The sequence below is a fragment of the Harpia harpyja genome, chromosome 5, assembly GCF_026419915.1.
Source record: "Harpia harpyja isolate bHarHar1 chromosome 5, bHarHar1 primary haplotype, whole genome shotgun sequence".
Taxonomy (NCBI): Eukaryota; Metazoa; Chordata; class Aves; order Accipitriformes; family Accipitridae; genus Harpia; species Harpia harpyja.
The window spans coordinates 69,676,335-69,964,692 of NC_068944.1; the positions used below are offsets into that span (position 1 = coordinate 69,676,335).

At 40.2% G+C, this 288,358-nt stretch overlaps 1 protein-coding gene and 1 long non-coding RNA gene across 3 annotated transcripts; one reads left to right on the forward strand and one right to left on the reverse strand.

The window, feature by feature from the left end:
• Positions 1-21,992: 21,992 nt before the first annotated feature.
• On the reverse strand, positions 21,993-153,401 carry ADCY8 (adenylate cyclase 8). Of its 2 annotated transcripts, XM_052788133.1 has the most exons (18): positions 152,434-153,401; positions 122,197-122,346; positions 101,604-101,734; positions 98,806-98,917; positions 88,411-88,538; positions 75,283-75,441; positions 70,825-71,095; positions 64,597-64,794; positions 57,622-57,722; positions 50,201-50,402; positions 46,801-46,890; positions 45,252-45,424; positions 42,315-42,396; positions 37,151-37,309; positions 33,354-33,500; positions 26,524-26,616; positions 24,066-24,180; positions 21,993-22,573 (listed from the first exon to the last, which is right to left on the reverse strand). In XM_052788133.1, exons 1-18 carry the CDS (start codon positions 153,367-153,369, stop codon positions 22,086-22,088), a joined length of 3,735 nt encoding a protein of 1,244 aa, XP_052644093.1. In that variant the 5' UTR covers positions 153,370-153,401; the 3' UTR covers positions 21,993-22,085. The 2 variants fall into 2 exon arrangements, with proteins under 2 accessions (XP_052644093.1, XP_052644094.1); XM_052788134.1 differs by lacking the exon at positions 64,597-64,794.
• Positions 153,402-188,068: 34,667 nt separating this feature from the next.
• Positions 188,069-189,531, forward strand: LOC128142506 (uncharacterized). The gene is made up of 3 exons (XR_008235432.1): positions 188,069-188,223; positions 188,328-188,413; positions 189,017-189,531. It is a non-coding gene; the product is annotated as an uncharacterized LOC128142506 (long non-coding RNA).
• Positions 189,532-288,358: the final 98,827 nt, after the last annotated feature.

Sequence of the window (288,358 nt, forward strand, 5' to 3'; positions counted from 1 at the left end):
GTGAAAGAGCTTTAAACTAGATTTGAAGAAGGAAAGGGATAAAACCAGGCTCATTAGAGATAAGCCTGGGGGTGGCACGCCAATGTTTGAGGGACGGTGTGCTAGCGAGGTCCTTCGGTTTGCCGTCTCAGTGGAGGTAGGGTTAGGAAATCCATGCAGCCACAAAGACGCAAGAGTTATTGATGTGTTAGAAACCACAGAAGCACCTGAGAATGATCATGTAGGAATTAGGGCTTCTCCCCCCAAAAAGGTGGTGGGATCAATAGCCCAACTGAAGTGCATCTACACCAATGCACACAGCATGGGCAACAAACAGGAGGAGTTGGAAGCCATTGTGCAGCTGGAGAGCTATGATATAGTTGCCATCACAGAAACATGGTGGGATGGCTTGCACAACTGGAGTACTGCGATGGATGGCTATAAACTCTTCAGAAGGGATAGGTAAGGAAGGAGAGGTGGTGGGGTAGCCCTGTATGTTAGGGAGTGTTTTGACTGTCTAGAGCTTGATGATGGTGACAGCAGGGTTGAGTGTTTATGGGTAAGAATCAGGGGGAAGACCAACAAGGCAGATATCATGGGGGGAGTCTGTTACAGACCACCCAACCATGATGAAGAGGCAGATGAAATGTTCTATAAGCAGTTGGGAGAAGTCTCACAATCATTAGCCCTTGTTCTCGTGGAGGACATCAACTTACCAGATGTCTGCTGGAAATACAATACAGCAGACACAAAACAGTCTAGGAGGTTCCTGGACTGTGTGGAAGATGATAACTTCCTGACACAGCTGGTGAGTGGGCCAATGAGGGAAGGCAAACAGAATTTGTGAACAGAGAAGACTTGTGGGTGATGTGATGGTTGGTGGCCATCTTGGGCATAGTGATCATGAAATGATAGGGTTTGTGATTCTTGGAGAAGTAAGGAGCAAGGTTTAGCAGAACTGCCACCTTGGACTTCCACAGGGTAGACTTTGGCCTGTTTAGGAGCCTGGTTGACAGAGTCCCTTGGGAGGCAGTCCTGAAGGGGAAAGGAGTCCAGGAAGGCTGGACATTCTTCAAGAAGGAAGTCTTAAAGGCGCAGGACCAGGCAGTCCCCATGTGCTGGAAGACAAGCCGGCGGGAAAGAAGACCTGCCTGGCTGAACAGAGAGCTTTGGCTGGAACTCAGGAAAAAAGAGAGATTATGATCTTTAGAAGAAGGGGCAGGCAACTCAGGAGGACTACAAGGCTGTCGTGAGGTTATGCACAGAGAAAATTAGAAGGGCCAAAGCCCAACTAGAACTTAATCTGGCTACCGCTGTAAAAGACAGTAAAAACTGTTTCTGTAAATACATTAGGAACAAAAGGAGGGCTGAGGAGAATCTCCATCCTTTACTGTGTGCGGGGACCAGCACAGTGACAAAGGCTGAGGAGAAAGCTGAAGTACTTAATGCCTTCATTGCCTCAGTCTTTAATAGTAAGACTAGTTGTTCTCTGGGTACCCAGCCACCTGAGCTGGAAGAGAGGGATGGGGAGCAGAATGAAGCCCCTATAATCCCAGGGGAAATGGTTAGTGACCTGCTACACCACTTAGACACACACAAGTCCATGGGGCTGGATGGGATCCACCCAAGGGCACTGAGGGAGCTGGTGGAAGTGCTCACCAAGCCACTTTCAATCATTTATCAGCAGTCCTGGCTAAACGGGGAGGTCCCAGTTGACTGGAGGTTAGCAAATGTGATGCCCATCTACAAGAAGGGCCAGAAGGAGGATCCAGGGAACTACAGGCCTGTCACTCTGACCTCAGTGCCGGGGAAGGTAATGGAGCAGTTCTTCTTGAGTGCCATCACATGGCACATACAGGACAACCAGGTGATCGTGCCCAGTCAGCATGGGTTTATGAAAGGCAGGTCCTGTTTGATTAATCTGATCTCCTTCTATGAGAAGGTGACCCACTTAGTGGATGAGGGAAAGGCTGTGGATGTTGTCTACCTAGATTTTAGTAAAGCCTTTGACACAGTTTCCCACATCATTCTCCTATAGAAACTGACTGCTTATGGCCTGGACAAGTATATTCTTCCTTGAGTAATAAACTGGCTGGGTGGCCGAGCCCAAAGAGTGATGGTGAATGGAGTTAAATCCAGTTGGCAGCCGGTCACAAGTGGTGTTCCCCAGGAATTAGTATTGGGGCCAGTTCTGCTTAATATCTTTATCAATGGTCTGGATGAAGGGATCCAGTGCACCCTCAGTAATGAGCAATAGGACAAGAGGAAACGGTCTCAAGTTGCGCCAGGGGAGGTTTAGATCAGATATTAGGAAAAATTTCTTCATCAAAAGGGTTGTCAAGCATCGGAGCAGGCTGCCCAGGGAAGCAGTTGAATCACCATCCCTGGAGGTATTTAAAAGATGTGTAGATGTGGTGCTTAGGGACATGGTTTAGCGGTGGACTTTTCAGTATTAGGTTAATGGTTGGACTCGATGATCTTAAAGGTCTTTTCCAACCTAAACGATTCTATGATTCTATACCCACCCCAAGCTTGTGCCAGTTCTCTCCTTTTAATCTGAGAATTTTGAAACTGGGATTATCCTATGCTCTGTGTTATACTCCATAGATAGCATAAAGGATGTAGCTTACAAATGTATAAAGGTGAAAGGGCCTTGCTCTTTGTTGGTGCTTATATAGGACAATAATAAATGTATTTAATGAAAGAAAAATATATGCTTCCCTATTCCCAGGAGGAACACAAATGAAAAGTTTCTGAAACATGAAAGTAACTCAGAGAAAATCATTGTGACTCTTCCAGCTGTAACATAGTACAATGTGATTCTGCAATTCATTAGATTTTGACAGATTCTAACTGGGAGGGGGGGCAGGGAGGGCGGAAGAAGGAAAGAAAAAAATAAAGAAGCAAAGCATTGTAAAGGCCTGGAAGTGAGATACAATATTTTCCCCGTGAATAAGTGTATTGTTAGTGTTCCCAGACAAAATAATGTGGTGAATTCACAAAGTATGAATAAGCAGCGCTGTCAGTACAGTTTGGCAACCAGGACTCTTCCCTGTGTGCCTGTATTGCTGCAGAACTGAATGTGTTGCTCATTACTGAAAATCAACAGGTCAGATACTAATTGGCATCACTTCCTTCTCTCGTCATTTATGCTGTGGATTGTGGGTGTTAAATGTTACTGTGGGGCCAGTGAGTGGAAAACTGTGATTTGACATTGAGTTCACCCATTTTGCCAGATTCTGTATGAGGACATAAGAAAAATGATTGCAGAAAACTAGGACCTGAAGGTGTTGGTTTGTTTTTAATGCTCAGAGCATGAGATTGGTTAGGTTGTTCCTTAAATTAGACATGAGGAAAATGATGACTTATGGCCTAGAATTTCTGCAGTGTTAATTAATGTAAGTTGATGCAACAGAGCTATGCCAATTTGCACCAATCGGTGATTTACAGAAATTTGCATTGGCTTAGAACAGCATCCTGATTCCCTCTGCACACCTTCCCCACATGTCAGTGCAATAGCTATTTTTGCTCTTCATGTTTGGGCTGTTTGTTAATGAGGTATGTGACAGGCAGTACATGAGTTTATTGAAGTGACACTGATTTAAACAAAACAGTAATTACTGTAGCAAATTACTGATGATAATGTTTGCTTGGCTCCATCATAAGGTAGTGCTGTCTCTTACTGTGTCCTGTTACACGGTCAGAGGAGGTAAAGAGAGCTTGGAGTTCACATGGGTGGAGAGCATCAGTGAATTGCCAGACTATTTTGCACACTGAATAGCATTCATCACCCTTAGAAAGGCACTCACAGCTAGTTATGCTAAGCATTATATGAACAAATAGAGCATTTTCTGGCCTCAGAGAATGCAAACATTATGCAGTGTGGTCAAGTGGGCAGAGTACTGGTCTCCCATTCAAAGAATGGAGTTTTCTTGCCTGCTGCGTGACCTTGAATAAATTGATTTGCCTCTCTGTGCCTTAGTTTTCTCATCTGTAGAACTGTGGCTGTGTTGCTGATCTCCATTGGAAAATATTTTGGGATAAACTGCTGAAAAAGACATCTTAGTTATGCCTACTTCATTATCTCTAACAAACTCTAGCTAAAGTGTTTTAAATTTTAGTGCCAAGCTCATAGTAGATGAATCCATTCCATTGCAGTGATTCACCCTCTTAAACTGAGGTCCTGGCTTAAAACACTTACCACTTTTGACAAGATATTTTCTATAGTTTACTGCAAAACTAACAAGAAAGTAGCTGTTCTACATCTACAGCTCCACGCTTCATGAATGAATTGCTTGATGACTAACTTTCCCACTGCATCTGCCATGTGTCCTCTTCTAGGATATGTCATCTCCCCATCTAAACTTTAAGTAATTCAGTGAATTTACACAAAGAATGTTCTTTGTTTCTCTGAATGATCACAGAATCATGAACACAAAGGATTTGTAGTTGTCCTGGATTTTTGGAGTTCACATATATTAAAAACTGTGAGGCAGCACAGTCCAACAGGAAGACCTGTTGTGATACCCTCCTCTGAAAATAGCAGGGTACTGATGGGGATCTTTGAAAACATCCCCTCAGGTGAGCTCACTATGTTTCAAAATGCCAGCATTTGGTATAAAAGTTTAATGTTTGGGCTTACTTCAGCAGTGACTGTGAAGTACCCTAAAGAATGCACTGGTTTCATGAATAAACCAGCTTGGGGAGGGGGGGTAATCCCCCAGATCCATCTCCCTTAGGGCTGACATTTAGGGTACCCAAAGCACCCCCAAACAACTAACCTGGCTTTTACATGCCACCATCACCCAAAGAGACAACTGAAAGGGGTCTGTGGTGGATTTACAGAAGAGTGCTCCTTCCTCTGCTTGGGTTAATGACCACTCCAAAGCTTTTGTTTGGTTTTGTTGTCAGGCTAATGACAGGCCATGCCCAGGGAATAAGAGACTTGCTGCATCTTGCTGAAAACTCATGGGAAGAGGTTAGGGTACTATAAACTGCCTGAGTTTTGGAAATGTCAGCCATTTCTGAAAAATGTGAATATCTGTCTGCTTTTTATAGGATTCAACCTTTTTCTTCTTAAAGAGATAAATTTTAACTGGAGAGGAAAAAAGAGGCAGAAATAATTCTGAGATAACATATTTAAAGTGTCTCAGCTGATGCTGTTTTCAGTGCCTTAATGAGAGACCATGTCTCCTTGCAACGCTGTACCTACAGAGCCCTGCAGTCCCACAGGCTTTTACAGCACTGTTCTACCAGGATGACATAAAGACCTTCAGGCCTCACAGGTTTATGTCACGTAGTCTGTGGATATTTTCCTTGACAGCGAAGCAAGCTGGAGGCAGCCTTGGCTGCAGCTCATCCAGAGATGATTGCATTATCTGCTCTGGGCCACCCTGTATTGGATAATAACATTTGGTTACTCATAAATAAAGATCATGTGGCACCATTATTCAGAAAGTAAAGATGTTAATAAACTAGTACCATGAAAGGGAACCTACTATGGCTATAAAACATTCAGGTGAATTCTTATGATTTACCACCATAAAGTTATAGTGTGTGTTCATAATACCACTGGGAGAAAACATCCTTAAATTGCCTGTGACTTTTGTCATTCCTACCATCTTGAGCAGTCCTTATAGGATCTATCCTACGAGTCTTCTGGGGTTTTTTGAGGATTTTCTGTTCTTTCCCTATTTTGGATCAGAAGACTGCCTGCATGGAGAATCATATAGTGTACTTTTTATTATCATAATCATATCTGTGCATATAAAAAAGTATTTCCCTCATAATGAACAAGGACTTGCATAACCTTCAGCATTCATCAGCTCAAGCAGTTCCATAAACAGATAAACCCAAGAATGATCTTTCTACAACTCTTTTTTAAGGTTAAAGCTGCATTACCCTGAAGAATAGATCTCTTCTTGGAAAATCTTGGATAACAATCTACTTACAGAGCTGAAAGTGATCTGTACCATGAGGTGCATGCACAGTGCGAGTGCCACTGAGCTTGTTAGAACTGATGGGCTGCAAACTTGTCTTGTGACCTGAGTTTCCAGAAAAACATGTGGCTCTCAAATGCAATGAAGGTTTGTGAGCTCACTATTCGGCCTCACTGGGAACTTGTGAGCATTTAATGTCTTCATCATATATTGGCTTTTCATGTCAGCATTTTCATATTTAATGGAATGCAAAATTTGGCTGTTAATCTTGTCTGACTCTTTGTCTTCAAACTCTGGTATGGAACTAGTCTCTCAAGAACAGGATTGGCTTCATAACTAATCCAAGAATATTTTATTTGTCTGTCCTAGGAGTCATGGCAGTGGGAATGAGAATTCTGCTTGAGCTGCATTAAGTAAACACCTATGTATATTGTACTTTCTCTATATATGCATATATATGTATGCATATATATGTTTACATATGTATGTATACATTTACTTAATATCTGTGTATACAGTATATATAGGTATATACTGTATACTTGCATATAGGTATATTGCCCCCCCCCGCTCATTCAAGGTAAAATTGTTTCATGCTGGTTTCACCTGACCTGAATGGTGATGTTTTACTACATGGATATTTTACATTTGAGCTGTTTTACCATACAGAGACTGGCACTCAAAGAAAACCTCCTCTCGTGAAGAAACTGTGTGAAAAAAACCAAGCTTCTTTCACAGAGATCTGTCTCCAGTCTAGGTGAATTTAGGTCAGGATATATTTTTGGTGAATGAAGCCTTTTATTTTTGTTCTGAATGGGCGTTTTGTCTATTATCCCACAAGAGGGCAGCAAAGGAAAATGGTTGCCAAAACACAAGACAAAAACATTCAAGGACATTTAAGCATTTAAGTTTCCTACTGTGTTTAATAAGATACTGAAAATACCATTGTGTGGGAACTAGGAGAGCTTGTAGAAAGCCACCTGGTGAGAGAAAGAGGTTGTTTTTTTTTTTTCAAATGCTCTCCGAGCTTCCAAATCTATTGAGACCTTAATGAAGTTACTTGCTATTACCTTCAAATATGCTCCCTGGTCATGTGATAAGAGCACAGCAGCTAAGCAAGGTCTACTGGGCTTCGGCATCCTCATCTCTAGTGCTAATTGCTCTATCCTCGCAGAATTTAAGAGCTTTCCCCCAAATCCCTCCCTCCCTTTCTAAACCACTCCTTGCCTGGGGAAGCACTGACACAAATGGGGAGGGTTACACTTGAAGAACAACCTGGTGACAACAAAACTATCTCACTTTTGGCTCTTTTATCCCAAGATCCCACCTAAGTAATAAAGGAATCCTGATTTGGGGGGTTTTGTTGTTCAGCAGCCTTACCTAGAGCTATTCAAGCAGGAGCTAGGGTGTTACAGATGGTTCGAGTTGCTGGGGGAGTGTCTGTGTGCCACAGTGGCTGTGCTGAATGCAAATAGTGATTTAATCAAAGAAGTGGTTCTGTGCCGCATCCTGCATTTTCATTCATGCGTTCTGCAATCCTGCAGGCAACCAGGGCACTGGCATGTTAATCACCTTTAAAATATACAGGAGACTTTTCCCCATTTTGAATGTTTCAGCTTCTAAATAAATGACAAACAGAAGGCAGAGAAAAAAAACTAGCATAGGAAAGTGAAGGCATCTTTCCAAGGGCTGTATTAGAGCTTGGATGTGGATCCAAATCTCAGTCATTCTGTAGTCTCAGGATGGTGGTGTTTTCTGTTACCACTGCTGCCATAGTGTACCTGGCAGAAAGTGCGCTCTGGGTGACACCAGAACACAAGTAAGAGGGACCACACAGGGACAAGTTTCTTTATTCAAAGCAGGATCCCTCTCCATGCTGTTTGCTTCCAATGAATGCGGTAGAATGAGACGTGAAATGCAGCAAGCCACAAGTGTAACCAAAAGTGTTACAATTTAGCTGAGGTTGAGGATGTAGATAACTATCACTTTAAATGATGCCCAAGAACTATTGGGTCTGGGCCCAAGACCTGGGCATCTCTCCACCATATGCCTGATTGCCAGAAAAGAAACCTGAGCATCTGCCTCAGGGGAAGCACCAACATGCTCCAACCTGCTGCTCGGATGAAGAAGTGGACCGTGTCCCCACTGCCATCTGTGGCAGATGCGGCCATACGGAGCCGATGTCTTAACTGGGGCAATTTTGGCTGCCTGGAAGGTTGCCCTAAAAAAGGTTGTTACCTCTGTGTGCCTCTGTCCCCCCTTTTTTGCCACAAATGGGCCCATTTCTGATTTCCTAGGGAAGCCCTCCTCCTCAGACTCAAACTAGAAGTGATAACCACTGTGCCCTGTCTGCTGCTACTTATAGACTGCCATGGTCCAACATTCACTGCAGAGCATCACTCTTTATGCACTGCTGCGAGCAGCAGACTGGGTCCTGTCAGGCACCTGCTTGCAGCTGTGCAAAAGTTTTCTCAGTACATCTGCTTGGCACCAGGGCACCATATCTTTGTGTCATGCTTCTGCTATGGCTTACTGGGATGCTGTGCATGGTCCTGTCCCTTCAGGGTAGCAAGAATCAACCCTAAATCTTTTCCAGGGCAGAAAAAGCCCTGGCCAAGCCCCGGCTAAGACCAAAAGAGAAACACACATGGGATAAAACCATGGACTCAGTGTAATACTTTCAAGCAAGGGAAAACAAAATCTTTTCCATGTAAGACTGAACATCTAAAATAGTAAGTATGGCTCAGCTCTCCAGAGCTCTAGCAGATGGATGGACTGGGAGTGTTTTTAAAGCCAATGTGCATCTCTCCAAGCAAAATGCCACTCTCCATTATTCTGAGCTGGAAGAATAATGAAAGAATCAATCAAATCCTCTAACAGTGACAGAAAACAGACAAAAATCCATGTGAGTCTCTTTTGAGACTCTAAGAGGATTAAACTCCTCAGGCAGGAACTCTTCTATAAAGGTTTGTTTATGGGGAGAAAGAAAAGTTTGACAGATATGTGCGGTCGGTTCAACAAAGCAGCCTGTAAAAATCTTGTATGCTATCTGAAGTGACACAGCCAGGTTCTTTAGGTCTGGGTTAAGATCAAGGACCTGAAATGCAATTTTGACTCTGATACGAACAAGCCAAGATGCATCAAACAAATCCCTCTGGTGCTTAGGGCTTTTCTTTTCCTTCCCTATTCATCCCGTTTGTCTACTTTGGTAGCAAACTCTTCAAGGCTGTCACTATAGACACACTTCCAGAAGTAGCTAGTGAAGTGATTAATACAACCTGACACCCACACAGGGAGTCTTGTGTAGTCCCACCATGCTAGATCTGTGCGCAGTGATGGAGATGAGGGGTACCAAGAAAGTCTCCCTTCCTGTAGCAGTGCCTTCTGGCATGCCAGCACCCCACATGAGATTGTAGTAGTGCAAGAGCACTACTGAATACTTCCCCTCATCCACAGTGTGACTGCACCTGGACCTGCATCTGATAACATTTCCAGGGGCACTGAAGAGATAACTAACTCCTTTTACACCATATGAAGTGGAGCAAAGTGGGATTCCAGTCTTGGCTAGAGACTGTATTACAAATAAACAAGAGTCTGGTGTAGTATAAAAAAAAGTGTAGAATTAATTAGCCAGCTTGGACCTTGCATTTTGTTCATGGAAGATAATGTTTTGGAGAATATAATGCACAGGGTAGAGTTTTCAGGATTTTCTAGTACAATAACTCCAGTAAAAAGAGTTTTTAATATTAACCTTCCACTTTAATGTTAGAAAGTGTTGGGTTATGTATTCCACAAGGTGAAACTACAAAGCAAGTTTTATTTCTCCCAGGTGATTGAAATGACTTTCCAATGACTGACGCTATTCACAGACTTGGGCTGGGTCTCAGGCTATGTTCTCCTGATCAGACACAACAGAGGTCCCAGAGCTTCATGGGTCGCAATATGTCATGAATGTTGTTTTAAAGAAACAGGCTTTACTTTGCAATTGCCAGGGGCTATCAGCAGGCACGCAGTCAATGGCAACTGGTACCTTTGTGGGGAGTAACAATTTGTCTGTGCATCTGGAGCATGGCTGCGGCGACTACTGCAGCATCATGTGTTAGACATACAGAGATATACACATTGGGTAGCTGCAGTCCTATAAAGTTCAGGGCTTACTGAGGTCCAGGAGGGAGAATGGTGATGTCTTGGGTGTTATTGCTCATTGTTACTTTCATTTAAGTCTTCACGGCACATCTGGCTGCTTTATCGGACAAAGATACTAAAACAATCCTTGTCCCAGGCTGAAGGGAAACACAGGAAATGCTGCGGATTGCCAGGAAGAAATCAGGTTAGAAAAGTCCATCTGTTCTCCCTGTCCCCCTCCTTCTCATTTCAATTCCTATCTCATCCAAACCATAATGATTTCACATCAAACCCACACATTTCCCAATTGATATGCCAAACCTCTCTAGGTTAGTTTGGGCCCTACAGCTGACCTGAAAACTCAGAAATGTTATGTGACCTCCTGGGAACCTGATGTGATCTTTGAGCAAAGTCAGATGATTTCCATGCACTTTAATTTGCACTCTAAAATTTTTGCTCAGCTATAAATACAGTAACGTTATATTTTTGGACTCATCTGCCTTCTTTGTTCCAGGCAGAGGGTGTTGAGTGTGAGAAGAGCATCTGATGCTGGTTCGTTAGAGGCCCATGTGAGTTAAGAGCTCCTTTTAAAGAATGATGCACAGTAGAGAACTGAAAGCAGCTGACCTTTCTGCACATTAGCATTCTGTGCTGGTAAAAGAGTGAGTGCTATTTAAGGGTGTCACAGGAAAGCAAGAAAGAGGGAAAGTTTTTTGTAGCTACCTAAACAATGATTGCACAGTAAATGGATCTCTCAGAAAATACTGGAAGGGTTTCTAATGCTAGTGGTTTTCCTCTGCAAGCAGCATGACAGATTTTCAGATGAATTAGACTGCAATAGTCAGCAGATGTGACTGTTTTCCAGAGCCATTTTTAAGACAACCCTGCTACAATTCTCTGATTTTCTTTTTCAAGCTCCCTGCCTCCAAAAGAAGCTTGCATTGTCTCTCTTTTCTTCTCCCTCCCCACCAACTTCTTAGGTGTTTTTGTCTTTATTGACTCAAAACTGAGGCATCTTGGTTTCATGGCAGCTTGTTTCAGATATCCAGGTCTGAGCCTGTGTTTGCTCATCTGCATGTTCTGCATGAAATTTTGCATCCTTTCTATTTCTGTACCTGTGGCTCTTTATAGCTTCTGTCATTTTGAACATGGGACCACCTGTCTTACCAAAAGTAATGGAAGAATTTGCACTGAACTCTAACAACGGGTAATGCCAAGTGTAGGAAGATTCATCTGCTAAAATTGTTTCATAAGAATGTACATATTATTGTTTCATCACCAAACTTGATGCGATGCAGTCAAGTGCTATAGCAAAGGTCAGGAAAGGTAGCTGTTATGATCTGATTGCTCTGGAACAAAAGCTCTTTAACAGTCCCTAATGTGCTTTGGCAACCACAGTAATGAACATCACACTCTTGAGGGGTTGAATCCAGCAAGAGTACAAGATTCAACATAAAGAGTGCCATGACTAGTCCCTAGAGTGGCCTTTCAATAGTGGTAGGATCATGATCGTGAGGGAAAGTTGACAGCCAAGGTTAGGTTAGGAGGTAAATTCACAGGGGTGTCTGAGATGCCAGTGGCCATTTTATGCTGTTTGGCTTGGGAAGAAGGGTCTCAGTTGAGCTGGTTGGTCATTCATGGGCTCATTCATTCCTATGGCTCTCCAATCCATTTCTCTGTGACTGAGATTAGCATCAGCAGAGTAGAAGCCTAAACTGATTAAGGATTCTTCAGACACAGCTGGGAGGAGTTAGGTTTCCATGAATGCTTGAAGAAATGCAATGTATACACCACCGAGGAAAGTATTTGCTGTCCCTGTGGTTGGGATAGAAATTGCAGGACTTGGTAGACTGACAGGCTCCAGGTCATAGTTTAAAAGCAGCCAAGGTCAGAAATAAATGCTAATTTTTTGTTGGGTCATAAAACTCATTTATTTAGATTATCCAACCCTAGGTGCTTTCAGTGCAAGATAATAAAAGCCTTGGTCCATGGACATAATTTGCAGAGGGACTAGGCCCACAGGCAATGTCCACAGGTCTGTATACATTATCCCTGCATCTCCTTGTGGCTGCATTGTGAAGAGGGTACCTACACAAAAGCAGCTTCTGCGTGGCTTGCGATAAGCAGGCGGAATTTATCCTGAGCAAGGCTACTCCCTGCTATGGGAGTCAAAATTAGTAACGCGGTCAGCTGTGTGTGCTTCATATTTTTCATCTCTCAGGCCAATAGTTTCATCCTGCCTGCAGGTGCAAAAAGATATTGCTGTGTCATTTATACTTGTTTCAGGCTTTAAATGCTTTCTGCTTCTTTAAAACAGTAAAAAGTGAGCTTCTGCTGTAGAAATAGTGTCTTACATTTTCTAGGTAAATGAATCTATTAAGACAGATTTGTGATTCCCCTGCAAGCCGTCACACCTTGAATCTTTTCACCTATCAGAGGAGACAGGAGAGGTTGTAAATAAAGATGTCTCTGCAGAAAGAACTTTTTACATATTTCAGGAGCAACCATAGAAGGGCACTATGGAGACAACTTATTCTAGTCCACTGCAGCTTAAACCTCAAACTGGTTAGAAAGTAAGGTTATCATAATTTCAGAACATTTATTTGGACACAGATAATATACCACTAACAACCCCCTGAGCTGTGCTTGCTGGTGTTTCCCATGAGTCACAATGATTCCAGGACACATATAATAGGTGTCCAGCAAAGTGCTTTCTGGTCATCTTGAAGAAGCTGCTCCTCTGCCTCAAAAATACAATTCAAGCCTGTTAGATGTGTTAGGAAAAGACTAAACATCAGAACCTATGGAGTAAACTGCATAAAGACAACCAGCAGAAGGGAATCACGGTGCATGGCAATCATATGCTTATATAATTACAAATTTTAATATTTTAACAGTGCCTGAGGGGTTTAGGAGCACTAAACTGCTTTCCCTCCATTTAGATGCTGTTGAAAATGTCTTCCCAAAATAACCCATGTGAAATCCTTATTTCATGCCCCTAGGCAGGATGATATGTCTTTAAGAAGTTTGCCCTGCCCTGAAACTATCCCTGGTATGAAATAGCTGGGTGGACTCAAAGCGCTTTTAAAAAGCTTGAAGTGCGCTGGAAACTATACTCCTTTCTCCTGAGGCACCAGAAAAGAGAACAGTGTGATTGCTGTGTGCACTGCAGTGATACACTATTAATAATTCAAAGCAGCAGAGGCTTTTATTCTGCCTTGCCATTGTTACTTTCCAGTACAAATCTCTCGCCTCTGTCATTTGGTGGGAACTGCTAATCCAAGTGAGATATTAGGACTTGTTCTTGTATTGGTGACAGAATTAGGTAGTGGTGCAGTTTGGGGAGGGAAGGGGAAAAATTCTTGTCAGCCTTTGTGAGAAGTTTGAGAAATGCATCATGAATTACAGGTTGCAAATAGGTAATTGGGTTATTTGGAAGATACTTTCTGAGCATTTAACATGCCTCTCTTTCTTCCCTCCACACAACTTCAGAGGAAGCTTTTATTTCTATTCTTCTTTTACTGAATCCCGTGTTTTCTATTCAACAGAGGCTTTTCTGGCTGTGGAACAAAAGCCTCCAGAAGCCTTGTCAGGCTGGGTATCTTACGTACGTAATATCATATGCTTATATAAAAATCAAAGGGAGACATCATGATAAAAAACTACTCTTGTAGCAAATTCTTCATCCATTTAACTCAAGGCCACACTTTTAGTTATAAGGGAAAGTACAAACACCCTCAGTATAGCCAAGGTCATGCAACTCAACTACCACAAAGATTTCCTGAGATCTCACTAAATCCTCTGTGAACAGACTCACGTTAAGAAACAAATGCTCTTCCCCAGTGGGTCTTACAGCCCTTACTTAGAACAAATGCAATGGGGAGTTATTGCTCTGAGCACCGGGGTAAAGTGGCAGCGGGAGAAATGGCACAGTGAGAGGTGGTGGGGTGGGAATGGTGGAATGCAATTGGGGGAGTAATTCAATTTCTTTCCTGATGCTTGACTACAGAGTTTTTTGCTAAAATCAATGAAGCAGTTATAAAAGTGATAGGGAAGCTGATTAGCTTGGTAGAGTGTCTGCCAGGGAGCCAAGCCACTGGTTTGCAACACCTCCAGTGCCTTCCACAAAGGGAGACGTATAACAAATTATGTTTTTTCCGGGCTCTGAATCAATGCATGAGATGAAAAAGGTTTGCTTTCCTCATCTTCAAGTACTAGCAAGAGCTGTGAAATATTCTCAGGACTGAAGATTTTGCTGCCTTCTGCTTTGGTTGTTTACCTCAGTGGTGAAGAGATAATGCCAAATTCATGGATTTAAAAAAAAAAAAAAATATCTTAAAATATCCAGTCTGTCCGTCAGGACTTCACAGATTGCAGAAAGCCTCATTGTTCCCCTGTCAGTGGACTCAGGCACTTGTATTTGAATAAAACATAGTTTCCACAAAGGTCTCTATAATCTTGTTTTGAACTCTTCAGGAGATAATAGATTCACTGTTTTTCATGGTGGTTTGTTCCAGTGGTTAATCATGTTTGCTGTCAAAAGTATGTGCTTTATTTCCAATTTGACCTTGTTTAACTTCCCATCATCATTTTTGTTCTGCTTTTCTTCACTAGCTTAAAGTAGTCTCAAGAAACTACTATTTTTGGCCCATGAAAGTATTCATATATTGGAGTTAAATCAATTAACTCCAGCGGAGCCTTCATTTCCATAAGCCACACTGCTTGACTCAGTTATGCCACTAATCTCCACCAGAATTTTTATGAACACATTTTTGTCATCTCTGACAGTCTTAGGGATCACAAGATCATAGAATCATAGAAACATTTAGGTTGGAAAAGACCTTTAAGAACATAGAGTCCAACCATTAACCTAACACTGCCAAGTCCACCACTAAACCATGTCCCTAAGCACCATGTCTACACGTCTTTTAAATACGTTCAGGGATGGTGATTTAACTACTTCCCTGGGCAGCCTGTTCCAATGCCTGACAATCCTTTTGGTGAAGAAATTTTTCCTAATATCCAATCTAAACCTCACCTGGCACAACTTGAGGACATTTCCTCTCGTTCTATCTCCAGCCACCTGACAGAAGAGACCAGCACCCACCTCACTACAACCCCCTTTCAGGTAGTTGCAGAGAGCGATAAGGTCTCCCCTCAGCCTCCTTTTCTCCAGACTAAACAGCCCCAGCTTCCTCAGCTGCTCCTCATAAGACTTGTGCTCCAGGCCCCTCACCAACTGGGTTGCCCTTCTCTGGACACGCTCCAGCACCTCCATGTCTTTCCTGTAGTGAGGGGCCCAAAACTGAACACAGGACTCGAGGTGCGGCCTCACCAGTGCCGAGTACAGGGGAACAATCACCTCCCTGCTCCTGCTGGCCATAGAGTAACTAAGACTATTACAAAACTGTGAACCAGGACTGAAAGAGCCTGAAATCTAAAATGGACATACACAGAAGACAGGTGCCCAAATCTGAAGTTATGACCTTGAGCAAAGGTGATGGTGGCTGTTGTGTAGATGTAGTGGCTTCCACCTCAGAGGAGGAACTCTGGTTGGATACCAGTCTCTGCTCCAAAGACAGATAAGGGTTTTGTTTTGTTGGGGTTTTTGTTCGTTTATTTGGGGGTTTTGTTTGTTTGCTTGTTTTACTAGTAATTTCTTAACTATTGGAACACAGAACAAAACCAACTTCTTCCCAAGTATGTTGATGCTAAGGTGCAATACTTTCTGACATCCACAAGTTGTATTCCAGCATGGGGTTAAAAAAAAAAAAGGGATAATAGTTTGGAGCTGTAAGGATGCTTTTTGGACTCTTAATCAAAGAATACAAATTTGGGTATAGCTAAGTGTCTGAAGTGGAAGTTCACACTGCAGCTGTTGCACCAAATTTTTCTTTCTTGTACGTTTGTCAGGTGATGCTCCACAAGACAGAATACAAAGGCATGGGTTGCTATGGCTAGCCAAGACTTGCTAATGTCAATATGCTTTGCACAGGAATACAGATTAAATGTGGAGGTAGAAACAAATGTGATCATAAAACATGTGAAACTGTGTTCTAGGGGAAATCGGTGATACTGACATTCTCTGTGTTCACCATGAATTTAAAGCTGAAAATAAAATCTTGACTATTATCTGTAAAGTTCAAAATAGCCTGGAACTTGTTTCATGGAGAATTTTTCTGTTTTTTACATGATTCTCAGGCCCATGAAGTCCCTTCTGCTCTTTTCTTCTAGCTCTAAAAGAGATGGGAGCAGAAAGATGGGGTGAGTTGGTGGCTGAGGTCTCCTTGCAAACATGCTGTATATGAACCTTTCAGTTCATAGAGCTGAGGGTGGAATACCTCTGGGAGGGAAGTATGGTAGAGATCCTTAAGCTGCAATGGACACATGATCAATCTTGTCTGAGAGGGTAAGGGGAAAGCATGTTGTTGCTTAAGTTAATTTTTAAGTATTGGACACAGGTGTGGTTTTTATTTCCAAATAAATTCTGAATGGCTAAATAAAATGGAAACTATGAAAACACATATTTCTGTCTGTTCTGCAGGAAGCAATAAAAAAACCCAACACAAGCAAAAAGCAAACCCCAAAACAAAACCAACAACAGAAGAGGATTTGTTGGAGATAGTTCCATGAAAACTTGCCAGCTAACATCCATACAATGGTTTCTGAGAGGTAATAGGTCCTGCCAAGTTAATTGACAGGAAAAGGGGAATTTAATGGGGCAGCAGGTGACTGCATACTGCAGTGTTAGCTGTGGCATGGGGGAAGGTATTCCCTGTGCCCTCGTTACCCTGTGAGCAGGTCTGGGCCAGCCAAGCTGCTGAGTGGCCATTATAACAACTTGCAGGTAACTAGGCTGTTAACGAAGAAGAAGCTGTAAAGGTAGTGTCTTGACTCACCTCGTGGGATAGGTCCTGCTGGGATCTTCTTCCCACCCTCATTCAGATGGGAAAAGCGTTATGCTACAGCTCTCAGCCTGCCCAAACCTCTGGTCTTGCCTTTCTCAGGAACAGGGCCACGGGGAAAGAGCTGGTGCCACTGGGAGCCTTGGTCTTAACCATGCAAAGTGCTTTGACCCCAGAGGTGGGGATGTGGCTCCTGACTCCGGGACGGAGCTTTAGAGTATCGATCTGGGTACATCCAGAGGAAGCAATCGCTCATCTGAAGCAAAATTACTTTGCGATTTAGAGAAACTTAGAAAACTGCCAGCTTGTCACAATAGTATCTGTGAGGAAAGATGAGTAGGAAGAGGCCGTTGTATTTTTATTATTTTAAGTAACTGATGAGTTAATTAAAATGATACTTAATATGATGTTGCTGTGAAAATATCCCTTGGTGTATCCCATGTCACTGCTGCTGGGAATGGGTTTTGCAGTCAAGTCATTTCACACATATCTCATTTGTTTTAGAACCACAGATTTTCAGCAAACCAGCCGAGATGTCTTCTTCTTTTTCTCCATGTGGCAACAGTGGTACTTTTTTTTTTTTTTTAAATATTGCAAAGCTGAAGAAGGCACTGATTTCAAGACCCTCAAAAGGTACATGGACTATGAAACAGAGAGATGTTCAGTGTGTCAATATTAACACATTTATCAGCCAGAAAAAAAACAAAACAAAACAAACCTTTGGGCTGAGGGAGATCTGGGCCAAGAGAAGTAGCATGAATTGCATTCTACAGGAGATGCTGTCTAACCAGCCCTGCACATTGCTGTCATTTTCACATGAAAGAGCTGAATGAATTGGGCTCTGGATGGCTCTGTAACTCTGACAGCCGTCACCTAAAAAAGAGCTTAGTGGAAAATGGACAGAAAAAAAGAATTTTTTTTGGAAAAAATTGGGTCTTACCTACTAAAGTTACATAAACCAAGGAAATATTTTGTTGTACCAGGAGAGCTGATGAGAGCATTCCTTAAATGCTAACTGAACTGCAGTAAGTTTCAAGTGGCTGGAGATATGGATATTGATTTTTTTACCCCTTCCCTCCCATCCGCTGACTGCTCCGCTGTCATATTTTTTCCCCTCCTCCAGCAAAATCCAGAGTTGGGGAAACCACAAATGCTTAATCGTGGCACTGCCATTGTGCAACAGAAAGATTGATGAGGAGGTTAATAAGTTGACTGTGCAATTATAATGCTTACCATGTACCACCGACGATGGTTAATGTGGTTATTTCCTGCTCCTCTGATCATTTCACTGCGTGTTCGTCAAGTCAGCTCTGGAGCCAGGCTCTCTGCTCCCTGCATTGCAGCTTGACAGTATGCAGCGACAGGACATTTGGCTATTAGCCACCTTTGCTATGCTGTGTATTTGTATAAACTCCTTGACTCCCATTGCACTTAGGAAAGGCAGCTGAAGTTCTGCTAATGATAAAAGGATTAGAGGAGTTGTTTGGGTTTTTTTTTGTTTTTGATTTTTCTTGCTGTGCTTTTTGAAATGTGCAAACAACTCTGAAGTAATCAGGAATGAATTAAAGCTGAGGACAGTGAGTGATATTTTTCCCCTGTGTGCAAGGGCTATTTTTTTGAATTGCTTTTTTTCTCAGCACATGCTTCTAAGTGATATCACACCTATCACACTGTTCTCAGTAGAGGTAAACTCTCTCTGTCTCGAGTCTTAATGTGAGCTAAAAGTAGATACCTTGACAGGTATCAGTACCTAACTGTGACTTTCTGGATAGATATTACTAAGATTGGTGAATGGCCTAAATTAATCAACACTAAAACCTCTTCACTGTCATGCAAACAAGCACTCTTGCCACAGATATGGTCTTTGCTAGAATATAGGAGTAATGGTTGCAAATATGCACTTGGAGCATTACAGTAATGATTTTGGCACAGGACTGTTGTCCAGATAGTCAATATTCTATCTGCTTTAATGATTAAGAATGAGTACTTCAAAGCTGGCATAAACTGCCCTTGATGTAGTTGATTGTATGTTGCTTTTCAGAGAAGAAAGCTGTGAATTTCAGCCTGTTTGTTTAGAAAACATTTAAGTCAGCAGAGCTTAAGGCACTGAGCTTGTTGGAGGGACAGAGGTACAAATTTCTGACCAAGCAGCTGGCTGCTGTTTGTTTCTGTAGTGTGCATCTGTAGAAACAAGTAAGGTGACATCAAAGAGTGTAGTCAGGTTCTGCCAAGGCTTCCTCCTCTTAATGCGGAAAATGGAGGAAAGCTCTCAACACTGTCTAGCTGGTTTGGCCAAAGAGTTACAATATCAAGGGAATTTGCCTTTATTAACCCAGGCATGCATGTTTCAAAGGATATTAACTAGGTGGTTTTGCTTTATAGGTCCTTGTATGAGCAATTCTACCCTGTATGAACAAGAAACCCTGAAGATAGAGTTGTGAGGGAAAGATGAATACTCTAACGGTACCATAAAGTCAAGGAGTAAAACTGGAAGACTGAGAGCATAAATAATAGCTGCTGCTCCACTGAAAACAGATGCTACAATGAGAAATAACATTGCTGACCCTTTAAGGTCATCACACTTGGAAAAGGAACAAGCAGTGTAATTGCTAGGGTGACAAATAGCCATCTAGTGTAGACAAATAGTCCCAAGAAGGGATTTACCTGAGGCAGTCACAGGTGAAATTCCTCACTAAAGAATTATTCATGGAAATGAGCTGGTTTAGCAAATTCTTTATCTGGTCAACACAGACTCAGGCTTCATTAGCAAACAATTTTGCTTGGGAACGTGGTTATGCTAATGGAGATTTTGAAAGGCATAACACAGAAAGCCATCCCTGTCTATGATGAGAAGCAGGAGATCTGGGCCCATGCTAAGGAGCAGTGAAGTTGCCCTCACAGCTCAAGTTGCCAATCCTGTTATCTAGTTAACACCTTCCACTCACTACTAATTGTCATTACAGAGGTTGGCAGCAGTGGTGAGAATTAGAAAACTAGTTCAGCTGGGAAATTAGCAAGAATTAAATGTTTAGGGAACCAGGAGAAGTGAACCCATCCAGCACAGAAATAAGCTGTGAAGGAGAGGACAGCTGTTAATGAGCTTTTTAAACCAGCCAAAATTTCATTTTTTCATGCTTCAAATACCACCGTAAATGTGAAATTAAATTAGTTGCTTCAGATGCTAGCCCTTCCTTGTCTTCCTCTCCTACAGTATCAGCATTGGCCTGGGTGAGCTGAGGGGCTCAGCTTTCCCTGTGTGGCATAAAAAAATGATACTTGTGGGGATTCAAAGGAGTAATCAAGTTGGAATGAGAGCTCAGTTACTGGCAGCATCACCACTGGGTGTAATATTTCAGACTGCCGTTTGGTCTGTGCTCAGACCCATAGTTCAGTGACACAATTTTCTGTAGAATTTGGTCATTTTTATTATTTTCTATTTCTGAAAATGGCACTCAGCTGATTAAATTTTGCCCCACAAATGCATTCATCAGGTTATTTTACAAAGAAAAGCATTATTTTTATCTTACTACAATTAAACACTTTCATATTTTGGTGCCTTTTGTTAGTAAATGATAGTGTCTTATAAAGTGTAGGAATTAAGATTTCCTAGCCATATTAGCCATCTTTTAAAAACGTGCCTGATTCAGTGGTGATGCTCCCAAGAAACCCCAGATTTCATTAAGGACTGGGTAACAGGCTGCAAAAACCAAGGCCTGTATTTACAAAGAATCCATATGTTGCACTGTATTGGTTGTGTGAGGTCTCATCTGGGGATTGCTGTGTGATTACAGGTTCTGCTGCTTCCATCTGTGATTTACTTTAAAGATGATATGTACTGAGACAAACCCAGCTCCTTTGAGCATACAGACTTGATAAGAAGTTCATCTGTGCACTTTACGGCTCAGTGTGAATCATGGCACCGATCCATATAGGAACCTCTGCTATATACTGACTGTTTCCAAGGCAAAGTTGATTAGCCATCCCCCAAAAAGTTATTCTCCTTTTGACGCAGGGCTTGTGACATGTAGGTGTGCCATTGTAACATCCCAGCAGGACTGTGTCTGTGCTGGCAGACAAATAATTTGGGGTATCCTCAGTCTTGGCCTCTCTTCCTCTTAAGGCAACTGAGCAGGAGTTTAGCGGTGAACTTTACCTCCTACTGTACTTCAGCACATGCTCATTTTACAGCCTCAGACAACCCTTGTTTTGGTGAAAACTCAGGCTGGTGATGGGGTTAAGAGCTAAACTCTGGGACTTGACTCCAGAGAATTTGGTTAGTTCCTTGACTGGACAATAGACTCAGCTGTAGGCTCCAGACATGTCATTCAAGGTGTAATTCTGTCATCATTCATAGGTGTCTTGTGCCTGTCAAGGTACCATAGCACATTTGAGCCCTCCAAACACAACTGACAGATATGACCTAGTGCCTACAGGAGAGCCTTGACCTCCTGGCTTGGGTGCAAGAAGTCAGGTGGACACCCACATGCAATTTATCTGTCTACAGTGGAGTCACCCGCTTGTAAGGAGGCCACCTGTGGCTATTTTAAGAGCCCACAGCTAGCAGACTCAATGGAATCAGTGGTTTTAGGGCAAGACCCATGTCCTCTGTCTCCCAGATTCTCACACCCAGGCAGATAGCACACCTTAAAATCCTTTGGCTGTATTGACTAGCTTTTCCCTGGCTGTTATGGAGACCAGGCAACTAGCTTAGATGCTTATAACTGCACTTGTGAAGGCAACTACAGGTGAGAAGAACCTACTCAATCTCCTTATGCCTTTGCTTTCACCTGAAAAGTGTGGACAGTATTCCCTCCTTTCCCCATCATTAACTCCCTACACAATTTATGTTCTAAATCCCTCCAGTCAGAGGTTTATTCTTGTCCCTTTTTGCAGGTAGCTGGCACAGCAGAGTGGTGGCCTACAGCTACTATGTCTGGAGATTCAGAAGTTAATCACAGCTGAAGGGAGAGATGCTGACACCATTTGTTAAAATGTAGGAATTTGAATCTCATCGAAATAGCACACCAGAAAATAATCACACTCCTTTTAAAAAAAATTAAACCCTTTTTATTTGTATATTTATTTTTTTATATATAAAAGAAATAATAAAAAAAAAAGAACACAAACAAAATGCTGATTATGGCAATTCAGTTTTGTCAGCCCCCTCTGCCTGGGCTGCTGCCTCAGATCCACCGGGAGTGAGCAAAGTCCTCCGGTTATAATGTCCTTTTATGATTCCAGAGTTATTGTTCTCATTAAGGATTTGCTTCTGTTTTTGCCTGTTAAGAGACTGTACAAGTCCTAATACAACAGCTGCTAATGAATACTGTCCAGTCAGTTTTCTTGGTTGTAAGATTAAAGGATTTGGTTGAACTCTTCCTAGAAGAAAATATGTTTTGATTTTTCCTTCCTGTTCACTGATACCTTTGACATAAATCTCTCCTCGGTAGTCGAAGGCAAATCCCCGGTCCTTCAGGATCAGATACGTTTCTTCAGGCACTTGTATTCTGTCACTAACACCTGTGCTGTCCATTCGACTTGCTAAATTAACTGTTTTGCCCCAGATATCATATTGGGGTTTCTTAGCACCGATGACTCCTGCTACAACAGAGCCATGGCTAATCCCTATTAAAAAAAAAAAAAAAATTGAGAAGAGACAGCCAGTTAGACAAGAATGGCTGAAAAACATATTTGCACTTAAGAACCATATGAAGCCTGGTTCAGATACGCTTATCTCTAAGCTTAAGGAAGAGGTGTATATACAAAGGAAGTTAGAAAAAAAAAAAAGCTTGAAAAGCTAGAAAACATGAAAAATTATATCCACAGAGTTATTTTACAGGATGTCCATCTCAGTGGAACCACAGTACTTACATATCATCTGTATTCTGCACGCTATTGCCAAAGCTCCTGCAAACTGATTCTTATGCAGTAGGAAAGATCTCTCTGGAAGGATCTTTCTGGGTCTACACTTGTTGAAGGCTATACAGTCAAGAAATTACATTCTTATGTTCCATGAAGTGAAAATATTATTCTACAAATACATTGAAAGACTGTGTCTTGTAAGATTGATGCATAAATTCAAGACAAGCAATAACATAGAAGAGACTATTTTTTCCTACAGCAGTGATTTAAGAATACGTTTAGTGATGGTGAAAGGCACATCTTTGGCAAAAGGATCTTAGTTTTTTAGATTTTTTTTTAAAGAATATTCTTTAAAATTGGTGATCAAAATTATTTCCAAAGACTGTTGCATTCATGCTTTATGAAATCTTTGCAAGTGATCCACACTTACTAAGAGTGGATGCATGTTCCCTGAGAAATCTTGGGAAATGAGAGTTCTCTGTTCAAAACTCTTAGGAAGTGCAGACCACAGATAGTGATGCTGTGACCCTCCATGCTGTGACTGATGAATATACTTCAGCTTTTTTATGGCAGGGTCATCTGTAAAGGACATGTTTCTTCCAGCTGGTTTTTGGTTTTGGCCAGTGAGCCAGTCAACATGAGAAGCCATCAGGTTTACTGCTGCTACGTGCCATATATTCAGGCCATCTTTTCATGTCCCATCCTACTACCCATCCAGGATATCCCATCCAGGATAATAGGTTCCCCATCACAACAATTCAGAGCTGCTGCCACCGGTCAGGTCAGAACTGGATTTCAATTTTTGTGCAAAACCAAAGTACTACACACAGGGTTTAGGATAAGCTACTATTACACCTTTACTGAAAAAGAATCTGAGACAGGGAGGTTAATTAGAGACTGTGCAAGCCAGTATCAAGCTTGGGGTTAGATCTGGGCTGCCCAGTTCACTTTTTTGTGTTATATCTATGGGCTCTTGGCCAGACTTGTTAAAGACGGTAGCTTAATTATGCTACCCATTCACAATTCACTAAAACTTAGAACTCCTGCAGTCCCCAAATCAGGGCCCATATTCTGCAAATAGAGTATTTCTTATTTCTAACTTTGCCTGGGATGAAGTAAATTTGAAAACAGAGGATACAGTATTCGGTGTCTCTTAAATTGTATGTGTCCTTGCAATGCTCCTGGGGTGCACTTACAGAGTTGGATCCTTGCAGACAAAACCCCATTTTAATTCTCATGTTTGAACTGTGCTTACCAATACGGAGTTCGAAGTTGTTAAATGAATGCTTGTTGATCTCCTGTATGCTTTCATTCAGAGCTATGGAGAAGTCAGCTAGAGCACACAAATGCCCCCATTTGTCTTCACATTGCTGAGGAGTAAGTTGTAAATCAGTATGTTAGAAAAGTTTTGCATTTGCCCAGCTCCCACCCATCTCTACTAAGTGCCAAGTGTCTGAATTTGGAATTTGTAAGAACAGTTTCAACGTACTAGATCCAAGAGAGGTAGGGTATTATTAATGGTAATGCTTCCCATTTATATTACAATGCTTGTATACCTCGATACAGAGCAGCTTAGCATGAAGTACCAAAGAAAGTAATTTCCTGTCAATAATCTGATGGGCAATCATGGGAATTAATAAGGCATGTGAAATCTATCTAAGGCTGAGAAAGACAGTATAGAGAGGATTGAGATAGCTTGGGTTCAAAGGACAAAAACTAGTGAGAACCAGGGATGACCCATGTAAGCGTGAAGTAGAGCAAAAAAAGTGAAAGATGGAATTATCCTTTTCTGAAACTGTCACCCAGGAAAAGCACCGATTCCAGTGCTCTCAGGGATGAAATAGTGACAGGAATAATAGGGCAAGCCAGGCAGCCTGGGACCAGTTAAACTGGGAGAGAAAAGGCTATTCTGTAGCTCATTAGTCACCTCTGTTTAGAGCAGTCAAGTCACTCTCTGCTCCTTCCCCTCCATTTCCATTTCTACAGGGCAATCGATATACAGATGGGGACCAGGACTGGGTTTTAGTCTTCCCAGAACACCAACAGAGCAGATGATGGGGCAGGGACTCTCAAGAGAGGACAGGGAACTCCTTAATTGTTTCTCTGAGTAGGCAACTGAGTAAGGAACAGCCGTGGTTTTGGCCTGATAGTGGCACGATGTCATCTCCTCTATTCTGAAACCAGGTAATTCTTTCATCAAACAGATTTCCAGTTCATAGGAACGAAGCATCGCAAGCCACCCCTGGGTCATACAGTCCACCCCTTTGCAATTTTCTTCATCCTCAGTGTTTAATACTGAACATAAGCATCTCCCTGGCATCACTCTGTTCCACTCACACCGTGCTTGGTCCTTGTCCTCATCCTGATTCAGTTCACAGCATGCCAGCCTCCCTCAGCAGCCCTCACTTCTTAGATGCTGACAAGATGATAGACATGTATGTATGAAGATAAGTATATTTAAAACATACATAAAAATTCCATTAGGCTATTATAGTTCAAGAAAAAGGATGAGTTAATCAGTCTTGGAAATGCAGTCAAGATTTTCTCCCTTTGAATTTTTACCCACATCAAGAGTCAAAAGAAGTGGTTAGGAGCTGTGTAGCTATAACCAGCTACCTCCCTGATTTTCAGTCCTTCTTTCCTCATCTCTGCATAGAAGCATTTTGAATTGGAACAAACAAAAATCTCATGCATGTCTAGTTTTGTGGATTTCTAGCTGTCAGCATCACTTGTTACTCTGTAGGTGGGAGATGCTCAGCTAGTTACACTCCACATGTTTTATAATGTATTCTAAACAAACAATGGAAATTTTCTAGTTTATAAAGTTCACACTAATCTGGCTTCTTCTTTTCTGGCAGCTGCAATCAATGTGGGCAGATCTGATTCCCACTCTGTGGTTGATCTGGGGCAGCACACCCTTTTTTGTGGTGCTCTTCCTTGAAGAGAAGTACTGGTTGCCAAGCAAGACAGATTTCAGCAACAGCCGATTTCTCGCTGGATGTATCTTACAGCCTCGTCTTACTTCTTTGGAGACCCTGTTTCCAGGCATATTCTTGGGTGTAATTATGAATGGATTTCTCTCATCTGACTTATCTGAGGTTTATGGCTGTGACTGTGCATGTGTCCTCTGTGGTTGAATTTTCCCTCAGCTTGGTTTGCAGCTCTGCAAGTAAGGGCAGCGTGCAGCCTTCTGGCTTTGTGATGTTCTTCAGTTCAACTGATGGGTCTGCTTTCTTTTTGACGTATGGTTTATCATGCTCTCTGTAGATATACAGCTACATCATCACAAAAATGTATAAATGCAACCTTATACTTGCATAAGTATGCTGTCAGTTAATAGATCCTCTCTCTTCACAGATCATTGGAACCTGTCAGGCAGATTCCAGCCTGAGTTCCAGTGGTAACTTTAGAGTATATCCGAAGATATAGATAGACCTGCTCTAGATTCACATCAGTGTGACTGAAAAGAGATTTTTTTTTTCTCTCCTATAAACCTAAATTTGAGGAAAGAATTCATATGTTTCTTGTTCTGAGCACAGGATGGCATTTCAATTCATCAAGAAGTGCAACTGTTGTCTGCCAGAAGCCCCAAATGTCTATTTTCTTTTACAAACACAGCTCTATGAACATCATAAAGGTAGCAATAATATTCTCTAACATGAATCGTTGGACACACCAAAAACTTTGCTTCTTAAAGAAAGCTATTCTCTTACCTGTTTTTCAGGTGATAATCCTGACACAGCCATGTATGTGCTGCCAATCGTTTTAATTTTTTCAATATCTTGAAATCTCTCTTCACCTAGTAACTAATACAGATGTAAAAAACCACAGTTACTTCTGTAATTCTTAATGCAAAATGCTTCTACAGATATCAAAATGAATTATTACACTCATGATATCTTCCAGTTGGTCACAGTGCATACCTCATTCTGGGTTCTGGGGCACACTGAGCTGGGACTCTGCAACATCATCTACTTGCAAAGTGCATTCAAGCTAAATTCTGCTGTGCTCTGTAAAGCTGTTTGGTAAATCACATAAGGGATAATATAAGACATGCATATTCCAGCCTTACTTAAATGCAGATGAGTCCTGCATTTCCTGAGGTATAATCACGGAAAATTAGTGAAGACAAACTCTCTGTGTATGTCTGTGTGAATATAAGAAGACTTGATCACTTAAAAGTGTTCTTAAATCTGTTTTGGGGGAACTCAGTTTGCAAGTTAAGTGCTGCTACAGCAACAATTCAGGTGATAAGACCAATATTAAAGGGAATTCAGTCCCTTTAAAATAACCATTTTAACCATCTTATACAGTCAATGGATGGAGGTAGATGCCTCCAAAGAACTTCTATGAGAGATCAAGTCCTCCTGTATCCCATGCTTCCCTTTACTTACTGTCAGACCTAACACTGGTATGTCCATTGGGTTATTCAGTCTGCATTTTTGTTATGTATTTTCCCCTTCTATAAAAAATACAGGGAACCAACGGGAAGCGGTAAACACCTGTATGTTTTTGGGATAGCTATAGGTGATAAGTAGGCATAAAGAACTTGTCAGATTGAGACTCTGCAAGAGGAAGAATAAATTTAGTCTAGTGACTAAAGCACTGAGTGGAGTGGGAGTGACAGTTTGGTCCCTATTCCAAGTCCATATTCACAATTTAACTTGGGACTTTCCATGAAATAGAAGCCAGAGCCTTCCTTGAGAGACTTAAGCAGAGTTCAGGTTGTGAACTCTATCAATGGCAAGAGAGCTTTATGTGGGATATGGGCACGTATCACCTCATCACAGGCTTTAAAAATGTGTAATGCTGATGTTAATATCAAAATACCCTGGGAAACTTCACGATAAGCAGTATGGTATCTAATAAATTTATGTATCAATCTGGTTAGGCAGTCCTGGAAGAAAAAAAAAACAGTTCACAGAGAAAAGGAATTTCAAACTTTCAGTTCTAAAGGCTCAACTTAGTTAGAATTTAAATGAAAAAAAATTCTTGCTGTGGTCAGACAAAAATTTAATGAAGCATTTCCCCCTTTTTTTATACACTGTCATGCATTCTTTTTCCATCTTGTGGGTTTGAATTTCCTGTCAATTAAAAACTAAAGGGATTATTTCATTCAAAAGGAGAAACATACCAAAGGCATAACATGAAATATCCCCTGCCATTGCACTAACCACAGTGTACGTCAGCCGGAGCGCCGGGGTCTTGGAAGCTTTGCTGTTCGTGTACAGATATCGCACCATCTGTCTCTAATGGGAGGCTGCACAGCATTGCGCGCAGGGAATACAAAGCCATATGGTTAATGGCTCCCTTCCAAGCCAGGAAAGTCCAAAAACTTGACCTGCTTCTCATTTTTCTTGAAACTGCCAGAAAAGCCCATTATCTACATATCCCTCCTATAAGGGCAGCTCTTCCAACTGCTCTCTTAAAGATTATTTCTTGTAGCTCTGCTTTTGCGAGTAGTCTGAGAGCACCAGGTGTGTGGGCAAGGGGAGAAAATGGTCTTGGTTAAAAACAACCTATATTTTAATTTCCAGATGGTTGCTGGAAGAAACAACAAACAGCACTGTAATTTAAAATGTATGATAAATATCTAAACCCACTCTTTTTAAGGAAGAAAGGACCTATTGGCTGTGAGGGAATTTAGAAGAAATAATCTCAGATTATCTTTTTTCTTGTCATTCATTATTGTTTCCAAATCTCTATTTTTTTCCTGCTTTATCCTGTCTGTTAGGTAGCTTCTTTCCTTCTTCAAATAATGGTTTATTTACCAGTTACTTTCTTCACAGTATGACAGGATGATGGATTTTGATATTGGGGAAAGATATTCCAACTCAGTCCTAAATCAGCTGCTATTTGTTATGACATTTTAAATAGGCTTGCTAATTTACCAAGATAGTCCAGGGAACATTTTCAAACACTGGAATGTGGTTGGTATCTGAAAAGCAACTAATGGCTCGATGCTGCAATTCATGTTCAGCCAAGGTTATATGGAGGTCAGACCCTGGGATATACACATCCAATGAAACATACACAAAGTAGTACAAAAAAGAATGTTCCAGGACATGGCACACAGCTACAAGTAATCATCAAAGTCTGAAAGCAGGATCCTGTGTTCTGGCGAAACCTCTATTTGTGGCAACATAATATATTAAAATCTGTTGTCATAAACACTGTGTAAATCACTGCAGGATAAAGAAAATGAAGGGAAAAAACTGCCCATGAACTAGAAAGCTCTTATTAAAGCACAAATCCCAACTGTAACATCACTAAGATACATAAATGATAGATTAAAAAGGCTAGAAAGAATATTACATAAAAAAAAAAAATTCCTTCAAGACTCATAATCTTCAGCAGAAATGTTCCAATATTATTTTTTTGGTGCAATATCCCTAAGAATGGGAGTTTAGCCCTGTAAGTGTCTTAAGACTACAGTCATATAAAAAATGGGTAATTATAAAGGTAGATTTGCAATGTTCATGGGGGTTTTTTTTGATGTATGAACTGTTCCTGTCAGCACTCCTGTGCTTGGGTACAAAATAGGAAATTATATATAACTGTATTCTATAATGATGCTATATGTCAAATTAAAAAAAAATCTCCTTTTTTGATCCAGAAATCAACACCTCCCATTCTGTCTCAGTTGACAGGAAGCCTGGATAATTTGGAAACCAACAGATTTGTGAGCCCTCAGGGAAAAAACCCTGAGTAAAGCCTGTGCTTTGAGTCAATCACCTGCTCCCCAAGACTGACTTTTGGACCAGGTTGCCCCGGCTTCCTCAGAAAGACCCAGTCACAGCCTGACCCCTCTGTGGGCTCCTACCCCACGCAGTTGTTGGTGGCATGTTCTGTTCCACCGTTCACTATTTTTTGTTTGACTGGCTTTGTCTCCCTAACATAGATCCATTACCTGGAAAACAAAATAACAGATCTGGAGTGTAAGCCTTATGTTTTGTAGTAACAAGGAAACTCCTCTAAAAAGGAGAAAAAAATAACCCAGATCTCCTTCTCATGTACCTATCACATTTTCCAAACCAGGTCAATTTGTATTTTTACCACTGCTTTCATTCAGAAATATCTTCCTGGCCCTATGGACAGAGCATCCCTACTACTATTATCTATGTAAGGAAGGGAGGGGACTCACAGAGTAGAATGTGATCTGAGATTAGGAAGTCAATTCAATTGTCTAAACATAGATGTCTAGTGTCATCTAAAGCATGCTTCCCTGAAAAACCTCCAATGGCTTGCTCCAGAACAGCATGGGTGCTAAGACTTCTACATTTGGGTATCTCTACAGAGGTGTTCACGTGATGTTGAAGAGCAAAGTTTTCTGATGGCTAAGAGATCTGCTCTGCTCTCAAGCTGCACATCTGCATTTTGCTTCCAGAGCTGTATTGAGACAGCAGGCAATCTTGGCAAGACACATCATGAAAAACAAGGAATTGTGACACCATGTATTGTTAGTCAATAGTTACATGGAAACATTACTGGCCCTGAAACATCATACCTGAAATGACTTCTGGTTCCTTTTCCATGGGTAGGATTACTCACTTGTTCTGCCTGGCATATCACCCTTCAGATTGCTTAGACAAAATACACTAATGGCATGACCATGCTGGAAATAGGTTAGCAGTCAGCAGGGGATTACGTAATTTCATTTACTACCCATACCAAGAACTTACCTATTATTCAACTAAACATGTCTGGGACATAATACAGTCCCTAATTAGGTCCTTATTAATTACAGAGCAGGTGTTAGGGGCCTGAATGTAATATTGTGTTAGGGCTTTTGATGAAAACCTTGTCTTCAGTAATTGCCACAGTGGCAATGGAATTTTGTTGTGAAGATTATATGAACATGCATGACAAAATATTTTAAAATAATTCATGGCAATAGGCTTTGCATTAAGTTTGAGCCATAATCATTTTAATCAGATGTGGAAAGAAAAACAAAACTCTTAATCAAGAAGCATGCTGACAGCTGTGCAAGGTCTCAGAGATAAGAAGCAGGTATTTATACCTACAGGGAAAGCAGTGCAGGAGCTTAGCACGTTACAGAGCTCTTCTCATAGGAGAGTAGTTTTTTCTACTAAAATGTGCAAGGATGAATCCCCTGTGAATTCTTCTATTTCCCACTAATAATTTTAGTATCTGACTAATTATATGGATAAACTCTCAATTTTATTATCTCTCAGACTTTGGTAACCTTAACCTTGGTCTAGTTTTATGAGCTACCACTCTATGAACATTTCCCATGCAGATGCCCAGGATGAGGAAGGATGAAGGTGCAGTTAAGACCCTGATCTGGGTTCATATTTAGGTTCTAGCTTCTGGCATGGGAACAGGTATCTTTGTTTTCAAAACAATTCAGGAAAGTCAATTACCCCTTTGTGCCTTTGTTTTCCACTTATGAAATGAAGATAACATAACTGCCACCAGAGGAGCAAATTGAAAATAAATTCCTCAAAACTTGTGAGAGGTCTTAGGTACTTGCTGCTCAGGATGGAATGAAAAAAAAAAAAAAGAATAATTTTTTTTCCCTAATCTCTTTTTCTCTGTTGCATGCCTTCCACTTTCATCTTTTCCTCCAGTACCTTCCTCTGAAGCCCTTGGAGATACTTGCTCTTCAAAGAAAAAAACCAAACCAAAACAAAAACTCTAGGCTAGATCCCAAAGAGAGATAGTTGTTTAAAGTAGGACTGAGTTGGAACTAAATAAATTAAAAAAAAAAAAGGACACTGGTTCTTAAATCTTCATTCATCTGTATTCTAAACCCTGGAGAGGTCTCAATTCTGCCAATACTTTAGTTTTCTGGAAAAACATTTTCTGTATGATTAATCTATGTACAAAATCCTGGTCCAGATGCAAAGACTAAGTATGTCTTCTTGTTTTCCCTTAAAAACTCAGCCTTTTGCACCCTGATTATGCTTTTTGAGTTGAGATCCAAAATGGTAAAAGATGTTCTCTTTTTTCAGACCACAACCTCAGTGGAGTTTTTTCCTTCTCTGTTTTAGACAATTGCTCTATCGTTACATAGCTCATGTGGGATGTGAGATCCAGATCCAGCTCCTTTTGAGGGAACAAATTCTGTTTTCTTCAACTGCATCTTAATTTTAAGCTGACAAGACACTCATCACTTCTCCAGTTGATACTCTACCACAATACAGAAATGAATTAAAAAATTCCTTGGGATAAACAGAGATTAAACAGAACATGGGTTTCTTGGGTAGGATTTTTTACTGCTTCTCAAGGATTTCCTGCTATCCATGTGCCTTCTCCCCTGCTGTCCAGTTTAGTACTAATCTTGCCTTGCTCAGCAGAATTCTGGAATTCTGAAAAGGATGTCTTTTTCCCAATTTCTCTTTAAATAACTTCTCCAAAACCAGAGTGACAGACCAATGATACCACCACCACCTAACCCTTTCCCCTCCCCTTTTCTATCTGGACCATTCCAGTCTGGCACACAGATCCAACCTCGCTGTTAAGTAGAGATGGCTCAGTTTCTCCTTCTACCACTTGGGGAGCTCAGGAGGGCTACACACTCCTGCAAACTGCTTGCAGTGTATAGGTTAAAACTCCCCATGCTAGGTAATTTTGGCTTTACTTCTTCGCCCTTCCTAGTTTTAAAGTTTTTTCAAAGCTCTTTGTCGGTCTATCCTTTGTCCCCTTTCTTAATTCCTCTTGGGCTCATTGCAGGACATGATACCACCTGTCTAAGCTTCCTTACTAACTAGTTGGCAGAGTATACAACACCAAGTACGCAACTTGCTCCTGACTCCCTCTTCAATTCCCATGTTTTCCTTGCTTCCACCTGGCAATAGCTACATTGGCGACCTGATTTTTCTTCTCCTGTTTATCTTATCCCCTCCTCAGCTTCCTTTCTGAAATTAACTGGACAAGATACCTAAAGAAATTATTTTTCCTTTCCATGTCCTTTCCATTTTATTTTGCTTTTAGCTTTCCTTTCAACTCTGAATTCCTCAGTAACGCACACAGCTTTACTTCATTTACCTCTGTATAATATACCTGACCAGACAAGTCCCCTCAGTTAATATGTCACCACTTTTCATTCTCTACCCAACATTTGCTTCTGAGCTGTGTGCTTCACATTTAACATGCCACTGTTTTACCTTTAACATTCACTGAGTCCATTCAACCCATGTCTTCAAAACAACATCTTTGTCTGTTTGGATTTAGACCACTGCTTTCCAGAACTGTTGCCAATAACTTCATCCTCCTTTCTTCTACAGAACTAAGGCGTGTTCTACTTCAAGATACACTGGAATAGATTGTGCTTTTATTTATGCATGTTTATACTCAAGTAACTATTGATTTCAGTCTCTATCTCACTAGGTCATTCAGACCAAAGCTTGGCAAGACTAAGTGCAAAAAAGCAAAATAAATGATTGTAACTGGAGTAAAAAAATCAGACAATTATTGGAAGCGGAATAGTTACTGAATTTGATAATTTAGGATGACATATTTGGTATTTAGGAACTCATTGTTTAAGCACTATCAGATTTTCTCTTGTAGCTGGTATTACCTCATCAAAGTCTGCAATGATTTCATTCAGCAAGCGCAGACATTCTACTCCTTGGTTATTCATCTCGGTCTGGGAATAGAAGTCAGCAAATCCAGGAATAGAAGCAAACATCACACCAACAGCATCATAGGACTGAGAGTATAATTCCTGAAAGAACAATGAAGAAAAATGTGTTGAAGTGGTAATATAGGGAAGAGAACATAATTGGCTGCAATTAAAATAGGTTTCTTATTTTTTCCATGCATAACACGTTAATATCTGAGGTTAGCATTAGTGTATTAAGTGTTAGCCAAGTTCAACAGCAGGAGGCTGATGGCTCTCACATTTTAGTTATCTCAGATTATATGCGGGGTTTGCCCTTTCTTTGAAAGCCTACTCTTTCTGTTTCTGAAGTCAGGGGGCTACACCAGCAAAAATGCAATAGAATTTTTCATTTTGATTTATATGGGGAACCACTTGAAGAAATGAAGGTTTCATTTGCAAGTACGAATACCAGAGAATCAAACACTGTTAGGCAGGTAAAAGGAACCTAATGTTTATTATTTATTATTGTTTAAGTCTGTCTCATCAATGTTTGCAGTTGACAATATATTTCTAAATTTGTTGATTAATAGGGATCAGATAGAACCATTTAAAATGTCTAATATGGCCTCTTTGTAAAGAGTCCTCTCAGTTACCACGTTTTCTGGTGGATAATTGATACTTCACACTACCGCAGCTCTTTACCAGTTTGTTTATTCACATGTTTTCAAAGAACCCTTACTCTGTGGTAAACTGTAGTTCTCCTAAGATGACTATTGAGCTATTTGGTTGCCTGGCTCTGGGAGAGGTTCCTGTTATTAGGGTTTGAAAGGAGGGAGAAACAGAAGTGAGCATGATAATGGAGTTACTGGGGACAGAAAGCAGCTTATAAGGGATCGAACACAGGAGGCTATCAGGATAAAGTATGCTCTGGGATAAGCTTCCACTTACATTATTCATATAATTCACTCTGGTGCTGAACGACAGATTTATTTATGGATAGGTTCTTGTCATTCATTATATATGTGAAAATGCAGTCAGTTCTTTTCTGAACCCAAACACATTTTTAGGAACAAAATTAATTTCAACTTTAAAAATGCCATGGACAGAGGCCCCCCACAACTCCTGTTATGCTTTTCTAGTGGCTAATATACCACAACCATATGCATTCTCTTTTGTTTAATTTTTTTCTAGCTTCAACTTCTTTAGTTTTACCCAATGGCAGATATTTCATTTCCATTCTGGGACTTCCCTTATGACATTCTGACCTGGAGCAGCTGCTTCTCAATGTTCTTGTTAGTGTACTTTAGGAAATTTTAGTTCTTTGGTCTCATGATGAAAGGACTTACTGCTGGATGCCATACACCTGATGTGAACACCTCAGGCTCCTCTTCTTCCTTCATCCTGCTTCTCCCTAGAAAAGCATCCTGAACCCCTGCCCTGCACTTTGTTATGCTGCTAATGTTGCTACTTCTCTAGACTCTTTAACAATGTGTTCTACAGTAAAAGTGGGAAAATTCTGCTAGTTTCCAAAGACACTGCAAAGCTTTGATTGAGAAAAAACATGACTGATTCCCTCCCTGCCCTTACACTTTCTTTCAGTGATGAACATCTGCAGGGTCATGGAAGCAATACTCTAAGGACACTCTTATTCCCTTTCATAAGTATAGAAAAAAGTAATACACACATTAGTTCATGGATGCTTATGGAAGACTAGACAGTGTGTGCTAGGAGAAGCTTATATACGCACAGACATACTCTTTCCTCAGATCATGGAGATAGAAAACAACTGGCTGAGCCTTCAGCTGCTCCATTTTTCTATTTTTGGTAAGAAGCATCAAGACAGAAATAATACATCCATGAGAAAACGCTTACAGTACACATTTGGGAATTCATTTTTTGAGAGCAGAGAAATTAACTTAATGGCCAGACATGAACTGCAGGATTGATTGTACTGAAATCTGGTAGATGTTACAGCCAGCCGGCTCATGCATAAATCATCCCCAAGTATAGTCACTCTGGAAATTGCCTTACAAAAAGCAGGGGTGGTGGAATTTAATTCAGTGGCAAATTATTGAAGGATCAGCAGTGATCCATGGGGAGTCTGTTTGTTTCTGAAGATCATTATGCATGTGAATGTATGTGAATGAATGTGTAAGAGATGACATGTATTCCCTGAAAATCCATAATGCAGATATACCAGAACACACTCGTAGTTGGTATCAAGGTCTGCTCCATTTGCAATGAAGAATTTTAACCTAGTTGCTTTCACACACACATTTTCTCATCTGCAGAACAGTGTTTTTATGGCAGTTTAATACCCACAGAGTGTAAAATTCCTCAAGAGGCTGATTTCTAAAGTGCCTTTTCTTGTAGCTTCTCACTATGGCGTCTTTCCCTAGGTGATATTTGAAATCACATCTTCAGAACACAATGATTCCTCATTGTGCAGTCTAATTCATCTGGTTACATCTATTTCCAAAATGTACAATCAGAAAAGGGTAGCCTTGATTCCTGTTTGCTGCACAATGAATAGATAGGTCAGTGCTGGCAACCTGAATCTTGTAACATTTGTAAACTCCTCATTATAAAAGATCATTCCAACATTACATGAGAAAATTCCAATTTCATCATACAATAGCCTTTATTCACAGATAATATTATAATACACATTTGCCTTAGTTCAGATGAGGAGTAAGTGACTTACTGCTGCTTTCAGGAACAAATTCTGGACTTGACTTTAGCCCTTCAGCAACTTCTCTTTAAACTCTGTCTTAGGAATATCCAGAGACTCCATTATCAAGCTTTTCTTTGTGTACTACAAAAACTCTTTAGGAACATAGCCACAAACTATGTTTCTGAAATGGGTGTTTTGTTAACTGCCCCAAAGAAGCAATTCAGGGGCAATACGAAATGGCAAAAATGTTTCCTTGGGTCTGAAGATGCGAGAGGATCAGATGTGTTGCAGCCTGTTGCAAAGATTCCTTCCATAATAACAGGCAGGGCTGTAATAATACTTCTGCAACACTGGGCTATCTTAAGGTGGCACAGACATTCTGTTAAATTCACGTATCTCTTTTAGGAATACTAGATTTTCATAGACTCATAGGTTGCAAGGGACCTATGAAGGTCATCTAATATAGTTCCCACTCAAAGCAGGGCCAGTTAGGTCAAGTCTCTCATGACCTTGCTCAGTTGACGGTTGAATATCTCCAAGACTGGAGATTTCACAACCTCTCTGATCCCCGATGCAATGACCACTTTCCCAGGGATTTTTTTCCCTTGTATCTAACTGAGATTTTTCTTCCTGCAACTTGTGTCATTGTCTCTTGTCCTTCCACTTGCACATCGGAAAAGAGTTTGACTCTGTCTTCTCTATAAACACCCATTAGGTAGTTGAAGACAACGATGAGATGCTCTTTCAGTCTTTTCCTCTTAAGGTTGAATGAACCCAGCTCTCTCAGCCTCTCCTCATATGTCATGTGCCCCAATACCCTAATCATCTTGGTGGCCCTCCGCCAGACTTGTTCTTCTAGTAGGTCCATGTGTCTCCTACCGGTGAGCCTGAACCTGGAAACAGCACTCCAGATGTGGTCCTAGAAGTGCAGAACCCTTTACTTTAAAACATGAACATTTTTTAATGTGGATCAGATACAAAATGTTGGCAGTATTTGTGTAATGAATCCTATTGAGATCTAAGTTCTAACAATTTCCTAATGGATCTGCTTTTCTTTTGCTAATTAGACAAAAGTATCAGAAATAAACCCAATACATACTTCATTATCCCGATCCTTCTCCAGGAAGTGACGAGCAACATGACTGGGTAAAATATTCCGTAGCATATTTTCATTGTGCTCCCTTAACTCCTTCATTTCATTGATTTCTTCTTTTGCTTGAACACGCCACAGAAAATCCAGCCTTGCTGTGTATTCAAGCTGTAGTTCCAGAAAGAAAAAAAGGCAAAAATAAAACCTGACAAGATAAGAGTAGAGATTGTATTGTCATCCTGGCAGGCTGCTTGTGCCATGTAGCCGCCTTCAGTGCTGCTAAAAGAATTTGATTCAATTGCCAGAAAAAAGAGATTATTTCTTTGCCCTGTGTATGGTAAGTGTCTCAGAGGAATCTTGGGCAAAATAATATTTGTCATATTACTGCCATGGTCAGTGGCTAGAAAATGTCACAAAATTATTTTCCTTTTAAGCACCTCTTTATTAGTTAGATAATGGAGTCAGACAGGAGATAAGGTATTGGAAGATATTGGTATTGGTATGAAATAAATATGTTCCGCTTTTCATATGTGTTTTCAAATGAAATAGGTTTCATATTTGTGAGGCTTGAGATGCTCTAACCAGAGATAATAATCAAACACCCAGCAGAGAAGTGCATTATGCCAGGAAATAGATGAATTTTACAATTGGGAGACATCAAATGGTTTGCCAAAAGGTGCTGGGATTAAGGAAGTGGTTGGGGTATAATTCATATACTAAGCTGAAATAAAGGGCAAGCCTGCAGTGGGTGGGAGTGACTAAGATGGGGTTCAGGCATTGTTTAGTGACTCATCTTGCTCACATTTTTTGTCACCAGCAGTGACCACTGGCAAACTCTTCAGAAGAAAATGCAAAGCGCCTTGCAAGGGGGCTTATAGGTTGACTGTACTCCAGGGAGATTTCCTTCCTAAAAGCTAAAAGTGACCCTGGCTTGATATAAACTTCGAAAGGTTGTATGCAATTTAGCAGTGATTTACTTGCCCTCTGAATGCTCTTGACACCTTTATAAACAATATCTTTTCTAGTTCTAATATTTTGATGTTCCATGTTTTGACTATTAATTCCCTAAATTAACTGCACCAAAAAAACTGTCAGGAAAAAGTATTTTTAAATTTTTTTTGTCAACATTTTTCAGTTTCCTTCCCCCTTCCTTTTGTGCTAGAAGGCAGAGCCCATATCAGATCATAACTGACTTTTATCTCTACCAGCTGACTGAGAAGGCAACATTGACTGTAATTTTGCAAGTTGTTCTAAAGGTGTTTTACAGATTGGCTTGGAGCAGGAGCTGCTGGTGGATTCTGAGTTCTTTGATGCTTCAGATATTTAATGTTGCTACAATAAGAGCTTTGCAAAAAACTAATACAGTTTTTCACAGCTAAAATTTTTTATGCTGCTGTACAGGAAAATTTCACATCTCTAAACCTAGCTTAGAATGTTAGCAGCTAATCTTTACATTGTAGATAATGTCATTCTGGTTATTTACAATCACATTGTAACATGAAATATTTTTCTTCCATCATCATTGGACAACTGAGATGACACTGTCAGTTCAGAGATAAAAGGGTGTGCTACATATGAGGTCTGAAAATAGAAAATTTTAAGAAGATGCTTTGCTAAGTTCTGGTATTTGTTAAAACTAAGAAAATTATAGCATTGGGGTTTGGATTTATTTTTTGATTGTGTAAAGAAATGTTCCTGGGCACAGTGGTGCCAGTAAAAATGACTGTCTGCAACAGAAATCTTGAAATGTCCAGGTTTTTTTGCCCTGATATGCAGCTCTACAAAACACCCCTAATTTCAATAGTGAGTGAAGAAAATAGAGAAGATGTATTATACAGAAGGCCTAACACTACCTATGTCCTCTAAATGGTGTACAACCCAACTGCTCTGCAGACAATTGCCACATGCACCAGGTAAGGATCAGCATTTGAGGGACAGCATATTCTTCCTTAAAGAATAAGGAAAGAGTATTTACATCCCAAAGGGACACTTTCAACTACCGAAACCACTCTAAAACTCCAGATAAAACAAGCAAATATCCTTTCTTCACTACACTAAAATCTGAATATAGAAAAGGTAATGAAGAGACCTGAAGCATACTACCAGAATTAGGTATGTCTCCTCCTCTCTTTTTCTCTTTCAATTGGAACAATCTCGTCTTTGCATTTCCTCATTCCTCCCCTTTTTCCCAAGCATGAAGAAGGTTCAGAGGGTCATGACTGTTGCAGATAAATTGCTGTGTAGGGATGTCAGTCCTTCCTCCCTTCCCACAAGGTTCTGTAGAGCTAAACTGCAGCCCTGCCATCCAGAGGTTATTAGGTATACAGCTGTCTGTGCCTGCCCTGTCAGAGTTCAAATCTTCCTTTGTACCAAAGAGCCCCAGAAGCAGAGGAGCAAACCAGTCAGTCAACACTTGCCTACACCAGAACACTCATCTGGTGTAGGCACAATCTACTCTCAGATCTACAATCTAAAAGAAACCAGAGAGGATTTTGCCCTCTGTTTTATAATGCCTCTTTTTAGGTCTAATTGGGGTGAAGGGAGAGGAGGGATTGAGTCTGCTGTAGGTAGTTTTATTCTCTCTTTGCAATTGTTAAGACCTTCCCTTTTAAAGCCATGGCAGAAGGTTTCACTCAGGGTTAATAAGCTATTTATACAGTGTGTTTTCACTAGAGATACATTTCTAGTAGAGAAGACTGTATATGGTATTGTGTTTTGATAGGATTTCAAGTGACAGTTTATGTTCATACAAAATGTTCTACTTAACTCATTAAAAAGATAAAGCAGTAAATGAAGACATTTTACAACAGAGTAAGTCTAGCCTCAAAATTATCCACAACACTTCTTTCATGTGCTTTTTGTTTTCATATTTAGTTTGCAGAAACACTGCTGTAAAATACATATTACTCGTGTTAAAAAGATGTGCTTCTATATGAAATTGAATTTCTAATAGGCAATTAGTCTATTTAGCCCGATGTCATGTAATAGTAACACAACTACTTTTAATTACGGGTTTAGCACAAGAGACCCTTGAGATTTATTGGCTGAAGTACATGTAGGATTTTAAGAATGCTCTGAGTCTAATTAGGCAGTCTTACGCAACTTTTTCTTGAATCTCACTTAAAATTCTGTGTAGAAAAGTGGGGATTAACTTCAAATCACAATGGATAGAGAACAGTAGTTAGTTGTTCAGAAATTAAAGGCCCATGAATTTAACCTTACAAAAGTAATCTTTTTTGTAAATCCACCTAGAATGAGGCAAGTTTTAAGCTATCCTACTTCAGAATACTTTTGCAGTTTGTGAGAAGCAAAGCTGTGCTGGAGAATGGCTTTATTGGACTTACTGTTCTCCCCATCAATTCAGACTATTGAAGAGAGAGATATTTTTTTTTAATGCGCTCTGGATGAAATTTTTATATATTTTTTAGTTGGCATTTATACAGAGGCCTTTAGGTTAACTCTATAATAAGAAATTAAACAATACAAGGAAATGTTCCTGGGCACTGCCATTGGGTATTGTTAAATTGACAGAGTGGCCCTATGAATCATTTGGGAGAACATGCAGGAGTTAGCACGTCTCAGGGACCATTTCCAATGGTAGTTTGAGTGCAGACACCCTCTTTTATGGAACAAGGAATATTAATACAATGGAAAAGGGCTGTGCTGTGCTAACAGGCTTCTGCGCTGGAAAATACTCTTAAACATCCCAGATCAGGCTTTTGTAGCAGACAGACATTTACACTCAGAATTGTGATCCTGAAGAGCATTGACTGGATTCTGCCTAATACTTGCTCTACCTAAACTCGTTTAGTGTTTTCTTTCTTAGTACTTACTCTCACTTTAGACAATTCCCAACCCTTAGATTTGTATCTTTGCGTATGTTAAAAATCATTGGGAATATTATATGGTTTATCATGAATCTGGGATGTTCAGTTCTTATTTGTTGCATATTTTTCCTATATGGGCTTTATGTCTTGATAAAGATATGTCAAAGTACATTGTATTCCATCAAACTTAAATCTGGGCACAAAGTGCATTTCATCTCCTGCTTCCCCTACTCACTCATTCCTCATTTCCTCAAAAAGAAGATAAAAAGGAAGAAAATTACTAGAATTTTTAGGTGTTGCCTTCTTTTTGATCTCCTATGGAAAGAACAGAGTCTGTAGGTACCTGCACAACTTAGAAAGTTATTGTAGTATTGTAATAAAGTGTATAATATTGTGTTATTCATCACAGCAACATTCCTCTCTCATTGCCTCACTCAAATTAGGATTGAGAAATGCTGGTATTAATCAGCCTGATGCTTTTGAAGGGAAAATCTTTAAGCAAGTTGAACATGCAGGACAATGTCTAAAGGCATTTGTGGTTGCTGCTTCCTTTGATGCAGTGGTCCCATTTGCCTTTATGTGAACAGAAACTGCCTGAAATCAGCATGTTTGGCATGCAGCAGCCTAGAGGTTGCCAACCAGAAGTGCTGTGGAGAAAACACCCTGCTTTAGGTTGCTTTTACTCAATGCATTTGTTGTTTTAAATCTTAATTTGTCATACTTCACTCTCCCTGTGCACTGTGTATGGATTCTTGAAATACCCAGTTTCTCAGTTCCTCCTCGAGGATATCAGCCTAAAGCTCTGAGGCCCCTAAATCCTGGTTATGATCTAGGTCTATGTGAAAGGATTCTTGCAAGTGGTCCATGAACCAAAGAAGTTACCACTGGTGCTTAACCACAAATTTTTCTCATTTCCTCAAATCTTTTGTATTTCTCTATGAACATACAAAACTACTCTAAAGCATGGGAGTTTTATTATTTACTGTTTGTTATTCCCTTTCTTCATTTTGGCTTTATGCTTACTCAAGTGCACCAATGCAGTCAGATGCCACTGGAATTGTACATGTACCTAAGATAAATGAAGTCCCATTTGTTCCTTAAGTTTCTATTAGAAAATGCAATATAACTTGCATATTGCTGAATAGAATATTGCACATGTTCTTTAAGAATGCTAGGCAGTGTCAGGTGTGGGCTTTCTTTAGTCAGATTCTGCATATGGTTTATTAAATTGTTAAAGGTCATATGCTCAAGTGGATAAAAAGGCAGTTGGTATTTTGAAGTAATTATTGTCACATCCTGTAATTGCAAGTGATACAGGGAATGGTTAAAGCAAATGTTTGCATTACCTGTTGGCCGTGATAAAATACGGCTAAAAGGAACATTGCCATCAGCAGTAAAGATGCCTCCTTTGTACCCAGGAAGTCTGTGCTGGAAAAAAAATCCAAAGTAAAATACAGTTATTGATTTGTCAATGTTGCACTTGTTCAGAAGTTTCATTTCATAATGCACCCTGGTACTTTTTGTTGTTCTTTAAAAAAATCCCCTGTATCTGAAAATTTAACTTAGCAATAATTAGTTCAAGAGAACAGGAGTGTAATTGGAGTGCTCACTGTTTGGAGACAAATGTATTAAATAACTAAATTGTAGCCTACAGTAGGTCCACAGAAGGTGATGATCTTTCTCTTTCAAATGCGTGTCAGTCAGTCTCTTTTCCTGGGAGCCTGGTAAATAACCATGAACACCACAGCCCCTGTGCAGGACAGGAGGTGACATCTGGATGGGGAAAGGTTGAGGCTGGAGCTGGGAAAGAGAAACTTCCAGATTGTGAAAGTAAAAGCCCAGTGCATGGGCCTAGAGATAAAAGATGAACCCCAAGGCAGGTACTGAAAGTTAAATATCCCCAAATTGTGAGAAAGGTTTGGAGAAGATGACAGGTGAGTTAAGGAAGAAGATGTGGATCAAAGGGGAATTAAAAAAATAGCAAACTAACTAGGACTGGTTTTACTGAGCCACAAAGAGAAGCACAGAGAAGAAATGTCCGCCTCTGGCAGGGGAAGTAAAGGAAACTCTTGCAGACAGTAGGGAAGCAAAGAAGAGGAGCCAGGAAGGTACTGGCTGTATGAAATCTGCTGTATGAAATCACTGAGGTGCTGTGCGTGCAGCATGAAGAAAGTGTGACAAAATAAGGTGGAAAGGGGTCCAAAGCGATTAAATGGGGTTTCAAATATGAGGAGAAATTACAGTTATGTGGAAAGATGACAAAACTGAAGAAAATTAGTATCTCTGTAATACCAGGAGGTTTTGGAAAGACATGTTTCCCAGGGGAAAAGACATAAAAGAAGAGGTTGTGGAACTGGTAGGGCCAATCTTATAGTAAATCAAAAGGGAGAAAGAACTAAATTTGGAGGCGAATTGAACATGGATACTTGGCAATTATTGTGTTGAAGGGAGATGAGGAAAGATGAGAAAATAGCTAAGAGGTGCTTAAAGCTTGAAGTTGTGAAAAAAGTTAATAAAGGAGTAAACAAGGAGAAGAAGTTGGAAGACACTTTGGGACAATCTTCTGTCTACTTTGAGATCTAAGAATAAAGTCAAGACCCTGAATCTATTTTCCATAGTAATTTTGAAAAAAAGAGCAGGTGATATTTGTCAGAGAAGGACTCCTACGACGGAGAAATTAGAGAGAGAAAGAGCAGAGCTTGATGGAGACTAAAACGAAAGGAAACTTTCTTGTGAGAGAGCTAACTGAACTGACTTTGTGGGTCTCATGAAGAATTTACTGTGAGGAAATGTACCACTATGGAATGAATCATCTATATAGAGCAAAAGACAGGAAGGAAACATCTTTGACATCTGCAAATATTTTGGCATTCAAATGTTTCCCTTTTTGAAGTTGTCTGAAATACAAGCTCCCAAAGATTTCATTCCAGAAGGACCCCTTGTACACTGGCTAAAGGCAACAGCCTCAAAGGTCTTAGTTATGAACTCATCTGTTATTGGATATTGTGGTAATGCAGCTATAGCCGCAAATATATGAGCCAGATGAGTTTTGTAGGGACTTGCAAAACCTTTTATTCAACTAATTGGTATAACTAAGAAAACAGATACATTTCTGGGCACACAGCTTTGAACCTCATGCTTCCTAATGTCAGAGCTGAAGTTCAGATCCTTGTCCTGAGTGCTCAGCATCTCAGCTGAGCTCCCTATGTCCTGGACTGTTGGGAACAGGAAATAAATAGAAACTAGTCTAAATTCTGTACGATTTTCACACAAGGGAGAATCTTTCTTTGTTGTGCTTGATTAGTGACAAAAATTAAAGACAATTATTATGTTTTCTACCTATAGTTACTTAGCCAAAGTACTGCTTACTGCCATTTGTCATATTTTCTGGAGTCTGCTGTGAATATGCTATATGTCATATTAGTCTGTAGGATGATAACTAGCATTAGGAAAAGGAATTGCATCCCAAATCTTTAGTACCTTGCTACTGTAGGAAGCTAGCAAGGAAAGATATGTTTGCAGAGCCTTACTATGTGTAAAGATGTGGCTGTTGTGAGAACTAATTGCACTGCAAATCCATGCTTTTCTGTCATTCTGAGGATCTTCATCTGGCACGCGCTTACAAGCACAAGCAACTGCAATACTAAATTGGTCAAGTATTAAAGATTGAAGAAGTGTTTTTCTCAATGAGCTAAATCACTGATGCTCTAGATTCAGTTATTGCAACACTTAGGGCACTGAGTCTGCAAATTACTGTGGCTATTCTGTCCTCTTCGACTCCTTTTGCTGGGAGGGAAGCCTGGGAGGCAGAGTCTGTCCTTCAGATGCACTCCTACAAAATGGGATCATCCCTGTATTCCTTATATCTTTCACATCTACATGTTATAGTTTGGGTTTTACTCAGTTAAAAACATGCCCCTAAAAAACCAATTGTTCACTCCTGTTTTCTTAAATTGAGGTTAGAGTTTCAATCAGTATCTCTGGAGTTTTCAAGAATAGAAGTAACCAATGTATATGCACTGTAATGCATATTTTTAGCAATATGGATGTATTATGGGAGACATAAAAGACAAACCCTGCTCATAATGTCCTCATGAAATGAACATTTTAATAAAAAGGCCTGAGAAAGAATCACATTATAAATCTTTTTGGATTAGTCATTGCCTCTTGCAACCATCACTCCATACTTAACTATGGTGCTATCCAATACGCATACACTCTGGCAAGACTTGACCCATTACCTTATTAAAAAGCAGTTCCTAAAGGGGGCTGTGAACACTTACTCTCCATTGTGGTTAAAGTTGTCATATTGCAGAAAAAGGGAAGCATAAATGGTCTCAGTCAGCAGAGAATAGATCGCAATCATGATGAGAAGTACTGCCAACTTCAGGACAGAGTTGAGACGGAGAAAGACTGCACAAGTCACCATTGCCAGCACACCAGTGAAGACAAAGTACTGAATAGAAAACAGCACTGGTTACCTTCAGTGATCAGTGACTACATGTTAATTCCATAAGTATCTACATAAATGATCAAGTGATCAGAAGTATAAAAAAACCTGCTCTGGATTTCAGTGCTCGGCTGTCTTCTTAGGGTACAGGGCACTTTTTGAAAATAAGGGTTTTGCTAGAATAGAATGTGAAATTACAAATTCTCTATTTTGCATGACACTTCCATGTTAGTGGAAATTCTCCACTGTGCCTTTATGGTATTTTCATTGTATTAGAAGGGAAAGGGCATCCTGTCTAGTTAAAAGAAGAAAGGGAGAGATGCTGCATGTAGTATTTTGCTAATGAAAAGTCAACTGAGAGAAAATAATATACATTCCTTTGGATTCTGAACTTCTGCAAGACCCACATTAATCAGGATGGGAGAATCATATTCCTGCTTTAATCGTTTTCCCATGCTATTTGAAGAAACGATAAAGCCACAGGTTTGGGTGGTTTGGTGGTTTTTTTTTTTTTGTATTTTTATTTTTAATATTGCAGGTCTTGTTTAGTTACGTTACTCTCTTAAAAGGTGGTGCCTGGAAGTTTTATTCATATCTCATTTTCTAACCTCTTCATTGTCTCATTTTTCTCAATGATTAGTCATCTGTCAAATGCAATCCATGCAGCTGATACCGGATATAGAGAGACAATCATGGCCGTGAGCTGTTCAGATTTAAAATAGCAACATCAACACCCACAGTCCAAATGTAGTTTCAATTAACTCCTATCATACAGCTTTAGGAGAAATAGCATTCATTTTCCTGAGTAGAGTTTTTCTTTAGTACAGTTCCTCTGTAGGAAAGTCTGCATCCCTACAATTTGCAGCATACTCCTGGCAGTATCTTGACACCGCCATATGACTTTCTAAGCAACATACTTTTTTTATCTACACATGACCAAACCATTGACTTTTTTGCCTCCTTGCTCATCATAGAGAGGATTCTTTTTTCTCCAAATGCAAATTTAAAATAACTACAGCAGAATGACTGCTGGTTTTGCTATGTAAACTCCATTAGCTTCATCTGAATAAAGAAGTAGTGTGTTTTTTTGCACTAGGTTCGTTGAATCATTGCTGGATGTGTTTCCAACAAGGAAAGGTTCTGTATGCAGTTTAAAGGTTGAAACTTGGTTGTAATGCCCCATTAGACCATAAGATTAATTCCTTCTGTAACCCGCCTCTGATTTTTCTATTAGCATATACATAGATGCAAAGGTTCAGCTTCACAATGCTGTTGGGGCACCTGATTCCACCACCAGTACACAGGTCATTGATTCCAGGCAGTGGCTGCCATGTAACCTTTGTGGATCCATGCCTCAGATTCAAAAGTACCCTCAGAAATACCTCAGGATAGGAACAGATGTCTGTAAAAGATGCAGATGAATTGAACGTCTGGTTCTTCAGGGCTACTGGTTTGTCAAAATCACACCATAGCTGTGAAAAAAGAAAACAAAATCAGGGCTATATTGTGCACTGGTGACTAAGTGCTTGTGTGTCTGGCTGGCTGGGTTCAGCGATGGAACTGGCTGACCTGCTGCTCTCCATGCCAGCTCCCTAACTGGCACAAAGGACTAAATGGACAGGAGGAAGACATACTGTGGAGATGAAATGGAAAAGGGGAAGCTATGCATGCTACAGACATTCAACATCTGAGTAGCCTTCCTACACTCTTGTTGCCGAAGGGGAAAGATGAGCTCCTCTGGGAGTTTCAGAGGACTGATATTGGACTCTTAAGAATTACCCTCTCAAAATGTTTATATTTTGCTATAAACTGTAGAGAATATTATTAAATTGGGAGCATAAAATCAGATTGCGTGTGTGCACTTGTTTGCAAGCACTTTTCTTCTGCTACGTTGCTATGAACAGTGTTTTCCTTCTAGATGTGGGACAAAATCCCATGGCATCATGCAAAATTGGCTTGTGCCAAAACATAATGTGGTCCCAGAACTGCAACTCTGATGCCTAGAATGGAAGGGAATGAAAATTCATTCATGATATAATGGCTTTGAGAATGTAATACTGCCTTTTGCTGTTACGACCTGCATTCATTTTAATGGTATTTCAAACCAAGTGTATTAAATATAAACAAAACAGCAGTGTTGAGTTGCAATACATCATGGTCTTAGAACACAGGAAAAAATCGTTAGTGGTTTCATATTTTGACAGTTAAAGCAGATGGAGTCTCCTGTTACATATATTAATCCAATCTGAATGTTTATACTAGGTCATTTCATCAACCTGGTATGTAAAAGCTAGTTACCCTGTCTGTCTTTCCAACAGAGTTAGAGAGTTTGTTTAATGAGGTCCGATTTCTTATAATTAAATTCTAATGAATTTCGAACTTGGAACTTTCTTGTTTGTTCTTTCAGCAATTCAGTCATCTCTGCAATGCAGCAACATTATCTAGGCTGTCTGTGCAGTCCTCCATGACAAGAGATAGTTAATGGTACCTTCTGAAAGTTTATGAGGTGTACAGCACCTCTGTGCAGGGCAGAGTGCCATGAGAACCACTCTGAGTGTCTTTTTAAAAGACCTTCCGGATCAGAAACTTTATTCTAATTTTATAACAGTAAGAATGCACTTGATGTAAAAAGAACCACAAGACTCATTTGCGGCACTTGTGGAACCAAAGCCTTATGGCTCTTGTTAAAAAGTATCTGAGCCTTAGTCCCCTCCAACTGGGTGCATTTGAACTCAGTGGATGCGTATCGCATTACCTGTTCTTAAATGCATTCGGGTCCCTCCTGAGCAAACTACTATTATGGCAGAATTTTGACATTTGAAATAATGAGGTTGCATGAATGTTGTCATTTCCTGTAGAGGTCAGGACTCAGTTATTTAAGTCATTGCCATTCTAAATATATGACAATAAATATAACTGTTTACTGCTTTATAGAAACCTACTGGGATGACAGTAAAAAGAATTATATTTCTTTTGACTGTTTTTGGATTAGCCATCCCACAAGATTGCAGTGGACACAATCTTAAAAATTAATCCACAACAAGTCTGGGGAAGATCTCCTTATCATCATATCCATAGCAAATTGGGTATGGATAGCCCGTCAGAGATCTTGTTTCAAGAGCAAGATTAATTCTACCAAAATCTTTCCTGACAGATATTTGTTAAACATCATTTAGAAAAATCTAAATTCTACAATACTCCTTAGTGATCTATACTGTAATGTAACACTGTCCTTATCTTCAGGAAATTTTCAGCCCTATTGAACTTCCTGTCATTTACTGTATTTATATTTTTTCTGTAAGGATAGAAATCAGTGGCTGCATTCTTCTTTCTCTGACTAACTCTTCTATCAGCGACTGCATGGTATCATTAAAAAACCCAGACAGATGCTGAGTCCTCACACATTGGCAACTTGAATTCAATCATGGAAGAATGACAACAATAGAGCATAATAAATTCTCATATCTGTTAGTGAAAGATGAGGCAAACCCTTGAAGTATCAGACTTCAACATACTTACTCCAGTGACACAATCATCATTATTATTAATTATTACAGGATAATTATTTTTGCTGTTGTGTTGTTGTAGTTGCTATTGTTATTACTGTCACTAAACACTTTCCTGTTCTCATCTAGAAGGAAATAAATATTTGCAAAGAATGAAGTTCAGGTGAAAAAGCACTGCTACATTCATAGCCAAAAGGTGCCCTACGAGAGGAAAGTGTGATGCAAATGTTACTTTTAATCTATGAGTGAGATATTTACCTTCTTCTTGGCTCAGGATTCAACACCTGCCAGGTTGTCTGACATGATAATCTGCCTAATTCATGCAAAGCTGTCTCAAATTTCTGAAGACATCAGGATAATCAGGGCTGTATGGTATTTGCATACAAGACCCCACTCTTTTACCCTGTGACATTGTGTAGAGTCAGGCCCACAGTATTGCATGACCAATTTTTTTATCTAACCACAGCTGCTAAGCAAAGCTTGGTACATGCCTTTCATCACAGATATGCTGATAAACTTTACTTTAGATTTGTCACACTTTAAAGTCTTAGTGGAGATGTGTAAATTAGGAGCCAAATCAGACTAAACTTGCTGTGTGGGCAGTGGAGAGAGAAAAATCTCTTTACTGGGACCAGTATGATCAAAAGAAATCTTTGGGCATGCCTGTTTTTCTGCACTGACTATAAAGCAAGCTGAGAAAGCCTATGCCCATGGTTTGATAAGGTGAATCTAGGCCGAAAGGGTTTGTCAAACTACTAAATAAGCAAGGCAAAATATGTTTAGAATTTATGCTTTTTATCTTCTTTTCACATGCTGTGGTTACTGGCTCAGCTTGACCTGCTCTGTCCTTTCTTTGAAGGTATTTTCTGGGTTCGTTGACACTTATCATTTTTTTAGTAATCTAGTTAATGGGAGAACTGTGAGATGAGGAATTTAATATCTATAAGGTTTATGTGGATTGACAGTCTTTAAGAAAGTATATCAGCATGTCAGAAAATTACAAATGGTCCTCAAAGGGTGGATACATTGAACAGAAAGTAGCAAAAGGGTTTTAAAAATAGATGATACTCATGAGGGAGAAATAATCAGATATTTCAGAAATACATAGTTTAAGCAACAGATTGAATTTCCTGAAGCTGTGGTACTTTTTGCCTTTTTTTAATATTTAAATCATATCTGGCTTATAAACACATTAGTTAGCAAGTCCTGTAGCAAGCTTAATAATTCATAAATCATCTTTTCCTGTATAATATTTCCTGGTTCCCTATAAGCTTACAATATTGATGATAGCTCCAAGAAAATTAATCAGAATGGATGCAAATATAATGACATTCCTGGCCAGGTAGGTCTCATTAATCCAGCAGCAAGTTTTCCGGAGCATTAAGGGTAAACATTTGTAATCCTCTGCTGTAGTGATTAGCACAAGAGCGGAGTGCAGCATAATCAGAATAGAAAACTGAATAACCATTGGTATCACCCTGGGAAGAAAAGAAAAAGAGAACGCAGCATTAAACCTCAATACAATACCACTGCCAATAAAAATAAATGTGTAAATAGTTAAGACCAGGAGAAATCAGTTGTCATAAATCTGAGACAATTAGTCCAGGAAAAAAACCAGAGAAAACAAAGATTTGTTCATGTTCCATAGGTCTGCCATTGCTTCGCATGGTTTCTTGCTGAGAAACTGCTGTTGAAGAAGTAAGCCAGGGAATTCACTGCCAGTGCCTCTATCTGTCTAGATAGAGTCTGAGTGGCAGGCATGTCCTTTCTTTTGGGACTCAGTTGTCCCTTAAGTTTATTTCAGAGCAAATCTATTCAGCCTGTAGGATCCTGATGCCACTTCTGCATAAGATGGTTCCCACTCTAGTAGACTAGTTTGGGGGCAGTTTAGTACAGTGTTATTTTGTATACAACACATCACAGGTGTCTCAAACTCATACTATATTGAGGGTCATAGACTCTAAGGTGAGTACAATAATGCAGCCTGATTTCTGGTGTAAGTCAGGATATAGTAATTACAGAAATGCAAGATTCCCCTCATTTTAGTTAGTAGTGGGTCAACTGCAGCTAAGAATCTCACTGGTTTCTAAAAAAGCAAAAGCATTACTGTTTTCATGGAAGCCCTTTAAAATATAAAGCAGATGAAAAGGTGTTCTATGATACAAACATGTTTAAATAAAACATGTTGTTTGGCATAGCCTATAAACTTTGTTCTTGCAGATGTGATCCTTAACCAAGTACTGTTAAGTGCATACACAGAATAGACAGCTCAATTCCTTTGAATAAACTGTTAAAAGCCATAATTTCTTCTAGTCCAACTTTCATTATAGTTTTCTAAATTTATTCCTTTTTCTTGCTTAAATCTGGGAACTGAAGTCAATCAAGTAACCGAGAAGGTTCATAAATGCAGTAAATTGTTTACTTTGCTGAGAAGAAAGCACCCAGCACTTACAAGTCAAGTTTTTGTCCCCATTTGTGTCTATTATTGTCCTTCTGTGTCTCTTTTCACAAAGATCAAACCCATGCAAAATAAAAGTAACTCCACTGCTCCTGGAAACCTCTCCCCTCTTCACTCTGCTTTCCCATTGCCTTTTTCCTATAAGGAGAATGATTAAACTTGAGGCTTTGAATTAAGTAATTAAATTTTCTAATAACCTAGTTGTACATGTGCCAGTACACTACAGTGATTTAATCATAATGTCTCACAGAAAAAAAATCTTTGAAACTGGACTATCAGGGTGCTCCAGGCAGACTTCTGCACTTGCAGGTGCCTGAATAGAGGCAAGCTCTACCCTGCTCATTAAGCCTTCTGTGAACATATGTTTTGTCTTATTGAAAACGTGGTTTCAGATTTTGCTACACATCACCTATCTTTCTTATCTTTGCGTAGGGCACAATGCTATTTGTACATTTGGGCCCTACAGCAAGACAAATGTAAGGGTGTAAGTTGGAAATAGAAATGAAAACAACATAGCTTTTCTTTTCTCATTTTTCAGTAGGTCAGCCAGATCCACTCCCTGAATCTCAATGGACTATATCTCAATCTAACTGAAATTCTCCTCAATTTCAGGCTATTCAAATTTGGCTTTAGAAGAGCAAATTCTAAACTCATACAGATCTGAATTCAAATACTTGGTTTGAGCCTATTAACTAAAGCTTTCGCTCTAAAAAATTTCACCATAAGCTAATAGGTATTTAATCAAAGGGAAGAGGAAACCACACTGAGATAATGGCAGGAGAGGATACATGGACATAGCAGGAGAAGCTTGAGAATCAGTCTGTGAAGGAACTGCCATTCCTTAGCTCTGGCCATATTTGTAGCTGATGGACAGAGTCCAAAATATTTGCACTAAGGAGACACCAAAGATGCACTGGGTAGTTTATACGAAAACTGTAAGTACATCTTCCTCACAGTACTCATGTTTGTAGAAAATACCTTGAGAAAACAGGATAAATGAAAATGTTTATGTTCAAAAGGAAATATGTTTTTTTGAAAAAATTAGGCATAAGTCAGGGTATATGTGGGAAAATGTTGGTCATATTGAGGGAAAAGCCATAAATAACATATGAGGTACCGGTGTCAAACTGAAAGAGATTTAATTGCAAAACTGTACTCCTGTATGCTTTAGCAGGCTTAATTTTAAATATTATCTTTCACAAGAATGTTCTGATTTTTAATGCCTTAATTCATCTGTGATGATAGAGATTCATACACATTAAATCTGATGGTGTTTTAAAGACAATATTTGCATAAATATTATTCCTTTCTGATCATCCAAACAGACTTGCTGGGACAATGACTCCTTTAAAGTATTAAGACAGAATAACATACAATTTACTTCAAACTTTCTTGTCTATCACCTACTAAAATTAATAAAGCTAACACAGAGGTATGATCAAGGTATAAGATTTTGAAAACAGCATGCAAGCCTCAGAATAATTTACTGTAATTCAGCTATGTCTTATATGTACAGCTCCTACTCTCAGAACCTCAAAATTAATGAGACTTGCAGTGTAGGAGTCCAGAAAAGAAAATGAGTTAAACAGATAACAAACAGAAAATGAGGCTGTAGTTAGCAGAGTTTTTCTTTTGGAACATGTCTGAACTTCTATGAGTAAGATATATATGCATAAGATGGTATTTTTTTGTAGTACCAAATTATATTACAAAACATTTTGAAAGAAAATGTGAAAAATATCAAAATGGAAGTTCCGTTCCCTAATGAACTGAAATAAGATGAATTACGCATTAACTTCCCTTGAAATCTGCCATGTGGTAATAGTAGCTTTGACACTGTTCTGATGATGTACCATTGGTATGAAATGTTATATTACACTTGGGTCAGCATTTCACTCCAACAAGCTTTGTCAGAGTTTTGTGTGTGACTTGAATACAGGACACAGTGGAGCTTCCCAAAAAAGTCCCATCCTCTCCAGCGACCTCACCCAGAAATAAAGTTTTCTTTTGAAAGAAGAAACAATGTGGCCAGTAAAAACAAACTGTATTATGAAGGGAAGACTGAACAATGAGGAAACAAAGACTGGAGCAGGAGCCACAGATTTCATCCTGTGCGCCTAAAAGTTTTGTGGGAAGTCTCAGAACTTGCTGAATGAAAGTCCCAAGGCTACCAAGTAGAGACACAATAAACAATGCCTTGAGAGCAGCTTCTCTCTGTGAAAATACACAGAAAGCCAAGGAGAGACAGTCAATAAAGGCAGGGAAAAGTTGGACATTATGTTCATGGAGAACTAGTCAAGGGAGTCAAGAAGGCTCTTCAAGAAAGCTGTGTAGTTTAGGATACAATTCATCTCACTGCACAGCAGTCTCTTAGATTTATTCAGGTCCACTGATTGACCCGTTCTCTAGTGGCTATACTTAGAACCTAGGGTATAGATACTGACAATTAGCTATGTGAGATGAATTCCTTGTTTCCCACACTACAGCAGTATTCTGCAATAGCCTTCTTGCTTTCCAAAGCCAAATGACTGAGATCCTCTTTGGAACTGATAGTTTCTATCTATATCTCAGATATATATAGACAGTCTATATATGCAGATGTAGCCTACTAATTCTGCAGACCTAGCGTGATCCAGCTCTAAATGAAACTAAATTAAGGCTGTCAAAAAGATTAGGGTCAAGCCTCATGAGGTCAGACCTGAGGACGCTAAACATGAGTTCTTATTTTGGATTGCCAAACTCTACATGTAAGACCCAGCACTATTGAATTAAGGTACTATAAAGGGAGCATCTAGGGACCTAAGTCTGGGATATGAATCCAAAATGCAACATAACCTGCTTAGGTGCCTGAGAAACCATGGCCTTGTATTTGTTCATAATAAATATATAGGCTGTGAAAATTCTTCCACTGTAGCTGTTCAGTTGAACATTGATGTGTTTGTCTCTTGTCTAAGACTGCTTGAGATAAAAACAAAACTGAAGTCTGCACACCTATGACCTCCTAGAGGATCAATCCAGTATCTGTGCTAAGATTTTGTTGGCAGCATGCTGATAGGAACAAGTACAGCAGAAGACGTAGCCAAGGTTAGAGGGATAGAAACAAAGAGCCATAATACTCTTCTGTCCATGAACTTCTCCCAGAACTAGGACACCTGGGTTGGATCCCCTCTTGATCCAAGAAGAGATTCAAGACCATATACTTTTCTTTCTAGGGGCTGCCTTACTGTCAAGGTCAAATGAAGTTTTAAATGGAGCTTTTGCCTTCCCTCTTCCTTGTGTACAGTCACAAATCAAGAGTTGAACCAGAAGGAAAACTTACGTAAAACAGATGATGTAGATGTTTAAATGAACAACATTTTGAAACCTGGTTTTCTCCCCTCACAGGAATAACCCATTGAAAAACTAACAGAAATAAGAGTAGTTCAGCAGTCTACTCTAGTATGATCTATTGCCCATGTGAGCATATAGAAAGTTCATTGCAGGAAATTAATCAAACTCCCAGGCCTCTCAGATGGAGAAGATGAATCACTGCAAGGTTGGCAATGTAACTTAATGGCTTCATAGAGGATAATTACAGCAGAAATATGGCATTAATTTATGTCAGAGAAATTTCCCCAACTCAATATTTCAAAGAATGAAAACTATTGCAAAGATTTTTAAATTCAGTGATGTGCCTGCCCTGTCAGGGAAAAGTATGAATGGATCAAATATTTATCCTACAGGAGACAGATATAAACTGAGATAAAATTCTGAAACTCCGATACACAGTAGATGCAATAATGAAAGATGATTCCCTTCTTTAACACACAAAGACAACCTATGTGAGAAAATCCCTGAAGATCCTTAGTAAGATATGTTTTATGAAGATTTGAATAATGTTTTCTTTCACCGAATTTCCAGAAATCCCCAAAAGACTCAGCTCAGAAAAATATTCAAACATATACTTAAGCAAACACAAAATTCCATCGTTGTTCAACAGAACTCTGAAGCATTCATTGAAAGACACTTAAGTGTGGTGTTAGGAAATGGGTAAGTCACCATGAGGAGTGTGAACTATAGTTTGTTAATTGTTCCATGGAAATGATGTCCATGCTTTTCCACTGTAGTAGTTTACTTCTCTGATATCTACAAGAGGTATAACAGATGAGCATGAAGTTATCTCCAAGACTCTCTGAATCCAAATCCTGCCTAACTTTGTGATAGCATGTTCATGTGCTCATACCTTGAATTGTTTTTAGAACTGGAATTTAGGAAATCTGAACTTCCAGATTATTTCCTCATTCAATACATTTAAGCATATTGAAACCTTCTCACTCAAAACCCCTCATCCTGTTATTTTAGGGTTGCTCAGCTGTTGACCTCCGCTCATTTAACAGGCATGTTTTTTAAGACTGAAACACATTTTTTGAAGCAGAGTATCAGAACTTGAAAAATGAAGACCAAAATGTCCCTTCTCAAATCTTGACTGTGATCTGCAGTTCCTCAAAGAACATAAGAACTGCCATAAAGCATCCATGTGGCTCCAAATCTTCTCTCACAAAGGGGATAGTGGTAAATATCCTTTCCCTAAATATCTTCCCAGGTTCCACCAATCAACCTTTAAGGGCACTCTTGAGGCCAAGGTTCCATATTTTCGTTTAAAAACCTCTACTGATCTTATCTTGTAGGAATTTATCTAATCTTTATTTGAACATATTTATATTTACAGCCTCTTTAACACTCAGTGACAAAAAAGTCCCCACAGCATTTCTGAAGCGCGGGGGAAAGCACAAGACTACTGTACAAGTCGGGAAACCAAGAAGTGAAACAGCTGCAGGCAATGTGCTTATATGACTCCTTCTCCCCTAATTGCAATGGCACTAGACACCCTCACGAGAATTAATAGAGATGAATCTGTGCAGATAGGAAAAAAGTCATGGGTTTTTTTGCTGGTATAGCAGTGATTGATATAGCAGCAGAAATCTTTTTGGAAAACAGGTTCCATTAATAAGAACCATAAATCTTCTTCCACATACTAAGAAAAAAGTAAAAAGAACACTACCAGAAGTGAAGAATTTTGGATGTGTATTGGGAGAAGAACTTTAAAAAAGCAAACAAACTTATTCGTACTAGAGCAATATAGCACATAAGGAACAGCAGAAGGTCAGGTACTACTCTGGGTACTTTCCCAGCTGAGAGCTACAAAATACATGGGACGCCACTGCTGCAGAGTACCATTGCCTGCCTGCTTCTAACCACCATTTTGGTATTCTCAGACATAAACGTGGTGAGCCAGGTCTTCCAGAGATGATCCAAGAAATATTGCTGCATGACTGTAACACAATAAATGTCTTATTTCTTATACAAATATGGTATTTTCAAGGTTATTCTACAGTCATCCATAAGTTAAGGTTCATCTCAGTGTTAGAAACCACCTGAGAACTATGTTCATCTGGGCATTTCCATTTTAACACTTGCTCTGCCAAAGACCAAATGGGACCTGGGACATGTTTTAGTGGCAGTCATGTGTTGCTGGCTCTGCTATGATGCTAGAAAACTGACCTTAGTCCTTGTACACACTCTTGTGTTCTCACTATTAAATAGTAGACAAAAATGCCAATTGATGGGTTTGACTGTGTGAAACATTTGGACACAGAAGTCTCAGCTATGTCACATTTTCATCACCTTGATAGGAAGTTGTTGCTTGGTCAGCCTCAGATAAAAGCAGAAGTGAGAAAAGATCTACCAGACCACCTCCTTCCTTCTTCATGGCACAAGATTGCTTTCCCCAGCTGGGTAATACATATCATCAGCAACAAAACACAACAGTACAATTTTCTTATGTAGCACGTAATAAACAAAACCAAAACAATCACTGATTCCCAAGCTGATTACCAGTCACTTAGCAAAGAGGCAGTTTTGTAAGTCTGGATCATGTTTTACTTCAACACTGCAAGCAGCAGGCCATATTGTGTCAAACTTTTGTAACCCAAAGTTCCCACTTATGTCAGTGGGAGTTCTGCTTAAAAACGTAATGACATAATGTCAGTAGATGCTACTGTCTCACATGAAAACATGTAGCTGCAGATAATGTGATACAAAAGTAGTTAATATCGGGGAAAAAAGTGAAAAAATATTTCTGAACACTTTTGGGGAACAAGCAGATTTTATTGGTTCATTCCACATCACTCCTAGAAATGTTATCCCGCTGTTTCCCCAAGAGCGCCTTCAGATATATAGAGATATAGTTCTGTATTTACCTGGAAGAGGGAAGTAAGCTTTGGATAGCGGTGATAAATACAAGAACAATAAAGGCGCACACCAAGTTTGATTTGAATACTTCATCCCGCATTTGGGAATACTAGAATAAAAAAAAAAAAAGAGTAAATTAGCTGTTAACCCATGTAGTAGTTTCATAAAGACTGATGCATATAGGAGACTTTGGGGAAATTAGCAGGAAGAGCTAATATATCAATAAACCTGAATTTGTTTTTAGAAATGAAACACAACAAATAAATCATTAATAAACTGGTAAAACACTTTATCCAAGAGAGCAAAACTCTGTAATTTGCAATACAATGTTGTTTTACTTGGTTGCCTCTCTTTCAAAATTATTTACTTTAAAAATTTCCAGGTAGATACTAGGGGCTTGTGTTGCTGAGCAGAATACTAAATACTTAATAGCTTAACCAGAGGAACCATGGGTTTCCTCACCTGAAGGCAAACACTGAAGTCATCTGCAACTCTGCATGCATGATATCACAGAGGTGTCTCCATGCTTGCCAAATTGAGGCCATTCTGTTTTCTTTTTTACTTTTATTTTTTAAGAAAAGTACATCATTTGGGACATTCCATGATTATTTGGGATATGGGTCATGATCTCTGTATCCTAACTTACCCAGAGGCTATGCAGAAACTTGGCAATATGGGCATTCTCCAAGGAGAAAATGAAGGTAGTATTATGTAAAAGACCATTGCAGGTGCATTATTATGATGATTTATTGCAGAAATATTTTTCTACAGCATATCAAACCACTGAAAATGCTAGCAGGTTCCCCTTTTATGGGCGTTACCAAGAAAAAGGAGTAATGGATACATCGGTGAATCATGGTGGATCAGTTAAAGTGGAAACCTTACCCAAGTCCTCAGCTGGTATCTATCACTGCTAAGTCAGTTAAGCTCCAATTGTTTACAGCAGATGAAGATTGGTCCATAGACATATTTTTTTGTAAACCTCTTTATCCTATATGGATGCCACTAAATTTTATTCACCTAATAAAAAATCCCACAGATGCCTGCCCCCGTCATTTTTCCTCCTCTGAGCAATAATTCCATTTTATTTAATCTTCTGCGGTTTTGGAGGTGCTAAGAGTTACACATGCAGAACAAAAGGAAATCAGAGTCAAGGAGATATCAGATATCAGAAACTTTCTCCAGCAATTTGGAAATAAAGCAAACTGCAATTATAAATGCCTAGAGAGCATTATAATTGAGAAAAATTAAAACCAATTAAGAAATGTATCAGGAACATACATTGAGAGAGTTCAGCTATGAACTACATTTTATAGCTAATCTGCTCTTGAAGGAAGATCCTATCTAGACTTAGCCTATATTCACTACATGGACCTTAGGTAGGGACTTCATCTTAGTTATAAACAGCTGGTCAAAACAGCCTCAAGCTCCTGAAATGGGAAAAAGGCTTCTCTCTTCCCTGCTCCCATTTGTTATGAGTAAGAGAGGGGGATTATTTGTTGGCACCCCTCATTTTGACTCCTCCTCTGCTGTGATTATACCCTGTGCCTGCTGTTGGCAGAAGTGGTATCACTTTGACATGATTTTCGATAGTGCTCACAGGCAACTCCATTTTGCTGATGGAAGCACACAGGCACTGACCCTGATTTCATGTGCAGGAAAACAGAACTGCATCAGTCTACTTAAATAACGGACGAGGGCTTTTTTTGGTTGCGGTAGAAAAAGAACCAAAGGGAAAAAGAAAGGTACGTTCCTTAAAATATAACCTGAAATTCCAACTGTTTCTTAGGGAAATTATAGCAAACTAATTGAATGAAACACAAACATGGAATTGCCTGCTGTGTTGAGCATTATGTCAAAAGGATGAATGCTGCGGTCTAATCGGTAACAATGTTGTGATGAGAAATTGTTAGCATCTCTGAGGCAGTACAAACACTAATGATAAACGTAGCACTTCTGTAGCAGTCTACCCCTTAATGACTTGGAGAATTAATTGAAGGATAGACTAAGCCTCAAGGCACTTCCACAAGTATGGGGAGGCATGTAGCCAACTAGAGCTACATAGAGTGGTGGGAAGAATCGCGATGTGACCTACTCTGCAATGAAAACCTTAGCTGCAACATCCCACAGACCTACCTGCACTGGCATGACTTGCTCATGGCGTAGCGAAGGCTCGCCCTGCTTCCCATGGGACTTGAGCCACTTGCCCGCGCTGTTGCGGGAGCCAGCTAGCTGAAACTGAGCTTGCGTAAGAAAGGGCAGGTTTTCTCCGCCAAGTAATGCTGCTTATTCCCCACCTCTCCTCTCTTTTCCCAGGGCTCTTTGAAAGGGGAGTACCGGTAATACAACAGGCTTTATATGTTCACCTAGAGAAAGTGTTTGTGTACTGGGGAGGAGGGGGTTTGGTTTTATCCCCACTGCTGCTCTTTGACTCTGGTAGGACCTTATGGTTAAAAAGAGAGACCGTGTTTGTTTTTTTTTTTCTTCAAAGCAATGGTGTTTGTGCCATTGGAAAAGCTGCTGCAGTACAGGGGAGAGGCAGAATATGTATCAGGAAGCCCAAGGCAGAAGAGATGGATGAACTCCTGAGAAGACCAAAGAGTAGACACAGATCCAGTTGTTGACCAACGACAGAAAAGAAGATGCTGAACAGGCCCAGAGTTTGCCAAGTGTTTCTTACAGTCCTTCTTGCCAATGGAAGTTTCTGAGTTGAAGGAAAGAGGCGAGGCCCATGTCTGCAAGGATACAGCATGCAGGAAGGGCAAAGTTTGTTTCCTACTAATTTAATTTCTATTAATCTCACTCATCAGAAATTCTGAAGCAGAAACTCAGGTATTTATGTCCAATATTTGGCCTAAGAAAACCTGTACTATGAAATTCAAAGCCCTTTTGATATCTTAAGTGTGCTCACCTCACAGAAAATATGTAGACACTTCACCTCTAAGCCCAGTCTGATTTATGATCCCAATACAAATATGCAGGAAGACATAGAATATCTTTATATGAATCTTTGCATTGGAAACTTTCCTTAACAAAAACCCTACCAGCATGTAAAATTCCCTGCCCTGTTACTATGCTTTGTCCTGTACAAAAGTACATGGCACTGATATTTCCAAGTCACTGCTAATAATGTGGAGCATCATGATGATATCTTTTAATTATTGGAAATCATCTAAAGTAGTATCAGATTTTCCTTATGAGCTATTATGTATTTGGAAACCCTTAGTGTATTTTTGTGCTACAATTAGAAGTACTCTCCTGTGATGAGTCTTTTGCTCTATCTGCCTACATCCTATTTGTGAAAATAACCTCTAGCAAAATTGAGAGTGAATTAGTCTCTAAATGAGATATCAAATGCTAATGAGTGAAATACAGGTTAGTAATGACTAATCCATTTGGGTAAAGAATCTATAAAATATACCAGCTGTGGATCCTGCACAAATCCTCTGAAAAATGAAGTATCACAAAATTCATGTGGAAATATATATACTGCCTCATGGAGATAACCCATTTGCTAATGCAACCTTCAGCTCCTTGCTGTGGAATCTACAATTATTCTATCACCAAGAAGAACACAGAGCAATAAGATAAGAGAGGAGTGGGAAGATGTACCAATGGCTTAAACTGCTGTGACATACCAGTCGTTTAAATGATTGTAAACCAGGAGATGTGCTAGCTCCCATGGTAGTTTTGGGCATGCTGATTCCAGAAATCATTTTTTTTTTTTACATTTTGAAACCTTAAAGGAAGCAAAATGGCGCTTTCATTGCTAGCATAAATCTGCTGTCTGCAATTGTTTTATAATGAAAAAAACAACGAAACAACCCAGACTGTTTAAACAGAAGTCCAGCATGACATTTCAGATCTATTCAAGTCACCCCAAAAGATTTATGATCCCACAGCATGGTAGTCCTGTTACTAATGCAGGAGGAAGAAATATAGTTTATTGTTCATATGGTTACTCACTTCTCTGGGGTCTGAGGTACAGAGCATTATTAACACAATTCTTATTGAACAAGGTTAACGTAACACTTCTTGATGGGATGTCAGCTATGGTTACTGGTTGTTCTGCCTATTGAATAACTGTAAAGTCTGGGGCGAGAAGTACTTACAGTTAAAAGAAATATTAGGCAGATGCCAGCGCTGCCTGAAAGTGTGATGGCTAAATGTGAGGGCACAAGCTTTTACATAGGAAAGTTACTTTACTTCAGAGCTACCTCTGACTCAAAGCTGCCACGGGTCTGGACAGCTAAGTGGCAGCAAATGAAAACGGCAGTGTGAGATGGGAGGTCCATAGACACAGACTGTCTACTTGCTCAGCAATGCTGCAGGGAGCAGCTCAAGATGCTGATGTAGAAGGTCATGTAAGCAGTTGCAAAATGTTAACGACTAGAAGAAAGCATAATTCCAGACTGATAGGTTAGAGGAGGGGAGAGCAAAGGGAAAAGGCTTCTGAAATAACTTTATAAGGCTCCAATTTAAATCTGAGTTTGTTTTGTTTTGTTTCCTAAATGGGCAGGAAGAAGGGAGAAAATAATAGTAATATAAGATAACATGGAGGAAATAGCTACTTTGTGTAGCAAAATGGTTCACACATTATTTTTTTCATGACTGCCTGTAGACTATTGTTTAACACTAAGTCTACTGGGACAAACATGTAGTTAGTGCACAGGCAGACAAGGAAGGAAGGGACATTTCCCACATTGTCCCATGTGACAATGCCCCTGCCTATAATGATGAGGACACTGATTCATCTTTCCTTAATCTGAATTATCCCTTTGCATCCTGGTGCATTGCCCACCCTTCTCTGAGCACACCTATGGGTGCCCCAGCACCCTGACCACAAGCAAGGAAGTTACTGACCAGCAACTAACCACCTGTTGGAGGTGGATGAACCAGAGCAAGTAAAACAGTGCTGATATTTTTTAAAACTTTACTCCTGTGTAATACTAAACCCCAGCCTGATTTAGAGGACAGAAAGAAGATTCAGTCCAGAAGTTCAGGGACAGGTTGGATGGGGTTTTGAGCCACCTGACCTAGTGGAAGGTGTCCCTGCCTATGGCAGGGGGGGTTGGAACTAGATGATCTTTAAGGTCCCTTCCAACCCAAACCATTCTATGGTTCTATGAATCTATGATCCAGTTTACAGGAAGGATTTTGTGTTTGGGTTGCCTGCACTTACTGGTTGGGACTAGCACATAAGGAAATATTGAATGAAAGTTCCATTTTCTAAGCATTGCAGCACAGGTTGGCATTGGAAATGTCATACTGAGAAGAAAATGTATCAAAATTTCTCAAAATGTTGAATTTTAAATAGACTTTTTGTCATCCAGATGCAATTCAAAACGTTATTAATATTTAAAAACTGACCTATGTGATGTGATGGATTAGAGCATGGGGTTTTTTCTTCCCCTCCTGCTTAAATTGCATTTAAATGAACATCTACCCTTTCTGTATAGATTTTCCTTGTGGCTGCTAATTGTGAAGTCTAAAATGACAAGAAAGTTTATATTCTGAATATAGGATCTGATTCTGGGCAGTGTCCCTTTACTCCAGCCCATGTTCAGGTATCGTTTTTATTAAATAGTAATGTAAGACTAGGTGAACCATTGACTAGCTTGCTCATTCAGCAAGTTGTGATCAGGCTGTTTCCTCTTTTGCACAAAAAATTTCTAATATACCATCCCTCACCTTCTAGGTTAAATGCTATTTTGCCTACACTTTTTTACCTTATCTTTTGACCTTGTGCCTTGAAAAGATTAAAGATTACTCATTACTTTGAGGCCTTCAGATGGTAATTCACAGGATACCAGAAATCTAGGATTTAACTTCCTGGGTCCCTGTCAGCTTTGCACGATGTCTGCACTGAAAGAAATATCTTCATATCTTCTCTTGTAACAGTAGTGGTTAATTTGGCTTTGGGGATTCTACCTTGTGTCTCAGTATCATAAATACCCTCATGGGAAAACTGAATCTTTTCTTTTTTTTTAAATGAACCTTTCCTTTTCCTTCTGCAGGATTGCTTGTGAAATAAGGGCTTAAATATACTTGAAGTAGAATTTTTCTTTTCCAGTGGTTTTCATTAAGCTCTCACCACTGATACCACCTGAGGACTGGTCTCCCATAAGTCAAGTAAAAAACCTCTGTTTTCCAGTGCAGGTTAAAGTGATGATGGAGAAGTGGGCCTCCATGCTTGCAATTCCCCATTATTTTTCTTTCTTTCCAGTCTAAGAGCACATCCTATCGCAGACCTGCTGTTGCTGCATTGTAATAGCATACAAGTCAATGAAATAATTTGAGATCTGTGCAACCCCACCCCATGTCATCAGTTTGCAAGGAAAACTCTCCCATTGCCTTATCTTTTTTAACTTAGAACTTACATCTGGATGTTGACTGAAATAGAAATTAGTGAGATCATACTGCTGTTGAGAAGCAGCAAAGACATGAACAATATTTACCTCTTAGAGGCAGCTGTTAAGAAAGGATGTTTAAAACAAAGAGTTGACAAATTAGTTTTGATTTGAAACAAACATAGCAGCCTAGAAGACATCAGATGCATCCTGTGACTAAATGAAAGAAACATATCTATATAAATATAGATATATGTTTTGAATAGAAGTGTCAGTTTATTAATATGCTCAATCACCATTTGTGCCAAAGCAACCTGTCATCTGATGGAAAACTGCTTGTACTAGACAGCAAACGAAACTGAGCAAATGGCTGTTGTTCTCAGAAGCAGTTTGCTCAGTGTAGGCATTTTCCAACAATGAAATGTAATCATTGCAGCATTATAACACCTCCATCATGACACTGTCTATTAAGACCTCTAGCTCAGTTGCAACTTTTGAAAACTGAAACAAAATGAAAAAGAAAAACAAAACCAGAAAAAAACCAATGCAAGCTAGAACCTACAGCTTCTCTACTTCAGTGGACATTTATTACAATTTGAGTTGCAAATAATGCAGCTACCAAGACCCAGCTACCTTATGCTCCAGGCTGGAGTCTTTAAACATCAGTGAAAAAGGCTTGATATGCTCTCTTCTCAATTTATCGCCACTCCGTAAGTCGATGGTGTGCTCTATTCGCTTGTTAATTTCCTCAGGCCCAGACTGGACATGCAAAGCTTGTGCAAGATGGTTTGGAAGCAGATTTATTGAATTTCTTGTTAGGGCAGCCAGAGTCTAGGGGAAAGCACATGCAAACAGAATAAACCTGCTGGTCCCCTTGGGTTAAAAATGCAATGTTTTAGATCATGTTGCATTGCAAACCATTACAGCATTCCATGCAATTCATTCAATGAAATCTATAGAAGTGTAAAATAAGAAGTCTGTTCCACTAAACACATACAGTACATTAGGGGGAGTACTTTAATGCCTTCTTTTATACAGACTAGGAGGTTTGCTGCTGCACTGAACACTAGGACTGTACTCCCCTTTCCAGATTCTGCTAATTAATTATTAGAGCATGCATGAGGGGAGCACACACCAAAATCTCAGCAGGGTTTCTGACTCAGTGGTGTGTTTTAGCAACTACGAACAGAAGCTACAGAAAACAGAAGTCACAAAACAGGAGTAATGATGTTTTTCTTGATCTTAAAGATACTGGATGTGTGTAGTTAAGGAACAGATCAGTTAGGCAGGAGTGAAGAAGGTGACATTTCTGATTACCTCAGCATGGGTTTTCAAATAATACGTTCTTCTTCACTACTGGTATATTTCAGCCAGTTTAGATTACAGTTAGGCTATATGAATTAATTTAACTGTAATTCATATTGTTATTTTATATTCTCTCAAATGCATTATTCCTTTGGTATTTCATTGACTAATCAAAAGAAAAAAAAAGAAAACACTTTTGCACAGCTTCGCAAAGGAAAGCTAGCGGAGATAGTATGAAGGGTGCTTCACCTTCAGGAAAGAGGTGGAGTTTGCTTTCATAAAGAGAATAACTCAGTCCAGTTTCATGGTATCATTTCATGACACAAACCACAGTGAAGCAGCACTTTTCCATTTGAATGGGAAAATAAACTCTACTACCTGTGATATTCCCAAGGGTTAAGAAATGTTAATGAATGGAAAGGATATAAACCTTCATACATCACAGCATAAGACATTTCAGAATTATTATGGACAAGAAATACACTTCTGCTCAAAAAAGTTATCCCGTAAGTCCTTTCTGGAAAAATCTTCTGCTATATGCCCTACTGGGCATTGTTGGGAAAAGGAGCTTGGGATGCATTTATCACTAGATTTCTCTGGAAAGCCAATTCTTTTGGATCATGGGATTATGTACAGCAAATGATATAGGGAGATTTCCCTTGTTCATATTCAATGGATAGTCAACAATTGCATTCTAATGAATCTTGGCCAGCACATTAAAACACAGGAAGGGTCTCAGGTACCCACTGTCAAAACTCAATTGACAACTTTCTTTGCAGTCCTAAAATAAAGTCCAAGGACTCCGTAGCCACAGATAGTATCTTGTTTTCTCTTCTTCCATCATTTGATGAGTAAATTAAGAGCCCAATAAATAGGCAGAAAAGGGTATCAGGACTGAAATATTCTCTCTATTGAAGTGAAAAGCAATCTTCCTGTTTGCTTTAGTAGAGAAAGGACTTCAGTAGAGAAGGTTTGGCAAACCACTCTACTCAAATCTCCCCATTTTCCCTTCAGAAAATCAGTATCATCAACATTTAGAGGAAAAAAAAAAAATCAAGGAAACTTTTCTCATACTAAAGTTTCAGATATGCCTGAATCCATATCTCAGCCTTGGAGCTATGGTGTAAACTCTAAGCTTAGAGACAAATTCCAGGTAAACAATCCATTGAGTCAACTGGATAAATACAGTGTTAATACACACTAAGGTACTACTTTAGTTTAGGTATTCCTATCACTTTTAAACTGAGCTATGCAGAAAATTTATTGTCAGTTTGTGGTGGCTGAATTCTTACAAGACAGTCTGAAGTCACTGTTAAAGGACAAGATCATGTTAGATGTTGTTATGTGCATTAATTCCTTAGAATTAGTTCATATTGCTGTATCTCCACTAGAAGTGAGGGTGGACAAGGTCCCTAATGTTTTAGTCAGGCATTTTGTTTTAATTACATGAGGAGAATGATCTCAATTCATTCTAGTAAGTGACTAAATTTTGCTTCAAATTATATTTTAAAATTTCATTAACATGAAGAACTGTCTTCTTGCTGAATGTATGAAGTGGTTTACAATTCATGGTAGATGAACATGACATAATATCACCACTATGGCAATGGTGCCAGTAGTATCGGTGCAAAAATGGACTTGGAAGTTGCATTTATTTTCAGAGGATAACAAGGAAATTCATATTTAAGTTTAGTGGTCATCTCTCCCTCACACCAATACATATACCTAAGACAACTGCTTTCCTGTAATTAGTAATAACAATAATGAAAAATATCACACAAATTATTGTCCCAAGAATATGTTCTAATCACATTTTGTCTCTGTATCCCCCTCTTTGCTCTGCATCTTTTAAGACTGTGTTATGCTGACATAAAGAAATATTGGTTCTCCCTGTTACCTTGCCTACACTTTTGTGAACAGCTGTATGGAAGATACAATTGTGAATTGTAAGATACAATGGGCTTTTGAACTTTGATGCCGACAGTAGCCATTCATCATACAGGAACACATACAAGATTCTGTGAGCAAAAAGCCCAGCCAAACTTGCATCTGAGACTAAAAGATAGGATGAATTAAACCAAACAAATAATAAAACTCCAACTTTAAAGATATTTTACAGAGATTTAAAAAAGGTGGCTGGGATTAGATTTTACTTCCTTCCTGTAAAGTTTTCATGCAACAAATCCAAACATCCTGACCTCAACAAGAAGGGAAATTTTTAATCATTGCCATTTAGAAAACTCTAGGAAGGTTTTAAATTATTTTTTTCATACTGCAAACACCAGGTCTTGGAGGGAAATAGGGAAATACAAAGTCATATGTTTAAAGAGACAGGATACAGGCAGGATTTGGTTCAAGAGGAAGACACCTAAATGCAGGTGTCTAGGTGCTTGGTGTCTAAGCTTCTATTACTGGCAATATACACTCTGGAAACTTTCAGCTGGCCATTCATATGCAGCTATGGTCAGCTGAGATGCCCTAGGGTATCCTGGACAACAGTCTGGAGCTAGGAGATATGGCACAAGACCTATGGGAAGCCCATGCACTGCTGGTCAGTGGTGGGGACCAGCTGGAGTGTGCTAGGGTATCAAAAGCTGCAAAAGACAGCCACAGTTAAGTTGAATTAAGCTCTTACTCAGCGTATTTCAGCATAGGTGTTTAGCACTATTTGAGACATCAGAGTCTCTTACCTGGCTTCTAACTGATAGTCTAGATCATCACAGGTCTTTTATAAGCCCCTCATCATATGGATGTCTCAGGCACCCTAGAGCACCACAAGTAACACTAGACCCTTACGTTTAGGAGCTGAGCTGTGTGGGAGATCGACATCTGGGACAGTCAGTAGATACATAAATGCAGGTGCCTTGGTTTTGAACTGAATTCCACCCTGTTGTTTATACTTGTCTGTCATCTTGGCAGTCTTTAAGGGGAATTTTTGTGATAACTGTTACTAGTCATTGCAGCTACCACTTAAATATGCTTATACAAGACACAGACATTTTAATATGCTTTTTTCTTAATTCATGTCATTAGAGGCCCACCAGGTGCCTCCAGCACCATGCACAGTGACCATATTATGCTTTCAGCTACTTCTTTTGTAAGGCCCAATGAAGAAATCCAGCTTCACCTGCTATTAATTTATTTTAGAGGAGGAGGCCCCCACTCTCTTAACATAAAATAACTTCTGTCCAACTTCCTTTGCTTTAGGAAAGAAGCCCAGACACTTGTTTCAATAGCAGAAAACTCCATCCATATTGTGCATGGTCTGAATTTCAGAGCAGGCATTTGCATCCTTGGCTTATCTTACCATTAGAGCCAAGGCACATGGTGCTAAATGTGCTGTGGACACATGTAGCTTTTATTAATGTCTGTGACTGTGTGCATAAAGAGTGGTTATTCTGTTCCTTACTCATATCAACATGACTTCAATTCGCTGACTTAGGCTGCTCGTAGAAAATTAGTCTGAGGTGAAGAATATGGATTGTGATGAATTTGAGTTTGGCAAGAGAGCTCACCAGAGACTTTGCCATTTCGTATTCTTCCTAACATAACTACAGGTAAAAGTAAGACACCTGTGATCAGAGTTGCTCAAATTTTGTTGTAACTTACATTGGGTAAAGAAATAATTTAAATGTTATTGGCAAATATTCAAACATTTGGAGTGATTCATTTTTGGGTTGCTGCAACTTGGGTTCTCAAGGTCTGCTGCCGCCAGTGACTTTTAACCTGCATAATTACTGCTATTAAATGCTTATTCTGTTCAAGACTGACACAACTCTGGAAAAAGTTACTATATCTTAGTGTAATTTAAATCTATCATTTGAATTTTCAGCTGAAATACATTATTTATGAGCAGTAATGACTATTGTCTCAACTTTAAAATTGAAAATTACATAATAATTGAATCACATATGGAATAGCAGATTTTTAAAATCTTGTCTCCACCAAGAAGCTTATTGTAAAACTGTGTAATACAAAATTATAGTTATTTCCAGCACAAAACCAAGTTCTTAAAAAAACTTTGAGAAACTATTCTAAAAATGGATTGTTTATTGCCATAAGACAAAAATCTGCTTTAAAACAACTGTTTAGTTATATCTATTCCAATGATTTTCATGGGCTTTTTACTAGTTTATTGGGTGGAAGTTGTTCAATAATTGAATAAAAACATTAGTCCTTTATTTCATTCCTTGTCTTTGGTAGTATCAAGGTCAAGTTTAACTGAGAAATGATCAACGAAAAGATAGCCTACTCTGCATAGGTTTTTTGGGCTACAGGAATTGGAATGTTTTAAAGGGAAAGAAGAAGAAACAGAAAGAGATCAGAATATATTCACAGCAGCATGCACCCATACCTCTATTCCTAATGAAATGAGAATATAGAGACAGGTCAACAAAATACAGAGAATACTAAAAGGCAGTGTACATGCAGATACACAGATGTACAGAACATATATAAAACAGGTGGTTTATATAACAGCAAACTATGCCATGCTCCAGCTCAGTTTGAAGAGACGAAGACACCACCATGGGCTGATTGATTGGAAGGCTTATCACTTCTGAGCAGATTTGTAAGAAGCAGAAGACGGTTGACAAAGCAAGACCTCCACACAACGCCTGAAGTTCAACAGACAGTGCAGACAAGTAGGACTAAGGATGTACAGCAGAAGAAAGGATATGTCATGTCATTACAGATCCCTCAGAAAAATGGAAGAAAAGCTCCAGCTGACCTTGTTTCATAAAGCCTCATCAATCTTTCAAATGCAGTGAAAAGAGTGGTGTCTGAGGGCATTTTAACCTTTCCATCTTTAATACCTCTAAGCAAGCAGATTTCACAAAGCGATTTTTATGACTGTACAAGAATTGCTGGTTCCCAGGGTGCTAGCAATTAGCCATGCAGTGCTTTTCAAAAAGATCTGATCAGAAGCAGTGTTTATTATCTCATATTTCTATTGAGCTATGCATGACCTTAGAGCCTAACTCACCTGCTAGTGAACCTTAATTATGTCTTAGAATCTAAGTTTTTAATATTTTTTATTAAAAAAAGAAAAAAAGAAGAAAAAAAAAGTGAAGAATGGACAAACTTTTTTCACGAGGTGCTTTTGTAAAGTAGATTTTTTTTCTTTCCCTTATATACCAATAACCTACACTATGCTTTTTCCTCTGGCAAAACGTCCATTCACTCATCCCTTTACTTTGATGGCAGTGCAGTGAAGATATGTGTTGAGATCACACCCTGGCTAGAATGTCCCAGCTAGTTTAGTAACATTAGCTTTACTTTTAATTTACTTCTTTATGGACTGGTTTAATTAAAACTAAGCTGCGTAGTATTTAATTTCAGTTGGAAAAAATCCTCAAAACCTCTGGTCCCCTGGCATTTCCCCAGTTTGGATACCTGTTTTATTTCTGCCCTGAAACAATTTGTTTAGTCCTCTGCTGTTACAGTATGTGTTAGAATAAAGGTTAAAGATGAATTTGTCTCCTCTGAGGCTTCCATTATTGAAATGCATTCAAGCATGCATTCATACTTGATGACATTAAAGGAAGTTTGACTTACATTCTGTTTTCCCACTATGTTATCAAATGGAAGTTCAGGGCTCCAGGATCCTTCGGTAAATGTTGCTCCACTGTTTCTCCTGTCAGAGGAGCTGACAGCCTCTTTCACAATATCTTCAGGCAAAGTCAACAGACTCTCCTCAGGTTGTTTAATTAAATAAGTCTCAATGTTATGTTTCCTCAAGAATTCATTACGCTCTTTGCCATGCCCTTCTTCAACTTTATAATCCCCGTTCAGGCAGTCCAGAGTGGCTTTGGAGATGTGAATTCTCCTGCATAAGTGAAATAAGTAGTAGCAAATACTGATTGTGCTCTAGTATACATAGGTAAGAAGGAGTTTATGAACTCTGTATCATTTTTAACATGATGGATAAATAGAAGGGTTTCTATTGTATATGATGATTTCTATAAGGAAAATTAAATAGTGTATTCAACAAACATGAGCTTCATTTGGGGACAAATACTCTCAAGACATGTTCTCATCAGTAGGATCTCATGAATGCACAAAGTCCTGTCGCAGGAAAAACATTTTGATATTCACACCTGATACCTTTGCTCACAGTAATAGTTTAATGGGAGACCTTCCTGAGTATAATACTATTCAGAGTGAATGAAAATTGCTGCTTCAGGTAAATATGGTGAGAGGAAAATATATGGTATGCATTAGAGTAGCTTATGTGGTGATCTTTAATTTCCTTCAGTTAGCTGAGGTAGCTTAGACAGTTGAAATCAGTGGTCTGATTGCATCTGAAGTGAATTAGGGAAATAGGGAAACTATATAAAGGCAAGCGAGGTGATAATTTCTGGTAAGACTAAGTGATGACTTCAAAAAGCTTTTGCAAAAGTAAAGCTGAATTTAAGAGATGACATACAAAAAGCTCAGATTTTGCAAAAGCATAATAGGGTTTTGGATGTCTTCCAACCAAACCTGGAGGTGTTTGGTATTTGGACTTTCTTAACCATAATTATGACTGCTTGAGAAGAACAGAAAGAAGTTTAAGTAAAAAAAAAAAAAAAAAAAGTAGGTCTTTCTTATCTTTATTTTTAAGAAATCTTCAAGTTCCTACATGTAGGGTAACTTGCAGACACCTCTAAAACACATCCACATGGTTAGCCATGCTATACTTTATAATGCAGTATCATAAATGCAATAAGAGATGTTCATTAGACATTGAGCAAACTCAAGCAAATAAATGTAGTGACTCCATTAAAATTGGTTTATTTTTCAACCTTTCGATGCATGGCACTTTCTAAAAGTCAGACTTGCAGATGGATTCCTAAAATTCAGAGTCAGCTAAAACTCTTGATAATTTCTTGATGACACATCTTGAGGCATTTTTCTCAGGTGACACAAATTGGCTTGTCTCCACTGAAGGAAATGGTCCTAGCATGTCCCTTGGGAACTTTCTTCTGGAACGTAAAGGATGCCACTACAGAGTTAAATTGCATAAAATACTGATGGAGTAAAAGGCTACAAGTACATGTATGATGCGCATGTATTGCCAGAAAATAAAGTGCTGTTTGTCTTTAAGCAGTGCAAAATGCCCAGGAGTATCAGAATTTGGCACAGACTGGGTCTAGGTGGAGTATTAAATATCAGTATCTAACTAAAAGATCAAAAATTTGTCTCTCAGCCATTTTTTAACCTGTCTTAGCTTCCCTCTGAAGTCAACAAGGTTTTGTACAACTTTCATGGTCTGAAGTCATGCTGTTATGATGTCTGCAGAGATCAGTACTCTTTTGCGGTCAAATGTCAGTAAAACTGACAATAAAAACCAGTAAAAATGTTTTTCAAATATAAGCAAATTTTGGCCTGGATGTTAAAACCATAGCATATGACCTCTCAGAAAGACAATGCGTTACCTAGCTCTTAGAAACCCAAATAGACTAAATTGATTTAAGTAAAGTACTAATTTAAAAAAAAAAAAGAAAAAATGAAGAAAGAAAAAGCAAGTGATACATTAGTTGCCAGGGTGACTATCTTTGTGCTGAGTTTCAACTAATATGATTTGGGAAGATTGTATTATAAAGCCCTGAAATATGGATTTTACAATGGAAATGATAACAGCTTTAACTAGGGCGTGGAGCTGGCTATTGATGTAATACTCTTAAATGGACCAAATATTAATAAATAGTTGGTAGATTAAAAATATTTTCTGGTTTCACCTTTTGTACATCTTGCTTAAAAAACCTTAAAATATACAGTGGAATGATGTCTTTCTAATTTTATACAAACACAGTAAATTGGGAACCTGAATACTGAGGTAAAAATGTATAGCCTGTCCTGCTCTTGAAAACATATCAGGCCCAAAGTTCTGGATGATACTTGTCATTGATACATCCTGGAAAATTAATTATTAGGTAGGTTTTATGCCAATTCAACATCATAGGTTAATACCTAGATACACCACGTGAAGACTATTAGAAGATGGGGTCCTGGCAGAAGAATGTCTGTGAAATAACACTGTAGGATCTGGCATTGTTTCCTCCTCAGGTGTTGTGGAGACATTTTTTTCCTCTCAGAAAACCAGAAATGATTGCTTTTCCTCAGTGCTCCCGACTGCCTCCTTCCACGACCGCTGGGCTGCCTGCTTGTGCTCCTTCACTCGAGGCCGGTCTGTCCCCGCATCACCCACGCTTATGAGTTCTCGGGGTGATATGCAACCTCCAGGGAGAAGAGCTGAGCCCCTTCTCCCCTGCCCCAGACCGGGTGGAGGGATCCTTCCCATCCCAGGCAGGCGAGCTGCCTCCCTCCGCTGTGCACTCAGGAAAGGGCTGTGGTTCATCTTTGCTCTTCTTTCACACTGTGGGAGCAGGACCATTCATAACCCCAGGGCAGCTTTTCTAATGAAACAGAGGAAAGCAGTGCGGCTCTGGGAATGGGAATGATCTCAGTATTGTGGCAAGCAGGGGGATTTGAATGCTGGCAGCAGGGAGAAGTAAGGAGAGGCTGAAGCGAACTTAACTGCTCCATTAAATCTGTTCTGTGTGCTAGGAAAGCCTGATGTAAATCACTGTTTTGCGGGACTTAGTGAATTGCTGTCACATACAGGCTTTGTTCTGCTGGCAAACTGATATACAGGAGTGGAAATCACTCCAATAGACTGCAACCTAGCCAGGCATTTTATCAACAGCAAGGTGGTGCATTCTCTGGGTTATTCATTAATAGCCGTACTACTTGCACACATTAACAGTAATAAACTATACTTTTTGCAGGTGCGGATGGTGAAACTTAGATGATTGATTAGCTCACGTTAACAAAGCAGCATGTGACCTTAGTCATCTGGGGCTGTCATGTGAGATAAGCAGCAGGGAAAGAAACTTTTTTCTGCAATTTTATACACTGTTGACATATGCAGAGAATAGAAGTTGTTTTCAGAGCGAGCATGCAATGTTTCATTTTCTGCTGATTTTAAGAATATATATTAGTATAAAGGTCTACTATGGGGAACGATGAAAGGGGCCTGCATTTGCAAATACAATATAAAGCAAATATCTTTCTAACTTCCTGGGAATATGACAGCTCTGACAGATCCTGATGTGTGTGTAGGGAGTACAGTACATGACTCAGATTTGATGACTTAAAACCTCTCTCACTCAGGATGACAGTATCACTCAGACTTTTTCCACATAAAGATGTCTGCTGTTATTGCTTCTGTGTTCCATGGCCAAAAATTGAATTGTTGTAGAGCATCTTTTGCCCTATCTTTCATCAGTGGAAGGTGAAACTGAAAGTGAACAAAGTATTCCTGCAACCACTACTGTTGCTTCAAATTTAGGATTTGTAACTTCCAAACTACAGTGAGATACAGGTCATGTCAGGCAGAAATAACATTTTGTCTTCCAGGTGAATCAGCCACATCAGACAAATTAAAACTAGGCAGCTCAATGGAAAACCATATATTTTCACATATAGACAGGGTGACATAAATGTCTCAAAACATCTACTAAAGCATGAAATTATTTAAAAGACTTCCCAGAGAGCCTGCTGTCCATAATGCCTTGTTATTAGTGTAACAACCTATGAACACATAATTCTTCCCACACTTTGTGCACTATTAAATAAAATAAATTACAGCCTTGTGCCTTACAGCAGCATTTGAATGCAAAGGATGAGAGAATGAAGCCTGGAAAATCTCAGGAATGGTCAACACCTAACTGGGAAATTTGGGCTACCTCTGAGTATTATATGGCCTGAATACAACCACTGATCTTTCCCAGGAAATCATAGCTGGCAAAGAAAAAGAAATATTTTTTGTCTTTTCCAATGCCTCTGCAAGCTGACCATTTCTACCTATTTTGACTATACCCTCACAAATCCTTGCCAAACACAAAATAGGGGAAAAAAAAAAAAGGTCATAGTTGGTGAAATACTGTAAGAAAGTTAATCTGTTAGCAAAGTTAACAGTGTACTGTGTTGGCAATGTTTTCTGACTGTGGGAAATACATGTTGTCTTACCCAGGAATTCCACCTGACTCGAGTTTGTTTGCAATATCCACATCCCATGACCAGACATCAAACTGCCACTTTCGCAGGCCCAGCACTCCACACAGGACTGATCCAGAATGTATCCCTATTCTCATGTCAATGTCATGCTTTGTTCTTGACCTAACATATCTGTTAAACAAAACAAAAAAAAAAAAAGAAAAAAGAAAAGATCAGACTCATGAAAGTATATGCCACAGTTTTTCATACCTTTTAGGAAAGGATTTGATGTAAAATACAATGTCATTTGTTACAAAGAACCACTTAGTCTGTAAAATGAAGAGATAACTTCCTAGGTAGCAAAGTACAGGTAGTGATAAAGTGACTCTAAAAGCCAGGTTATCATTAAGCGCTTAATTGCATGCATGGTTCAGTGGAACATGTCATTCTTCCTAACAGACAGAAAGAGAAAGATAGGGAGACAAAAGATGTCTGAGTGAAGTGTCTGGACTCACTGAGTCCTTTAGCTTGAAATTATAAAAGAGTATTCAATAACATTACAAAAACTATTCTCATCAAACCTGCATATACTTTTATATTCTATTGTACTTTTCTGAATAATTTTCAATATTTCAAAAATGTTACTTTATTGACTGAAATTTTCCAGTTACTCTTTGTCCAAAGGTGAATTATTTTCAGTAGATTTGGCCAGAACACCATTTGCTCTGTTATGATAACGGCGTGATCCTAAAATCTGTCTCCTTCATTCTGTGTGATGGCAAAGACCATTTCACCTCTCAAAATTAAACGCAGGCATATCTGTTAACAGTCTCAGAAAAGGGACTTTGTCCCAGCACTGTTTTCAATTAATATGTCTATTGATTATAAAGGGAATTTTACTGTGTTTAAATAGTATCATCTTCCTCTTCTGATATGAGACAACATATATTATTCACAGCCACAGGCACCTTAGTAGTGTCTTAGACCTAGGACTGCATCTTCCAAATAAGTATCGAGATACTCCAGCACATCACCATGGGAAGCTCACAACTAAAATAATTGAGCTGTATCCATTAGGATAGCAAAGAGAGCACTTTTCTAGTTGTGCCTGTGTGACAACCATTATTTGCACCAGAAATACTATTAGAGCTAGTGCTCATTAATATTTGAATAGCATGCTCGGGATAGGAAAAGCGCGTTGCTAGTGTTGGTATACAAACAAGGCTGCTGTTTCTCTGTAAAGAGTCCCAGTTCTGTGGTCACTGAAGTCAATAGCAGCACAGCAAGATCACACAACAGAGCAGGCAAAGAATAAACAGCTCTATTTCACAACTCTGAAGCTAACTGCTGTTGCCTCAGATGCCTCAGTCACGACCTTGACAGACCCTCTCTAGAGGAGAAAAGGGTAAATTGTTTACTGCATTCAATACTTGGCATTTCATTGTTGCAATGGGGCATCAATTCAGTTTATGGGGAAAAAAATAAAGGCAGAAGAGCTTTTAAATGGAGAGAAACTAGTCATATAAAAATGTGAGGAATTGAAAATAAGCAATTCATCTTTATTTCCCTTTCCTGCATATTCCGAAACTTTGGAGAAAAGCATGCATATGGTAAGTCCCAGTGCAGTTGTTTGCCTACAATAAGACTTGTTCATCATATCAGGAAGCTAACATAATTCAGATATCTAAAAGGAAGAGATTTTTAAAAGTTAGTCATAAAATAATAAAAAAGAATCTTTGAGATGGGATTTATCTGCATTGTGATACTCCGAGTTCATAGTTTTCACTTTTACAAATTTTTTTATTGGTTTGCAAGCAAGCGGGCTTGAAGTATCAAAATTAAACAATCACCTGTCTCTGGAAGATGGGACATGGAAACAACTCCTCCACACTGAAGGAGTGCCTTAGATGTTGTGAGAACAGCTAAGAGAAGTAAGAGCACTGCAATTTGTAATGTGTTTTGAAGAATTTTTATAGGTATGCTACAAAAATATCTAAACTAACACTCATAGCTGTCAGAGGAATTATCACACAACTCCCCAGATGATCATTTCCTCAGGCTGCCTTTTTCTTTTGTTCAGACTAAGATAATTATTTCTCATTTTATGTCTGATTTCCTTATCTTGAAATAAAAAGCTAATTGGATCCAGAGGAATAATTGAGCAAAAAGCTTTTCATTGGAAAAATGCACACAATAAGAGGACCCTAAGTTTAATAAAATGGTCTAAAAGTATATATTAATGTAATATCTCTCTCTACATACCTATACACATTCTTAGACCAATTTAGATTTTAAGTACTATAGTATTTAATTGCTAATAAATACTAGTATTGAACATTGGACAAATACTAGCTCTGGGCAATCATCAATGGCATGGAATTTAACAAGTCCAAAATGCCAGATGGAGTAACACCAGGTACAAGTCTAAATTGAGAGAGGAATGGCTGGACACCAGCTCTGCAGAAAGGGATCTGGGGGTGCTGGTTGACAGCAGGTTCACTATGAGTCAGCGGTGTGTTGTGGCAGCCAAGAGGGCAAACCCCATCCTGGGGTGCATCAAACACAGCGTAACCAGCCGGTCAAAGGAGGTGATTCTCCCGCTGTATTCAGTGTTGGTGTGGCCTCACCTGGAGTAGTGTGTGCAGTTCTGGGCCCCACAATTTAAGAAGGATGCAAAGGTCCTTGAATGCGTCCAGAGGAGGGCAACAAAGCTGGTGAAAGGGCTGGAAGGCATGTCCTGTGAGGAGTGGCTAAGGATTTGGGGCTTGTTTAGTTTGGAGAAAGGAGGCTGAGGGATGACCTCATTGCTCTCTACAGCTTCCTGAGGAGGGGAAGGGGAGAGGGAGGTGCTGACCTCTTCTCCCTGGTATCCAGTGATAGGACGCGTGAGAATGGTTCAAAGCTGTATCAGGGGAGGTTTAGACTGGACATTAGGAAGCATTTCTTTACTGAGAGGGTGGACAACACAGGAAGAGGCTTCCTAGAGAGGTGATTGATGCCCTGAGCCTGTCAGTGTTTAAGAGGCATTTGGACAATGCCCTTAATAACATACTTTAACTTGGTCAGCCCTGAGTTTGTCAGGCAGTTGGACCAGATTATAGAATCATAGAATGGTTTGGGTTGGAAGGGATCTTTCAGATCATCTAGTTCCAACCCCCCTGCCAGTGGCAGGGACACCTTCCACTAGACCAGGTTGCTCAAAGCCCCATCCAACCTGGCCTTGAACACTTCCAGGGAGGGGGCACCCACAACTTCTCTGGGCAACCTGTTCTAGCGCCTCACCACCCTCACAGTAAAGAACCTCTTCCTTACATCTAGTCTAAATCTATCCTCTTTCAGTTTAAAGCCATTACCCCTCGCCCTATCACTGCATACACTTGTAAAAAGTTTCTCTCCAGCTTTCTTGTAGGCCCCCTTTAAGTACTGGAAGGCTGCTGTAAGGTCTCCTTGGAGCCTTCTCTTCTCCAGGCTGAATAACCCCAACTCTCTCAGCCTGTCTTCATAGGAGAGGTGCTCCAGCCCTCTGATCATCTTCGTGGCCCTCCTCTGGACTTGCTCCAACAGGTGCATGTCCTTCTTATGCTGGGGACCCCAGAGCTAAATGCAGTACTCCAGGTGGGACTCACCAGAGCAGAGTAGAGGGGGAGAATTACCTCCCTCAACCTGCTGGCCACCCTTCTTTTGATGCAGCCCAGGATATGGTTGGCTTTCTGGGCTGCAAGCACATATTGTTGGGTCATGTTGAGATTCTTGTTAACCAACACCCCCAAGTCTTTCTCCTTAGGGCTGCTCTCAATCCACTCATCGCCCACCCTGTAACTGTGCTTGGGATTGCCCCGACCCATGTGCAGGACCTTGCACTTGGCCTTGTTGAACTTCATCAGGTTCACACATGTCCACCTCTCAAGACTGTCAAGATCCCTCTGGATGGCATCCCTTCCCTCCAGTGTATCATCAACCGCACCACACAGCTTAATGTCATCAGCAAACTTGCTGAGGGTGCACTCATGCATCCCACTGCCCGTGTCACTGACAAATGTTAAACAGTGCCGATCCCAATACCAACCCTGAAGAACACCACTTTTCACTGGTTTCCATTTGGACATCAAGCTGTTGACCGCAAATCTTTGAGTGCGACCATCCAGACAATTCCTCATCCACCGAGTGGTCCATCCATCAAATCCAGGTCTCTCCAATTTAGAGACAAGGATGTTGTCAAATGCTTTGCACAAGTCCAGATAGATGACATCAGTTGCTCTTTCCTTATCCACTGACTCTGTAACCCTGTTGTAGAAGGCCACCAAATTTGTCAGGCATAAGTCACCCTTATTGAAGCCATGTTGGCTGTCATCAATCACCTCCTTATTTTCCATGTGCCTTAGCATAGTTTCCAGGAGGATCTGCTCTGTGATCTTGCCAGGAACAGAGGTGAGACTGACTGGCCTGTAGATGATTGTTGTAGACCCCTTGCAATTGAAATATGCTATTCTATTCTATTCTATTAATTTTAAATACTATAAATTATAGTCTTGTATTTGTACCCTATATGGGAACTAACAGACACAGATCTCATTGGAGAGACCAGGTACAAATGATGGTGCAACTGAGTAATGCATCCCTCTGTTTCCAGAGTGTTTGCTAAGGATTGCTAGATTTTAACTTTTCTTTTGTTATAAAAATGTGGTGATGGCTTTGACATCCTCAATCAGCCACATAGGACTTCTGCATTTCTTCAAAACTTCACATAGCTGTGCTCTCCACACCACCTCCTGCATGACACTGCAGACTCTAATCAACGTCCTATTCCCCTTGCCTTATCTGTTGTCTTTCACAGCCTCCCGGCAACTTCTTCCTGCATGCTGCTCAGGTGATATTTGATCTCAGCTCTTCATCTGCAGTCAGTGCGGATTTGGCTACCTGCCTGCATCCTTTGACTGAGGGTTGTTCTGTTTTTCTGTCTGCTGCAGTGCTGGTGCACCTGCAGGGCCCTATCTTCACATCCTCCTCTTGCTTGCCCTTCACAGCAATGTGCTCTTATGTTGATAGGTAGGAAACTAATTGCATGAGGGGACCTGATTGCATCGAGCCACAGGCAGTCGGAGATATATTTAAACAGGCCCTGTCCAGAACATGAATCGAAGCACAACAGCGATGTAGTCTTGCTCCCGTTGCTTTATTTTTTGCAATGTAAGACTGAGAGTAGAGCTGTTGAGAACCTGTTTGTAAAGACATTAGTTTTCACTAAACTTTTGTTGTAAAGTTTTAACTTGAATAAAGAATAAATAGTTGTAGTTTAAAAGTGAGGTGATTGATTAGTATGTAAAAAGCCGTGGAATTATTCTTTCTTTTTAAAATTTGGAGTGATGTGGGGTGAAACAGATTTCTGAATTATGTAGAGAAGGGGACTTACTTAATCATGGTCAAATCCAACTCCCTAACAGCCAGACCACCACATACTTCATGAGGTCTTGTTTATCGACTGCTACAGGAAAAAAAGCCATTAAAAACTTTGAAACAACGAACTCTGGATTATCTTCATCAATAGGGGTAGTTCTCATTTACCTAGAAAAAACTTCTCATAAATAGTAGCATGTACTAGATATTGAAAAAATGAAGAGTGTTCATTTTGCATAGGCTCAGGTGTTCCACATCTTTAACTTCTTCTCTCTCTTAAATTTATTCAACTATCAATGAAACTTCTAATTAAAAAAAAATATATCTGCTTCAACTGCTTTACAGGCTTTCTGCAAATACTTTGACAAAGCGCATGTGTGAAGCTGCATTATTGATGATCTATAAATCAGGCCCGTTTACCTAACAAGCTGTCTGATATCTTATCCAGGATGAGGCAACTGTCACTGATGCTGTTCATGCAATTCATCTCATTTCAGTCAAGTCAGTGATAGCAATTTCATTGATTTTAATTGGATCTTGGCATTTCATTGTGGCCAGCATACTTTGATAGGTATTTGATTTTTGTACTGTTATTCAGAGGCTTTTCTATTTGCATGTAGAAGGTGAGCCAAAAGTCAGAAGTCTGCTTTTCAACCTTTTCTGTAGCTGCCAAAAATGTGAATGCCCTGGAATTCACGCCTTGCAGGTTCAGACAGTGACACACTGGCTACATCTGTGCTGACCAGTTCAACTGTGCAAGGTTCTGTCTGTGCTTTGAGATACTTGAAACAGCCCCAGAATGTTTTTTTCCTGGTCAACTAGCTCTCACAACCTGTTCCCAGGTTGGGCGGTTTGCATGTGACGAAGACTATTTCCAGTAGGCAATTTGAATGCAACTGCCTGGTTTGGAAGCAAAAAGAGTTGAGAAGAATGGAGCTGGCCAGTCTGTGCCAGTTCTTCTTGGTGACAGCTAACGTTCCCTTGAGCTGTTTAATTTACCCATCAAGACATAGCCACTATCATCGTCATGCAGATGTAATAGGAAAATCTATGTATTCTGGTTGAAGTAAATAAGGGTCTTAGCTGACCCTGCTTTGAGCAGAATGTTGGACTAGTGATCTCCTCATGTCCTCTCCAAACTGAGCTGTCCTATGATCCTAAGGTTCAATTACATAGAGAACTTTTTGGTTAAACTTAACAGATTTGTGGAATTTCCTAAATGAACTCAAATGCTTTTTGTTGCTGACATGAGAGGGTAGTAGGTGAACTGAGGTAAGTGCTCTTTTTGGTGTGACTCTGGGAACCATGTCATGTTTGTGAAGGAGATGTCCATTATTCTTAAAAACTTAGGTAACAGGATGCACTAAACTACCGAACATTTCGAAGAATACAGTTCAGGTACTATGACTCACAGGATGTAACACTTTGTAGATGGACTTTACACAGCATTGAATTTACAATTTAAGGTAGATATTATTCCAAGAAGCCAGTTTAATATAGCTCCAGGGTGAGTTTACCTTGGAATTCGAGCTGGATTCCAATGTCAGCAGAAACTATTATCTGGAGAAGTTTCGTATCATCAGATTTATCATTAATATAATTGACTTGCTCTGAGTTCAGATGGATACTATAGCAACACAGACAGAGTTAAACCACTGCTGTATTCCTGGTTTTTATGTCTATCTGTTCTGAGAGGCAGGAAACTAATATAGCACAAGGGACTACAAACAATATTATCACAAGTCTGCTTTTTCATTTGAAAACTATGTTATAAAAAGCTATATAAACATTTCTATGCCATCTTGCCAATATAGCTTTGATTGTATTTGGTGGCACGTTCAAAGAAAAGAGGTCTCAGAGGTACAGGAACCTATTAATCTCTACCTAATTCAATTCATATAGTCACCCAACAGCAAAAACAGGAAAAGATACAGTGTCCTGACACTCTGTTCATTCGCAGTCAGTGGCTGAAATGGACACGTGGAGGTGGTGATGTGATCAAGTTCCAGTGTGAAACTTATTCACTCTGTGGCCTGTCTGAAAAGCACTGGCTGAACTTGTGACTATCTTGCAATGCCCCTTTCCACCACCACACAGAAATGAAGGTAAGCAATAGTTTTTGGTTTTGTGAAGCATTACTCTGTCTTCCGTGAATCAGGCCTCATTCCCTTGTAGGCTGCTCCTTGTACATTATCGAAGAAATAATCTGTGGAAGGAGTCCAGAACTGGATCAATTATATTATTACATAATCATATAATTAAATAATGATTTATTAATCATGGAATATGAAAGCAATTCCTGGCTGCTTCATTGCCTGAGTAAATTCTTTAACAAGCATTGATCATTTCATGATTTTTTTTAATACCCAACAGATGAAGTTAAAATCAGTTTTTCGTGCTAAAGGCAGGAAACCTGCCAGGTCAGTCAGTGAGATCATCTGAAATCATTGTGGTATTTTGGGGATTTTTGTGTGTGTGTGTGAATTTTTTGTTTAGTTTTCTTTTTTCTTCCTCTCTCATAAATTGATGTTAATATTAGTAGTTAATTACAGACTTTTAATGAGGACAAGCTGTTATCTAATTTCCGTAGTTTAGCTTACATTGTATGCTGGGACTATTTTTTCTGTCATAATAATTACTCTTTCAGCTGGTATTTTAGTGGGAAATAATCCAAGAGATGAAAACACTAAGAACTCCTTGATTTACCAAACAAATATGCCAGCAAAAAGGTTTGTTTGAATTTCCACAGTTATGTGGATTGTTGTGGGATTTCCATCGTTATACCATGTGAATGAGTCCCTGAGGAGCTGGGCCTCACACAATCTCCCTCCCCCCTCTCTTCCCACTCACAGAGATTTTTGGAATAAGGACATTTGAGAAGGTGGTGGTGAAAGCAGCAGCCTTCAACCCCTGGAGACAGCTCCTGTCAAAGAGACTGTTACATTGTCCACCTTGATACTCTGTGCCACACAGGCTGGTACATTTTACCCACTCGGGCTTATTTGTATTCCAGTAACTTGTGCCTGATGGAAGTATTTACTCTAGGAAGAAACCCAGTTTTGATCTGAAAACACTGAGGAACAGAAAAGCCATCACTTCTCTTAGTAATACCATCACCCATTTTTAAATAGTGTTTTCTGCCCATAAAAATTTTTACGTGCTACTACCAGATAACTTCTCAATCCTTTTTTTTTTTCTCAGCTAAACAGATCAAGCCTCATAATTCTCTTATTTTAAAAGCACTTCTGCTTCACAAATTATTTTTGTGACTTTTCCCTGCAGTCTTATAAAAATGTTTAACAAGCTTTTTAAAATGAGGCCACCACACCAAGATTCATTATTCTTATCTTGGTCTTGACATTGACAGACTATGCTCTATAATTTGCACTTTGGAAGTACTCTCTCCTCTTTAAGATTATTTCCTTCACCTCTCTTCACAGTTCTTCCTCTACTTCAACTTTCTTTCACGCTTCCTCTCCTTTCTCCTTTACCACACTTTCCCTCTGAACTTTCCTCACTATGCTCTATGTAGCTATCCCTCTCCTCACAGCCCTACCCAAAGAATGGAAAACCCAATGAACAAGCATGCTAATCTCTTTCTGGAGCATAATGTGATATTTAGAAATTATGTCAGTTCAGAATTACTTTTATGTACTGTATCTTTCTCTTATCTATTTTACATCCATCTTAATATATTTGAGGGAACTATTGTCTCACCAGATCTAACTTCATTTTATTGTTAGATCTTAAGCTCATGTTCCATATTTGACTGTCAGCAAATAGATATCCTCATCTTGAATTTTATCACATATCCCATCCATCTGGCACTCCAGCATGGCTTTGGAATTTCACTAACACGCAATGAAAATGCTGATGACTGCTTTCTTCCTACAAATCTTTCCCTCCCCATATAGACATAAAGATAAAGATAAGATGGCTGCTCTTTCTTATAGGCAAGAGCAACTGCAGAGTTAGTTTCTCTGAGTGTTATCTCTGACACCCATTTAGCTTGGGTGATAACTGTTAAAATGAAACATTATCATCTGATAACTAAATATTCCATAGTATCTCATTTCTCTCAACTGTCAGTACAGAAAGTCATTAATACAATAAAATTGTATTACAGGAAGAGTTATGCTGCATGTGAAAAGATATGAGAGCCAGCTGAATAAATGTAGAGCTTATTCTTTTTATTTTAATTTGCATTTCCAACTGCAGCTAAAGAGAGTTTATGGGAGGTTGGGTTTTGCAAGACAGCTGGAGTTAGGACCCTTGCTTATGCACAAATGTGATGGGGCAAAGCTTCCTTGTTTTAGAGTAAATATCAGATTTCATGGAATCTTCCCATGGCTGAAAGTTGTAGTTCAATTGTACTCAATGGTTAAGGGAGCAAAGTACAAGAAGACAGTGTGGAATAACAATAATAATTTTTCTTTTCTAAGATTTATAACAAGACACAGTGATGCAAAAGATCATTACAGAGAAAATAATGATCTTGGAGTGTTTTGTTGAGTTCTGAACAGTTCTGTACATCTGCAAAGAGACAAGTGGAGCAGCAAGACTCAATTCTAGATCCTTGGTATATGAGCATAATATCAAGTTGTAGAATCTCAATTAACATTACATTAATACTTTAGCTGTATGGATACGAGCTGCATGAAAACACTGAGAAGTCCCTTGTGAGTTAATCTGTCCATGTAGATTTATTTTACATGTTGTGTAATGAATAGATTTGACATGCTTGTTCAATTCCCAGTGACCATGCAGTCATCTAAAAGACTAGAAGGAAAATTCAGTAATGGTACCCTGAAATGGTAGATTTTTGGGCACCACCTCACAAGAAGTGTTGGTACTGATCCTTGCAATGTTACCAACTACCTGTTATCAATGGAGAGAACAGGAATCTTGGAGGACCTGCAGGGGAAAATCTGGTTTGCCTAATTTAAAACTTCCTTCTACATTAATTGCATAAACAACTTAAGCCGGTACAAGAATCAGGAGCTATAAAAGTACCTGGATTGCTCTCCACAATTTAGGTGCCTAAATCCCAATTATAGGTGGGATGCTGTAACATAAATCCTGGGTTTTGTTTTAATGTCTAATTCTTAAGCTAGACTAAGTGCTTGAGCTAAAATATAGCTAAGATTTAAAAGCTAAGACATAACTCTGCAAGAGGGAGAAGAAACAACTGTTCATGTAGGCTTTATGAGTAGTGAAATTTTTGGAAGTTTTCTGTAAACACCCTGTCCTGATTTTAGCTGGGATAGAGTTAATTGTCTTCCTAGCAGCTGGTATAGTGTTATGTTTTGGATTTAGTATGAGAATGATGTTGATAACACACTGAGGGTTTCAGTTGTTCCTAAGTAGTGTTTAGACTAAGTCAAGGATTTTTCAGCTTCTCATGCCCAGCCAACAGAAAGGCTGGAGGGGCACAAGAAGTTGGGAGGGGACACAGCCAGGACAGCTGACCCAAACAGGCCAAAGGGATATTCCATACCATGTGATGTCATGCCCAGTATATAAACTGGGGGGAGCTGGCTGGGGGGGGATTGCTGCTGGGGAACTAACTGGGCATTGGTCGGCAAGTAGTGAACAATTGCATTGTGCACCACTTGGGTTTTATATTCTAATTCTTTTATTATTATTATTTTCATTTATTATTATTATCATTATCATTATTATTACTTCCTTCCTTTCTGTCCTATTAAACTGTCTTTATCTCAACCCATGAGTTTTACTTTTTTTCCTATTCTCTCCCCCATCCCACTGGATGGGGGGAAGTGAGCGAGTGGCTGCGTGGTGCCTAGTTGCTGGCTGGGGTTAAACCATGACATGTCCTCTGGTTTGAAGAAGGCTTTGAGTTCATCTATACAGCTTCAATGTAACCGTGAAGTCCGAATGATGGTTTCGCATATCTTGGATCATCTCACTATTATTTTGGACATGAAAATATTTAATATGTGAAATCCTCGGATGAAGATTCAAAAACTTATAATCCTCAAAATGTCATTTCTAGCAGGTTTTAGATCTGATCAAATTCTGCAGTGACCAATATAGTAGAAACTCAGTTTTCTAAAGAAGATTTATTTTTTTCATTTTAACTGTGAGAGATATCTACTAATTTAAGTTCTAATTAATAGACTGTAGATAACTCCAAATTCTCTCAGAAATGTGGACTGAAGTATTTGTAATATTCCATGGAAGGACTGGTCCTCCCTGTGAATTATACGAGCACATGTTAAGATAAGTAACATAAGGCTCCTACACTCTGAACAGAAAAGCCTGGGGACAAAATCATGCTCATTGAATGGCCAGAAATTCAGATACTGGGATTATCAAATAAATTGGAGGCAATCTCAACTGAATTAGCCTGGGATGATTCAAGTCCTAATAGACTTTTTTTTCCCAGCTCCCACTGAATATAACTGTCATTTAAGATACTAAAAATACAGTACCATTTCTACTGGATTACTGTCTTTGAGACCTGGTTCATAAAATAGCACCAGGGTGTTAGAGACTTCCACATGTGTAAGGAGATTCAGAGAAATTTACTATCTCAGAAGAAACATTACTTACAATGGGTTTGCTGCAGATGGTATTACCAAGCAAATGCAAATGATTTGATGTGTGTTTCCAAGAATTTTTAACAATGCTGGTAGATTTTTTCATCTCTGTGTTCTCTAATTTATGTTTCACTTCCACTGTGGGGATTCCAGAAGCAAAATATTGATTACTTTGTGCAACATTTAGTCTGTGACAATTGAATCCAACCTTCTTAGAGATCATTGTTACATAATCATTATTCAGCTACATTTTCTATGAATTATTTTTTGTCAAATTCTCTCTCTGTTAAGATCTCAGTAACGTAGCTGCAGTATGCATTAACTGTCTGCTGTATGTAATGAGACATGCTCAGATTAAAGGGGCAAAACAGTCTGGAAAACAAGCAGACAAAGAGATTGGACAGCAAAACATCCATGGAAAGAGGAGAGTGCTCGGGTTAGGCAACACTGTTCTAGGGAAGACAGCAACGGAAGAAGGATTTCGAGAAGGGGAACTCAGCAACATTGATATAGAGGATAAAAAAGATGGAGAAAACCTCTCTTAGAGCATCAGATGTCAGCCACTGTCATGGTAAACCATTGGACTAGCTCTATAATGGACTGCCAAAACATTATTATTAATCCTAATTGCATCAAAATACAATAACTATCAGCAACACAACTATATATTTACATGATGGGACACATCCCTTAAGTAAAACACTTCCAGCACTTGTGGATTTAAGCACCAACCTAATTTAAGAAGTTAATTTGCTCATCTGGCAAATCTTAGGGCTTACGAGTTTGTCTCTGAGCTACTTTTCAAGCTATAGTATTGCCAGAGCTGTCTATTTAGTGTTTATATTGTTGTTTTATTTTATTGAAGGGTTTATAGGAAGCAATTCAGTCTCATCCTCCTCAACCTCCTCTTAAAAGTGACAACAGTACCAAGTGAGAACTGTTAAGGACTGTGAAACCTATCACTTGCAATGCACACAGAGCTATTGTGTTACATGTTCTGAAGCAGCACAGGTTAATAAAATGCATTTAGTGTCCATTCCCACACATTATATGGATTGAAAAAGTCCTGCCCTTTTCACAGTGATAATCCTGAGGTCTCTGAACCACCATAGGAATTACTTGTCTAGTAATAGCATTCTCAGATAAGAAGTTCAGGACACTGTCAGAAATGATGAAACAAGAAGAAGGAAAAAAAAAGCATCACCTGATAGTTTTGATCATGCTGAGCCCCATTTCAACACAGCAGTGTGCATGGTCCTGGCGAGGTTCTGGGAGCCCTGACACACAGTAGTAACAGTCCCCCAAGATCTTTATTCTGAGACAATGATGTTCCTATATGTAAATGTATCAAAGAGAAAGAAAAGATTTGGAGTTATTTTTTCATAATTTTAAGGTGAATGTTAAAGTGGTTGAAAAATGTACTAAAAAAAAAAAAACAAACAAACTTGTTGCTGGATGTTTCCTGCTTGTGATTAGTACAATCTTGGTTTATTTCATTTTTGAAATAAAAGACCTTTACATTTTCAGTAAAAAAGGATATCGTGATTTTTGTGTCATGTTAGTCAGAGATGTCCTTGCTGATGGTGAGAAGGGTTTCATCAGAGTTAAGCTGGAAGCTAGGCCAAGGATTCAGAAACGCCAGCTGAGATAATGAATAACCCATTTTAGACTATATTTCTCCAGGGCATCCTTTCTGCCCCCTTTTTACACCAGAAATAAATGAAAAACCTCTTTCTCCAACTGATAATCCTTTCCCACCTAACGTTTCCACTGTCACACTCAAGCATTCCCAACAGCTATGGGATCCGATCAAGTATCTGCATGCCAAGGATATCAAAGAAGGTGTCTTGCATTAGAGTTGTACTGTGGAGAAATGACGTTTATTTGGCATCCAGCTAGAGACATCCTTTACCCTAGGAGCAAATACTGTATTTAATTTCTTAAATACATGGTAACAGTATCCTTATATATTGAAACAGCATATTACTGTGTGATTGGATCATTATTTTAGCAGATCCTTTTCTAGCGAGCAGAAATACCTGGGTTGCTGAAACTTTTGCAGTTCCCAGACAAGCAAAACAAGTAAGCCCAAGGTTAGCTGTAAACTTGCCCAATGTATTCTGCTGGCTTCGCACTCACGGGAGACAATCAGTGCACAGGAACAGAGACCATAATAATTTGAGGACAGAGTTGCAAGTGTCTAGAGGCAGGTAGTAAGTTGAGTCAGGGAAGTGTTTGAAATAATAAGTGCAGTATTAGCACTCAATCAGTAAAGGCTCCAATGACAGAACATTAAAATGAAGACCAGTCATTACTGGGGAATAGGATAATGATTTGTAAAACTGGTTCATTAGATGATAGCAAAATTTGCCCTGTGGTATTTATTTCAGCTTTTCTCTTCTCTTTCTCTCTGGCAACCTGTGGTGGAGGCTGCACTAATCAAAGGAGCAGGGATACACTAAAGCCACTGGGGAAGAGACAACTTTAAGTAGAATATAAGTACAAATGTGAACGCTGACTGTGCCTCAGGAATTGAGTACTGGCCAAATGAATGGGACTCCAGGTTATTATTCAAGATTTTGCCTAGGAAGAATGAAGCTTTGTAGTCAACCACAGACAAGTCTTTACAAATCCTAGAGCGGCACAGGGAACATGCACACTTGTACCCAAAGCTTTTGCAGAAGTCAGCTGAAGCTTTAAGCATGCCAGCGAGGGTAAAATCTGCTCTGGGCATAGGGCCAAAGTAAGCTGATTCACCCTGAAATCTCCTTAAACCATCAGTAGGAGCTGACTGTGTTTGAAGCTTTGGCTAAGTCTCTGGCTAATACCATTGCTGGCTCTCAGAGTTCAATGCCTAGCTGCCCAAGTTTCACAAGGAAATTCTCGACTCAAGTCAGACTTCTAAAATGTCAAAAATCATATGTAACAATCCTCTTTCCTTGTCCCCTTCTCTTCAATCCCTCTGCAGACCCACAGAAGCAAACATTAGGTATTTTTCATATGGTTGCAGCTGAAATTGTACATCCTAAAATCAACCAAAACATTAATTTTTTACATGTTTCCTCTTCAATGGAAAGAATTAGAGATTCAATTTTACAGAACTCTACACCTAATTTTTTTTCTATAGAGTGAAATTATAAAACATTAATCAACAAGTAGCGAGGACTCAATGGCATGAATCAGTGCATGTCAAACTGTTAGTCAGCTTCCCTAAGCTTCTCTCTGTGTTCCCTGGTTAGACAAAATGCACAGATAAAGATATTGTAAAACACAGATTCTAAAGTTCTTTGGCTTTTCCAATAGTGCCATTCAATTGATTCATATTCTAACTGACATTTGCTTTTACATCTACAAAGTAAAAGGAGCATTTATAACATCATATCAGTTTGACTGAGGTGGAGTAAAGGAAAAGGCAGCACTTTTAACTCCATTCAGACCCACTACAAATACATTACAACTGATAAACTCATAGTATAATAGAGGAAAAAAAAAAGGAAAACCAGTCAATTTCCAGGAAAAGACAGACATATGTCAAGTAATATCATATTTTAGTATTATAACCACATTTTTACATGTAATATTTGTCATAGATTCTTGCACCTGTAGTACCTGCCTATCTGATGATGTGGGAATCCCCTATTAAGTGAGCATCTAATTCAGCACAGATAAAGTAGTCTGCAGCAGAAAAAAACTCAGCTGTTTGGTTCTTAATGATTCATTATAACTGGCCGAAGTGCTTATTCCATTAAAGACAGATGAGACCTCTGTCACCTGGCTGCATGTGTCCTTATTTGCCAAAAAATCAGAACAAGGCAGACCGCTCCAAAAAGATGTGATTTTTATAAGAATAAGAAAGAAGAATCTTAATGCATAACAAGACCTGCTAATGAGGGTTTGGTGTATGCAAATATGAGTGCATGTGTGTGACACAGAAAATCCATTCAGCTGCACACAAATGTATGCTTTTACTTGTCATGATACATCACCTCTACACTCATTTGCCAAAGCTCAGGAAGTCATCTACAGAGTGAGATATCCAAACAGAAACTACATATATGTGTCCATATGTCAGCCAGCAGTTAAGGCTGCTGTTACAGTCAAAAGAGAGCCAGGCAATGCAGCCAGTGAAGCCTAGGGACCGATTCAGTTCACAGTTAAAGCAGTTGGCTGGGCTTCAGCTCAGTTGTCTATGCATAAGCTTATGGTGCATTGGTAAGACCCCTGGGTATGTGAGGCACCCACACAGGACTAACAGACATGACATAAGACATATGTCCCTCTGGAGCGACACAAGGACCGGGCAGGGTGTCTCTATTGGCACAAGAAGCCACAAGGAGCACTTAAATGACTCTTTGTCTTCCTTATTTTTCCTGTTAGTCAAATCATTATGACTGTTAAGCAGGAACTGTGTTGCAGTCTGACTATATTGTCCTTACCCTTTTTATTCTTCCCTTATTATTCCCATCACACCTGTTTCAAAAGTAAACTGTGGATTTTTTATCACCGGAAATGTTTCACCCAGAAGAAGATAATTCAACAACTGCCAGGAAGGACAGAGGGCTAATGGTATCTGCCTTTGGCAGAGGAGGACTGTGTGGTCTCCTGAGATTCCTTCTGATAACTCTGCAGTTTAATCACATCTACAGTTTAGACTCAATGCTTTGTCAGGCTGGTTGTATAATGTCATAGCATTATGTAAGTACATTAAGGTTAGATTCATGGCTAATGTGGGTAGCCATGCTGTAGTTGTAAATAGGAGACTGAGTTTTGTAAGGGTGTACCTACTTTTCAGTGTTATAAAATGATAATAATAGCATTCAAGATTTTGCTCATACTCTGGAGCTCAAGCCCACTTCCTAAAATCATCTCACTGCAATGGTATCTAAGAGTTGCAAGTTGATATTATATGAAAATGAATGAAAGATATAAACATCTATGAAGAAACTGTAAAATTAGTAAATTATTTAAACAGAAAATGGCCATACAGGAACTCTGATGCAGCAAATATTACACTACAGTGTTAAATCCTTACACTGTTGTGAGGCTATTATGATCTTTTTTTTATTCTATTCCTCTTCCCCTTCCCATAAGCAATTCCAAAAGTTGTCCTTGGGCATGTAAATGACAGCTGATATTATAAAGACATTCACATCGGTATCCATCAGCCTCACATCCTTCCCCATACTCACTCATTAATGACATTTACTGAAGGTATCAGTTAATTTCTCAGCATGTCACAGATACGGGCTTTTTTTCCCCTTATTTGCAGCTTCTCATTTGCTACAAGTGAAAGATTAAGGGGTCTGATTCTGCCAAGATCAATGGAAATTAGTAGCAATTTTGCCTGGGGATATTGAGCAGATTCAGACACTCAACTATTAATAATAATTCTAGATTAATTCAGTGGCAATTGATAAGAAATCTTTTTCCAAATCACCTTAATCCAGAGCAAAAGAAAATATGCAGATTTTTTATAAATAATTACCTCATACATGTGAATGATTTATGTTTAAGTTTATTAAATACACCCTTAGTGACTGGAAAGGAAGCAAAGCAAATTGGCATAAAGTGGAGCTGGAGAAATGAGTTGCTCAAATATCAAGTTACTGAAAGACAGAGTCAGAAACTCCATCAATATTTCTTGTTTCCTTGGGCTAAATTTCTGATGAGGGGAAAAAAGTGATTGTGTTTTATAAGTTACACCACTTTTTCAATTCTGCCTGTGGTGAATTAATCACTTCACCTACTTTTGAAGGGAATCCCGTAGGCTAGTGAACAGCCAACAGAAAAGTCCACATTCGCAATTTTTATAATTTCAAGCTAAAAATTTAGAACATTGTGGATGAGAAATTACTGAGGCTGAACTGCAGAACAAAGAAATCACACACGTAAATCTCCTTTGAAAAGGAGGCCAGAGTGGGAGGAGGCAGGGACTTGGCCTTTGTGTACAATAGCTCAGTTCTCGAAACATTTGCCAAAGGTATAGGAAACCTAGATAAAAGGCCTTTCTCAGCACGAATGGGGTCTAGGCCAAAGCTCTTAATCAGCAGGCTGTTTTGGGGTGGGCTGGGGAGAGAAGTCCATCCAAATTCCTCCTATTGCAGCTCTGTCACTTTGGAAAACAGAGCTGGGACCTTGGCAGAGCCAGATGGAGGGAAGTTCTTGAGTCCGGTGATGAAGGCAAAAAGGAGGACCAGATTTGGGTCACGCTTGCAAGGCCTGTTTCTATTTTTTATACACATAAAGGAAAAAATGAGGCAATCTTTCATCGTCTGCCTGGACCAGGGAATACTTAAACATAGCCTTATATTAAATTCCTTTTACATAATTTACCAGAGCATGTAAGGAATGCTTTCTTTTTTTAGAACAGCCTATAGCAGAGTGGTTAGGACTTCTCCAGGCTGATGGAAAATATGGGTTTGGGGTCTCTCATGCTGCAGAAGGAACTGAGGCACATTCCTGCTTGAGTTTTCTAATATATATCAACACTTCTGCCTCTTGCCACACTGTAGAAGAAAAACAGCTGTGGCTGTTGTGTCTGATGAGCAACCATCCTTGCCAGCTAGTGTTAATTAGTAGATTATGCCATAAGTGTTTTTAGGCACAGAAATCCCTGTTCAAAAGATTCAAGGTATGTTTCTTTCCTGCTAAGGCAGGAGCAATTCTGGATGGAAATTCTGCCCCTTAGGAATTTCTAGGACTGCAGATATATAAAGGGTGAGGTGGACATTTCTCAAGAATATACTTGTGAAGCTTAAATTTCATTCAAATCCCAATTTAGTCAACAAAGTGGGTGGGGTTTTTTTAGGTTTGGATTTAGCTAACTCTTAGTTCCTAAATCATCAAGAAATTTTGAAACTGAAATTTTATTTAATCTGTCATTTTAATCTGATTTTTTTCATAAAATGCCTGTAGACTATCACTTCTAAAAGTGTTTTGCGGACTGGGGTTTTATTTGACTGTTCAGGACTTTTGATGATTTACTAGGCTCTTTAGCGTCTGAAATACTATAACTTTAGTAAGAACTTCGTTTAATAATGTTGTTTATTCACTAGTATTAGACAATTAATTATTGACATTAGTGAGGAGGGAAAACACCCTAGAATTAAGCACTGCAAAAAAAGCATTCACTCCTTTCCATTACTATAAATTCATACAATGTCCTTATAATTAACTAAATATCACATATGTACACTCATAATCCAGTTAACTCTGCTTCTTAATACAGTACCCCAAACATATACGCATGAAGAAATTCACACCTTTATTTATTGGCATATATGTTTAAACAGACAGGGGTTTTAGGGAGTCTCTAGAGTCCTGCAGGTTATATGCTTGAAGATCATTTCACAAAAGAACAAAGCACTGCCAGCTCAGAGGTTAAACGTGGCCAGGAAAAGTAAAGCACTGCAACAGGAGTGTCTTTATTGAGGAGACAAAAGAGCCTTTAATGTCCTCCACTAGTCCCTCTGATACCAGGTGGTGCAGGTATTGTACCAGGGCTATATGATGATGCATTCTTGTGGAGCCTGCTCATTAGGCTGGTTTCCACCCCTGGAAACACTAGTCACAAGTAAGACTGGTAATACACTGTTGCAGGAATTTTTGACAGGTTGTCTGCAGTCTCCCAAGAGAGAATTTAACCAAGGTTAAAGGAAAAGACCACCTCTCAGGAAAAAAAATAAATCATCAGTTCTTTAATAAGCAAAAGCAACCTGTGATTCACATTACATAAATAACTCTCCTGCTAACACCAGGCTAGTGACATAAAGAGAAAAAAGGCTCATATTAAAGCGTGAATTTTCCATTCAGGATCTACAGTTCCTCTGAGTAAGAAGCACTGTTATTCTGGTTTATCGTATGAAAGCTGATAAGACTGTAAAGAGATGAAGTGTCTTACAGGCCAGTCATTTTTTTCTTATATGAAACCCAAGGATTTTAATCTTTTAGGGGGAGATTTCTGTTTCAGCATCAATGCTTCATGCTAAGGATGGGTCCAAACTCAAATCTAAGAGTTTCTGTGTGTTCGTCTTTGTGTTATGTGTCTAAACCAAAATATCATGGCTTGATTTTATCTTTAGGTCTCAGTGATGTTGGACTACATCTCAGAGCTCTCATTGCTTCTGCATTGCACAAGAAAAAGGAAGGCTGAATAAGAGAAACAAGAAACTAAGCTAAATAATTACATTCTTCAGTAAGCTGTGAAATAGTGTCGTCTTTAATATTATATGATTTATATAAGATGATAGAGCAGATCAAACAATCCTTTATATGACATTATAAAATACTACTTTTATTTAGAAGAAAATAAGGATTTATACGGATTTTCCTTAAAATCTAAAGAAACTGCCTCAAGCTTTCTGCAATTGACCTCTTTGCTTTGATGACAATTCTTAGCAAAACCCGAGTTTGAGTAACAATGTCTATTTTAAAGAGTTATGATAACTCTAGTTAAGTTAAGAACCAGTTAAGCGATAGATTTGAAATCTAGATGTGAATGTGTAATCCTCCTTAGTGGAAGATACTTCTAGGGGGGTCTTGAAAGGACCACTTTCCAAAAGGCATGTCAAGGATTTACATGCAAGTATGAAACCATTGCTAATAACATTTGCAAAAGGAATAAGACTGGTAGAATGATCAATACCATGCAGGCATGATAGTCATAACAAGACAGCAAGACCATAAAAAAACAAAATAATATGTTTCAGCACCATAGTGTCATCATTGTATGTTCAGAAATACATGATCTTTGGACAGTGATCAGTGAAAGATAGACTAGGAGGAATGGTGATGATCTGCCTCCACCACACAAGTGGAGGTTGAGTACTAGTATCTATGCCTTAAAAGAGATTCTGAAAAATTGGAGGCAGTCCAGAAAACTAGTCCCCAAAATTATTTGAAGGAATAAATCTTACAGAGAAAAAGCCTCACAATGAGCTTGGTCTGTTTCTTTCATCAAAAGGAAACCTGAAAAATGGCTTGATCAAAGCACACAAATGTATTCCCAGAGAAAATCAGTGGCTACAAGATGGTTCTTTTGTCTAAGAAAAATAGGTCATAGCAAGAATTGACGGATGTAATTCCAAGTCAGAAAAAATCAGATGAGAAACAAGCCATACTGAATTAACAGTGAGAGTGTTAAGGCACTGGAATAGACTCCCAAGACACACAAGTATTACTCCATCTCCTGGGACCTTCAGATAAACACCAGTCATTTTTCCAAAAGATACACTTTTGCCAGGTGTGAAAGCTTCATACAATATCAGTTGGGCAGATTGATAGGTCCATGTAAATCAAAAGTCCTTAAAATTTGGGTCATGGACCAGTCAGTATCCTCTTCCAAAATTTTCCAAAGGCAAAGGTTAAGTTCAATACAAGATTTAAGCCCTTATATTTTAGGCAGCTGGCCCCTCCATAAGAATCCAGAACCCTGAGTGAGGAGTCTTGGTTTCCTACAAAGTGCAGAGGGAGGGCTCATCTTCTTGGGTTGGACAGAAACGCCAAAAGCTACATAGAGTTCTGTTCCTCTCTAGAGCTGTTGGGCATCTCTATTGTCAGGACATCAGGCAGGTATCATGACATCCAAGTCTTAGAATCCGCAAACAAGGAACACAATCAAAATTACTTTCTTTTTAATAAATTTTAATTAGTTATGGTTAGATCACTCTAATCCTTGTAGTCAAATCTGTTCAATTTCTGCAGTGATTCTTCCCTGTGTCTTTTGCCTTTCAGAGGACTGATCTAGACAACTGGATTAGTCTAGTCAATGATGTGTAGAAGAGAAAAGCAAATTCACAGAATAGGAAAGAAAATGCATGAAGGAGCCTAAAGTCGTGAATTTAGTGGCTGGGACATTCATTTGAGAGGTGACTGTCCTGATGATGAAGTTTTGCAGACAGAGAAGTTCTTTCATCCCAAACTCTGCAAATTTCAGGGTAAGAAATTCTTGGCTATGTTAGACAAACTGGTATATTTATTACTGTTTCTTTAAAATAAAGTCACCTACATTTTTGGTATTCCCACTCCTATGTGGGCACATTCAGTGTTCTCCATAAAGATTTATGAGTTTAGGACTATGACAGAAAGATTTCTAGAAGGTTTAAGTAGGAGATATATGACAAACCACAGAGAAGGGGGAAACCTCTGGGCATTTAAAGAAGCAAAAGTTTCAGTTCCTATAAAATATTAACACCAAGCAGGGTTAAATGGCAAGTGATGGAGGATTGTCTGGATTACACTTTTAGATGTAAATGCCTTCCTTGTTCTTAACTCTTTTATTGGATCTAGTCCTTCTATACAAATCTCTGTTGCTTAAATACAGTTTATGGAATGATTAGAAAATATCATTAATGATAATGAAAGAAGAAAGCAGACATTGCTCCTATAAGCTTTCTAAAAGACAGAACTGAGGTAACTTCTTTCATCCTGCTTGGTTTTTAATGTAGATCAGAGTTGATGTGTTTTTTTTGTTTGCAAAACAAATACTGTAGATTGCATTTACCAGTTTGCCAGTGTCCAGGCAGTGGTTTATGGCATCACACTGTACATGAGAAAACACATTGCTATTTGAGATAAAAGTAGCTGACTCAAAAGAACTTTGAATAATTACAGAAGTCTTGCCTTTCTTGGCTTTAATTTGCAAGCTAGGAGACAACACCAAGGGCCTTACTGATGCAACACGTGCACAGATAGCCCATACACCTGAACCAGAAATATGTAAAAATCAGTGCGGGATGTAGATGCGTACAGTAGAGCAAGTCACTCTAGGCTCCCTTTATAGTAAATAGAGAGCATGGTCAATGATATTCAGAATGTAATTCCTGTTTTTCCATAGTAGGTGCCTACATTTAGTTGGATAAGTTATAAGCTAAACTCCATTAAATGTACTTTATTACCTATGCTAGCAGCCTTATTATCCAGCTCAGATGTTAACACCTAAAGATAGTCACATGAAACAAAACTTTGACCAAAGAAACATAAAAAAGAAGAAAAGAAAATGCAACCCTAGCAAAATTGAGCGTGTTCTGCTTGTATTTGTGTGCTTTGTTTTTTTCTAATCAGTACTAATGAAGTAGCAGCTAATTTGCTTAATGTAAAAAATTCCTCTATTGTGTTTAATTTCGTTGTTGAGTTAGATAGACTCTAACCCAAAGATTGTAAAACCTGCTAGTAACTAACCATTGCAATGACTGTGATGCCTGATTATATGACCTTTTAAAGAATAGGTCTTTTAACTTTGCTCAGTTCTTAGAAGAAAAGTCAAAATAAAGCTATGGTCTTAAAAAAAAATTCATTTCCAGCAAGGACCAGAACTATAAAACTTCCTTAGAAACTGTGGTATGTGATCTGCTTTCACACTGTTTTGGTCTAGCACTACAGAAGCATGAAGTTCTGATGACTATCTGAGCTTTCATTGGCTATTAGAACTTGTCACTTGTGATAAAACTTGTCAGTGTCTTCCAACCCCATGGCTGTATAAAAATCCCAGTGGGGAAAATCTGGATGAATATTGTTCAAAGTAATCAGAGGGTGTTTCCCAAAGCTCCCAAATACAGAGTTGACTTCATATCCTTTTGCAAATAAACTGTGTTTAACTCACATGTGCTAGTCGATCAAATCTGGCAAAGAGTTCATTCAGCATTCGGACCAACTCCTGGGCTGACAAAGTTGTAGACAGGTTGGTGAATCCTTTAACATCTGCAAAAAGAATGCTAAAAAAAGAAGAGGTATTAATATTCCAGTCTATTTCCTTTGATAACCGAATGTCCTAAGTTACCTTCTAGTAATTTACTAGTGAAGGATCATTTTAAAGTAATGCTATCTTTGCTCTAGACTTTTGGAGATTCTGGAGTACTGAATATAAATATTGAAGGGACTAAAGAAATACTAGCAAGTATGAGAAAGGATTTTGCTAAAAATGTGTGTAATGCAATTTTGGATTTTCAAATCATTCAGGAAGATATAGTTAAGCCTTAATAAGCACAGTTGTCCCCATTTATCAGAGAGAAGACTGAGGCATAGTGCACCCATAATATAGAGAGCTGTATAAACAGATAGGCTTGGCATCCAGCTGTGTGTTAGTATCTGACAGTGTTCTTTGAGGGTGGGTTTATATAGAGCTGGTTTTTAGAGTGTTTGACTTCATTGATTTCAATTTTGCGTGAGATTTTCAGGCTTTACTTATCTATGTTCCATACAAGACTCAAATCCTAAGACAGCAGACAGATTCATGACAGTCTTCATATATACCAGGCTCAGGCCAGCTTTACTGCATATAATTTTAGGGACTTGGCAGAAGTACCTGAGTTAAAGTATGAATCTTTATTTGGATAATTCCTTGTTCTTTCTGCTGACTTCACAGGGAGCCTGGTGTGATCGTACTTTAAATTTAGGTGCATCAAATTGGGTGCCTGAAGTTATGGTAGGATCTTAGTCAACAAACTAGTTGCAAACAGAGCTCTAACCTATATTTCAGCAATCTAAATTTTCTAGCCATGCAACTTCAGTTGTTCATTATGCCTACAATGAGCACATGTGAATATAGAGAAACATACACGCACAAAGTCTGTGGTGTGCAAGCTATCACCCAGACCAAAGCATGTAACAGCTCAGTACTTAGCAGCTGAAGAAAGGAAAGTATTGTCTATTTTAAAAAGTAGTAATGTTCAAAAAGACACATATCATGCTGGCATAGACTGGAATTAACCCAAATGAACCTTGTTAGCACTTCAAAGTCAACAAATAACTGGTGTTACAATCTGAGTAGCTGACAGTCTTTCATTTGTGTTAAACAAGATCACAATTTGACAGTGTCTGAGAATCACTAATGTAACCAATTATAAATATAGTAATAATCAGGTGGACAATAAAATATGACTAATGATAATTCAATTCATCTTCAAATGTATGGACTGGTAAGGGTCTGGGTGAGGATTAAGTAAGGGGTTCACAAACTGGATAAGATTTTTACCAGTGAGAAAAAACAAAATTAAAAGGTAAAGTACCAAACTACGCAAAGAGGAATGAATATTAGTAATAGCTTAAATTGATAAAAATACGATTTTCAAACAACTAATTTCTAGTTTTCATTACCAAAAGAACAAAACAACTGTAACTGCATACTAATTTTAGGGGTTCATATAGCATTGGTTTAGGTAGTGTTCAGTGCTCAACATTTAAGAAAAACTAAGGTGAAACCCAGTTTTGAAAAGTCCCTGGCAGCATACATGGGAACCAACCAGTATCTGTACTCTAAAACACAGACAATCTTCATTTTAAATCTCTTTCAAGCATGAATTATGTTTCAACTTTTCACCCTGACTACAACTCCTTTCCATTCAAATAGAAGGGCCATCTTCTCCTTGTTTTGATTCTTCTACAGCAACACTTACTCTGAGAATGAAAAAGGGTAATGGAAGATATTTTAATTTAGTGCAATTCACCCTTTTGTAAAGGTCCTTGATACTTTCCACCAGATTTAACAAAATAATATGTCTGAGCTACTGAAAGGCCACAGAAGCAGCAAATAATTAATTTGCTCTTTTGCAGAAGTTCAAATTATGTTTATTGAACTTGTCCAGACAAAGTTATATTTGGGTTTCATCAAAAGGCAAAGTACATGCTTTCCTAGCAAACCATCTTACACCATATCCAAGGATGCTTATTTTTCACTTCCTTCAGTGATGGAGACTCAATCATTTGCCCTTGTGCATTTGGACAAACTTGTGGAAAATGTTACTGGCTTAGCTAAACATTCTGATGGTTGGGAACCAAAATAAATTCAGAGGTTCTGTAACATCATGGAGTGGAAGCTGATCATTCTGGTGTAAATGTACAGTTAGGACTTATTACCTTGAATAGCAGCTCATAGGATAACTATCACCTTCCCACTAATTTCAGGAGAGACAACATTTTGAGAGGGGAATTAAAAAGGAAACTGGAATTAGGAAAATGATAATAAGAATGATTGAATGAAATGGCTACTAAACAGATGAGCTGCATGACATGTCTACATCTCTGAGAGCATCTTACAAGTCTTCATCTCATTTCTCAGCATGTGGAGTCAACCAGAAGGTTGTGGCAGAATATGTGTCCACATGCAGGCAGGGCTCCCCTTTCTGTGCAACCCTGACCACTTAATTAAAGTGAAAAAATACACAAATGGTCCAGGCCCAGTGTTCAGTTCAAATGGGTCTTGCCATGGCAAAGGCATCCAAGGCATCTTGATGAGTAGGCACCAAAAAGAAGGCACCAAAGTGCTTATCTGCTCAGGGATTAAACAAGGGTACACTAATTTTCTAATTTATAAATAAATAAAGCACCAGAGGGGAAACTCTCCAGCAAGAGACCCTGAGCAGTATCTGAGACCTTAAACATCAAAAAGCCTCCTCCACCTACCTGACGTTCTCATAACGATGAATGTAGATCTTATGAAACTGGTGTTGCAAATGTTCATCTTCTACATTGGTCATATCATTTATCATTTCCAGGACTACAAACCGTGGTAAGACAGAAAGCACCAGCCGTTCCTAAAACAAAGAGGAAACCAAAGTGTCAGTACCTGTCTGAATTAGTACTTTACAGGAAACTGTTTGAGCGCTGCCCTATTTAAAGATCTAGATAACTGGCAATTTAAGATGTGACCCTCCCCTCTAAAAATTCTAGCTCAGACCATTTGTGATAATTCACATTACCAACCTGACTCCAGAATATGGACACTTCTGTCTCCTTCCTTTCCTAGACATTCTTCCCTCTAATGTTTAAACCTTCTTGTTGATTATTTAAAGATCCATCCTACTTATTACCTCCATTACAAGCTTCTCACTAAACATCACTTACAAACATATCAAGCACTGCATTTCAGGCAGTGGTAGTTTGATTAACAGATATAGGCCAGAGGAATTTGAAAGTCCTCAGCAGCAAGTAGGACCAGCTTTTTTATTGTTGCTTATTTGTCAGAACTTACAGACTGTGTGTTTAGCATTCATAAACTGTACAATTAATAATAAAGCTGGAGAATAAACAAAGCAAAAAATGTGCAGAGGAACCTGATTCCTCTTCACTTAGTGAAAAGGACAGCATTTAGACAAAGCTTAGTCATATTGTCAGAGTTTAAAGACAGGGATAATATAAACTAATGCACCCCTAAGAAATGTTTTATGGGAAAGATTTAGCCATAGACTAGTTTGTGTATTAATAGGGTTACAATAGTTAACAGGAACTAAGTTTTAAAGTGACTTGGGAATCTCACAGTCTTCTCAACAGTCTGGCATTGAAGTGCTTACATCATTTTGACAAATGGGACTGGGTTTCAAAGTTCCTTGAAAACTCTATATGTAATCTCAGAAATAAGCATTTATATGTGTTAGTGAAGCAGGTTTCCAGGATGACTCATTTGGCTTGTGGCCCACTTCACCTCTTTTTTGAAGATCCCCCCAGGACAGACTGTGGGCTGAACTGTTCTGCTGACCCAGAGCTGACCATTCTTCTTCCCAAAGACCTTGTACAATCTCCCTGCCCCATAATGGATTCACATCTGTTCACGTCATACAGTAAGGGCTGTACAGCAGCAGCCACAAAAACGGTTAACAGAATATATAGCCTTCTCCCATACCCAAACACATGTGAGAGTAGGGAGAATGGGTTGTTCTGCAGATGACAGCCTGCTCCTGCTCCATCTTTTAGGCCTTAAGGGAGCAGACAGGCTTTCACTGATTCACTGTATGGACATTCATGGCAGAGTGCCTGTCGAGAAAGAAGAAACTAATTTATTGGGATGTTTGCATAGGGTGATGCTCGCATACAGTCTCAAATCTCCTAAAACGTACAGTTGGTTGCTGGTGGTGGCGGGAGTCTCCATTGCAAGGGTCCTCATGGCAGTGTCTTCATCTAGGTCAGCAGAGACTCCTCACATGACTGTTCTGCTCAGTTCTTATAACCTGGCTGGCCTGTGATCCCATGTGACAACCCCAGTCCTACATAATTCATCACTATTGGTATATTTTAACCACATATTAAACATGTCTTAAATATCTAAACTACCTACAAAAGACTAGTTCGATAGACCATTTCTGCAAGGACAGTTTCTACTGGTTATTTACAAATGTCTTATCTATACACAATTAAATAATTTCAGCAGCAGGAATCACCTAGAAAAGGTCCTGGATGAGACACTCCACCAGAATATTAATTAACACACCGAAACATATAAATGGGACTAGACAAAGCAGGAGTTGCATTTGGGAATTTCTAGAACTGCCCCAAATTCCCAGTTCCTGTAAGAGTCCATCAATGTTTAATTGTGAAGGTTCAGTCAATATCCTGCTGTCAGGGTGGTTCCAAGTTAGTCCATTGTGTCCAACCAGTCTGTTATCTCATTTATACAGATGACTAGCCAAGAAGCTGCTGGATCACACAGAGAACTGGCAACGTAAGTCTACTCTGTGAGCACACATCCCCCCCCCCTCTGGTGCTACACCACAATTATGAAAATCATTTCTTTAGTTATACTTGTAATTTGAGTCCCTTAGCTCTTTTCACACACATAGATGTGTTATGCAGTTCTTCTGAGAAGGGCTGACTCTTCTGCTGACGTGCAGTAAGTCCAGTCATGTACTCTGCTTCTGGAGGAAGGTGCATGACCTCCCTGAGCTGGCATTTGTAAATTGTGCATCCAGGACTCAGGGCTAGCATGTCTCTTGACTGACTGATTTAGCTAGGAACAATGCAAATGAATTTAAATAAAGCCATTCAAACTGGCCCTCTCTACGAGGAAGGCTGGAGAACATAGCATTTCCAATGAGTTTTGTCTCTGTCTCAGAAGCACTCAGGAAGAGTAAATATTTGAAACTAGTTGAAGTGACATATAAATATATACATGCACATGTTTATTAAGAATTTATATTATTAATGTATATTAGTAGAGTATCAGTGTATGTTAGTTTATTATTAGTGTGTATATACAGTACATCAGTGCATATTAGTGTACATATATGTATAGTATTAGTGTATAAGTGTATATATATATATATATACCCAAAATGCTGTTTTCCAGACCCTGTCATAATATAACGACTAACCACATTTAAGTAGGGCCAGGCAAGCCCTCAAAAGATTATTGACTTCTTTCACAAAAGCTCTAGATCATGCCCTGAGAGATTTTGCAATGTCCCTGTTTCAGTGGTTCATCAGTTTGACAGCTTTGGCAGATTTTGCAAGTATCCCACCCAAATCTGTTTCTCTGCAAGTTAAGCTTTCTTTTTATCCTTTCAAAGTGGGTATGGATAATCATTGATTGCCGCCACCTCAGTGACAATCCTTCTCTACTGAAATACTGTTATTGTGTCCTCTTGCCCTCAGTCTTTCTTTTCCACATTAAACAGATTTGTCCAGTATTGGAATATATCACTCCAAATCACTCTGAGGCAAAGCTAGCAGGTTTTCACTGAACTGGCTCCAAATTATTAACCATCTTTTGCTTTACAGGATTGCAAAGAGTGAAATCTTACTGAACTAAAGAAGAGAATGTCAGTTCTGTAAGCTACTTATCGCCAGATTTCAGATGACATTTGGGGGAATAGGATGGGTCTAGGGAAAACCAGATGTGAACTTCCAAATCAGGCACATACAGAGACTGTAAAGAGGTGGAAGACACCAATGAAGAAAGTCCTCCCAGGCAATGCCCACAGAGGAAATACAGTGTAGTATGAATTTATTCCTGTATTTTCAAAGCAGTTTAGTGATACTACTGTGGAGAAAGCACTTACATAGTACCAAGCCATACAGGGGATGGAAGTGGTTTCCAGACCAACTCTTCCCTTTCATACTTAGGAAAGGCAGATATTTCCATAAACCCTTTCTCCACCCAACTGCATCCCACCCATCACACCTTAAGAACGGCCTTTTGCAAGTTTGGGAATTAGGATCAGTGTTGAACCCAGACATGAAGTGGGAGCAAAAAGATAACAGGAAATCAATTTCAGAAAAGAAAATGTCCAAAGGTTTCAAAATCCCTTTACTGAAAATATGCATATGGAATAAAATAAGTAATTTAAAATAATGTCATATAAAAATTTGATGAGAAAAAGCATGAGTCCTGGAAATAGCCTTATAAGTTTTAAGATGTTCAGAAATTCTAATAGATTGCAGCTCTTTAGGGCTAAGTCTTAGTCAAGCTTTTAAACTGTAAGGAAATAATTACTTCATCACCAGTGTTGTCAAGAAGTTCTTAACCGAGAAGGAGCTGCAAAGTAGGACATAAGATCAATTCCAGAGGAGTCCTGGTGCAGGACAGAGCCCATCTTATAAAATCTAATTACTAGTGTGAAGCTAAGTTATCACAAACTTCGTAAATAGATGTGTTTTGTTTATGACCATTTCTAGGCAGGCTCAATCCAAATCTTAACATTAATTTCTGATTATTTTTTTTTAATCAGCTAAGCCAGCCTGGTCTTGCTTTGTGTCCTGTTCTAGCCAGTCAGGTGAAAAATTCATTCTTACCATCACTTCTTGGCAATGGCCATTTCCTTTGATTCCTATTGCCTTAACTTTGGCTGAAGACCCTAACTTACAGAGCATTTGCATTTTCTATGCATATTTCTTACTTATTCCTTACATTAGGAGCAGTCTTTTCTTCTATTCATACCTCACCTCTCAGACCTCAGAAGAGTTTTGGTCTCCTAAAGGACTATATTGGTCACACTCAGGATAAATATGAGGATAAAAGGCATTTTAGGTTGGTTTAGAAGAATATGGTTAATTCTTGCACCAGCTGTAAGGAGGGAACCATGCCTACTGAGTACCATAGAGTGAATACAAATGAAAATGCACTCCACAGAAAATACAATGCTTCTTGGCATTGAAATCCTAAATCTTACAGAAGGGAAGTGTTTTGATTCTGAGGTTTCAGGTTCTCCTATCGCCATAACAGTATCTTGGCATTTTAGTTTGGCACTGTTTAGCTTGCTTTCTGGCTGCAGTTGCTTACCCCCATGGTTGTTTTAGCATGCTCCAGTGAGATGATATTTAAAGAGGAAGACTGGGCTACTTTTCACAAGTGCCAAAGTACGTAGCACCCAGGGGTCCTGGCTTCAGTTCCTCCCTGTACTATCAGTTTTCTTGTGGAAGATTAAACGTGTTATATACACTTTCTGTTTTCTGCCAGAGAAACTGCTGTTGAGGTGGTTGTGAGGCAACTTGATATTAGGAGGATATAACATAAACTAATATTATCCAGGCTGTGGGATATGTCCCTTCCTGAGGGGAAAAAGTTGTTCAGAGAGAACAAGACAGAGCAAAGAGGGACAATAGGTGGAATGAGAGAGAAAGGCAAAACAATCATGGAAATTCTGGTTTTGATGCCAGGGGGATTAGATGCTGTGGGTGAAATGTAGCCGTACGTGAAACATCTGAAAAAATGAAGGAACCCCTCCCCAGCATTCACAGGAGGCAACATCTTTTCTAACTTACAACTTTCACAGTGAAGATCATGAAGAATTCCCACTCTGAGCAGTCTTAGTCAGCAGTCAGTAAACATTCCTCAGCTACAATGAAAACACATTGTGCATAAACACCTTCATTTGTCTAGATGGCAGCCCCAGCTGAGGTGAACTGTACGTTTACTTAAGAAGGCAAAACATATGCTGCTCATAGCTTCTGCTGAAGTGGAGGTGTGTAACGCTCCACTCTGAGATGGCATCTTTCTCCTGGGCTCCTGCCTGCATAACATACTAACACGGAAGTTGAGAGAAACGAGACTCTACTAATCTTCAATCCACCTGTTCTACAAACCTTTACTAAATCAAGGGCTGCCTTCAGGAGGGAGAGAAAAAAATTGATGCAAGGCAATGATAGCTGATATAAAGCAGGCAGTGAGCTATCATGCAGTGAACTCATCCTTTATTCTGTTAAAAAGCCCCACTCAGACCTTCCGTTTCCCCATAGAGGGTGGTACTAATTTTAGCACATTTGCATTGTCTTGACTTCCTTCCACCCTTCCCACCTGGCAATTCTGCTGTCTTCCACTCTTCTTCTGATGTGTTAACACTGGATGTGGTGCTTGTGATAGCAAGAAGAAAACCAGTCCCTCAGGAGGTCCTTTACACTCCTGCAGGTTTTCACAGGAATGTCTAGCCTTAAGGTAGCTCCACTCTCAAACAAATGTCCCATGGCATCTTAAGATGGCATGTTTGGGAAGAGCTGCTGATTGATATTCCAGGAACCAGAAATATTTTTGATATTTTGTGTCATTCATCCTCCTATAACAGAAGGCACTTAGGCTATATATTGTTTTATTCCTTCACTATTAAGATACATTGCTCAATATGACCATGTAATAAATCTACCCTTCGAATAAATCAGATCAGTCTTTTAGGGAGCCGTATGATTAAAGTCTTCGGTGAGTTCCTGTGAAGATACTTTCACAATAGCACAAAATCTTTTCACTGTAAAAAGAAATATGTTATTTCCTAACTTATCCTTGTAGGAAGACAAATAGGAAAACAAATTCAAAAATAAAAGAAGATAAAAGAAAGCAAATAGAAATCCTGGTTATTATTGAACTGCTTATGAAATCTGTGATAAGAGAACATAAAAAAAGGCCATTTTTTCATAGACATATGGCTAAAATGGAGAATGTACTTTTTTCAAAACAGGAAAAGCTTACATTCCTTGTTTGCATTCACTTAAGAAGGTATCAAGCTCTAGAATGTTTATTCAGAATAAAATGTAGTTCACTTGGAACATGTTCACTAAGCCAAGAAAAATATGTCCAGCACATTTGATATCTTAACCTTCATGCTACTCATTAAGGTAAGTTAAAAGTTCTTGGCTGCACATAAGATCTGGCAATGACCCATAAAACAGAGGTTAATTAGTATGTCTCTGTGACAGTCCTCTATTAATACTGTAGCATGTGAAGAGCTCTTGTCAGGATCACAATTGAAAGTGCATATACAGCTCACGTCACTGTTCTGTATTATGTATGTCGTGTTATGGAGAAACACTACAAGAAAAATAACACATAAGTGTGTATGTGTGCCAGTGTGTGTATGTATATATACATATTTTTCAAGGCACTCCAGCCACCAGTCAATTCTCTGCTACTGAAACATTCAAAGGACAGGAAATTCTTCTGTGTACGGGCATCAGCTGTCCTCTGCTATTCCAAGCTGCTTTTACACCCCACCAGACTGACGGGGTGGTGGGGATGCTGAACCAGGGTCCTTCCACAAATTGGGCACTGAGAGATGGACTCTAGTGTGGATCATGTCCAGCCTTTCTTTTCCTACAGCTGATGCTAAAGTTCTATGGACCAAGATGTGTCCCTCTTCACAGGCCTTTCACATCACTTTGCTTCAATCCAGCAGTTTTAAAAAAGATTTTCAGTTATCCAAGAATGAGTATCAAGTCACTGTTCCCTTCATATAAAGATCTTTGCCACATAACTCCCCTTTAAACTAGTTAAAGATTATTATTCCCTTTTCACATATTTAGATACTGTGACACAGGAGAACAGCAAAAATGTGTGGAGGTCATGTGCAAAAGAGCAGTAGCAAATCACACAGAAGAAAATTGCAAATTTTTTTATAGTCTTCTGTACCTTACTATTTGCATGATTAAAGAGCCCTCACGTTTCTAGTCAGTCTCTCCTGGAAGGCATTTTCAGGGACGGAGGGAAAGACATGAGAAAAAAATATGTTCTCTTTTTCAGAGAAAGGCCTAATAAAGAAGTGTCATGAACTCTAGGGCGAAGGAAACTACATTATCGAGCTTTGCTGAAAGCTTGCTAGTTGAGCAATTGGCTAAGTGGAGACAATTCAAAGGTGAGCATCAGTAGTGGTAAGTGGTTTGAAAAGGAACAGAGATATAGTTGTTGGAGAGAAAAGACATAGGAGAAATAAGATGGCAACAAAGGGATGTTATAAAATAGCTGGTGATCTATTCTTCTATTTACCATTCATGACATGAATCAGCCCTAGTCTTTAAGATGGAGCAGTCAGACTTTAGAGTAAATAAATGAAGAAAGAACCTTTAACCCAAAGAATAACCAAGTAAAAGATAAAAGACCAGTAGAAATCCCTAAATGTAACAGACTGATGGTAGAATTCAGGTCTGGATTCAGACACATGAATTTTGGTGACTACAATGTAGGTACGCTTAAGCTTCCATTTTATCCAGCGAATCTGGAGAGACACTCAACAGATCAGATGTAAATGACTACTTTGGTGTCATTACAGGTCTCTCTGGGCTCCATTGTCTGTATTGACTAGATCTGAGCTGACTGTAGCGGAAGCTTAGGGATGTAAAGAGCACGTAGTCAACTAGTTTAGGAGGAGTCTAAATATGGAGCTGACTCCTGCCTAATCTACTCCTTCAGGAAAATTTAGGAACAGTGAAATAAATCCTGCAAGGATAAAGGAAATTAATTTCATGAGTCAAACATGTCTTTTTAAAGTCCCAAGACTATAACATTAATACTTTGTTTAATGCCCGCTTCTTGATTTATGCACCTGCAATAGTCATTCTTTGTTGAACAACTTCTCTGTGGTCTGCGTGCACTGATCCCTTGTGTCCATTGTACTGAAATCAGGGGGTATCAACAGTGCTTACAACCGCACAAATGTAGCTAGGCACATTCATGAAAAAGTGGGACATGTCCCTGATGAATAAATAACAACCTTTGGAACAATTTTTGAGAAGGGTCAATGAACCAGTGCACAAGGTCTCAGTTTTGTGAATAAAAACTGGAGACCTTTCCACTGGTGCTGATCAAAGAAAACAAAATACCAACAAGCACAAAACATCAAGAAGCACAAAACATCAGCAAGCAATGTGGGGTCTGCAGGAGGTTGCCAAGAGGAAGGTCAAACTCCCCAAGGTTTCCCTGCAGATCATGCGAGGGTATCACCCCTGCAGGGTCTGCTGTCTGCATAAGCTCACTGCACTGATTCCCCTTAGATGGTACATGGCAAATGACGAAATGCTGCCTATACTTCCCTGGGATTTTCCTTTGTTTCTCAACATCTTCATCAGGGTTGGCTTTGCCAAGGGATGAAAAGCCCGTCTTGAATGACTGTTCAACTCAGGTTTTGTTCTTCCTCCTCTACATGTACTTTCAGGTGGATGAACCTACGTATATCTTGTGGGACGAAGTCTTTGGATTGGGGAACAAGTTGCTTATGGCTGTTCTCAAGACACATCTGTAAAACTAGAGTGGACATACCCCAGAAATGTTTAACTCAACAGTGACTCTAGAGAAAATTCTCCACACTTTTCATTTTGATTTTTAAGAATTATTTTGCCAGAACCATCAAGCTTGGCTTTAACAACATTTACAATTAATATCATAGAGGCTTTATTGTCTTAAGCACTGAACTTAATAGCCTGAGAAAAGGGCTGTTGAGAGCAGTGGTTTTAGCCTTTCAGGAGCACATGAGCTTTTGTTATGTTTAAGGGAAGTAGATAAGAATGGTATTGTTTTCTACTGAAAAACTGACAATGTTCAGAATAGATGTAATCATTGTAGATGCCACTCTAGAAAATGGGAATTAACACCCCTCGTTATGATGAACAGCTCTAAAGAGAAATTTCTTCATTCTTTACTTAGTGAACAATGAACAGTCTATTTGCAGCTGTTCTTTCTTGTGCATTATTGAGACAATGGCAAGTAATTTAAAAATATGGAAGGACATGCAATATCTAATATGTTCAGACTTGTGGGGTTATGAGGTTGCCTGCTAGCTTTTACTACTTACTGCTGCAATATGCAATATGAGCTATATCAACTTTCTTTTATTTAAATTCAGGCAGTTACCATTCCCACTCATCCCAGCCATGACTACATGTTCCATTTAGGCATCTGCTGTTCTCAAAGAGAAACAAGGCCAGATCAACAGGAGGTTTTGGAGTCTCCTTTTGTTTAGCTATAAGCTATGAAACATAGCTAGAGTCTCATCCAAACTGATAACCCAGTGTTTAGGAGAGTTATGACTTTTTATAACTGTGTCTAATTAGTTGTTAACTGAGAAGTGTTATAAAGTTTGTGGTAATGCAAGAAGGAAAAAAGCTTTTTCCACACACTTCTTGTAGGAAGGACATTTTATCCAATTGTTTCCTCAATATTATTGTCCAGAACAGCATGAGATGATATATGTAGCACATGCTGAAAGTACTGCAAGATACTGCTGGTCCTCTGCTTTGGTTGGATGACGAATGGTTTGAAGATTCAAGTACCTGAAGCCACATTACAAAATCTTGGCAGGGCTTGATGATTAACAATCCATTGCCAGGTGGCAAGGGAGGTGCCTTTCTTATCAGCCACTTGCCTATGTAGGAATATTGCAATCTTAATACCTGCTTGCCCTATGCTCCCTGAGCTGTAGAAGGCTGATTCCAGGGCTGCCAGTTTGTATTTTCGTGCCTTCCCAGTAACATTTTGGCTTCATAAACACCTAGCTGATCCTGTAGCATGCTGGGAAGTGGTGGAACAACCCTCCCTGTTGGTTTTTTTGGCATGGTACCTGTTACTGCTTCTGTGTGTATCTTTTAAGTGAAAAATTGTATTCCTCCATAAAATACTAACAAAAATATTTATAAAATTATTTCTAAAAGCAACATGATTAATCATGAAACTAAGTGTAGCCGATGCTTACACCATATGGCATGGACGCAATGAATCAGCTCACCATAGGGCTACATGAGCACCACCACTAACTTGTACGGGAGTGGGTGGGAGCACGTGTCTGGGGTAAAGAGACGCAGTGAGGAAGTCTGTCTGTAATGAGTACGAGCAATGGTTAATAATTCCAGATCCTCTGGATCCTAACCCATGATTTCTTACCACCTGAATGAAGAGCACATTAGACTTACATTCCATTGCGAAACCCAGCCATGTAACAAAGACGTGGTGGAAAGCAGGATTTGTTACAAAAAAATTTGTATTACCACCCTGTCTTGCTGACAAGAACATTTATGCTTAGAGGTGATACTGTCCAGCCCCACAGTAATCCATTAGACATATCTAATACATCGAAAGGAAAATTTTATAGTTTTGTAATTTTGTTTCTTCCAAATCTCATGGTGATTTTTTTTTATGTATTCTTTATTAAATGATTGTAGAGAAGAAAAATATCCCAAAGAAAAAAAATTGTATGCAAAGAAGACATATATCTCAACAAAAAGCATTGTATTATCTTCTAGTGTACTAGCTTCCATAAGTTTCAGTTAGTTTGGACAGGAAGGATGGAGTCATACCTTAAGAACAGGAGAAAGACAGACACACCTACTGGAGACTGATTCCATAATGGCATAATCTTAAGCTATTCCTTATTTTACTGGAATAGAAAATGAGAGCAAAACAGCTCCTACAATTCAATTTTGCTCTAAAATATCAGAACGGTTCCATCTGACTTTAATGTCTGTGGTGCTATGCCCCGGTACACTTTCACTTCTCTAGGGCTGTTTTGACTCCTCTGCTGTTGAATCTTCATGTAATTGTTCCACACTGTTACTACTTTCTATTCATTTAGATGTTTCTTTTTCCTTTTTTTTTTTTACTTTTTTGCTGTTTCAGAAATTACTAGGCAATTTCAGCAAAATATACATTTCTCAACAGTACTAGTTATTGCAGCTAATGACATGGAAAATTTCAGAAAGCAAGCTCACATGCCATTTATTTTTCAGCTTTATATGACTAATTCACTGCAGAACAACAAGATGGAAAAGAGCTAGGAGGTCATCTATTTTGGTCAAAATAAGGAATAAACCTTGTCAGAGACTTACAAGACTCCAATACTAAGCAGCACAAGCTGGATAAAACTTCTGGGAAGTTTCTATAGGTGGGAGTAATGGTCACTTTCTGAAAATAAAATGCCTTTTAATAGGCTTGTAGGTGGGTACTTAAAACCTGATGGTTTGAAAGAACCTCAGCCTATTCATAAATGTTAATCTAAAAATTTTATCTTACCTTAAATTATCTCAGCAATGGCATCAGTGACTTGACTCTGGCTAGCTTAGAAATGATGCTGCTCATGGCCACATAATTTAAAACCATTATCTGGACCACAGAACCTCTCTATTAATTGCGAAGATTGTAAGGACATTTTCAGAGTCCTCCTACAGTCATTTCAGGGTACTAAGGAAAGTTAGTATGAACTTTCCTTAGTACCCTGAAAGTTCTGATCTTTAATGAGAAAGAAAAATGACCTTAAAATGAGTAAGTATATTCAGAGCTCATGAAAGGTACTACCCTGATTAATTTGGAGCCTGGAGTTCTTTATTTAAGCAGAGGTGACTGTACTGCAGACCAGCTGGCAGAAGTGTCTCATCGCTGTAGGGGGCTGAAACTATTTCATTCCCCTTACTCATTTCACCTTTGTCCACTTTCCTGAGACAATCAGCAAGGGTCACTAGTCAGTGGCAGCTGTGATAATGGCTTTTTTTTTTTATTAGATACCTCTCTCTTTAGCAAGGAGCTGAGAACGCAGGAGGCACAGGCCACAAAAACCCAATCAACGATCTATCAGTCCCATTCATTATCGACCAGCACAGCATTTGAACAGCCTTATTTAGAGATGAAAAAAAAAAAAAACACACAGATTTTCAGATAGTAGTTTTATCACTACTGAATCCAAAAGCCATCTACTAGTGAGGGGAAGCAGAGGTTTCCTTCTCACCAATTTCTTCTAGGGAAAGCTCCCATGCCTGAAGTCCTGACACTCTTTGTGATTATTTTTCTTCTGTATAAATTGCAGTTCAGGGTCTGATTCCCACCTCTCTAGCATTGCCTGTAAATCTCATTATTCTGTTTGAGTCCATGTGACGACTCCAGATTTGCAAGGAATGGGAGAGAAGGCAGAGGATGATTTTTATCTTGATTTTACCTTAGATTCCTACTTGAAAGCAAAATGTGGGGTTTATGCTCTGATGATAAGAAACAAACATCAGCAGCAAATGTGAAGGAACAACATCTAAAATCTGACATGTAAAATGTTGTGTTTTCTACTGCAAGTGGGTTAAGCAGATAGGGTGTTCTGAGACAAGAAGATGTAGAAAATGTAAATGCTGGTCCTGTGATGTGTTCCCTGGTACCTACAGAAGCATAAGTACATGTAAATATTGCTTCCTCCCACCCCAATAAGGAGGAGAAGTCTGTCAATGGACTTCGGAAACAGGTCACCTACTGAATCACAATATGGACATGGATTGTGAAGAACAATATAAATTTTGCATATTCCTTTTCTTGTTGGATTAACCAGTACGTTATATTTTGAGTTTGATCCTCTAAGTAGCAAAGGAGCAATGCCGACAACAAATTCCTACTGGGATTGTGGTTCTTTAGAGAAAAGCACCAAGATGAAAGTCTGGATAACTGTGAAACCTTTCTGAGCATCTTACATTTAACAGATTGTTTCCTATAAAGAAAAATACCTGACTAAAATGTAATATCTAAGCAGAAGTTTACACAGAATTTTTAATTGTGGTTATTGTTTGCCCTTTAAAATTAAAGCCTCAATTATTGTGATTATGATTTTTATTTATGAAGCATTTTAAACTACTTTTACAATGAAAAAGGAAGGTCATGTGATCTCTAAAATTCAGATTACTCTTTTTTTAAACCAAATCTGAACTTTATCCTCATACCAATTTAGAGGGATTTTCATATTCTTAGCACCAATATAAAAAAAGATGACTTTATAGTGTTTAACCCTCTTAAAGTGTCTTTTCCAATCCCAGTCCAATCTGCTCTTACGTTAGAGGTTGCAAAGTACTGATGGTTGATTAAAATCTAGATCTGTAAGAGCTTGATAAAACCTACACAACATGTAAGCTTCTTTTAAAAAACAAAACAAAACAAAAAACCAAAACCAACAGAGTTCATCAATCTGCAGAGAGCCTCTTAAAGCTGTGGGAAATAGAGATTGTTGCAGAGGAAAGTGTGAAAAAAATCCTTTGAAAGTAGAGGTAGAAGGGAAACAAATTGTCGAACAGAACAGTTTTCTAATGGAAAAAGAGATTAAGACAGGATTACAGTTTTTCCACAGATAACAGGCAGGAGAGACTAAATATGCCAACAGCAGACTGTTCTGAAGACTAAGGGATGTCTTCTCCTTCTACAGCCTTCATACCCACACTGGAAAAATAGAATGTGTGTTCATACCCAGAAAACAAAACAAACCTCTTCTCACCTGCACAAATGGTTCTTTAGGGTGGTTGAGATCAAATCCTTTATGGAAATTGAAAGAAATAATATCCAAACTGTTTTAACTTTCAAAATGAGCTTTAATTGAATTTGTGGAATCCCCTGTGAGAAACAGATTAGCTGGAAAGTAGGTGTCCAGTAAACCAGTGGCAGGACTTGCAGGGAGGAAATGTCTGCTAGGGTGTTCTCATAGAGGACTCTTCTCATTGGACCATTTAATGAAGAAGAACAGGTTTTTCTTCTTGTTCCCCACTAATCTGACCAAACCCATAATTATGTTTGCAGATGCCTGTCTTCATCCCACCTGGATGCAAAGCATCCCCAGAAGCCCAGTGGATCAGGCATGATGCCAGCCTGGACCTTCTCACCTGAGCACTCCTTGCAAGACTAAAGCCAGACAGTGATTGTTCCCCACCAACTCTCTTAGTTGCTCCTTCTTCTAGCCTTCACCTCCATTTCCTCAGCCAGCTAGACGCCCAAGAAAATATTCATAAGGCTTAGGAAAGACATTGAGAAAGAGTTTTATTTCCATATAAAAGGACTTTCTCTTGGTGGAATTTGAGATGGTGCCTGCAGAGAAAGGGGTCTGCTTGCTAAAGACTCTGTTGGAGTGGCATGTAAACAATACAGCTAAAGAGACTAATGCATTGTGGCTTTAGTACCTTCTAGCACTAGGTAACTCCACTGAAACTGCACAAATGTAGGGCTAAAGTAGAATAATTTCTTCTATTTGGCTTCTCAGGGTTTAAAAACTGGAGGATTTCTTTCTGATTTGAGTTTAGTCCCTCCCAACAGCTTAGCACAGCAGTGGCAGTGCAGCTTTGCTGGTGAGCTCTGCACACCAGGGAGGGAGTTTTCTTTTCATGAATGATGCAGAACCTGCTACAGTGAGAAGAAGAACAAACACCTCACCAGAGAATGAATATAAGCATCGCACAGATCTGGACTGATTTCAGCTGTCATCTCAAACAACTGCAGAGAAGATCCTTCTTTTATAAGATACCATCAGGAGCTCTAAATCTACCAGAAATAATGCAAATAAAAAGTTTGAGAGAGGCTTTATGTTATTTTTTTTAACACTAGTCTAATCCACAGGTTATTAATGTTAGTAGGATACAGTCGAACAACTTTGCTTAGCTTGAAAGCAGCTTCACACCCATATTTCCCTATTGCTTTATCTCTGCTTCATTAGTCTCATTGGTCTATAGAGGTCTTGGATGGACAGTCGAAGTGTGGCCATGACACAGAAGTTTCTTCATTACGAGTAAAATGACTTTTCTCTGAATAGCAGTCCTGCAACACTGTGATCTTATTACAAGATAAGAGATAAGTGCTGGACTGATTTTTAAAGCCATTTAGCTACTTAACTTCTGTGATATTCCCTTCCTGGTCATTTTAAGCCTCCATTTCCAGCTTCAGTCATAAGAAATTTCATAAGTCAAATATTAACCTCCTTGCACAATAATTGTTTTCAGATATGTGTAACTTGGTATATGTATGTGTGGTAGAGGAAGAGGCAGAGCGACAGTCATCTAAGAGACTATAATTAAATGGTAGTATTTGAGGGTTTAAAATGTTAGACAATTTTCAAGTAAAGATGAATTGCTGGAGAAAGAGCAGGTAAGGACACCAGAGATATATTATAAATTCAATTCTTCATAAAGTCATCATTTCAATATGTGTCTGGATTTATTACGTCATTCATTTAAAACTTAGGGATTTTGTATGATGAGAAACAGAAACGAAAATGAAATTTAAGGCAGGTTCCTGCTCTTCATTAAGGCAATTTCACAGCATTTTCACAATGAGGGAAATCACATAGTCATTGTTTTTGAAAGTTTTGCAGTAGCTAATTAAGAAAGTGAGTTATATTTTCTATTTTCATTGCCCAGATATGATAAAAGCAGAATTACCTGCTGTGTCCTTACAATAAAATCAAGGTAAAAAGGAAGACAGTGTTTCTGAAGTGGTTATTAACAAAGTATAGCACTGGGTGTCAACCTTTATGAAACACATAGAAATCAAATAAGTATATTGACTCAAAATTTCAGACAGGTAGCAGAAAATGATGATATTGCTGGAATGAAATGGACTTAAGGAAACTGAGAATCTCATGTGTGTTGTTTATTCATAATTATAAGGTGTTGAAAACAAAACTGGAGGACATTTTGTGGCTGCCATTTTTGGTTAGTTGATATAGCTACATATCTTAAGCACACACAGTTAACTACATTTCATTAGAAAATATTTAAATTAATGATTTGATCAATAACTGGTAAACTGAGACTGTTTTTACAACACATTATTTTGTCTGTGCTACCTTCTCTAGCTTGCTTCTCTGATATTTCTATCTTTCTATGATACAGTTTTTCTGGTACTCATCAGTTGTGGAGTCTCACTTAACTAAGCCAAGCTGTGAAATGTTTTAGATCTTCACCAAAATTCTAATTTTGTAATGAAAATTGGGAAGGAAGTAGACACAGATGTTCCCTCAGTTTCACAGAGTGCTCGGATTTCCAAATGCTGTCACACAGATAATGCCGTACTGTTAAGTGCATAAACATCATTAGCAATGACTGCTGGAGTAATTTGCCTTTGTATCCACAGTACTGTTCACTTTATTAATAGAGTAATTAGAGTTAGAAAATTCATTGTAATTGAAAATGCTAATATGTACTTGTTAACAACCCCAGGTGCTTAAAAGTAAAAAAATAATAATAAAAAAAAAATCAAGTCCTTGATGAATTAGTCACTTTTGAAAATACAACTAAAACTCCTAACTTTCTGAGATACTTCTGAAAATTTTACTCAAAAGTCCTGTTGAGAGTAAATAGTGATGGGACAGGAAGGATGGAAAAAGATGTAGGAGCTTAACTGGAAACACAGAAACTGGAAATTAAGTCACTTAAAACTTTGAAAAATTTTGGCCAGGCTCCTTAAAGTTTTTTCCATCATACAGGTCTGCACTTCACCCTCTTCCTTCTTGTGCAGTAAATGAATGAATTGTAACTAGCGTAAAAGCTGAACTTGCACCTGAGGATATTTTCTGTAGGCAACGAACCAAAGGAGCTAATTCAGATTTACAGAGACTATACATGGCACACAGACATTTCTACAGAGCAAAATGGCTTTGACTGTCAAAATGGAAAACCTCAAACCAATACTGAAATAGGGCAAGGAGTCCTTAAACCCTGAAAACCCCAGAAAAGGAAGAGACTGCTGGAAAATAACGACACCTGGAAAACAAACTATCACATCTAACTGTGCAAATTTCACCTCAGAGTAGCACAAACAACAAAAAAGAGTTTTTTGCCCCTAGTGGGATTTTGGTAGTTTAACCTTCTATTTTCAACACACTTTACAAAAAAGTATGACAGCAAATGGATGAAACTTCATTCACTGAAAAAAATTCAGCTCGTCTATATGAAATTTATCAGGAAATACAGAACCTTCTGTTGCTTTTCACGAAAATACAGAAGCTGATACTTTAGAAACTTTATATTTACATTCCATAAAACCTGCAAATACTCATTAGGGGATTCTTAAAAATCTCTGAAACCTAAACAGATCCTTACTTATCAGTATTATTGTTTCCTTGTACAACTCCACATATCTGATGGTACCTCTCACTTGTCTCTGAAACATAGATTATAAAATGTTTGGCTCACAGTTGGGTGACTTTCCATGACTGGCTCTTCTAGGCATTACAGAATACTGAATAATGATACCAATAGCATTTATAGTTATTAGAATGACGGATGATTAGAGATGACAAATCTAAGGGATACTGAGAAATTGGAAGAGTCATTTTGAGAGTGCAGAAACTTGATTTCTTAGTTTTAACAATGCACAGTAATGAACTGAAGTATATCTGAAGCATTTATATAACCATTATAATTATAAAAAATTTGAGTTTTATTCTGCAGTTACTTATGGAAGAGCATACCATTCCTTGTTGCATTTTTTAACTCATGTTGGTTTTTCTTACTTTAATTTTACTGGTTTTCTGATTTAAACAAAGTAAGGACAAAACCAGACCCTGTAGGACCTACTCGTCAAGCTGTCATACTTCATATGACGTGTCATATGTATGACATGTCAATACAATTACCCATTGTAATTATCTATTATTTTCAGTTTAAGAAGTAGAAGCCATGTGGGGTGGAAGCAAACCTTGAGAGATTTTAATTATGTCACCCATTACTATGAAAAGTAGCAGTACCACCACTGAAAGCCACAAAAAGCTTGACCCTGCTGTAAGAAACCTTAAGTTTGAACCGTTTGTGAGAAGTGGAGGAGAAATAAATCAGAGTGGAATACAATTTGGAATTCTTGGAACTATTATCTGGAAGAATTACACAAATAATTATTCCTCTATTTTCTCTGCACATTTTTAGCTCCTCAGACATATTTTTAGAAAATTTCAGAAGCCACATCACAACTATTGGCCTGCTCATGCTTTTTCCCTTTTTTCCCCCCTTCATATATCAGAGCTATTTTCTAGAAAGTCATAGAATGAATTTATTAAACTTCATTAGGATTAAATCCTTACTTTTTAAAATATGATATGCATCAGCAGGTAATATGATTTTTACATTCATGTGAACTACAGATCCCCTGTATGAAGAAATATATGTCTCCAAGATAGGAAAATGCTAGCAGTCTTTGAATTACTGCCTGTGGATACTGATCAAGTGAACATGAACAAGCTGCTCAAGAAAAGCAGTCACCTAAAATGTGACATTGCCAGTCTTCTTAAAGAAGTTATGTTTAGAAATCGCTTAAATAAGCCACTCCTTCAGAAGCAAAGGGAAAGAACAGAAGACTGAGGTAAACAGGCTCTCCATTCCTCAAGACATTCCAGAATTGGAATATTTTGTCATTGTTGTTGTCGCAATACAAATGAAAAGCTGAACAGTATATTACATGTATTTTATATATATATGTATTTATAGGTGTGCGTAATAACACTGTTTCAAAGTTCCAACAAAATTAATGGGAAATATTTAAAAATATTTTGTTCCTAAATTTTTGGTTAGCTTATCATTACGTTGGGTTTTAGATGAGATCTTTCATTTGGTGTCCTGATGTCTGTATTTTTCTGTTGTGGGCTTTTTCGTTGGCCCAAATACATTTTCCCTTATGCATTTCCAGTCATATGATGCCTATGACACACTACTTTTTGTTTGGTTATAGGTGAGTCTCAACTGCAGTGAGGTAACTCTCCAGGAAGTTCTGCCTTCAGGGGACAGCACAGTCCTGAAGCCTTGCAAGGCACTGGGCCAAGACAAAATGCGCAGTTCAACATTGACTGATTAAAAACAAATACTTCAGATCCAACCCCTACTTTCCCCCTCACCAAAAAAAAAAAAAAATTTGATTTTTTTAACCCCACCCAAATGGAAACAATCTGTCTTCATTTTCCTAATAGGAAATAAAATTTCAGCAAAATTGAATTTCTCAAAAAGAATGTTGTCTTTGTAGAAATTTCATTTTCCATGAGAAAATAAAATAATTCTGATGGAAAATCCTCAGAATCATCTGGAACAGGGGAATTTTTTGCTAATATTTTGTGAAGATTTTTACAATGAACTCTACAAAACAATGATCAAAGTAAAGCTTACAAAATATTAGTTTATAAAATATTAGACAAGAAGAAAAATGCAAAAAACCCCCAAACTCACAAAAAAACAAAAGCCATAAAAATGTGGTCCTACACTCAAAATGAGAACAGAGCATCCTAGGTAGCATCCCTCAAAGCCTCTTTAGTCAACAATGGCTGGAGAGATGTTCTGGCATAGGTAACTTGCATTACTCAGCACAGTCATGCATTCATACTGAGTCATTAGTCAGTAAAGTCTAGAATATGACTTCTTCCTAGATCTCTGTAAAAGAGCATGGCTTTCAAGAAGTAAATGAAATAAAATTGAGAAGTAATATATGTATCTATACAACAGGACAAAATGAATGGCTAAGATCATTTCAGAATGAAATAGCAGTGTAACATATATATATATATATACAGGCAGGTTGTATTTTGATCTTAATGCAGGTTTTTAAGCATCAGGTGAACCTTGTGATCTTTCAGTGTGAAAGCAAAATATGTATAGCATGCTAAATCTCATTTCTGCTCTATTGGTACAAAATAATAAGCAGCAAACTTCTTTGTATTCAATGGCTCTTATTCTGGATTGGAAAAGATGATTTATCTAAGAACAACCATACCTGTTTGGATCAAAAGTTCATGTAACCCAGTATGGTATTGCACACAGTGGCCAAAAGGAAATTTTTAGGGAATAGTTTAAGAACAGAGAAAGCATATGGTAATACTTCTCTGCAGTGATCTCCCAGCTCGAAAAATTCATCTGTGAGGCAGAGGTGATGTTTTAGTATTTTCTCTGCCTAGATAGAGTTCACTGCCATGAACTTGTTTAGTTTTCACTTGACTGATACAAATTTTAGTATGCACAACACTCCAAAACATGAAGTTCCCCAGCTTAACCCCTCTTGTGTAAAGAACCATTTTTAAACACCTGCCAGTTGCTGTTTCATTTGATGGCCTCTTCTTGTATGGGAAAGAACAATGAACAGCCATTCTCTGTTCATCCTGTTTCCCAGCGAAAATCTTTAAGAAGTATCAGGTCAATACACACCAGCAAAATAACAGCATGAAACTCACTTAACCTGCACAAATCAGGTGGCATCACATTGGAGTCAGCAAGGCTACAAAAGCCCGTTCTTGTCCAATTATCAATTCCAGTTAATACAAAAATAGGACTGTTTCTCCAATACCTGTCGTTGATTTTCTGTCTCTAGTCTCAGTCTGGCTTCTACACATCTTCTGGTCTCCAGGAAGGCTTGACGTTGTGCTCTGTCTGATAAGTAGCTAATGAAGATTCCTGCAGTGTTCATACACATAAATAACACTGCCTGAGCCGCTATCTGCAATGAACAACAAATAGGATTTGATTAGACAGAAGAAGCAAAAAAATCTGTTTAAAAAGAGAAAGAGAGAGAGAATGACTGCTCTGCAGTCATGTAGGCTGTAAAAACAATGGTTAGGAAAGTTTGCATAAAAGAATCTCTTGGATCTTAATTAGAGGCATCAAACGTGTAAAATGGTCTCTGCCTTGAGGAGGAAATATGCAGTATTTGGGGGCATTAAACTCTAGATGAACCACAAACAATGTTTCTAAGAACTGACTCACAGGGTTTTAGTCAGGAATGATTACAAACATAATTAACAATTTGTTTTTGCACTGCCTCTTCTGTAAAAGCAACTTTGTGATTTGTTTCATGGCTTAGTTTGAGAAGAAAGCCATATTAAGGAAAACAAAGAGTGTCAGTTAGCTAAGAATTAATATCAGCATTAATAGTTATTCTGTTATTATTGACCAAATTAAATAAATTCATTTTCAGCTGATGCCAAAGCACAAGCTTGCACAATCTGAATCCTGAACCATTCAACAGGGGAAGCTGAAAGGATAACCAAATTCTTTCATAGCCTGTGCCTGTGTACATAGACCTTTTCTCCACCGAGGCCTACGTAAGAGCTGCACTCTTTTTCCTCGCAGAAGGTGCGTCACAGCTTCTTGCTTTGCAATATGAATTTAAAAGAGCCAAATGGGAGGGGATCCTTGAACAGCGTAAATTTCAGTGGCTTATTTGTCTTTCATTGATACCTCTTTGTGCTCTGTATGTTTGTAAGGCAGGGCACATCAACACCATTGAAGTGAGGATTGTTTGGGAAACTGCGTAAGAAACTTATAATATTTGCATGCACTAGAGACGGAACACTGACCTGCAGTTTCAGCAGCTTTACCCAATACCTCATCCCTGTTATACGTTGCGAATTCATGTGAACTGCTCTCATTTTCCACTTCATCCTGCCTTTTTTTAACTTGTAAGAGGGTCAAGAGTGAAAAGTAAGTCCAGAAATCGTTAATATTCCTCAAATGCATCACAGAGGTCCAAACTGCTCTGACTGCTACCTTAGCTAGAGAAGCCCTTGAGGCAGAGTGAACCAGCTGAAAGTCTGCAAACCGCAGCTCCCCATCTTCCTGCCAAGCTCCAGTCACAGCCACTGTGCTGGTGAGGTCCCACTGAGGGCACCCTGACTTGTGGGATCACACCTCTCTCCCAGGGGCAGACCAGCCCTGGAGCAGGAGGGGCCTACATTACCCTGTGGCCACATCACCCACCCAGCAAAGCCGCCCAGGCTCCAACAGCTACGGACCGTAATGCTATGGGTGATACCTACAGGATCGTAACAACATCAGAACAGCCACGCCAGGACAGATCAAGTGTTCATCATTCAGGATCCCGTCTCTAATAGCAGACAACAGAGAGTGCCCAGGTAGGAGCACAAGGATAAAACAGTAGGTGCAAGTACAAGAATAAAGGAAGGATTCAGTGACGTTTTGTCAAAACAGTCTTGAACACTCCAGCAACCTGTGGTTGCGCAACATTGTGGGACAGAGCTTGCATTTTTGTGGTATTATCTGATCAAAGTGTTGCTTGTCCTAACAGAAAAGAGAAAACATTTAGCAAAATTCCCTAATCTCATTGTGATGCTGAGCCTTGGATTTGCAGGTCTCACTCCTCACATTCACGTGGGTTTGAAGGTGAAATCTGATATCTAACCAAATGCATCTGGCAGAAACTTCAGCTTTATATATTCCCGTATTTCTGAATCTGGAGTATTGTTCTATGATAGTACAGGGAATTCATTTACAATTTATATTCCATGATTAAATAAGAATGCATATCCTGGCTCCAGCTGAAGTTTTGTTTAACCTTTGCCAGTAATAAACGTCTAGGCAAAGCTTATGAGAAATAGGACACGATTAGCATGATCCTTGCATCTTCCTGACTTCCAGGATCCTGTGGTTTACAGCACCTCTGAGCTGGAGGTGGCATACTGTACCCATCTGCTTAACTTTTTCTGATATCTTTCTGAACTTAATTGTACCTTTGGCCCCTATGGCATTCAATGACAAAGATTTCTACAATTTAATTAGGCACTTTGTGATAAAAATGTTTCCTTTTGTTTGCTTTAATTCACAGGCTTATAATTTCTTTGAGTGCCTCATTATGCTTATAATATGAGAAACAGTGACTAATCATTCCCAATTCACCTTCTTCTCACCATTCCTGACTTTACTGACTTATAGCATTACCCCTTAGTTTTATTTTTTAAAAGGGAGGAATCTGAGACTATTTAGTCTCACTGCATTTGTCACTATTCCACCTCTGTGTTTACTGCTTTTTCCCTGTTATCTACCTTACCCTGTTTTACTGGAGACAGGTTGCCGCAGACCAACCAGCTTCCCTCAGACACCTTCTGCCTTTGCTCCAAGATAAACCAGAGAATGCAGTAATTCAGCCCATGAGATAACTCCTTTCTCATGCAGGCTACTAAGAGGCATATGATGAGCTGACATGAGATAAGACCGGTTCAGCAAGACAGCTGAAATCAGCTGTGGGTCGCTGGAGGAGTCAACATTTCATATCTTTTTGACTGACCTGAAGATAATCAACACTTACACACTAGGAAAGCTAGAGTATAGGGTGAAAAAAAGAAAAGCCTTTCACAACATTCGAAATGTGCATTTCAACAGTGAAAGCAGTGGCAGGGTGCTCTCCTTTGCTTGCAAATTCAATTGTAAGTTCCTGATGAGCCCAGTTTAGTCACCAGTCTCTGCTAATACTCAGGACTAGTGCCACTCACTTCAGCAGATCTCCTTAGAGCAAATGTAGTAGAATTTGGCCTTCAATTAGGTTTCATGAGCACATAATTTGATTTGGACAAAGGGAATTATAGAAAACATATTACAGGTAAAACAACAGCTTACTCAGAGGCAGAATCTGCTTTTCTTACACATAGTAGCCTGATTGAAACCAATCTAAAGAGTAAAGCACTATGCCTTGCAAGGATATTAATCTGTGGCTCTTGTTAAAAGAATAAAAAAGACATATAAGACCTGAGTCTCTCATTGCCAGTCCTTTTTCCTGCAGCTTACTGTGGCCAATTCCAGAAGTCTTGCAGGATTTTCTACTGCCTATCAGGGCCACAAGCCAGGGCAGACTCCGATTTTATAAGAAGTACACAGTTTCATATCTTTTTGACTGACCTGAAGATAATCAATACTTACACAGTAGGAAAGCTGAGGTACAACATGAAAAAAAGGAAATCTTTTCACAACATGTATAAGCTCTTTAGTGTATTTGTACCTTGCACAGCACTTGAATAAGCAACTGTAGCAGAGACAGCAAGTGATCTTAAAAAGCCATGAGTGATATGTTTTGATGTTAAATAGGGCTCTGGGGAGGTCTGCTTCTCGAATATTTAAAAAACACGAACAAGAAGGTACCCATCATCGTGCTGCTTGGGACTATCTGTGTAACAGGATCAGCACTGTCCCTGCTGAACCTGCAGTTGCACATAATCGCATAATAGGATGAACAGAGCTAAAGAAAGTTACTTGACAAGATCATGTAGGCAGTTAGAAGCAGACTTTAAAATTTTTACTCCAAAACTCTGCTTCCCATATTCTCATAGGAGGTGATTAAGAGCTTAGTTCACAGAGAAATCACTTGTCAAATGAATTTACATTTATAAAGTGTCCATACAGGTGCCTTGGAGCCCTTTGCAAAATTGATATGAAAACTACCCAAAACCAAAGGCAATGAAAGGAGAGGACGCAGATCAGACAAGAAAGCTAAGTTTAAATTTGACAGTACACGTTGATTCAAATAATTTCATTTTTATCTGTCACTCATTGTATGAAAAGTGCTTTGCCAAGACCACTGAAACCAAGATAACATTTTGAGTGGATTTGGGAACCACCAGATCTCAGACAAAGAAACAAATAAAAGGCACTAGACAGTGATCAGGAAGAAGTACCAATCCAAGTAGGTACAGTATAGTAATGTAAGAGAACAGGAAAAGGGAAATTCATTGAAAAAGATGGTAAAGTAGCTCACAAGGCTGTTGCAAAGTGGTGGGTGAATCAGCCACAGACAGCTTTTCGAGACAGAATTGAATGTAGTTCAGGAAACAGGAAATTCAGAAGGGTACAGGTGAGTTACTGAGAGCAGAGCTGGGCTAAGCATAACAACAATTTGTAGGCATTTCTGTTATTAAGAGCACCTAATTGAGTTTGCCTTGATTTGGAGTTTACACAGAATCCTGTAAGTTTATGAACAACTGGGAGTGACTTAAGGAAGGGTTTGCAAGTGCCGGAAGTTTCAAAACTTAAAAAATCGTAACTGAAGTATGTTTTAATTTTGCCATGAGTTTCGTCTTTGAAAAGGTGCAATTGTCCATCAGGGAATATAAAGCTGTAAGGTCAGCTGTTGAGTCTCCTAATTCAGTACTTTCTAAGACCTGCCATTAATAGACTTTTATAGAGTGTATAGTGATTGACTGACTTCAGCACTTCCAAAGAGCCCCTAACCTGAGGAAAAGCGAACACTTAGGAACATTCAACAAACCCAACAGACTGGTAATATGTTGATTGCTAGCTAGCCCTAAAAGATAGTAATTGACACAATCTTCATTATGAATAGTTGAACCAACGGTAGCATACATTCACATGGAAAGCACAGTGGAGGTGGAGGAGAGAAAGCTGAAAAAGTTTAGAAAGAATTCTGAAAACCAGGAGGGCACTGAACTTGTGTGTTACTGCCTCAAGTGCAGAAAGAAACCCTAGTGTGCTCTGCAGAAATAAACCTATTATTAACCTCTTCAGCAGGTAATTTTTTTCTGCTGCATAAAAGCAGAGTAGTGCTGGGGCTGATCTTACCAAAACACATCTGAAAAGTAAAGAAATGGTTTCTAATGTCATCTCTGGTTGGACATTCTCAAGGCAGGTCAGTCCTAAAGGGCAGGAATTTCATTAATTCCTGAAATGATACTGTGGGAAACTATTTAATTCTTTTCCTATTTTGCTTTCTAATTTTGGATTGGCTTCAGCGACGGATTAGAGTAGTTCTTGTCTGTTTTGGGAAAACTGGAAAAGTAAAGCAATTGTGCTTCTTTAAGAGTGTTTTCAGCATGTGCTACATAAAGAACTGGTTGCTATGGTAATTATTATTGGTTAATTAGGTTTGGAGAAGCATTTTGATTCATCATTAGTTGTTTAACTAAAAATAGCAGCTTGCCACAAGGTTGGTTTTTGTAACTAAAATGTCTCAGAAACCCCATTACCCTCTCTCCCTTCTCCATCACCCCCTTGCTTAAGTTACTTTGAGGGAAAATAACTTATGCTCTCATAAGAACTGATCACAAGGAGTGAACTGAGGGTTGCATGAGAAATGTGGGATTTGAGACCAAAATGCTCTACTTTGTATAGAAAAGGAACATCTGGCAGCACAAACTCTACCACTCTCACTGCTGGGCTGCAGCAAGCCTCTATCTCCAGCTGAGACCATGATTTTATGAATCAAAGCTCCTGGCAGCAAAACTAGAAAGTACCTGTATCTCTCTACTGCATCTTGCCCACCTTGATCCCTCAGCACAGCTACCCCTTTGTCGTGCCAGATCAATTATGTGTGGGACCATACTGTGAACTGTATCAGGGAACTTGGCCAACTTAAAAAACCAAACATTTGGTGTTGGCAGTGATTTTCCAATCTAGAGCAGTCGTCTGATTGAGTTCACAGCACAGCCTCCACAGGGAGAGGAAGCACGTGAACATTCATAGTTGGCATTGCTGCCAACTCATTAAACTGAAATCATTGCTGCCTTATTGTTAAATCACCTTGTAAGGAGTTTTTTTATTCCCCAGGTTCACTCCTTCTGAATTCTCCTGGGTCTAACTGCTAAATGCCAATGGCCATGATAGAGGTTTTTTTGTTTGAGTGTGGGTGGCTCTTCATCAACATTTATTGGAAACCTACCTGTCCCACAAAGGTGCCCAAACTGCTGCCATGACTTTCCAGAAAGCTCATCTGTCCCTGATCTTCTATATTGTCCAATGCATAAGTACAACAGCTGTTTAACTCCTCACAGCTGGTGTGAGTGTTAACTCTTTTATCTGATCTACATATACATAGTTTACTGAAAGACAGGAATATACAATATACAATACACCTGAGAAGACAGGGATGGAGAAAGGTATATTGTTTATTCATGGTAAATTTATTCAAGCACAGACTATGATGGTTAAGAGCAGTGCTTTAGCCCACCCACCCCTGATTTGCTAAATGTGAAAGGAGCCATTTACATCAGTGTCACTTCCTGATTTTGTGTTTAGAACTGAGTCTTGTGGTTCAGCTATGCACAGCTCCCATGGGAACATCGGCTGATTCTTCAAAAACTCAGGTCTTATTTATGCCCCTAGGAGAGCTGAGATCTTTTAAGAAGCCTGGTCTTGCTGCTTCCGGAGGAGGCATTAGAGGATTTCACTATGTACTTAGAGACACAGTCTGGCCTTTAATGTGCAGGAAATTTGTAGCCTGCAAGGCAGGTTGGCCCTATCAAAACACAGGGTGTACCCCAAAGAATTATCAACTTACCCTCAATGAGACTAACTGGTCTCAGACATGGTTTTCTCCATCCTATTGCAGAATATCCTAACATGCCTATTGCTCCTGCACTGCTAATTATTTAGAAAACAAAGACCAGTTTCCCTCTGAACCGTGACATGTTTGCATAAAATCAATTGTTCTAGTTCAAGACAGAATTCAGAAATATGTATCTTTAATATTCAGAGCAAGAGTTTAATTTGCTGTTAGAAAAATAGCTATTTCCTTCTTGCTCTTCCTCTCATTGAATCCATTAGAAATGTAGAAAATTGAATGTCTGATTAAGTTGTTCATAGGTAGCTCAAACCATACAATTTGGTAAGTCAGCTATCAACTATAGCAAGAATTTTGCAACATGGTGTAGTACAAAAGATCTTTCAGGAAAACCATATCACGTCATATCAGACACATAAGGGCTGACATAACTTAAATGACGCACAGAGGCGGTCAAGCAAATACATAACCCTGCTAGTGCCATCGAGCAGCCCCAAATGGCAAATAATTTGCAGCACATCTCCTCTAACTCCCCTTAAGTTTGTTTAAAATTTAAGATTCAGTCATAATTTTAATTAGAAAAAAAATTATTCTGGGACTTTGGATAACCTTTTTTTGGTGCTTTTCTTTTTATAGATGTTAAAGTGACTAGACATGTCTGGGACAACGTCAGTAGTAGGGTCATAGCCTGTGCATACAGGCAAACGGACAGAGATGGATAAATGATATTCAATTTTTAGTAACTGCTTTCCACAGCTACAGGGTGCTCTGCTGAACTCTCTGACCCCCACCTAGGGACTGATCCTGAACTACACAATGACATCTGGTGATCATGTCTCCTGTGCACTGAGCAGCACAGCACTCTTTTGTCATCATTTTGCACACAGGATGCTATTACGGATACCTGAAATGTTCCTATTTAGAAAGCACAATCTTATCCTTTGACATTAATAACCCTCTCTATTCAGTGTTTTCTGCGTGCTGGTTAGGTACCTTCTCCCTCTACTCTGAGACAGCTGCATTGCAGTGTAATTACAAAGAGAAATCTGAAGCCAAACCTTCCAGATGTCATCATTTTATTGTCCAAAAACATCACCTCATTTGGTGTGTTTAAGTAAACGTAAAAGGCTCGGACAGGAATCTGTTTTCTTCTCCAAATATACGTAACCTTGAAACCATAGTACATGTCCTACAAAATTACTTTACATTACCTGTACTGTCTATCTAGGAGTAGATCCTGTAACAACCCACAAAAACCAGCAAAAACCAAGGCACGGCACAAATACCTGCTCAACAGAGAACACACTGGAAGCACCCGTGGCAGTCAGGGTAGGTTAGGAAATTGTTGAAGTGATGGTATTCTCCTGCTCACTGCTCAGAAGGGAGTGTAAAACAGCTGTGGATTTTCCCTTTCTGTACTTCCATATTTCAGATTCTTGAAGCTCAGTCTGGCACTAAAAATTCCGCTACACTTTTTCTATGTGGAAGTTGATCTTCCTTACAAGCTGCACATGTACTGTTCAAAACAAATACCAAAGTAATTACGTTCAATAGAAGCCACATTCCACTTAAAGCCACTAGAGAAATAAATTACTCCTAATAAAAGTTACAGCATCTAAACAAAGATTTATAAGAAATTAATCTGAAATGGGGAAGCACACTCACAACATCCTAGATATGAAGAATTAAAAATAATTCCTGGGTTTTTTTTGAAGCAACCCTTACCAAATGATAATTTTTCCCCTTGCATTACATACATGAATATCTGAATTGGAAATAACAGTCTCCTAATTCAGATGTACCAGCATTTGGGGACCAGCATTAGACATCATATACAACTTCTCAGTGACAAAAAATTCTGGCTGACATCCAGTCTGGAAATGTCTGAGAGCATCACTGAATTTTTGGGTGAGCCTGGACACTCAAAAACCAGGACCTCTAAAGTGAAAGTCACTTTTGGAAATTTTCCTCAAATTATCTCAGTAGTTCTGCCTAAGTCAATTCAAGATAGCCAAGGCAGAAGAACTCCCAGTACTTCCCATAATAGATTATACAACTGATTAGGAGTAGAAAAATGGTAGGAAAAAAAAAAAGATTCATCAAAGCTGCTTTGCAACATTGGGAAGAGTTTAACTACATTTTAAGGAAAAGAGAATTAAGTTGTCTGCATTTCTGCTAAGTGAGTTGGGGGTGGTGTTCTGCACAGCTGTTTTTATTGCTCTAGATAATGGCTCTTATCCAAAGTAGGATGTCAAAACTGAGTGAGCAATAATTATGTTTGTAGGGCTGACAGCAGTTCATCTTTTCTGACACACTTCATTGCTGTTTTCATCTGATCAAATGTGTGCGTGTCCCAGCAATTACCTGCAGTACGTACTCCATGTCTCTTCCCAATGGAACTGGCAGTCTTCATGAGTTGTGTACAGCTGACCCTGCTTTGGTGCATTCTGCAGAGTTGTAACAACAGACTGCACAAGAGAAGATTTTAATTTTTCTTCCTAGCTATGTTAGGCCAGGTCATGTGTGTTTTCCTCTGAACTGTCTAGCTGTAGCCATAGGTGGAAGAAAGAAGCAAGATTTTGCAAATCATTTTTCCCCTTTGGTATTGCAATGGAAAAAGAAAGTAATAGCAAAATGTAATGATCTTAAATTACTCTTGGACTCTTTATCAAAAAAAAGACAACCTTATGAAAGCCACTCCAGTCTGGGTGAGAGTGAGACTAATACCTATTAAAAAGTAAATTGGTTTACCTGAAATAGTACTGAAAATACTGGTAATGAAAAATAGACAAGGGATATCATAGTGTTGAGGGTCCTTTTCCAAACAATCCTTGTCCTTCAAAGCCTGCTTCTATTCTGATGGGAAGGTCTACTGATCAGCTGTTTCTGTTAATCAGATTATACCTGCTGGCAAACAAACCACCTCCCATAGCTGTTCTTTTTTTTAAACTATTCACCCCCAAAAAAGCCAAAACAGTGCTGGAAACAAAGGCTCTTTACACTTTATTATCAGCATTTTTAAATAAAGACCAATACAAGGTGAAATTTTTCCCACAGCTGCACCTGTAAGTGGTTGTCATTTTGCACAGGTGTCGTTAGAGATGGAGTTTGCCCATTGAATCCACAGCTGATTGATGTGTGAGACGGCAAGAATAGACTTATAGTTCCCAGATCAAGCTGTAGGTTTGCTAGCCAAGAAATAACAAGGAAAATATCTCCTCTCTCCAAATTTCCCATTACAGCTGCTCTGTTTCCATTTTAAATTATTTTTGGAAAAGTGACCTGAAAACCCCATTGAAAGCAATTTGATATTCCCCGTGTTTATTTTTTCCCTCAGTATCTCCATTTGTTGTTGACTGTGATGATCCCCTGAAAACCAAGAAAAGACAGAACTCAGCAATGCCATTTTTAGAGTCCTTTCCTAGCAAAATATTAAAAAAAAAAAAATCTACAGAAAACCAAAACACCTTCTTTCTCACCTATCCCTGATGATAATGTTGGGCTGTAAACATGGCAGATCATAGAACCTGAGGCCTGCCTTTACTTTGGAGGAATCTTGAGTAGCATAAAGGCAGTGGATTGTAGTCTGATTTCAGTGTACACAGAATTTCAGGCATCCTTAACCACACTGAGAACCAGTGCTGATATGACCTTGGGAGACCACAAGAAATGGAGAGCCTGTAAGGATATGGATGAATCTGCAAGGAAAACTCTAGGATGGTTGGGCATGGGGTAATAGGCCCCGGGAGCCTTTGTCCTCCAGAGCTGAGCTGAACACAACTTAGGCACAGCAGAAGACATGAATCACTCCAGGTTAAATGAGAATTTTATTGATAACTATCTAGTGTTACTCAATATTCTCTTTAAGTCTGCTTTATCTCAAATTTTTTAACTCTCAATTAGGAACTATCCTGGAGAGAAAATAGGGAAGGGACGTGGGAGCAAATGGAAATGTACCAGACAAAAGCCACAAGAGGTTACAGCATTCCAGACCAGCTGGATTAAAACTTTATCTCAGAGAGTTAGGCGAGGACAAACATTTTCCTTTGTGAAACCTGTGGGTGTTGTTTTGCTATTAGTCACGGTGAACGCTTCAGTTTGGTGAGCTAGAAGAAGTCAGACTGACATCAAAAGTACAGAGAGTGCTGTGGGAAAAAGTTGATTCAGTCCTTTGGCTGGCAGAATACGCCACAGACAAATAATGAAGGATTAGGTTTCTTCCACGACTTTGCTAGCAGAGGAGACATATAGCGCAGGATTCATTCTACATTGACACTGGTGTGACCTAGGACTAATTCCTTTGAAGGCAGTGGCTTATTCTGGTATAAAACAAGGATGGGATTAACATCAAACCCTGATATTTACTGTGGGCCAAATTCTCCTTGCCTGACAATACAAGCCATGCCTTTGTTTTCACTGCTTGTATAAGCATGAGAGATAGAAACTGGACTGTTCGTGGAATATTAAATAAATGATACAAGACAAAACAACTGCTGTCTCTGATGATGAATAATGAATCCTGCTGACACCAGTGAGAGCTGCTGGAGACTATTAAATCTTGATGGACATAAACTAACAAGAGAAGCCCACCAGATGGTTTACATCAGGATAGCTGTGTATAAGTTCATCCAGGGTTTGATCCAATGCACAGCCATAAATGCTGTCCACATTTTTGCAGTTCAGGTTGTTTAAAAGCACCCACTCAGGAGCAAGGTCAGTCTTAACCTGCTCACACAGAAGTTCATTGGCTTCGAAGGGAAATTTGCTTGGACAAAGCAGTGTTTGGTCTTAGTGAGTATTTAGCTCGTGTATGTACTATTTAGATCAATGTAGCAGCACTCATGATACATGAATATTGCTCTCTTAGGAGCACTCAGCAGATGAGTGCTTGAAAAGAAATTGTGTGTGGCCTTGGACATGCTGGGGTATGAATACAAAGGCTGACAATGCTGCGTTTCATGGCACAAAAAACATCCCAGAATTTAAGTCAAGAATTAGTTGACAAAGTGGATTTCTTACTGGAATTTCAGGAACTGGAGGGAACATTACTTCTGAGCCTTAAAAAAGAAAACCAAAGAAAATCGGTTTTATAAACTGATCTTCCCAATTGATTGATGTTTTTTGGAAGCCAGACAGCACTAATAGTTAAATCTATGAAAGGGCTCAAGGCGGAAGGACACAGTTAATGACAGGGTGAGACATTTTCTAACATTTAATGCTTGATCCAAAGCCTGTTCTGTTTGATGGAGATATGCTTGCTGGCTCTGATGGCTTTTTAAGCAGCTTCCTCCAAGAATCTTGGTTTTTTAGCTATCAGAACACATGTGAAATGAGGCATTTCAGATATCCTAGGGAATGGCTTATGTCTCCTTCTTGATAACAATTTGAAATTTTTTTTACCTAGAAGGATGAAATCAGTTCTTAAAGTGTAATTTCTGTCACCCAGCCAGTCAGTACAGTGGCCAGATGCACCCTCTCCAAGGTACGTACAAATGTTTCAAACTGCAAAAAAAATTAGAATTTCTGTTCTTAAAGGAAAATAAGGCCCCATCCAGGCCCAACTGTTCAAGTTCTTTTCTTTTTGTTTAGATAGTGCAGTGCTGAAAGCAATTAAAACCATGTCTATAGACAGCACTACAAACATGCTAGTTGTCGATATTAAGCTGACATCTGATGGCCGACACTGTACAGTGACCACATATGTAACCTATATTAAATTCTGGGTAAAAATAAGAACAAGCTCAAATGACTTTTTCATGTTGCCCTCCTCATGAATATCCACATCCAATTGTTAAAGTCAGCTCGATTAATCATTATGTGAGAGTAAAACTAACATATCCGTGCCATAAACGCACAATGTAGTTGTATCATAAATAACTTTTGTCATGCATTCTGGTCTTCTTTTTTGCATTCTGACATGTTTCTATGTATTATTTCCACAAAGAGTTTATAAAAAGGAGAAAACCTCTAAGTCATGCCAACTATTTTTTTTAAGGAGAAAAATATTTTAAAAAGTAGAACCAGTTGGACTAAATACCTCACAAGATGATATTAAAAAAAAAAAAAAAATTGAGAACAATGTCTGGAGACAGGCAAGACAAATCTGGAGAACTAGAAAAGGGCTATTTTAAAAATTTCTTTAATGAAAACCAGAAAGTATGTGTGTGTGTGTTTTAAAATTTTCAGTTCTTGGCAGATTATATATAAAAACCCAACCCTCAATTTTTTTTTCTTTCTCTAGTCAGTAGCAAAGACGTGCCACTACTGCATTTCTGGGCAGCTCAGTCTTGTAGGTGTGCAAATGCCTTTCTTAGACTGGTACAATTCTGGTGGCACCCAGAAAGGAAAATGTGCCTACCTAGAGATATTTAAGATTCAGAAGACACCTATAGCATGTGGGCAGCATATGGTAGCTCTCAAATTCCCATTTCCACTGAGTTCAACTGGGAACTGAAATGAAAGAATCATTGCCACTCAGAATTTGAAAATCTCTCCTCTGGGAGATGAAGGCTCCTGCTGACCTCAGTATTCAATAAAAAATCTTTGCTGGACCACAAGGGTGGACATTGCTGATCTGCAGGACTTGCAGTTGTGAGAAGTGATAGCTCAGGAACCAGTCCAGTCCAGGCCTTGCAGGAACACAGCAGTACCACTGGATTTGGTTGGGATCATCCAGACATTCCTGGAAAAACGCATCCTAATCCATTAACTGTTGAAGTGCATATCTTCAAAATTATTATAATGATAAAAAAACCCAGGATGACCTACCTCTACCTACCACCTTACTTTCACTAAGAAGAACAAGAGCACCTGTGTTTCACACATGTGTTTTATAGTATCATAGAATGGTTTGGGTTGGAAGGGATCTTTCAGATCATCTAGTTCCAACCCCCCTGCCAGTGGCAGGGACACCTTCCACTAGACCAGGTTGCTCAAAGCCCCATCCAACCTGGCCTTGAACACTTCCAGGGGTGGGGCATCCGCAGCTTCTCTGGGCAACCTGTTCTCCAGTGTCTCATCACCCTCACAGTGAAGAATTTCTTCCTTACATCTAATCTAAATCTACCCTCTTTCAGTTTAAAAGCATTACCCTTGTCCTATCACTAGACTCCCTGATAGAGTCCCTCTCCATCTTTCCTGGAGGCCCACTTTAACTACTGGAAGGTTACTACAAAGTCTCCAGGAAGCCATCTCTTCTCTAGGTTAAACAACATCAGCTCTCTCAGCCTGTCCTCATACCATCCTCTACTTTGAACAGAAAACCCTGCATGAATTTGCAAAGAATTCATCTTTCAAAGACATTCCTGTATCTGGAAGGCATAGAAATGGTTGTCTAAAAATCTTTCATAAAAGGTTTCTGTATAGTTGCTCTGAACTGCTGATACTGATTTTTGCAATCTGGAAATAAAGACATTTTGCTGAAAGCCTGACTTGCCCTTCACAACATGAAAAACGTGATTAAAATATTCTGGCAAGGTCAGAGTTTATTGCCCTTGAAGAGAACATTAGCCACCATGTTCCCTGAATTACAATTGTGTGCTGCTAAGGCCTTTTTCTTTATTGGAGAAGGAAGGAAACATTTTGTGTCTGTTCAAAAGTAAAAGCTCAATTGCCTGCATTCCGGCAGGGTGGGATGCTCGGCCCTAAGAAAGGTGCTATGCTATTCCAGTAACAGAAAGCAGCCTCAGGTCTAATGGACCCATTGTGGGTGTTACACATGGAGAAACTTTGCAAGAGACAAACTACCCCATGAGGTTTCCCAGTGTGTAGGGTGGATATAGATGCAAAGGAAGAGCCGGGGCTCTTCCACCTCTTAACAATCTTCCAGCTACTCAGCAAGCATGAACTAATCTCTATATTTACTTACAGCACTGTATGCCTATATTGTTTCCATTACTTTCATGTGTACAATATATCTAAGAATAGTTCTAAAGTCAGCTGTAGTCCCAAAGATTTCAGAGACAATATCCATAACTTAATGTACACAGGTACTTACATACTTTGCTTAGAGCAGAAACAACTAGGAAAATTCTTATTCTTTGTAATTAAGTGGCATATGCACTACAAATGTATATAATGAACAGAATCTACAATAATGATGATCCTCTGAATATATTTATATGTTTACTTTACATATATAAAAATAAAACAGATCAGACCACCACATTTATGACATGAGGAGGAAGATAGAAGGTCAATTAAAATGAGCTGATGATGACCTGAAAAATATTTTTCACTGTGTAAAAATGGCCCATCCTTATTCAGCAGATTCACTCTTCTGCGTTTCTTTGCCTTCAGCAAAACTTTATTGACAATACAGCCTTTTCACCAGTTGTTAGCCTCTTGGAAGAGATGATTCTGTCATTTTCTTGCACCATCAGCAATATTATTGGCTAACGGTTGATCCAACATGTTCTTAGCAAACCACAGATATGAATCCTTGCATTTGTGGCATTTCAGGCTACATAAATGAAGCTAGTTCAGACTAATCCATCAGCCTCAGTGTAGCAATTATTAGAAATACAAAATGGTTTTCTTCTTTGGAAACTGGGGATTGAGAAGACTTTACATCATAGCCGGAATATAGGAGCCAGTATCATTTAATTATAGAAAGTAGGGCATGAGAGGACCTTGGCAGGTCATTTAACCCATGCTCCAGGTCCTATCTAAATCACTCCTAAAAAAATGCCTCTCTAAACTGCTTAATCATACTTCAGAGTAAAGCCTCCCAGGCAAAATGAGGTTGTTTAAGTTATTGTTATTAGGTTATTGTTACAAGGTTTCTCCTACTAGCTAATGTAAATATTTCTTGTAATAACTTAAGCCCATCATCTCTTGATAGCTATAGGTGAAACAAAGAACAATTAATTTCTTCCTCTTGGTAGCAACCCCTTCCATATTTGAAGGCTGTCACCAACTCCCTTCTTCCTTTTCTCTAGAGCAATCCTCTTCCTACAGAAGTAGTGAAAATGAGCAGTATCCATTGCAACTGAAAACAGTATGTTTAAAGATCATCAATGCTTTGCTGGGAGAAAGTTAGTTTCTGGCTTTTAAAAAGAAAGGTAGTGTCAGTTGCTCAAAATATTGTCCTGGCATTGGTGGACTGCCTAAGGGTAAACCTGTCTCTAGCTTTCTTTGGCAGCTAAGACTGCTGAGAAAGCCATAGTGAGACCACAGTTCACACACAGGTTTATCCAATATCTCCTAACACTTCTGTAGCAATCTGACCATCTGAAACTGGATGGTTGGTACTGATGGAGGAGCTCTTTTTGCTGGTGGAAAGGATGGACATATATTACTGATATTCTTCAAACTCTCCCACCTGTAATACCACATACCACAGAGATCTGGTGGGTGGAGACAGCATTGTTCCCCCAAAGAAGCACAGAATGTGTGTGTGGCTGATGTTTGCTATAAGCTTGTGCTCTGGGACTGCCTGATGTCACCAGATGGGGATGGGGAAAGCAAGGATGCTGCTTTGAGCTTTGGACCATGTGATGGTGATAAGCCCATAGAACAACTCTCACAAAGAAGTGATGTGCCGGGTCAGGTGATGACATGTGGTGGACATGGTAGTGTTAGGTTTACAGTTGGACTCAATGATCTTAAGGGTCTTTTCCAACCTGAATGATTTTATGTTTCTGTGATACAGGCCTGCAGTTAAGTCCCACAGCAGGACTCAAGGCTGGAATGGACTGAAGTAAGTGCAGAAGGCATGGCATGTATATTAATCCAGGGCTCACACTGCAATTGCAGGAGCTGTGCCCTGTGCTGGCTGTGTGTTTGCTTCAGGCTGGATTCGAAGATGTTAGTTCTGCCCTCCAGATCCTCAGCAGATCTTCAGATCTGTCTACTTGAAACAATACATGTACTGCTATCACAGAATCACAGAATAAATGAGTTTGGAAGGGACTTCTATAGTCAAACCTCCTTCCTCGAAGCAGGATCACCTAAAGCAAGTTGCTTGGGGTCTTGTCCGGTCAGATTTTGAATATTTCAAAGGATGAAGGCTCCACAACATCTCTGGGCAACCTGTTACAGTGTTCAATCACTCTGACAGTAAAAAAAGTATTTTCGTGTTTAAGTGGAACCTATTGTGTTTCAGTTTGTGTCCATTGACTCTCATTCTGTCACTGGGCACCACTGAGAAGAGTTTGGTTCTGTCTTCTTTACTACCTCCAGTAATGTATTTATATTTATCAATCAGATTACTCCCCCCCTCCCCGCCCCAACCTTCTCATCTGCAGGCTGAACAGTCCCAGCTCTCACAACCTTTCCTCATTTGTCAGATGGCCCTTCATAGCCCTTCTCTGGACTCACTCCAGTATGTCCATGTCTCTCCTGTACTGGATGGCCCAGCAGTGGGCACAGCACTCCAGATGTGTTTCACTAGGGCTGAGCAGAGGGGAAGGATCACCTTCCTCAACCTGCTGGGAATGTTCTGCTTAATGTATCCCAGGAGGCTGTTGGCCTTCACACTGCCAGTTCATGGTCAATTTGGTGTCCACCAGGACCACCAGGGCCTTCTCTGCAGAGCTGCTTTTCAGCTGGTCTGCTGCCAGTCTGTACTGGTGCATGAGGTTATTCCCCTCCAAGGTGCAGAACTTTGCATTTCCCTTCTGTTGAACTCCTTGATGTTCCTGTCAGGGCATTTCTCCAGCCCACCAAGGTCCCTTTGAATGGCAGTGCAATCATCCAGTGTATCAGCCACTTCTCCCAGTTTTGTATTGTCTACACCATATAAGACTGCTTCTATTGAGTTTGGTGGGAGTTAGTGGGACTTAAGGAGTCCCACGAGATACCCTTATAACCACTTAAATGATTTAAGGAATCCCTTAGCCTGTAGAGTGTTGAAAAATCTCACTTGCTACCTCCCTGTACTTTTAAGTCTCTAGATCACATTGAAAAATGGGCTCTATGCCAGATGACTATCTTGGGAATAATTGCTATGACCACCTATCTGTCCATGTTTTGTAAACCACAGGGTTCATGCAAAGTCTGTGAGAATTTTTCTGTGTGTGTTTATGATTTGGATTTTTAATCCTTTCCTTATTTGTAGGACGCTCTAGCATTTCCCTTTTTTGTCTGAGATTCCTTGTATTGTCATTATATGGCAAAGGCCACTAAGCTCTGACTAAGCACTTTGCAAGTTCTCTGCAAATCTGCAACTGCTGAATCCATATTGCTGTTAGCCAGAAGACGACAATTTGATTTCCAGATTATAGTTTGAGGTTTTGATGATAGTAATTAGAAAAAATGTCTCTTAATTAATGGTGTGTGCATTTTCCATTTTTAAATTGCACCTATAAACTCTCTTTAGATATACACAAACTTTAGGAACATAGTAAATATTATTTTGACTTGCAAATGTAATTACTGAACCTGAAAGCAAGTTACAAAAAAAAGAATAAAGCATGAAATTCCACAGCATTGCCTTTGCTGAGTATTTGTATTTATCTAGTACAAATATATGTAAATCTATGAAGTGTTTTGAACCTTTAAAGATTTAAATATGGGATATTATTCAATTTTATTAGATATATTTGTTGCTTTTTGATTTTAAATAATGTCAAGTTTAATTACAGAAATCTTGTGTTACAGAAGAAAACCAGAAGTGATCTCAAGGAGGAATACTCTTCCTTCTTGTACACCATCAAAACAGTTCTTTAATACATGACACTTGGATAGACCATTTGTAAATTCAATGAGGAAGTTAGCATGTTCTGCTGTCATGGAAAGTAATCTGGCCAGTAAAAGCTTTGTTAGCTGCTTGAAGAGGAAAGAACAGCTACCTTAACAATCTTTGTACTAAGTTTCAAGGCCTCAGGCTATCAAACAACTTAAACTTATACCCATCTTTATGCATACGAGTGCTTTTCTTGACTTTAAAATAATTGGCATAATGTTAAGTGAATTTTTTTTACACTCCTTCTCCAAAGTCACATTACCTCTGAGAATCATCTCTTTAAAGTTTTTAAATTTTATTGTCTTGATTGTTGATTGGATTTGGAGTAAAAGAATGCTTACATTAGATATTCTACTATGGAGGAATAGCAAAGAAGAGTGGCTGCCATCAGATAGTGTACATAACTATGCCTTAAGAATACGTAGACACAAGTACATTTTTACAGGAAACAAAGTGATAAGTCATTGGAAAATAATTTCTAAGCACGAAGAGCTATTAATATTATAAGAAGATTATTGGAGGCCCTATCATCCTGTACCATCGCATAGAAAATGGGAACACTTCATGTGTTCTTCTACCATTCTTGTAGCCTCTCAGGTGGCTAATGAAACACAGCAGACAAAAACAATTGCATTAGCAGAAATGAAATATATGTAATAAATTCTTCTTCTCTTCCCATTATTGTCAATAAGCTGCTATTACTCTAGGGATTAGGGAGAACATGGAAACTATCACAGCATCAGTCAGAGTGGCACTTAGCTACATTCTGGAAATGTCAAAAAAATTTTTACAGTAATGTCCTTGGGCAAGATTCATATAACTTAAGTTCTGCCTAAGTCTCAAAGAACAATTTTCACTAGCTAGTCTCAAGGACCTTCAGATCTTGGAGGAATCTACTATAAATCTCTCCATCCATTTGGGGATATAGTGCTTCCTTAGTGCTTCAAGTATAGGCTACTATATAGAATCATAGAATTATTTAGGTTGGAAAAGACCTTTAAGATCATCGAGTCCAATGGTAAACCTAACACTGCCAAGTCCACCGCTAAACCATGTCCCTAAGCTCCACATCTACACATCTTTTAAATACCTACAGGTACCACTTCCCTGGGCAGCCTGTTCCAGTGCTTGATAACCCTTTCAGTAAATAAATTTCTCCTAATATCCAATCTAAACCTCCCCTGGCACAACTTGAGGCCATTTCCTCTCGTCCTACCACTTGTTACTTGGGAGAAGAGACTAACCCCCACCTCACTACGACCTCCTTTCAGGTAGTTGTAGAGAGCCATAAGGTCTCCCCTCAGCCTCCTTTTCTCCAGACTAAACAACCCCAGTTCCCTCAGCTACTCCTCATAAGACTTGTGCTCCAGGCCCCTCACCAACTTGGTTGCCCTTCTCTGGACACGCTCCAGCACCTCCATGTCTTTCCTGTAGTGAGGGGCCCAAAAACTGAACACAGTACTCGAGGTGCGGCCTCACCAGTGCTGAGTACAGAGAGATGATCACTTCTCTAGTCCTGCTGGCCACACTGTTTCTGATACAGGCCAGGATGCTGTTGGCCTTCTTGGCCACCTGGACACACTTCTGGCTCATATTCAGCCGGCTGTTGACCAACACTCCTAGGTCCTTTTCTGCTGGGCAGCTTTCCAGCCACATTTCCCCAAGCCTGTAGCACTGCATTCGGTTGTTGCGACCCAAGTGCAGGACCTGGCACTCAGCCTTGTTGAACCTCATACAATTGGCCTCAGCCCATCCAGCCAGCCTGTCCAGATCCCTCTGTAGGCCTTCCTACCCTCGAGCAGATCAACCTTCCCTCCCAACTTGGTGTCACCTGCAAACTGACTGAGGGTGCACTCAATCCCCTCATCCAGATCTTTGATAACGATATTAAACAGAACTGTCCCCAATGTACTTAACAGCTTGATCAGGCAAACCAAATATACACCTCCCACTCAGCTTCATTGTAATTCAGAGGAGGACAGGCAGGGGGGAGGCTGCATCCCTGCAGTGCACTAAACAGCATTGAAGAACGTCTTCGGAATGCAATCATCTATGCTGCTAAACCACCAGAATGGTTTCAGGCACTGTTCTGGCCTTGGTCAGCCACCCCTCCATCCATAGTTCCCACGCATAGTTTAGCAGTCATCATAGACCTGTTTTTCCCACCACACAGGTTGGATGCAGGCACCCTGTTTTGGATGAGTCAATACAGCTACAGCCTTTGGGGAGAGGGATGGTCTGAATACTGATATGTGTTCTAGCTTTGCTTAACTCTTTGGGCAGCACAGAGCTCAACCTGAGACCTACTATCTTCAGACAATTTCACTCAGTGCCCAGGAAGGAGGAAATTTCTCCTTGCTCAAGAGCTTACAGCATTTGCAGAAGGATCAGGACTTGATTTCTGGTTTTCCCTCAATTCTAGGTGAGGCAGTTTGAATCTATGGATCCCAATTCTAGGAAAGAGACCTATTAAGGCAACAAATTAATCAAGGCCGGAATCTTCTCCATTCCTCTCATTGAAACTGGTCCACTGCATGGATGTGAAAGCAAGAAGCATGGGGTCACAAGGAGGCCAGCTGAGGAGGTGTCTGGCTCTGTAGCCCAGTGCTGCAAGCACAGCCTTGTATAAACTATATGGCAGGTACTTTAAAGTCCCCTCAGCACAGATGAGCTAATGTAAAGGGATCTTGGAGTCACTGATGATAGGGCTGAAGTAGAATAGAATAGAATAGAATAGAATAGAATAGAATAGAATAGAATAGAATATTTCAGTTGGAAGGGACCTACAGTCTTCATCTAGTCCAACTGCTTGACCACTTCAGGGCTGACCAAAAGCTAAAGCATGTTATTAAGGGCATTGTCCAAATGCCTCGTAAATATTGACAGGCTTGGGGCATCGACCACCTCTCTAGGAAACCCGTTCCAGTGTTTGACCACCCTCTCGGTAAAGAAATGCTTCCTAATGTCCAGTCTAAACCTTCCCTGGCGCAGCTTTGAGCCATTCCCATGTGTCCTGGTATCACTGGATACCAGGACGAAGAGGTCAGCACCTCCCTCTCCCCAGGAAGCTGTAGAGAGCAATGAGGTCATCCCTCAGCCTCCTTTTCCCCAAACTCAACAAACCCAGGGTCCTTAGCCACTCCTCATAGGACATGTCTTTCAGCCCTTAAGAGAATTCTGTGGAACCAGACCTTTTAAAAAAGAGGGAAGTTGTATGCAAACATTCCCACTACATTCAATGTATTCATTATTTAACAAAAAATGCGTGGCTGACAGAAGTCAACACAGTATTCCTCTTTTGATGCATCATGGAAAATGATGGGCATGTTTTGCACAAAAACCTCAAAGCAATTGAATGTATTAGTCACATATTACAGCAACTGAGAAAGGCAAATTTTCAAATCAAATGAAGCACAGAAACATAAAGTGATGTGTGTGGGTCAGCACAGGCCAATGATAAATTTAGTGTTGAAATGGGAATGATCCTTATTCCCAGTCCCTAGCTAAAATCTGTGGTGAATCACACTCCTTCTTCTGAAAGAATATGCAGGTCTGGCATATTAAATCAGATCCACAGTGAGCACATGTGGGGTGATTTCTATGTCAATTATAACCCTATCTATTATGCTTATGAACATTATTAATACTAATAAGCATTAGAGATACTTTCATATGTGACAGAATCATAGGATAAAAGAATGTGTATATCTAGGTCTTGTACGGTTACTTGAGTAACTGCCATAAGATCCAAGCAATTTCTTTACCTAAGATCCTTACTCCAGAGTTATGAAACACCTGGTACACAGTATAATATCATTTAGTTCTTTTGTGCTGCTTGATTTTCCTGGTTATTATTATTTCTTCTTTGCATTATGATGTTACCTCTGGATTGATGGATAAGGCTCCTACTGTGGTAGAACTAAAGCAAGCAGCACAGAACAGATAGCTCTGTCCCTGACTAGCTCTCAGGTAAACAAAGCAGCAGAGTTTGAACAAAGGAGAAATAATAAAGTGCCTGGAGATCAGATCCCTCCAAAGAAACAAACTGATTTTTCTAATTAGGATTCTGCCATTGTTGAATGCTTCCACTGATGTCAGTAAAGAGGGTTTTCTGCACTGTATTTTTAAGGGACTGTGCTGTTAAAACAGATGAAAGTAAAGATACGGAAAAATCCCAAGCTGTAAAATAATTACTAAATCAAAATTGAAAAAGAAAATTGAGGTAAAAGAATTAAATCATTAAACTCATTCAAATAGTATTTCATCTATACCGGGGGCTACCGTTCTCTAGATTAAGACTAAGAGCATCATATAAAATTATAACACCGACATCAGACTGTTTGGGAGAAGCACAATTAATTATTTGTTGGGGTTGTGAAAAAAAAATTGGCTTGGGTTAGTTTTACTTTTTTTTTTTACACTGATATGCTTCAGCTGTTTCTCAGACTGCAGCAATGGTTAATTAATGAACTCAGCAGCCTTCCTCTCTCCTCTAAGGCTAACTGCATGAAACCTTGCAGCAGAAGAAGCTGGCAAATGAAATAGCAGCACTTCTTAAAATAGTTGCTAATAAACAAAACTCACGTGATTAAATATTACTCTGTCTGCCAATGGCTGCTTGGCTTTGCAGTTTGCCCTGTGTACATTTCCTGACATTTTTTGTTCTAGATTAGGAAGCACCACACTGGTATCTCTGTCTGCAGACCTGGGTGTTTGGACAGATAAGAGTGACAGAGCTCACTCCAAGAGATTCCTGGAGGAGCTGGATGCCCACATTTGTGTTCTCTTTCAGAAGAAATGTGGATTCTGATCAACGCTTTCCCTAAAGAGGGTACTGAGAAGTGATCTTCCTGGTTCACCTAAAAATCCTAATGTCTTTGCGATTCTTTATATTACACTCTGTGGGCTTTAAATCAGGTCCCTAAATCAAGCTGTTGGAAATCTCTGAGTCAGTCAGGCCCTAATAAGATCCCTTAGTAAGATCCTTAGTTCCAAGAAATGCTAAGTACTCAGTACTTTTTTGTGCTTGATCCCTTTTGACCAGCCAGGTCTCTTTTATGCCTGGTTTGACTGAGTGAGGCTGGTACCAAAATGCTTGAGATTCACTGCATCACTAATTCAGCAATTTGCATTCATCTCCTTCCTTGGGCCAGATTGCAATTCTACAGTCCCTTCTGCGCTGGGGATGGGTACAAGCTGCACTGCACCAAGAACAGAGTGAGTAAAACAGAGTTTGTCTCTGAAGGAAGGGCTAGATGAAAAAAGCAAAGGCTCAGAAGCCACGAAGCAAGGTCCTTGCGCTTCTCATTTGCAGATATATGACTACAAGAGTTTAAGCCAGAAGCCTATGTTGAATGCCACCATGCTCTTATGGATCCCTACACAACATGCAAAAAGAATCCAATGTCTCAGATTGAATGAATATAAAATAGCCAGCGTGATGAATGGGAGGAAAGTTAGCTAGGAGGGAACTACTAAAGGCATGGAGTATGTCTTAAATCCCATTTTTCCCCAGGATTTAGAGATTCACTGTGAAGATTTTCCCCTATATTTGGGCTTCTCAGCCCCAAGCCCCCTTCCCCTCCACCCCCAAGGGCACTGCCTATATATTTTTGTTCAAAAGCTGAACTGTCTCTTAAAATAGTTATATATCTTCTGTATAGCAGCTCAGTGACTGGAGGCTCACCCCTCATTCAGTATCTCCTGCCTCCCTGGGAAATGCCCTCCCCATAGGCTGTATTTGCTTTTGAGGAGTTGGAGGGGCAGCAGATAAGGAGGGAGAGAAATTCTCTGGGGAAGCTGTACCGCTCTGAAAAAGAGACTCAAGATTCATTGGGTCAGAGAGAAGGGAACCAGACTGTACAGTCTGCTGGTTGGGACATGTGCTTGAGGGAATGATTTGATAACATTATATAAAACACTAAAATGTTCAGCAAGGACACCACCAGAGTTGAATTCCTTAATCAGTTGGTTACAGAGTCAGGATTATTCTTTCTTTCTTTTTTTGGCCCGCTGGATCTTAACCTTTTATCTTCCCAGAAGAACAGCTGTGCTAGGAATGGGGGAAGATTTGCTTTGAGACTCTCTGGTGAGGTAAGAGAGGTGGATTTCAATCCCCTCTGGGGAAAAAGGATTTAAACCCTGGTCTGCTACATCCCAGGAACATCTTCATCACTGCATTTGTTACACAGAGGAAGAGCACAATCCCCTTTTCATCAGGCTTTGACATCAGGTAGGCACTGTGTGTGTAGTACAACTGCAAAATGTGTTCCCACTAGAACAGTGCTTGGATTCTGGCTAGGCTGCGTGGTAACTTTGAGTCATTGAGGCACTTCACGGGATGCTCAGGAACAGAAGTGCAGTTAAGTGCAAGAAGACTGCACTTAAAGAAATGTGATGTTAACAAGGTGCCTGCAGGGATGGGGTGCTAGGCAGGAGCTGATTAAGGGTTTTCAGGTTTGGAGTTTCCATCAGCCTAAGCATCACTTTAAAAGCTTAATTCCATTCTGTTTACTAGATTTCACCTTTTACATTAAACACTTTAGTGTTTCTTGTGCTTAGCCAGATATTCTGGAAATAAGGAAAATGGAGGAAGGAGTCCTTCCACTCGCCACCTTCTCTGCCCTCTGGAAAGAAAAGAAACCATTAAACAGTTCTAGTTTTGCCCTCTTCTCTTTTTTATCCAAATCACATCATTTACAGGGTTGAGAAGTGCAGTAAAAGGATGGAATGGAGATGTTTATCCCCTTCAGTCTTCTGTACAGGCTAATAAGGATCATTCCGGCATGATCTGCTGTTAACTGTCAGCTGTAAGTGCGCTGCTCTGGTATGTGATTATTTTGCATTAGATGCAGCTATTTTAGAGCGTATGCCTCTTTCTAGGCCATAAGAAACAGCAAGCAAGCAATAAACAAAACCTTAAAAACAACCCAGAAGCGTCCTGACAGCAGAAAAAATGTCACATCAAATCTAGCAAAGTAACTTTCACTGAGAACAAGTGCACTAACTGTTGTAGGCTGAAACTCACTGATAAAAGCAGGTTTAATTCATGTTTCTGCCTAAGTTCCTCCATTTTGGAGGAACTCTCTGAAGGCAATTAATCATCAAATTGTAAATATAACTAATGCATTTGCCCTACTTAGCACAACAATGATGCAGCTGCTTCAGAGAAAAGTATATCCAATTCTCATCTAATTACGTTGTGACCCACTGATACTGGTCAGGTGATATTACAGGATATAAAAGGAAACCAGATCATAATCCAGTCTAAAATCACACGATCGGGTTATAAGTCACCCACAAAGGACTAGGGCAGAAAAACAAATAGTAAATAACACTATGAAAGCAACCATAACGATAAAGGTGGAGTGTTTTGATTCTGATTCTCAGATGGCAGCCAACTTTGAAATATCCCTATACCTTACAGATTTAACAGATGCTTCACGAGCATTTGGCAGAAATTTTGAAGAGATGAGTGTGTTTTGTACATACTCATATACTGATATCTATGATCAGATTTTGGAAAACTTGTAACTGAAATATGCATGTAAAAGCTGCCAGTTGCCATTGTATAATTATACAGATTTATCTCTATAGGACTCCTTGTGACTTCATGTATTCTGCCTTTTCCTCTATTAATAACCCTGAGCGAGAGTTTGGGAAAAAAAAAGAAAGCAAGCAAAAATCGCTATAATAATTCAAAGAACTGCCTAGACTTGGAAAGACAGATGCTAACAGAGGGAAAAGAATGAGCTCCCCCAGTCTTGCTATTACCCACTTCAAAGTTATTTCTAAAAGTATTTTTAAAGGTTTTTTTAATATGTGTAATTTAGGACTTGATCCTTCAAGGTATCCCTTATGCAGGTGACTTACTCACAAAAGTAGGCTTACTGACTCTGGTGGAATTTACTCACGTGAGTGAAGAGTGGAGAGGATTAAAATCCAGAGTATGTTTGTAGCTTACATAATTCCAAGCCTGTCAAAATTCATATCTATATTATCATCTGCCTATGTTACATAACAAAAAGATGCTCGGAGTTTTTTGTTCTTCCCCATATGCCTGAAACACATATATGGTCCTAGAAATTTTGGACTGTATACTACATTAACACCAAGGAAAAAGTAAGAAAGAATGCAATACAAGTTAAACTTTCATTCTGGGGAATGTCAGAGGCCAAAACCACCCCCAGCACGGTATCTGACCAGGCACACAAATCAATGCACTTGTTTACCAGTAAGATCTTGCATTTGTTTCCTGACAGAATCTTGAGTCAAGTCAGTACCAGTGTTGCCTTTACCTAAATCATGGTATCAGGCCCTTATTTCATGCCTTTCCCCTAGCTGAGCAGCAGCACATTGCTCAGCATTTCAGCCTGGGGTCAGCTGGGTTTAAGGGTGGTCATATTTCCCCAAAAGCACTGAGCACTTGGCAGAATTGAAACTAGTGAGTCTACGTTTGTTTTGTTGTGTTTGGATTTTTTAAAAAAATTTAATTTCAAGGCAGGCTTTATCCTTCACCTTTACCTAGCATGCTGGTTCAAATTAATTTTGAGATGCAAGGGAAGAAAATTCAGATGACCTCTTAAGTGTTACTGCAAGAAAAAATGGTGAACAGTGGAGATTATTTGTATTCATGATAATGCATACTTTGTTAACCTCAACAAATAGCTGAATCAGGCAGTAGTACTGCATGCTTGTGTTCAGCATTACTAACGATTTGAACTGCTTGTGAACATATTTATCAATGAAAGCTAAGATTAATTAAGAGATTAAGGGAGAACAGATCACAGCACTTGATTTTCCTCTTGTATAAACTGTTGCAACTTTATGAGTTTAGATAGCCTTATAACTGATTTACACCTGTGTGACTGAGAAGAGGATCAGAACCATTGTGCCCGTGGCTGCTCTCAGGTACAGTAATAAACTGACTCCGGGGTAGACAATTCTTTCTGTTCAGAATTGAATTCAGTGTTTCCTCTGCATTAAAACCTGGTCCCCAAAATCAGTGGAAAACCCATTATCTGTACCGTGATCAGAGTTTCACCCTCTGCTTTTTATTTCATTCTATACTCTAATTCCTGATTTTGGTCCAGTGTAAACAGCTGTCTGCATCCTGAGGCACAGCAAGATGGTCACAGGTATTGCCACATAATCAAATAGTTCATTTAGTCTTGTAAGGCTTCTCTGAAGGGAAGATGCAGTATTTTACCTGGGAAAATAAGCCCTGTGATAAAAGAGAGTGCTTTGCCTGCAAGATCAAGAAACCTGTGCTGTCCGAAAGATTTCCTATATAACCCTGATGACACAGCCATTTAAATTCTCTGTGTTCACCTGCCAAGTAATAGCTACATACCCTTCATCAGCCGTAAAAGCCCTCGTTCTCTAACACTTGAAAGCGCTCTGCAGTTCTCTGGGGGAAAAAAAAAAAAAAACCCAAACAAAAACAAACAAACAGAAGAAGACGTGGTGCAACAACCCTAGGAAGTAAGAAAGCGGGGCCGCGCCTCTCCCCGGGCGCCAGGTCCGGCTCCCCCGAAGCCCCCGGGCCGCGCCGTGAGGAGGCAGCGCCTGAGGCGGGGAGGCGCGGAAAGCGCGCAGCGCCGTGCGCGGGGGCGCAGCCGGGGCGGAGGCGGCGGGAGGCGGCGGGAGGCGGCGGGCAGGCTCCCGCCGGGGGCCGCTGGAGGGAGCCCCCGGGCCGCGCAGCGCCGCGGCGGCTTCAGCACCGCGGCGGCGGACAGCGCCCGGGCGGCCGCGCATCTCTCCGCGGGTGGGGGGGGGAGCGGGTCCCCGGCCCCCTCCCGGCTGCCCCTTGCACCGGGGTGGGGGGCAAAGCCCGGGGCGGGGAAGGATCCGGCCTCTCCCGTAGGGGCTTGGAGGCAAAGGGCCGAAGCGGCGCATAATTAGGCGACGTTAAGCGGGCTCTGGGAAGGCGGGAGCCGGTGTGAATCAACACCGACGTGTGGCAAGCTGTGCGGATCCTGTTAAGGAGATTTATATATGTAGTTCATGAAGGCAATCATCTGGCTGGTAATCTCTCATTGTGCACCGCTCAAAGGCAGTTCATTCACACAACTGGCAAGGTACTGTGCTGCAAAATGAAGATATTAGTATCTCTCCTGAGAATTGTCTTTGTTAGGAATGTCTGTGGGAAATGTGTGTGTGTGCGCACGCGGACTGGCTAAACAGCTGTGGTACCTGTGCGTAATGAGATAGCAGCGCATTACTCATAGCTCCAGGATAGGACATGGAAGTAAATTAAGAAATCGGCACAACTCACACAGCTTTTGACCCAGCACTAATAGCACCAGCAGCGCATGGGAGTGGGACGTGGCACGCGGCTGCAGTTCATTCATCAGCACGTTACCAAGAGCTGAGGGACAACTCTGCGCAGTCTAATTGTCTCGCACCCATAGGGCTCAGCCAGGCACACACACTGGGGCAGCTTTTCCTAAAACAGGGTGAGCCTGGCTGCTGGCAAGTGAGGTCAGGCAGCCCACAGCTAACAAGTGCATGGAGGAAGGGGATGGACAGGGGTGGGCAGGTGTTTCAGGAGGGCCAGGGTCTGAAGGAGGTAGACATGTCCCAAGAACCATCATCATCAAAACTTCCAGGTGCAAGATGAGCCACTTCCCAGCTGCACATCCCAGCATTCACATAAACAACATGCCATCAACAACACATTCCTCTGCACCTTCCCTCCTTTGGGGATTATCTGCCAGTACCTCCACCCCCTTCTCCCTGACTCCCTGGAGCTAGCCAAATGGAGATGATAATCTGCTGTGAAATATTGGTAGCACAGAGCTGTGACAGTCTGGGAAGGGAGGGGGAAAGGGAGCAGCAAGAATCTCCAGGATGAAGTTGCCCTAGAAAGGCAGTGTTTTTTCTTGCCTTGCAGGGATGTCAGGAGTTTGATGCATTCTCACTTTTTTTGTGGAAGAAGCCAGGTGAGTGTAAAGTGAGATTAGTCCTGGTTTTAACTCCTCAGACCTATACCTTGCCCGGTGCCTCTCAGTCGTTTGCACTGCACCACCGCTCCCCCATGTAACCAGTACTCTGTCCCAGACATCACTTGTAAGGATGCAGCACAACAATGTTTGCCCAAGACCACCAGCAGAAAAGGCTTTTTAGTGCCCTCCAAAGGCAGCCTAGGATCTCACACCAAACCTCCAAGGGGAGTTTTCCCTGATTTCACTGGGGCATCGCTTTGCTCTCCTTGCAAAAGAGCGTCATGCTTTGCTCCTGTTTTCCCATAGCCCAGATCAAGCTGCACTGCACATATGAAAGTACCAGTCCTCCCAGCAAATCCAGAGTTAAAAGGCATAGAATCACAGAATCATAGGATCATTTAGGTTGGAAAAGACCTTGAAGATCATCAAGTCCAACTGTAAAACATGAGCAAGTAAAATGAGAGATGAGCAGTGGGAGAGTTTGGCTGAAGACGGAGTCATCTCATGCCATGGATCACTGCTGGAAGTAAGGGAGGGGAATAGTAAATGACCCATCCTCCCCACTTGCCCCAGGAGCTCCCTTCCTCAAAGCTATTTCAAGGGATAACAGTGAAGGAAACATATAAGGAGAGGGGGGCAGAGTGGTCAGGAAGTGTCCCCATCCCCAGCTTGAGGTGAAACCTTGGGATAGGCAGTGGGGGACTGAGGAGGGGGAGAGGAGAAGGTTGCATTTTGCCTACAGTCTCCCCTCCACGTAGTGAACCTCTGAGCACCTGACTAAAAGGGAGAGGACCTCTTGGGACACCCCACACCTCCTCTCACCCAGAGTGATGGAGAAAGAGGAAGGTTCCCACCCTTTTGTCACCACAGTACCTGGTTGAGGGAAGTCACGGCCAACCTGGGGATAACCAGCTGCATGACGAGCTGCAGGACAGAGGTGACCAGCCCAGCCAGGATGGCCCAGGTGAGTGGCAGCGGGAGCATGCTGTAGGTTGCAAAAAGCGTGAAGAGCACATAGCCAATGCCGTCCCCAAGGAGGCCACAGCCCAGGCCGGCCGCCAGGATCTGTGTGGCCATGGCCACCCAAGTGACCACACCGCTGTACTGCAGGTAGGTGTACGAGGTCGTGTCCTTCCTGACCACCACTAAGGCACAGATCACCACCTCGATGCCGGTGAAGAAGCCCAAGAGGATGCCCTTAATGGGGTCCATGGGAGCAGAGGCCAGGGTCAAGTGGAGGAACAGCAGGGTCAGCTTGGTCAGCACGTCCAGGATGTTCATGACCACCTCGGATTTGCGCCGCTGGCCCAAGAAGTAGCGCTGGTAAAGGCGCTCCAAGTCCCGAGACTTGAAGGAGTTGCGCAGAGTGGGGAAGATCACCCCGCGATAGGTATAGCCCCAGTTGAGGAAGAAGTCGGAGTTGCTGGGGGCACAGTCCAGGGGCAGAAAGCCCAGGTCCCCGCTGCTGCTCGTGCGCTCCGGGAAGACTTTGGTGCCTCCGTTGTTGTGGCGCTCACCGCCCAAACTCCGGCCGGCCGACTGTCGCCGGAGGTGGTGGTGGTGGTGGTGGTGTGAAGGGTGGGGGTGGTGGTTGGGGCAGCAGGTCTCCTCGGAGCTGAAGCCCTTGCCCCCACCGCTGCTGCTGCCGCCGCTGCTGCTGCTGTGCTCCTGGATGAAGCGCTGCTCGGTGATGTGGCGCACGGCCGTCTGCCACAGCAGGCGCTGGGGTCTGCCGCTGCCGGGGGGGGTCCTGTTGATGGTGTAAAGTTCATCGCTGTCGCTCAGGCACCGCACCTCCGAGAGCTCCATGGCGGTGACTGGCGGGGGGCAGAGGACCGGCGGGGGGGCGGGGGGGGGGGGAACGGGAGGACGGAGGGGACGGGGACGGGGATGGACCGTCTTTGGGGAGGGGAGCAGGGGGAGGGATGGAGTCGCGGGAGCGGAGGGAGGGGATGGAGAAGGGCGGGTGGCGGCGGCGGGGGGGGGATCACATTTATAGGCAGGTCCCTAGGTCCGGCGGTTTGGCTGGCGGCGGGGCTGTTTTGCCGCCGGGGGCTCGGCGGGGCGGCTGCGCCGGCTCAGCGCAGGCAGCCCTCGCCCCGCGCCCGCGCCCGCTCCCGCGGAGCCCCGCGGAGCCGCATCCCGCGGAGCCCGGCTGCGGCGCAGCCCCGGCGCCCCGGCGGGCTGGGTGCGCGCCCTCCTCGGGGCGGTGAGCAGGGAGGGAGCCGAGCCGCGGGTCCAGAGAGGAGGAGGAGGGAGGAGCGGAGCATCTACGGGCGCAGCCCCGCTGCCCGGCGGGCGATCCTTGGCCCCATCCGGAGGCTGGAGGCGCGGAGGGCTGGGGGGAGCCGCCTTGCAGAGAGCCGTTCACAGCGGGCAGCTCTTCTCTCCGGGGATCCCGGGGCTCGGCTCCGCGGTCTGGTCCCCGGGAGCTGCTGTAATCCCCGCGGCTGCGGTCAGCGGGAGCCCTGCGAGCTCGGGCGGGAGGGGAGAGGCGGCCGGGTCGCGGGCATCCTCGGTCACGGCGCCGGAGTCGCCGGCCGGGGGCTGCCCGCCCGCATCCCCCCGGCGGCGGGGCATGCCCCGCCGGGCGCTCCGCCCTGGCTCACGGGGCGCCTCTGCCCGAGGGGGGCTCGGGGCTGCCATCCATCGCAGACGCTCGGCTTGCTTGGTAACGAGAAAAAAGGAGGGAAAGAAAGAAAGGCGGAAAGAAAAAAAAAAAAACAAAAAACCAAACACCAAACCCAAGGCTAAAAAAAGCGAAAGCGCGGGGAACGAAAATCCCGCCCTAAACTCAGAGCTCTGGGAAGACCGCTGGGAGCATCCCAACTTCTCCGCGGGTCAGGGCAGGGAGGGCTCCGGCTCTGGGGCTTCCCCTGGCAGCGGGGAGGAGGAGAAGGAGGAAGGGCCGAGGGGCAGGCGCGCAGGGAGCGCGGCGGCTGCGGGGAGCCGGCGGCGGGTGCTGCCCCGGGAGCCGCGGGGACCGGCACGGCGGAGCCGCCGCCGCCGCCGGAGTGGTGCTGCGGGAGGGCGGCCCGGGAGGAGGCAGAGCCCGGCACGGTCAGCTGATGCCCACGACGTCGGCGGGGCTGCCCGCACCCCCCCCTGCCCGGTTAAAGCAGCCGCAGCAGCGGCGCCGGGAGGGGGACGGAGGGCGGCGGCTCGGAGGGGACCCGGGGCAGGTTCCCTGGTCCCTGGAGGCTCCTCCGGGTGTCTCTTCGGTTTCTCCAAGCTGCATTTCTATAGATGCCCCGGCTGTCCCGCAGTGCCTAGCAGATTCCTCCATCCCTTCCGCTAAGTGAGAGCTGATGCTGAAGTGGGGCATCCCTCTGCCCGAGCACAAGGGAGGGCCGGCCCGGGCCTTGCTTGGGAGTTAAGGCTCTTGCCCAGGGTGGGAGAGCCTTGGGAACCACTCCACCTCTGCCTGGGTGAGCTCAGACCCTCCGGGAAAGGTGCTATCACTGCCAGGACCGTGGCTCTGACCACCCTGTGCTAAGTGAGTGCGTTTGTATGTTTGATGTCTCCTATCCTGTCGGCATTTACATTAAGGCCACTGGATAAATAACAGAAGCTGTCCCGTGCACAGAGACTGGAGTTAGAGCTGCTCCTCACTCCCTCGTGTTGGCAGATGAAATTGTCCCTGCTCCTCTGCTTGTGGGCTGTCTGTGGCAGCAAACCTGGATGCTTTGTGCACGATGGCACAGCCTGGAGAAGAGGGGTAGGAGGTATCCGTCTTTACCTCTCCCATCCCTCCTCTGCCCAGAATAAACTTTGTTAAAGTGGCTGAATCCCGTCCTGGGGGAAAGGCAGTTTTGGAGATGAAACCCTGCCGCTAGAAGCAGCTGAAACAGAAATAGTCTACACATAAGACTACTGCAAATAAAGGGAGAGGTGTTTTCTTTGTTTTTCAAAAGACAAGAGTGATGCCTGCTGAATTCTGTGAGATAAATGTGCAGCTGCCTTCTGTCAACAGTGAGGACGTGTGTGGACAGAGGCCCTGCCTGGAAGGGAGCTGTGCTACCCCACTCGGAGCTCTGGCTTCTGTTGGGATTCCAGATGCTTGAACATGGCATGTGATGCTTGACTTTGAGTGGGCCTGAACCTCCATGAACAACCCTCTGACTGTCATTATTTAATTCACCTTTTATTATTATTGTAAGGAAGGCATGGAGATTTAGGAAGGATTTCACTGATTGTTTCTGTATTTGCACTACAATGGATTTGGGGACTCCAGCCAAGTCTGTGTCCCATGTGTAAGGCAGGTTTTGTACAGATATAAGCAGAGGAAATTCTTGTTCTTGAGAGCCCAGATAAGGAATGAGTGGTGCTTTTGTGAACAGGGATGGGTCTTTCCTGTGGTTCAGCGTGACCCTGCTAACCTGGAAAGGGTTAATACTAGTTTCACAATAATAATAGAGATACACATCCTTACTCCTAGATAAATCCCATGGAAATCACAGCACTTCTTGAAGACGAAAATGTTACTGTAAGTGGGGAAGTCTTATATAAAGACTTACATATTTCTTTTATAAAAGAAATTATACTTATTAGCGATATTACCCCAGAGCACAGAAAGAAAGCATCTTGCTCATTCAGACTGCTCAACACAAATCATGCTAAATCAAAGGAAAAGGAGACAAATATGTAATGCAGCTTAAGGAGACACACATTCAAAAGAGATAAGATGAAGCCAAGACAGGGAGCTCTCAGTTAGCTAATGTTGCTGTAATCACTGAATCACAGTGCTGGAAGGGTCCTCGGGCCCCACGGCAGAGTGAGCTCTACCCTCACCATTGTCCCTGGGATGGAGGCTCTGTACCTCCCCAGGCAGTCTATTTCTATGCTTCTCCATCCTTATCATTTTCATATCTAACCTGAATTTTCCTTGTAGCATTCTCTAAGCGCATCACTTCTTGTCCATCCACCATGGGCAGGGAGAACAGATTATCCTGGCAGTAGTCTATACATATTTAATGAATGTGTCTTCCATCCGTTCCCTCTTCCCCTTCTGATTTCTTAAGCTAAACAACCTGACTTCTGTCATTTTTTTTCCCCACAGGTCACATTTTCTAGGTCCCTGATCGTTCTTTTTGGTTTGTTCTGGATTCTGTTCACTTGTTTCATGATTTTATTTTCTTTTTCCCCTCTGTGAGATGCCCACAGATCAACTCGGTTCTACAGTGGAAAGATGTCTTATGTCTATGAACTATGTCTTATGATCTGCACTCCTATTTATACATCCTGTGAGATGTCTGCCTTCCTCCCATCACAGGTTTATCCACAACTGATGACCTACTGAAACTTCTTTGCTGTCCTCAAGGCCTAGGCAGGTGTTACTGGCTCCATATGTGCATAACATCCTACATGAAGTATTTTGCACTTCCCTTCACTAAAATATATTGTAGTTTTTCCATCCTCTATGCCCAATTTGCTTAGAACATGTTGAATACTAAACCTGCCCTCCTCCATGCCAGCAGTTCTCCCCAGCTCTGTGCCATCTGTGTGTTTGGTGAGCCTACTCTCCCTTCAGTGGTGATGGCAAAGTAGTGCAGTGCATTTAGGTAACAGTCAGTGTGCCAATTTCTTGCATATATTTCTGAATCTCAACCTCAGAAGTACTGGACACCTTTGTGCAGGGCTACCAGGAGGGGACAAGATCTTTCTGAGCATAGGGACCCACTGCAGCAATGCTCTGGGCTCTGCAGAGTAAGGAGGAAGGCTGGCCATCCTGGGGAGCCAGAGAGGGATGAGACTGCCAAAGCCCTGGTTGCCACTGAAGGGTGGACGAGCCGGGGGTCTGACAAGGTAATTTCACACATACCTCCTGAGTCCTGTAAGTCCTGATAGGGCTCAGTTGGCCCCAAATTAGTAGGGTGCATTATTCAATCTTTGTTACTATTGAATTTTTTTTTTTTTTAAAATACAGCTAAATGACTTGGCAGTGCCACAAAATCACTAAAAGCCATTTAAAAATAACACTGTCACTAGAAGGCTTTTGAAGGATGAAATCAGGCAGAATTCATTCCTATTCTGTCACCTGAAAGCTTATGTCACACTCCTCTCCTCCTTCCCCCTCTCTACCCACAGCAGTAACATTTATGTACAGTTTAATGTTATGATATTTAATCATGCAAATAATGATCTCATTCACTTTGGTGGGACTATTTATGTCCTCAGGATTGCAAGCCTGGCACTGTGCTCTGCAAAGCACTCCGGGGTTCTCCAATAAAGGTAGCCTCAATATCTAACATATTATGAAGGAACACTTGTGTTACTTTACATTTTCTTTATTTAAATACAGATTTCACAGAATAATTAAAAAAATGAAAAGTGAACAATCAACATACAGCCTATTTATCTTTTCATGCCCACGTGAAATGTGAAACTTCAGTAATGATGGAAATGACAGAATATAAGCAAATTAACTTTGATTTCCTCCTTACCTGTTGGGTTTTTTTCCTGTAGCGCTCTCTTTTTTTTTTTTTTTTCTTTTCTCCTTGGCAACAATTTAGACATTCTAATAATAATGGGGGGAAAAAAAAAAAAGAGCTTCTGGTATTGATGGAGTCTCTTTTTTTTAAAACCTATCATTTTTCTCAAATGAATGCATATCTCAATATGATGTCTGTATGAAAGAAAGCAAAGGGCATATGGGAATGGATTAAAAATTGTAACACTTGCTAGTAAAAGCACTCAGACTGATTAATGAAAGCCACAGTAAAAGAAAAGCAAGGCTTCATGGACTGAAAGATCAGAGAGAAAGAGGATGAGGACACATAGTTTAACAGATGATGGAAACAATCAACATTTGCTGGGGATTGCAGATGATTTCTCTTAGTGCAGTGAAAATATCAATGAAATATTTTAAAGTTTGCAGGCAATGAAGCTAAATTATTGCATACCTCAATGATACCATATGGCAGAGAAAAAAAAAGAAAAAGAAAAAGGAAAGAAAAAAAGGAATGAAAAAAAGAAAGAAAAAAATTTAGGTCAGTTATAGTATAAAGTGGTAGCAAGAAATGTTAATTTTAATGTTTATATTTTAAAAGAAGATGGGTACTTTGTTTTTTGCTTTTAGTTTTTCTTTTTTTTTTTTTCTGTGCATGCTATTGCTTCTCCATGTTGTGAAGCAACAGTTCCCTCCTATGCCAATGAATTTCTTCTTCTCTTCTCTCTCCCTCCCTTCACAGATACACATACCCACAAGCAAGGGTCAGAAGAAGGTCTATGCATGTGGATTTTATGAAGGGAGATAAGGGGCTGGAGATGAATAATTCACCTTTTAACCAATGAGTGGAGCTGTGTTCCCCCCACCCACTTCTAGGTCTACTCCTTCCTCATCCACCCAGCTATTACTCCAGTTTTCAAAATGGATTAGCAGCTGTGACCATTGCAAGTCTTTCTTATGACTTTTTGGGCACTGGTGCTGACCAGGAATATATTAGCCAGGCTGTTTTGTATTGAAAAATATTGGTCTGTCTATTCAAGCAATTGTTGCAGTTCCCCTGAAAAGTAACTTTCAGAAAGGCATTAACATGATGGAAATTTTCAACTCTTAGGAAAAAAAAAAAATTTGAAACAGTAAATTTAAGTTTCTAATTTTCAAATGATTCTTTCAATTTTTCATTGTGGATGATAGGCATTTTTCAAAATCAGAGATGAAACATGATGGAGTCCTTAAAGCAAACAAGACTGATTAGAAAAGAAGACCATTCTTCTTTGCTAGGAAAGGAGGGCCTTTATTTCAATTTAAAATTAAGTGCAGTTTCAATAATTTGAAAAAACTTCCCACAGCAAAACTGCCGTCCTTCTCATTGCTCTCTGTGCCACCCAGAAGTTTCCCTCCACCCTTTCACCCTTTTCCAACCAGGTTTCAGAGAGTAGCTGTTTCTTTGCTCGTCGCTCCCCTCTACGCACGCCATCACTCTCCTGTAATGCTGTTCAGAGCCGTGAATCCCTGGAGCACCTGCATTGCTGAATGAATACTACTTTTTATAAAGCAGTAGACAGTTCTTGATGCTTTATGGGATTCCTTTGAAGAAGAGATTTTTTTTTTTTCTTTTAATACAAAAGACCTTTGACTTGCATGTTAATTGCAGCAGAAGTTAAAAGGAAATGAACTATTAAATTCACCTCTCAATGCACTACAAGTGAAATCTTTATAATCTACAGCACACAAACCATTCACAAGCATTTTATTCTTGGTTTGCAATCTGAAGCAGCAAGTGGTAGGAGTGATAGCCTGATGCGTGAAACTACAATTTAATACTAGAAAGGACACCTGAATTTGAGACATTTAAAAGAAACTAAAAACATAAAAAGCACACCTAATGCTATTCTGTGTAACTTTTTCAGTTGCAATAGTAATTCTTAGCTCTATGTAAAGGTTTTCACCAGCAGATCTCAGAGTGTTTTTCTTGTTACAGGATGGAGATGTTTCCTGTGGATGTATACAATAAATCTAATTAGGCTGCAATAGGGAGCTGTTATATTGTATGAGATTTTAAATCCATCCAGATCAGTATCCTGCAGCTATGGCAGTATAAGACACATCCTAAGAGGAAATCCCCCTGTCAACCAGATCAAAGGGGGGAAAGTCTGGTAGGGTTGTGCGCTTATGTGTGTGTATTAAACCTTGGAACAGCAACAAAACCTAGAAATATTCATGTTTCCAAGAGAAAGGAAATTCCGTGTTGTTTCTTCTCCTTCTTCTTCTGTCCAGGGGAAAATAATTCTATTCAATTTTAAAATAAAATATGAAGCCAGCTTTTCAGCTCCTGGGAACTCCTTTCTTTGCATCCCTGTTTCTTTCATGAACCAGGGAACCTGGAAGCCCTGGGACTGTGGCTTGGGCTGCCAGGGATGTTGGGGTTGCAAGGATGGTAAAAGCTACAGAAATACTGGGAGTCTGGGCCGAAAAAGACTTGCACTATATCATCTTAGATGCAGAGCCCCTGAGATGAGTTCTCAAGCAGCTCTTTACAGAATGCAGGCAGGTTTTTGACAGAACCTGGCTTATGTTTCTGAAACATTGCTTCATCAGATACTTTGCATATGCGAATGTGTAGGACTCTGTGTTTTGTTGGCCTGCAGATAAGCATAAGGTTTAATTCAGCTGAGTTCCTAGGCAGTACTTTTCCCCGGCAACAAAACTCTTGCCCCCCACTCCCTTATCTTCTTTATGAAGCTTTCTTGCATTAGAAAATGGAGAGTATGAAAATAAACCTTTAAGTGACTTCCCATATCACAGAGAGAGCACTGATGCCTGGTGTGCTGATATTAACAGTGATTTATTTCAAACTGAGCTCCCATCATAAATGAAGCATGTTAATCTGCTCATTGCCAGTCAAGCTGGGGATGGTAGGTGTTCTTAGACAAAATGTTTAGAAGGAATCGTTGACTCATGGCAATCTTTAGTCATTCTCTGAAATGATACTATTAATGTGTATGGGATCAGCGGAGAACTTGTTTCTCTATTCTATTATCTTGTTTTTACATTCAGTAACATCTTCCTTGGCATAGGGGGAGGATAACAGATTAATGTTTGAACAATCTATTTGATATTGCATTTCTCTAAATCACCAAAACCTGTCATTTTCTAGTGTTGCAGGATTTGCTGTAGCAGATTAAATCTGGTCTCCTTTTGATAGCAATGGCAGGTTGTTGGTGCTCCAGACAAAGATTTAAAACTGGTCTGTAGGTGGTCTACCCTACACATGAGATAAATTTGATTTTCTCTTACATGACTAGAAAAGGCAATGTCAGCCTTAAAGGCTGCATCTACTCTGTTTTCAACATTGTGAGGTTACTAAGAGCCAAGGAGAGTATCATCTCACTGCCAGGTAACACAGGGATCCAGAGAACATCCAAAAGCCTTTTCCAGGAAACAGGCATGGAGAATGCCTATGACACCTATAGGACTCTAAAGCCAGGTTAAACAAATTCATATGAGAATCAAACCACAGGTACTGTTATTGTGATTAATATTATTTATAATGGCAACTTCAATAATTTTCACAAAGGATGGTTGTGACTGCTCTCAGCTGTATGGGGAAGCAAACAAAATTATTTGTTCTGGAAACATAATGGGAGACAAAATATCTTAAAGAAGTCCAGTGCTTTGTAAGGAGGAAGCTCCACATTACGCTACACTCTGCTATAAGTTTTTTGGCATCTCTCTAATCAAGACATTTCCAGTGGATGTTTTCAGCATGCAGCAGCTCAGACATTTTGTTTTAGCAGTAAAAGAACTCTATGGTACTACTGCCTGTTGATCCCAAGTGTTACTCCAATACGGTTCACATCATAATATGTGAGAGATGCCTCTGAAATGAAAGCCCAGTGTGTTTTTGATTGCTCTAAGGTTTTGCATATATTTTTTCCTTTGAATTACAGTCTCAGCTTGTGACTACAACCCCATTGCATAACCCTTTCTATAAATATATAACAACAAAGCATTTCTGGTTCCAATGGATTTGCAGCCCAAGATGGGACACAGCACTTAGACATAGTGAAGAACCGTATGGAATTACAGATAACAAGAGAAGTATGTGTGCGAGCAGTTGTGACCACTGCGGTAAGCAATGGCCCTTACATAGCAGCTGATGTCTTTTGACATTTCTGCAGGAACTATGGCAGGGAAGTATTTAAATATTTAGGAGGGCAAGATGATAGCTTTCCTCGTTTTTACAGAAGCTGACTGTTTCAGCAAAAGGCTGGCAAAGTGGTGAAGCTTTAGTGCCACAAATTCAGGATAGAAAATCGAAGTCTTTCTCCAGATTTGAACTGAGAGTTGGCCAAAACCACTCCAGCAATAAATGTACTCCTGATCATTCAGCTTGTATATCTTTGCCAGCTAAAATCAGGAACTCTTAACAAACATCCTGGTGGATGATTTTGTCTGTGATAATAGATCACTGACTTTTTTTAACTTCAGTAGCATTGCATTATTTACACTTTAAAATATCTACCAGGGGTAAAAACCTGGATGATTGAATAAGTGCTGTTCTTACTAAGTACCAGGGCAAGAAGGAGCACCAGTTGTTGAAGGGCACAACGAGTTTTTAAAATAATTTTGGCTAATTCAAGATATGGTCTAGAAAAACAAAGAACAGAAGATGCAATTCATTAGGGGTAAGTGGAAGGTACAGTATATAGGCAGAAATAATTGGTTACACTAGCACGTGATGGGGAACAGCTGCTTAAATAGCAGTTCTGCAAGAAATGATCTGGGGGTTTTTGAAATTGAGCCAACAATGTCATGCTGTTGCAGGAAAAACAAACATTGTGGTGCATAAGCAGAAAGGTAGTCTTTTAAGGATTGTGAAATAGTCCACTCCTCTGTTCAATACTGGTAAGGTCGTAGCTGGACCCTGTCCAGTTGTAAGAGTACAGCACAGGTCAGAGACTCTCTAGGGGATGGCTTCAGGGGATGCTCCCCTGGTGGGGCCATGCAGCTCCAGCCCCGGTCATCAGGGACCTCTGTGGGGACAGAGATGGGCTGAGGCTGAGATGCTGGCCTGCAGAGCTGGGGACTGGCATCTTATGGCATCACTGGGGCAGGGACTGATGGCCCTGGGACGGGCTGCGGTAGGGTCCTAGGCCATGGGCAGGGGTGGGGGAGGCCCTGGGTGAGGTGGAGCAGGGCCAGTAAAGAGCTGCTGCTCCCCTCAGGGGGCAGACACCAGTTTTGGAAAGTACACATCAAAAAATACTGGACCTTCCAGAAGCAGTTCCAGATGTAGGAAATGTAACTAGCAGGAAAGTTTGAAAGGAACACTTGTTTGGCTGTGTTCAGGTGTTGCCTCAAATGTTGTCTCCTAATTGTCCTGGTTTCAGCTGGGATAGAGTTAACTGTCTTCCTAGTAGCTGGTACAGTGCTATGTTTTGAGTTCAGTATGCGAAGAATGTTGATAACACTGATGTTTTCAGTTGTTGCTCAGTAGTGTTTAGACTAAAGTCAAGGATTTTTCAGCTTCTCATGCCCAGCCAGCGAGAAAGCTGGAGGGGCACAAGAAGTTGGCACAGGACACAGCCAGGGCAGCTGACCCAAAGTGGCCAACGGGGTATTCCATACCATGGGACGTCCCATCTAGTATAGGAACGGGGGAGTGGGGGCGGGGAATCGCCGCTCGGGGACTAACTGGGCGTCAATCGGCGGGTGGTGAGCAATTGCACTGCGCATCATTTGTACATTCCAATCCTTTTATTATTGCTGTTGTCATTTTATTAGTGTTATCATTATCATTATTAGTTTCTTCTTTTCTGTTCTATTAAACCGTTCTTATCTCAACCCATGAGTTTTACTTTTTTTACCAATTTTCTCCCCCATCCCATTGGGTGAGGCGGGAGTGAGTGAGTGGTTGCGTGGTGATTAGTTGCTGGCTGGGGTTAAACCACGACACTAATGAAATTAAAGAACAGTATTATAAGAATAGTAAAGAAGTAAAGCAACACAAAGCAAGTATTAAAGTTTTATAACTGTAGAGGATATTGCTATTTAGATACTTCTATCTGACTGATATATATTTCACTAAAGAAAGAAGGCATTCAAACTGCATTAGTAATTTTCTGAAGAGTACGGTGGATGTTACTTAGATGTGATGACACTTGTCATCACCATATGTAAACTTTATGCATAATGTATTCTTGACTCATATTCACCTTTGCATTTCAAAACTTCATTTACTCTGTGTTAATTTAAATTGCACATACAGCAGTAAGGGAAGGGGACAAGTTAAGAATTTCCTTTTAAAGCAACATCAGCTTCTAGCAGCTAAATTTTAACAATTTCTGCAGCACAGGGAGGAATTCTTTTTTAATCCTTGATGGGCTATTAACTGTTGAAATGTAGCTATTCATCTTTCATTATTTCAATAGCTCAAAGTCATAGATGTTTGTACATTTACTCTCATAATGCTTTGTATTTTTGCAGACCTCAGTATTATGTATGAGCTGAACATATAAGGCCACGTTCTCATTCCATTGAGACTCTCTTGACTCAGCAGAGAGAGAGGCTGGCAGAAGTCCAACTACTTCTCTCCAGTTCTGTGTTTGGCACAGGGCCAGGCCCAACATAGTCACCCATCCCTGGAAGGAGACTATCACCAGAAGGCAGGATTCACCCTTCAGGGTGCAGTGTCTGTCTATATGTATTTTATTTCTTAGTGTATCTTAGAGCAGTGGTGTAGCAGAATGAATGACCATTCAGCTGGACCTCCCTTTACCACCTCTCATTTGCTGTAATGGTTCCTCTGGAATGGCAGAATGAAAGCTGCTGAATAGCAGCACTGAATCCTTTAGCTGTTCTGAACATTTGTTCCCAAGCCAGCTCCGCTGACACCTGTTCTGGTCTTCCCAGTACAGAAATGCTTGCAAGCATCTTGCTTTGTTGCGCTCTCCAGGGAAGCACTATTTTCACCCAAAGAGTCAATCTATTCCACCTTGCCAGCTTGTCTCCCAATTTATTTTTATATAGCCATGGGGTATCAGTGCTATGCTGAACTCCAGGTGCCTGACACTATAAAATTCTGACATTGATATCATTGAATGATTGATGCCATTACTGACATTCTATGTTCTGAAACTCATTTACTTGGGTGGTGTGGAATGGGACTTCCATGCAGGCAGAGCCTGTAACCAAACAAAAGGACACTTCAAAGATAGGTCATTGCAAAGCTTTTGCTGCCTCTTTGCAAAGTAGGAAGCAGAGTCAATGTTTCCACATATTCTAAAGTGTGACATCATAAAATGCTTATGACTTGTGCATCTGTGTTTCAGCCTGGCTCCTCTCTATACACCAGCTGAGGACACTCAGGGAATGACCCACTGGGGTAAATCTTAATCTAGGGTAGAACTTCTATTTTGCCGCCTCCTTTTTAATATAGAATGACATTTCCCACAAAGGAGGTATAGTGAGGAGGTGCATTTCCAATAAACTTCTCTTAGCTCACCTGAGGATCATGTGGTAGATGTTACTTTCCTTTGTCATGGCTTTTCAGAGGCTGATGGTGTGATGAGACCAAAGCACACAGGGAAATTCTCACTCCAATGGTCTTCTGAGTCATACAATGATTATAGTGTGAGTCCACAAAAGGAGAGAAAGAGAACAGCAGTGATAGGATCTGGGAAGACAGAGGTGCTGCCAGCTTGGGAAGGTCTTTGTCCCTTGGGAGGGGCCACTGTTAAGAGATTCATGAGGGAAGGACATCAGTGGTATGCACTTGTGCCACATTACATGAAGTAAAGAAAAAAGCCCAAAGGAAAAACTCCAGACTCTACTGTTCTTTTTCTAGGAGAGGAATTTGAGGAACGTATGGTTCAAAACACTGAAAGGAGAAGTAAATCATAAGTGTGGAAGTATAAGAGAAGTGTATGACAAGTATGGCCCAAGGCAGGAGCCTGAGATAGCGCCAAAGAGCAGTGCTGGTGTTTTACTCAGTGCTAGTCATAGAATAGTCAGGCATGTTTGACCAAAGATTTTTTTCCCCCAAAACCCTACCAAGAAAAGGTTTGTTGGCATTTCTTGTCAAAAAAAGAGAAAGGCTTTCAAAGAAATTCTTAGCAGAGATCTAGTGGTTCAGATACTCATCTGAAATAAGGGAAATTAATCTTCCAACTCCTACTCTGTCTGATGCAGAGCAGGATTTGAAGCTGCATCTTCAGATGTCTTGTGGGTCCCTCATCACACAGGTGCTGGGACAATCTTTGTCTGACCCACTGAGTGTGGGACCATTTATACAAAGGAGAAATGCTTGAACAATCTTTGTCTGACCCACTGAGTGTGGAACCATTTATACAAAGGAGAACTGCTTGAACAGGAGCATGAAACCGACCCACGCAGAGTGACTCCACTCTTTCCCAACTACCTGTGACTGTGTTTCACACTGAAGTAGTTAGTACCAGGAGTTGTAGGGGGATACTGCAACGTCATTCGCTCTGCCCCTTGGCATGCAGGCTTCATTCACCTAAGCACTTGATTCACGTCATACATTTAGTCAGGATTACCAAGATGATTTTGGTAATATCTTACCTGAAACCGCTTCACTCTCTGAGTCCTTTGGATGTAGGAAAACCTGCTGGGCACCCTCACAAGTTTTCCATTTATATTAGAGTAGCTGCCTCAGAAAAACAGAATGACCTTTATGTATTTTTCCCCCTAAAAGTACAGTGCAGCCAGAGGAATGCTGGATGGGCTGGAGATAGTACAATTTGTATAGTTCGTGCCATTAAACTTGGTAAAAACAACAGGGATGATATATACCTGCAATGTCTTCCCTAAAATATATGCTTTGTCATCAGAGGTGTTTGCTGTCCCCACAACAATTTGGAAGGTGGAGCTGTATTTTACTAGGTCTTTGATTTCACTGCAATAAAGAGGGTGAAATGCAAACGAATATTTCTAATGCAGAATAATAATCACTTTAGCTGGATGAGCAGTAAATGTGCAGAATGATCTAGGCTGAAAACAGGTGGTTTCGGCAGAGCTGTGGGATCCTAAAAACACCAGGCAGAGTTTCAAGTCAGCAGATTAGAAAAAGAAAAGATCATTATCTATGTCACAGTTAAATTCTCCCATTTATCTGAGCAGGGTTGGTGGCTGGGATCTACTGCCAAGGCAGAGGACACGCTCAGGAGACCATTTGGCTAAGTGAGATCTGAACTTATATAGGTCCTCCATAGCTTAATGAGTTGGAGGTGAACGCTACACTTATGAGGATTAATTGAGTGTCCAGGGAGAATGGGGTGAGTTTCTTGCATTTCTGCCTCACACTTTTAAGGAAAAAAAGGGTGATGTTTCTCTATTCAGAGAAATGAGACTGCCAATAGGGTAAGAGGCCCCTCTGTGTTAAGAGGAGCAATTAGAGGAGGAAGGTTGCCTGTCCTTATAAAGGCCTGGGAGCACAGAAGAAGAGTGGGAAGTGTCTGGGTGAAGAAGTGCTACACAAAGAAGGCAGGAGCAAGGGGATATCTTGGCTGAATGCTCCATGACCTATAGCTAGGAGAAATTTGTTCTAAAGAATGCTTTCTTGCTCTTCTCTCTCCTGGGTTCTGTCAGAGCCGCTTGGAGCTGTGTCTATGAATGGGCTGTTTGGTCTGGAACATCCTTTACTTGACTCCACCTCTTTCTGGGTGTCTTGCTGATAGCAGCTGATGTGTGGTGACATGCTGGCATGCCATCCAACATGGTGGAAACATTGTCAGGGCCTCCCTCAGCACAGCTTCCAACTCCCTTTGCAAAGCTGGAGCAATGTCTCCAACCTACCCCAATCAGGCCATCTGGTGGGCAGAGACAGAGAAATCCAGACAAAACAAGGAGCAGTTCGGCAATCACAAAGTTTACTGCTGTAAAGGATTAAGCATCCCATGATGATTGAATTTTAAGTGGCAGAAACACTAGCTCAGCCCAAACTACCCAAACATTTCTCTGCAGCTGCTTATTGAAAGTTTCTCTTCTTCTTTAGTCAGCAATGATGTGCAGTCTGAGCTTATGGGGATAACTCCTGAAGTCCTGTTATCATCTTCCACGATTAAACTGGGAAACACAAGTCCTACAAGTATATCTAAGGATGAAACTCAGACTGGCAGAGAGATGGGCTGAATACGTCTCCAGGCTTTTACCAACTTTGGCAGCAGCTATTGCAGTGCCTTTAACAGGTCTGTTTTGACTGAGATCTAGAGACTTTTCTGACTCAGCTGCAATCAAAAAATCATCCATGCTCTTTATTTCCTCTCTTTGAATAAAAGAGTTTCTGTTTCCAGTTGCCAAATACAAAATCAATGCCACACGCATCCTCCTGAAGACAATGAAACTTAGTGTGTATTGTTCTACAGCTTCATTCCTGACTGCCTGTCATATTTTCAAGTCAGAGATAAGACTAAAGGGAAAGTTTTGTTATTCAGTAACCTCCTCCATCTCTCTGCTTATACAAGGTTGATGTCTTGTTCCATTTTTCCCAGTTTTCAATGACTAAAATGAAGTGCTGCCTAGCATGGGTGTGTTTCTCTCCTGCTAACAGACATTAACTTCAGTCTATTTCTTAGAGGTCAATCTACAGGTATTTTTGCTGTGTCATTCTATACCTTCTATTTCTCTTCCTCCACTGTAAAATAACTCTTGTTCCTCCATCGCCAGAACAAAACAACAGATATTTTTATCTATTTATGTTTACTTATCTTTGATCAAGTAATGCATGACCTCTTCAGTTTTGTTGTTTGTTTGTTTTATATAGTACAACCCCAGTCTGTTTCTTAAATTCTCTTCAGTAGGCATATTCCCTGGCTTTGACCCCCACCCATTCTTCAAGATCTTAAAATGGTATTAAAGAGAAAATCCTTTGAGCATTAGAATATACAAGATGATAGGTTTAATTATTTCCCTGACACGGCTACCAAAAAGACCCTCTAATTTAGGGACACTCTCTGCCTTTTCAACAGTCTCCTCAGTATGCAGCATAGCAGGTGGAAGGAGTTTCAAGATTGGGAAAAGAACAGCTTGTGTGTACACAACATTATATTTATAATTCTCTTGCCTCCAAAACAGAGGTTTCTTGGGATAACTATAAGTTTGGGGTTTATGTGGAGGGGTTTTGGTAGCAGGGGAGGGGCTACAGGGGTGGCTCCTGTGAGAAGCTGCTAGTAGCTTCCCTGGTTCCAAGTCAGACCCGCCTCTGGCCCAGGCCGAGCCCATCAGTGATGGTGGTAGCACCTCTGGGAGAAAGGATTTAAGAGGGGGAAGCTGTAGTGGGGGAAGGAGATTGGAATGTGAGAGGAAGACCTCTGCAGATACCGAGGTCAGTGAAGAAGGAGGGGGAGGAGGTGCACCGGAGGAGGTGATGCCCCTGCAGCCCATGGTGAGACGGCAGGCTGTCTCCCCTCAAGCCCATGGAGGTGAGCAGGGGAGCAGATGCCCACCTGCAGCCCCTGGAGGACCCCATGCTGAAGCAGGGGGATGCCCCTGAAGATGGCCACGATTCCATGGGAAAGCCCACGCTGGAGCAGTCTGTGACTGAAGGACTGCAGCCTGTGGAAGGGACCCACGCTGGAGCAGTTTGTGAAGAACTACAGCCCATGAGAAGGACCCATGTTGGAGAAGTTCATGGAGGACTGTCTCCCATGGGAGGGACCCCACACTGGAGCAGGGGAAGAGTGAGGAATCCTCCCCCTGATGAGGGAGGAGCAGCAGAGACAACGTGTGAAGAACCGACCCCAACTCCAATTCCCCATCCCCCTGTGCCACTGGTGGGAGAAGAGGGAGGGAATTCGGAAGTGGAGATGAGCCGAGAAGTAGGGAGGGGTGGGGGGAAGGTGTTTTAAGATCTGGGGTTTACTTCTCATTATCCTTGTCTTGATTTGATTTGTAGTAAATTAAATTGATTTTGTTTCTTCCCCAAGTTGAGCCCGTTTTTTACCTGTGACCATAACTGGTGAGTGATCCCTCCCTGTCCTTGTCTGAACCTATGAGCGTTTCTTTATATTTTCTCCTCATCATCCCACCGGGGCCAGGGGGGAGGAGTAGGCAAGTGGCTTCGTGGTGCTTTGTTACCGGCTGGGCTTAAACCACGACACTATATCTCTAGTATAATTGCCAAAGATAAGGATGAAAGCTGAATACATCTGATTAGAATCTATAATGTTTTGAACTGTAGGTTGCCTGTCAGACACATTGGCAGCATCTAGAAAGAGGAAAAGTCAATAGTTCAAGGAAGTAGTTTATCAAAGATTTACTATATCTTTATCCCATTTTTGTGGCTCTATTCCTTTGTTTTTCTGATTAGAGTAAGTCACAGTAGGTCCAGAAGTAGCAGAGCAGGACAGGTCACCTTTTCAGGTCAACTCCATGAACTTCTGTAGCTGAGGCAATGTGCATTTCCAAAATGTAAAGTTTTACTAGCCCATGAGGGTGTCCAGGTTCAGAAGCCATTTTTTTCTTGCATGTAATTTAAAACTTCTACCTCACTGAGGATGACAAGAATGCTATCACTGTGCTAACCACCAGTGCTATACTTCAGTACTCTCTCAGGCTCCTGCCGTGGGTGGTTTTTGTGCCAAATTTTTCATCCACATGCTCTGTTATTGTCTAATTTAGTAGTTAACAAATGCTAGAACAAAGCATGTTGTTTATTTTCCTTCCCAGTGGGCAGTGGTTTCTTGGTATTGGAAATCCCAGCTCCTGTATGTCAGGAAAACTGATGATGACTCCCCACAGTTCTGTTGTATGTTAATAACAGCTTAACCTTCCATGTATCCTCCTGCCAGGTAATCTTCTAAAGCCTTTCCTTCTTCCCATATTGGAATACTTAAGCTAACCTTCATGTGCTATTTTGTTATGAAAAAGTTTTTTTCCTCTCATGTCATGTGAACAGAATAGCACATGTTGGCACTGAGTAGTTGTAAAGATATGCTGGCCCACAGGTGCTAGATCATTTTCTTCCTTCAGATATGTTGTTCCTGGCCTTCTGTAGTCTCAGACAGACTGAGTATTTTCTGCCTGATGTTTTGAAAGTTTTCAGTGCAACGTTTCAGAATGCAGGATTTTGGAGAACACTTGTTAAGCTTCTCACACACTATTTACATCCTCTTTATGTTACTTTATGGGAGGAGGACATCTTCATTGGTGTCTGTGATCCCACCATGTACTCCAATTTATAAATATTTAGCCAGATTCTGCATCTGCCATAGGTCCATGAGATAAATAGCACCTACAACACCAATCAAACGTGGTCCGCAGTCAGGGAGCAATGAGGACTGGCTGTTCCCTAAAGGAGAGAGAGACAGGACCTAAGAGTGATCCTTGTGCGGGTAGTGCCATCACTAATAAGGCAGAGTCCCGCAGGGCCTTGACACGGTGGACAGAGTTGGGTGCTGGTAACAGGGTCCATTGGCAGTCCCAGACATGGCAAATGATGAACCAGAGCCGGGGTCCATGCAAGGGTTTCAGTCATGAGCAGAACGTGGTGGAGCAAGGGACAGGACTACAGACTGGGCTGCAACAAGATTGGGCTCCTGAGTCCTTCCAGTAGAAAGCACTAAAGACAGAACTAGGGACAAGTTCAGCATACATCTGAGGGGTCAGGTTCACCCAGGAGGGAAGCTACCTACAGTGTAGGTTGAAGGTCCATCCAGGAGTCAGGCCCAGAGACAAGCTAGAGACTGGTACTCCTATGACAGAGGACAAGCAGGGACTGAAGGTCCAGGGCTGAGCTGAAATGGGGATCCTGGGCCCATGGGCAGAGGACACAGGAGAGACTGAGACTGGTCAGTAGCATTTATGCCTATTAGTGCTCTCAGGGCTCTGACTCTCATCTACTCAGTGGCAACTGATCGAAGGTTAAGGCACCACAATCTTCTTATCCATGTGCGTGTGTAATAGTTGTCCAAGCTCCATTAGAGCTGATAGGCACCAAGGGCTTAATAAATCTGCCTAAACATAGGCCACAAGTTATTTGCCACACACAAGCATATCTGAAACATCTACAGGGAGCTGGCTGGAGACCATGTGCACATCTCAAGCTCTGGAGGCCAGGTGGGATTCCCTAGGGCAACTCACCTGGCCCCAGGCATCCCTGTCAGACAGTCATGTTGTCCCTGGCTGTTGCAGACATACTAAGCTGAATAGTTCATAGCATTCAATTCAGATGCCTATAGCCAGTATCTAAGCTCATTTTAGACACCATGGATGAGTTGTCTGACAAACTCAACATGCAGATGAGAACTTTCCAGGCTGATATGATAGTCTTATCTTTTTTTTGTCTGTCATGCTCAGCTCTGGAATTCCCTATCTCATAAAGATTTTGGCAGATGATTCTTGTTCTTCCTTTTCCCTCTCCTTTCACCACTTGGTCAAACCATCCACTGAACTCAAACTAGGACATGGATTTTATAGGAACATGGACAGTGGGTCAGGAGGAAGACCATGTTTGTCTTGGAAACTCTTTGATCTAATCCTCTTCCTTCCTCCTCAGTTATATATGCTCCAGCCCCATGCTTGCCTCCATGCTATAGCCCTAATCCACATCTTCAGAACCAGCTTGTGTTACATTGGCAGCACATCCTTCCTTGACTATGGAAACTGAGATGCTGACAGATAAACTTGTCCAGAAAGGAGAGCAGTGCACTTAAACTATAATCATCATGAGTCACTACAGCAGCTTTTTAGAACAGAGGGAAGTATTTTGACTTGTGCTCCATTTTCAGTGAAAAGCCAGAATGTTCTGCAGAAATCAGACACTATCAAAATAATAATTTCCTTGGTAGTCCAAATTTTCTTTTCCTAGGTAGTTTTGACGTAAAATTTTCAGCTAGCACTTGGAATAATCTTGTTTAAGACATGATTCTTTCAAAATTTTAACATCAGGAAAAGGTAAAAATGGGATTAAAAACCCCAGTCTAACCAGTGGGACCACAATTATGCCAAAGATAAACACTTTTAAAAAAAATCCATGCAAAAGTTTCATTTGGTTTTTCCCTGATGAAAGTTTTTTGTAGAGAATGACTGGGTTTTGTCCCTCTTTGTTAAAGCTTATTTGAGACACAGGGAAAAAGAACAAAGCCTTGTTAAGAACTATCAAGTATGCCATAAGAAGATGCTCTATTGAGGAGACAACTGTATTAATGAAGCCTGGAATTTTAGAATCTCTTCCTGATAAACCTTGATAGATGAACATGTATGAGAAAAAAAAAAAAGTTGTCTGCAATAATGAATAGGAAGCATGTAATATAACTTTTTGGCTTTTGTGGAGCAAGGCTGGAAAATATCAAAAAGCGGTTATAAACAGTTTGCAGCACTGGAGAAGGGATAAAAATTGATCACAGGTTTGGGGACTTGCGTTTGATGAAGCTATACTCCCAGCTCATCATGTCTGATGCCACGTGCTCAACGTACTCTTCTCTCAGAGGAGCTTAAGGGGAGTACTAATATATTTGAACCAGATTTTAATTCATCACAGTTGAACTGCTACCTAAGGCTGCAAAAGTCAGTGAGCAGATGAGTTAGGCTTGTTCCGAGGAATTTTCCTCCTGCCTCCATAGGGGGAATGGACCAGCCTCTTTACAATCCTTCAGATGACTTCTAGCTGTTTTGAAGACAAAAAATCTTCCATATGGCATTCTAATTGCACAATAAAAGTGATTTAATTGGAAATAATTACTTTGTTTTCAAAGCACTACAATTATTTCAGCCCAGAGCCAGCTTTCGGAATAGTATCTTGTAAAAGAGTTCATAGACGATGGAGGTGTCTGTTTCATTTTTAACTGCTCTGTACATCCTTCAATTTACCTACTTGGTATTGTTTATATTGCTACAAGGAACTAAAGACAAAGGGCTGTGGTAAGAGCAGTCAGAAACGAAACAAGGGCAGAGATAAAATATCTTCAAAGAAAATATCAGAAGGCCTTAAAAAAACAGAGGAGGCTTAGGGGAAGTGCATATTTATCTGGCTGCAGCCAAGTACACAGGTATGGGTTTTTTTCTAATGTTGGGGTCTAAGAACAAAAAATAAGTGAACTTTTACAAACCATTTCTGTAGACAGTTTGGGGGGAAGCAGGAGCTGGCATAGGGGAGTAAGTGAGGCAGCAAAAAAGCTATTTGAGGAAGACGTTGCAGGACTGACACCAAGAGAGGCAGAGGAGGACCAGGAAGCTCTGGGCAATGAGCCTGGCTGTTTGAGTTAAACAGGAGCATCCTAAATTTGTGAGGAGATTGTGAAATCTAGTTAGACTCGATGAAGCTTTGCTCTTGGGCTAACTCTCTCCTCTGGCAGCTGTTTGAGTAAATAAGCAATTCTTCATTTTGACAAAGCTCTTTTACATCGCTTTCCTCAGCAGCTGGTCAAAAGCTTCCCGGAGGAGTTTCTTGGAGGTGTAAGTGTGGCTGAGAGAGCGATATCAAGTTCCCAAGCAGCTGTACCTTGACAGAAGTGAAAGAAAGAGTGCTGATTGCCTGACAGCAGTGTTTAAAAGGGTCTAAAGGGGTGTGATGCAGAGTTTGGTTTGTATCATGATGGCGATTTTTATTTTGGGATAGCTTTAGTGCAAGAGTTATTCCAAAAATAGCTCTTCTAAACAGCTTATGCCTTTTAGACCCAGTCATAAGATAGTCTAAAGTAAGCAGTTCTGCTGCTGAAATATGTACTCACACAGCCTTTGGGATTACTTTAATGATCCAGGTGTGACTCCACATTAGCAGCTGTACCGATGCAACTTTCACCTGCAGATCAGTTTGTGGTGATGTCTCTGCATTTCTGCTATCACTCAGTACATCCAAGCTATGCTTTTATATCACTTCAGAGGCATGATCTCATGCACTCAATTATCCTGGTGTAATGTGAATTGTTAAGGTCATTCTGTTGTTAATTAATTGGTCGTGCCACATTAAAATAGTCTCCCTGAAGTCTTCTGCATTACAGATTAATGTGAGCTTCTCCACAGACCTAGCAGTTTGAAGTGTCTCAGCAGCACTCTAAATGACACTGACGGGCTGCGTTGATAGTTATTCTCTGTATTGCAGGAGGGAAAGATTTCAATAACATTTCAGCTGTGTTTGGATGTCTGTTGGAAATACTTTCTCTGAAATACCAAATGAAATCCATGTGCCATAAAGAGAATAAGTAGAAAAGTGAAGATCATTTGGCTATGTCTGAAGAGCTCATGTGAGCCCACAACATTAGCAGACAGATGATGAGAAGCAATAAAATTAGAGCTTTTTAAAAACATGGCTGAGAGTCTGGGAAGCCACCTGTAGGGAACTTCTAAATGCTTGGCCCTGCTAAGCAACTGACCATATTGTTTTTAATAATCTCCCAATGTAAACTTGGAGAAGTTTATTCACAAACATCATAGTAATTTCCATGGGCAACTAATCATTGCTATTACATTCATGCCCAGCTGCAGCTGGCTGCAGCTAAAAATGGAATGCTGGATTTTTTTTTCCCCTGTAGTTTGTTTTGGTAATTAAGTTTCTGATAATTGGAGCATTATTGTGAGAGTGAGAAGCATAAAAGCTTTGCAAAGCTCACCTTGCGATCAAGCTTTTCATCCGAAAAACTTGGCTCAGGGCCTACTGATGGGGAGGATTATTCCCTGAGTCCTCCACTGCTCTCATTCTTCTTTTGACAGTCCTTTCAGGATCCCAGAGTGCTGTTATGAATGACTGCTTCCCTTGGCAAGCAGCACTTCCAGCCGCCTCTCTGCACCCCATTTACCTTATTTTCCCAATCAGCCTTTCCTCATGAATCCTACTTGTTTTTCTGATCACTGAGAACTCTTTGTTCTTCAGTTAGGATATACGTTAACACGAGAACATAAAGAAAAAAAATAATTACCATGTAGTTAACCACTGGAAGAAGGGCCCACAGACATGGTGGAAGCTCCATCCTTGGGGATGTTCAGACCCTGACCGAACCCTAAATCAGGCTCTGAGCTGCCTCACCCAAGTTTGAAGCTAGCCTTGCTTTGAGCAGGGGGGTGGGACTAGACATTTCCAGGAGTCCTTTCTAACCTAAGGTTTTCTATGATTGTGTCCTTATCCTAGGGTGTTTTTTCCATTTAGTACTGAAATGCAGAAAAGGTCATGCAACCATTTAATCTGAACCCTTGCAGAGTTTTGGCTATGGAAGCTAGGAAGTCCTGAACTGAGTCCAAGAAGAAATTCAGGCCTCAAACACCTCTTTGTACATTTAGAGGTTGTCTTTTGAGGCCTACATCCCTGTACATACATACAAAGTTTTTATAAAGTGGGTGGAAAATATTGCCAAACCAGATGAGGGCACATCTTAAACCCCTATCACCAAGAAATGTATGCAGCTCTTGGGCATGAACTGAGCTGGTGCTGCCTCAGCACAGCATAAATTCAACTGCATGTTGCTGGGAAAGGGAAAGAGCTTTTCCTTTCCTCAGGAGCCACCAATAAAGGGAAAGAGCTTTTCCTTTCCTCAGGAGTCACCAATGACCACTGCTGTGTCAGGTTTTGCATACATGCCCTTGAGGCAAAAGTGGGTCATGCAGTTTAATCAGATGAAACTGTTTGATAAAAGGTAAAAAGAGGGACTTTTCTGTCTAGAAGTGGGGGTGCCCAGACACAGAAGCTGTTATATTCCCTAGTGTCTTTGGAAATCTCTAAGCATGTTTTACAAGACAGTAAAAACGTGGTGGAACTAAGGTTATGAAGTCCGTAAGTCCATGGACAAAAGCCTGTAGGTTCCTGACCTCTGTGGACACCTTTCCAATCAGTAAGTGCCTCAACGCAACTGGGACTCTCAGAGGAGGATGTTTCTTGGTTTTTGTTCCCTAGTGAACTGACAGTAGTGCTCATCATGGTCTTCTTTGCCTCCCTTTATGTAGATTAGAGGATTTGGCACAGAACCTGGGCGGTTCAGCTTGCATTTTCTGGTATTGCAGTTACAGCACACAACTGGGGAGGGAGAAAATCTTGGTTCTGCTCCTAATTCCCCAAAACTACTTCTATGTTTTATTACTTACGTTTCTGTAGTAACAATCGTTAGGTAAAATACAGGAAAGTCTACTAGAGTAGTAAGAATATTATGCAAGTCAGAATGCAATTAAAACACGTGATTGTACTTTGCTTAGTCCGTAGGCTGCTTGAAAGGCATAAATTAAAAGCTATGTGAAGCTTAGAGATGAGACATTAAGATTCTGCTTCAGTTCTTCTCAAGATTTTTATTAAAAAATGACTTGAAATAAATGAAGATCAGACAAATTAATTTACATGTGAAATGAGGTCTGCTTGGAATTCTCTGATATTTGAGCTGCTGACAAGGTAGTTCATTACAAAAACAACAAAAAAGCATGGTTTACAAAAAAAAAAAGTATCTTTTTGTTATTTCAACTGATACTCTTGGAAAAATAAGTTCTAAGGCAAATAAAACCTGCAGAACTGTAGACAGTTATGGCTACAAGAACATTACTCATAATAAAACAATAATAATGAATTTTTAATTGTAATAGCCTGAAAAGGTCAACTGACAGTTTTGGGGAAAAATAAATGAAAAATCTACAAAACTGGCTGAATTTCTCAATATCAAAAAGTCATTACATTTTTTTTTCTTTTGAAATGTCAGAGAAACTTGTGCAGTTTCAGAAATTAGAGGAGACTTTCTGTTTTTTTTTAACAGATGATGCTAGTGAACATTACTGAATAATCTTGAGAGTAAGCACAAACAAATCCAGCAATCTGGATATGAGATTGAGATACTAAATTTGATGTGGGGAAAGAGATAAGAACTAGATATCTGAGTAATAGTGCAGGAAGTTGCTAACTTTCATCCTTATTTTACATGGGATAATTGGACAAAGTAAAACCATTATTTTCAAAAACAATCTGCAATTTTGGGTGCATATGTTTCACGTGATTCTGAATTAAGATAAAATTTTCAGAGTTAAAAGATCTACCTGATGTGAGTGCTTGAATAGTCTTGGAATTTGATCTTGCGTGTCTAAACTCTGGATCACAGACACTGTGGCATCAGAAGTAATAAAAAAACCCCAATAGTTTTTAATGTTTGACCCATGACTTTTCTTAGTGTTCTTAAACATCCAGAATGCTCATGGCCATACTCCCACTGAGCTCATTGGCAATACTTGTTTTGACTTACATTCATATATTGACTTGTACGTGGCACAGAGACACGGTAGAATTTAATTTGTATTTTTATAGTATTTGGGAAAATAAGATTGCTTTCTCTAAATGTGTTTGTTGTGTATAAACTGAACATACACATACAAAAAAAAAGAAAAAAAAAAAGATGCACTTGATTTCATTCATCATTAGTTTATGTTTTCCATTCTGTGATGGTGTCAGAGGTCCTTGGGACACCTGGTGTTCCTTTGATGATGATGGATTGGTGATACTATTCCCTGAAGAATAGCCCAGGGAATTCTTCATTATTTTCCTTTCTATCTTGGACATTTTATTAAGCATCAAGCTCTGTTTTCCAGTGCAGGCTTCCATTTGATTAAAAGCAAATGATTCTCTAAGTCAGGTTTGTCCGATTGAGAGCCATTTCCTATGGTCATGCAAGCAGGTCTGTCAAACTGTGACCCTTCCTCATCCCTGACATGTTTACGTTGGCAAGGTCACAAAAAGAGATGTAAATTGTTTGGTTTGAGTAAAAACAATCAGAACATTTAAATCACAAGCAGATCATAACCCAGTGACACGGCAATGGAAATATCTCAAAGTGCTGCCCACATTTTTGAAATGAGATGTGGTTATAGTATTGATTTATGGCAGTGATATTTTAACAAAAGAGAGGCTTCAAAATATCTGCATCTGGCTTTGGTTAGGGGATGTCTGGAGGCAGCTGGGACTAATCCAAGCCTCAGATACATCTACCGTAGTAAACTACCTGTGTCAAAAAACATCCTTTGGTACTCTGGCTGACTGGCATAGAACAGCCCATGTCCACACTGTTAAATTTTCCTGCTCTCTAAAGAGTGACTGTGTAAAGACTAGTTACTGAGAGTAGTTTCTGCCCTCTGCTAGGTCCTAGGGAAGTGCTAGATGTCCCAGACCAAAATTATGCTGGTCTGAAGAATACAGCAATACATACAGTCTGGGTCTGGTACCCATTGATGTTCCCTCATTCTGTTCAATTTATTAGGGAAGTAGCTATAGCCTTTTGTCACCTGGGCTGGACAGACCAGGGAGGGCTCGTGGTGATTCAGAATTCCCTCAGGCTAAATTAAGGTGAAATGACACCAAATGATCAATTGAACATTGAACATTTTATTCATGGCAGAAGCAGCCTGAACTTGGAGGGTGTTAACATGGGGTGGTGGGGTTTCTCAACAGAGGAATTGGCATGGAACTACCTCAGTAAACCATGTAACCCATGGTAACCATATACATCAGTTCAAGGAATAAGGAGATCCCTCCTGTTGGGTCACGATGTTTAGAGCAGACCCCCTTGCTTTCTAGCCTCCTTCTCAAAGAAGAGCCTAGGAGCGGCTGGATCCACTCCTAGTCCCAGACTTGGTCAACAGTTTTATGTCTAAAGGGATGAGGTGTAGGGATTATGGAAAAGGAAAGAGAAAGAGGGAGCAAGACAGGGAGAGAAAAGGGAAAAGAAAAGATAAATACTTCACTGGTGCAGCGTTGGTGCAATCAGTCTAAAGGTCCAGCTCCGGTGGGCACGTGCCCCTGTGGCTTCAGTTTGTGTCCTTTTATCATCCTTGCCGCTGCTTCAGGTGGGCACTTGAACTCATTAAGCTAATTAGGTGTCACGCACGGTTTGTGCTTTCAGGACCTTTGGAAAATGGGTCGGTGGGCTTGGGGGTCATTTGGGGAGTAACTTCTCCTTCCCTGCAGACATGACCATTGTTTGATCTTTGGCCACGCATGGTGAGCTGCCCTGCTCAGGGTATCAGAACCACATATCAGAACAGGGAGCTGCGCACCCACCCTCCGGCAGGGCCTCCCTGTCCTGTTGCAGATCTGTGCTGGTCTGTGCTGATAGGCTTTTTTCACCTGTGGTTCCTTGCTATGGTGGGTTCGTTGTTATGCAGAGTTCATCGTTAAGCAGAACTTGCCCCACCACAATGTTTGAGACATTAACTCTTTCAGTGTCTCACACCTTTGAGTATTTCTCACTGTGTCCAACAAGCACCGTGTCCACTTCCCTTGGTCCAGATTCATTACAGCTAGTAGGCACTTAACTGAGTGATTTAATGTAAGGCAGGAGTTGAGATGGCCCCATTTTCCCCCAAGGAGAGAGATGGAGTCCGTCATATACAAGATAGATAGTCAACACTGCTTTCTTGGTGATAGCTGTCTCTTTCTAGAATATATGGGAGATTTAGAATGACAGGTCCCTGATGTGGGTACCTCTGGCCAGTGCCTGCAGTTAGCTGGGATGAATCTGGGGCTCTGTGTTTCCTTTCTTTCCCATGGAGGTTGGGAAATATGAAGAAACTCAGTGAAGTCTGATGCTCAGGAAATCATGGTCCAGTATATTTTAAGTGCTCAAAAATAGTTCAAGCAGGTGTGCTCGGTAGAAGTATTCACCATTCAACATTTCTACTATCAGACTCAATTTTAAAGTATACATTTTTAATCTAAAAATAAGACACAAATCCAGACTGGAAGCAAGATCAATCTAGCCTCAGACAGGCAAAAAAAATTGAGTGTTCATACAAACTGCTGACTTATTAACTGGAGTTTACTATCAACGTTGCATGAAATACATAGGAAAAGCTGAAATCCAAGCAAGATGTACATTTACATGACTCTTGCTACAGTTGCACTATCTCTAGTAAGTCTCCAGATTTGTATTAAAGACTACCTCCAGCTGACCCACTTTAAGGTGGATGACCCACTTTAAGGTGGATAACCCAGTGGTTTAGTGCAATTAGAAATGCCTAGCCATTCTTTGCATGTCATCAGCAATAGAAAATGGTATACCTTCACTTCACTAGCCCATAAAGCTCAGGAATATCTTAATGCCACAGTTCACATTTGGGCAAATAAGTTTTGTCCTGTACTCTGAATGAAAAAAAAAAGGAGCATGACTGTAACAGCACAAAGCTGAATCAAAGCTAACAATAGCCTCCTGACTTTTGGTTTACTTTTCCTTGTTTTAGCAATCATTTTGGTTGTTCTAGTTCAAGTGGCCCGTGTGTTTTAGGACCAAAAAGTGATGGAGAGAAGACACATCTGTCTGATAGTCTGACAGGAAAATACTGATGATAATAATAATACCAATACAATCACTGCTCGTTCTGGAGTCCACTGCTTTCATCTTCTAGGTGGGTGAAGAGACACAAGGCAAGGCTAAGTGCCTTTTCCAACGAAAAAAGTGTCTGGACTGTCAGAACCCCCTGTTAGCTGCAGGGAGGGAAGAAGATTAAATCTCTTCAGTCCTCTGCTTCCAAAATGACGCTGATTTACGGAAGAGGGCAGGCAGGAGCAGAACTAAGTGATGCCTGATACTTTGCCTTGGAGGAGAGAAGTGGGGAATAGGAGTGGGGCAAGCACTGGAGTAGCCTGGTCCTATTTTAGTGCTCTGTAGACATGCTGCATGATGGCTCATCCTTTTCTTGTCCACCTGCCTGGCATCCAGGAGTCAGGAGACAGACAGTGGGAAAACACAAGACTGCTTTAAGCAGGAAGGTATTTTGAAACTGAAGGAAAAATCGTAGTATTGAGATTTTAATTCATCTTCTGATCTTAGAAATATACAGCACCCTTCTATATTCAGAAGGTCCCTTTTATTACAAAAAGAAAAGGGAAAAAATAGTTCTAGGAATTAGGGCTTCAGGAAATACAAGATATTTTGAGACTGGAAGTTAATCACTGCAGTTGTTAAGTTTGCATCCACATTGCAGGTTTGTTACCTATACTGTACGAGGAAAAACACACACAGTTCAGCCACATCCACTAAGGCAGATAGATACAAAGCCCATGAACTTGTACCTCTTTCTGATTGGTGGAGGCAAAGACCCTGGTTCTTCTGCAATGAAATCTGGGGATGAAGTCTCTAGCACCTATTAATCCTCCTACTGAATCTGAAGTCTTGGATTTTAGACCTCAGTTTTCTTCAGTGAGCAATCAAACAGAATATCCCTCCATAAAACCCTGCTGACGTGGCTTTGGGTCTTTTGAACCCTCCAAACTGAGATTCTCCATTCACAGTATCCTTTTGCAATTTTCTTTAGGGGTTTTGGCAAATCTCTTCCTCTAATAATAAGTCAAGATGAAAACTCCAAGCGTCAAGTCTGGTTATTGTGAAATTATTGGTACAAACACAAGGTTTAATCTATTACTATTACCACTGGCTAGAAGAGAAATTGTTGTGAGAGGGAATCCAGCACTACCCGTACTTTCCAAACATATTGTGTGTAGAGATAATTTCCATTTCATTTCAATATCAAATCCAGTACTGTCCCTGTTTTATCTCTTTAGAGAGTTTGGAAAAAATAATTTCTTCTCACAGCCTTTCTTTCTCTCTCTTCCACCTGGGACCTTCTCTGTGCCAGAACTTTTCTCATGCTTGAAACAAACTCTCCATTCCTCTGGCTGACACATTGCTTTAAACCTCCCTGACACTTGCTTTGCATCTAGCTTTCCCATGCTATTTGCTTTCGGTAGATGATTTGCTGCCAGAAGGACTAGGGTTCTGGGCCATCCACTAAAATAACAAAACAAAAGAAAACAAAACAAAAACAAAATCACAATTTACAAATAGCTGAACTTTTATTCCAGCTTCATTCAATGTCCCCATCTGTTAATTTAAGAGGAAAGCGCTCTGAGAGAACAAGGATCCCTGTAGGGACAGCTGTTTCCACAGCCCTGACAACCTCAGGAGGTTACTAAAGGAAACATCCCCAAAAGATATTTAGTGAGCTGTCTGCTGCAAACAGCTGATGAAACTTCTCATTCCTAGGGTCCTCACTTCTTCTGGGCCTGATCCTTTACTGTGGACTGCAGTGAAATAAGGGTTAGATTGTTTTGTACTTACCCAGATGCCTACAGAGGCCACTTGGCCCGCTCAAAGCACACCCCACACAAAGGACTGAGGCAGCTGGGAGCTTCACCCCAAGTATGTTCCCTTTCCTGGAGTCCAAAAGGGTACACATTATCCTAAAAAACCAAAACAAAACAGAGAGGGAAAGACTGAAAATGATAACAATATGCAAGCAATTCCATCTTTGATTTGCTCATCAAGCCAACATAATAATAATCATTAAAAAGATTGTCTGGATAGTTTTTTTGTTTGGTTCCCCCTCCCTCCCCGATAAAGGTAGGTTCATTGTGTCTTGAGATGTCACTGCTAAATGCAAAATATCAAATCCTGTCTATGAAAAATCAGCCATCACAGAAGCATCAACACCTTAATTTTTGTTTTCATTGGTTTCCCCAATTAATGTTAGTTGGCAGAATTTAGGTTAAATTTGCAAATATTTTCCTTCAACTCAGTCCTGGTGGTTTGGGTTTTATTGCCAAATAACATACCCAGCTATGCCCTTTTGCCTGTCTCTGAGAAGGAGGAACATGACTTTCACTTCCATCATACAGCCAAGAGGCTGATAGAAGGGTTGACCTGCCACAGCCCAGGAAAACCAAAAAGTTGTACCTCATGGCCTCAGGGATGTACCAAATGAAACTTGTTTAGATAGATGAACCTGGGTGACCTTTAAAATAGCAGTGGAGGCTGGCCAGCCACTGTGGTTTTAACTCAGCTCCTCAGCTGTGCTGGACGTAGGTTACACCGGCTTCCCTCTTGCTGTTGCTATGGGGCTAAGAATCTCCTGGTTTTAAAACTACCTTGGGTGCTGCATGAGCAACTTTTCTCTTTCAGTACATTACTGACATCCCTGGAAAGAGCCTCTGGGCATAGACGACACCTTCCTATGTGCCAGCAAAAGGCCACACTCATCTATCTTGCACTGCTCTATTTGAAGACTAATTCTGGTTTCGGAACATTTTGTTGTTCTTTGATTTCATTCTTGATTGCAAAGCGTACTTACACGAAGCCACATCTTAGTGTCTGGAGTGTTTATCCACTCTCCTGAAGTCCTAATTGCTTGTTAGTCACCTCCTAATTTTTTGCTGTGGAATAGTGATTAGGAAGGCTCAGAGAGAGGTTTATGACTTCAGGTGGGATGTACGCTGGAAAGCCTGAGTAATATTAGGCGTTCAGGTAATTCGCCCTCTTGATAAACAGGAGTTAGGTCAGGGCCAGCCTAGAGGAAGGTGTGATGGGGTGAAGGACCTTCCACTGATTATGTGACTGCATGAGCTGACTGGCAGCTCCAGGAACAATACAGACCCTTCAGTGACATCCTGTCTGTGTGGACAACTGCAACATCTCTTTCAAACTTCTTTAATAAAACACTGCCTGTACCACTATGTTTGCCTGTGGCCCTTGTCCAAGGCATAAAAAGGAAGGAATATCCCCTGTTCCCCATGGAGTTTAGGGACTTCTGTGTTGAGTTACCAAGACAGGAGGGAAAGAAAACTGCCACTGCCACCACTACAGGGAGAGATGCCATTTCAACCACTGAGACAGCTTGAACTCTTTGTTCTCTGCAAACAGAGGAGCTCCAGGCTGGAGTGAAGGACTGTGTACATATGGCAGGCATTGATGCTTGCAGAGAGCTCTGCCTTGGTGAGCTGTTCACCCTTCCCACTGCATCCCCATGGCTGGGCTGGGGGCAGCAGGCAGGTGCCACAAGGAGTAGGAGTTTGGTCCTGTCTCCACACAGCTGTGAGCAACGCCTGAAGTGGTCTGTATCACCGTGCAGGCTGTCCGTGCCCAGGCGCCGGCAGCGGGGCTGCAGGGCGGCCTGTGTGAGGAGAGGCCGGGGCTGCCCTGTGCCGGACACAGCCGGTCCCAGCCGGTCCCAGCCGGCTCCAACGGCCCCACCGCAGGACACAGCTGAGCCCCTCAGCCAAGCTGGGGGAAAACAGGTTCCAGAAAGGGCCGAAGGCGGCACAGGCAGAGGAGGAGGAGGAGGAGGAAGCCGAGGAGGGAGCAGCAGCAGCAGGAGGAGGAGGAGGAGGAGGAGGGCGGGAGGCGGTGCAGGCCCGCAGCAGGGATCCCCTGCAGCCCCGGAGAGACCCCGCTGGAGCAGAGACCCACCCTGCAGCCCGGGGAGGGCCCCACGCCGCAGCAGGGGGATATTTCCTGCAGGAGCTGTGGCCGTGGAGAGCCCGGGCGGGAGCAGGTTGTCCCTGAAGGACTGCAGCCCGGGGAAGGGCCTGCGCTGGAGCAGGGAGACGTGTGAGGAGGGAGGAGCGGCCCAGAGGGGCTGGGGGGGACGGACCGCAACCCCCGGCCCCAGCCCCTGTGCCGCCCCTCGGGGGGACACGAGTCGGGAGGGAAGGGGTGAAGGTGGGCCTGGGGAAAGGGAGAGTGGTAGGAAGGTGTCATTTTAATGTTTGTCTTTGTTTATCATTACCTGAATCTATTTTAAATGGCAATGAATTGAATTAATTTTCCCCAAGTTGAGTCTGGTTTGTCCATGATGGTAGCTGGTAGGAAATCTCCATCTTTATCTTAACCCATGAGCTTTTTCATCCTATTTTCTCCCCTGTCGTCCTTAGGAGGGGGAGTAGCTGGGTGGCATCTGGCTGCTGGCCAAGGTCAACCCATCACAGTTGCGGTCTCTGTCTTGTAACATGAAGTTAACCGTGATTTGACATAAGAGACTTGTTCAGTACAAGCTCTTGTTCAGCTCTTAGCCAGCTATCCTAAATTCATAGTATAGCCATTATGGTGTATAGGGATGACCATGGCAAAAAAAAAAAAATTATATATTTTATTAGATTAACTAGTAAAACTGGAAAAACAAACAAAAAAGAACCCAGATAAGTTTGTGGGTATACCAACCTTTCTTCAGGTCAAGGATCTGTGTGTCTATAAGGTTGTTCTCTTTTTCTAACAGAATCTAATGCTCGAGTAAAAGAAAATCGAGATCTAAAAAGCCTGACTCACTGTCTGAGATCAACATCTTGCCTCCTCCTTACTTGTTGGAGACAATTAACTATCTCTGGTGAATGACCCAGGCAATCTTAAGAGTGAAGTATTATAGCAGGGATTAATTGTTTTTTTAATTATTTTTTTTCTATCACTTCAGAGGAAAGTTAGACAAACTTAAAAAGGATATTTAGCTTATAGTTGGCTGAAGTTAGGTGTGATGTATCCTACCCTTAGCTCCTGCCATAATCAATAAGGACAACAAGGTAGACATTTTGGCTGGGATAGAGGGCAATACTTACACCATCTGGCTATTTTAGATACAACACAGGGGACCAGTATGAGATATTACATATAGCCAGTACACAGGTGCCTACAAGGGGCACTTTCAAAGCCTTAAGTTTGCTGCCAGCTACATACGGAGATCCACAGAAATATGCCCCATGGGTATCAGCACTCCTGGAAGAAGTGACCCACTCCAGTACACAGGGCCTTGACACTGCATCTGGTTTTAAAAGGGGACCTTCCTGCAGGACTCTGGAGTCTCTAAGTGCCTTGAAGATGTCTGGATGATTTGCAAAAAATATCCATCCAGGTAAGCTGTTAAATCTCACAGAGGGTAAAGGGGAAACTCATTTGAATGCTATAATAGCTCTCCCTTGACACCTCTTTATCTTTAGAGGTCTAGATACCACTGTAAATCTCGTCTGATAGGCTTACAGCCATACAGGGAGCTAGGTGTGATAGTGCTTCACCAGCAGCTAAAAATAGAGTGCATCTTTATTTTCTCAGCCTTCTCTGAATTGCTATTTATCTCATCCATTTGAATTTGAAGAGAAAACTGCCATTTGCCTTGCCCTTATACTGGTTTAGCATAAAAACAGTCCCTGAAAGTTGATGCCTCCATAGCAAAAGGCAGCCTGAGCCTTGGTGGCCAGGCAGTCCCAACAGACTGAAAGCGTGTCTGTTTCCTGCATCCAGTGGCACAGAGGAAAGTAACAGGGATCCCAGGCTGAATGAGCAGATGCCCATTTACAGCTGAGAAAATCCAGGATAAATGGGCATACATGCTGTTGCCAACAGTCATTGCTTTGTTCCTAGTATGTGAATGTGCCAAGCCTATCAACAGCACCATCTAGAAGTTAATTCACGGCTACAGACAACAGATGTTGAGGCATCCTCCACTCCCCTGAAACCTGTTTATTTCTCACCAAAGGTAAAGCCTGTGCTGTGCAAAGAGTGAGACTCCTAAGATAGAAGCTCTCAGCAGGCATGGTTTAAGCGAAAGCTCCTGGTTCAGAGAGCGCTCAGCTCTTGCAAACGCAGTATGGTTTCCCTAGGCCTTCCTATGGTGTTGGGTTTTTTTTGGCATGGGCATCATTTTAGCACTTGCCTGCTCAGAATCTGAAGGTGTTTTGGTAGACTCTGATGAATATAGCTTCATGACAACCCACCAAGCTAAGCAGCAGTCCATTTTGCAAAGGCAGAAGCAGGGGTGTGGAGCAGAAGCACAAGGAAAGACATGGTCACCTCCAGGAAGAGCACATGCAGTCTGTGCAACCACCGTGTGACGCAAAGGAGGGAGACATACATCCTAGCAGTGACCAGTTTTAGCTTGGTCTCCATTTCTGAATCACTAAGGTGGGGAGAATAACCTCTTCATCTGGGCAAGATTGTTCCAGGTCCTTTGTAGCAGACGGAAGTTGAAACCTGCACTTTTTCCCTTGCACACACAGATTTGTACTTTCTCATAGGTTCCTGCCTCCAGATTCCTCCTCCATGAATGCTGTGGTTTAAGCCCAGCTGGTAACAAAGCACCACAAAGCCTCTTGCTCACTCCTCCCCCCCTCCTTCTCGGAGGAGCCACCCCTGCAGCCCCCTCCCTGCTACCGAAACCCCACCACACAAACCCAAAACAGTGAGGAAACCACCACGCTGCAGACTGCAGCTCAGTGCAGCACAAGGGAAACACCGAGAGGAGCTTGTCCTCTGCCTGCACTGCCAAAAGCACATCCCAGCTGCACTGGCTGAACGCATGTGGCTGTGTGTGCTGCCACCTCACCCTTGACAGCTTGTGGACATTTTCTATTTTTGGCCACATGCTCCAGCTGTTCCCCTTCCAGCTCCATTGCACCTTTAACCCAGTACTGAGCTAAAGGATAGGAAAGGATTAGCAAGGTCTGCTGACCATGAGGGTTGTACTTTGATACCTGCAGTTACTTTTAAAAGGTAAGTGCTAAGTGAACTGCTTGTGCATCTCTTTCTAACAGTAATTTTCTTAGTCCTTGTTTCTCCTCAGTTTAAATAGCTTGGATTTGATCTTTTCCCTTCAGTGTTTCTCCTCTGTGTGCCAGCACGGAGTTCACAGCTTCTGTTTGTGCCACCACGGTCTGTCACTGTAGGAAAGCGGGACCTGTAGGTAGGCCTTTGCTCAGATATAAATGTATCTGACCATTGTTTTATGAAAGTCACCTATATTTGTTCTTTAAAAAATATCAATAAATACCAATACCTAATTAATTTTTAATTCCTGAGTTGGTACCTTCCTAGCACCCAATTACTGATCCTGGGTGAATTTCTTCAGATCCAGAGCCATGAGTTTCATTTATTTGTACATTTATTCACTTATTTATGAATCAGAGAACAGAGCAGATGAGCACTATGTCCTGCCCCCAGCTGGCAGAAAGCAGCTGAGTGCAGCTGAGATCAGTTCAGTTAATTGATAAACAAAATGGCTGAAGGCCAAGCTGGGTGAACTTCTGTGAGTACTCACTAGGATAATGTTGCTTTGTCCCATTCAGTTTTCTATTTCAGTTTTATATTAAAGCAGCCAAAGTATTTGGGATTGGTGGAGAAGAAGTGGGAGGTTAAAAGATATTGACTGTTAGTTACAGTGTTTTTCAGAATCACTGTGCTTCTGCACTTCAGCTGGGCTTTTCCCTGACCTGACTTTGGAACTAATTAGGAACTAGTCAGAAACAGATATTATGACTGGTTTTACTGTAAATACTTGTATCCTCAGGCCTAGAGAGCTCTGCTGCTGTCTGGAGGTGCAGGGAACCAGGTAAGTGTAGAAGCATTATCTGAAAATCAGCTAAATCTGTAGTCCCTGATGCTTGACTTATGATGCAGGGAAGGGCTAGTTGTTCATTTTCCTTTGGTCGAAAAGAAAAGAACAACTTTTAATGTCAAGGCTGATTAGGTAGCTGTGAGTAATTGAAGGAAGTGCTATTGTGTTTAAGATCCTGGGAAAGTAAATATGAAAAAAAAAAAGGTGGGGGGGGTGGAAATCATCCTCAGCTGTAAGGAAGACAGGTTATTCATGTTGGAGTTTGGTAAATGGTCCTAGATAAATGCCAGGGAGGTACCAGCTGCTCTTCTCATTACATCCTGGTGGGGAGGCTGGGGAGTGATGAAGTGGCTAGGGGGACCATGTACAAGAGAGGATCTTTCCTGACTATAACACAGGAGAAGCCTGCACAGATGGGTTCACAGACATACTCTTTAATCCTACGTGTGGCAACAGATCTGGATCTCCCCACAATGATATGCTAAGGATCCTTGCCTGCTCTTTATTAATGCTTGTTGTTGGGGTCCCAGCTGCATTTCCCAATTACTAAAAACTGTTTTGTCCTAAGAGGATTCTCTCTGTTCATAAATTCAGAAATTTCCTTCATTTGTAGCTCATAGCCTAGAAAATCCATTAATTATATGCATCTATACATTTGAATGCTCTTTCTAGGAGTCATGGCCACTGAATACTTTGTCAAACTCTTCTGGAAGAATTACCACCCTTGAACTCTACTTTGTGGGGAGAAAGAGAAGATAGCAAAATGAAATTGTAACTCCTATGCCCCATGTGAGCAACAACTGTTTGATACATTAGTAATTCAGGGATGCAGGGATATTAGAAACTGCAAAACTTTCCCATGAAACTTTTTTGAGGGTAGCTGTTGGTATGATATACTTTGTCCTTACAAAACCTAGTCTGTAGGTAAGGTAATGCAAAATGGAGTCATTGCCTACCTCTCTTGTAAATTTCTTTTTTCCTTATAGGGAATCAAGCGTATGTTTGTATGTGTGTGTGGGCAAAGCACTGATTGCAATCAATATTTTTTACAATACCTGCTCTTCATTAAGCTGTTATTACTCGTAGCAGATAGCTATTCATACAACATGTTCAGTTATTCATTCAGTCAGCTCACTCACACACAGTTACCCAGTCGGAGCTATAGCTAGGAAAACAACACCAGCTGCTTACTCAGAAGTAGAGTTAGCTTCTCGGTAAGTGTTCAAGTCCCTCAGAAGGTCCTTTGCTTCAGCAAGTATACATATACTGCTGTAGTCTTCACGTGCATATGGCTGCCACCCCTTCTTGGATGTGGTCTGAATTACACGACCTGTGGTTGATAGTAGTGTATGCTCATGTCCTTGTACAGATTCAGCAGATTTTTGGTGCTGTGAGTTCATCAGCTCTTGCAAATTCAACAAAAGATTCCTAGGTCCAGAGCCTGTCGTTCCATCACAAACTTTCATACGAAAGTCTTCTGAGTTGTATTGGCTTTGTGTGGCAAGGTTTTGGTAGCAGAGGGGGTTACAGGGGTGGCTTCTGTAAGGAGCTGCTGGAAGCTTCCCCTGTGTCTGAGAGAGCCAATACCAGCTGGCTCTAAGACGGACCCACCGCCGGCCAAGGCCGAGCCAATCAGCGACAGTGGTAATGCCTCTGCAATAACATTTTTAAGAAGGAAAAAAAGTTGGAACAGACGGAAACGGCAGCTGGAGAGAGGAGTGAGAACATGTAAGAGAAACAACCCTGCAGACCCCCAGGTCAGTGAAGAAGGAGGGGGAGGAGGTGCTCCAGGCGCCGGAGCAGAGATTCCCCTGCAGCCCGTGGGGAAGACCATGGTGAGGCAGGCTGTCCCCCTGCAGCCCATGGAGGTCCATGGTGGAGCAGATATCCACCTGCAGCCCATGGAGGACCCCACGCCGGAGCAGGTGGGTTCCCGAAGGAGGCTGTGACCCCATGGGAAGCCCGTGCTGGAGCAGGCTCCTGGCAGGACCTGAGGATCTGTGGAGAGGAGCCCACAGAACAGGTTTTCTGGCAGGACTTGTGACCCCTGTGAGGGACCCACGCTGGAGCAGTGTGCTCCCGAAGGACTGCATGCCATGGAAAGGACCCATGCTGGAGCAGTCTGTAAAGAACTGCAGCCTGTGGGAAGGACCCATGTTGGAGAAGTTCATGGAGGACCGTCTCCCGTGGGAGGGATCCCACGCTGGAGCAGGGGAAGAGTGTGATGAGTCCTGCCCCTGAGGAGGATGAAGCGGCAGAAAAGAACGTGTGATGAACTGACCATAAACCCCATTCCCCATCCCCCTGTGCCACTGGGGGGGGGTTGGTAGAGAATCCGGGAGTGAAGATGTGCCCGGGAAGAAGGGAGGGGTGGAGGGAAGGTGTTCTGAGATTTGGGTTTATTTCTCATTACCCTACTCTGGTTGATTTGTAATAAATTGAGTTAATTTTCCCCAAGCTGAGTCTGTTTTGCCCATGATGGTAATTGGTGAGTGATCTCTCCTGTCCTTATCTCAACCCACAAGCCCTTTGTTATATTTTCTCTCCCCTGTCCAGCTGAGGAGGGGGAGTGATAGAATGGCTTTGGTGGACACCTGGCATTCAGCCAGGGTCAACCCACCACATGAGTACATTGTTTTCCTCTTTCTGGCCTGTTGTTTTCTGGTAACTATTTCTCCATCCGCACCTAGAGACAGCTACAAGATTCATTCACTGAAACAGAAAGAGCCTTTATAACCTCTCTTCCGTTGGCCATGAAATATTTCTCTCTTTAGGCCATTGCACTGAATGTGAATGTACACGTGCAATTTCATGTTGTACTTCACCTGATCTAAAGTCAAGTTGCTGCCAGAAGAGCAGATCTCCCAACTCCTCCCCTGCATAAGATCTAATGTTTGTCTCCAGGGTGACCTTGATCCCTTTGTTGACCTGAAGGAAAATTAAAACTTTTTTTTTTTTAAATTAACTATTTTTATTGTAAATCAATGAGATGGCACAATCAACAGATTGAAGGCAACAAGGCCTATGGGAGTTTACACCTGGGATGCATGGGGAAAGGGGTGCCACAGTGTTGGTGACAGAGTTGGATCACATTAACTCTAATGTTAAATTTCTCCCCAAAACCTAGATGACAAATCCTTGAGCTTTTTCACAGCACTGTGTTGATCATCAAATGAATGTGATCATCAAAACCTTCTGCAAAGTGCCATTTTTATTCATTCCCTCTGCTATGCATTCATGGATTCCTAAAGCTATATGAATGTGACTGAGCACCTCAAGAGAGTGGATTGTGTCACAAATGTTCAATGTATATAGCAAAGCTAAAAGCAAATTGCTTCACTATTAACAAGGTAATAGCAGTATGGCCTCACTAATTTCTGGAGATCAACTTGATTTTTACATTTGAAGGAGAGAGGTGAAACAAACCCATGAAGAAGCAAATATAAAACACCAAAGATAAGGATAAAAATAAAAATTCCATAACTCTATTGTCTGACAGCCCCGTAAGGTCAGAAAGGACACAAATGCACAAATGCTTGCTGAGCTTTTAATGGTCATTTTACAAATAACCACCCAGATGAGACTGTTAAATTCCAAACTGAATATGCATAATTCTGATGGAAAATCAGAAAGTGGGGAAAAAAAAGAGAAACTATAGTGATTACCCTTTATTTTTATGCCAGCAGGGGTTTAAGCAGAATCCTACCAGAGAGATAACTTTTCAGCAAAAAGATAAGATTTTACTGCTTCAGGCATTTATTCTAACCCTGAGTACTCTCTTGCTCACACTCTGGTTTAAATCTATCCTCAACAGGGACCAGTGCAGTAAAGAGGTTCACAGCTCTGGAGTATTCAAGTACCTCTCTGCAGTCTTAAACTGGTTTTGGAGTGCTGAGGAGCTCACATGACCTCAGAGCAATGTGGTAGCCCTCAAGAAGATTTGTTTCTTAATCCTGATGCAAGAGGGTCAGTCCGCACATCTGAAGGCCAGCTTGGTACTGTCTGATATCACGTGGTCATTCATATAAGCAGAGGGAAAGGGCAGGACTCAATTACTATAATCCAAAAGAAAGATGTTATGGAAAGAGAAGGGGCCCAAACAAGACTTCTTGCTGGCTCTGTTGAAGCTCTTCTGCAGATCACAGGTCATCTCAGATCCCCAGATCCGAGACACCCCTCTACTGTGCTGTAGACAGGTATTTATAGTTCAAAGGGACTGGAATAACAAGAAGCACAATCTTGACTCATCTGCTTTCTATCAGCCCAATGGAAACATTTAATACGTCCTTTGTCTGAGATTTTTAGATTATTTTCTTTGTTTCTCTGCTAAAAGCATAGGTTGAAGTGATTTTGGTAGCAGCTGTGAGTACTCAGCATTTGAGTAAATTAGACACTGGGGTCTGCTGTTTGGCACCTTCCCAATAAAAGAGGAGCTCAGGGAACAATGAATTCTGATATCATGTCCAGCATCACATGAAATCTATAGCAGAGGGAATGGGGAGATCCAGTTCTTCATTTCAACCTGCTGTCCTATTAAAACTGCCTTTCTGTTGCAACAAGCAAATGAGGATCTCTCAATAAGCCCAACAAATTCCTCTCCTGTGTGAGTTTGGCTCAATCCCAGGACAAAGAAGCAAAATAATACATGAACAGGTATTTAAATATGGTATTGTAATGCTTATATACAAATCAGCATTCCCAGGGCCATACTGACTGTGATGTTTCCTCATTTCTGACTGCTTTACTTTGTACCCTCAAGCACTCATCAGTCTACATTGGAGTTATTTCTGTACAGACAAGGAAGGGAGTAAGTTATCCTAGTTTAATTGCTTCTACCTTAAGGACTGATAAGTATAAACTATATCAAGGGAAAATTTATGTCTACCAGAAAAAGTCTATAGGTAGGTCAGGGCATAGACTTCTTGGGCTTAGTGCTCCAATGCTCCACATCATGTATAGATATTAATGCCCAAGCAAAATGAACATGAGCTGTGCAGAAGGTTGCATTGAGATACATAAGAAATTATTATGTTTTCACTCTTAATTTAGAAACATGAATTGCTAAAGGCCTTTGGGCTTGGTTTCCAGTTTTATTTCTTCTGTCTGCTTGTACCATAATCACGAGTTTCTGTTAATACACAACGTTATGTACTTTTGAGAGGATGCTACTATATAAAAATGGATCTATAAAAAATGTACATAGGGATGCAACTCAATATAGGAAAGAGTAAAAATAGCACAGCTTCACCTTTCTGCAGGGCTAAATTTCAGGAAGTTTAAGAGAGGTGATTTAACCGCACTACTTTCCAAACAAAATACTTATAAATACTGCAACAGTTCTGTGAAAGTGACTCTTCATCCTGGCTTGAAGATAGGCACAATTAAGTGATGTCTTCCTGATCTCATGGACACGATGCCAAAGAAGACACTGAGTAGCTAACGTGTCATATGTCAATAGTATTGGTTAGGCTGTCTCAGGTCTAGCCTCTCAGCGCTATGGCACAGTGCAAATTCTCAGGTCAGCGTTAGGAGACTGCTCCTGCCCAAGTTCCCGAATATCTTGAAGGAGGGAGAGCTCAAACATTCACAGCTCTGCTACACTCATGGCTACCAATAAGAATGAGAAATTAACAGGTCATGGCAGATATATTTACCATGTTGAACTACATACCTCCTTCATGAGAACTATCTCCTTACATGGGATTTAGGTTTCTTCTCACATGGTCTTCATTCATTCCCACTTCCTTTTTTTTCATCATTGAGAAAGAGAAATGATGAAAGCAAAGCTTTCTCAGGCAGTTATTTATGGCAACAGAAAGAGAAATGCCCTTTGCAGTTTATTTAGAATCATAGAACAGAATAATTTAGGTTGGAAAAGACTTTGTGTCCCTCCCCATATGTCAGGTGCTCCAGCCTCCTGACCATCTTGATGGCCTTCTGTTCAACTTGCTGCTCTTCATCAGTGTCTGGGGAACCCAAACTCGGCTCCATTTGGTTTAGTGTCATCTACCAGCTTGCAGGGAATGCATTCTATCTATTTCCCCAGCTCGGTTCTTTACGAAGAGGCAAAGCAGTACTGGCAGCAATATCAAACCCTGAGGAACACTACTTGTGACCAGAGGTTTGCAGAAACCTTACGAGTTTTACTGAGGTGATCATCCCCCAGTTAGTTCCCCTTGTTGACACTCTATCTGGCATCACTGATTATCCAAGTTCCCTCTTCCGGGGAACAAATTGCACTTCCCAAAGTGAAGTTTCCAAAGTTCCAATCACCCCCTGGAGACTCTGGCGAGCTGATCATCTGAATCCTTCACATTTTCATTATTACATATTCTTTGATGAAAACTGTAATAAAATCTGTGAAATCTAATAGCAGTGTACAGAAAGGATGAAATTTCCAATTTGGCAGAAAGTGGCCTCATTTTAATCCTGAGAGCAAATATTAAAAATAAAATTAAATACAAAAGAAAAAATAGGAAAATGTGATTATCTATGTACACAACAGACCTAGAATCCATATAATATCTCTAACTACTTTTTGTTATGCTTCTCCAGTGAAGGGCACATGAAGTTGGCAGTGTTCTTTGCAAATCTTTTGGCCAAAGCGCATCTATTTTTTTCTAACAAAATGGTACTTGCAGAGTAAGGATTTAAGCAATGATAAACACAGCAATAAAAAAATTGTAAATCAGTGTATGTAGTGGCTTATTGCAGACACAAACTCTGTCTTTGGCGAGACAGTGAATTCAGTAGATCATTGACCTGTGGCAGAGTCCTCAGAAAATAATACCGTCAAGAGACAGTTTATTTTACTTTATTCAAAACTTGTTATTTTATATCAAATGAGATCTTGGACTGAAGCCATACACATTTATTCCCTGAACCTTCTCACATCTATACGTGCTCCTTACACCTTTACTGCAGAGAGGAACTCACCACTTCAATGTTTTAAACGAATTTTTCCAGCAGAGGCAATACTATACAACATTCAGACTTGTGTTCCAGCGATTTAACAAGGACGTGAACAACAACGGCCAGTGGCAGTGTGGGACCTAAGCAGATGAGATTGTCGAACCAAACAAATGAGATCTGTAGTGGTTTTGTTTTTTTTCTAAATGACTATTTATTTTCTACTGCAGGTAAGAAAATTGCAAGACACAAAATGTACTTTGGAAAACAATTACTGCTGCAGGCAAGAAAATATCAGTTCAATGTGCATGTACTGCAGATTTCTTTCCCAATCTAAGTTTTGATCTGTTTCCAGTGTTAGTTTCATGTTCCTTCAGATCACACATTAGAAAAGAGAGAGAAAAAGAAAAAAAAAATTAAACAATGGTGCAACCACAGAGATAACACCACTAAAATAAACCTCCATGCATATATTATTTTAAGTTCTAGTTTAAGATTTCATAATACCTGAAACCAAATAGGTTGAAAAATTTTGTAAACATCTGAATCGAATATCCAAGGAAAACTTCAGCGAATACTTAAAAAAAATGAGGTGACATCTATGGGGGAAAAATAAGGAGGACACGATCCTTGCTTTTAAATTTCCAGCTCTGGAAATAGTCCTACCATCTAACTGTAAGCATCTGTACCTGGTTGCCTAAGTCAGAACATCTTTCCTCGGATCTGAATAGCTCTATGGAGATGAACTGAGTCTTTGGTGCTAGTCAATAGATATGCTTAGACTTTAGTTCTGCATCACCTGTTGGAATAGGTGACTTTTCTCTCTTTGTGTATAGAAACTAAAAGCAGTGGGATTTGCTTCCTAGTGTGGACCACTGAATTTGATGTCTAATGGGAGGCGGTGTGAATACACTTATTTGTATGGATGGGGCTTATCTGACCTGCTGCAAATATCTACGCATGGCCTGATCATCTCTACTGCTTGCAGAGTCAGTGAGAGAAACATAGTACCACATACCTCGCCCGAAAAGGAGGAGTCTGAAAGTGAACACAGAAATTTTGCTCCAAAAGTGCTCTGTCTCTCCACTGACTAAATCAGGAATTTAAGTTGTTTTAAAATCAGAGATATATTTTTTATGGTGTGCACAGCAGAAGTTAAATGAGGTGAAGTCCATCCTACGTATCTGGCATTACACTCCCCACCTAATCTTACCAAACCTTTGCTAACTGGTTTACAGACAGGCTCTGATATAATCGGAAACATAGTTCCCCAGTTATTTATCAACTGTGATCTTTTAAATATTGAAGAAAATCTTTGCTAAACAACATGGGTTAAACTTTTCTACTTCCTCTGTGAGAACAAGATTTAGAAATTGCAAATCCGTTAGCTCAGTGATCAATATATACTAGCCTTGTTTTAGGTAATTATATATAATCTGAAAACATTCCAGGGTAATTTCTAAAATAACTGTGTAAGAGCTTCATTGATCTGCTGCTACAGAAAGCTAAATAATGATGGAAGTAATCTATGGACTCTGTTAAAGTAAAATTTTCAAATTTGGATACCTAAATGGAGGCCTAACATCCATATTCAGATACCTAAATGATTTATTCAAGTGCTTAGCAAATTCAGCTTTTTAAGTTTGAATGAAACATGATCCAGCTGCCTAAACACAGACATGTAGTGCTATTTGAGACATGCTATTAAGACATCAGCGTGACCCCAGCTCATATGCCACAAGGTCTATGAGAAACCCTGCTCTCCCAGCTGGGTGCTGGAAACCAATCTCCCCAGTCCCAGGATGGGGAACAGACCCTGGCCCATGGAGGCAACACAGAACAGGGGAGGATTTTCAGATAGGACCTGGAAATCACATCTATCTCTCCAGATGCCACGGTGTAAGCAACCAAGTCAGAAAATTTTAACCTCAGCTACTGGAGTAATGCACTTAATGCCTTAATGTAAGGCACTTTGGAGCTCTGTGTGGTTTCTTATACTAATGGAGATTGCTGGTAACATTTAATATCTTTAGTAAAACATCCAGTCTCTGTGGGATTGCAATTATGCATAAAGAGGCTAAAGAATGAACAAACACAGCACACACTGCAGGCAAGTGAGATCAACTGAAGTTTGTTAGAGGTAATGGAAAAAAAAGGCTTCAGGTAGAGCAGTGCACTGCACTTTGCTACCAGGAATATCTCACTTACCTGTGTTCTCTCTCACCACACAGGGAGGGTCTTGAGACACTTTGCCAAAAGGGAAAATTTCATATGGAAAAAGTGCTACTGCCGTCACTATAGTATAAAGCAATAATTATTTTGCAGCACACAATCATATCATGAGGTAGTTTAGACTTGGGAATTACAAAGAAAACACTATCTTTGCAGTCACTTGTGTGGTTGCTAGTTGCTAGCTAGTGACCAGAATTATAAATAACCATAGATGATAAAGAGCTGGACCGTTGGTTAACCATCTATCAGTAATCACTTTTTATATCACTGGAGCTCTGTATCACTTTTCATATCACTTGATTTAAGCCAGATGGGGATTTGCACAATACATTAAAGTTAGTAATCCAATTTACAGGCAAAATAGAAGTAAAATCTCCCTCATTTCTGAGGTTACTCAGATACTTCATCCTTTCCCCTCAATCTACTTCTCCCACTGCGTGACTTCTTACACCTTCAGGTTTCTTTTTCTTTCTTCATCCTTCTCCCCTAGTTCTTGTCTTCAGCAAGTACATCATGTTACTACATAGCATCATCCCTCAGTCCCAGTGGATAGTCCCTTTTCTTTCACTATTCCTGTGAACAAACAGTTTTTTCAGTGTCACTACCCACATTTCTCTCCTTTAGCTTCAGTTTGACTCTTCTGCTAGCAGCCTCTTCAGCAGTGCTACGCTAGAAAACAGTTATTCATGAAAGAGACTAGTAGTAGATGAATATTTCCTTTGTAGGAGTGAGAGGACTTCATACATTCTTGTTTGTATTTAGGAAGAGATTTACAAAACTGCTATTAGTGTCCCATATTGATAAACTGTTAGTATTGTCTGCAGTGAAGTGTTGTCCCATGCCAACCTGCATTTTCTCAATGTCTGGGTAGCTTGGGTAGGCCAGGGACCATTCCCAGTCAGCAATTTGGAGGGAAAACCTTCTTCAGGGTCAATAAGTTTAGCTGTATGGATGCAAACTAAAATGTGTCTGATGCATCAGCACCAAAGAATAGCCCTGGTCCTTTTAATTTAATAGTACAGAAGTAATTCTACATTCTAAAGAACAGTCAGATCAGTGCCCCCCCTACAAAAGTCCTTCATTACACAGTGAAACTGGAGAAAGTCTAATACAAGCTGGACATTGTACTCTGAGGTGATAAACTCCAAGGAAGTCTTCTGTGTTCTCTGGCTGAGTTTCTTCCATATGGCTTAGCTGGAGGTATCATGGTTTTGCTGCTAAAGGATGGATTTCAGTGACCTTTGAAAGTCTCTGCATGGAAGTCCATTGGCGTCCTTGTGCTAGCTCCTCAGAAGTATAGTCCAGTTGCAGTCCTTGCTTATAATTCAACTGGTTTTTGTTTTATTTTGTTTTGTTTGCTTACTTGTTTCCCATTCAATTTTGACAGAAGGTAGGGGATAATGTTCAGCAAACCATCCCAAACACTTGTGCTTCTCCCCAGCATTTCAGCTCTGTGCTGCCCCAGCTGGAAATACAAGCAGAGCCCTGTTAGCTTCAAAAAAACTCAAAACTTGACTGCAAACTGTGTCAAAGCAGAAAAAGAAAGAAGACCAAACTTGATAATATCAGACTCCTAGTCACTAATGATTAACCTGCCCAAATAAGCCAGATAACAAACTCATGCCTGGCCATCGGGGACCATGAAGTTTCCTTTTGCACCTTTTTGCGCTTGTTCAAGCAGATCTCACTCCTCCATTCTGTGATCATTTCTGCAGGCTTTGGAAGACTTTGAAAAGTCTTGGTTTCCTACAGCTAAAAGACAGCCACTTACTTACATTGTTTAGTCTAAGATTAAGCCTATATTTATATTGCTCTTTAGATGAAACATCTCTGAATACCATTCAAACTGTATAAGATATAAGCCAAGATTTTCAAGAATCAAGGTCACATTTAGGATACTCAGCCCTGTCCAGTTCTAAGAATATTGGGTAATGAAGGTTTTTTGCCGGTCTCAGAACTGGCGTTTGCAGTAATCTGCTATTATTTTACCTGATCACCTAGCTTAGGCAAATCTTTAAAAAAAATCTCAAAATTAGTTCTTCTTGAACCTGTTGAACCTGAACAGTTATGTGATACTATTATCTCCCCAATACCACTCCTTTTCAGGAAATGAACATTTAGTTTTCAGTTTTTCCATTTGCACTATTCCTTTTGTTTCTGTTTGTCACCCATTTCTTGATCGCTCACAACTCTCAGCAATGATGCTTCATCTGATGAACATCACTTAGAAGGATGAATATACCTGACATGGTTAACAATGCTGTAACCTTTCCATTAGCAACATTTAGTAAAGTGCCTAGACCCTGCAGGTCTCAATGTCTGCCAGTCAGAGCAGTGGCTTTGCTAGTTCCCAGAGGTATTTGGCTTCTTGAAGAGAAATGCTGAATAAGCCCAGAGATTGCAACGTGTTCTGGACACACTTGACTTAATGCCCCTATAGTAGTCCTAGTGCAGATGTGACATTCATGTGTGCAGAGCATGTGTGGTCTAGCCTGTCCTCAGTGTGTCAGACCCACTAGTCATGAACTCTACAGCAGATTTCACCAACAGAAATGAGGGAACCCTAAATACTTACTCTGACATGAGTCAGTCACAACCATGGCACTAAGCAGCACCCAGTCGCATTCTTCCCCATGGATCCTGGTGTTTAGCCTGTTCCTGCTCTCAAAATATTTATCAAAGACCTTTCAAAATGCTGTGTTAAGTCTTAATATATGTGTTGCCATAGTGATATTTCCTTTATCCACTACACTAATGACATACAGAAAAGTCCAAGGGAGTAGGGTGATGTAATTTTCTTCTGCAAGGGTCAAGTTGGCTGGTCCCTCTCTTGAGATACCCTCCAGACATTTGTTATTCTGGCTGCAGTTGTTTACATATGACATTTACTGCCTTCTTCTGCTTTGGAAGAGTGGGTATTTTGAAGACAGACTGCATATTTTTGTAGATTTTTTTCTTCCGTACTTACACTCCCTTAGAACTCCCAGGTGTGTCATTTGGGTCTGATGAATTTTATCACTCTATAAGTTATTATTTCTTTTCCTGACATTTCAATATCCAAAAATATTTGCTTTTCCATGCCAGGAAAGAACAAGTTCAAGGTAAGTATTTACCCAGCAGTCTCCTTCATGAAACTTATACAAAAAAGCTGCTAAGCCTCTCATCAATGTGCTTATATTCTTTCATAGATCCCTTTAGCCCCTGATGATTCAGTGGAATTATTGATCTCTTGCAGACTTCCTGATTTTAATTTGTTTTCACACCATTAGCTATTTATTCTTTGAAATCCATCTTGGCCTTCCTAATTTTCTTGTTACTTAATAGCTGTTTACTTAATTTATCTCCCTGTTTATTGGCTTCATTAGGGTCAGATAATAAAGGATTTTTGTTTGACTCATTTTACTATTTGGGAGTTGCCATTTAATCATGTCAGATAACTTCTGGCCTCCCTTCTGTTCCTCCTTTCCTCTTTTATTTGTGCCTTCTAATTCCATTCCAGGCTTGATTTGTAGAATGTTTTTTTTCATAACTGACTTTGCCAGTTGTTTTGTTTTTAACTGTGGAATATTTTGTCTAATTTTCCAGGGTTTTTTTAATCTTCCTTGTAAAGTTTTGTGCCATATTGCTCCTTCTGGCACTCCTCTCATGTCCTTGAGTGGAAAGGAACTAGACTGTGTTGGCAGTTAATTTGGAGGCTCAGGACTCTGAGTCATGCTGTCTAAGACAGTGTCCCCCATAACTGACTCCCCTCAGATGCATGGCCTGCCTTTCCGAGGGAAGGACACCATCCAACCCCAAATTTGGAGGAGTTGAGAGAGTGCCTGTGTTCCAGCCACTGCAGTTCATTGTCTGAAGTCTCAGTAAAAATTCACCTTCTTCGGTGATTTAAACCACAACTTTTGGCTACTGGTCTATGAACTGGAATGATTTAGTAAGCATTATCCTTCTATAGAGATGAGGCAGGTAGGTAAGAGACGATATCTTAAATAGATTACTGGAGGTTATCTCTCAAAGTCCTCTCATACTGGCACTTCTTGAACTATTTTCTATATACTACCTCAGATGAAGAGAAAAACCTAGGAGTGAGGATGCCACTTGCAGGTCTGCATATTCCACATCCCATTCTGTCAGTCCACATTTCAAATAGACTCTCTACCTACTGCCGCAACAGTTTGTAACTGTAATGCGGACATCATACACACCAAGACTGTGCTGACACAGTTTGGGCATTTCACTGAGCAAGTCTATCTCTCCATTTCGAGCCACAGTTAGGTTTGGTGGAAACTAGAAGATGCCGTTTCCCACGACAAATTCAAAAAATAAGCTCTGACCTCATGGGTCACTTAAGCAAAACACTGCTCACCAAGGACTTTATAGATAGTCTAAATATGATGACATTGATATTCCCATCACTGAATTCTTAAAACTATGCTTCTCCTTTCTTGGGCTTGAAAAAGTTAATGGTCTTTTTCCCTTCTCTTTTGAAAAGGGAAAATATGTGGTGATAGATTCTCCTAACAGTCATTCAGAATTACATGTTTGCTTACAGTAATTTGTGCAAATTGGAAATTCACTTTTCTCCTGGGAAATGAAATTATTCCCAGTGTTGACACATTTCCCTGGACAGCTGAAATAAATGGACAGTTCACGTTTCTTGGAACCGTGCTGCAGGCTGCCTGCAAACTTATCTGTTAAGTACTTACAGGTAGTCAATCAGTTGTGAACCAGCGTCACACAAGGTGAAGGCTTTGGAGTGTAGTAACTGTGTATCTGCCTGTGCCCTTAGAAGGCTAATGTGAATTGCTGCAGAGAAGGCTAACCTTAAGCTAATGGAGCAATCCCCTTCCACTCAGGCATAGAAGGAGCACATATCTAGCCTCACCTCCATCACTGTGTATTTGCCTCAGGCAGTAATTTTGCCTGGTGTGTGCAGAACATCAGTTCATTTCACCATTACAAATTTCCTGACTCATCCACTCCTCCCTTTCAGTTTAATTTTATTTTTCACTCTCACATCATTTATCTCCAAAGGTATGTTTCATTACCATAAGTGGAAAATATTCTTAGTTGATTATGTCATATGTAAAACCGAAGACAAAAGTTAGTCATGCATGGAACTTTATTATTATAAACCCAACATGTGTCTAGAAAGTTGTTAATTTTCAGTCCTCAGTTTCTTATTATTTTTAAACAGACTACATGGAAAATTTCCAAATGCAGGTGGTAAATGTAATTTTTCAGGTACTGCAGACAGTAAGGTTTTTTTAATAAAGACAACAGTTTTATTTCACGCAGTTTTGTCTGCATACAGACAATGTATCATGAACTTAGTAACTTCTTAACACACTTTAAAATCCCATTTTTTTCTGAACAGGAACAATGAAAAGAAGGAGCTGTGAAATGTGTGAATTCAATATATTTTCAGTGACATGACTGTTATAATTTTTTATATTGCATATCATTAGCCTTTTAGTCTTGAATTACAATCCTTCTGATGGTCAAAAAACCCCAACCAGAAACAATTTTGTTGCATGCTAATTCTCACAATGAAATATGAATGTGATTTTAATTGTATGCTTTCCATGAGGAAGCATCAATAGTTCTGACTGAATATATTCAGCATATTAGAAAAGCTATTATAAATTATGCATAGTATAAGTATAATTAAAACATTACCCAAAGGCTTTTTATCATTACTTTCAGGTTCATCTCTTTCCTCACATTCTCTGCCCTTCCCATATAATTTCGTATCTACCCACATAACAGCCTATTGATATACTTAGACTTTTGCTAGGATTTCAGTAGCCATTCAGCACTGCCTCCATTCTCAAGACTCTTAACCAAGCACTGCAGATGAGGTTGGCATTGACACGTAGATAGACATGATTCCTAGGAAAGACTAGACAGAACAAGGAAGATCCTAAATCCTGTCTGTGATCGGCTAAAATAAGGGTATCTTGTTGTTTTGTTTTGTGTTTTTCAATAAGGTAGCAAAGGTAGCATGCTTTGAAAGATATGTGATGCCTCAGTCATTCTGAACAGTGGTTCCAAGGCCACAAGGACATCGAGTCTCCATCTGTGGAGATCTGAGCACACCACTGTGTGCTTTGTGCGGCTCCTGTGTGCTGTGGCCCACAAAAAACAGTGACAATGCTGGAAGCAATGAGAAGTAGTTAGGTTTGGTTCCCCCTGCTTTGCTCACCCAGAAGCTTAAGGCTCAATGCAGGAGCCTCTAGGTGAAAGTCCATGGCCCCTACTATGCAGATGTTCAGTGTAGCTCACTGAATGCTCTTTTAAATGAGCAAAGAAGAGACTGGTATCATTTCTATTCCTCGATACATAGACAGATAAAAGGCATTTGTGCATATGAGTAAGACATATATCCATCCTTTAAGAATTTATTACTCCCACACCTTGTGAACTGCTGCTTGCTATATTAAAAATTATATTTATCCTTATCTTACTCAGAGGAACAGATAAGAAATGGAAATGAGGGAGACCTTCCTGTGTATCTGATCCAATAAGACTTACCCTTTTTACCTGCTGCAGTGCACAGATCCTGCCCTCCTGGTTACCAACATCTATAATTGAGAATAGGAAAACACAGCCCGCTCTTTAGAAATCAGTGCATATTGCACCAAGGACACCATCACAGGCAGGTTCACCATGGTGTGCTAAGTAGGATCGTCGAAGAGGATAGGCAATATCTGGAAGATATGGTTCTGCACACACCTCTGTCCATAGCCAACCAGGCTTAAAAAGGGAAATCTGTTGCATCTTTAAAAGACAACTGTAGCTTATCTTTGTGCCCATAAGCGGAACATAATTAGGATCTGTCGTTATGAGACAAATGTCTTTTCCAGGGCTGCTTTTAGAGAGGGTCAAGACCCTACTGCTTTTTGCCCAGAGCCTCAGATTAGTGCTATGAAATTAATTAAAAAAGAAAAAAAAAATCAAAAGTGTTTTGAAAGTGTGCATTAGTCTTTCCCACATTTCATTTTCACTCAGTTTAATTTCTGTGTGATTTTAAAAAGCACATAAGGAAAGTCTTTATACGCTGAGTTGAATTGAAAAAAAGATAAATGATTAATCAGGGAAAGGTATTCCACTTTTGCTGGTACTCCATTTGTGCCAGGATTTTTGATAAGTGATAGAATCAGTGTCATGCATAGACTGCAGTGAGAATTAAGTTTTATTTCAAAATGAAAAAAACCCTAAACAAAAAATAAACATTGCATTTACAAATAGGCTAGTTTTTCATGGTCTATTTATCTAACCTTTGGGAAATTCACGTTCTTGTTTAAAAATGCATTTTAGAAGAGAAATAGTGCAGTATTATTCCAACATAAATAAAATACAAAAATAACAAAACATTAAAAACCTGTACATCTAAGAAGTCCAGGACAGTTGCAGTTTTTCTTTCCAACCCTTCAGTAATAAGCTCAATAACAATACCTAATTTCCATAAAGATAATATTTCACTTACTATTTGACAGGACTGTTTTAATACTGCTTACAAATTAGCAAAGATGTTTACTTCTCCCAGTGTATTCCTATAACTGCAAATGCCCCTGCAGAATGCCTTTTCCATCGTAATTTTTCAGTATTTAAGAAAAGAAATGGAGGAGAGTGATCTAAAGCCAAATGAAGTAAATATGCATCAGCCAGTCATTCACTTAGACAAACTAGCATGCGTTCTCCATGTGCCCCCTACATGAGCAGTCACTTATGTGTGTGTCCTGGTTTCAGCTGGGGTAGAGTTAATTTTCTTCCTAGTAGCTGGTATAATGCTGTGTTTTGGATTTAGGATGAGAATAATGTTGATAACACACTGGTGTTTTAGTTATTGCTGAGCAGTACTTACACTAAGTCAAGGACTTTTCGGCTTTTCATGCCGCCCTGCCAGCGAGCAGGCTGGGGGTGCACAAGAAGCTGGGAGGGGACACAGCCGGGACAGCTGACCCCAACTGGCCAAAGGGATATTCCAGACCATGGGATGTCATGCTGAGCAATAAACCTGGAGGGAATTGGCCAGGGGCAGGCAGCCTGCTGCTCAGGGGCTGGCTGGGCATTTGTCAGCAGGTGGTGAGCAATTGCATTGTGCATGACTTGTTTTCTACATTCTTTTATCATTATTATTATTTTCCCTTCCTTTTCTGTCCTATTAAACTGTCTTTATCTGAACCCACAAGTTCTACCTTTTTTCCTATTCTCTTCCCCATCCCACTGCAGGGGAGTGAGCAAGCGGCTGTGTGGCGTTTAGCTGCCTGCCGGGTTAAACCACAACAGCATGCCGTGAGCTGATGCTCTCTTGTAGCTGTCAGAGCTAGTCCATGTGTGCTGAAATTTAAACACGTGCATCTGTGGATGGCCAGAAATGCTCCAGATCTGAAAGTGATCACTAATGTCACATAATTTCACACACTTGGATTAACACCTGTGCTTTGATATAATTTGTCACAAAGATTGTAAAACAGTGAACATAACTTCCGGAGAATTTCTGCATACCTCTTACCCTGCCATCCTGCAAATAGCCACATACATGAGGGACTTGAGCCTGTACCTACTGCTGCTGCAATGAAAGAAAATTTATACATAAACTTCAGGTGTTTTGCAGATCTAGGCATGGGAAGCTGGTTTTGACTGCCAGTAGTTTTTAGTTAACTACCTTCTTACCTGCCTGCCTTCCTTCTCTCTTGTCTGCCTTCCTTCTCTCTTGTCTGCCTTCTTTCTTTCTTTCTTTCTTTCTTTCTTTTTTTCTTTTTCTTTCCTCCCTTCCTTGCTTCTTTCTGTCCCTCTCTCCCTCCCTTCCTTCCTTCCATCCATCATCCATCCATCACTGTGTATTCTTGAAGAACACCCAGTAAATATCAAGTACCACAAAATTTATGAGGAGGTTGCTGATATATCAGTAATGAGAACATCTTGTAGTCTAAGAAAAAAACAGAGAGAACCTTGAAGCATGAAATTGTAGCAGGGCTGCAGAGTAACTTAGCTGCTCATAAATCATGTCTCCGAGCACATTACACCATAGCAATGGAAGGTGAACTGGGACTACAACCACTCTAGCTCTCCCCTTCCTGTTCCCACTACTGGGAACATTGTAAATACTAAAACTCTTTATATTGAACTCAGAGATTTCTTTGCCAAGTTATTCTGTGACAAAAAGTCAGCTAGCCTGAACTTTGGTTAAAGAGGGGTGTAGTTTTGGTTGGAAGTCTCAAGAAAAATATTCAACTGAGTTTTGCTTTAATTGTTCTAAAGTCCTTCCAACCCCAAACTGAAAGCGAGATACTAAGAGTAACAAACAGGGCTTTAAGAACACATACTGAATTCAATATGCCATTTCCCATTCTTCCATTTTGCTTTGGAAGTGTCACAGATCTATGTAATTTATTAGAAAACAGTAATTAGGATGGGGAAACCAAGGCACAGCAAGTTACCCAACTAGCCCAAAGCCACATGGGACTGGGTGAAAGAATAAAGAAAACAAACAAACAAAAAAGAAGTCCAGATCTCATCTCCCCTTCCCCTGCTGTAGTGACTAGAAAATGATCCCATGCCCTAAATTTCCTCTCACGCATCTGCACTCTACAGCGAAGGACATATAAACTTTAATTCTCCTCCAGTTATTTTCCAAAGCTTTTTTTAATTATATTTTTTTAAACGCTTATCAGCCACTGGGTATGTGTGAAATTATTTTGTACCATCTGAGAAGTCTTATTTGCATTGGAAGATTTGATAGCAGGAGGGAACATTCCTTCAGAACAAAAGAGGTGCTCAACACGCTGGTGTGTCCTTTGCTGCGATTGGTGCGACAGTACTGTGTAGAGGTGTATTTGTAATGCAGCCTTTCCTATTAGCAACTGACCTTTCTTCCTGATCAGACCCTGTGCTTTTTAGCTTTTATATGAAGTGTGGAGAAGAAAAGAAGAATCCTCAAATGTCTTTTCAAGCAGAGAATAGGAAACTAGCAAAGGGCTCTACGATGATGAGGAAAATCTAAAAATATGTAACAGCAAAGAAAGCTGGCATACTATAAAGTAGACTTCAGGAGAAAATCCAGTGTGGGAAGAATAGAAAAATGGTAAAGAGACACACACACACAAAAGAAGTTTTAACAAGAAAAATTAAAAGTTTGGAAAACAAAATAAAGAGGAGAAAGAGCCTTAGTTATAAAAAATGACATGCAGAAGGTCAGGAATAGAAAGTAGCTGAATTAAATTAAGTTTTTACAATAAAAGACACTTTTTATTGGCCAGAAAACTGCTCATAATTTATTGCAAGATTACTCAGTGCAGGCACTATTCTTTATCATGCATCTCACTTACGTCTTTGAAAGTCTGCCCCAGCAGGAATGGGATGCTGAGATTAAAGATTTGAGCAAAATATTCCACTGTGTTTTCAGTCAAGAAATCTGCCTTATAGCCTGGACCATGCCCACACTCAATTTAATCAAGATTCATTGGAGTTCAGCATTCTGTCCTTTGGGAAAAAAAAAACAGTTCAAGAAGCTTGGCGTAACAGTAGAGGTATGATATAGCAATACTTTATAGTACAGCCTCTCTGCAGTGATTTGTGTGAATAAAGTCTAATCTAGCAGACTGTCTCAAAACCTGCCAGTTTCCCTGCTTGTGAAACATAAGATTTACCACAATGTCAGAAATAACATTTGTCAACTTATTTATCCACTCATGGACTAGGGCCAGCATCAAATACTTCAGAATAAGATTAAATAGCTCTCACAGGAGACAGCTATATGATAATCTGCCTGAGTACTGCTCTTATCCTAAATCTTAATAGTTACTGTTTGTCTTGAACTTTGTATCATGAGTATTCATCTGCCTTTCTTCATCTTAGCTGCTTTCTTTACCTTAGCTATTCTGTGTCTTATTATTTATAAGTATATACGCTCTCTCCTTACCTCTGGCTACATTCTTGGTCTTGAACACTTCCAGTGGAAACGTGTTGCACGTTGAAATGGTGTATTGTAGGAGGGGGAAGAGAAATAATTGTATTGGCTTTTGCCTCTCCACCTTTAAAAGGAGACATTTAAGAGTCTTCTGTTGACCTCCAAAATATCACCTTTTCTCACAATGTAAAAGAAGCTGCTGTGGTTTGCTGTTATGTGGGGTGTCCTGTGGCCATGGCTGGCACCTGATAAAGGTGAGTGGGAGCATGACTCTATGTTGTATCTATCCTAAGCAGCTATTTTTCTTAAAGACTACTGAAATTTAAGGTACCAGCTAAACTGTGTAGCTTAGCAACTCTGTTCATGTAAAAACCTGCATCTGAGGCTCCAAGCCAAATCTAGTTTTCTATACAAACAGAAGTGAGAGCCTGTTTTACAGGAGGTTTACTGTTTGACTGGTCAAGATGGAAGCAGAGCTGGGAGAGGTAATGCAACAGATCAACATTATGATCTGAAAGAAGTTTGGCAAAACACCTTGTTTGCGTCACGGATGACCTTTTATTTTATCATTTGGCTGTCATTTTTAACATTTTAGGGCACGATTTTGTTGGAGCAGGAGTAAGTGGACAAAAAACAAAAATGTGAATATGGGTGTTAAAGGCTGAGCAAAGGAAAAGGGTATGGGTTAAGCAATTTAACATTACTGTTAAGTGGGAAGAAAGTCAGATGGCAGATAGAAAGCAATGTCCACAGCTGAGGTGAGGGTGGCACTGGTGAGACACTGCAGTCCTTCACTCTCCTGTTGCTCCTGGCTTATCCCATTGACCTCTACATTCGCCGGTTTACTCAGCTGGGGCAGTAAGAGATCATACTCTTCCTCGCAAATTCTTGTTTTTCTCATCCTGGAAGCAAGTGGGGGTACATACAAGGAGAGAGGAGAGGAAATAACCCTGGCTGGGTCACAATTCCTCTTTCCCCTCTGTAGTCCGATTACTCTTCTGTGCTAGCTCTGTTGCGTATGTGATGCCGCAGGAGGTACTTTTATCAGTGTAGACTTTACACCTTTTCCCCAAGGATTATAATGACCTGCTAATTTTAACATTAATCTCTCTCCAACAATGTGAACAAAATAGTTGCATGATGGAGGGTTTTTTTTTTAATCTCCTCACTATGGCTTGCTGCCACAAACTCCTCTGACGTTTTCTGCAATGACAGCTGATCTCTGATTCTCTCTCCCAAAAGACTGCAGGCTCATAGAAGAAAACACTGGGGTTTTTTTCCCCAAGGAAAAGACAAAGGTTGATCCATGTGTTTAAAGGTACAGAGTTACCACTTACAAGTAATTTTTTAAATGAAGGAAATAGGCTTATTTCTCTTCTAAAACACATTAATGCAATTCCTTAATTTCAATGGTTTCATGCAAGTGTAACAGAGCTGAAAATAAGACCCAGTATATTTAACTTGGTGTAACAGCACACATGGGAATTATTTAAGCATAGACTGATGATATGACTAATGTTCCATCCTGACAGCCTGCTCTGGTGCCTCCCTCGACTTTGCTTCCAGTCTTAGAGCTTGTGAAGCACAACAGTATGCTAAGCAATGAAGAGTTCCCAAAAATAAATTCAATCTCTGGGGCAGATCCCTTCACCTTTCTGTACCTCTGTTTTCTTTCTGGCCCTTTGCCTGTTACAACATCAGCAGTTAATTTGTTTGTTTGTTTGTTTGTTTAAACTGTAAAAATTAAAATATTGAAAATATTAAAATATTGAAAAAATTGCAGAGCCCTGAAATCACAGTATCATAGAATCATTTATGTTGGAAAAGACCTTTAAGATCAAGTCCAACCATTAACCTAGCCCTGCCAAGTCCACCAGTTTGGAAACACTTTCAGGGTATTTCAAAGGTAGTATAGCTTTGATATATGTTTGTCTCCTTTCTGTACATTAACAGGCTATTTTATGTCTTGACTGATGGGTCATATGGTTTTTATCAGAAAAAGAGACAGCGTATTCTGGGTGTTCTCAGCTTCAGTGAATCATGGGAGATGTGGTTTGGCAGAGAAAGGTGGAATGATTCAACTGGATTATAGTTATCATGAGATTCTCTGGCAAAATTTTGAAATACAGAACTTTCAATTATTGCAACTTTGGCAATTTTTGTGCTTCAATGTTAAAGTTGCATTGGAAAATAGGTAACACCTCCACCCAAAAAAGGCTTTTTGAAAATCCAATTTTCCATCAGCCCTTCCGACCAAACAGTTTAAATGCAACACTTTCAGCCAGCACTCCTTGCTATGCCTTTTCACAGTGACTAGATCTCCAGTCTCAGCCACTGCTCTATAAATAACCACACAGCCCTAATAAGAAAGATAGGCCCACAGAAATGCATTGCAAAATCTGGAGGCAGCGGGGCTTACCACCGATTCTGTGTGTGGATAGAGGGATCCAGCTGCCTTGTCTGTGCGTAAGCCCTAATCTTGAGACAGTGAATTTGCAAATTTGATTGTATTTATGTCTCTAAATGTGTATGTTTTACAGAAGAGGCTGGGACTTTAAAATTCATTTCCACATAGCCAGGTTGGTTGATTATTTTTTCAGAAGTCAGGAGGAGCCAGGCAGTTATGTAAAAACTTTTGAATGCTTGTTTTGTATACCTAATAATTTTAGATATCAAAAGAGCCTGTCCATCCAGGTGAACCAGATTGTTTAAAGTCAGGGAACAAATCACAGACACAGATCTGATCAGGAGCCCCTCTGATAACGTCCACCTCCCAGAGCTAGTCAAGTCAGGGCACAAATCATGTGCTCATTCAGTGTCCACCAATTTTTTCTCCCACCACCCTATTGTGTCTGTTTCATCTCCATTTCTCAGCACTTTTTGCCCTTCCTACAAATCATGCTAATTTACCAAAATAATAAATGAAATCTTTAAACAATGCACAGGAAGCCTTGCCTGCTTGCACAGAGACTGTCTCTGCTATTCACAGGACTAGGAGAGTTCACTACATGTGGCTCGAAGTTCGTCAGTCATATTAATCCACAATAATAAAAAAATAAAAGTAAAATATATTCTTTTACCAGTCATTTAAATGCCATAATCTATTGCTTTAATAAAGAAAAGAAGAAATCAAAAGGCTTTACATTTGGAGCAGTGTCAAAATAAGAGCTTTCTTCCTCTTTGAAATTAAGAGTGTTTTTTTTTTTTTGAATGAACAGCCACTGTGTTTCTGTGTCATGTTGTCATTTGCATGAATGACTCTGAACTTAGGAAACTGAAATGTCTGTAAAGTTAAGGAACAGCTGCTATGACGAGACTAATGATTTCATTAATAGTACAAGCTCTGCAAGGTCATGCCTGCAGCTCTGAAACCATGGAAAGATTTCCAAGAAAGATGGACATTACAAGTATAGGGCTGAAGCCACAGGCAGTCAGTGTACATATTGAAGCAAGTGGATACCCTGGTTGGATGAGGACTATATCTAATTCCAGTGCCCATTACCTGCCCTGACAGGAGGTTCAGTGTGTGGATGAGGGGACATGCACCTCTCCCAGGAAAGTGTCTGTCTAGGTAGTATTGGTCAAAAGGTGAGGTGCCAGTAGAAGGAATTCAGGTATATGCAATGTTGCTCCCTAATTTGTATTTCCAGTAAAAATTCTTACTGCTTCTTCCCTGGTTTCCTCTGTTCAGCTTTCTGTTTGATAAACTTAGTAGAGTGGGTTGTTAAAAAGATCTCACTGTTGGTTTTTTTCATTGAACAAGTTTTTTCTCTGCACCATTATCTTGTCAATTCTCAGCTTTGTCAGGGTGTACTCCTGGGCAGAGCTGTTTTGCCAGGCCAGTCATTCAAAACTGAATACGAGTTTTTCTTAAAAATACTGATATTTGGGGTATACTAGTACATTGGGGGAGTCACGCTATTGTGTGCAGTCAAATCATGGTTCTAATTTTTTTCTTTGCAATTTTAGAGGCACACAACAAATATTGCATAGTCTACAATAAAAGCCAAAGGTGCACCTAGTATAAGGCCAAAAGGTATGAGTAGGGTAATCCTTTTTATTTCAGTCATAGTGTTTCATCTAGCTATCTCTGCACTGAGCCAAGTAACCTGTATCTGGAAAAATTTTTCTTTCAAAAAGGCATCCAAACTTAATTTGAAGATATCAGAACATGATATCATGGTTGGATCTGTACTACAAATGAGGAAGGTCTGATGGTGAAGAAAGATAAAGGTAACATTCACGGACATTTGCTCTGGCTTACCTCTTATGCGATGTGTTAGATGACCAACATGAAAATATAGATGAGAATAAAAAGAAGATTGCTCTTATTATTTGGAATCTGGTAACCTTTAACTCCTTCTGTTGTGCCAGCTAGAGGCTCTGAGATGATAACTGTCTGCAGAATTTCACAGATATTAGTCTTAGCCTATACTTTCTCTGGATGGTGAGCACACAGAAGGTCAAAACAGGCTTTGTTTGCATGTGGTTACCCACCATGTAGTTGGCAGGATGCATATTCTCTGCCCATCCATCCAAGCTGAGGTCCTTCTCAACAGGAAGAAAGTCTTTATTCCATTGCACTGCAAGTATCATAGGTCACTGGAGAGTGATCTGCAGCTGACACCAGCTGATCTGGCTAAGTTCATGGCAGCAGCGTCTTCCACAGCTGCTTCTCAGCTCATGCCATGCCAAGGAGCCTGTATGCGTGTGATGCTTTGAGATCAGTGGAGTCGCAGTGCCACCCTGAATACTTGGCAGTTCTTCCTGCCACAGGCCTGTTGTCTTGGCTTGTGCTGCTGTGGCTTTTTCAGAAGCAACCTCATGCCTCATTAGACCCTCTCAAGGTATTGCCTTAGAAGATGTGGCTTGGAGGTAGAGGTGGAGTCCTTAATGCCAGAGTCAAACCTGACTCCAGCTTCCTTACTGCCCTCGCATTTGCATACTGTTTTCTGCACAATAATTGCAAGATGAAAGGGGAGCAGAGAGCAACAGGATGGCCCATGGAAAACCCAGTGAAAATGTCTGCACCTTCTCACCAGCTGCAGTTCATTTACTTAGCCACAGGAACTGTGTGGCTACTAGTGAAGGAATCTCTAGCCATTCTTTTCTGGGAAATCTTCACAGATATTGTCTTTAACTTGAAACTGTACATATGCAGGATTCAAGAAATAAAGCTTATATTTTCTTGATATAATTCAGTGTTTTCCTCTGTAGTCCCTTTGGCCTGGACCTGCAGGTCCTAGGATCCCAGCTCCTTGAAATTCCATCTGCAGATATTGTGACACTTCTAGTGGTACCTTTATCATTTCATAGACAATCTACCTCTTGCTGACTTCACAACACTGTCAACCATTTTCTGTCCAGGATTTTATTATATCAAGAGAAACTTAGTAAGCTTGTACTGTCACAGTTACAGCAAATCCATGAATCCATGAGAAATGACGAATTCTTGGACATAAAGCATCTGAAGGAGAATCAGCATAAAAGCTTAGCATTTTGGGACCTGCCTGGCAATGCAGCATTACTATCTGATACCTTATTCAGTTTTATTAACCCTGACATACCAGGCAAGGATGGCAAAGCACATAGGATCTGTCTGAGTGACCAGAAATGTGCAAGAGCTGACAAGATGTTGAAAAAAAAAAGTACAAAAAAGCACAGATGTCATTCATCCTAATCATGTCACTGTGGTCCTCACTGGTGATAAATTTTGTAATCTTTTTGGTAGTCTTCTTTTCCATGGAGATCTAGGTGATATTCCTTTCTTGTAAGAAACAAACTGGCCTCAGAAAAAGTATTGGGATGTCCAGCTTCAATATTCTTTTTTCTGTTTAGGAGGCACTCACTGTAGCAAGTCCCTGCAGCACCACAGTGCCCCTTAACAACCTTTTCTTTCTTGCAGACTCTTTGCAGCAACAGTCATAGGTATGATCTGTTTCTAGTCCTTTTGGTGTTTAGAACATAGCACAGATGGTTATACATATGCTGTTAAATGTGTCCATTCTGGGCAATAATCTCTGGCTGCCAGGTCAAGTACCTCAGAGAGGTTGCAGCTCACAGTTTGGGGCTGGCCCCTCTACAGTGAACTTGCCATATCTTCATTCCATAATTCTTGGAACAACTCCATAGGTGTCCATGGTCCTAAGACACAATTTTCACTTGTTATGTATTTTTTCAATTCAAAGTATCAAAAATAATGCAGGATCTGTGCTGTGTTCTCTGAGAATGGTGTATTTATAGGATAAAACCAAAACTAGTCTTTTTTTTTTGCCCCAGAGTGTGGCATGAGAACATGTAGTGATGCCGGAGGATGGAAAACCTGCTGGGATAGTGTTAGAGGACTATATGTTCAGTGATCCAAATCCCAATTTCATCCTTACTATCCTTCAAGAGAGATTTCTCTGGAGAAGAACTCCAGACCACACAAGTGTGTCGTTTTGTTTCAGAGGGATTTTGTTGATTCAGTCTAAAGGAGAGCCTACCGCCAGTTATTAAGTGTTGACAGTCAAGGAAACAGGACTTGAGATTGAACCTGATGATAGGTTATTTGACAGTGGACTTCAAAATCCCTGGCATAATGGACACCATCACTGAGCACATTGCCAGTGGAGAACTTGCATAGCAGCTTCCCTCTGCTGCCTGAGGTCAAGTATTTCCTTCCTTGTCTGGCTTGGATGTCAATGGAAATTAACGGAATTGGGGAGAAAAACGACGCATCCACGGCACTGGCCTGCAGCTTGGGCAGGGGTGATTATCTCAAGCAATGGCCTTGTTGTCACATCAAAAACAAAGTCTGAACTTTGAAAAGTCTAATGCAAAAGGAAAATCCCGTAAGATGTTGTCTTATGCTGCATAAGCTGCAAGGTGAAGAGCCAAAGTTTAAAAAATCTTGACTGAAGTCCTTTTTTGAAGAGAAATCTCAAGTATGGACTTCCAAATCTGTATTTTAAACAATGCTAATGTCATCTGAGGACAGGGACTGTTAGGGAAAATGATCAGAGAGAGATTAAGAAAGCAGTGGTGTAGATGGACACTAGAATAGACACAAAAAAGCAGAACAATCATGTCCTGGCTCAGTGCTCACACATCGTGGCACGGGTGTTATGATTCTATCATGCTATGATCTGCATCTAGTAGCCCTACAGACAGTTTTAGCATATCAGCCAACCATGACCAAAGCGTGCAGCATCTCTTTTAGGAGTTTTAAACTATTGGCTAATCAATCTCATTTTTAAAAATATGTGCCAAATTTCCAATTTCAATTTGTGTGGCTGAAGCTTGTAGTCATTAATTCTTGTTACGCTTTTCTCCACTAGATGAAAGAGCTCTATTTTCTCCTCATTAATGCAAACATTTTGTAATCAATTCATCTCTCAGTCATCTTTTGATAAGCAGAACAGATTCAGTTCTTCAGGCCTCCCACAGGAAGGCATGTACTCCAGCCCTCTAATTATTTTTGTAACAACTGTTTGTATCTGTTCCAGTTTTCCCCAGTCTAGCAACCACATCTGGATACAGTGTTCCTCTCTTGGTTTTTCCTGTGATGTATACAGAAGTAGCAATCAAACAAATAAATAAATAAATATTCTTTTTGTTCCTCCTCCATCACTAGCTGGTTCAAAATCCTACTAATGTATATTATCTGTGGCATCCAATTTGAAGTTCCCACTGAGTGACTTCTGCATGGCAATGCCTAAATACTTGTCAAGATATAATTCTACCCTCCTATGCTCTGGCTTTCATTCCTCTTCCTAGGTTGGCATGTGGATGTAGTGAGATTTCTTTTTGTCTGTTTGGATGGGTGCAGGTAAGCCAGGGATATAAATTGCTCCATATGACAGCCTCAGCCTCACTGTTATATATTGGTCAGGCAAGCTTTAGGGCACCTTCAAACTATACTGTCAGTTTAAAAGAGACAGCTAACAACAGTAAGCAGAATTATGCAGAAATGAGGGGAAGGGCAAGGAAACATATCTTTCCCCCTTCCTGCTTCATTAGAGTGTGTACATCTATGCATGACTGAGAGCTGTGAAAGACTGAAGCATAGTGGTCACATCAGGTTTCTCCATAGCTGTCCCCATATTAATACCGACCTCCCTTCGGGAAGTGTTCTTCTGCCTCTCTCCCCCTCTCCAGACTTTTACTAGGTCTTGCAAAAGTTCAGTGATTACCTAGGAAATAAGGCACTGTGTTAGCCACAGTCACTGAATCAGTGTGGTTCACAGGAAAAGGAAAAGAATCCGTGGATGAAATTAGGATTTTTTAATGTACAATAGGAATAGAAAATCTTTGACAGATTCAGGTCTTGTCATGACAGGAAAAGGTATTCATTAGAAAGGTTATAAGGCACCACTGGGATGCATCTTTATGAGAATATGCAAGTTAAAACAATGGCTTTCTTTGATTCTATGCAAAATCCAAACCCAAATGAATAAATAAAAAGCAAAGGTCATTTATTTCATTTTCATGCTCTTAATTTTTCAGGGAAAAATCCTGGAGTTTGATGCTTTCTTCTCATATTGTCACAAATATATTCTAATGGCATTTTAGCTTTTACTGCAGTGCAGCATGAATTCTCCTGCCTACGTGTGTTCAGCAACAAATACAAAACAGGCCCGACCCACAGCAAAAACAGTCTCCCAACAACATTTGACTCTTGTATTTACAGCAGAATTTCATTCAAAGCAAGCAAGCAAGCTCAGAAGACCGAATCTAATTTTCTCACATCACTTGGAGAGCATAATGCTCCAGTGCCCCCATTTTGAGAAAAACAAATTTGAAAGATTTTCTAGAACAAACCAACCCACATATTTAAGTGGTACAATTGAATAATGGAATTGTTAAGCTAGTTCAGCTGCAAAAGACTATGCAATAAGCTTTATAGGCAGACAGTAGGCTCACATGAGTGCATTCACAAATACAAATTGTTTTTTATGTAGATGAAAGTTTGCTTACATAGATTTATGGTAGATCTTAAATGTTTCTCTAGGGCTCTTTGCTTTCAAGAGAGAGGAAGGAAATAGAGAAATGAAATCTCTTTAGCACTCCTGTTTCCTCTCTGCATGCACTTCCAAATCTTTTCTTTGCTTTATGCCGGTAGTTACTTGTGTCACTGACATCAACTCCAGCTGGTCCCAGAGTACCAAAAGCAGAATAATTCTGCCTATAAGACCTCCAACCCTTGCCAGGCTGAAGCAGGCAGTACAATGCCAATAATTAACCTTGGCTATGTAATATCCTTAGGCAGTTTGGCTGTGACAACACTGCCATGATGATGTGGAAGTTACTGACATAACATGAAGAGCTGACACACAAAGGGCTGTGGGCTTAAGAGTTTAGAGTTTTTTCCACCTGTACTAGCTGGCATAATAAAAGGTACCATGTCTTCCTGCAGACGTTGGCTCTCATATCCACCTTTAGATGAAAGAACATCATGATCAATAATTACTCTTTAGTGAATTTGCTCCATCATTTGAACATCTCTGTTGCCAGGTTTTCATCCATGTGTCATATGAGATAGATAACTGCTCTTTGGTAACTCATTCCACAAATGCTATAGGATGCTTTTGAAAGGTGTAGCTGACTGAAGTTTATAATAATACTGGTCCAAAAGTTGCTTACAAGACGTGTTTTGTGTGGACCAGAGAACTTGTGCAGAATTTCATAAACTGGTCAACAATCTCCATGAAAGCATGTCTAGTTAGGTTTAATGGTGTCTGATAGGATTGTCTTTAATTGCCCCCAAAATTTTGTACTCACAGTGAATGTTTTGCTGTTATTATAAAACAAAAGTTGGATTTTGTTTCTTTTCATCTAGAAGACAGAGAAAGGAAATTAAAAGAAGCAGAAGGAATGCTAATTCCTATTTCTAATTCTTGTTTCTTGTTGTATTTGTGAAATAACTCAAGCTATTGACTTGCAGTTTCAAAGCAGGTAGAGAAAAGAAATGCTTGTTTTCTAGTTCAGAGCTTGAAACAGAGCTAAAAATTAGTTTTGCATTAAATCCTTGGTTTTGCTCCACACTTCCTGTATGACCCTGGAAAACTGCTGTAGGATGCAGGAGACGAATGGGTAATGACAGACTTGACTTGCATCAGTATCAGAGAGGCTGACCTCCATCTTCCTGGAGAGACTGCCACAGGGGAACTCAGCTGAGGTCCTTGACCTCTGCAGAGCTTATTGGGTGAATGATTGTGATCTTGTAAAGGAGCCATAAAGAAAAATAGTCTGTAGCTAAAGAAAATTCATTTCCCAGATCAGGAGAATGAAATCAGGAATATCTATTCAATTCTATTAGGAAATATTGCTCACTTTCTGTGTGAATGAAACACAGGATGCTTTTTTGGTGATAGATCAGTCAGACCGTGTTCATGGCACAAGCTGTCCAGAAAAAACATCACCCTCCAGCAAATAACAACTAACACTGCAGAATAAATACCCATAGATAAATTTACATACCTACAGCTGTCAGGTACTGTAAGGTCCTTGAAACACTTAAAAGTGGCTAGTCAGATGATGTACCATGAATACTACTTTCAACAGTATTGCTAATGATAATACCAATACTCTCACTTCTAGACTGAGTTCTCACCATGTTGGACACTACTTGTATCATCATGCTCCAAAATCTCTTGCTGATCGCAGTTTGCTAATCTGTCTACTTCTTTCCTAAGTACTGTATTATAGTGTTTGAGCATGACGTCAGCAGAAGATTGGAGAGCTGATCCAAGATCATTATGATTTTTTACTTGGGCCATAATGATTGTACCAACATAAGTATCCTTCAAATTGAAGACATGTGTCGTCCTTGTATTATGAGTTTGGACAGTATCAATAAATGAAACAAAAATAATAGTACCTGTTATGGAGAGGTATTCGTGTCTGGAAATGTGTAAGAGTTTGTGGATAGCCTCTGACATTTCAAAAAGCTATTGTTTTCTGTTCATGAGAGAACATATTCTGCTGCACAGTAGAGGGTATTGTGCCCTTCCTGTTCATCATCCAGAAAGTCTATTTAAGTTTAATTCACCCATACAAAAATTCTGGTAAGGTTTGAAGGGAAATATTTTGGGGCATTTTGCCACCATTTCCTCATAAACTTTGTGGAATTTGTTCCAAATAAAAGAACACCTGCAGCAAGTACTGATTCCTAGGGAGTCTGAATGAAGGATTAACAGTCAGGTAAAAAAAAGCTCAGTGGAAGTCATCTAGCTGTCTCTTCTGAAGTGCTTGTGTGCTTTACTATTTCCTGCCTAGCATCTACCTTCATGGTTCGTCTTTTCATTCAGTAGAAAGGAAAAAGCATAGAAGAGAATTCCCTTAAGAACAGAGCAGGAACAGATGCCGCCTTCTCTAATTTTTGAGTGTCATCGCCAATAGTGAGAGGTTTGTTATAAGAGAGTAATAGCTTTTCTGCAAAGTTGAAAAGAAAAAAAAAAGACAGTAAAAAGCACAGGCAGAGTCTTAATATTTTGATTAGATTAGATACTTTTCTCTCTGTATGAATAGTGAATCAAAACTCAAGCAAGAGGTAGGGAAGTTGGCAAGCCCCTTTAGCGACAATAGCAGCAGCTGCCTCAGAAAACTGTAGCCAAATCAATGGAGCACGACTTTCTCTAATGGACTGTGTTTGTGAAAGGAAAGTTTCTTCAGAGCTGAACAAAAAAGAAGAAAGGCTTGAAATTAACTTGAGTAAGCTGTAAAAACTGAGGATGAGAGCCAAGCTTTAAAACACACATGCATCAAGGGAAAAATATAATCTGGGGAATCCTCTCATCTGGGGTGAAATACTCCTACAGTTCTCCCACAGACCCTCATCAGTAACTGGATAGACTAGATCCCTTACATGCTGGTTACAGCCTGAGCTGGTGCAGGAGCACTGACCACCCACACCTGTGAGTCCCAGCCATGGCAATCACAGGCAAATATGCAACAGATGCTTTGCATAAAACAACCTGCAAGATTTAATGTGTTCACTCATGCAGCCTACAATGAACACACTACCCATCCCATCAAAGCAAATACAAGACTTGGAAGAAAAAAAATGACCTAGAACCTTCAAAATGTTCAAGGGCGAAGGAGAGAGCTGACAGAGGGCATGACTGCATTTACACAGGTGTGATTCTACTGAAAACAGTCTTTTCCCCATCTTTCCATGTCCCTACACAGCAATTTCTTTTACCTCCTACTGTCATCTCCCTCTTTCAGACCATAAAAGCATAAGAACAGACCTATTAGTTATGATTCTTGCAGCCTGAACCTATTTTCATCTGAGGGGATTTCCTGAGGCTGACATGCTTTTCCATTTAGGAATACCTTATGGACATCTCTTCCAGCCTTCTCCAGTCACTCATCTTTGGCAAGCAGTTCCATAAATATATTACCTGTAAGTTGAAGAACTTCCCTTTGTTTATTTTCAACCTGAGTCCTTTTAATTTCATTTGAACTTAAGTCAAATTCAGTTTACCCCTTTTCACAAGTTTGTTGCCCTATTCAAAAAGCAATTAGATACGCTTAAGTCAGCTACTCTCATTTTCTAATGCAAGCTTCCGCAGATCAACTTTCAAAAGCTGCTGATTGACTTCTGAACCTGGAACAACTCATTTTTGTGGTGGAAATTCTATCACTTTAGACCCAGACAGTTCAGCTTAGCAAGTTAACGGAGTCTCAAAGTAGCTAGCTATGGAAAAGCTGTGCAGCAGAGCATTAGTTGAACACTTTCATTACTTTTTCCATCCACATGTACAACAGGGCATAGAAATGCAGCACTCTTGAAGGCACATGGATGCTGGTTTGTATTCATTGCCTGCACTCCCTTTGTTTCAGCCACTGGCTGCATGTCAGAGGATGCACAGGGTTACCTCCATGCTTCTCAGCCTGGAACTCTACTGCATTTTTGAGTCCTCACAGGTAGACGAAATTAAAAACAGCTCTTGGACTATGACCTGGATTGAAGGACAGACCCGGAGAGCTGAGCTTGTTAACCCTGCCTTGGCCATAATTAATTCTGTCAGGGCTGGGATGAGAAGCAGGTGATAACTGCTGCAACAAGTTCACCCACCACAGACATGGGTGCAAGTGCAACAGCAGAAGCTTTGAGGCTGGCTGTACTGGCAGGGGACATGTGATGCTTGAATAACACAGTTCCTTACACGTGTACTGGAGGTGGGGGTCCAAACAGCCTTTCCCAAATCTACTTCTCTCTCCGCAATGTGCCGCCCTTGTCATCTGTCTGCTTAGTCTGAAGCCAGACTCTCTTTATATATTTTGTTCTGGAGGAGGGTCATATTGAGAACAATTCCTCTTTTTGGTACTGATAAACAGCCAAAATATTTAGTTAATAGGCTGAACTAATGTGAAGTAACGTGATGGAAAAATGGTTATGGAATTCCTGCATGAAAAGTTTCTTTCTGTCGCAGCCAGTGAGGAAAGGAACAGTGCAATGGGACAGTCAGTTCTTACAACTTCATAGTTACCTGCTCTGATACAGAGCAGCTTGAAGAAAGACTATTTTATCTGATACACAGCAGTCTGAAGAAAGATCATTCTATCTAAATTATTTGCTCCTTAAACCCAAGCAAAAAGACCTTTCCAGTTTGGAAAGGAGGGTGAAATTTTCACCCAGTGTATCCAGATTCCTTAAAGCCATCAAAACATTGCTTCATTTAGCCTGGTGCTATCTTTCACATTGTGAAACTCTGGAGGGATTGTTAAGGAATCTTAAAAATGGAAAAATCTTTCTTAAAAAGGAAGTCAGCAGAACTCAGGCCTTGATCCTGCATCTGTGGAACTTCATAGCAAAACCCCAGGTCTGTTCCCCATGATAAAAGTTGATTAGTTTTTCTACCAACAGCACTATCTTTCTCATTAGATTTGCAGGGAAATGTGGATTTGGGGGAATCCTCTAAACAAACCTGTAACATTTCAAGGTTAGAAGTGAGTGACCGCTGAAAAAACCTGACCATTAAGATAGTTACACACCAAGAAACATTCCTCTATGACGAACTGTAATTATATAACTGATTACTCAGATGTCAGCTGCAACCAGGGGACATTGCAGGGATAAGACTGCCATCAAACCTGGCTCTCTGCTGGCAGCGGTGTGCTCCATGCCAGAGGAACTGAAGAATCAAAAGGGGAAATAAAGACATCCTAAAGTGACATGGCTTTCTCACAGTCACGGAAAACATTGCTGGCAGCACTGGTCTCCTAATCCTCCGTAATGCTTTCTCCACTTTGAATGAATCAACTTTGTATTTGCTTTCAATTCTTGCCTACTGGCTTTATTATTAATTTATTAACATTTATCTATTATTGATATATATTAATTACTGATAATTATTAATTTATTAATTGTATTTTCTCAGTGAAAAATTACAGTAGATCAACATTCAACTTGAAAACATGACAAAAAACATTTGTGAATGGAATAGTAAGCCCAAAGAAGTGAATATTAGGAAGCAAATATTAAAAAGGTATTTAGTATGGAATCGTAAACTCCTTGAATTGTTTATTTGTTACAGAATCCACTCACACAGCAATTTCTTTCACTAAATTTTACTTTGATTGGGTCCACATAGCAATCCCAATGCTTTTCCTGAAGTAATCCAACACAGCTCAAAGGTCCAATACTGCAATGAGTTGTTTATGAACAATTTATTAACTGGTTACTTTCCAAGATTATACACATACTTTCAAGAAAAAAAAAAAAAGCTGCTTCTTAGTTTATTAGTTATAAATTGTTCTCCTGGTTGTGTTCTAGAAGGTCTAAAACACAAGCCATACTTGTAATTGCATTTTTACTTTCACATTTTCTTTTGTTTCAGTTATATGAAGCCTTCAACTTCAATCCTTAAATTCTTGAGCCATGCCACTACTACCCCTGTACCAGTCCCAGGCACTGACAGAGTGGTTTTGTGTGAATTTAGCACTCCCTGAGAGGCTTTTCCCTAACAGCTTGGAAAAACAAACTCCTCTTTATACATATGGCTAAGTGCAGCAAGGAAGCGATGCTACAAGCTGCCTGAATAGTCCAGCAAAAGATGAGAAGATAGATCCTTCATTTTCAGTGTCTTTTCCTAAATATCTCTGATGACACTTCCAGGGAGTCCAATACTTGATATGAGAGTGATTTGTGTCATGATCAATGGGAGGTGAGTCAACATTACCAGTTATTTCAGTCCTAAATGGCTTTTATTCTCCACCAGTATGGGCTGAATTGGATCCAAGGACCACATTTTTATTCTTGCACTGGTTGTAAATGCTGTAGGTAAAGTAGTTGAGGTGGGATACTCTTGTGGTTTGCTTCTGTGAGAGGTGAATCATTTAGCCCATTTTGGCAAATTATTTAGGCACCAAAATGTTTTGTATGCTTCTGTGTTTAGAAGGTGGCAGAACTGAAGCCCACATCCCAATAACATTCTTTATTCCCTTCTGTAGGCAACCTTTTAAACAAGATAAAAGGTTCAATTCAGCCTTAAGGCATGTGCACAGATATTCTCTCTCCCCTTCCCTCTTCCTCCCCAGTGATTTAATTTATTTGTTAAACTAGAATAAACTGGAAACCATAGAGAGCCGTCTATACAATAAAAAGGTGGTGAACAAAGCTAGGAGACTCTCTGAGGCAGCCTCAAGCAACCTGTGATGGCATATCTGAGCAACAGAAAGGACTTGGGTAGATGGGACTTCGATCTTTGAAGTTGTGACCTCATGACATTCCTATGCCTCTCAACCATGTATGGTTTCTCTTAAATCCTGGCATGTACTCCTTTTCCTCCCTTATACCTTTTCCTAAAACAAAACCCCACAACTGATTTTGTATAACTGTCTCAAGAGCAATCAATAGTTTCTGAAATTTAATGCAGCACTTCTTTGTTAAGCTTGCAAATGGAATAACGATTATGTGGGGCCAAATGCTGGGCCCAGGGCTGGTTTGCCACTTTCAGATGTGGGTGGAGGAGGTTTCCCTCACATGCTAATATGTTGTGTTGCAACAGGGGTCAATAGCTTCAGGCTGGATCTTGGTAAGTATTTAAAGGCATATTGTTGGAAAGTATTAGCTGAGGCATTTTAACCCTACAGACAAGTGAGGAAATTAAAACCTGTATTTGCTGGACAGATTCCATTAGAAATGCACTAGCTAACACCTGTAAAAGCACATCATTCCTGGTCTCTGTGGTGCTTTAAAATGCATTCCTTAATGTAGTTTAATTTGCATTTAATTCTAGAAAAGAATTACCTTGTTGCAGCTGCCCACCCCAACCAGACCCCAACTGCCCAGCAGGCTGTATGAGGTAGATTGAGGTTTCTCTCCTGCTCTTCAGAAGCCTTACTCAAAAGGCAGCTCACTGCAAAACACAGTCTCCCCTCTGCAAGATGCTGCAGGGCCAGCTGCAATGATGGGAATCCTGAGGATGTGGGCTGACAAGTAGCTGGGGGAGAGAGGTGCTGGCAAGCCTAAAGATGGCACAGAGGTTGAAGCAGAGACTGAATCAGAAAAGTAAAAGTGGCAGATCTTAAGCAAGCTTGCCCATGATTTATACTGAAGGTGTCTCTCATTGTGAAGCATCCAGCCCCTCTTCATGTGCATGCCATGCTCCTTCCTTGCATGCTCTGCTTAGCAATGAAGTCACTGACCTTTTCATTGTCCTCATGATGCTTCCAAGGATTGAATATAGGTTGTTTTCATGTCCCCAAATGCTGGCAGTTCTCTTCTCATTATTAACCATTCTGGGTTTATATCAATTTTATAAGTCCACTTCTGGAGGCAAGGAATCAGTGGAAGAGGATAAAAGGTATCAGAAGTTGCTATTAGGAGGTTACTGTAAAACAAAATGAACTGAAAACCTAGATTGCTGCACAGGAAAGAGAACCACACAGGAAATGTCCTTCCTAAGGGCAGGTGCCGCCTGATCCATGCTACTGGATAATGGTTTTCTGACACCTAATGATTTATTCTCCAAGATTTACGCCATCTTGGAATTCCTCATTGTCTAATGCTTTAACTCCTGGAGATGCTATATACAAGAACAGCTTCAGAAGTTCCCAGATCCTGCTAGGTTTTTCCTGATTTCTAGCTTTGAATTTGTGCATAGGGAGGCATAAAAAAGAGAGAGAATGGATTTCTCAGCTATTTTAAAGGAGACATTAAGGAGAGAAGCAATGATTAAGATATATTATCCCCATGAAGTGAGAAAAAAAAAATGAGGGAATACAGGGTAAAAGTAAAAAGAAGAAGCTCTAAACATGCTCCGGAGCTGTCATGCAAAAGTAAAAAAGAAAAGTGTTTCCATTATGTAAGCTAGAGCTAGAAAAAATTGCCAGGGAATGTATGTCCCCAGAAAAAAACAAATTTTGTTTTTTCATTGCTTTTCCACCAGGAGGTGGGGCTGTTAAGCACTGAATTTATTCTGTGCTGCACTGAAAAACTAGGCAAAATGAAAGCCGTCTTTCTCTTCCTTTTCCCTCTGAAACTCATTGTAAAAATGTGAGCTAAGAGCATGAACTTTCTAGATATTTTAAGCATTGATTTCATATTCTGATGCAAAAATGGAAATAACTTTAAAATGATTTTGCAATGGTTTAAATGAACTGCCTCTAGGAGTGAATTAAGTACCAATAGCTAATTAAAACATACATTAATTTGGGAGACTGGAAAGCTCAGGAGGTTTGTAATTATTACTATTCCCAAGTTTCTATTAAGTCTATTTCTAGGACAGCTCTGCAATTCAGTTACAAGGATTAAGTCACAAAAAGAAATCACAGAACCCTGCAATGTGGCTAATTGCATAATAAAAAGATAAACACATTTAAGGTCACTTGATTCTAATTCTGACAAGCTGCCACAAGGGATGAAAGCAGCTTCTCTAAAGTAAAGAGCTTGATCTGAGAGAAGTGCTTATTTCTGGTGCTTCCATGGCTCCTGCTTTCACTATGTCTGAGGGAGATGTTGCAGACCCCTTGGGATGGGAAGGTGCAGCCAAAAGAAGGAAACATGCTGCACAGGAGGGAAATAGGTGCAGGCCCTCGCCCTCGCCTTATGCCCTAGCCATGGAGCCAAGATACCACAATGGCAGCTCCACTTGCCTCTCTTCAGTGTCAGAATTGCCATGTAAATGTTGAAGATGCACTTCTCCATTCCATAAGATAGGTGTGATGGGCATATAATTACTGGGACAGACTTGCAGCTAGGATGATTTAAAGGGATTCTTGTCCCCATCATGCTGTGTTACAAGCTCTCACCTAATATGGCAGGAAATGTGCTTATCATACTGTGCTGATCTGCTTCTGCACCTGCAGAGAAAGCATTTCTGATAGACATCATCAGAGATTGTCAGTTCTTTCCCTGACCTCACAAATACCCTCAAATACAGCCCACCCTTAAACAGAGCTAAAGAAAAGACCTGAAGTCCATGCAGTGGATCTTAACAGAAGTCCGCTTAGCCATTCGAAGAGTCCTTGCCCAGTCACAGGACTTAGGAGGACCCCCTAACATCAGAGATGGCCCTAACCTGTTCACAACCCAAAGTCACAGTCAGGAGTTAACTAGCTCAGAGAAGACCATCAAGACATCCACATTTACCAGGGAGGGTACAGTCACCAGGCAAGGGAAGTCAAGAATTATTTCCGGCCACTGGTGCTATTGAGTTCAGGAGTAATGACTGATCATTGCGTCCTGCAGCAGTCACAGCTTCTGCCAGCTCATCCAAATGCTTCCTCCCACTCACACACAGCACTTCCCTCTCCTCCAAGATGACTCATGCTGTGTTCACTTCCATCCACAGCCCGGTGCCTGCCAGGCACTAGGAATAAAGCACAGCCAAAATGTGGCCTTGGGTGTCATGGCGAGTTCTATCTGCAGCATATGGAGGGCAACAAAGTCCCAGTTGTTATTTGGTCTCCTCTGTGGTTTCATCTAGGTACTGAGCAAGATGGAAACTCATGAACAAGAGGGGTTTTGTGATAGTCAGCTGCCTTGTGTTGTTTCCTACATGAAACCATCAACATTTTCAACCCCAAAGAGTTTGAAGGCTACTTAGCACATCTTTGTGATCAACAGTTTCAAAGGTTAATAATAGATTTATTCAAATAAGGATGGATACCTTGTTCCTGTCCATAAGTAGATAGAGAGCATTAACTAGATAGTGAGAGTTTGATTTTCATATCCATAAAAAAACAAGCATCAGGAGCTGGCCTGTTAAAACTTCCAGAAGGCCCAACAGAGGGATTTAACAGATAAAGCATCTTGCTTTGTTCAGTGATTTTAATGTTTGTCAGTATTAGGAATGAAGGGACTGTGTAGCATTCACGTTTCAAATCTTGGGCTGACAAATCACAATTTTAATTATTTAGTGGGCAAAGATTTCCTTTGTGATCTCAGATTTGTCACTCCACACCATTTCTAAATACACCATCTGTATCCAGAAGCCATATATACCCATCTACCATAATGTGCTGGTGGTGTAAAGTCACACAGATGCTTGAAAATATTTGATGTTAATATTTGGGAAGCATCAACACTACAAAATCCCAGTAGACCTCTGTGAGTTTCCACTCCCTGGTGCCTAGGCATAGAGTGCAGTCTGCATAGGACAACAACAGCATGAGGTCAGGATGCGTTGCTAGAAAAGGGGTTACTGGGGTTCCTCTCCTTGTACTAGTGAATATTTAAATATTATATATAAACTAGATCAGATATTAAAGGAAGAAGTGAGAGGTTAAGGGGTCATTAACTCAAACTTTCCTATAAAGTTTATGGTGCTATCTCAGAGGCTGGGCATGAATTCAAGCCCTCTCAGGTAGAGGATGCCTGGTATAAGTGCTCTAAACACTGTTTCATTGCTTCATAGAGAAAATACCTAGCCTGTTTCCACCCTCCCTTTTCTGGTTGGATTTGGAAATGATTCAACCTTCCTGGAGCTTTTTAAATGACAGTAACTGTTTGGGTGTATATTTTGGCATTATGCCTTTGGCTGAAACCTGCAGACAACTTTAAAGTGTTAGCGTCTCCCTGACTTACAAGAATATCTTGGAAGACCTTGACCAGAAAAATGTAGAGTTACCTGTTCAGAGAAAGTAAATTCCTATTGTAAACACTCACACTGGACTGGTGGGAGGGCAAGGTCATAAGCTATTCTGAGGAGGAGAGATATTATTGGAGTGTGATATAGACGCTGTAGATGGGAGTTTTACTGTGGATTCAATGAAGCTAGAATTTCATCCTACACCACTGAACTCTTAAGTTAGAAATCCTGCATATAGCACATACTCAACTGACCATTGTGCATTTCTCTGCTCCTGACCTGAAACAGGGCAAATAATTGACATATGAATTCCTTGATTATCACTAGTCATACATATTTTCTTTTTTTTTTTTTCTCTTTTTCTTTCATCTCATAGTTAAAATACAAACAGCCAATACATCTAGAACCTATTTTAGTTTCCATAAATCTTTTTGGTTTTTTTTTTTTCCTTAGCTAGCATCAACTTTCTAGTCCTGAAACTTTGCTTTACCTCTGGCTGAAATTTCACACTCATTTAATATTAAAATTTTACAAACTGGAAATATTAAAGCTGAATTATCAAGTAGTTTGAGGCTACAATTTAATCTACTATAAAGCAGACTCATTCTAGGAGGGAATGTCTTGCAGTAGTTTTACTGTCTGTGCTTAATATACTCTTTTGTTTCTTAAAAGTTACTTCCAGCTTAAATAATTAACCACAGTTTATGCTTGACATTACAATATTCTTCTTCTTTGCATACAGACATGGCTGAACTGATTTGATTGTGAGATCCTCTGGGAAAAACTGCTATTTATTCTTTCTTATACATGACTGAGAAAATTAACAGGTAAAAGCAATAATACAGTGAATCTCAGTCAGGCAAGAGAAGGAGTATAAGATAAAAACAAATATTTGCATCCTGATTCTGATTTGAATCCATCTTTTTTTATGGTGGAAATAACAGAAGAAAACACATGAATTGTCATATCTGGAACCTTCATGCAAATATTCATAACCTTTGTTAAACACAGAGTTTGGTCCCACCAGTGATAGGTTATGGTATTGTAACTTCTAGTACCTTTGTCTCACTAATGAAATATGACAGTAGAGGTCCATAAATTCCCAACTCTGATGGTCATGTTGTATTTCCTGCAATGGTCTTTCAAGCACTGACATTTCCAAACATAGATCATGAATTTGGTGGGTCAAGATATGCTGTTCTCTTCCTTGTGCCAAAAACCACAGTTCTCTTTCAAGCAAATTCTGTCCCAGCTTGAAGTTGACTGTAATGTCAGTGTTCATGAAAAAGCAAACAAACAGCCTAGCTATGATGAGTTATGCTGTGTGCAGAAAGCACGAATGGAAAGGTGACAACCTTAGCCAAAACAAAATAAAAGGACAAAAAGGATAGCAGGTTTATTTTAAACATTCTGACAGGCTACCAGTAATGAAGAAAAAATTATGGACACTATAAAAGTCGCAGAAAATGTGCTTGTGACCAGAAGTCAAAGATCTGTTTGCTTTTCTTGTGCCAGACTGCTCTTGCAGTACTTTATACTTTTATGATGATCATTTATTATTTCAAAAGTTTTGTAAGTGTTCCCAGTATGGGAAACAGCACAATGCGGCAAAAAATGGCACAAGGGCACACTCAGAACTGATCCTAGTTTCTCAAATTTCAAATGAGCTCAGACTTGAGATTTCATTTGGAGCTCCTCTCTGAAGACAGCACATCTCTGCTCATACCATCAATCTATTTCTTTGCTCTCCCTATAGGATGGGCTATTTGCAGTGATAGCTTGCTCTAATATCTTAATCTATGCTGCAACACAATTCAGAGGTGCTTCTGTTCCATTGGGATACATAACAACTACTGAACCCATAATGGCAAAATAAATCCCCCATAATGAATGCAAATGCTCCCTTTATCTTGAACGATTGCATTGATTATTTTGAATATCAGCTAAACGTGGGTAGCACCTTTTTAATCTCTAACTTTTCAGCATTTTCATATAACTGGAATTTCTTTTCTTTTGTTTCTTGTGTAACATAGTTGAGAATAACTCTCTAGAGGGAGGCAGGGAAATTTTTGGCTTCTTTAACCATGAAAAGTCCATCTCAGAATCTTTCCTGAGCTGAAACATTCATTGAAACAGGGCTTGCTTTGTTATGTGAAGAAATGGAAAATGGCTTTTATTTTTACAGCTGTTGCATAGCTGGTGCATATGTCTGTATTGATATCAGCAGAGGTTATAGTATGGTTCTACCTGTTGAGGATAAATAAATGTTTAGTGGATGATAGGCATGAAGTTCATCTGTTGTATATGTTACTAGAACATGACCCAAACAGCGTTATAGATGGTGATACAGTGTTGGCTGTCTGTATGTATCTGCCCTTAGCTTCCCCAGGGCATAATTTAGGAAGATATCTGTTCACTGTTCACTCCTTCTAAATGTATTTCTAGCTGTAGAAATAAAGCCATTTTAGTTCACCTATTCCGTCTCATTCATGCTGATGTAACCCAGGAGCAATGCCATTCGCTTCTTCAGAGTTTTATTAGATTTACAGAAGTAAAAACAAGAATTTGGCCCTAGACAGGTTTAGATACAGAGCATGCTTGTTACTGAATAGATAAATCTGTCTTCAGTTCAGTTTTTCTCAGTTAGGTAGACACAAAGAAATCTTGCCCTCCATTCTTTGCAAGCTTTGGTATATTTTTCCATTTACATGAGAAACTTTTTTCTTCTTTACTTTTTCAGAGTGACAGAAGCCTTCCATTCTTTTGAAAGAGCTAGAGACCATTAAACACTGTTGAAATGAAAAACAAAATCCAACAGAAAAAAAATCAAAACATGGGCAGGTAGAGGAGCCTATTCCCACCTTACGCAATATGGACTTGGTGTCTTATACATAGAAGAGAAAAAAGAGCCTTTGAAAAAGGCAAACATGAGGAGGAGGAAGCAGTAGAAATCAGACTTGGCCAGCCTGTACAGCAAAACAGAGCTTCGTGGGTATTCAGCCTTTCCTGCACCAAAAATGTAACCTGCAAAATAGGCCCTGGTCCCTGCCCTCTCCCCAGCCCTATCACTTCTGTTTCATCCACTCCTGCTCAAGAACAGCAAATAGAAGCACCAACCGTTTCATAATAGTAGCACATTTTATTGCGGTAGAAGACAGAAGATACAAAGCAGAGGAGGAGATTGGGCTTGGGGAAAGAAATCAAGGGACCAGGAAAACTGCTTTTCTGAGTTGACTTTCAGTTGTTCTAGTTTGTAACAGAAGCAACAAAGACATGAGGAGATGTTTGACAGGTCCCTTTCTGCTGGTGAGGTACCTGATCTACTGAAATTCCTCTCCACCCTATTGCTTATGTAGTTTGGGTTTGTGCAATTTCATTTGCGTACCTTCATGTAGTCTTCAAACCTGATCCTTTTTGCAGTAGAGCCCCTTTACATTTCCTTGGCTTTATAAAGGGGACTTAACATTTTATATTTGCATTGATTTTAAGGACTTCTGCCCCATCGCAGTACTGAAAAAAAGAGCTTAATGACTGAAAATCTACCTCCATCCACTGCATCTGGTTTACTTTAGTCTTAAGGAGATCTCTGGCATTTGTGTGTTACTGTTCTCCGAAGGATACATAGCTGTAGTGACCTCAGTGGAAGAGCTCTGAATTACCAGGACAGCCTGAAGTCATGTCAGTCGAGATGGTTGCTGGGGCACTTTCACATCTACTTAGTTGTAGTGTGGTTAGGTTGGGATGACATTCCTGAATCACACGGAGTCCACATGTGAGCACGTGAGACTGTGTGACCTGGCTTTCAATGATTTAGAAAGGGATAATGTGTCATCAGTGTTCTGTAATTTTAGAACATAAAAAAATTTTACTCGCATAAGACAGGCCAGAGAAGAACTTGTGAAGCAGAGCTTGTGAACCTTGTCATAAGCACTGTCTGGATAAGGAATTTCTCTATTCCTACAAAGAAATTGTTTGCATCCAGCTCGCAGGTGTCTTCCTGTCAATTAGAGTGACCAGTTCCTTGGTGACTCCATTATCTGTGTACCTGAGCACTACAAAGAAGAGTGGAGGAAGTTCTCATGCTTTGGACCCAGTTAGTTATCATCTCCACTTGGGGAACAGAGAAGTGAAGGATGTTGCACTTAGAGACAGCATGAGATTGTAGGAGTTCCCTGCTCATTACTGTTTCTCAGACCACAAGACTATGCTATTCTTGTGCTGCACTTTGATAAGCCAGGCTTTTTCTTTCAGCCACTGCCTTTTGTTTCTGGTTTCTTCTTTTTTGTTCCACATTCTTTTGCTGAATTTTAGTAACCTCTGAAACAGAGTAAGATGTGCTTTATACCTTCTCAGCAATGTTCCCTTGCTTGTTCAGTCCTTAAAATGAATTCTTTAGTTATTTTTTTCTTTCCTCAGGGGGATGTCCTGTTCTCTATTTTGCTCAACAAGAAGCAAAGAATGATTTTTCTGTTTTTCTTTTTTTTTTTTTTTTCCTTTAAATGAAGTCAGGACGTATAAGGAATTAAAGCAGGGCAGTGAAATGTATGCTTTTGACACTAGGGAGATACGGACGGTAGAAGCACTTTACTGGTAATACAATAGCAGCAAAGCAGCTGTGGTATGGATGCAGCTGTACTGGAAATATTCTGTTTGTTATCAGTAAAAGAAAATAAGCCACAAGGAAGGCACAAATCTGTTTTTTTCCTGTATAGCTGTGTTTAGATTTGTTGACCTCCTGGTATTACTTGAGAAAATGCACAAGTTGAAAAAAATCCACATAGAGATTGGATTTCTGTGAAAAGAAGATGAAAATAATTTTACTTAACAAAATGATCATGAAATATAAACAAATAAAAATCATGCTATGCAGATATGACATAGCAAATGCATGTGCTGCTGTGACCTATATGAAATGTGTGTGAATACAAAATGAAGAGGAAAATTCCTGGGAGGGAAATTAGTTATTTTAGTGCAGAAATCTTACCTGATTTACCTAAGTTCTACAAATGAGTTTCAAGAAGTATTTGAATATGTCAAATGGGAAGCTTTACAGTCCCATCCTTCAAGGACAGAAGAACGTATCTGAGGTGCCAGAACCATCTTCTATTACTTCAATCAATATTATGAAACATTTTAATTTATAAAAATGTAATTGGATATGATTACACTGTTTTCTTGCAATCTAAATAAAGCAAAGACTATGTTTATGTCTGCTCGGAATTAAGTGGTTTCTTCTAAGTTTTTGTCCATCTAAAACCTTGACTCATCTCTGTTTCATGCATTTGATACTGTCTGATCCTAGAAATTCCTCTTAGTCTAACTAGTTGGCCTGTACTGCCTTATGTGTCACTCATGTATTCAAATCTCATACTCCTACCCATTTTGTCTGCAACAGTTGTGAGCTACTGTTTCCCATATTATTTTACACATAATACTGTTATTTAAGCCTAAGAATTAGGATTAAATTATAGATACACATCGGACCTTCCATTGACACAGCTCTTTCTGTGAGTAATCACATCCCTCAGACCCAGACCAGAATAACTATTTCAGCTAAAACTTTTCACATAAGTCTCAAAATCTTTAATTTACCCTCCTCATGGCTAATTCAGCCCACTTAGCCTAGCCAGGAATAAACAAACTACAAAGGCTTACTAAGTGTACTAAATTTAACACATCACCTGAGCTTCAGAAATGGACCGAAAAATTACTGTGACAGAGTGCCAGATATTCTTCCAAGACAGCAGGTGTTGTGGGATCATGACCATCCTATCTTGCCTGCGTGGCTGATCAGAAGCTGGGTTTGCTAGAGCTGATTGAATGGAAAAGAGTTGATACAGAGAGACTGAGAAAAGGCAAGTAAGCACTTCTAATTTGTACAATTGCAAGGTAAATACTGGAGTATGTTATAATTTAGATATTACATTGCTTTCACCTAAGGCTAAGCCAACCCAATCAATGTTCATCAGTTGAAATCTGTTAAAGTCAGGATTATGAAGATATATCATCCATGCGCTAGAAAGGGCAATTACTGGTATAGCTTGCCTTGCTAATGGAGATGCTTTGTGCTATTGGACTAAAGCACAACATTGCTAGCAGAGCTGTGTACAAACCAGGAGAACTTTGCTGCTGTGCTGTACTGTACAGTTCTGCTGAGGCCACTAAAGTACTTGGGAGCCGGATAAACTCATAGGTTCTTCCTGCTGTTGGCTGATCTGTTTGTATCTTTATTACTCTTCAAAAAGCCTGGAGATTTCCTCTGTTTTAATATCTGAGGTAGACAATGTGGTCTGGTCAAAACTCATTATTCTAACCATTAATGTTGTGTGGCTTGAAGAAAAAGGATTTCTTCCCTCTGGTTACATCATTTCAAGCCCTTTCCATTTTTAAAAGGGTAGGTCATACAGGAAATAAAATCTTTGATACTGCAAAGCTGAGTGTTAACCGTCCTTAGAAGCTATTGCATTGTCTGCAGCAAAAGCATTTGATAATTTCCAGTCACTTCATAGTTCTCCACCAGTTGTTGATAGTCCTTTTGACAATCATGAAGGAGATCTACACTTAGTACTGAAGGCTCTAATACCTCTCCTGAACAAAAAATTACAGGAACTCAGAGCATCTGAGTGGGGAAACCACTGCTACTTACAGTCATGTAGTTATAGCCATTATTTATTTACAATGAATTAGTCACCAAGAATCTCTTATTGATTTCAAATTTGCTTTAGTGAGAAGAATCAGAACATGCCTTTTTAACACAGCTCAGAGGAAAGGTTAATAAAGAAGTCTACTTCCTCACTATAGCCTGGGAAAGCATTGCAATTTTCAGGATAATCATCACTGTTCCTTGGTGGATGTTGATGCTGCTCTAACACATGTAGTTAGAGATATTAGAGTCCAAAAGTCCCCCTTGAAATCACCCTCCAGGGACCTCTGTCCTTACTATCTCCTCTTTCCTTTGGAGGGACTTGGTGTCCCCAGGAGAGCTTACAAACTCCATGGCCTCCTGAGTTCAGAGGGACAGCAATATTTTCTGGCCAGTAAATGAGCTGTAGCTCAGGTACAAGGCTCCTCTGAGCCATACTTGTATTCTGTGAATCCCAAAGCAGATCAACAAGACCATAGTTCTCACCTAGAACGTTAGGCATATTCAGAGAAAGAGCTTAAAAGAGAATCAAATACCACTTTCTACTGGCATATTGAAGTACTGATTTGTACAAGAATGATTTTTGAGTTAAGATATGATATATGGCAAAATAATTTTTATACACTTGGTATGTATAACACATTCACTAAACAAATGCATAGATAGATAGTTAAATAAACAGATTGCAGTAATAAATTAATAAATAAATAGATAGATAGATCAAGTGCAGTAATGATAGATGTTGAAGGAGGCAAAATCTACTTTTCCGCAGGATCCATAAATACCAGTGAAATCTGTGCACTGATTGCATGAAAGCAGTTATTTGTTGTGCCACCCTTCTGCATAAGGGTGACAGGATGCAAGGAAGGTTTCATGCCTATGACTTACAGGGACTTTTTAAAAATGAAACCTGTCTTTTTCTTTATCTAAATACAATAGGAAGGATATGACATGGCACCAATAGTTTCCTAATGACATTCAATGGAGTTAAAACATTCTCAAGAATGATAAAGAGGAATTAAAGGAGAAGCAGTCTTCAGTAGACAAAGGCCATGGTTACAGTTATAGCTTGCCTATTAATTGATACTCCTAACATTAGGATTCTAATATTTCTCCTGAGCTTTAGGAATCCACAGTTCTGCCTCTTCCTGACTGGTGCAACCTATTTCCCAGGTAATAACACAGAAATTAACTGCCTCAGCCAGAAGAGACTTCAGATTTGCTGTCATGGACCCCTTCAGATACGGCATTCTTGAGGTTTCCTAGATCAGTATTTAATAGAAGTACTGTCAGCCCAATGAAAAAGCCAACTTCACACATTTTATATACATTTATATATATTCCTTTCTGTATGAGGTAGAACCACATTTTGTCTATTAATTAAACATGACCACCCTGTAGTGACTATACATAACTTACAGGTAAGGTATGTGAGGCATCTGTCAGTAACAGAGCAAGAAATGGGTCTAACTCTTGGTTTCTTCCTGTAACCACTAGGCCATGAGCCTGCCTATTAGCAGGGAAGGTTTAGGTGGGAAAATGATAGGGACTGATCTTGCAGCTTCATTTTCCTCCCCTACTCCCTGCTTAGATTCCAGGTACACACAGCTCTGGCATCATGTCTTTTCATAATACTTATTCCTTCCACTCTGGGCAACTGAGATTGGAGCTCATTGTGATACACCTTGTTGAACCATATCCATATTTGACTAACTTTGGTGTCTTGTGACTTATTTAAATGTAAATTGTCTGTAACAAATGGACATCCAGTTCTTTTTGTTCCCAATGAGTGGAACTGTTACCTGAGATATTTTGGATACAGTGTACGGCACTGCCTGCCAGCCTGCAATAAAAATGATGCTAGACTGGAAAACTCAGAAAGAGGCAGCAAGGATGATTAGAGGTCTGAAAATTTTTTTTTTTGCAGTGAAAGATTTAGAAAGCTGAATTTAATTTGTTTAAAGGAAGGAAGTTAGCAGCAGGTTTAATCAAAGCCCAGAAATACCAATGGGGGTGGATATTTGTGATGCCACAGTTCTCCTTAATCTAGGAGAGAAAAGTTAATAAGAATCAGTGGTTAGAAGCTGATACCAGACAATATAATTTTAGATACAAGCCTTAACTGTTAGCCCTGAGCAGGGAATGATTAAAAAAAAAAAAAAAAAAGACTCCTTCTATTCTATTAAGCCTCTAGACTCATTCTTTGTTTGGAAAATGATAGCCCAGATTCGGGAATTCCACGGTGAAAAGCTATTGCTTGTGTTGGCCAGGAGCTCAGTTCAGATCAGCGTTTTGTCCTTAAAATTCACAGCGCTCTGAAATGAGGCTTAGATCCTTCTGTGTACACCCAGAGGAAAAGAGAAGACCAACTCAGGAGACATAGGCCAAATATGGAATTGGAAATGGAGAGGAGAGTGAAGTGATGTACCCCATGTCAAACCGTGGGTGGCAAAATCAAAAATAAAACTAGTCTTCCTGATTCTCAGTGTGTTTCTATATTTGTTTGGCCACAGAAGTTACTATTAAAGTAACTAGGGCTTGTCAGGAAAGTGTTTTTCTTTTTTTAAAACCATTGATTTTTTAGAAATAGCAAGCAAACACCTGAAGACTATTTCAAAAGCTCTGGCTAAAACTCAGAAGTTCTGATATAGGATTTGCAGTTTGCAGTCACTGTGTTCTTAACAATTTTTTTTATATTTTATTTCTTTTTCCTGATCAGGATGCCCACTTTGCCCACTGTGCTTTTGTTCTGTTATACTTATTGAGCTACTTCAGCATGTCAGGAGAGTCCTACAGCCAGAGGTACCATATGGAAGATGTGTGCAGGTCAGTGAGCCAGAATATAGAAGGAGAATAAAGGAAGGGAATAAACTATGACATCAGGGAGCAACTTGGCAAGGTTTTAATCAAAATTGTGACTTCCACCCACCAATATTCTGATTTCTTCTGAATAAGTTCATTTTTTAATTGTCATTTTAAAACAAACAAACAAAAAATTCCATGGAGAGTAGATACTTAAAAATGTATGAAAGTGACAAAAAAATTCCTTTCTTCAGTTTCAAGAGAAAAAAAGTCAATTAGCTATTATAATGACAGCCAGTAGTAATAAAGAATCAGAACTTCAGTGTGTTATCATCCAAACCCCCAGATGTTTACCTGACAGGTGTCCGAATATTTTTGATGGGTATATTTTCATTACACAAAGACTCATAAAAAATTTTATTTTCAACTTTGAACACTACTAGCTTCCTCCTTGCTTTGAAAATATTGTTTCTTTTCCTAGTATTTTTACTAGCCACCATATAGTCAAGATCAGGATGAACAGAAATAGGTAATTAAAAGAAACTTGCATGAAAATTTTCAGCATAATTTAGTTTAAGAATAGAGGATACTTCTTGTGTTATGTAAATTGACTGAGATATTTCAAATCAAGGTATCAATGTGAGCAATCTTTTAATTGCCAAGTCCTTATATTATTATATAAAATTACATATTTTTATAAAATGTAAAAAGCATAGATATTATACTATAATTATATATTATAAAACATATAATACAGATGTATATTATATATTTGTAATTATTGTTAAAGATATATTTAGATGTTCATTATATAATACTTTCATATGTTATGGTTATTAAATGATATTCACATGACTCATTAGCAGACCATTAATGAAGCATATCTTCACAAATTTCTTTGATGTTATTGTCAGATGGGTAACTGGTAACTTTATTCAATCTGGAAAAATATTGCACTCAAGTTCGCATGTGAAGAAAGTTATTAATGACTAGCTTGATTCGAGTTTCCATGACAACATATTGCTGTGCAGGATCAGGTGGAATTTTACAACGATAAGTTGTTTTAAGAATTAAATTCAGCATGAAGTAGGACCAATGTACCATTAGGAACTGGCTTGAACCTGTGTAGGAATTAATAGGCAAGTTGCAACCTTTCTGCTTCACGAGGCTGCGCACAAGCAGCTCCGCTTCCAGGGCATAGACACCGTGCATCCCTTCCCTTTTCCATCTGGGACAACCCTGAGACTGGGACCCAGCATTAGCTTGCTTTGGGACATTCTGTAACAAAAGATGTTTGAATACAGCTGGGGGTTTGTGCTAGTATAGTTTAAGAGTAGAAGTGAAGCTCTCCTGGAGAGACAAACTGGCAGAATAAGGGAAGCTACCTTCCTCTCCGGCACCATTTCACACTAAGTCCTTTCCACCTCTCTAATGCTGCGGCTTTTCAGCATTTCGATTCTGGTAAGATAGGAAGGATGTTAAACGGCAGAAAAATGCAATCATCTATGGAAGCAATTGAATTTCTTCTACATCCTTACATCTCCTTTGCTACTTGAATGGTTTATTAGATTAGTTCCATGTCTTTAGTGTTTGTTTTCTTTGTTAAATACCCCCTCTCCTCATACACCTTTCTCCCATAGTATATTAGTTAGCAGCTTCCTGTGGTGGATTGAGGTATTGAGGTATCGAGGAAATTAACGGAGGAAGGACTAATGAGCCTGAAACCAGCAGTTGTTCAGAGAAGAATTGCTTTTGTGACAGCAGATTTGATTGTCCAGATCTCATGGTCCAAATTTACAATTAGCAATAGACTTCATATGTGACCAGAAATTCACTTCGGTCACCTTCCTATTTCTATGATGCTTCCCCTCTCACATGTTTTTTCTCTCTCATCTACTTTGATATATATAATTTGGGTTGTCAAGGGCCACCACATTTGAAACGGGAAATGAGAAGTCATCACAGCACTGAGGCTGAGCTCAGCTGATGTGATTCAGGAACATCCACATCCTAAGACAGTGTTAGAGAAAGGAGAGGAGACCAAAGTACAGCTAACCTTCTTACTTCAGTGGATCTCCATCAGGTATATATCATGTTTCTGTATTGCATCCATCACAAGGAGTCTACTATCTTGACTGAGGCCTGAAAAAAACTATCTTCGTAATATCAAAGTGCAATAACTCTGGTCTTCTGGATTAGTTCAGGGTTGCATTACATTCACAAAGTAATTTGTGAAAGATTATTGTTATTCAAAGACTTAAGGTTTCTGCAGTGTTAAAACTAAACTAGTTACATTTTTTAAAAAAATATATATTTTTAGAAACAAAACAAAACAAAACAAAACAAAACAAAAACCTTTCCCTGAAAATTTAGTTTCTTACCAATGAATAAGGTAAAATTGAGGTTATTATTCACCAAATTACCATCTATGTAAGAAAGATGGTTTTATCCAAACACTCTTCTTGTGAGTATTAAACAGCTTTTTATATATTATTTGCTCTGACAACTCAGGCCTGTGGGATTCTTTCTTACCTGATACAGACCTTAAATAGACATTTAGCCATTATGACAGTTCATTGGTCTGGAAGAGAGAACAGGTTAAGGTATCCTTTTTACAGCAGCATATCATTGCAGGAATACCTTTTGGTACCAATTTGGTCTTACACATTAAAACCAGTGGTTTGGGAAATTGCAGGGTGAAGGAAAAGTTTTTATGGATTGTGAATCTTTTCTTCTTCTCTGGGTAGGACTCATTTTACCTAAGTTTAACTGGAGTCCAGTCTTATAGAAGCTGTGAAGGAGAGAAACAGACAACAATTCACCTCATCAAACCCATTTTAGGATGGGTTCTGTAATTTTTTAGGATGTGCCTGTTGATCTACAAATAATAAGAGAACAAAAAGGAATAGTTTAGACTAGATGCTTACTTTGTCAGCTAGACATAGACCAGTCCATACTATGTTTTTCTCCTATCTTTTGGACATCCCTGCATTTTTTGAGTTCTCTGATGAAAGTAATTTCTTCTAATTAAGTGATCATGTTGGAGAGAATTTTTTTTTTTTACAGTATATTAAAACAAAAACCCATGCAATATATGTTAGGAGTGCCAAATCTGATAGTCTGATAGTGATGACGCTACTGCAGCTCCATGCGCCCAGGTCCACCCAGAAGCAAGACTGAGCATGCGTTCCCAGTAAGCATACATACACAGAGCATGTATATAACAACACATCTCTACACGGCTGACCACACAGATCAACACAGATACATCACCAATCGCCTCATCCCGTTCCCTTCTGCAGCTGATCAGGATGAAGATCTGTCAGTGGGAAACCTATACGTATGTGCAAAGTGTATCCTTCCAGCAGCTGTGATCAGACACTCATTCTAGCCAGCAGCTGCCCCTCAGTCCCAGTCTGCCCAGTTGCTGACAGTTAGGCATAGAAGCCCCACTCCAGTTGCTTGTGCATGTGAATACAAATACATGCAGGCACACACACTATGGGGCCCACCAGTAACAGGCATTAGACACTCAGCCTACCTAGTCACTGGCCCTTGAATCCTCCAGTCTCCATTTTGCCACATGTGCAGATATGCATACATGCAATTGGTCTCTCAGCTGATCCCCAGACCTTAAAATGTCTCCAGTAGTTGACTTGGACCTCCTGGTCCCTGTGGTAGCCAACCGACAGACCTTCTGGTATCTCAGTCCATCCCAGACTTATGGCCACTTCAATGCCTGCCTCTTAAGCTTCTTAGCTACTTACCACCAAGTCCTTCTTAATACTGTCAGTCACACACTGACATACATATCCACATTGTACGCACACTCTCCAGTTTCTCCAGTTGCTGGCATCCATAAATATGGGCCTGTGATGGTCCCATTCCAGTTGCTGGCTGTTGTGTTTCTGGGCTCCTTGAGTGCATGCAGATGATCCTTGTATCATATAACCTAACAATATACAGCTACATTACTTTTTATCAGTGTGTTTTACAGATTCTATATAAAACAATCACTTAATTTCTCAATAAGAAATAGCTGCTTCTGGCACGAAACGGCATCTGTTCAACAGAGCGTGGCTCCTTCCACAGCCAAATAGTGTAATGCCAGACTAAAAATGCAGTCTATTGGCTAAATACCTAGAGGCCAAATCTAACCTAGACAACACAGGTAAGGTTACTTGAAAAAAGGTCCTGTGATCCTAGGTGGCTTCCAGTAACTTCCACTTTAGTTTCACATCTCTTTCTAAAAAAACAGCCTCCTTAGCAAATACTGCCAAAGACAGAAGCTGATTTGATTTCTAAAATCGTATTATTTAGTGTGTTTGAGGGATGGATTTTCTCAAATTTCCACAGTGATCAAGGACCATGGTATTAATATTAACTCCATATTTGTAAGAGCACTAAATTGAATTAAAAGCTAATATCAGATCATTGAGTGCAAAACTGTTACGTTGGGAAAGTACTGATCTTCAAAAGCATAATGTACATCAGCTGTGAAAAAAATAAGTTGTTTACCTTAATTTGAAAAATTATATTGTTTTCACATTTTCTGGTGCTGTTTCTCAATGCAAGTACGTGCTAACTGGGATTCAATGAAGGCCTGATTTCATAGCTTTAAATAGAATAGGTCTTGCCTAGTTGTGAAATAATAAATTATTTGCAAAGTAGGCTATGTGCTAGTGTACTGAATGAAGATAATGTTCCAGTAGTCAAATTAAAACATATTTGAAGTGTCTTTTTGTATCAGCTTTTTACACTTCTGTAGTAAATATTATTCATAGGATCTATTGTCATTTTTTCTCTCTGATTAAGAGACAGTGCTAAACACTGGGTGGTGAATGACAGGAGAAAGTACTGTTTCATGCTAATTGATTTTTAAAGTAGCCCATGAGCTAGAAACAGTTCAGAACTACTGAAAATAAAGTCTCACAGAGATTATGTTCACGGAGATTTTAACTTAAAAAGATAAATTGTGTATTTTTTCCTCACTGAAGTACTGTAATTACTGTAAAAGTGAAGCAATAAACAGAATCTAATGACTGATCCTATCTTGTATAACTTAATAGTCTTTTCATAACAAAAATATTACATGAAATTTCATGTGTAAGAAGACTGATGTGATTATTACAAAGCAAATTGAATAAGCTGGATATGATCAATATACTTAAAGTGCAAAAGCTCCAGAGAACTGGAAGATGGTTAATGTAAAGCCAACATATCTTCCAAGTGAGACTCCAGGAACTGTAGAGTAATATTGCGATGTCCAGTAGAACCTCTAATGAAGAGTAGAATTAATGGACACATGGATAAATAGTGGGTGTGTGTCAAAGTAGCCTTTGGAAAAGAATTCATACCTTATATACCTACTGGGGTACGCTGAAGAATCAATAAATATGTTTTTTTATTAATATATTTATTTGGACTTCCAAAAGATATTCAATAAAAAGCCAAAGAAAGTCATTGAGGAAACTCACCAAATACTCTTACCAAAATCAAGCTGCTGTGGTATAAAATGGAAGTTCCTTGTATGGTGGAATAATTTGTTAATTGCTAGGGAAAGGAGGATAGCAGGAAGCAATCAGACTTACAGTATAGATAGGTCAGCAGTGGAGTTGCCCAGTGTCTGTCCTGGGAAAGGGGTGCAAATAATAAGTCAACAAAGTTTGCTGATGATACTAAGTAATTTATGGGAGGAAAGACAGGGCAGCTGATGGCTTCTGGAAGATATTACAACACTGAATAACTAAGCAATAAAATGACAGATGACATTCAATGTACATAAATTTAAAGTGATGCTCAAGCAGTAATACAGTCCAAACTTTACATAGAAAATGATTGGTTTTGAGTGGACTGTTATCACCCAGGAACAAGACCTGGGGTTACAGTATATAATTCTGTGAAAATATTAGCTTAATGATAAGTAGTGTCAACAAAGTACACTGAATATTCAGAATTACAGAAAAAAAATAAAATAAAGTACATAATTATGACACTGTACAGGTCCACAGTGTGTCCACATCTTCTGTAGGGTGTGATATTCTCATCCCTCCCCAGTTTTTATCTCAAAAAAAAAAAAATTAAAAAAAAAAGTAGAAATAGAGAGTTTCAAAGGAGCAAAAAGGGTGATTAAAGGTCTGGAAGAGGTTTTGCACTCATATGTAGGGTAGGCTTTTTCAACCTGCAGAGAGGCAGTCCAGGTGGATATTAATGAGACCTATAAACCATAGGTGTCCTAAAGAAGATGGATGGGCATCAGCTGTTTGCTGTCTTTTCCAGTAGAAAACCAAACCACCTAATGGAAATGAACCTAAAGGAAACTAACAAGTGGCAAATTGAAAAGAAATTAAAAAGAGCAGCTTTCAAACAGGATGAACAATCTGCCCAGGCTCCTATTTACAAGGACAGCTATCTGTTTCTGGAAGTCACTGAGTCATAAACTGCTGGAGGCAAGGAGAGTATTTTTGGGAAGTATTAGTATTTCCTGCCTGATACCACCTCCCAGATAGTCACTGTCAGAGATAGAATAGTGGAATAACCATATCTCAGTTCTGACACAATATGCCTATTTTTATATGATTATCTTCAGATCCAACCTCCTGCATGCTGTGGTTAAGTGTAGAGCACAAAGAGGTCATTTTTTTCTTTGGAGACAATGCATTAGAGTGATTTAAAAATAGATGAAGTATCCAAGCAGCTTACTTGAAAAGACTTTAGAATACACTGAGAAACTTAAAAAATTATCAGCATGTATGGACATTTTGAGGGTGCTAAATCATTAAGCTTTCTTTGCAGTATTTTCTTCCCATTGAGAAAAAAAACCCACAACTGTTATTTAACAAAGCAGAAGTACTGAAAATAATGAGAGATTCATATAAATGAAACACATTTCTCCAATGTTCTGTGAAGTGAATAAGGTTTGGTGCATTAAGTTACTGCATGCCAGTTGTGCTGCTGCAGTTGTTGGTAAGGACTCAATTCAGTCAACTGAATGTAAGTACTTATTGCTATTATTTGAAATGGTTCATGGTATCTGAGACATCCTCAAGGGTCTGGCAGATACAATGCAAAGGTTAAGCCAGACCCTTCTGGAGTAGGAGCCTGAAATCAGACAAAGACTGTGGCACAGCAAATGGCACTAGACATCAATGTTTAACTGAAAAGTAACTGTCTGTGTGCCTGCACCTAAGTCATTCCTTGTGAGGAGATTTGACTTAGCCCAAGACATCAGTGAAACAATGTTATCTCCCTTTTGAAGAACACGCAAATGGACAGTCACTTATGTTCTATTTTCTTCATTTCTTTTTAGCTGCCACATTGGTCACATGTCCAAATAAAATAAAAAACCCACAAAAATCCAGGCTTGTTGTCCATTATTAATCAACTTTGTCATTCCTTCTTTTTCATCCTTTTTCTAAATACCACCTGATTCTATTTCTGTAATGTGGTAAAATGAGCACAATCCATTTGTTAGGTAAGGGGGTTATAGTTCTGTATCAGCTCTTTAATGAAGCATACAGGCACAAATGTTAATTTTTTATTTGCTAATAGACTTATACGTTAGTAGAATAACAACTTCAAAGAATCAAACAATAATGAGAACTTGTTGTTAATTAAGCATTTCACCAAATGGAATAGTAGGTAGAAGAATCTTAGGGAGCCATTATTAAATTTAATGAGATTGAGCATCTGAACTCCGCTCCACCCAGGCAGCAGCAGCGAGATGCAACTGTGTGACTGCCAACAATGAAGGTGTAAAAATAGAACACAGTCATTATTCTTCTGAAGTGAACCAAATTTTATTGTCAACTTTTTTTTTTTTCCCCCAGTATCTCCACCAATAAAGCATTGTTGGGTTACATGCTAACATATTAACAACATACAGCTATTGCAGGCCACGTCATGGAGGTGACACATTTTCCCAGCCAAGGACAAACCTTCTGAAAAAAATTGTTTCACAGAGAAAATCTTGAGAGGAACCAGTTGCTGAGTATCTTACCTTTCTGCCTCACATACACCACATGCGTTAATTGGTCCAGTGGAGTTAAAATAGAAATCTATCATCACTATGTTGCCAATCCAAGGGAACTTCTCTTCCTTTTTCCTGAAATTGTGACTGGCCACTGCATAGGGCTGCCAGCCATTCCAGAAGACACACCTGTTTTGCTGCCAACACAGCATCTGCAGGTGCACGGGACCAGTATCTTCCCAATGAGAAATAATGTGAAAATTAGAACCAGTATTTACACTGACCTCTGCAACCATAATGGCATTTTTCTAACCCCATATTCATACACATCCAACTGAGATGACTCACCTAAGGACTGATCTGAGAGGAGCAACGTGGGTAGGAAGAGAAAAATCCTTCTTGGTTCTTATGTGTTACTTCATTTCCCTCTGTGAAAGATGGATACCAAAATTCACAAGCCATTTCCCGTTGCTGTCAAGGACTGTGCAAGGACAAAATAATAGCATACATAGTGGGACATTTAAATGTGACTTGAAGAGCATACTTTGGAGTAGGTTGAGGTTAGATAAAGTACCGTATTATCCTCCAATAACTTCCATATGCATTAGAGTACAGTGATAGTAATGCATTCACTGTCCTATTTTCTTAATCCTCTTGCTTGTGGAGCTGTGGCGTGGGTGGAAATCAAGATTAAAAGATAGGAGTCTAGATAACTGTGCATAGCTAAGCCCTAAAAATATTAATTTTTGTCTTTGAACTGTGCTAGTCATGGTGGGGAGTAAATTAATGCAGGATTAGAAACATTATTTTATACAAGATGTGATACAGGGCCAAATTGAAGAGCTGTATTCCCTGTTAATTAAACCACACAGTTCATATTGTTCAAAAATACTGTTTTAAGGAGCTGAACTGCAAATTAGAAAATATTTTGGTCTGCTTATGTTTAGTTTTAATTAAATGGAGACATATTAATTTGACAAGTGTTTCACAACACAGAACTTTTTAAAAGAGAGTTCAAGGTTATGCTTCATCTGTAGGCTATATTTTAAGTACAACTGCATTAAAAAAATCTTAAATACATACTCCAGTCTTACAACATAAGACATTTAAAATACTTTACTCTAGGCTTTTTATCAAACAGATGTTTTTGCTTGGCATAAAATTATTGGTTAAATAATTCTGACGTTCACCACTGCATACTTCAAAAAACATAATTGATCATTTCATTTTGTTTCAGTCTGAATTCTAGAAACAACATGCATGCAGTGGAATACAGCTCATCTAACATCAGCATTCTAGGGGGGTCATCCCATGCTAAGCTAGATATCTAACATAAAATATAACTCAGTCTTCAGAGGTAAAGATCTTACTTCAGTGATGAAAGAGGAAGCTGAAGTGACTAACTTAAGATTTAAGCATTTGATTTTTTTCTGCAATAAACTGAAAAAATAAAAATTCAAGTGAATCCCACTTTTTAGGTTACTGATACAAATTTTGTTCAGGCAAATAACTTTCTGCATTATACTTGCTTGCTGAAGAACCAAAATAGGAGTGATTCATTTCATGTTAGATTTTCTGCAGAATTCAGTAGGTTTGGATCTCCTTGTGATTGAAGCTGTAGATGTCTCTCATCTGGAAATCTAAGCTCCTGTTTCTATATCATACTGGGTTATCAGTATGTCCCAAGTGTTAAATATATGTTATGAATAATAGAAACATAAAATTGGAGGTGAGGCATCAGACAACTTAAGTAGCTGAGTATGATGCCCTGGTATCTTCAATATCTAGGTGAGAAATACAAAGATAAATATTTTCTTCTAATTTCTATCTTACATTTACTAACAGTCAATTTTCCTTCCATTTGATTTGCTTCTACTATGTGTATCTGTTGCTCTCCTTTCTTTCAACAATGGTACTTAAAATCATCAATTACTCCCCATTACTCATGCTTCTGAGGTTGATTGTTCCTCTCTGGAGAAAAGGACTATTCCCATACTAGGACTTTGCTTACCTAAGATTTCAAAGAAATCTTTAGAAATAGGTTGGCTCACTTGGCTCTGGAAGGATCAACTTCTATTCTGTGGGTTGCAGCCCCATGATTGAGAACTGATTCTAGGAAAAAAATGATCTTCAAGATATGTCTGAGAGACAGTAGAAGAAAGGCAGTGCCTTAATCTGGTCAATCTCACACAGAGCTGTGAGAAAGGAAAGGTTGTGGGCTTCATGAAATATCTAGCTGGTAGTTGAATGTGACGAAGACAAGAACGGCAATATGAAGTGCTAAGTTACCTGAGAATGCTGTTGTTAAAAGAGGACCTGCTTGTGAATTCTGGAAAGTTTTCCAGACTGCCATTTCTGCTTTTCAATTGTACAAGTAAATCAAGTGAACATTTTCAGGTTTGAGGAGTGGGAAGCAATCACGTTTTTGTACTCTGGGAAGTCACCACATTTTGATTACTTCAGGGTGAATTGCTTGCCCTTTTTAATGCTGTAAGTTGTGCTTAGTATCACAGTGTTCAGATACTGATAACTGTTCCCTAAGCAGGGAGATCCCTGAATTTTCTGTAGGGAATTTAATTAAATACAGTTCTTTGAGCAGCCATGTGATTAAGATTGGGGAATAGGTCTTGTAAAAAAATGGCGAAGTCTTCATCTGAAGACAAAGTTTGCTTTCCACAGAATTTTCCAGATAATTTTGCTCTTTAAGGAATCACTTTTACTTAAACACAACAGGACACACAATTCTTTTCACAATGAGCACTAAATTAAACACTTTTTTAATACATAAGGCCAGTAGCACAGGCAATAATACAAAAGTGTGCAAAAATTATTAACTTCACTAAGTGATGTTGAGTCTTCTTGGAGACCAACTTTTAGATGGAAAGTTTGAGGTATGACTAAAGATTTGATCAAAGTCTGATAGCAATTACAGGAGGTGAAGTCTTCAAGCCTTTCTCACAGTCTTTGGAAGTAGAATCTCTTGAACAAGTCAGTCAGTGCAGCCAGGGAGCTGGAAAAGCCATTTCTCCTGACAATAGACCAGAACTGGGAAAGTGAAAATAGAGTAGGAGGTTTGGAAGATGAGAAGAGCTGCAGGGGAACTGTGATAGGAAAAGGGGCAGGCTTAGCAGCTTAGCCTAATCTCAGTACAAGCTGTAACTAACTATTCCTCTGTTAATGGGAACAACAGAGTTGTGCTGTGGAGCAACATCAGGGGTATAGGAGGAACTGGCATTTCCTTCAGCTTCTGAATCTCAGTTTCCCAGAGTTTTTCAGGCTCTGAAAACTCTAAGGCTTCCAGGACATCCCTCAGAAAATATCGCTGTCTTGTTTTTCATATCTTGAATCATTGGAAAACTGTCATGGTGAGAGCCTTTACAATTTGTGACAGATGGCGAGTATAGGGTTTGTCTATACTTGCATTTATTGGGGGAGGGAAAAAAGCAGCCTATTCCTTATTAAAATATTCTAGATCAGCTTTTCTGAATTCATGCACATGTGTATCCTCTGATTCCAAAATAATAATTTTTTTTCTGGTATGACCATAACTAAATGTTGAAAATTGTTTATACTAGGTCAGAATAAGAACAGATTGGCATAATCTAGAATGAATGTGCCATTATAAGTGAATGTTAGTCTTATCCAAAATTAAATTTTCTGTGTAAACAAGCAGCGAATTTCTCAAGGGACTTCTGTTTGGGTACCTAAGCACTGGCCCTCGCAATGTTGGGGCTACATCTACAGTAGCAAGATATGTCTGTAGTCATGCCATATCCATAATTCTAGAGTACTTTACTTTCAGTCTGCGTACAAACTGGCTTTGGGGAAGATGTGGCCTGTGATATCTCCTTATTCATGCTTGGGAATTGTTGAAATGCAGCTAGTTGGTAATGGTAAAAATGGCACCAGGGACACCTCCAATGGCTTATCAGTGTAGATGATTACCTGCCACTGCCCTGGCACTACTTAGTACACTGGTATAGACTCAGCTTTAGAGAACTCAGGTCCTATTACCACGTACCTAGTGGTTTCTCTGATGTCTTGCCTTCTTAGAGCACTGAACTGGATTATGACCAGGGATAGTTCCTTACAGTCACCAGTAGCTGTGAAGACTATGCTCCTGTATGAGATTTTTCACACTGTTTTAATGTATGTCTAGTAAGCTGCCCAGGTTAGGACTAACCTCACTAGGTTTCCTATATAATCAATAGAAAAGCACCTCCACAGGTTAATGTGGGGCATGCAAACTAGGCCATGCTCTGTATCGCCTTCTAGAGGACGCAATCTTTCTTTTGGGGGGGGTGGAAGGCCTGACCAGGGATTCCTTTTCTCACTGAACTGCACAAAAGTGACCAGTTGCTACTGGCAACTCTGCAATCAGGACATCACGATTGAGTCTGCCACCCTCCTCACTCAAAGTAAAAAGAACATCTTTCGGTGCTTAAACAAGTCTCTGAGTCACCCAGAATCAGATTCGCATCTTCTCTGAAAGAACCTATTGGTAAGACAATCTGTCTTACCAGGATGGTGACAGCTGCTCAGTAGTCTCTCAAATACACAGACATCAAGCTCCCCATAGTGGCATTGCTATGATTTGGGGAATCTGCCTGCATACAGTTTATGAACTGCAATTTGATTTCAATGAACATCTGTATTCCTGTTCCTATGCCTTGTACTCCTTACGTGGAAAAGGGGAAGCATAGTAGTTACAGCTCTGTCTTAAAATTACCTCTTTTAAAAGGCTATTATTTAGTGAAAGTGGGATCTAGTCTAGGAGAAGCCACATTCCTTATTAGAGCTATGGGATTTCCATAGAGAAGAAAAAAGAAAATTAATAATAAAAGCAAGAATCATACTGAGACTCTCCATTGTGCAATGCAGCTTGCTCTTACCTGCTGTAGGCAAATATTTTTTTACAAGAAGTGGCAGACCACATATGGGATCTAAAGTTAGGTGTCAAGACAAACTTTGGCAGATAGTGTGAGTGTCCATATAGCAGGGAATTATATATGAATAATGCATGTGCATGCCACAGCATAGTTACAGATGAGAGATGAACCAACTGATGGGTAAGAACCATGTTTGTGAACAGTGGCTGTTAAAGAGTGATGTTGTGTTTGTCTTGGAGATCCATGGCCATGGATATGCAGCCCAGATTGATAAGAGAATTGAACTCTGGTAGCTATTCTCCCAGTTTTGACCTCAGCCTCAAGTCCCTCATGTTTCCCAGCAACTTTTGACCAGGGTAAGAAGAGATGCTAATCACATTGCCACCTTCTTCCAGGGTCAGCCCCCCTTCCTGACCGACAAACACCCTTGAAACATTTATTCATATCCATCTGCTCTTCAGAGACCTGCTGGATAATCAAGTGGCCTTTCTTCATTTCGTCCAAATCTTCAGAGAATTTCCTGAAAAAAATCCAGGTGAAAGGCTGATTGAGACCTGAAGCCTTTGGAAAACCACTAGAAAGCATTGACTCTGAAAATGTTCACTTCATTGACTTTCAATGGGAGCAGGGGGAGTCACAGGTAAAGAGATGATGACGAGGTATAGTCACTAAAGAAAAGGTATTAGTGTTGAATTGCATGTAACACTGGAAGAGAACACAGGACATCGATGCAGAAGGGACCTGTGTGAGACCTGGAGAAATTGAGCAGCAGTATAAGTGGTGACAGCAGAAGCAGGAACACAAAGCCAGAAGCAAGAAGAAAAGACAACTAGGAAAAAAAGGGGTGCAAAGAAGGAGCTATAAGAGGCAATTTTTACATTGTGAAGCCCCTCATCAGAACTGGCAAGCAGAGAGATGTCAATGTTATGTTTTGATAGCTATATCAGAATTATATCAAATGTAACAAGTAAACTCCTCATTCAGCTTAGCTACTGGGGGAGAGAGAAGATGACATCGAATAACTAACACCCAAGAGGTAACAGTCAAGAGCAGAATAACTTTGGATTGACAAAATGGATGATGCAATGTACCAGGCCAAAGGAGAGAGAGATTTGCCAATATCAAAATTGCCAATCATTGATTATAAAAATGATTGGAATAAGGAGCAAAGAAGATGAAAGAAAATAGGTAAGCCACATTCACAGTAAGGGACATTTTTCTTCATCTGATATTAGTTTAGTTATGTGCTATTATTTCACACAAAATATCTGCTGAAAGCAATCTGATTTACAGAATAGTTTTTTAAAAAAGGTATCAGAAACAGTGGATTACCGTATTGTTCAAAGAACAAAACCAACTTCAAAAGGAAGGCAGTAAGCCTTCAAAAAGATGAGACAGACAAACAGTGATATAGAGAGTGCACAAGAATGAGGAGGGAGGAAAGAAAGAGTGATCTTTATGGCTAGAAGTTTCTTCCAACTCCAGACATAATTCATTAAAAGAGGAAAGATGTTCCTGAGAGAAATGTAGGTCCATTTATGAGACAGTGTATAGTAAGTTGCAGTTGAAAGGAACTTCAAGCAGGTATTTTCAATGTTAAACTTAAATCCCTTGGGAAAAAAAATGGAGAAAAAAGAAAAGGAGAAAGGCATTTTATTCATTTATAATGGACAGGATTGTACACATAAAACCTTTCAAAGCAATGCAAATATTTAAGCAGCTGCAATGAAAAACTTTTGTAGTATCTGAGAATGAAAGCATATTTCTGGAATTACATATCTTTGAGTCTCTGATGTGCTGGTTTTGGCTGGGGTAGAGTTAATTTTCTTCATAGTAGCTAGTATGGGGCTATGTTTTGCATTTGTGCTGGAAACAGTGTTGATAATACAAGAATGTTTTAGTTATTGCTGAGCAGTGCTTACACAGACCCAAGGCCTTTTCTGCTTCTCTCCCCATCCCACCAGTGAGTAGGCTGGGAGTGCACAAGAAGCTGGGAGGGGACACAGCTGGGACATCTGACCCCAACTGACCAAAGGGATATTCCAGACCATAGGACGTTATGCTCAGCAATAAAACTAGGGGGAAGGTTGGCAGGGGGCCGCTGCTCAGGCATCAGCCAGTTGGTGGTGAGCAATGGTTTTCATTTGCATAATTTGTCTTTCTTGGGTTTTATTTCTCTCTCTGTGTTATTTTCCTTTTCATTATAATTATTATTATTTTATTTCAAGTATTACACTATTCTTATCTCAACCTACAAGTTTTCTCACTTTTACCCTTCCAATTCTCCTCCCCCATCCCACTTGGCGGCGACTGAGCAAGCAGCTGTGTGGTTCTTAGTTGCTGGCTGGGGTTAAACCACAACATCTGACCAGAATAAAAATTGAGCTTTTCCGTTCTAACCCTCTGCACAACAGGCTTTCAAATCTTCCCCATCATCCATCCCCACTCCGTTACCATTTCCATTTCTCCTTCACTGAGAGGGTAACTAGTAGAGTGTTTGAGAGGCTAAAACTGAACTCTCCATTCCCATAGAATTCATGTTGGTTGGAACAGGGATTTTAGCAAATCAGATAATGTCAGGGCAATGCTTGTAAAGGGGTTTTTTAAATATAAGGCTCTTATTGTGCTTGAAAGTGCCCCCAGGAGTCTCAGTTGTGTTCTGTCATTGAACTCTGAGACTAAATTCTATGCCTCAGTTTCCAATTTTAAGCTTCTGAAAGTAGCCTAATTATTGCATGTATTTTCCCTGCCTTATCAATATTTAAAACCAGGTTGGGAGGATACTGGGTAGGATACTACATTATCCAGAAGCTCCCTGAAAGGCAGGTGGATGTGAATAAATGTCTTAAGGGTGTTTATAGAGTTAAACCCCCTAATTATTCTAATTCCCTGACCAGAAAGAATCATGACATCGTTATATTTCTGTTTCATCATCTTTCATTCAAAAGAGTTAAAAAATAAATAAATAAACAAAAAATTAAAGAGTCTACTGGCAAAGGAATTGAATTCTGCTCTGGAATGCTTCCATGAGCCAGAGCTGGATTAAACCATAGGTTTTGGTCCAGGACAATAAACCTGATGCATAAATATCTTAGGCCTGTGACAATATCACAATTTCAGCTCCTGATAAGGAAAAAGGAAAGTTCTCATGTTCTCTGTTTTAGAGAAAAGCTTGAGAATAGAAACAAGTTGTATCCTGTACAATGAAGTCCATACAATTTTACAGAGAGTCCATTTCTCCAGGAGAGGGCAAAAAGCAGTAAAGGGAGAAACACCCTTGTCCCAGAGGCATTGCTGTGTCAGTTAGACCACCATCATTTGGATGATGGTGGTTTGGAATGGGACAAACCACTACTCCACTGAAATGGAGACCTTGGGGAAATCCAATGCAGCAATCAGCCCTATTGGAGTAGCCATGCCTGTTTTAATGGCACTGTGTCCCTCTTCAGCAGTAGAGGGAAAAAACATGCTGCATCTGTGGGCGCATGCTGCCGTGTTTCACCAGAATCCTGATGTCCAAACTGCCCGAATCAAGGACTGCCCAGGCTCTCACCAGGCTTGTGAAACAGCTTCTCCTTCCTCTGAGACAGGGCACACGCTGAGAGTTTGTTATATGTCCCCGGACATAGGCGGGATGTCTCTGGGGTGCAGACCAGGACCTAGAGAAGTCAGATGTGGCTATCAGGCTCTTGTGGTCTACAACATAGCCTTCCTTGACAGAGGTGACAAGTGATGGCCCCAATCAAATCCCAAAGATTGTTGTTCAGTGCTCTCAGTAGTCTCAAATAAGGGTTAATGCATATAAAGCATAGTATTTCTGGACATGCATTGCAACTATACCCTTAGGGAACTTTAAAAAGTGCCGTGTCAGAGATACTATAGGGAAGGAGGAATGGAAAGACTGAATCAGCCCTTTGATTTCTCTTCACCTTTGTTGAATCCTAAATATAGTGTTAGCACGATGAAAAATCATAATCCAGGAGTTCAAAAAAATTACAAAGCTCTCTCAAAAGAGAATAAATAAGCAGATAATTTCCTCCAGCACAATGAAAACATTAATTATGGCAGCCTACCAAATTTCTGTCTCTAACCACACTGAAATCAATGCTTTAAAAGTCACACCTTCTTTTGATTGTAATGGTAAAATTACAAGATTGCTACCAATTGCTAGATAAAGGAATAATAATGACCAGAAACACTGTTATAGAGTAAGGCTGTGGCACACTCAAATTCAGGTAATTTCTTATAAATTTCCAAAAGCATTTGCCAATCCACATGGCATCACATCAAAGTCAAATGTTAAATCTGAGACAATTGAAGAAGATATCAATATATCACCAGATCTCAGAGTGTTTAGTAGAATGAAAAAAAAGGTTTTAGTACAAATGCTCAGGGAACCAAACCACCTTTTCTGAAACCCATATATGTATGCAAAAGCAGGAATAGAGCTCATCTTCCAAATGACTTGTGAAATGGAGCAGCCATTTACCTGGCTTAAGAGTGGAAACCTGAAAGGAGGCTAATTCATAGCAGCAGCAGAAACCCACAGGAGCACCAGAATGCAAAAAAAGATTTGGGGAATGGTGCAGGAAGTACCCTACATATGCCAGTCATAAATAATATTTTGCAATTTTTTAATTCTAAAGCCTGACTAAAAAGCATGTTCTATAAAGAAAGAAAACAGTAATATTGAGGAAATAAGTTTACCTGAATATGAATTATATTTATGCATATAAAAATAACAAACCCAGCCATCCTGCTTTGTGCAGTTTAGAATAGGAGGAGATGCAAAGACAGGCATCAGAAACAGCTCAGTGTTAGAGACATCAGTTGTGAGCCCAGTACAAAGAGTACCTCAGCTCTGTATCAGAGAAAAGAGCAATATGGAAATCAAGAAAGGTTACATTAATATTATATCATGACTAATCATAAAATTACTTTGGTAATGCAAATTCAAAGTAAAATAGCAAAGAAAAGATGAAGGCTAAAATTTCTGCTGATTCTGTTAACATATGGCCAATTTCAACTAAAACTTGTGGATGCATCGGTTTACCAGCACTAAATCTGAGACAGGCTATTCAGGCAGAAATAGAAAAATGAGAGAAAAAGGAAAAATACTGAGCTCAAAAAATGTGTTATGAAATTTTGCAACAGAGCTGTTAACTGGATACCAGGAAACTTCTACCTGTCTTCTAGGGGTCCTGTAGGTTACTCTTCACTCAGTGCAATATCTACTTGGAATAATGATCCAAAGTAAATTAACAGAAGAAAGTAAGTCCTTTGAGCATCATTAATAGGTTGTCCTGGTTTCAGCTGGGATAGAGTTAATTGTCTTCCTAGTAGCTGGTACAGTGCTATGTTTTGAGTTCAGTATGCGAAGAATGTTGATAACACTGATGTTTTCAGTTGTTGCTCAGTAGTGTTTAGACTGAAGTCAAGGATTTTTCAGCTTCTCATGCCCAGCCAGCGAGAAAGCTGGAGGGGCACAAGAAGTTGGCACAGGACACAGCCAGGGCAGCTGACACAAAGTGTCCAACAGGGTATTCCATACCATGTGATGTCACATCTAGTATATAAACTGGGGGGAGTGGGGGCAGGGGGATTGCTGCTCTGGGACTAACTGGGTGTCGATTGGCGGGTGGTGAGCAATTGCACTGTGCATCATTTGTGTATTCCAATCCTTTTATCATTACTGCTGTCACTTTATTAGTGTTATCATTATCATTATTAGTTTCTTCTTTTTATATTCTATTAAACAGTTCTTATCTCAACCCACGGGTTTTGCTTCTTTTCCCGATTTTCTCCCCCATCCCACTGGGTGGGGGGTGAGTGAGTGAGCGGCTGCATGGTGCTTAGTTGCTGGCTGGGGTTAAATCATGACATAGGTTCACAAGCTGGATAAGCAGAATTGTATATCTACTGAAAGACAAGGAAGTTGCACATTTGCATAGATTAAAGGAACTAAAATGAGACCACTGCCAAAGTCTCACACTGAAGAAGAATCACTCAAGGCAAAACTGGGGTGCTCAGGACCAGAGACAGACATTGGCAAGAGCCAGTTATTGGAAGCTGTTTCATTATGAGGGCAATTACTTCACCACATCTTGGATATTATTGGTAGATATATGTAACTGAGCAGGTCATATGGAATCAGACCTGTGGTAAAGAGCAATTGTGTGGCCTGCAAGAAGCTTTTCCAAAGTTGCAGATGACAACACTGGTGTTTGGAATTGAAAACAGTAGAAGCAAGTTGTGGCAGATGACATCCATTGTCTTGTCCCTCTACTAGGAAAAGCAGGGTAGCAAAGCTAAAATTACATCAGAACAAGATTGCTTTCTTAGTTACTGTAGCATGATATTCAGGACCCTAACTCACCTCCCAAGAGCTATATATCCTGATGCTGGACAAGGAATAAGCAATGAAGCAGTCATACTTAACAATAAAAAATTCAAACCTCTCTATCATCTTCTTTTTGAGCTGGCTACGTTGTCTGAGTTTTTTAGGCGATGCCTGGAGAACGAGGAAATGTGGATATTGTTACTTTCACACAATTCAGTGTGTAGCAAGGACCTGGAAAGCAGCAATACCAACTGTAACTGCTGCTGTGTAAATGGGCAAGCAGCACTGCATGGTGATGCAGTGAGGCAAAGTCTAGGGGCCATGACACGTCGCTTTTCTGTCAGGTCCACTCCTATTGGCAGGAGGAAGTCACCATCCACATGTAAAGGGATGTGTGTGGTCAGGGAGTTCAACTAGAACATTCACATGTATACCAACTATACCCCAAATAAGAATATTTTCCAAAAAGTCACGTCGTCTTGGCTACCCACCATCACCTGTTCATGCTGCTGAAGTGCAAAAACTACAGGCTGATAAGAGAGGGCTAGAGATATGTAAAGGTTCTCCCCAAAGCAATGAGGAGGACAAAGACAAATTTTACTTCTGTGCAAACTCTAGCTCCTCCAGTAGCTTTCATGATTGTCTCCAGTTTTCATAAAAGCTGTGAAAAGCAGGGAAAGCAGAAGGAAGAGATAGTATCCAGGCACTGTGCACCCCGCAGACCACAGAACAAAGCAGAAGCAAATATTTTGGCTAGTAACTTCTTTCACTGCTTCAATATTGCAGGTTGTTACTCTGGTTTCTGCAAAGTAAGCAATTTGCCTGACAGTGTCAGAACAGCCTCACAGACAGAGCAGTGGGGCTTTTCCACGAGGCCTGCTACCCCAGCCTGTTTTGTTTTAGACAGCAAACTGCAGTTTACTGGCAGGCAGTTTGTACAATTTACCCAGCAATGAGAATTCACTCACAGCACATCACCACCTTCCCGCAGCCAGTCAAATGTCAACACTGAATTAGCAGTTGAAATGATTAAGACTCTGTTAAAGAAAGCTGTAAGCATCAAAGAAAATCTACAAAAGGCTATACCTGGATGTAGAAACACTATCACAAAAGATACTAATTAACAACAACTCTGTACAATATCTGATGTCAAGATGCTGTTATATATTGGTGCCCGTAATTCCATCAGTAACAGAAATGACAATGGAAAAAGTGCAGGACAAAGGAAAGATACGCACAGAAAAGCTGAAGACCTTTCAGATGTATACTGTGGAGGACCTCAAGAACAGACTTTTATCTCACAGGAAAATACAGCATGCAAGAGAATTCTGTAACAAGGCTGTGAATGGGCATTTAATTCACTCAAGTCCTCACTATTGCAAATGCTATTAGAAGACAGATGTGGAGATGGTAAAATACACACCCTATTAAACTTCAGTTACAGGACATGAGCAAACCTGTGAGGGGTTGACGATAGATATGAGAAGGCACTTAAAATATTTAATTTACAATAAGACAAAGGCAAGTCTCCTCAGAATCAGAAAGGCTCACTTTGACACCAACATCAAACTGCCTCAGAAAAGGTTTTGGGCAGTGCTGAGGTGTGAAAGGACAGCCTTTACAAGAACTTCTCTAGCTGCCAAGAAAGTTAAAAGTGAGATAATAAAAATAAGAGTTGCTGCTAATGGTTGGTAATGTACACACACACTACAAACTTTATTATCTGAAGTACACATGAGGACGAATGCATTGGGATACAGAGTTCCCACAATTGGAAGACAAATTGCAGAGAAGCATTCAGAGTATTACAACAATATTTTGAGAGCAAAGGTTAAATGCTGCACTGTCTTGGCAGTCTTGTTTCCACTCTCTCTCAGCTTGAATACCAAGCAGATGGAATGTAAAATATTTCAATTAGTGGCAGCTACCATTAAAGCGACTAAACATTTTGGGAAAAAACAAAGTTTTTACAATGACTGTGCTTTAAAAGCTAATGACTTCTTGCATTATTTGAGGTACATAGGCTCTTTTTTAAAATGGTTTTATGTTTGTGTCTTTTAATCCGCGATTCTGAAGAATATGCATCACATTGTGGTTGGCATACCAGGTTCCTAGGGAGGCCATTGATGTTTGTCACCAGACTTCCTTGACTGGAGCCATGTCAAGCAACTCTGGGACTCATAGAGAGGCAATCAAAAGTGACAGGCTAACTGACAGCTCTGACAAGTGATTGTAGAATATACTACATTGTACTTTGCTGTGGGAAAATGACCTAAACCTTACTGTTAATTCTAAATACCCCTTAGGAGCATGTGCTTCTCCACAGTGTATTATTATATTGTCGAAAAGGTTAGCAGAAAGTGGAGCTAATTCCAATGTGTGACTTAATTGCTCCTTGTTTCTACCGTGTCCAAAGAATAGAGTTGAGAGACAATGGTCACTGTGCAGAGCATAAACACCAGCTAGCTTTCTCCTTTCTGTTCATATAATGTTTAACTCTCTTTCTCAGTACATTGCCAACTTTTTCTCTGAAGTCAGGATCAAAAAAAAATCCTTCTTTTGTGTTCTCTGTGTGAATGATCTCAGATGGAAAAATTGCACATTAATGAGCAATAAAAAGGAAAACCTCACATATGAGGAAGGAGCACAGATGTAAAGAAAGATAAGTAAAAGTTCTAACAAAAGCTAAAACTGCCATTTTAAGATTTTCTTCTTTTCTCTGTTTTTGGATCTAAATCAAGGTTACGTAAGACTGTGGGGCTGTTTGTTTATGTGTGGAGGTGTATTTAACTTCATGCTAAGCTCTTCCCAAAGAAATCACCTAAATTTGATATCTGGAACCTTTGATTTGATGTTCTTCATATCTACTTGCTTTTTCTCTTGCAGTCTTTCCACAGGGATGTTTTCACTGGCATCACTAAGCTTTGATTTAGGCTATTAAATCATATTTTGCTCTCCAATCTATTTACTGACATTTTATTCTTTCTATGGAGATAAAACCTCTATTATTGTCAAGTGGATCTGAAAGCATTTTCTGCCTTAAGGTGTTTGTCTGTTACACAAGGGAAGGAAGGGGAAGAAATGAAGATGCTCTTATGGACATAGACATTTGATCTGTTAAAAAAATGTAACTAAATGGAAGTGCTAAGCACTTCCTTTACTGTATTATCCCTAGCACCAGTTAAACATCCAACAAACATGCAGCTTCATTGTTTTATACCTACGGGGAAAAGAGATCTGGCTTGAGGTCTGCTTTCAAGATGAGGTTGAAAATGGGAGTTAATGTTGTAGCAACATTAGTCCAAAAGGAGGTACCATGGTGGGAGCTACCTGGATGGAGAAGGACTGGCAGGAAGGTGACAGGGAGCTGGGGTAGATCTGAGGTGGGGAGGGATCTGCCCCTGAGTGATGCAAGTGTTTCACTGGCAACACTAGCAAGAAGTTTAGGAGCTGTCACAACCACCCCCACCATATGTAACAGTAACAAAAAATAGGAAAATACTAATGTAAAACATTTTTCAAGGTCTCTACTAGGGTTTTTCCTAATATGCTGGTGTTGGTAAAAAAATCCCATCTTTAGCTCAGATAGGTAGGTACAGTTTTTGAAGATGATAATGACCTTGAATCTCCTGGTATTAGAAAAAAAATTAGAAAGGCAAAAGCTCACCTAGAACTTAATCTGGCCACTGTCATAAGAGATAACAAAATTCTTTTTTACAAATACTTTAAGAACAAAAAGAGAGCCAAGGAGAATATCCATCCTTTATTGGATGCAGAGGGGAACATTGCCACCAGAGATGAGGAGAAGGCTGAGGTACTTAATGCCTTCTTTGCCTCAGCCTTTAATAGTGAGACCAGTTATCCTCAGGGTACTCTGCCCCCTGAGCTGGAAGACAGGGACGGAGAGCAGAATATACCTCCCACAATCCAGGAGGAAGCAGTTAATGACCTGCTACACCACTTGAACACTCACAAGTCAATGGGGCCAGATGGGATCCATCCGAGAGTACTGAGGGAGCTGCAGAGGAGCTTGCCAAGCCACTCTCCATCATTTATCAGCAATCCTGGTCAACAGGGGAGGTCCCAGATGACTGGAGGCTTGCCAATGCGATGCCCATTTACAAGAAGGGTCAGAGGGAGGATCCGGGGAACTACAGGCCTGTCAGCCTGACCTCGGTACCGGGGAAGATTATGGAGCAGTTCATCTTGAGTGCGCTCACATGGCATGTGCAGGACAACCAGGGGATCAGGCCCAGTCAGCATGGGTTCATGAAAGGCAGGTCCTGCTTGACCAACCTGATCTCCTTCTATGACCAGGTGACCTGCCTAGTGGATGAGGGAAAGGCTGTGGGTGTTGTCTACCTGGACTTCAGTAAGGCCTTTGACACTGTCTCTCATGGCATACTCCTTGAGAAGCTGGCAGCTCATGGCTTAGACAGGTGTACTCTTTGTTGGGTAAAAAACTGGCTGGATGGCCAAGCCCAAAGGGTTGTGGTGAATGGGGTGAAATCCAGTTGGCAGCAGGTCACAAGTGGTGTTCCCCAGGGCTCAGTATTGGGGCCAGTTGTGTTTAATATCTTTATTAATGGTCTGGACGAGGGGATCAAGTGCACCCTCAGTAAGTTTGCGGATGACACCAAGTTGGGCAGGACTGTTGATCTGCTCAAGGGTAGGAAGGCTCTGCAGAGGGATCTGGACGGGCTGGATTGATGCGCCAAGGCCAAATGTATGAGGTTCAACACGGCCAAGTGCCGGGTCCTGCACTTGGGTCACAACAACCCCATGCAGCGCTACAGCTTGGGGGAAGAGTGGCTGGAAAGCTGCCCAGCAGAAGAAGACCTGGGGGTGCTGGTTGATGGCCAGCTGAATATGAGCCAGCAGTGTGCCCAGGTGGCCAAGAAGACCAACGCCATCCTGGCCTGTATCAGAAATAGCATGGCCAGCAGGAGCAGGGAGGTGATTGTTCCCCTGTACTCGGCACTGGTGAGGCCGCACCTCGAGTCCTGTGTTCAGTTTTGGGCCCCTCACTACAGGAAAGACATGGAGGTGCTGGAGCGTGTCCAGAGAAGGGCAACCAAGTTGGTGAGGGGCCTGGAGCACAAGTCTTGTGAGGAGCGGCTGAGGGATCTGGGGTTGTTTAGTCTGGAGAAAAGGAGGCTGAGGGGAGACCTTATGGCTCTGTACAACTACCTGAAGGGGGGTGGTAGTGAGGTGGGTGTTGGGCTCTTCTGTCAGGTGCCTGGAGATAGGACAAGAGGAAATGGCCTCAAGTTGAGGCAAGGGAGATTTAGGTTAGATATTAGGAAAAATTTCTTTACTAAAAGTGTTGTCAAGCACTGGAACAGGCTGCCCAGGGAAGTGGTGGAGTCAAAAAATGCATAGATGTTGCACTTCAGGACGTGGTTTAGTGGGCATGGTGGTGTTGGATTGACGGTTAGACTCGATGATCTTAAGGGTCTTTTCCAACCTAAATGATTCTATGATTCTACGGTATTTCATGAATAAAACAGGTTTATCAACACTATAATGATCAGCAACTGGAAAGGTATCTGATACAGATACTGAGAGACACCAGTCTATGGGGTGTCTGTGCCCAGGCGCCGGCAGTGGGGCTGCAGGGCGGCCTGTGTGAGGAGAGGCCGGGGCTGCCCCGTGCCGGACACAGCCGGTTCCAGCCGGTCCCAGCCGGCTCCAACAGCCCCACCGCAGGACACAGCTGAGCCCCTCAGCCAAGCTGGGGGAAAACAGGTTCCAGAAAGGGCCGAAGGCGGCACAGGCAGAGGAGGAGGAGGAGGAAGCCGAGGAGGCAGCAGCAGCAGAGGGACCCCCAGGAGGAGGAGGAGGAGGAGGAGGAGGAGGAGGAGGGCGGGAGGTGGTGCAGGCCCGCAGCAGGGATCCCCTGCAGCCCCGGAGAGACCCCGCTGGAGCAGAGACCCACCCTGCAGCCCGGGGAGGGCCCCACGCCGCAGCAGGGGGATATTTCCTGCAGGAGCTGCGGCCGTGGAGAGCCCGGGCGGGAGCAGGTTGTCCCTGAAGGACTGCAGCCCGGGGAAGGGCCCGCGCTGGAGCAGGGAGACGTGTGAGGAGGGAGGAGCGGCCCAGAGGGGCTGGGGGGGACGGACCGCAACCCCCGGCCCCAGCCCCTGCGCCCTTGTGGGGGGAGAGGAGTCAGCAGTGAAGGGGTGAAGCTGGGCCTGGGAACAAGGGGTGGGGGGCAGGGAGGAAGGCATCTTAATTTTTGTCTTTGTTTCTCACCATTGAGCTCTATTTTTAATTGGCATTAAGTTAAACTACTTTTCCCTAAATTGTCTGTTTTGCCCATGATGGTAACTGGTAAGTGATCCCCCTGTTTTCATCTCAACCTATGAGTTTTTCTGTCCTATTTTCTCCCCCATACTGCTGAGGAGGGTACTGAGTGAGCAGCTGGGTGGTAGTTTGGCCGTTTGCCAAGGCTGACCCACCACAGTCAGACTGGAAAGTTCTAGTGAAGATTTTCTGAAGCAACCTATAAGATCTTACATTGAAATCCATGCAGCAAATCTTCTGTTTAGACTGGCTACATCTTTTAAAAAACAGGCCCATTTTTACCTACATAGTCTTTCCTGGCCTCTTTTTACTGCAGAAATCTAAAACTGTAAATTAATTGACATCACAGTCTCCCTTCAAACCACTGGTTGAGGTGTGCTTCCACTGTCTTGCTGAGTGTCAGAATAGTCTTCTGGTTGCCAGAGTTCACTGGAAGAAACTTCCCAAGGCCACCAAATTTCCATTTCCCAAAATAGCTTGTGCAGTTTAAATGCATACCCTCTGGATATGCAGCAGTGACAAAAGCAGGAGCTGGATACCTCCTAGTCCCTGAACACCACACCTGGAGATATGAAGTGCCCTGATTGTACCCAATTACAGTCACCCTGAAACTCATACTTAATTCAAGCTGGAGGAAGGTGAAAGAAGGACACATTTACTAAATCCAAAACGGACACATCTTCAAATCTTTATAGAAGTGAAAAGAAGAAAAAATGCATCCACCTGTCTAGAGATAATCCCTAACCATTTCTCTCACCCTGTATGCGTTGGCTGGTACACTGACAGGCTCTTTTCCTCTTTGCTGCTGAAAATTTCAGCTCTCACCAATAACTGAACTCTAAGATCGCCTGCACAAAACCAGTCCAAACATTGGGGGCACACCTTTTTTATAGTTCTGATCCATCTGTTGGGATCATTCACACTTCCTATGTACTATGTCTCTGATGCAAGCAGAAAGAGAACTGGCTATTCTTCTCATCACACTTGCTTGAAGATGCTGATATCTGTGGGTCTGGCACAAACAGTTTTACTTGTGTTACCAGGGGGTTAATAACAATCTTTGTTCTTGTCTAAACTCCTGACAAGTCTTTAATGCACAGTGAAGCATAGTGCCCTTTTCTAGTGGATGGGGAAATTTCACACCTCAGACTGATGGCTTTTCAGAGTCAGCTCTAGTATTTCACATACAACATCTAGATCAACTTTTTTTATGGAGACAGACACATGCGCTAAATGCAGATCATTACTGGTATTTGCCTGAGACCAGATATTAAGGTCATAAGGACTTCGGGTGTTTAAGGTTTTGGCCATTTTGAAATATAACATGACAGCCTGCCAGAGCAAAGATGGCAAGAGAGTGCACTGATGACTGTTGCATATAGCATCAGCAGCCCTTGCTGAACTTGTACTCCTCATAAAGCTGCACTTGGAAGCATAAAGATACTGGGGCTGCAGACAGAAAGTAATACTAAATTATTTCTAAGAGCAATTGGGACTGAACAGATTTTGCTGCCAGGCCGGTGGTTAGAGCCCAGCCCGTTGCATTACCACAGTGATTACACCATTTGCCTTGTCTACAGCATCTGTTCAGAATGACGTTTTCCCAGGCTGTGTGTACTATTAATATATTATTTAACAAACACTTGAAGGGCTGTGATGGTGTCAGGAACATTTTGGATAACAACTCTTATTCCTCCCACTCTGCTGTCACTTCATTTGTTTCCTGCAAGGGTACTTCTCAGCTCTCAGTTTGATCCCTGATATCTATGAAATGAAGGAAAAAGTATGAAAAAAGCATATACTTTTTTCTTGTTTGTTTTAAATTAGGGATAAGTATATGGTTCAAACTCAGAAAATAAATCTTCCCCAAACAGCTTTGCTTTCCTTTTGGAGTTATTCTAATTTTAGTGAAACCTCAAGCCAATTATGTTAATTTTTTTTTAATAGCTTCATTAAAAATCAACATAAAGAACTCTAATGACTTTACACTTTATACCCATGAGCCTTTGCACTACGCTTTGTCATGACAACACAAGCAAAATCAATCTTGCTCAACAAAACACCTTTACCAGCTACCTCTTTTGGGATGTGGTCAACTCTCTTCAGAAATAACCCATCTCTCTTTGTTGACTACTGAAGAAGATAAAGTTGCATGCCCGACTTCTGTATGACTAAAGCTGGAAAATGATTCTCATCTATCTAAAATGTGAAAATGTATGTGAAAGCAACTGCATCCTCAGAGCCTGTAATTTTTTTTAATATTCATAGTGCTTCTTTCCCACCTACGGTATCACCCTCCCTCCTTCCGTTTGCCAGGCAGCATTCCTAAAAGGAGACATAATACCCAGCATTAAGAGCTTACACATCTAAATAGCCAATGCAGATTTCTAGCAGAACAGAAAGAAACCACAGGTTCCTTGTGGGCAGGTTACAAATAAAGAAGCTTGTTAGAAAGGAAAGACTCGAAGCCTGCAGAAAACATGGGATGGACATGATGGACAAGAAAAATAGGAATGGGAAAGGTGGGGGATTAAGAGGAATTAGGAATACCCTACAGGATTCTAGAGGCAGAAGGGATTGTTTAAAGCCCCAGAAGGATGTGGTAAAAAGACATCAGGATAAAAGAAGAAACTCCAGGGAAAGTGGGGACCAAGAGACATAAAATTTTGCTTCTCCTGCATTGGAAAGCAGTTCTTTTTAAGGAGAAAAGTAGCAGACCCATAGGTATGTCACCTTTTTCACACTTCATTTCATTCTGATCCCAGATGAAATGCAGCTATGACAGCTTATTTACTGCACTTGAGACCTTTTAAGTTCTTTTAAGGTTTCCCTTCAGAGACTTTAAAGTTATGGAAGAAGGATACAAAAAGAACTTTGGTGTAAAAATTTCCCTGTCCTTTATCTGTTATAAAGATTGGTTAAAAAGAACATTAAATTCCTTTAATTTTTCTTTAATCTCAATTATGGCCCTTCTTTTGTCATTAGTTTATTGGGTCCTGTGCTCCTGTATGTACTTCCTTTTTTTTTTTTTTTTTTTTTTCTGGTATGGATAACAACTCAGTGTTATTATTATTTACTTTGTCACTTTTCCGAGCTTCCCTTGGCTTTCCTTATTTCCAATTTACACCAGACCCAGCATCCGTCTTATTTGGACAAGATCTGTCTTATATTGTGTTATTTATACAAGATTCCCATATGTTTTTTAAGAAGGCTTCTTTAGCCTCAGAAAATGTGCTCATTTTTCTGCTTAATGATGTGGGCTTCCTTTTTTCTCTTGGTATTCGTTGTCTCTGGAATTGCTCCTTACATACTTTCTATGTCAAATTTGTAGAGTGTAGGGTGTTTCTTTTGTATTACATTCTTCAGCATGATGTTAACCTTTTCCATCAACATTTCGAGTTTGCCCTTTCACAGTTTGTTGTCACAACATTTGCCTTCTGGGAGATACTCTTAGCCGTAATATCAAATCTAATTTTGTCCTGATGCCCAATGGAATCCATATAACCTTTGTAGATCAGTATAATAAATATGATTTTACCAAGACCGAATGCAGGGGATTAAACTCTACATTCTACAGCCATTGCCATATTTATCAAATAAATCAAGTAAAAGTAGGAAATAGACACAACTTCTCTTCACACCTGCATCTATACCTTACAGAAGGCAGGGAGGTAAGAGGTATTAGTATATAGATCAAGCGACATAGATGTGTGCCTAACATACATGTTTTAGCCCAACATACAAAGCATAAGTAGCTTTTTTGGGTGCATTCTTTCTTCTCCTGAGCCACACATCAGTGTGAAACAGCCCTGTAGCTTTTTGTACGGTTTTTTTATTGTCTTATTTTTGTCTATAAAAGTCTTGATATTGAAAATGTTGGGAAATGAAGTCATTAAGCCCAGCATTGGCTCCAGGGGTGGGGGAGGAGGGCAGGGTGGGGATTGACAGGAAAATATGATCACGGAGCCATTTACAGGAACTGAAATTTGAAGCTCGTGTGAGAAATATGTGCAGGAGTGGTAAAGAGTAGGGTTTTTCAACTGTTACCATTACCCTGAATGGGTGCAATGGAAAAATTAAAAACAAACCAGGAGAAATTACATAAATATTCATCACCTGCTACTTCTTCATCTTCCTAAATGATAGACAAAGTTTTTGAGAAGAGGCAAGGTTCCAAGTATTAATTGGTGGTGGTGTCATAAAGTGAAAAATGCTTGGGGTGTTTTTTCCAAGGGGCTTAATCTTCAAATAAAATGAGAGATGACAGGTAGATAAAACAAGGTGCTGGAAGGGAGTTAAGGACAATAAATAAAGGAGGTTATTAGGGATACTGTGTTAAGAACTGGCTATTGCCTTCACATTTCATTCCTCTTCACTTCCTAAGTCTTCTGTGAAACTTTTCAGACTCTGGAATTTTTCCTGGTTGACCATGGAACTGGTATTGAAACAGTAAAAATTGAGTTTATAGTTGCTCTTGACTGTGTTGCAGTGCATGAATCCGCTGTGGTTATTAGTGAAATCACTTGTAGTTACTTTTTTTCTTATTTTGAAAAGAGCTGTGGTACTTCATCAGCTGGTACAATGGTGTAGGTACCCCAGCTGGGGAAATGGAAATTCAGATGCACCAGGTTTTGTCCTGCAGCTGTTGTACATGAAAGTGCTGGCATAAAAGCTGTGAGAATTGCCTGTCTTCTGCCTTGTCTCTCTGAACCTTCGGACACTTGAATGGACATTTGTGTTAGGTAGACAGAGTCACCAGTGTCCCTTAGGTAAGCCTGACCTTGGAAGCCCTTGTCACTCAACCTTTCACTGAATTTGTCTTACTTTCCAAATTAAACTTGTTTCCTCTGGAAACCCTGGGAAATCAGATGGATTCTCTCACAGAAATGCAGTGTCCTCCTGGAGAGTGACACTCAGGAGAATTACTAGAAAAACAAGATATGCTTGGATTGTGTTACAGCAGCCACAGCTACTGAGCCTTAAATGTCTGCTGAAGCATCTAGACTGCCTGAAATATCTGTATCGCAGGAGGCAGAGGAGACTGGCACTTTGCTGTATTCTGCATCCACTTATGATCATTTTACTTCACTGTAATACAAAGAACAGGAAAGGTTATTAACAGATGCCAGAAAATGTGAATTCAATTACAGTATATCACAAAATCCTCAGATGTAAAGTAGATTTACAAGGTACAGATATATATTTAGTCCAAGAAATAATGATGAATACAATTGCTCTTTTATAATATGAATGACATAAGCAAGAAAGGGGCAAATTGTTTTTTGTGGCTTTCATGTTCAAAATCAGAAACTCCTGAGCATGAGTGATGAACAGAGCTCACTGAAGCTCATACAGAAGAAATTTTTAATAAGAAAATACACTTCAACTCCTACACATTTTTAGCAATTATTTGAACAGTTTGAAGAAGTCAGTGAATAAAAGGGTAGCCATTTGGGGGGGGGGGAAAGGTGTTATTTTCAAAAATATATTATTTAAACTTGCAACTGCTACCAGCTGGAATTGCAGGCAAAAGAGACCATAAAGTCTCTCTTCTATTCTTCTTATATCAAGAGTAGCTCTATTTTTTTAATAATAGGAAAGAAATTTGGCTATTGGATTCAAATTAAATAGTAATTTTCACCCACATATATCCTCGGGCAGCATGATAAGAAATTAGTCAACAGCAAAGTTCTCCCTAACCTTTCCAAGGCCACATTTTTTACACAATAAACCATCCAGGCCATGTGGAGCAGTACTGGCTGGAAAAAGAACATTTTGTTATCTACTTATGTGGTTTCTGTTGCTGTCACAGAACCACAGCACTGCTAAATACTGTGTTCCTGTTTCACTGGAAGAACTTCACAGCCCAGAAGTTGTCTTCATTAACTTTGAGGGCCATCCTCGTGACAGTTTTTAAACTGTTGTCTCTGTTCATACAGGTAGTAAACCCAGGAGCCTATAAGCACATGCAGGAAGAGAATATTCCCTCAAATACCACCTGCCTGAGCGTGCCCTGGAGCCATGCCCAAGAAGACTACCTGGGGGCTGCCTGCAGACTCACCTGCCAAGTTTAGATAGCATATAGGTGAAATATGTAGACTCAGAGACCCTAGCATATTTAGGAACATAAATCCTCTTGAAGTAAAGCCCTTATATACCCTGCCTCTCCTCCTATACTAAAGCAGTACTCAGATCTCCGCTGAGGTGCCAGTTAGTCCCATTAATTTATGGGGAATTTTCATAATATTGTGTAACCCAGCACCTCCAGCGTTGTCACTGCTAATAACAAAGTTTTACAGGCTTCAAACTAATGCTGCAAGGCCTCTGTACTGGGATTTGTCAGGCTTGCTGTGTCTGGGCTTGTCTAGGCCATGCCTTGAGCTTTGATTTAGATTACAGCAATTGCCTGGTGAGCAGGTAACTATTACCTAACTTGTCTTGTTTTTCTTTGCTTTGTATAACTGTGCAGTGTAAAGCCTATTGCTAAAATAATTTGGCTATATTATCTGTAAGTGACAGGTAGTGCTAACAAATACTTAATCTCTTAGAATGAACTATCTATGACTCTAGAATAATGATGTGGTACAGAGTGCAACTGTGAAGAGATAACACAGGCTTTGAAAGTATAAGCAATGAATTATACAAGAGGCTCTACAGTTATAAAAAACTCAGCAATGTTCAGTTACTGACTGTTAAAGGAATGTGACTTCAGAAGCTAAATAAGAAAAGTTTTTAGGGATAATAAAATTAATAAGGATCAAATATCCAATATACATAAAATATGCAATATAAAGTAAATCTAGGCATAATGTGGAACTGTAGACCAATAAAGAAAGATAGGGTGCAGAGCATGTCAGAAGCATAAAAATTGCCTAATTGGACCCGAGGATGAGAATAAATAAGCTCCCAGCATCTGCATTGCAGTCCTCTGGCAAAGAACTTTGGGTGCAACCCACCTCACTTCCCTTTTTCTTAAGAAAAACTGCTGCCATTGACTTTAGGACCCAGAAGAACAACAAAACATTGAGCAAAACTTCACAGAAAAGGGGTGTTAGGAAAATGTGTACAATAATTTTAATGACATTATATTAAGACTTTCCTGGATTAATTAGATAATTTGGTCTGTGACTGTCAGTATTACTGGACCAATAACAAGTGTTTGCTCTATTTTTATTACGTTGTTAGGATTTTAATTAAGCCAACAATGAATTCTCAGCTTTGCATATAACATGTATTTCTTTTTTCCATTACAAGGTTTCTAGTATAAGAGCAGAAGTTTACAGAGTCAAACTGCAGTAAACCATCATGTGAGCATGTAGCCTATTAAAGACAGAAAACACTTTGTCTTTTGCTCTCCAACAGACATTCAAAAGCTGTATATCAAACTCATCAAACACAAGGAATACCATGGTTGGATATGATAACTGAAAGGTAGATGTAGAAACCATACACTGAACAATGTCTTTTTTGGCTAGGAACCACGAGTTTCAGAAACCTAGACTTCACCAGTGAAAAATAATTATTTTTAAAAATAAATTGACATCATTTCTTTTAACAAAACAAAGGCACAATAGAAGACTGTTTAGACTTTGACAAGGACAAAAGAACCTTGAAATGATGAATCCTGGCTTGAAAGTACAACTTTTGTTAGGTAATAGTTTCTTCCACCAATGCTCCCAAATTTTACCTGAATTTCATAGGGAAAATTTGTAATGTGAGAAGGAGGTCCTACAAATCTCTGCAACCCTTCAAATAAGCCCATAGTTGACTATTAATTAAGGCACACAGTGTACAGAAAGTAAAAGTTAATAACATTGGTTAACAAAGGCTTTGGCTATATCTTGGTTCCCTATTTTGTTTGGAATAATTAATGTTCCCATTACAAAATATACGATCAGTTCAGATGGCATTGGAGGTGAGCTAGGAATTTGACTATGCAGACAACATCAGTCTTCCATCTAAATCAATGAAAGATATTCAATAAAGTACAGATGGTCTGGTAAATACTGCCAAGCAAATACATCTTAATACTAATTAATCAAAAACAGAAGTTATGAAAATGAACTTAATCACCAATAATTTCATCTGTCTGGCAAATTAAGCCTTGAAAATTGTTAATATTTTTAACATCTTGGAGCTGCGCCACTACAACACAGGTGACTGCAGCCTGTGAAGCCTAGCATAATCAAACTATATGTTCAGCAAACTAGAAAGAGTAGGTTTGGTGTCCATCTTCTGTTCCTAGCAGGCAGTCTGTGGACAACCAGAACACGTGTTTTTTGCAGCTAACCTGCCACATGTCTATAAGAACTTGCCTTTGGGTAGATATGAAATTATATCTGCAAGTCCTGGGGGCTTGTTAGATAAGTCTAATTTTGAAGACAGACAAAATAAGGAAGAGGTTATAATTTGAACACAGCTATCTAATAATATGAGTAGTCAAAGAAAGAGACAGACATAGTATCTTTGGAGAATAAGATTGAACACTGAAATAAGTATTTCTTTGGTGAATTCACTTCAGAGACAGAAAGTTCTCCCTTTAGGACATGTGGAATGGTCAGCCCAGGAATGTTAAAATGATGTCATGAAAACAAGAAAATGAAGTCTCCATTATGTCAGGTAACAGACAACTTGGATACCATAAGTGGCGTGTTAACCCAGCAGGCAGGTAAACACCACACAGCCGCTCGCTCACTCCCCCACAGTGGGATAGGGTTGAGAGTCGGAAAAAAAAGGTAAAACTCATGGGTTGAGATAAAGACAGTTTAATAGGACAGAAAAGGAAGGGAAAATAATAATAATGATAAAAGAACACACAGAACAAGTGATGCACAATGCAATTACTCACCACCTGCTGACAAATGCCCAGCCAGCCCCTGAGCAGCAGGCTGCCCACTCCCAGCCAATTCCCCCCAGTTTTATTGTTCAGCATGACATCACATGGTCTGGAATATCCCTTTGGCCAGTTGGGGTCAGCTGTCCCGGCTGTGTCCCCTCCCAGCTTCTTGTGCACCCCCAGCCTGCTCGCTGGCAGGGCGGCATGAAAAGCCAAAAAGTCCTTGACTTAGTGTAAGCACTGCTCAGCAACAATTAAAAACACCAGTGTTATCAACATTATTCTCATCCTAAATCCAAAACACAGCATTATACCAGCTACTAGGAAGAAAATTAACTCTATTCCAGCAGAAACCAGGACAGTGGGAAAGCATGGAGAGCAGAAAGCACTCTGCTTATTTGCCTCTGAAGCCTCTGCTCTCATAAAACAGCTAATCCACAAGTTACATATGCTGCCCATTAATACAACTGACTGTTGGTTCTATCAAGAGGTTGGATAAACAATGAAAATTTACTTGCATGGATTTCACTTGACATTGTTTTTCCACCTAGCAAGGAAAGACTGTTGATAACAGAACTGCTGAGACAGTTTTTTTTTTTAAAGGAAGTATTGGAGTCATCCTCAGCATTACAGGGAAAAAATAGGGAGCACTGTCTGTTTGTAACCTCATCCCTTTGTTTTCCTTGCACCTACAAATATCCATCACGTTTCAGATGATTCCTCCTCTTACTGTCCAGTCTAGTTATCATTGGGCTGGAAGAAGAAAGAAGTGCTGAGTAGTCCCTTTGCCATTTTCTCTCAGGCCATTTAGTTCCTCAAGGTATCAGGGCAGAAGTCTGGCTGATCCTGAATTTACACTAGCTCCTAGAAAATGAAGATTCCTTTCTGAAACAGCACTATTCTGGTACTATTCTGGAGAGGGGAAAAGGAGATCATTAAAACTGACAACCAAATATGACTCTTGTTTTTCCTCTCCATGGCAAGTTTCAGCTTCTCTATTATTACAGCTGCTCTATTGTAAACTACTTCACAGTGTATCTCTACATCATTGAGGTGGGTATCCCAGCTGGGGGTCTCACATACAGCTTCTCTCTATCTGTGCATCTCTGCAACACCCATCAGTGGCGCATCAGGTATGTAATTGTAAGCGCCCTGCAGACTTTCTTATGTCAGGGCATTTTGTCAAGCTTCAGTAGCTTGGTGGAGTGAAAAGCTCCAATGAACCTGCTCCATGGATCATGCTAATGCTAAAATTAGATTTATGTGCTTTATATAGCTTTCAAAATAGGTTCCCCCAGAAAAACTCTCTTCCAGAAAACTGTCAGGCCATTCAATCAGCTCTGTCACCAGAAGTCCATTGGTTTGTTACTGAATGTGAACACCCTTCTATTCACTGGAAAAGATATAAATTATCCAGTAGACTGAGATTTATTTTAGACTGAGAATTATTGATTTTAGCATGCTCATTGGGGAAAGTGTTGTAGAAATGTTTTTCACTAACACCACTGGATAAAAATGGTGAAAGGTATGCTTCAGTCTGTTATGAGTTTATTTTAAAAAATGTCCATGGTGTCAGTTTAGCAGTTGGTCTACATATAGTGACTACATACGCTACTTTGCAGTGGAAAACTCACAGCACTGTTGGTTAGAAGGGAAGAACAGGGGAGTGATTCAGTCAATGTCTCTAATGAAAAGCAGATATTTTAAATTTTCATTTACTATTTATGCTTCATGTGACCTGTAATGAGTCACCTGAAACCTGGTTTCTTTAGGTGGTTTTTAATTGTAGCTGCAGAATTCAAAGAATACAGCCTCAGCCTTTGCCAGTCCAAGTATTTGCTAAACCTGAATGAGACTCTCATAATCACAAGAATTTTTAAAGGTACAAGAAATTAGCATGCTTTACATCTGTTTTCAAGCTATTGAGTCTTGAGATAATTATTTGGATCATATATTCAAGCTTTTCCCACCATCAGGAATGCTAGAATTTATTTTATTTTTTAATGACAGTTGAGATTTCTATCAAATTACCAGACACCCCCCCCAACAAATCTTGTAAATATAGCAATAAAATAGCAAGATTTGGCAAAATAATTCTCTTTTCCTTTTCTTTTTACCCATTATCTCCAATTGAGGATGTCTAATATACAGTTGTCCATCAAATCCTGCCATCTGCAACCTTTATTTGTTTCCAGTCCAATATTATTTTTCTCAGGGGAAGATATAAAACAGGACTTCAGAATTCAGCCCTTTATTTCTATCTGCACGTATCAAAAACCTGATTTAAGATATGTGGGAAGAGAGCACACAATCTTTCTCTTCACATCCCCTAAAAAGGACTCTCTACTGCAACAGCAGGGCAAGGCTGTATTATGTTAGTGCTTTTCACCACAAAAAACCAGACCTGTCAGGAGAATCCATTAATGCATTTTGGTATTAATGCATTTGGACTATCTGGGTGGAGTGCAAATGGAGTCTACCAATGGATAGACTCTCAAACACTTAAATGGCCATTCACGTATGTTGTTTCTTCATTTCGTAGATGTAATCTCATGGTGTTTTTTACCATTTTGATCTTCAGAGACATATTCTCCTTTCATTTTTACCTGTGAAGTTTTGTTGAAGCCAAAGTGATTGAATGGACTTGAATAGACCAAAGCCAACATTGTCATTGAAATATAAATGACTGCAGATAAGCATATGTTTTATAATTCTGGGATTGTTGTAAAACAATGGGTGTATTTACTTGGGGCTTTTATTCACTTCTGTTTTGAATAAATAAGCTACTTGGAAAGCACAAGCGAGTATTATGATCACATTTTAAAATACCCCAAACTCTGGAGAACATAAGTCTTAAGTCTTTGGATTGATCTTCTAATATATAACTATAACTAAGACAGGTGGCATCTATCAAGTAATCTAATGATAAATAAGACATTAGGTAAACCAGTTGTTAAGTGTTCCAGGTAAGGCAGCAAGAAATTATTAAAATCCTTAAGGCTCTAAAAAGAAGTGGAATAATACAATTTAGTTTGCTTTTGAGTATATAAAAATAAACTGATGTACTTGAAAAATCTTTGAATAATTCAAGTTTTTACTTAGTATTAAGAAGCAACAAACTGATTAACAAGGACACAGCAAGCAGTAAGTATATGCAACATGTTTAATGAAACTGGGGTCTTTTGGGCTGGCCTAGGGAGTGAGGCTTGACACTGAAGCCAATATTTAACTTTGGAATCTGTCTTGCTTGTACTTATACTGAACCTTTGCCCATGGCAGGAGGGTTGGAGTAGATGATCTTTACGAGTGCCTTCCAACCCAAGCCATTCTATGACTAAATATAGCAGAGATATGTAGTGCAGAAATGTTGCACTAACAGAATTTATATCCTAAGGAGAATAAAACTCTCTGTCAACATATGATTGTTTCTTGCAGTATTAACGTTTCATGTGCATTGGTCAATACTGGGTCCCTGCTGGACAAGCTGCCAATATACTTTATTTTGTGATTGTTTCTCTTTCCACGGCTGCTATATTTCCATGCTCTTACAAAACTTGAACGATATCTGGAATGTGTCAAAAAAATTATACTTTTATCTTGGATTTTGCTGGGTAAGAATCTTAAATTTTACTGCAAAAGACTATTACGTGGTCTTGAAAGTAATTTTAAGTGGAAAAAATGAAGTATTGTCAATAACATTACCTCTAAAGATTTGTTTAAATGCTTCTAACAGTAAAATTAATAAATAATATTAGGAGACATGAAATTGATGCCTCAGCTAGTAGGTGACTGAGAAGACATAACCAACCTAAAATAATGTTCCAGATTGAGATATCTTCCTATGGAGACAGAAGGGTGGTTGGAGTGTTTTACTGAAACATTGATGGGTTTTTATAAATTTAGTATGTCCGGTGTGGAAGAATGTAATATTTTTTAAATATTGTGATGCTAAAACAAAAGGCAGTGTTAGTAGGAATAACATGCTGTTGGAGTCATCTAGTCTGGTCTTGCAGACGCTCAGACTTCTGTTGCAGAAGAACTAAGAATGGATTCAGAGTATTTTCTCTGGCACTGACAAGAAGGCATAGGTAGGATTTAGGGAAATGAATTCAAGAAAATGTTCTGGTTACCCCGAGAGAATAGCTAGAAGGAGACAGAAAGTTTGGGGCATTTCTCAATGTTTTTTTTGTGGGTTTGTTGGGGCTTTTTTTAATCCAAACCATCTAATACATAATACAGAAACAGTCCTAAGCACATGAAGGAGGGAATCCTTGGTCTCTCCCGTCTTAAAGCATGGTCTTCTAACTAGAGTTACTGGCTTCTGAGTTTTCTTCTTCCCCCACCACAGCTGTTGCATTCACATCTGCGCGTTGGCTCACTCTTATCAGAAGCTCTGTTCTGAACTTTTCACACATTTCTGTAATTTTGTCTGTCTGTTGCTGCACTAGCTGAGGTAAACACTGAGGTGGGTGCAAGAGACTGTGAAGAGGTCAGGCTGAAACAGCAGAGCCAAGAAGAAAGGTTTTAATGTCCCTGTGAAGAAATGCTGCCCCAGACCCTGAGGGATTTGCTGTTCCCAGTGTGGGAATGAAAGTACAGCTGCCCAAGGAGAGCTTGGCCTGGCAAAAGAGAAGATTCCAGAAGGAACCCAACCTAGAACCTGGAAGCTTCCGGAAGAACTGGTCTTGTGGCCAAGAAGCTTCCAAAATGAACGAGCCTGGTGCCTGGTGGAGGCCAAGGGCTGCCGCGGGGTCTGTCTTGCTGCACACCCTGGGGAGCTGCTGTGGGACATGGTCTCCTTGAGGACCCTGACTCCCCGAGGAGCCCACAGTATGGCCAGCCAAGCACCTGGCACTACTATAAGTGTGAGTATGCCTCTGAGTGAGGTTTTTTCCCCTGAATACTGCACATTTTATTCCCTCCTTTGATCAGCTGCTCTCAATATACCTAAACTGTATCTAGCTTGTATCTGAGGGGGGTTTTTTTGCTGGGTAACAGCTCAACAGGGAATTGGGAGCAAGGGCGTCACTTCCAGAGTGGTGTTCATAGGCTTTCACACCTAAGCAAAATGACTTAAAATTCCATTTTTAGTCAATGAAGGTCTAGTCAAGATAGCTAGTGGGGTTTAGGGAAGGATTTCATCCTGAAGTAGACTTCTGTATTGATCAGATGAACCACTTCCTCAACTTCATTGACTACTCTGACTAGATGTCAGTTACTACTGTGTAACTAGCTGATATGCAGTACCTACACAGCTGGATTTGATAAAAGGTAGGTGGGGAGGGTAAAGTCCCATCTAAGCCCACACCCCCAGCTCTGGATGAGAACTCACATCAAACAGGCCTTTCCTGATTTTCCAGCTACACTTTGAAAAAGCTGGGCCATATTTATTTCTTTCAAAGCCTGTGAGTAGGAATCTGGTTTTGGAAAAGGCTGAAAATATCTCAGTGTGGCTCTGCTTTATGAAATAAGAGAATTCAGACATGCTCATTCAGGTCAAGCTTAGGGCAAGCTCTTTGCTGATTCTGCATGGATTTTGAGAAGCATCTATTTTGGAAACATCTATTTCTCATCAGGGAACCTAAGTGCCACATTTGGCACTCTGAATCACTCTGCCAGGGACAGACACCTCATATTCTTGCCATGGAATTAGTTTCCATCCTAATGACATTAAAAGAAACATACATTTTGCTCCAAATCTAGGATTTCATGTGTCTCAGGAACTGGGCTACCAAGGACTGCCAAGTAAGCAGATCAGGAAGTGTTGTCTGATGGAGGATGACTAGGTAGAGACAGCATTTATCAGTAGTTCCTTAGGTAAAGTTCCTCTTGCTGATAAAGGACAGTTTTTAAGGTATTTACTCCTGATAACAAGTTCTCTTACTCTTGAAGCATGATGTAGAGAACTTGATGGCAACAAATAAAAGAGACATTACATCAATAAAGACTTACATGCAAGCTTTAGTGGGATATATAACAAAAGACAAAAGTGACTCTTCCCAGTCTGGCCCACTCCTTTCTTTGTGTTTTTATTTTTATAGGTGCCCTGTGGTGAATATATAATCCGGAGGTTTTTGGTTCTTGCTTCTTTATAAATGTATCTGTGAAAATTAAGACACAGGTTGACTTCTGTAATTTGGCTTGGTGTGACACACTAGATCAATTATCACATACGTTACTTTGACAGGGAAACTTCTTATGCAGCTTGGAAAGGTAGTGCATAACCAAATGTTTTCTCAGAAAGCCTTGATTAAAGACTGGGGAGGATCAGAGCGAATAATATAGGCTGTCTGGTCAGCAAAAAAGAATGACAAACCCACAGTTTTGTGTGAGAATGACCAAAGAGTCCTCAAAGAAGCAGCACTTAAATTGTCATTGTCTAGCTTACTAGCTTTTCAGTGGAGCAAAAGCTTACTGGGATGTTTTAGCAGGCATTAATAGGTTTTGGACCACATTCTTTGAATTAGAAAGTTAACCTGGACTATGTGTTACAGGGAAGAGTAGGGTGATCTGATTATCTCTAATGGAATTTGCAATAAACAGTGCCAATGATCTGTGAAAGACCCATTTCCAGGAAACTTGCTGCTTCTCTCACAACCTTCACTGTGATTGAAGGTTGAGTCTTTTTGCCCCCTAGATTAATTAGGGCCAAAGTGGCCCTAAAAGAGGATCTGAAGCAAAACTTCAGTCTCATTTAAGACAAATTAGAGAAGACCAAATTAATTTTGCCCAGTTAAAACATCACAGATGTTAATTTCTTATTTTAGGACAACAGGGTTTTGGGATATATTCTTCTTAAGACAAGCCATGAAGCATGCAGAGGAAGAAAAACAGCAGGGTTCACATTGAAGGTGTTTGGTCCCAGAAGCAAAAACTGAAAGAAATCTTAACTTAGAAGAAATATTTAGTCCTCTCTATCAGTCATTAAAAGCAGAAAAGGTAACATATAGCAGGGTAATAAGTAAGGAGACAGTTTGACACAGTCTCATTGGCATAGGAACAGATGCAAGTTTGAAATCTGAGTAGAAGGTACAACCAGAATAGAGAAGTACAGTTCTGTAGGAGGTAGAGCCAAACTGCTTTCTTTTATGTGACAGGCCTAGTGATTTTTGTTGTCATCACTGTTACATTCACTGAAGACTTGGAATATGAAATAACAAGGATGGTAACCCAACTGAAAAGCAAGGAACACTACCAAAGCTTAACACTGTTTTCTGGGGAAAGGAATAAAATTAATAAAACCTTTGAACATAAAATATTCCTGGAGAATACATATACATCCACTTAGCTGAGATTCAACACTGAGAAGCAATATGTCTGGAAAAACAAAGATTGTCCCATGTCCTTATTTGTCAAACTTGATAACTTTTAAATTCAAGTGCCTCCTAAAAAGAATGCTCAAACCAGCTGGCATTTTCCTCACAGGTTCCAACTACTATCCCATTAACTGCAAATGACCGTGACACATGTTGTTCACCCCCGTAGGAGGTACAAGTGAATACAAAATGCAATGTCATTCTTAAATTTCTTATAATGCTGTTTGTAAAACTGAATCAAGTATCACATAGTTTTGCCAAACTGAAAAGTTGAGGAAGACCTTGAGAGAGTTGAAGGTTTATTTTAAGTCAAAGACTCCCTTTAAAAGCTGTGCCCTTCAAGTGCAAGATTCACATTGATAGTTTATCTTTACCTGCTGTAATAATATTCTTGAACTAGGAGAAGTGGTGTTCAGTCTCCTGGGAAATATGGATAGGGAGTATGTCCTGAACTAGTGGCTGTGTGGTTATAAAAGGGGAAACCATGGCTCAAGACTTCCTGTGCAAACAAGTTGGACCTATGATCATGGAATCACATCATAGAATCATAGAATGGTTTGGGTTGGAAGGGACCTTAAAGATCATCTAGTTCCAACCTCCCCCCCCCCGCCATGGGCAGGGACACCTTCCACTAGGTCAGGTGGCTCAAAGCCCCATCCAACCTGGCCTTGAACACTTTCAGGGATGGGGCATCCACAACCTGTCTGGGTGACCTGTTCCAGCGTTTCACCACCCAGTAAAGAGTTTTGTCCTAATACCTAATCTAAATCTACCTTCTTTCAGTTTAAAGCCTTTTCCCCTTATCCTATCACTACATGCCCTTCTAAAAAGTCCCTCTCCAGCTTTCCTGTAGGCCCCGTTTAGGTACTGGAAGGCTGCTATAAGGTCTCCTAGGAGCCTTCTCTTCTCCAGGCTGAACAACCCCAACTCTCTCAGCCTTTCCTCATAGGAGAGGTGCTCCAGCCTTCTGATCATCTTCGTGGCCCTCCTCTGGACTTGCTCCAACAGGTTCGTGTCTTTCTTATGTTGGGGGCCCCAGAGCTGAACACACTACTCCAGGTGGGATCCCAGGAGAGCAGAGTAGAGGAGGAGAATCACCTCTCTCAACCTGCTGGCCACACTTCTTTTGTTGCAGCCCAGGATGCGATTGGCTTTCTGAGCTGCAAGCAGGCATTGCCAGCTCATATTCAGTTTTTCATCTGCCAATACCTCCAAGTCCTTCTCTGTAGGACTGCTTTCAATGCACTCATTGCCCAGCCTGTATCTATGTTTGGGATTGCCCCAACCCAGGTGCAGGACCTTACTCTTGGCCTTGTTGAACTTCATGAGGTTCACACATGCCCATCCCTCTAGCCTGTCAAGGTCCCTCTGGATGGCATCCCTTCCCTCTAGAGTATCAACCACACTACTAATGATCTGATAACTTTTTCTTCATTCTTCCTACAAAATTTATGAGTGCTGTGTAATGTCAGTCTTCGCATTTTCTTACATGTACTTGTTATCTCAAGTAATGGTAGAAGACAAAGCTTTTTTAGTATAGCTGTTCCATAGGTCTCCTGTAAATCTGTAGTCTCTGACACCAACAGCCTTTAGGCAGAGTAGGTCTTCCAGGTATCTGCCTGAAGAAAGGAGCAAAATTTAGCTTTATACCTAATCCATAATTCCCATTAACTATAGCAGAGTGTTCATATCAGTGTAAATTGTGTTCTTCTATGCCAGTAATCTGGTTGCATACACAGTATGTGGAGAGTGACTTTTTTATGCCATGATGTGTGCTATGTTAATGTACAGCCAGCCACTAAGACTCTTATGTCACTTGACATTGACACCTTGCCATCACTAGTTACCTTTGAGCTAATTCTCTCCTGCAACCTAAGATTTAGCAGTCCTGTCTGCCCTGAGCTTCTGCTGCAAGAAGTTTGTGGGTACAGTGTTCTTGCTAAGACTTTGCCCATGAAACCTGCACATTTATAGATTGATCTAGTCAGATAGAAGGTAGGAATTCTCTTTGTTTACATCTATGCAGACTTCACCCATAATTTTTGTAAGGAGTATAAAAACCATGGAAATTAATAATTAGGAAGGAGTGTTTTTGTGGACAAAGAGGGTGTCTGCATACTCTTTGGCAGATTGCTCTCTTTAATTATACATACCAACAGCCTTTGGGGTTGCCTCTAGACAACTCCCCAGTTATGTTTCAGAAGTTACAGCACAGGCAAATGCAGAAGTCCATGAGACTGAAACACAATATCTGAGATAAGATTTTACTTCTTCTGATAACTTTATTTGTCCCTGATTTCTTTTAAAGTGATATGAGTGCTGTTTTTTCTGCTCCTGTATGCTTTCTGTATGCTGGAAAAAAAAAAATTGCAGTAAATATTGATAAATCCCCTCTTCTGAATTGTACTTGTCTGGACAGAAACACACTCATTTGAAAAATACAGTTCTGCTTTGAAAAAATAAATTAACAAAAATGCTGTGGAGAATCATGCCCTTTAATAATTTCAAAGTTAAATACTATCACTTTACTGATAAATTTAGTTATCATTAGTATTATTTTTCTGGAAGCCAGACAGAAATATTGATTCTTGACTTCCACAACTGTGTTGGGGTATTTCTTTTTTTCACCCCACCATCAACATCAAAGGTTCATAAAGACATGGGCAACTCATTTATGCCCTCAGTGATATTCTTCTTAATAAACTTCTGCAGTATTTAACTAATTGGAAAGCAGACACATGTTCTTTTGTTGTTCCTTTCAATATATTGAATATTTCTATGCTGGATAACTTTTTGTAAACAGAATACTAAGGTGATGCCATAATCCCTTTGAGGTCCTGCAAAATGCAATCTGCTGTGGCAAAAAGACTGTTTTGAAATAGTTGCATTCCAAATTAAGCCGCTTCTGAATGTAGCAACTATAATGAGGAGTTTCTCATTAATGAAATAGATGTTACTCTGATTTTCTTTTGTCTCTCTACGTTACCATTTACTGTTACCTTTCATCCTCTCTTCTAATCACAGAATTATAATTAAAGTTGAGGAAGCTGTGGACAAACTCATCAAAATTTCAATCCCATATAAGATTTAAAGGTTGAAGTAATAATTTGATCAGACATAAATCCAGCTGGCATTCAAAAATTCACACTCATTCACATCTCAAAATTAAGCAGAAAGATTTTTTATCAGCCAACACCTGAAGGCAGAGCTCTTTGTTTTTAAGTATTAGTGGAAACTGTGAAACCTGTATTATTTGTTTTAGGACAACCATAGTGAAACCAGCATAACACAAAGTCCCAGACCCAGGAATGTTGTAGTTTTAAAAAAAAAAGAAATTCTACACTTCCCAGTATCTGAAACTCCTCTGCTAATTTGGCCAAACTGTACAAGTTTGAGTGTCTTTGATGTCTTTATTTTAATTGTACAGATTTAAATGAAGCAGGTTACCATATGATCTTGGGTTTTTTTGGTGAATGGAAAGAAGGACACCTGGGTTGGAACCGGTGTTGTGGGATTGCACAACTATGTAAAGAGAAGAGCACAACTCACTTTCCAGTCCTAAACTTCTTCTTAAATAGTTATTTTATGAGGAGTATAATTTGATTTTCAACTGTCATCTTCTAATTTACATTCTATGGCATTCTTCAGATTAGTTTTATATCTGCTGCAGTCTAAAGCATGTCTTGGGACTATCATCACTTCTGCTTTCAGCCTCTCTGGTCTCCAATACTTGCTCTTTGGCTTTTATTCTGTGCAAAGATGTATTCTCACCCACTCAGGTGGCATTTCCATACTACTAGTGAACCTGTCAGGAGAAATAGTTGTTCCATCATCAAACTCCCACTATTGCATACTCTGATATAAAATAGCTAGAGTCTGCTGTTTGAATTTTTGGACGATGTTTACACCTTTGTCACTGGTCCATCACCCATGTTCTCATGCCTGACCCTTCCCAGACTCACCTCTCTGCACAACTCTCTTATGTGCCAAATAAAACAATTAAGCATGCATGTATTCTCCTCCTTTTGTAATTTCTCTGAAATTCTCCACCATCATTCAGGCTTGCCATCTTTGAAAGCACAATCAACTCCAATATCTCGTTTCCTTCATCTTGACACCAGATGCTATTGCTCATTTTTTCTTTTTTTTTTTCCACCCACTTTCATCTCTGTTTCTTGGACAAATCTTTCTCTTCCTCTTTCTTGAGGAGCCTAGCATCCTTTTAGAAAAATTTCTTAACAAAATGAGTCTCTATGGTTGCGTAGCACACCTGCTGCTCTGTCAGCCTTTTCTCGTTGTGGACCAGTCTGCTAGTTTTCTCTTACTCTTCAGAACCTTCCTTTAAATTCACTTCTTCCATTCAGCTGACATGTTTTAACTGGTCACAGAAATAAGTGCATTAGAAAGGCTCATTAATAAGTACTCGAACACCTTCTGGGGATAAGACATATGAAGTGCTGGATTTGGATTATATTTCCATTTTATGTGAACTATATTGCAATCAATCCATCATGTCCTTTTGGAAAGAAGGAAATGTTACTGACATGAAGAAATGGCTATAATGGAATAGGGAGTGTATAACAATGGCACAAGGAGTGTACAGCACCTTGGACATATCTGTCTGATCTCCCTTTCAGAGCAAAAAATAAGTCCCAAAGAAACTAAGCCTCTGTTTGGTGAGAGCTGTGAACATACAAATAGTTTATAGTATCAGCTTGCTTGAACTGGTATGCAGCGTTTTCAGTCTAGTAGTTCAGGCAATAATTTTGAGAGGAAAGCAAATTGATATAAAAAAATAGGATAGTGCTGAAGCAGGGTTATCAGGCACCTCAAAATATTTATAAATGTTTTACATGCACATTCCTGCAGAGGCAAGATTAAAAAGGTGAAACAGATTAACAGCCAGGTGACAAACAGCACTATCATCTGCTTTCAAGACTTCTGAACTGAGAGTTATAATTCACTGCCCTCTTTAAAACTGCAAGCCTCAAGGTTGGATAAGCTTTCCTCCCATAACTAATCTCCACAATCAATTCAGAATATGCCTTTCATGGCTGATGACCCAAGACCATGCTCCAATACATTGCAAGCTGCAGGTGTCGCATAGATACTTCCCAGACTATGCAAACATGGGGCATGCAAGAACTTCTTTCTAGCACAGCTAAGAAGTGGGTCTTTTACCCTTACTGTGGCTAGTTATTACAGAAAACAGTCAGGTACTCCTTAAGTAGACAGGATGGGTTACTACAGCTGGCTGGCGTGAATGCATTAGTGTTGTTCTGCTGCAGTTAGGTCTTAGCATGCACAGAAATCCAAGGTAAGAGCAGGCAGGGTTATCTGCACACAACCACCAAGGGCAGAGCTGTCTCCTTAATTTTAATGTCATTACAAAATTAATAGAAAGGGCTGCAGAGCCCAACCTGCTGTGTATATTTACCATGAGGACTAGGCTTTCTGATTAGCTAATACAATCTAGATTGCATGTGTTTCCACTTGAATTGGAACATGAAGACTTCTATTATGCTGTCAAAGTATTATTTTTACAAAATATTCCCTTCTGGTTTTAATTGGTCTTCTTCACCATGCACACACTATCAGTTTAGCCTGTTTGTATTCCACCTACTGTTATGTGAAATTATTTCATGGATGGAGTAAATTCCCAATAAAATATGCATGAAATTAACTACCCTCTTTCTCTCATTAACAGTAATAGCACTTGCAGCAAATGATTCCCCATCCAGTAAGATTATTAAAAAAAATTAATAAATACCCAACCTGATTTTATTAGGAGGCTCCATTTCCTCTACTATTTTTGTAAAACTGACATATGAGTGTATGAATAAATGGCTTGCTGTCTGTATGTTCGTTCATATGACTACTCACTCTGGCATGCTGATTTGATTTACTAATTGCAATCATTTCACTGTTTCTTTTCCACAGAAAAGTGCCCTTCAGAAAGAGACTGTCAATTGCATCTTTTGTTATTCTTTCAATAAGGAATGATAGCAGGATAGATAAACCTCGACAATCTGCAAAAAAACAGTTTCTCACTCCACTTTGCCTAAAATTTATGTTAACATATTTGAAACTGTCAAAAAGCTGAAAATATTGCCTCAAACTTCTAACTTTTGTGGCAAGCTAAGCTTTACATTCACATTACAAGGTGGGTGGGAGTTTGGGGAAATCAAGCCATTCAGACTGTAAGAGCTAGCTAGAATGATAGCATGCAAAGCTGGTCACAGTGGCTTCAGAAGGGGAGTCATTGTAAAAGCCCTGCTCCTTTGTTAATGTCCATACCTCACACAAAGAAGGCAAAAAACCCCATTGGAATGGCCTTTGTCAGGCATGACTTGAACTGTGGCTATTCCCTAACCGTGCCTGCATAACAAATGGGCCCCTTGGTAGGCAAGCAAAGTGCAAGAGGTGACTCCTGAAGGAGCCTGGAGACATACTTCTGTTCTTGGCTCTCCCCTTATTTTTACTAATTGTATTATCACAAAGCCTAGGAGACTTTTTTATTTTTTTTTGCTCTGGAGTCCCTTGGGCAACACGTTGCCCAGGAACAGATCACAAATATGTCATTCCTAAGGAATGCATAACATAAGTAGAAGAGTGGATGAGCAGACCTAGAGCAATGGGGAGCACAAGCAAACAAATTCTGGTTGGCTTGTTTTACCATTTGTTAGTGGCTTGGAAGAGAAGTTTTTAATGGCATTTGGTTCTGTGGAGCAGCAGCTCTGTCACACATTTGAGCATATGGGACTTAGTAGGCACTACTGTCATACAATGATCCTTTCAGAATTTAAATAGGTGGCACTAGAAAGATGCTGAACAAGTAAATGTTTATTAATTGAACCAGTCAAGTGAAGTTAATTGTTTTATGAAATGTTCACTACTGTCAAGCCTTAAAGTACAAGTTTCCCCAGTGTTTTTAGGGCTACAAATGTGTTTACAGGTGTGCCAATAATATGGTGTAGAACAAAAGCTTTAGCATCTCATAGAAATTCATTAATGCAGATGTTTCTTGGAAGCTGACAGTAAGCTTTCACAAACAACCTCAGACCTGTTAGAGGGGAAAAATGTTAGCTGTTTGTTTTTATTTTAATGGGAAGAAGACAGCAGAGAGTTTCATTTGTAAGAACTTGCTCTTTCAGAACAGACAGTCCATCCTTTGCTCCTAGCGCTGCTCAGTGGCCTTCTGCAGCATCAGATATTCATGGGAATTTCGTGCACGTTTGGTAGAATTAAATACTAGACTGGAAACGATCAAGTCCTGTATGGTGCTGAGCGCTACTTTGCAAAAGCTTACCACTGTCATGTTGGATTAAAGTCAACAGGAGGTAAAAGCAGTAAAGCAGATGTGTTTTGAGGCCTAATCATGAAATCTTGAGTCCAAAACAGTTAAGGTTTCCAGCTTTGAGACTGATTGAGCCCCTGCACTCTGGTGAACAAATTTCACTGATGTGTTGCATCCTACCCATGAGCGACAAGCCTGACTGAATCAGGTGGTTAAACTGAATGGAGTCTCTTTGTGTTGCCAAAGCAACACAAAATTCAAGATGAAGACCATTACCCAACATTTTGGTTTTGATTCTCCTCTATAAAATGTACAAAATAACACCTACGTCAGCAGATGCTGCTGAGTTTATTAACTAGTATGCGCAGTCAAAGTGCTGAAGAGAAGCAGAGGTTTTATGCTTGTTGTTACAAATTTTTTATTATTACAGAAAATATTTAAATAATAGACTTGCATATTAAACTGGAATTGATCATGATGTTACAACAATCAGCAAATGGCACCAATTCCCAAATTGTTATCTTAGCCTGTGAACCATAACTCACCCACTGGAGTTCCTTATAGTTGAGTTAAGGTGAGTATTTGTAGCTCTCTGAGGCTTAGTTCATTCACCCTTGGTGCAGAAGTTCTAGGAGCAGCATCAGAGTTTTCCTTGGTTTTTGGTCTCAGGTTCAGTGTCCTGCAACAAAATTTTCCTTTGGCAACGAGATGCCTGCATCTTACTGATGTTCGTGGGAAAGGGGATGGCCCTGCATTTGTTTAAGTGTCATGATGGCTGGATTGATGTACGTATGTGAAATAACAGTCCATTAGAATATA

Excerpts from the sequence above, each read along its gene's own strand:
- ADCY8 (XM_052788133.1), bottom strand. The coding sequence starts at position 153,369 with ATGGAGCTCTCGGAGGTGCGGTGCCTGAGCGACAGCGATGAACTTTAC. Across the intron at positions 46,891-50,200 it reads TTGGAGCTATCATCAATATT|CTATGGTGTGATTTTGACAA; the intron begins GTAAGCTTATAG and ends CTTTTTTCACAG. Across the intron at positions 42,397-45,251 it reads AACTTTAACCACAATGGAGA|CACAGACTTCCTGGGTACAA; the intron begins GTAAGTGTTCAC and ends TTTTTTTTCCAG.